General features: G+C 42.9%; 3 protein-coding genes across 6 annotated transcripts; 1 reads left to right on the forward strand and 2 right to left on the reverse strand.

The window, feature by feature from the left end:
- Positions 1-10,925: 10,925 nt before the first annotated feature.
- Positions 10,926-12,392, reverse strand: LOC147461477 (putative inactive cysteine synthase 2). The gene is made up of 7 exons (XM_086501027.1): positions 12,312-12,392; positions 12,087-12,214; positions 11,885-11,985; positions 11,784-11,798; positions 11,569-11,694; positions 11,287-11,444; positions 10,926-11,211 (listed from the first exon to the last, which is right to left on the reverse strand). The coding sequence occupies exons 1-7, from the start codon at positions 12,390-12,392 to the stop codon at positions 11,098-11,100; spliced, it is 723 nt and encodes a 240-aa protein (XP_086357153.1). The 3' UTR covers positions 10,926-11,097.
- An 8,832-nt stretch (positions 12,393-21,224) lies between these two features.
- LOC147461478 (uncharacterized) lies at positions 21,225-23,708 on the reverse strand. The gene has a single exon (XM_086509034.1). It carries the CDS (start codon positions 23,490-23,492, stop codon positions 21,384-21,386), a length of 2,109 nt encoding a protein of 702 aa, XP_086365160.1. The 5' UTR covers positions 23,493-23,708; the 3' UTR covers positions 21,225-21,383.
- Positions 23,709-55,738: 32,030 nt separating this feature from the next.
- Positions 55,739-175,999, forward strand: PSD (ARM repeat superfamily protein). Of its 4 annotated transcripts, none has more exons than XR_015187598.1 (15): positions 55,739-57,957; positions 58,191-58,286; positions 58,368-58,457; positions 77,266-77,373; positions 77,822-77,881; positions 77,978-78,040; positions 78,138-78,233; positions 124,651-124,815; positions 165,526-165,699; positions 165,774-165,839; positions 165,928-166,026; positions 166,160-166,270; positions 174,794-174,918; positions 175,312-175,550; positions 175,632-175,999. XR_015187598.1 is itself a non-coding variant. In XM_086509035.1 (15 exons), exons 1-15 carry the CDS (start codon positions 56,221-56,223, stop codon positions 175,677-175,679), a joined length of 3,066 nt encoding a protein of 1,021 aa, XP_086365161.1. In that variant the 5' UTR covers positions 55,740-56,220; the 3' UTR covers positions 175,680-175,999. The 4 variants fall into 4 exon arrangements, 1 of the variants encoding a protein (XP_086365161.1); XR_015187597.1 differs by having other exon boundaries at positions 55,740-57,957; positions 166,124-166,270; XM_086509035.1 differs by lacking the exon at positions 174,794-174,918 and having other exon boundaries at positions 55,740-57,957; positions 166,124-166,270; positions 175,312-175,389; positions 175,512-175,550.
- The last annotated feature ends 112,359 nt before the right edge of the window (positions 176,000-288,358 follow it).

Below are 288,358 nucleotides of genomic sequence, written 5' to 3' on the forward strand. Positions count from 1 at the left end.
GCAACACGCTCCTGTACACACTAGGAAACAAAAGGAATACCTCCAGGAGGCACATTAGTGGGAAAAGAGAACTGTGCTAATCACTCAACTCTAAAACAGAAACACTCCTATCGTACTAATCTTACCTACCCTCCATCACTCAAGTGATGAGGATCAAAGGTGTTTTATGGCATAGGTTTCTGTTTCACTGTACCAGATGTGACATGTGTAGGTCTGAGTCAATGTTTTGACTTTTAATGTGTATACTCGTTTGCTAATTGCTCTTGCTCTTTATTTATTTTTTATTTTTTTTGTGAGTATAAAGCTTTATATGTACATTCCCTAAGATTGGTGATTGAGAGGTCAGGGAAAAAGGTTGAGAGGGAAACAAATGAATGATGACTGTCAGCCAACACTCCCCCCTTCCTTGGGTAGATCATACCGTTTGAAATGAGCTTGTCACCCTTTGAAACCAATTGTTCCAGTTGGTAATAGGTGGAGATTTTTGCCAGTAGTTTTCTATTACCTTAGGCGCCTCGTCTAGTTGCAAGGGTGGTAAGGTACTCTCCCAAGATCGAACTTGAAGTAGTTCATCAGGTGATTCTTGAACACTGGGAGGTGTGGATTCCTTTGTAGCTTTATGGAGGTCCACTATTGTAGATGGAGGCTGTGTAGAAGCTTTTACCTCTATGGATGTATTACATGAGGAGCTAGAAGCTTCATGGAACTCCCCCCTTCCTGAGCTAGGTGGAATAAATTGGTTTTGCCTTGGAGCCCAAACTAGCTCTGGACTAGGTGTGTAGCATTCTGTGATCTTTCCCTTCCCACGATCATTGATTCGTTTTGGAGCTACGGGATTGGGCTCACGTGGGTCAGGTGATAGGTAACAGCACAATCTACGTTTTGGCACCCAGATTTGATCATTTCCTTGATAGTACCCTTGGGCTTCCAATAGTCGTTTAGGGATCCATCGCAACATTTTCTTACTTTTCTTGGAGCGAGTGGTACGTTTCTTACAAGGCTTCTGTTTTTTAGCACTAGCTATGGTCACTAAAGAAGCTTTAGGGACCCACTTGTATGTTTTCTTCGTTACATTAGGATGAGTCTTGTCAGAAGCGATATGCATTGCTTGTAGCATATTTAAGGGTACAGCCATTTCATCCCCCTCAGGTGTTACCCAGGTCGTCCCCCTATTTCCCCAAGTGTCTATGGTTGCTGCTAGGTGGACCCAATCCACATTGTCTGACTCAGTCATCCCAGGTAGGATATCCATATAAGGAGAGTTCTCCCCAATATCTGTGTCTTCGTTACATGTGTAACAATACTGTAATGGAGCTGAGTGAATTGTTGTGTCTGATCGATTATCAATGATGAATTTATTTCCTAGAGGATGCGTTCGACCACTTAAAAAATCAACTCGAATGACAGAGTCTTGGAACTGTAAGTAGACGTGGTTTTTGGACCAGTCATGCACCATTTTTGCTTCCCTCATGAATGGACGCCCTAAGATCATCTCAAATGACATAGGATGCTTGGAAAAATCCATAACAATGAAAGTCTGCCTTACCTTGTGTCCCAAGACCTTGATTCTGAGATCCTTTAGCATTCCAATAGGCATAACAATAGATCCATCATCCATTTTTACCACTACGCTTGTGGCTTCAAGGTGAGGTCGCCCCATAGACTCCCAATAACTCTTTGTCACCATGCTGACTCCCGCACCACCGTCAAGGACCCCCTTTACAGTTAATCCTTTAGTAGTGATTGGTAGAGTAGCATTAGATTCATCACCTTCAAAGTATTGCCCCAACTTGTTAACGGGTACTTCAATTACAGATTCATGTCCCGCTAGGTCAGATGGTGGTGCTAAATGTTCCTCATCATTCATTACCGAGTCAGGTTTGTTCATATGTGCAAACTGTGGTAATCCGGCCTGTAATTCTCCATTGAGGAAGGCTCGAAGAGCTAAGACTAGCTCGGGGTCTTTGTATAGTTTGGACATGATGGTGGTTCTAACTTCTGAAGACATGAAATCCATCAATTTGGCAACATTTAATGGCATCTTGTGGGACGTAGGACCCTGACAAGAGAATGGTGAAGATGGAATCTCCACTTCCTCAAGGGGGTCGGGCATTCCCTCACCAAACATTCTCTCTAGTAGGAAAGGTGTGTGTCCACTTTCAGATGTCCTACCCTCACTCTCTTCCCGAATGATACTGGGTATAGCTATCGGCCTGTAGTTCTTGTGAGGTTGAACTTGTGTGGGAAACACTGTGTCCGACATCTGGATATGTTTGGGTTCAGGTTCTAATGTTCGTTGAGTTTCTTCCACCAAACCCCTCAGTTGTTGGACTCGTTCAATTTCCACTGTTGGGTTTGGATAGGTTCCAATATTTCTCTTGCAATCCTCATTTTTCATCTCTCGTGGCTTATCTTGGGGGTTCGCAACTGGGTGGTTTAACTTTGAATACTCTTTTGGTGTTCGTCGTAATTCCCTCTCGTGATCCTCCTCACTGGCTTTTTCCTTTGTAGTAATAGTTTTGGTCTCCGTGGTCTCTATCGAATCTGAGTCATCCTCAGGGTCATTCATATACACGGGATCCTCTCCTGTCCCTTTGTTAGTCTTTGAACTAGGTTTTGAGCTAGAAGCATTAAAGGATTTCTTTCTTCGTGTTTTCTTCTTTCTCGCTCGGCCAATGGATGCAGCATCTCTCTCTTCGAGGATGTAATTTTGCTTTTGGAGCATCGACCGTGTGAGTGCATTCACTGGTGCTATGTTTATAGTTGGTGGTGTCCCATCAACAATCTCTATTATGTTCAATGGTGTGATTTTCGGTGCGTTTGGATTGTTAGGACACTGTGCGATCAAATGATCTATGCCACAACGATTACAAGTGAGTATTGGCATTGCCAATGCACTCCCTTGACTTGTTTGCATTAGTGCGGCATTCTTTTGCATTCTAATGGGGCACTCAGCTACTCGATGTGGTCCACCACATTCGTAGCACTGAAGAGGTGGTCTCTTGGTAAAACTATTAATGTTTTGGCCTCTTGCTGCTACCGTAGTAGCTTGATATACCGGTTTGATTTGTCCCCAATGGTCTTCCATATAGTACATGGGACACTCCTAAAGCATGTCGACTCCATAGGTGATACTAGAGTCTATGTCCTCTTCGCAATCTACATAAGTACTAGATGACTCGCAATCTATTTGGTTCATAGGTGTAACTCTTGGATGAGGGGGTTGCGGTCCTAGCACTGGAGGTGGCAACGGTGTGGTTTGGACCACATTTTGGGTTCTAGGGACCATGTGCTGTAATGGCAACTGTTGCTCCATGGGTGGGGTAGGCATCAATGCAGGAACTCGAGGTGAGTCTGCCCAAGTTATAGGCGGTCTATTTTCCATGATGCGTTTAAGCATTAGGCAATCCTTCGTTTGATGGCCATACCTACCACACGCGTTACAAGTCCCGTTAAACTTTACTCTGAAAGTAGGGCATTCACTTGTAGTATGTGGGCCCAAGCAAATTGAGCACCATTGTTGCTCCCTTCTTGGATACATATGAGTGTTTTGTGGAGCACGATTACCCCTAAGGCTTTCTTGGATGGCCTTTGTGAGATCTGCCAAAGTCATCTCAGATATCGTTTGCTCTTTCACGATTGGCTTTATCTTCATTGGCTCATGTCCTGATGCTTGCGAGCTACTTGACTTCGGCTCGGCAGACACTCTTTCTCCTGCAATCATTAAATTATCCTCCAATTGGATTGCATTCATGGTGACTGCTTCCCAAGTAGTGATACCTCTAATGACTAGGCCATTATAAATACTTTCATGTCGTAGTCCCCTAATGAATCTATCGAGCAATTGGTTGTTGTTGAATCGCTCGTTTGGATTGCATCGAGAATTCAAATTCTTTAGGCGACTAATGAAGTCTCTCACGGATTCACCTTCTTCTCGTTGGACTTTCTGGAGCTGAGAGGCTACACACCAAAGTACTCCCTCTCGTATGTATTCTTTTAAGAACAGTCTCCTAAGAGTAGAGTAGATTGTTTTCTCTTCTACTCTTAAGGTTCTATACCAATCTCCAGCCTTTCCGCTTAGGGTCAAACTCAAAGCTTTACACTTATGTAGCTCATTGTGCTCTTCCAAGGAATCGCACACATGTTCAAAGACTTCCATATGCTTTCTAGCATCTCCGTCTCCACTGAATTTCTGTGTGAGCTTAGCTACTTGAACTGCCTTGCTCCTAGGCTCTCTATCAGGTGCACTACGCATGTTTTCCGCAATAGAGCGACCGATAGTTTGAGCAAATGCTGCCAAATCTCCTATTTGAGCAGGTATAATGGGTGTATGTGCTCCTGGAACCACATGTGAGATGGGAGTTGGCCTTGGCCTTGGCATACGCGCGGCTCTTGGGTCCCATATTTCGTATGGTGGTGTACCAGATGGTGGTCCAAAGTTTACAGGCGTGGCCCTAGGCATAGGGGGGTGCCTGATATGGCATGTTATTATTAAATGGCATGGCTCCACTTGTATAAGAGCTTGAATAATTCCATTGTGGATTGTAAGCTCTTGGAATAATCGGAGGTGTAGGAGCTACATGAGGCTGAGGTACGACAGGTGCACATGATTGATACATACATGTAGGTATAGTTGGGGGCACTATGCTACTAGGCATCGGCGCAGTGTTAACAAATGAACTCCATGGTGTATTTCTTGTCATGCTCACCATTGGGATATGCATGGTAGCCGTAGTGTCATTAAGAGAAAGATGAGCTAGATCTGGGAAGGTAAAGCTGCCACTTGTGGGTTCAAATTGTATTGAGGCTCCTGGCGAAACAACATATGGAGGATCAATGGGGCTCACTGAGGGGGTCTCCATTTGTGACAGGGTTGGTTGCTTGGCCTTTCCCGTATCCAAGAATCTCATTAGGCCTGTTGAAGGCATATTGATCCCTGTGTTCTGTCTTTCTAACTCGACAATCCTATGGAGGACATCACAGACTTTCTGTTGTTGCTCATCTATGCTAGTAGCACCCGATGTGGATTGTAGAACGTCTAACCAACCCACATGATAGGTGTGTCCTGTATACCAATCAGTTAAAGCTTCTGCTTGTAGGTCATACTCCCAATTTTTGTTTAGGAATATCCCATCTAGGCCTGGCATGCTGGAGGTTTCCCTTGAAGTGGAAGCATTATTGCTCCCCATAGCTTGCCCCTCCGTGACTGCTACCTTGGGAGCACTCGGTTGCTCGGTTGGCATGATTGTTGTCATAGGAGCCTTTGCTTTCAGGGCTCGACTTTGTTCTATCCCTCGTAGGTTCTCAATTTCCCTCTCCCTTGTTGCTTGCATATAGCGTTCGATCTCTTGTACTTCGGCAAGACTCCTACCATCGGGTAGTAAAACCTCAGAGGGAGATAGTCCTAAAGGATCAGGAGGTGCAGTGGATGGAACATTCACATGCACACTCTCAAGAAGCATAGGGTCCATTTTAGGCATGAATGACGAATTTACTTCCCCACTCCCTTCATTTATTTCATTAACCGCATGTTCGGAGCAAGTAGCTCTACTAAGGGTCTCTTTTAAGCGACTAAACACGCTGGACCCGGGCCGTGGGCCCATGGCATGCATGTCTTGACTTGAACTATCAGGATTTGGTGTAGGATATCCCTCCATGACTTCGTAGTCAGAGGAAGAATCACTAGACGCGATATGAGGATCTTGGGTCGCGCTACCTTGAGTCCCGGCCGAAGGTCCAGAACCTAGGGTGGAGGAATAATGGGTGCCCGCGTAAATGGAGGCACTACCAAAATGCTCGTGCTCTAACACTCGTCCAGAGCGTAGGTTCATATGACTTCCACACTCTAAGCGCGTTGGTGAGTGCCCGTGAAGGCCGCTCACTTAGTTTTTTTTTTTTTTTTTAAGGTGTTTATAACCCAAGTTTTTCATTATTTTTGGTTATTTTTTGTAACCGAGCCACAAAATATGGCGTGTAATAGCTCAAGACGAGCATTTTGGCTAAAGGAACGTGCCGTGCTTTACAGCTCTCTATTCGGCTACGTGAAGCCCTCGAAATCCTAAAAATAGTCTTTATAGTCCTCGAAATCCTAAAAAAAGTTTTTAAATATAAAAAGGTGTATAAACTATATTTTAAAACTGAGGACTAAGGTCTGGGTTTGGGCTTGAGCTTGGGGAATGATCCCCAGCCCGATCCTTCTTTTTAAAATTATTTTTTTTTTTTTAAGTTTTTTTTTTTTTTTTTTTAAAGTCGCCGCGGCCGCGCCGCGCGCGCGCGCACACACACACTTAACCTACACCTAACTTATCTACTTACAGCTAATAGAGATACTGCCACACACACTCTAACACTGTTTACGCAGTACTACAGTAGCTAACAGATCTACAAAACTAACCTTACAGAACTAACATTGAACCTTACAGAACTAACATTCCATAGTTAATACCTTAATTCTAACAGTACGTTGCAAAAAAATTGTAACTCCTTCTTTACAGAAAACAAAAAAGACAGTACAGTGTAACAAAAATCTTCTCCACACCACCACACACCTTCCTTCTTCACAAATCCTTCAATTGAAATTGCATCACAAGAAAGCGTAAAGTGCTTAACCGAGCTTAGTGTAGGGCATTTCCCCGGCAACGGCGCCAAAAATGTGCGCTCCTTGCCGCACTGTCGAAGCAAGGGACTTGTCGATACACCATGTGCGAGCCACAAATGGCTCCAAGCACACAACAAGACTAATCTAGCAAGCTCAAAAGAGGGCAATGGTGTGTCACTCACCGCTCTATGCTCCTGCCGTGGAGGATTCCTCGCCGCCATGAAGAAGAAGCTGCAGTCGTGCCGCGCTCAACCGCTTCGCCGCCGTCGTGCCTTCGTAATGCTCGATCGCACACACACTCTCCCTCTCTCTCTCTCACACACATACACACACACACGAGGAGGTGAAGAAGAAGAAGATGGAGATGGAAATGGAGCAATAGCACTCTTCTATTGCACAAATGAGAGAATGAGTGAATTTTAGGTTTAGTTGGCTTTTATATGAGCTCATCCCATTCACACTTGGGCGCCCATGCTTAGCTAACTAATCCCTTGAATGTCCCAGTTAGAGTGTGCCTCTCATCGGCGATCACTCTTACCCTTTTTCTATTGGTCTGACAAGCGCGGTACCTGACTCTACCAAATACATAATACACGTCCGTCGTAGGTGATGGGGTGTCTGTGAGCCGTGATGGTTAACAATAGGTAGAACTGAAAATTCTAACTGGGAGATAAGAGTTTTTTGGTCAAAGAGCGGACAACTCTAACCATGGTGATCACCAAAATGGAATTGGATCTGGTCTCTTCAGATAGCTGATTCCAGTGTTAGAATTTAGAGCTACTGGTTATGTGTCATTTCAATTAGTGAGACTGGAACAGAGTACTGGATTGAAATATAAGAGAACTAAACTGGAATGTTATACTGAAAAGAGAGACATAACTGAAAGACTGGAAAGAGTATTTGCAAATTTAGATTAATAGCTCAAGGATAACCAATACAGTGTATAATGGGCTTATGCTCAGATGATTACATAAGCAATGATTACAAAGTGAAGCTAGAGGCGTGCACCTGGAGTGGTTAGAAAACTAAATCCATAATGCAAAATTCAAGCAGCTAAGAAGCCTTGAAGCCCAATTACAATGTAATGGGTCCTATTTATAGTCCCGCAAGATTTACTACAATAATTGCCTGTGGTAATTACTGCTACTGTGATTGCTCTCGCTGTTTGGCCTTTCAAGGAGCAGTTCCCGCCTACTGGGACTGTCCTCGCCTTCTACAAGCTCATTAGGGACCATATATTTTTGCATCCATTGTAGGAGAAGTTAGAGGCCACAAAAGCAGATGATTGAGAAGATGCTTTTTGGCTTGGTCAGGAGCTCCATCGGGTTCACAATGTGGATATATCTTTGGTTGACCAAGCTTCAAGAAAAGAAGGGATACTACACCCATATTAATAGACTCAAATACCATTTGAACCTCATTTTAGTTTTATTGACATGATTAGACAACTGCAATTTTAGAATAATTTGTATGTTGCCATAAATATTTTCAAGGAGGTTGTTAATGTGGAAGACCTTCCATTATATTACAATGATTGCCTTGTGTCTGTAATACCACCCTTATGTCATGGCAAGGATTGTTCAATTGGAAGAAAGACATGATTGTCACATGTGGACATAATACCTAGCTTATAGGAGTGATTTTTTTAAAGGGGACAGTAAGATTTAGTAGAGCTATGGTCAATTTGATGCATCAGCATAGATTTTCCCTTTGATTTAAGAGAAAGTTGCATTTTGAGCTGCAATGGCATGGTCTTGTTGATCTTTCTAGACCTCACAAATTGATTGTGCCAAAGTACGAAGCCCTTATATGTATTCATTGTGGAAAAATGCATGAATGAGTTGAAACTTGACCTGTTGTAAGCTATTATTTTTTTCCTAGAGATAAACACAATAGTACAAGTTGTGCAATTCACCTAGGGGAGCATAGACATCCATGTGGGAGATTCATCAGCGATGACTCCTTGCATGTGAAGTGCAGGGTGATAGCTCCATGTTTGCAGGGTATCAAAAATATCCTCCATTTGGTTCACAGCCTGGAGGATCTGTGGAGGGATGGTTGTGGTTCTACAACACCACTAACATGCGAACTTAAAAGACTCATGACATGGTTGTTAGGTTGTTTGTCCAAGCGCCATGGAACCCATTATTTTGATCTCAATGAGAACATATCATTTTCAAAGGGTGTCATTTACTCTACCATGATGATCATAGATGCTGTGCAATATATTTTTTTAAACGGAGAGTAAACAATTAACATGCATGCCGCCTTACAAGTACCTCTATTATGTACTCCTTCATATTCTTGGATAGCACCCTCAAGCTCATGAAATCATACCCCATGTTCTTCTACAGAGATTGACAAGTTTGTTTCAAGTACTAGGAAGTGCAAGGATAAATACACATCCAAAATGTTGACATTGGTAAGGGATTGGCATATAGATAGAGTGAGTAGCTTCTTTTGAACTATGTATATTTATGTGGTGGGCTAGCTATTTATATGGTGGGCTAGCTATTTTGGTGTAGACTATTTGCCATGTGTTGTGTCAATTTGAAAAGAAAAAAATTGTTGTCATTGTATTCTCCTAGGAAAATATGTTCTTGGGTTGTTACTTAACATGGCACATTGTCAATGAATTTGTGTTTATTTTGGCTACTCTCATACTATCAATGTGTAACCAATCTTGCATATGTTGGTAGGGTTTTTAAAAAATCATGTAGTTTTGTTGACTTGCAAAAGTTCAACCACACATACAAACATTTGATGCTTTCCACAAGTTTGGATTGTGTTAGAGAACAATCCATTTCATATGTGTGCCTTAAATCCCATGTGGGAAGCCTATTGAGTAGATGGATGATATCATTTGTTTTGAGACTAAGATATGTATCAGTTTATAGGGGAAATGATGTCCGTCTTTTGACAAATTACATTGAATCGATTGGTTTATTTTAATCTAGTATTCATTATATTTGTTGCTTTTCATGGTTTGTTCTCTTAACATCTATTGCAAATGAAAACACACTAAAATCTACACTTCTGTTCATTTGCAGCTCAACGTGTGTTTTTGCAAAAGCATGTGCTTCTAAAATTGTTATATTACTAGTATACATAAAATAGTGGGTCATTACATTGCGTACGAAATCCGTATGAGGGGGGATGGCTCATTGCGAGAACGTCCGTATCTTGTCCGTATGTAGGGGGTAGGTTAGCATGTAAGATATCGTACATAGGGGGGTTTCTCTAATTTTGATGCACGCAGGTGACATCCCCCCATTACTAATAGTGAATCCCCCGGGATCATACCCTTGCAAGAAACAAAAGATGGTATGCTCATAAACAACCATGGATAACTTCACTTAATAAATCAAAACACATTATAAAAGGTATTAACTTATTTTTTTCTCAATATGTATCTCTTTCTTATTAAAATCTCTCTCTCTCTCTCTCTCTCTCTCTCTCTCTCTCACACACACACACACACACACACACACATATACATTGCAATAGATATGTGAGTTCTCTCACACACATATCATGTACCAAACTCAAACGTTTCTATTCATTTTAACTTTTGCAAACAATGTGTAATAGAGTATTAGAACTATAAAATAAAGGCAAACTTAAAAGTCTCGTGGTTTTTAGGTCAAAATTTGAATCTTTTGCTAAAAGCGTTTCCGGTTCACTTTAAGGAAAGCTTACAATCAAGCTGGGTTATTAAAATTCAAAGGACCAAATCCAAAACTCTTGAAGAGAAAATTGAATAAACGATCTAAATAACTTTTTTTTAACAAAAGAACCAGAGTCTAGAGACCAATAGCAAGAAAAGAGCAACAAAAGCGACTTCATATGAAAAGAACCAGTAACCAATGAATCATAAAACCAATGATTGGGTAGAAGATTGTCCGAAGCTCCTTGAGGCTCATCATTTTCCTCCTCATCATATAAGAGCCATCATCAGAGGAAGCGGACTATCAAACACAAGTAGCACTAATGTCACCAATAGAAACAAGTAACCAAGCCTCTTTCTTTGTGATAGCAACATTTTAGACAGAACTTACAAAGGAAAACATTTACGATGCCAGGCTCGCGGGTATCTATGGCATACACCAAACTACAGATCCCATTCTTCTTTGACAACTCGCATATACAACAAACTACTCGCATATATATTTTCCCCCTAGTTTTTGCTCCGATTCCCACCTCTCGTTCCCAATTTCATGCAACTATGGAACTTAGAGAGAGAGAGAGAGAGAGAGAGAGAGAACAATTAACTCATTAATTATCTGCTACCTATAATGCCAATTTGCATCCCTGATTCAATCTCCAATAGCCATTGTTGCCCCTTGATATGATCTGAAAGCTTGGCTGATGTAAATTCCATGACTATTCCACAAACATTCGGCTGAGTGTAGAACTACCTTCAATGCAGCGGCAACAGCAACGCCAGAGGAAATGCCTGCCAAGTAGGCCTTCCTCTTTGGCAAGTTGACACGCATAAGTCATGGACTCTTTCGTCGAGACTGTGATGATCTCATTGGCCAAGCTAACATCCGCCGTAGTAGGAATAAAGCCAGGACAGATTCCTTGAATCTTGTGTGGACCCTTGCAGCCCCCTAAGCAAAAATTGTAAAGCATAGTCTAAGAATGATAACCACAAACTCTTCGCAATAGGGAGGCCAGATACATACCAGACAGCACGGGCTCTCAACCGGCTCAATTATCGTCACCTTGATCTCAGGGTTATGTTCTTTGAGGAACTGCCCTGCTCCAGAGAAAGTTCCGCCCGTACCTGCTCCCTCTATGAAAATATCCACCTTCCCAGCATTATCCTTCCATATCTCTGGCCCTGCTTAATCAAACTCACAATTTCTAAACATACATATATTTGCCCAATTGTGGATTAACGGCAAGACTATAGAGACAATATTTACGTCCTCAACAAATACATAGGATTTTTTAGGTGTACCAACCTGTTGATTGGAAATGAGCACGAGGATTCATGGTGTTCATTGCTTGATTCAGCATGTAATTGTTAGGTCTTGTCGCAACCAGCTCTTCTGCTTTAGCAAAGAGTCCAGCTATCCCTACAGCAGGATCTGAAAGTAAAGGTTCCTTTAATTCATCTATCCTAAAACGCTCATCAGAGACAAAGGAGACATTCAGCTTAATGGCGATTAGGAGCAACCTATAAGGTAGATCTCTGCTCCCAATGCATGCAGAATCATGCGCCGCTCTAGTGATATGATGCGGAAATAACTGCTACAACTTTGTATCCTTTATGGATACCAAGAAAAGCCAGGGAGATGGTATTATTTCCGCTAGTGGGCTCTATTAGAGTAGTAAGCCCAAGTTTGATCAATCCACGCCTTTCAACATCTTCAATCATACTGTGAGAGTCACAAGGAGGCTCAGAAGCATGGCTGCCAAAGAAAATTGAGCAGGCGCAAATGCCATGTTGTCGGACAAAAGAACGAACAAGCATTCTTACAGAAGTGCGATGTGGTCCTTGACAGGACTGAGGGGTTGGTGCCACTCTAGCTTCCTGAAGATTCGGGCTAGGGCTCCTTCTTTGCTGGCTATATTCTTGAGCTCCACTAGAGGAGTCCATCCTATTAGCTACACAAGCCAGCACCAAGCACAAATTATACGTACAGAAAGGATTCCATCTGTGTGTGTGTGTGTGTGTGTGTGTGTGTGTGTGTGTGTGTGGCACCTCTGTGATGTTGGAGGTGATGTTCTCCTTTTGCATGGAAGGGTCATGGATGCCCTCCACGGGTATGCCCTCACTCTGCATCGTATCCTGCTTCCAAACAGCGAACGCGACCCCGATACAATTCCACTTGGGAAAACAAAAAAAAATGCAAGGAAAGACGAAGCAAAATTGGCACGAAGAGACGCAGCTATGGATCTGAAGGGTGTGCAGAGGGAGAAAGGCATACCATGGTAACAAAGGGCGAGGCACATGAGGGAAGCTTCACGAGGAAGGGATGCTATCAGTGTGAGGAAGATGGTGTCTTGGGTAGTGGTAGAGATATGGAAGAAAACTTTCTTTCTCTCTCAGAACTCGCCAGGGACCGAACATTTGGGACAAGGAAGTTGTAGCAACTGCACAACTCAAGCGAGGGCAAGTGTGTGGTATGAATAGCCCTTAAGTTTAAGGCTCTTTGCTTTAACCTGCCCAGAGTGCCCAGGCACGGGATATTTGCCGCTTAAAGGCATAGGGTAAAGGGGCCAATATAAGGCACCCTCAGTCTCTGGCCCTCTACATTGAAAGAACAGCCTCACTTGGTGAAACCTTTGTGATGTAACCCCAAGGTTGAGGGTTCGAGGCTCACGGGTTGCGTTCTCTTGGGTGTATTCTCTTCCTTTATTGGGGTGGGTGGTTCCCACGGTTGCCTCTTGAGGTTGTAATGTACATCAATGTACAATTGTAAATACATGATATGTGTAAAAAAGGATCTAGATGAGAAGAAAGAGTTTGAAAAGCTACTAAACAATGCACGCACATGCAAAGATTGGGAAACTTATTATAGATTACAATGACTGGTATCGTGGGTGCAAGAGAAGCTCTTGATCATGCCATTGGTGTTGCTATTGAGTTTGCATATGAAGAATATGAAGAGAAAAGTGACTTGGATGATGTGCAAGAAGAAAACAATAAATAAAATGAGGGTGCAGATGTGGAGACAAAGCCTATGCAGATGGTGGTATTGATGATGATGATGTTGAAGAGGCTAATGAGGGTCTGAATGTCCAAGATACTGATGCCTAGTGGCTACATAAAAGAAGATTAGTCAAGTTTTAGGTAGCATCGACCCCAACAAATCTAGAAGCTTGTTGAACAAGTCTTAAAGATGTTAGCTAAGGGAGAGGACAGGGAGGTACCATATCTTCTCATTGGTATAGCTATCTTAGTTTGCTAGTGGAGTAAATTAATTCTTTGAAATACCAATAAAAACACCCTCATGTGAAAGATTCTTTAATTTTCTTGTTAGGGCATGTGTCTTATGGCATAAGCACTTAATATCCCCCCCCCACCTCCCCGCCCCAACCCCCCTCTCTCGTGGGGTAGGTCCCCCCTCCCTTATGTATACGGTACGAGCATGAAATAATGGGGGCCTACCCCTATGGTATACGTTTATGTTTGACCTCTAAAAACACCCTCTTGTACACTCACGTGATACCATACGGAAATACATAGTGAATTCCCCCCAGGGGTATGACCCTCTTATTTTCTCGATATTATGTTGTGGTGCTTTCCTAGATGTTGGTAGGTTTTGCATTAGCTCCCAAAGGTTTTCTTAAGTCTTGAATTCCCATATTTTTGGCCTTTTTGAAGCCGGGTTACCATAATGCAATTAGCTTCTCTATTTTTGTAGAGAATGGCAGCAATATCATATCCCTCTTAGCTATCAAGGTATTTGGAAGCAACTTTGTGGTCGCCTTTCTTCTTTTCATGTGCTCCTTGCCTTGGTCACAATTGCCCTTGGAAGGATTGGAAAGTCAAGGAAAAAAGCCCATAACTCACACTTTTGCAAAGTATGTCTTATCACTCTCTTATTGGATGAGAGCATTGGTTGACTGGCAAGGCCAACAAAGCTTAGTGGGTCAAAAATTCTGTTACTTGATGAAAATGTAAAGCTTATGGTGGATACATCAATGAGGCATTCATGGTTTCACCATAGCCAATAGATAAATAGAAGTAGATTAGAGAGTGAGAACTGAATACACAATGTAGAATAATACTTGTGTGATTGATTTGAATTTAAGAGTGATTATAAGATTTGGATATTGGCCATTTATAGGCTCAATGTGGAAGTGCAATCAATGATTTGATGGATATGCATCACAAGTGGAAATGGCAAGGGTTATGTGAGCTACCACAAGTAGCATGTGGCCATCAAGTGGGTAGCATGTGTATAGGGAATGAGTAGCATGTATGAGGCTTTATAGGTTCCATAGGAAAAATGTGACTATGCACTTAAAATGGTGCATGTTTGGCTTTTAGGGAGTGTTCTCGCTATGAGTGTAAGCTAAGGCTTACCCCAAAAGACGCCCCCGTAAGCTAAAGCTTACACAATAGAGCATGGATTATGATTAGTGAGTCTAACATGGGTTACTTAGGGTAGCTGCATACGGCTCATAAGATGGAATCTGATGCAAAAATAGTGTAGGTATTACCTCCAAACTATAGGGTAGTTTCTAAGAACTTACAATTGTAGGTGATCATTTTCTTTTGGGAACTTTGCTAGGGCCTCATCTCCAATGCGTTGATTTCATTGCTTTGGGAATCTAGAGGATTCGGATTATGGGTGCACATATGAGTGCACATGGTTTGATCCATGTTAGGTGCATATACATTATAGAAGCACATTTTGGGTATGTGTATGATGATTTTAGTGCTTCAATCATGGGGTGGTCTTACCAATAGATATTGGCAGTGTCTATAACCCCTTACAATCTCAAGGTTAGATTTGACATGCATAGCATAAATAGTTTCGTTTTTCTCTAGGAGCTTTGATGACTCAAGTTTTGCATACACTACAATTTGTACCAAAATCTTGAATACGTGAATGCTTGATTTTCTACTCATTCTTGAAACATCTTGAATGCATGTAGGTTGGATGTCTTGAAGTGTTGTGGATGCTCGTACTTGAATGGCTTGAATATTCATGCTTGATTGCCTTGAAAAATTTGTAGCTCAGTTCCTTGAGTGCTTGATGCCTTCTTGCTACTCTATTTGCTATGAAGCCAAGCCTAGTGACTTGTATAGCTTTAATGGGAGGATTCTATGAGGCCAAATTTGTGGTGTGAGAATATGGGGCGTAGCCAAGTTAAGGTGGATGGTGCGGGAACTCAAGCTTCAAAAAAAAGAATTTAGTTAAAATAAATGCAATAAGCCCAAAAGAAAGAAAAAAAAGAGGAGAGCACTGAGTGTCAAGACTCGGTAGGTAGCGAATAGTGAATCCGAGATAAGGACAAAGCATCAAATTGGTGAGAAGCTCAGGTCGCGATGATGGGTCTTGATGATGAGGTAGCGCTTTAACGAGCGACAGTCGTGCGCATTTATTGACTTGCAGGGCAATTGACTGTGAGCGAGAGTGGCTAATGATGACGAGTTGGGCCAAGGCAAGCAAGTGCGGGCTCCAATAGGAAGTGAGGCCAGCTACATGTTGTTTTGGAATCGGCAATTATCTCAGCGCATGGCTAGTGAGCATTCAATACAAAGGTGCAAGCACTGTGCAAAAAAAAAAATCAAGCTTGCATAATAACCAAAACAAAAAATCTTTGTTTTGTCCTAGGTGAGGTTCTCACCTCTTATGCACACACATTGGTACACACAACTAAATGAAGTAGTAGCTTTTGTCCTTGAAGCCACACACTCTACACACTCAATGTGAGCACACACACACTAAATTTAATGCTAAATGAGCAAATGATTAGTAGCAGAGGAAAATTTTCCAAAAGCTTCAATTTTAATCATCCAGTAAAACACGCATATGGCTCCGATTCAAGCGTTCATGGGTGCAATAGAAAGCTCTTGAGAAAGACATTTCATACACGTGTGTGTAGATGGCTAATGTTGCAAGAAAAACGCTATGCAAGCCCACCAAAGTTGAGCAAAATAGTGTCACTTTGAGAGTCATTAGAAACAATTATCCAATGCAATCAAGCAAGAGTTAACACACAATCTAATTCTCAATTTAATTATTCATAAACATTATTTAGGGTAGTGGCCATATAGACTTGCCCAAATCTAATGATAGAATTGATTGCAATTGAATTCCACTAATATAATCCTAAAGAGTTATGAATCAATATAGTGCTTAGAGAGGGAGAGCACTAAATCTAGCATAGGGATCTAAACCAATGCAATTAGGAAATGCTAATTGTGCATTAGCTCTGATACCACATGTAAAGCTTATGGTTGATAAACCAATGAGACATTCATGGTTGCACCATAGCCAATAGATAATTAGGAGTAGATTAGAGAGTGAGAACTCAACACACAATGTAGAATAATACTTGCTTGATTGATTTGAATTGGAAAGTGATTACAAGATTTGGATATTGTCCATTTATAGGCTCAATGTGGAAAGGTACAATCAATGATTTGATGGATATGCACCACAAGTGAAAATGGCAAGGGTTATGTGAGCTACCACAAGTAGCATGTGGCCATCAAGTGGGTAGCATGTGTATAGGGAATGAGTAGCATGTGTGAGGCTTTATAGGTTCCATAGGAAAAATGTTACTATTCACTTAAATGGTGCATGTTTGGCTTTTAGAGAGTGTTCTCACTATGAGTGTAAGCTAAGGCTTACCCCAACAAAAAAGATGTTTTTTTTAGGGCTAGGATACATACCTTCCTTATAAGCCAAATGTGTTTCTTTGGTGGGCTATGGTGGGAGGGGCTCCATTTCAAGTCTGTGTAGTCATCATTTGTCCTGTGGAATGTGTTTCTTTGGCAGGCTAAGGAGCAAGGCTTCCATTGCAAGTCTGTGTAGTCTTGATCTGTCCTCTTGGAATGTGTTTCTTTTGCACCACTTACAAAGAAATAAAAGGCATCGCTTTGTTGTCAGTGACTCTCTTTCCCCTTGTGATTAGGTCTTTGAAAAGCATTCTCAAGCATGGCATTGTTAGCTTACAATCGTTTTTGGATATGCTTTGTTATTGGGAATTTCTAGTATAGTAAGACAACCAAGAATGCAAACTTGTATTCTAGTTGAGAGGCATTTTTCTTTGGAATGAATTTCACTCACAATTACTGTGATCATTTTTGTAGAAAATGCATAATTTTGGAAGGATAACCTCTTAGTGGAAACATTCACTTCTTGATCCTCTAGCATGATTGCTTTTTCATCATTGCTTTGGGGTTTTCATGTTCATGTCTAGAATTGGTCTTCCAGCCTTTGTGTATAGTTGTTTGGTTGGTCCTTTGACGATGTATAGTTCTTTTTTGTAATCAATATGATTACGTTGCAATCCTATCCATACACAAGATTTCGATGAATTCTAACTTGTCAGGGTCCCTTCTAAGGTTTTCTGTTGTCACCTATCCTCCAAGGAAACCATTTATGGCTCCACTTCACGAATCCACAATTTGATACTCAGTACTTTATCATTAAACTATTCTTCTCCCTTCCATAGTTGTCAGTGTCAAAATTTAAAATTGATTTCTTGTGGTAGTCCCCATATACATGGAGTAACAATTTGCACAACGTTGTAAATTGCTAATGTATGAAACAGAGAGCTGTTTTTCAAAAAAAAAAGTTAGACATCAACATGAGAAGTTCTATCTTGGCGAAGTGCTAAAATAGACAAATTTCCATTTGGAAATTTCAAGAATAACACCAAAACACTCAATTAGACTTAATTAACATACTATATTCACAAACTTGCAAGAATTGAGGCATGCACGCACACTCAAAACTTCAAGTTTTCCCCTAATTCTACTCATATTCTACTTCTAAGATAATGACAAGCAGGAATGAGTTTTTGCTTAGTACAATGTTATTGAAATGCTAGCAGCCAATAAGGGATAAAGAAAATGATATGTATGTATGTGTTTTGCAAGACTTGTACACCCTTCTCACTACGCCCAACTCCCACACTCAATGTTAAGCATAAACACAGAACCTACACACTAGGTTGAGCATAAACAAGGAAGCATCATCAACAAACTTGAAGATTAGACATTGAGAATGCGCACACAAAGCATTAAACCACTAATGTTCCATGCATTCAAGATGTATAGAGAATAGAGAGAGTGGAGATAAAGATGAAGAATACTTCTTGCATCACCGTAATTCCTTTACAAAAGTCACTTTTATACTTCCATAGAATCCTCCCATAAGGTTCACACTAGGGCAAACATCTCTCGAAAAAGTGGAACGTGTACAAGGAATTACCATAAATAGAAGCTTCAAGGGAGGATAAGTGGTGTTTCCCTTCCATATTAACCATATCCCTAGGATTTCTATTACAAAATGACAAAAAGCAGGGGAATGAATAATTGTCAATCCACATTTGTCGTCGTAAATATCGATAACTGTCTTTTGGGTTGCAAAAATGGTGAAAATATGAAAATATGTGGTGGTCCAAGTCAGCCTCTTAAGTCCTTTCTACACCTAATGACCGCACAAGCATCCCTACCCTTGGGAAGGTGCTATATTACATAGCCTAAGAAAAACTTGAACCTTACAACACTTCATGCCTACTACCATTGAATGGATTTAGAGGGTTGATTCGGGGATTGATAGAAGAGGGTGTGTTGAGTACTTTAAGAGTGAGCTAGTCTTCTCACCCTCTCCTCGCAGGCCATAGTTAGTTGGGATCACTAACCACCAGATTGACAAGCCTTAAATATTTGGGTGGGATCCAATAGTGTGCCAATCCCCTTTTTCTTTAGCTTCATTGTTGAAGAAGGTGCCTATAGACTAAGAGGTTTGGGACAAGTGCTCAACTCAATGCCTCTTCGTCATAAAAAAATTATTAGGTTCAGCTTGATCATGTATGTTAAGAGGACTTGTCGTTGATGTAGCATTGCAAACTATTGGATCTCACCCAAATCCTGATAGTTGTTCCATCCATTGTCAATGACCCCAACTAGCTACGGCAAGTCTTCACTCCTACATGAGAAGAAGAAGAGAATTTTAACGTCGTAGGAAACTATCCCAAAAGACCTTAAAGATCTATCCGACGAGGAGAGTTGAACTCAAGACCTATTATTCAAGAGGGAAATGGCATAACCAGACTAACTCTCTCAAAGTACGTCAAACACCCTCCTTCTCCCATCCCTGATCACTCCTCTCAATCTGCTTGCACGCACAAACTAGGCAAACATTCACCAAAAAATAAGCATGCATTCAAGACTCGCATAAATAGGAGTAGAGAGAGGAACAATGAACTCCGTTGGCATTACCACAATCCTCCAAGCATGGAAAGCTTGTAGAAGCCAGGTTCTCTTGCAAAGAGGAAATTGACATGGAGCTGCTCCTCTAGTGCTCTCTTCTTCTGAATGACATGAAAGAATCCAAAAACATCACCTAGATAAATGCATGGAATCCTCCTTCATGATCCATAATTTCCAAACATCTTACATGAAAAAATGGCCCTTTACACTAAATTAAGCATCAATGAGGTCCAAAGCGAGAATTTGAGACCATCTCCATCCATTCTCTTTTTTCTAAGCTTTTCAAACATGATTTTTCAAAATGTAGGGGATTACCAAAAGAATATTATCACCTATGACAATTAATTGACATATAATTTTTGCAACTGTTACCGAAACACTTGCCTTTAGACCCCCAACATTGACACAATTGTGATGGCTTTTCATGGCTCTCATAGCCACATGAGCCTTTGTAGCTCCCAAGCATCTTGTGACCACATGCAAATTTTGTGATTAACCTAAGCATGTTGAAGAGAGACACTTCACCGACACAGGTATTTAGAAGCATCAAGTGAAAGCCAATAAAGCACAAAGCCAAAAAAAACCACAATCATAAAAAACAAGCATAAAAAAGAGAAAGGAAGAAGGCAATGCAAGGTAGCACATCTTGCTCACTCTTCATCTGCCATCTAATTTGGAGCAATCTAGTCCGCCTCATGAAATTAGAGGCAATGGCCAAAGAGGATTAAATTGAAGCAGAGGAGCAAAGCTGTAAAGCACACATGCACCAATACAAAGCTAAGTGAACCACCTTTGTTGCGTACTTCTTCAAGCTTTGGAAATACATACCTATTCTTCATAATGTGCTTTATATTTATTGCAAAGTTCATTACAATCCTCATTTATCTCTATGGAATGCAAGAAGTCTTTTGAATTATTCTCTCTTTAGTTTCTCTTGATAATTGTGACTGATTATGGAAGTCTAGAAGTTTCCTTTGTTCCCATGTAGATTAGTCATTGAAGAATGCTTACCAATGCCAGACCTTCTTTCACCCCTTGGCCACAAGCAATGGGTGCTCTTATATGCGTTAATAAAGGTCCGTTCCTATTGGAACACAAAGTATCTTCTGAAAGGAATGTCTCAAAACAATGCAAGACATAAAGAAAAACAAGGCTAAGGGTCAAGTTGGCATTCCAAAACAACTAAATGAAATGGACCCATATAAGGCTCTTAAATGAAAGGACTCTTTCACAAACAAAAATATCAAAGAAAATTATACTTCACATCAAATGTATGTATTAACGCCCTTCTTCACTAAGGCTTGTTTTAAAAAGCCCAAAAACGAGAAGAGCACACGAAACAAGCCAAGCAACAAACATCAATCTCTTAACATACTGTTAATGTATCCAAGGTTACAAACCTCTATTACCATGATTCTTCCAATCAAGAACTTTCAGACAAAAGTGGAGGATCAGCATGGCACTCATACACACCTTGTTCCACTTTACACACTCTAAAGCTACTGTGCGCCCGATATAGGAATCCAATTGAAAGACTATAGTGAAGCATAGAAACCACCCAAACAATATCATCCCCAACCAAAGTTGGGGAAAAGCCAGCCTCACAAACCTCATTAGGCAAAACTTGAAGCTGTGGCTATTTGAAGCTGTAAACAGACATTAACAGACCAACCAATTGTGAAGATGTTTTGGCACAACCCACCTACACCATTTCCACCTTATAACAGCCTTACCATTCAAGTTATATCTATGCACATTTCCATGTATGGTTACAAGATACAACAGTCGTCACTATAAACATGGCAGGTCTTTGCAACTGAAACAGATCTATGCAGTAAAGCCATGACAGAGAAATATGTCAAAAGTTACTCATGGCATGGGAGGGACAAAGCAGGCGAGAGAAGCAGCAACAAGCACAGCACCCGCTAAACTTGGGACAAAATCCGTGTCACTCACATCATCCTTCACAAAGCAGACTGCCTCGGTAAAGTACGACACGGCCAGCCATCCCAGTCCTAGAAAAGGATTCTTTCCACAAAGAATCAAAGTTAGCAGCATCATGAGTACAAAATTGAGTTGGTTCGCCAGCGTTCTGCTCTTGAGCAGACTCCTTACCAAATGACCTCCGTCCGTACGCATCCCTGGGACAAGGGTAAATGCAGTGAAGTTCAAACCTAGCAGACCTGCTAACACAAAGGGGCTTGCTGCTAGCTTTGCTCCCCCATCCTCCCCTTGAATAGTTGCAACAGATGCATTTTGCAAGAGCTCTGTTAAGACAGCTGAGTAGGAGAAGAGATCAGGAGAAACCAGCACATAACCTCGGAAATCTACCACCGTCGCCATATTATAGTGTGAGGGACCCCAAAATGTGAACCCGCATACCAGAAGAAGAAGAGAAACAGCCAATGGCGCACACGAACTCTTTAGCACAGCACTAATAAGCGATGACCGAGAAGAAACCAAGCCATAATCAGATGAGAATTTCCCTGTCGAACCCAAGCTTGGAAAGGGACACAAAGTGGGGAATCGCATATCATTGACAAAATACAACGATGCTACGATTCCTGCCCAGCCTAGAGGGACAACATACTGCTCCCAACAAAACCCAAAATCGAAGCCCGCTCCAGAAAATTGAGATGTCGCAACGCATGACAATATGCATAAAACGGCCGGAAACGGAGCAATTTGTTTGGAATCCACAGTCAAAGCCCAATACCATGGTGCAATCAGAATGAAAAACTCTTCTTCGTTATCAGAAGACCTGTGAAGGAAGACAAGTAAACCTGAATCCTTGAATTCCTTGTTCAAGCAATTTTGCACCTCTTCCAACATGGGCCCAAATTGTGCTCGCCTTTCCGTGGGTTTAAGTTTGCAAGGAAAAATGAGTGCATGATCATACACAAAAGCACTTCCATCTAAAGCAAATGAGGTACCTTTTAAGGCTTTCTCCCATATTGTTATGGGGTCCAATGGCAGGCCATGCAGTTGTGTGAGGGATTGGTTCAAACGCCTGGAATATTCTTCCAGCTTCTTCGCCATACTCGAGGCTTCACCAGCAGCTCCTGAGAGTATAAACACATAGGCAGAATATGCAAGTGCGAGGACAAACTCTGATGCCTTGCCAGATTTGGCCCTCTCTGTCCAAGCTTTCGAGCTCCATATCGTTGAGAAAAATTCAATCGCAAGCGAAATTGCATCCTGGTTGTCGATTACTTTACCAAGTTCTCCTGGATCACCCTTATTCGATTGTAAATACAAATCCTCGGATGTCTTAGGAAAGAAGCTTGTAAACACATCTGATGGGAGGACCAGCCAGAGAAGAGATGGCACAGAGAGACCTTGTAGATAATCAAAATCAGTATTTGCACAAAGCAAGAGAGAGACCCGAAAAAACCATGCATAAAAATCAAGACTGCGGAAGTCCCCAAGATCAAAGCCAGGGGGTGTTTCTTGCCAAAATGCCGCCGTGATGGGGAAAGATGACACCATGGCACACCCGGAAATGCCCTCACCGCCTCCAAATGCAGGAAATGGGCTCATGTCTGACGATGTTGAGGACATCCTAGAAGCAGGGGATCCCTGCTTTTCTGACAATAAGGAATCACTGCTAAATTTACCATCACCCAAATCAGAAGCAGATGACATTTCCTCCATTGAGGGCGACGATGAAGAAGGAGCTTGCTCTGTGCTGGCTCGTTTGCGCAGGTTTCGCTCTATCAAGCTTTCACCTGAAGGAATAGAGCTGGAGGTTGCATCTTGTGACTGCAGAGCTCGAAGAACTGAGGGGGCGACCTCTGCGCGAAGTTTGGCGTCTTCATTTGCTGGCCGCTGAGGAGGATGAGGGTCTGAAGAGCAGATGAATTGTCGTCTACTTCTTGGCAAGAAATCTCTGCACGCGACGGTAGGAGAGGCAAGCCGTGCATTAAGCTGCGGAGGGAGACGCTGAGGCGGGTAGAATCGCAGAGTTGCTGGAGCCATAGCTTGTTCTCGGTGCTCAAAATTCTACCGTCTCGCAAGATTCACTAAGTTGTGAAGAGTAGAAGTCGAACCCTTCCTACCTTGATTGTGTTTGAGAATGCTGGAAGGAGAAGTATGCCACTTGGCAGGGGAAAATTGATAGCAAGGCTGCTTGGTGGAAAAAGGCCAGCAGCAGCGTTCACTACTGCACGGGGTGTCCATTGGCAACCAACAAGGAGGAGGTCTTGCACAACACGACATTTTATCACAATTTCTCCTCAACTTTTGCAAGACAAGACTACCTGCTCATCATTGTCAAGCGTTCATATTGGAGAGTGAAAGGGTTTATCGTATGGATGGTAGCAATGAAGCTAATAGTAGTAAGGGTTAACAAATTCTACAAAGGGCGAGCCTCTACTTTACAAAGCTTGGAGAGAGAGAGAGAGAGAGAGAGAGAGAGAGAGAAGCAACGATGAATTGCACCAAAGGTTGGTCACAAGATCTCAGGCGTCCTGAGACGCTGCACATTTTCTTGCCATGAGTGCCTCCAAGGGAGGATTAGTGTCCTGCAATGAGTAATCTCTATGCTCAACCTTTTCAATTCAAAGAGAAAGAGATTGAGATCTGCATGTGACCAATGCTTTAAAAAAGACTCAGGTATCTACCAAGAGCTTATATATACAAGTTTCAGTATAAAATGTACCAACAGCTTATATATATAGGTCGTTCTTGAAGAACGATCGTTTTTAATCTGTTGATATGGCAGATGATAGCTTCGAACTTATTGTATAAAATTACAAGCACCTTAAGTGAAGCGAATTCCTTGGTTGGGTTTGCATCTACTGTTCCTCCTTTGCCAACAAATTAGACAAAGAGTAGCTTCACTTATAGCTCGAGAGAATGGGATTTTTTCCTTTCATCAAGGGTGACCTTGGTGTGAAAGTGTATTATAGAGAGCCACCCAAGCCCACTAAGTTGGAGAAAAATTCTCAAGAAAAGCTTGTAAAAGCTTCTCCTTCTATAGAAAATCCTTGCAAAAAGGGAGGAAAAGGAAAAGGAAGTAAAGAAGACCAGTCATAGTAATGATAAAAGGCAAAATATTTCCCATTCTTGCACTTGGGCCTACACTGTTTTGAAAAAATGTTCTACTTTGTTCTCAAAGCTTGTGTTGTGCTTGAACCAATTGACAAGGGAAAGAAGAGATTCAAGATAGGGGTTGTTGGAGCTTAATAGTGCTAGCTTGTTGGTGCACTTGTGGATATGTATGTCAAGTGAGGTGCTCTTTGCAAGGCATAAAGTTTCATAAAGGAGCTTCGTCCTCACTTTATTTTCTTTAGGAATTCCGTATAGGATATGCTCAAGACTCACAAGGCCAACAAGCATTTGACTGTTTCAAGCACATGCAGATTCCCTTGATAAAGTGATCTATGTGTACTTCATCAAAGCTTGTGCTATGATTGGAGCAATCAACAAGAGAAATCAATTCCATGATCAGATTTTGAGGCAAGGGTTTGTGAGGTTTAGTTGGTGTTGCTCTTGCTGATATATATTCCAAAGTGTGGGACTCTTTGTCAAATCCAGAGTGCTCTAGAGATGCTCCCTTCTTGCAACGTTGTCTCACAGAATGCTCAAGTTGTAGCATATATGCTCAAAAATGGAAAGGCCAACAATTGTACGGGGCCTGAGACACTAATTAAGTATATGACAAATGGAATCCTTTTGAGAGAAGTGTTTGTGAATATCGGGCTCTCGGTGTATTATGCTAGGTGGCTTGATGAAGCACATGAAAGAACATTACACATTGATGTCCTCTTTGGGCTACTGAATACCCTAGTAAGGCGGTGAAAAGATTTGCATCTTATAGTCACCTCAACTGCAATTGAGGCTGATAAGTTTTCAGTAAGTTTTTTGGGTACTTTTTTGAATAATTTTTTTTCACTATTCTAGGAAGAGTGTTTACTATTGAGATTCTGCTTGCGAAGCAACCACACACTTACTATCTAGATGCTCCACTTATTACTTTTATGTAAATACAACTAATCGAGCCAAAAAGTGATATCCTTCTCTTTATTAGAGGTCATGAAGAAATTGATACAGCGTGGCAAAACTTGTATGAGAAAGAAGGGGTTGGGTTCCAATTGAATGTTCCAAAGCTGATTATAGCTCGAGTCTATAGTGCCCTTCCTAGTGAAATGCAGGCAAAAATTTTTGACCCAACACCATCAAGAACAAGGAAAGTGGTGGTTGCAACCAACATTGTAGAGGCATCTTTAATCATGGAATCTACTATGTAGAATATCCAATTTTTGTTGAGAAAAATGTTTATAATCCACATGCTTGGGTTAGATTCACTTGTCATCAGGCCCATTTCTCAAGCTTTTGCAAAGCAAAGGGCAGGGTGATAAAGCAAAAGGGGAATAGGAAAGTGCTATTGCTGGTACTCAAAGAATGCAAGCAAGTATGAATGTTACCAACAATTGTGTCCACAATTCTTTGGAACGCAATGATGTTTTGTCATTGCTACCGAACCATTCCATGAGCAAAAATTGCTTAAAAGTTGAGAAAAAAAATTAACTATGCATGAAGTTCTTGCTCAGCCCAAGATTAGTTTTATCTCTGAGGAGAAGAGGTATGACAACAAACTAGTGGCCAAGTGGCATAATATTGAGTGGAAGGTTTGTGACTCAATCCATCCAAGTTTGTGCTTTGATCAAGTATATGGCATCAAAGAACATACTAGCGGCATTATGATTGAACAAAAAAAGGAAGGTTTAGGAGACAATCCATTCAGGGTTGTGCTTTGATGCATACAACCAATACCAAAGGTACACTTATAGGATTGAAGAACTTTTGCAATATCCAACAAAGGGACACATGGAGAGTACACATATCACAAGCCTACATAAAATCAATGGTTCTTCCTTGTGCAACTTCAATATTTTTATAATAAGAAAGTCCCTTCAACACTTAGGAGAAGCTTAAGTCCCCCTTCAACAGTGTAGGGGATAAAAGTGGTGGGGGAAGGACGCATCTCCTATTGTATTATTATAAATGTGGAGAAAAAAGCAACTCCACACCATGTGTGCAAATATTGATACCGTAAGGACAACCTATGTATAGATATCCGTAAGGACAACCTATGTATAGATACCGTAAGGACAACCTATGTATAGATATCCACTTAACATGGGGAAAATGCAAAAGCCACATGTGGCTACAACCTATGTTAGATCAACAACCACCACTACTAGGAAAAAATGAAATACCATATAAGTATATGCATATTGAAGGACAAGTGGAAGAACATGCCATAGTATTGGTTACACCATATAATGAAGCTAGTTCAGCTAATGTGGTAGTAGAGGACAACCTATGTATAGATATCCACTTAACATGGGGAAAATGCAAAAGCCACATGTGGCTATGGAGAGACCACAACCTATGTTAGATCAACAACCACCACTACTAGGAAACAATGCAATACCATATAAGTATATGCATATTGAAGGACAAGTGGAAGAACATGCCATAGTATTGGTTACACCATATAATGAAGCTAGTTCAGCTAATGTGGTAGTAGAGGAAGATTGGTATAATCAACCACATCTACCATGGCTAAACCAGTTTATCAGGCACCTCCAAAAGCATCACCTATGTACTTCATTGTCAATCAAGGAGCTAGGCCACCCATGATAAAACCAATACCTAAACCGAGAATGGGAAATTGTCATAATGGTGAATCAAATGATCATTGGAAAAATGATTGTCCAGAACTTGATAAAAATTCCAAGCCACTTGAGGCTATTGCATTCATTGCGGCAAGAAAGGGGGCCACTACCTCGAGAATCGACAAAGGAAAAACTGCAATAAACATAGTAAATGCCTTGCCATTTAGCTCCTCTCTCTCTCATAGTGAACCAACAGTTCCATTCAAGGTAGTTACGAGGGTACATGCCAAAAAGCACAAACAAAACATTGTGAGTGAGTCAAAAAGCAGAAGAAAATCCTCTCAAGATTCCAAGAGAAGGAGACGTCAACATTATGAGCTTAGGAAACAAAGACAACGAAGGGAGATTGAGAAAAATTCTCAAAGGGAATTCTAGGAAAGAAGAAAGGCAAGTTTGATAGAGTTCAAAGAACCAAAACCAAAATCATGCGGTTTAGTACTTGCTAATAAAATCTATGAGCCGATCAACACAACCTTGGAAGCCTTCCAAGTAGGATTGAAGCGGAGCCGAACCATGGAGACCAAACATAAGAATTATCCAACCCCTGGTATGGAAGCAGCAAAACTAGAAGCCTATCAAAATCAAGTGAGAATAATGCTTGAAGTACAAAAACCAAAAGTTGAAATAATTGAAAATCTCACAAAAGATGAAACACAATTGGGATTAATAAAGATGAAAGACACTAAAGAATTGAGAGAGTCTTCAATTTGCAAAGGAAGAACCTGAAATCATAGTACCCAACAGTGAAGATGGGCTAGAGGGAATCCCCTTAGTCGACGAATATTGGCATGCACACCTATGGGAAAAAATGAGAGACTCCTCAAAGAGTAGGTTAAATGCCTCTATGCCCCGCATAGGGAGGAGCATTGTATTCATATATAACTTTCTCACGAAGGGAGTGGGTAACACGTAGCCTATTGCCATGGAGAAGATAAACATCCTGCAAGGTGAATGGTTCTTCTTTCTTCCTCAATGCAAGATCTAACATTATGTCTCTAAAGTCGGGGTCAGTAGCATATTCATCTATCATAGAAGATAGAAAATTGTGAGTTTCTATAGACATCGCATTAACTCTTGGTAATTGTGAAAGTGTATCGGCCACTTGATTATAATTACTAGCATGTGAGGAATATGAAAATAAAAATGCGAAAGAAAATTTGCCCACCTCATTTGTTTGTTGGAAGCTTGGTTTGCGTCATGAAGTACTTGAGACTTTGGTGGTCCATTCACAAAATAAATGGAGTCCCCAATAGATAGTGCTTCCATGTGTCTAGGGCATGTAGAACAGCCAAAAGTTCTTTTTCATATATGCCCAAGACCCGTTCATTTGTATTGAGCCTTCGGCTCTCATATGCTATGGCATACCCTTCTTGAAGCAAGACTGCTTCAAGGCAATCACCACAAGCATCACATTGGACCTCAAATAGCTTTGAGAGATCTGGAAGCATAAGGACTGGTTGGGAGGTAAGCTTCTCTTTGAGCTTGTCGAAACCATTTTTCTGTTTAGCAGTCCACGAGTACTTAGCGTTCTTCTTTGCTAAGTCATGTAATTGTCCTATTATTTGAGAGAATTTGGCTATGAAGCGTCTATAGTATGCACTTTGGCATTGTAGACTGGGGTGTTGGGCCGTTCCGGACGCGATGGCGCTGTCCATTTTGCCAAATTCCTCACTCTTTTTCTGCTGTTTTTCTATATAATCTTCTCCGGTGAGTGAAGCCTCTGCTTAACTTTGTGGTTGTATCTGGTGTATTTCCTCAATATTGTGTAAACTATTTGCCCCATTGGTGTTGGGTTGAGCTTCATTGAGTCTAAACAACATCAATTTGCCTCCTTTGAGCTGAATTGAGAGTGTGTGTGTGTGTGTGAGTGTGTATGTGTGAGTGTTGAGTGGGCAAGTGGGAAATCTCTCTCTTCTCACTCCGTCTGTGTGTTTCCTCTCTCGGCCAGGCTGGTTATGTAAGCCGAGTGGTGCCCCATAATGTGTGTGTGTATCATCCCAAGAGTGTGTGTCGGGTCATTATAGAGGCGTTGTGTGTGTTTCCATCCCGCTCACATTCTTTTGGTGCCCCCATTGAGGATCTTCTTCGAGTACCTTCTGCTTCGAGCTTCGAGCTTCGAGATTCAGGGCTACAGGTTACAGGTTACAGGGACAGGTACAGGTACAGGTGATTCACACAGGTACAGGTAGCTGGAGTACAGTGATATACTAGTAGTGATGTCACTTGCAATTGTTGTGGGTATGCATCACTTGGCGCCTATTTGAGCGCATTGTCTGTTGGATTGTACGTTACTTGTGGAAACTGCCATTGTACGCATTTGTGGAGCCATACTTGGTTGTATTTGGCAGTCCCAACCATTTCTGAGACTTGGTCTGGAATATAGTCATTTCTGAGACTTGACTATACGCGATTTGCATTAGCCTTCGTGTGAGGGTCGATAGCATGCGGTTTTATTGAGCTGGGGGATTCTCAAATGTGGAGATCCTTTCGGTGATACAGGTAGCTGGAGCACCCTTTTTGTGACCTCGCCATAGGCTATGTACTAGTGAGTCCTACTTGATGCTCGGGTTCTATTGTTGACAGTTTATGCATACATATACAGTCTATATTTTGGGTTCCTACTGCTCTATTTCTGGGGAAACTCTGCCAAAATTTGTCCAAGTTATGATGGCTGGTTTTTTGGTCTTTTGAGCCATTTATGTTGTTATGCTGCTGAAATTTTGGCAAAATTAGAGGTTAAGTCAGGTGTGCCTTCTTGGGAGCTTCATGGTTGGCTTTAATGGATGATCAAAATGGCCCTCAATTCACTCCATTTCATTTAACTCAAAGAATCCAGATAAATGTTCATGTGTCCAGGAAGATTTTTTTCCAGCAGCGCATAGTCTTTATGTTCGGGCCAAGAAGATTACGAGAGATCTTGGAATGTCCTTTGCCTGTTGTAATTCCGATGATCAACTATGAAAACTCATTTGATGTGCATGTGTTTGTCCTTATCTAAAGTTGAGCTCCATTGAAGTTTCTGGGGATTGGGTAGTCAAAAGTTTTGGGTTCTTGCACGTGTGTTCAAAGGGTTCTCAAAGCATTGTAACTTGGGTAGCCATGGCTTTCTCTTATCCGGAGTTTCATGGAAGAAGTGATGAAGATGTGGAAGATTTTTTGGAAAAGATGGAGGTTGCCTGCATTAGCAACCAGATTCATGACCCTGCGCAGATGTTACGTCTTCTCCAAATTTGTTTGAAGAGTGATGCACGAGTCTGGTCCAAAACATTTGAAGAGGAGTTGCGTGCAGCGAATCCACCTGCAAGATTGAGTTGGGACAATCTAAGTCATGGGTTGGAAGTGGAGTTTGTGAAGATAGAAGATCCTGACAAAGTGTGGCGAGAAGTACAAGGTTTGGTGCAAAAGGAAGGTGAGCCAGTAGATGCGTACATACGTAAGTTCTCATTGGCATGGGAGCGGATGTGCAAGGCCTTAGCACCACAGGTACCCCTGCCTGACATGATGAAGAAGGACAGGTTCTTGGCTGGTCTTTGGGATAATATACGTTGGAGAGTGGAGCTAAAGAAGCCTAGGACATATGAAGATGCACTAGAGGTAGCAAGGAACAAAGAGTGGAAGTTGAGGAAAATGAGCCAGTTAGGGGTGGAGTCTTTGCCCATGAGGTCTGAATTTCAGCCTATAGAGTCTTTACAAGGTCGCATGTTAGGGGTTCATCATGAACCAGTGGTTCCTGTTACTACTCAGGTTATGCCAGCAGTGGTCACTACATCGGTGCAAGATGATGGGCTAAGGCAAGACATGAGGCAAGTGGTAGATTTGATGAAGAATCTCAGCCTAAACATGCTAGGTCAAGTGGGAAATAATCGAGGTCGAGGGAGGTATGCAAATCAGCCAGGAGGTGAAGAAAGACCTAGTAATGGTGTTGGACAAAGCAATGGTAGGTTTTGGAGGCAGACACCCACATGTTACAATTGTGGAGAGTTGGGTCACATCAGCCCGCAATGTGATAAGCCACCAAGGATGGGGGGAGACATGTATCCATTGCCAAGACAAGTGCTAACTAGGTCAAATGATTATGGCATCGAAATTAAGGGAGATGAAGAAACCAGTGGATTAACCCAGGAGGAAAAGGGAAAGACAAAAGTGCTAAGTGTAGTCACCTTGGAAAAGGCATCAAAGCTAGAGGATACATTAGTGATGCCTATTGGGAAGAGGACCACTGAGGATGAGGAAGGAAGAAATGCCCCAGGTCCTAGTAAGAAGAAGGGAAAGAGTCATGAAGGCGAGGATGTCAAAGCCAAGAGAAAAAGGAGAGCTCGTCGAAAGTTTCATGTTTCAGATTTTCCACTAGGGGATGGGCAATTAAGCTATGACTTGAAGGAGGATCTGACGAGCAGGAAGGCAGATGTTACTTTTGGGCAGCTTATAGAGATGGTGCCTAAAGCTAAAGCGACAGTGGAAGAGGATGGTTAACCCAATGGAGAAAGAGCCAGAGAGAGGTTCAGTAAAGGTGTTGGCAATGGATGAGCTACCAGACATTTGTCCAATAGTAGATGTGTGGCATAAAAGGAAAAATTTGGGACAAGGTTATGTGGATGGCGGAGCCCAAATATGCGTCATAACACACTCATGCGTTGAGAAGATGGGTCTCACAGTGGCTGGGGTGTCAGGTTTTCGGATTAGATTGGCAAACCATCAAAAAGTAAAATGCTTGGGTCTTGTAAAGAGCTTAGAAGTGGAGGCATATGATGCAAAGGCAGTGGTTGATTTTCATGTGATGCCAGCAGGGTTGGGAGCATATCCTATTATGCTGGGCAGACCATGGTTGCGTGCAGTGGGAGGTGTTCAAGATTGGCGACATGGTACGATTAGCCTCTATGGAAAGACAGGTACCAAGAAGCTTTATAATATGGACACAAGGAAACGATTAGAGGAGCTTTATGAAGATGAGGATGAGTCTAGTGATGAAGACTCTTCCACGGTGACAGATGAGGACAGTGATAGCACTACCAGCAGTGATGAGGATGCTGATGTTGCATTTCTTTTGATAGACAAAGAAATCCAGGAGTTTGGTTTAGTTGCATTTGCGAATGAGGTTGAAGATGAAAGTGAAGGGCCTTATGAAGTGATTGAAGGGCTGATGCAAACCAAGGTTGAGTTGTCAAAGAAACAGGAATTGATGACACAAATGATCAGTGGAGACCTCTCAGCTATGGAGAAGGATATATATTTGCACATGCTGGCTAGTTTTCCTGATTTGTTCATTACTTCATATGAAGAGATCAGAGGGTTCAAGGGCGAAGATATGCATATAGAGCTAAAAGAAGGTGCTAAGCCAGTGCGGCAAAGGCTAAGAAGGATGGGTCAAGAGCAAATGGAAGCCTTGCGAGAAGAGGTGGACAAGTTGTTGAAGGCAGGGTTCATAGTCCCTGTGGAGACCACAGAATGGGTGAGTCCAATTGTAGTCAGTCCAAAGAAGGATGGGAAGTGGAGAATTTGTGTAGATTTTAAACCCTTAAACGCGGCCACTAAGAAGAACCCATATCCTCTTCCATTCATCGATCAGATCTTGGATTCAGTGGCAGGTTATGAGAGGTACAGTGTGTGTGATGGTTTTTCAGGCTATTTTCAATTGAAGATTGCTCTTAAAGACCGCACAAAGACCACTTTTATTACGCCATGGGGCTGCTATTGCTACACAGTATTGCCATTTGGGTTGTCAAATGGACCTTCCTTCTATCAAGAGAGAGCAAATTGGGTGTTGGAACCATTCATTGGTAGTTGTGTTAAAGCTTTTATGGATGACTTCTGTGTTTATAGTAGTAGGGCTGAACACCATGAGAAGCTGCAGATGGTATTGGCTCGATATGATGAATGTGGAGGACAACTAAATCCTAAGAAATGTCATCTAGCACAGCCAAGGGTGAAGTTATTGGGCCATATGGTGTCAGAAAATGGCATTGAGGCTGATCCAAAAAAGGTTAAGTCTATTATTCTTCTTCCATCACCTACGAGTACGAAGCAATTGGCAACTTTTATACACAAAGTGAAGTACATGGCACGGTTTATTCCATTGTCTTCGCAGCTTCTTTATCCATTACAGCAAGTGGCAAAGCATGATCCATTGCAATGTGATGACAAGTGTGAAGAAGTGTTTCAAGAGGTGAAAGAGGTGTTAGGGGGGTTGTCAGCCATGCAAGCTCCTGATTGGGAGAAAGTGTTTTATGTAAATCCATCAGTAGGGGATGATGCCATTGGAGCCATGCTATTGCAAAAGGGGAAGGGCAGCCATTATATGAGGCCAGTGTATTGTGCAAGCCGAGTGAAGCTGGTAGCAGAGAGAAAGTTCTCGGAAGTAGAGCTAGTGATGGCCAGTGTAATATTTGCTTGGCGACGATTTCATCATTACTTGCTACCACGACCTTTTGTTTTCTTGATGAGTTATGCCTTTTTGCCTCAATTAATTAATGGCACTAACATGTCAAATGTGGTGAAGAAATGGGTAATTGAGCTGCAAGAGTTTGAGTTCTCTTTTCTAGTGGAAGATAGTACAAGGGCTACCCTAGCTGATTTGTTGACCTACAAGGAGAATCCCCTTATTGTTAAGGAAGAGATGGTGAGAAAGGTAGTTGAAGAAGTGCCACAGATCAGCAATGCACATGTGTTGTTCTTTGATGGTTCATACAGAAAGAGCCATGATGCAGCTTCAGGGGGTATAGCACTTTATGATCCAGAGGGGAAGCTAATATGCAAGAGAGGGTTCAAATTGGATGCTCATAGTAACAATGAGACTGAATATGCTACTCTGGAAGCCGGATTACACATTTGTTTGAAGCATGGGGTTCGAAGGTTGAGCATAAAAGGTGATGCCTTGTTAGTGGTGAAGCAAGTGCTGGGTGTGTGGAAGAGCAAGAACACCTCATTGAAGGAAATGTGCTTCAGAATTAAAGGCCTGTTAAAAAAGTTCGAAGCATGGATCATCAGACACATTGAACGTGCTCTAAATGGAGAGGCACATGAAGCAGCTCAAGGCATGATTGGGGAGCTATTTGTGTTGAGGACCACTTTACCTCTTTATCATGGCCGGGAAAGTTTGGCTCAAGAAGAGGAGTTTTTGCTAACAGGAATCATTCCAAAGGAGATTCAGAAGTCTAAGAAGTATGGCTTTGTGCGTAGAGCATACAGGTACAAATTGATTGGTGATGTCTTATACATGAAAGGGGCTGATCTCGTGTTGAGACGTGTACCTTGGCGAGAGGAGCTTTACAGAGTGTTGGAAGAGAATCATGAAGGCGCATGTGGTGGTCATTTTGCTCTAAAGATCACCTTGCATAAGATTTTGCAAGAGGGGTATGTATGGCCTAGTTTGCACAAGGATGTTCACCATTGGTGTAGGTCTTGCAATAGGTGTCAAGCATTTGGGAAGAGAGTGTTGAAGCCAGAGCTACGAAAAACCATTATGGCGTTTGATGTGTTTGAAAAGTGGGGGATTGATGCAATAGGCTCGTTACCTATCACAAGCAAGGGTAAAAGCTATATCTTGACGGCAATGGACTATCTCTCTAGATGGGCAGAGGCTATAGCAGTAAAACAGATCACTGCAAAGGATGTGGCAAAATTTGTGTATGATGAAATATGTTGCAAGTTTGGGGTGCCATTAGAGCTACTTTCAGATAAGGGGCCAGGATTTAGAGCTAAACTGCTAGACTTCTTATGCACAAAGATGAAGATTAGGCACCAGCATACCACTCCTTATTACACGCAGTGTAATGGCTTAAATGAAAGATTCAATGGTGAGTTGGTACAAATTCTTTCTAAAGTGACAGAGCACCAAGGAAAGAATTGGGATTTGGAATTGCCTAGTGCATTATGGGCTTACCGTACTTCGGTGAAGACAGGTACAGGGTTTACTCCATTTCATTTGGTGTATGGAAAGGAAGCACTATTGCCTGTGGAGGTAGAGTTGCCTGCGGTCAAGATGTTAGAGAAGTTGCTCGGGCCGCCTAGTGATGCATTCAAAGAGAGACTCTTGCAGTTACAAGAGGTTCAGTTGGATAGGATGAGCGCATTGGAGCATTATGGGCAGATGCAGGATAAGGCTTTGGCAAAGATAAATGAAAAGGTCAAAAGTAAGGGTATCAAGAAACATGACTTGGTTTTGCGCTATAACAGTAAGCTGGACAACACCTTCCAAAAGAAGTTTCAAATTAAGTGGGAAGGCCCTTTCAAGGTAGTGGAGTGTTTTCCAAATGGCACATATCAGCTGGCTAACCTGGATGGTGTTCTACATAAGTCAAGGGTAAATGGATTGCGTCTTAAATTGTATCATGCTAGATTGATGATGGTGGACCAAGATGAGCTGTCTGTGGATCAAGCAGTGTTGGTGAGGGATGAGGAGACCTGTGATGCGGCGAGTCTCATATCTCTCTTTGCTGCTGCTGATCATGAATGATCTAGCAGGCTAGGGGATGGGCAAATTATGTCAGGAGATTTTTGGAGCAAGGGATTGTGCATATGTACATACACATGCATGGTGCATCAAATAAAGAATTGCCCATTTTCCAGAGCCAGGTGGTTATGTGGGGCCCACATGTGTACAGGTAGGACAGGGTGTACATAGTGCATCGATTTTCACTATTACCAGTACCACTGTGTTTTTTCTATAATAAAGAGGAGTTGTTAGCACGTAAAAATTCTCGAGGAAGCTATCCGCGGGCCCCGACGACATGAGGTAAGCAGGTGCGTCAGATGGCATCGAGTGGCGTCAGGAGGCCGAACGGGGTCAATATTTGCACGTGGATGAATACGGACACAACGTGGGTGTTTTCTTGTGATACTTATGCAGAAAGGTCATCATGAGGATCATTTTTTGGGGCCACTTCACGTGGTTACGGGATGCATTATTTGGAAAAACTGAGTGCCAGGTGTGCGGATGATGCAAAAAGGTGACAACTATGCACTGCGAGGTCAGTTTTTGGCCTGTTCGGGGTCCGTTTGAGGTCATCTAAAAGGCCACGGGTGCCCAACTAATAAAGCTAAATGTGGGAACTGAAAAAACAGAGAGAATACCAGAAAAAATGTGGAGAAGAGAGGAGGAACAGCCGCAACTGTGTTTTTGCCCATTTTGGAGTCTGTTTTGGCCGTAAACTGCTCATCCGAGGTCGGATTTGAGCACTTTGACATTGTAGACTGGGGTTTTGGGCCGTTCCGGACGTGATGGAGCTGTCCATTTTTCCAAATTCCTCACTCTTTTTTTGTTGTTTTTCTGTGTAATCTTCTCCGGTGAGTGAAGCTTCTGCTTAACTTTGTGGTTGTATCTGATGTATTTCCTCAATACTGTGTAAACTATTTGCCCCATTGGTGTTGGTCTGAGCTTCATTGAGTCTAAACAACAGCAATTTGCCTCCTTTGAGCTGAATTGAGAGTGTGTGTGTGAGTGTGTATGTGTGAGTGTTGAGTGGGCAAGTGGGAAATCTCTCTCTTCTCACTCCGTCTGTGTGTTTCCTCTCTCGGCCAGGCTGGTTATGTAAGCCGAGTGGTGCCCCATAATGTGTGTGTGTGTGTATCATCCCAAGAGTGTGTGTCGGGTCATTATAGAGGCGTTGTGTGTGTTTCCATCCCGCTCACAACGTACTCGGCCATCTCTTCAGGTAATCCCACACAGAATTGTTGCTTTTTCTTGACGAAGTCTATCTTTTGAAAGATAGTAGCCTTGAGATGTAAATCCCAAAACTTGTCTACATATTCGTGGATAGACTCGTTGGAGAGCAACTTCAAACTCTTCCATTTGGTAAGCACTTTGTCCTTTGCATCGCTTGCAAGAAATTGCTTCATGATGGAAACTTGTGGAGTTTTCCATGTCTTTAGGGCTTCGCTGTTGCCACGAAGGCTAGCCCACCATTGACGAGCAGATTTCTGGAAGTGCATAGCTACATGGTGTAGCTTGGAGGACTTTGTGAAGCGCTCGTCTCCAAAGGCCGCATAAATTTTTTGGATGAAGGCCAATACTTTGTTGATAGCACCAGAGGTGCCATCATAGGTAAGAAAAGAGATACTCTTTCCTCCCTCTTTGAACTTCTTGATCTTTTGAGACATTCTCCATGTAGTGTAAGTTTTGCGATGTCCTCTCCTCTTGTATTCTCTAGGAGAATAGTTGTTGCTTTTGTTGGAAGAGGAGGAAGGTGAAGAAGAGGTAGAAGAGGGTGACCTCTTTCTTGTTGTTTTCTTCCTTTGTTTCCTCTATTCCCTTTCAGAGTAATGAGGAGAAGGACTATGGGTTGATCATTGTTAATTGAGTCAACTTCAGTTAACAAGAACTGCTAAAGACCGAAGAAATATAGATGCACATCGATGATGAATACAAAGAAGCAGTGAAGATTGGAGTTACACATTTTCCACACTTTCCCAAAATGGTCATGTTTTGTAAATTCCCGATTTATTTCAAGCCATTGTAATATTTTAATGTATTACGGGCTCAATGGGAGTTCTAAGTTGTGAAGAACATGTCAGCTTGTGTGCCTAGGTAGCAGACTCAGTAAGTGGTAGAGCCCTAAAGGCCATGGGCGCCCGGACATTGCATATTTTTACCCTAGTATATAAGGCAGTGTGTAAAAGAAATTAGGGTTCTCAAGCTCATTTGTTGAGAGCACTCTTTGGTGAGAGCTCTTGAGGTATGTGGCTATGGAGTCCTTGAGCCTATCCTTGCTCATGTGACTTGATTAACACTAATCAATGTTTAATTCTCTTTCACTATGCCTCTCACATGCTTCTTATGATTGCCTATGATGCTTTGATTAGCTAGATTGTAACTAATTAGTGGTTAATCCCTCTCTAATCTTGTGTGACTGCCCTCTCTTGCTTGTGTGTGCTTGTAGGTTTGATTGGAGTGTGGTGCTCAATAGATCTATGTGTGTGCTTGCGATTAGTGTGTTGCATGATATGATTAGTGTTGTGTGCGTCTTGCAATCGTTAATGTGTGTGATTGGGTTGATTGGAGGTGAAGAGAAGTGGATGTGGAGATTGCCCATCATTGTGGCTTAGCTCCTCCATAGACGGAGAAGCTCACTTAATAGAGTCAACCATTCATGTTGCCATGATTAGCTCATTAATCGTGTGAGTGTTTCCATGCCCTAGCCGAGTAGATCATCCCTCCGGATTGATAATTTTGTTGGTCATTGGAGCTATGCAACGATGGGACCCCCAACATTTGGAATGTTAATTGAGTCAACGTCAATTAAGAGGAGATGCTAAAGACCAAAGACGTACGGATGCACATCGAGGATGAATTCAAAGAAGCAGTGAAGATTGGAGTTACACATTTTTCACATTTTCCCAAAATGGTAATGTATTGTAAATTCCCGATTTATTTCAAGACATTGTAATATTTTAATGTGTTACGGGCTCAATGGGAGTTCCAAGCTGTAAAGAACAGGTCAGCTAGTGTGCCTAGGTAGCAGATTCAGTAAGTGGTGGAGCCCTAAAGGCCTTGGGCGCCTGGACATTGCATATTTTTACCCTAGGTATATAAGGCACTGTGTAAATGAAATTAGGGTTCTCAAGCTCATTTGTTGAGAGCACTCTTTGGTGAGAGCTCTTGAGGTGTGTGGCTATGGAATCCTTGAGCTTCTCCTTGCTCATGTGAGTTGGTTAACACTAATCAATACTCAATTCTCTTTCAATATGTCTCTCTCATGCTTCTTATGATTGCCTATGATGCTTTGATTATCTAGATCGTAACTAATTAGTGGTTAATCCCTCTCTAATCATGTGTGATTACCCTCTCTTGCTTGTGTGTGCATGTAGGTTTGATTGGAGTGTGATGCTCGATAGATTTATGTGTGTGTGCTTGCGACTAGTGTGTTGCATGATAGGATTAGTGTTGTGTGCGTCTTGCAATCGTTAGTATGTGTGATTGGCTTGATTGGAGGTGAAGAGAAGTGAATCTGGAGATTGCTCATCATTGTGGCTTAGCTCCTCCATAGGCTGAGAAGCTCACCTCATAGAGTCAACCATTCGTGTTGCCATGATTAGCTCACTAATCGTGTGAGTGTTTCCATGTCCTAGCCGGGTAGCTCATCCCTCCGGATTGATAATTTTGTTGGTCATTGGAGCTATACAAGGATGGGACCCCCAACATTTGGCGCCGTTGTCGGGGATGATGACATATGCTAGTGTAATTGTGGCATAATCGGATGTGTTTCCTCACTAGTTTCACTTGTGCGTTTATGGTTTTGTGGATTATGGATGTGTGTCCATGAAGCAATGTGTTCATTATTCTCTAATTTGTCACCGTATCTTGCCAATTGTGTGTTTACACTCTTTAATTTCACACTAATCCCTTGATAATTTCACTAATTTTTGCTAACTTACACACTAATTTGCTACTGAGGATTAGAGCTTCTTTCAACCGTTCAAATGATCTTCATTGGAAAGGTAATCAAGGTGGTATTCTTAACCTCCCTAGAATCTAAACATGTGTAAAATTGTGTAGAGATTCCACAATGATGCAATGTAATGCCAATGCAATGTTGATGCTATGAAAATTTTTGAATTATTCGTTTTCACGCCGTCGTAATGCTGAAATTTTTCAGATTTGGTGGTGTATGAAATTGACAAGTTCAATTGCTAATTGGTGATTGTACATTGCTAATTGTGTACCTAACTGATCTAATTGCATGCTTGAATGGTCAATTGCAAGTGTGTGTGTATTCTAATTGAGTGTGTGTATGCCTAATTTTAGGTGTGTGTACGCTATTTTGCCCTTGATTGTGCACCTAAAAATCAAATTTTTCAATTGTGATGATTGATTTGTGTTGTGTTCATGCCCAACTAGAGATTTGTGAAATCACATTGCAATTTCGACAAGATTTACCCTTTTGTGTGTGCACCTAAAGATTGGTAAAAACTGCCAATTATTAGTGTGTGTGCGCGCCTAAAAAGTGCAAAATGCATGATTAATTCAAATTTTGATTGCATATTTGATGTGTGTAATGATTAATTGCTGCGTTTTTGAGCTCAAAACAAGGATTTACACACTCCAAATGTATCAAATTTTGACCTAATTTTGTCGATTTAATTGCCTAGTTTGGATTTTATTGATCAAATTATTTGGCAATTGAATTGATGTGATTATTGTGATTTTATTTGGCTGCACTAATCCCCTATGTGTGGAGAATTTTCATAAATTTTTTGGTATTTTTTGGATAATGTTTGCAGTTTTTTGGTAATTTTTTGCTAATTTTTGCATAATTTTGTAAAAAATTGATATCTTGCGATCTTTACGAGCTGTTTGGTGTGTGTATTACGGCTTTGATTTCGAGCGCATTTGGGCTTTTGTTCGTCAATTTTTGAGCATTTTGTTATTTCCGAGGGCCGGGTTGATAAGTTTGTTGAATTTGGCATTTTCAATAAAAACTGCTATTTTTGGTGTGCTTATGCGTGTCAAAAGTGTTCGATTCTGATTGCCAATGAATTTTAGAGATTTCTATAAAAAAAATGGATTTTTTTGGCAATTTTTTGGGATTTTCAGGTGATTTTTAGCTTCTCGGCTAATTTTCGGACTAAACTTGGCTTTTTCGGTTCCCACCCGTGCCTTTCGGCGCATGAACTTTCCTCGTCGGATAGATCTTTACGGTCTCTTCGGATAGAGCAAGCCAAATAGCTTCTTTGCATACCTCACTCAATGCAACATACTCTGCCTCTGTGGTAGAAATGGATGTACAGTCTTGATGAATGGATCTCCAAGAAATAGCAGAACCAGCAAATGTGTAAATCCAACTTGTTGTTGATTTACGACTATCAACACAGCCTGCATAATCACTGTTTACAAATCCCTGAATGGATGACTCTCCACAACCATAGCATAACTTTATACCTATAGTGCCACTCAAGTATTTGAGAATCGACTTGATAGCATCCCAATGCATTTTACTAGGGTTAGACATAAATCTGTTGACAACTCCCACTGCATGTGCAATGTCAGGTCTTGTAGCCACCATATCATACATGAGACTACCACAAGCTGAAGCATAAGGAACCTTAGCCATCACAACTTTTTACTCAACAAATTTGGGAAAGTTGTTCTTGCTAAGTTTCAAATATACAGGCAATGGAGTACTCAAATCCTTCCCCTTCTGCATGTTGAAATGATCAAGAACCCTGTGCATATACTCTTTTTGAGAAAGGTACAACAATCTCTTCTTACGGTCACAAGTAATGTGCATACCCAAAATGTGATTGGCTTGCCCAAATCTTTCATGTCAATTTGACTTTCCAGCTTGGTTTTCAAGTCAGCAATGTCCTTCTTGAAATGACCAGCAATAAGCATGTCATCTACATAAAGGATAAGCATAATAAGCTATCCATTAGGTTGTCTTTTCACGTAAAGACATGGATCCTCATTACTGCGCTTATAGTTTAGGGAACGCATAAATGCATCAAACTTTTAATACCATTGTCTAGATGATTGCTTCAATCCATAGAAACTTTTTAGAAGCTTACAAACCAAATGTTCCTTGCCCTTTAGCACAAACCCTTTAGGTTGTTGCATATAAATCTCTTCCTTGAGATCACCATGTAAAAAAGTTGTTTGATCAAGATCCATATCTTCAGTGGAAACCAAAGCAAGCAACATTCTCAGTGTAGTCATCTTGACCACCATTGCAGAAAAGATTTCCTAGAAATTGACACCATATTCTTGCTTGAAACCTTTGGCCACTAAATGAGCTTTGTCATTGTCAATATTCTTCTTGTAAACCCATTTACAAGGCAATGCTTTCCTACCTTTTGGCAACGGAACAAGTTCCCATGTTTTGTTCTTAGTAATACTGGACATCTCCCTCTTCATAGCATACTCCCACTGAACCTTATCATTGGCTAGCATAGCCTCTTTATAACAAGAAGGCTCACCACTATCTGTCAGCAAAACAAAATCCACGCCTGGAACAAAACATTCTGGCGGATGTGAGACTCTTTGAGATCTCCGAGCTGATCAGAACTCGTACTAGCCTATGTAATAAGTAGCTTGGAAGCTGTCTAGACAAGAGGTGATACATCGAAAAACGTCACTTTTTGGAATTCAACCTATTTCACTGGATGTCTATGCATCTTATTTTCATTAAAGACAACATCACTGCTATGGATCACTGATTGACTTTCCGGATCCCATAAACGATAGCCAAATTGACCATCTACACCATAGCCAACGAAGATGCATTTTCTGGACTTAGGATCTACCTTAGCACGCAACTCCTTGGGTACATGTGCATAAGCTTCACAACCAAATGTGCGGAGTTTTTCTTAAGACAATTTATTTCTTGACCATAACTCGAAAAGTACGTGAAACTGTAATCAAGCATGTGGTGATTATTGATTAAATACACGGCTATGTATAATGCTTCAACCCAAAATGTTTACAGTAAATTAGCATGCAATAGCATAGACATAATCCGCTCTTGGATGGTCATATTCATTCATTCCGCAACATCATTTTGTGCAGGGATATAAGGAGCTCTAAATTCATGCTTAATTCCCCTACTTGAACAAAAGTCTGTAAACTCTTTGGAGACATATTCTCCACCATTGTCGAGCTCAAAGCTTTCAACTTATGTTCAGACTGAGTTTCAACACTAGATAAGAACTTCTTGAAGCAAGAAAAGGTCTCATCTTTAGACTTCATGGCGTAGACCCAAACATGCCGTGTTCAATCATTAATGAATGTAGCACAATAGTACACACCACCATGGGATTTAGAAGGCATAGGCCCACATAAATCACTGTGCACAAGCTCTAAAAGTTTTCTTTCTTTGTCAAAAGAATGTGTACAATGTGTCCATGTTTGCTTTCCATATTGACAATGCTCACAAAAGGGAAAGTAAAAAATGACAAAGACGGTAAGTAGCCCAAAAGAGAGAGAGTGTCTCCATTCCCTTCTTTGACATATGTCCTAACCGGCTATGCCACGAAGCAATGGTTGGCAGATTGGTTACAAAAAGAACACTGTTTTTATCAGATACATAAAGAGGATAAAGTGAACCAACTTTAGAACCATGGGCTATAATAAGATGAACCTTTGCAACATGCCAAGATTGTTGATGAGAAGTGACTTTGTAATCCAAGTCATCAAGACATCCAATCGAAATCAGATTGCGTGTCAAGGCTGGAACATGACGCACATTATGGATGATAAACTTCACCCCATTTGCTAACCATGGAAATATCACCTACACCAACAATGTCACAAGAGTAGCTGTCACCAAGTGTAGCAGAGCTAATGGTTTCCTCGTATGTAGTAAACCAATGCCTATGAGGTGTGACATGCAACAAATCGCCCAAATCAAGAATCCAGTATGGGATACTTCACCACTAACAAGGAGTTCAGCTGGAAATAGAACTCTACAAATATAGAGTTTTCTGTGCATCATAAAAGATATCATTATTTTCAGTCAACATATTAATGTCTTGCACATCACTGTCATCCTGAACTATGTTCAACTCTTCAATCTTAACCACACTCTTTGGTTTCTCCTCTTTATCATCATGATCTTTGCCTTTACCTTTGCCCTTCTCTTTGTCACGCTTCCAAGCATAACAATCCTTTTTTATGTGACCAAACTTATCACAATAATGGCATTGAACATTGCAGCGACCACAAGACTTTGATCTACCCTTTGATGCATCTCTATTGCCCTCTTTCTTGGACTCACATTGCAAAGAACGGCCCTTACGTTGCTTATCATCCCTTTGCACATAATGAGCTTTGCCATAATGCGAGCGAGTCATGGTCTTTTGACGCATCTCCTCTGACAAAAGTGCACTAGTAACATCATCATATTTTAGCGTACCATTAGAAGCCTGAGTTACTAACAGCTGTGCAAAAGATATCTCAAGAGGGTGGCAACGAACAAAGCAAAGAGATTGCTTTCATCTCATCATCAACGGTCGTGCGGTGCTGTGCACAAATCTGGGCAAAAAGAGAATCAAAATCAGTGATATGGCTGGCAACACTAGTTGATTCCTTCATACAAAGGTTAAAAAGTTTTTGCATCATGAAAACCTTATTGCTAGCCATATCGTTTTTATAAGTGTCACATAATTTCTGCCATAAAGCATGAGCAGTCTTGCATTCTAACACTGAAAAGTAGACAATCATGCTCCACAAAACAATCATATGTATCCAAGAAGGGAGCAACACTGGTGCTTAGTATGCTATGGTCCCTATAGTACCAGTGAATGCCCTACTTTTAGAGTAAAATTTAATGGGAATTGCAATGCTTGTGGGAGGTATGGTCATCAAGCTTTACTAATAATCTAGTTTTTTCTCCCCTGGTACTTCCCCATATTAAATGATTGTTGCTAGCTTTTTCTCCCTTGGTACTTCCCCATATTAAATGATCAGTTTAACATGAGAAAATCATTTAGGAGAATTAGATATTAGTTATTATGACAAGAGTAGGCTTACCTCATTGCCAATAGGTCAAAAGGGTTCAAGTCAGTGGTGGCAAAGAAGGTAAAACCAATGGCCTTATTTCTACTACTAGATTGTAGGGAGTACATGGAACAAGCTTCTTTGCAACCAAATCTCAGGGATTCAAGAAAGATTGGGCACAATTTTACAAAGAAATCTTTAAAAGAAATGAAGGTTGGTTGCGAGGATTTTCAGTCCAAAGAAGAAATGAAGTGCTTCACCAATATGCTTTCAAGGCATGATAAGGCTTTTGGTTTTGAGCCACATGAAATAGGTTGTGTCAATCCTAGTGCTGTCACTCCTATGGTTTTTGCTCTATGATTGTGAGAGAGCTCCTTATTGATTTGTATATAAACAATAAGGATACAATGAGTGGGCATCTACATATCTACATATCTTTGTACCAACCCAATGGTGCGACACTTTTCATTTTTTGTCTAGCCACTAGAGCTATTATTTTCTTGGTTTTCCATCACACATTGTGGAGGACTGCCAATGGTACCTGTTAGATGGTTTCACTTACCTATCTCCCAGCCATACATGCCCTTAGGTGTCAAGTTTTAGGTGTTCATTGATGTGTTTTAACAACAACACTTGAGAGTGAGTTTTGCAATCCATTCAAAATAAGCTCTACCATTGGTCTTCTATGAATGTTCACTTGCAAGTAGAGCCATGGTTGTGAATCATATACTTCTTGTGATCGCTTGGTATCCTATTTCTTGTTGGATGGTGAATCGAGGGGTTTTATCTTAGCTTCACTGCTTGGTGCACATCTTACTCTAGAAGTGTTATGAACTTCTTTGCCCTCCGTGATTCTAATGGACGCTTGAGAACCTTTCATGTTGTAAGTAGTTTAACATCGACATGTGTTTTAGGGGATAGATGGACTTGTATGTGATTACTTGATTGTGTTTAAATAATTAAATAATAAGTGGTTTAACTAAGGTGCGAGTTCATGATTGTAGATTGGATCTCATGAAGCAAGCTTTGTGGTGCAGTTCGACTCCCAATAATTAGTCACTACGGCAATGTCCCAATTATTTTCTTGTATATATAAGGTAGACTAGGAAATAAGTTCATAATGGGAGTCATCCCTTAGCATTTTGTGGATAAGTCTCCACATGCAATGAACTATAGTTTTTGGCACATTTGATTTTTTGCTCAATCATCAAAACCCAAGTACAAAGAGTGTGCCTTGCACTTTGGGGGATGTATGCAGGCCAATAGATTGCAATATTCATTTTCTTCTATTGTATGCTATCTTTGTGCGCTTGGGTATGGAGTTCAATGGATATGCCTCTTTCTTGCAAATCTCTTTCCTTGTACTAAAGTAGTGTGAGAGAGAGAGTGTGAGAGGTGCACATGATTGGCAAGAGGGTTGTCTACAACAACTATATGGAAGATTGATAGAGAGAGTTGTGTGTGTGTGCATGCACACGTGCAATTGGAAGGGTAGCGAAGGTTCTCTCATATGATTAGCCAAAAGGCATATTTGAGAAGGCTTCAAGCACTCATCCTTGAGATGCATGATGTACTACCATTATGCAAAGGGAGGATGGAGGATTAGGCATTATTGATCTTTTGATGTAGAGAAGCCTTTGCTTTCCAATCTCATTGTTCAAGGTCTCTTTCCTTGGGCTTGAGCCTTATTCTTGTGCCATACGTCGTTGTGTAGCTAAGAGGTTGTTCTTTTGACATTAAGGTCCCATGGAGAAAGATGTTTGGTCTATTTGATGCTCCATTATCTACACCTCATTCATCCACAACCATTCATTCTCATGTACATATTTTGTTGGATGTGCAAAAGGGTTTGATTTGTTGACGAGGATTGAAATACCTCGGTGATGGAATATCTCTTCACTAATGAAATGCTCCCTCAACTACTCAATAAATGATCTTCTCAATATGAAATTTGTGTACATTTTACTAGTTGGATAATGGTGATACCATTTTCCAACTCGTTTGCAAAGTTTGTGGAAAATACTTAACATCACTAAGTATTTGTATTGGGTGCCTTTCATCCCACTTCTCAAAGGCATGGTTAGGAACATCAGTATCAGCCTTTGTAACCCCTCTAAAAATAGGTAAGTCATTTTACATTGACTTGTCTTTCCTTTTGTGTGTTCTTCTTATGAGCGGCTCATCATTTGTGCTCCTTTAGTCAACTCATCCATAGTTGTAGCTTCAGCTTCTTCTCATCTTTGTGTCTTCTTTGACACTCTCTTTCTAGTTTAGATCCTTCTTCCTTGTGTGCATGAGTGGAAAAGTGTTATCCAGAATGATAAGGCCAATGTGTCCCCTCTTTTGAATCACCAATCATTGCTACCCTGCTAGCATTCTTGGCATTCCTAAATTCTCAGAAATCCCATAATTCCTTGTAGACCTAGTTGAATGATGATTGCTATGGTTATTTGGTGCCTCTCACTCTAATGCTACAACCTTTTGTTTATTAGAAATATTACCAAATCCATGTTGCACTCCTTACAATATTACATATATTCATCTTTTTGTACAATTGATAATCTATTAGAACTGTGTCTTGCCTGCTCATGAGATTTTTTCTTTAGCTCACCACTACGATCTCAAAAAATGGTAAGGCAAGAATGACGGATGAAGTGTCAGACTCAGATAACAATAGTACTTGGATAGACTCAAATTGAATAAAGATTTAGAAGAACTCAAGTAATTGGATATAAGAGAATATTGATTATAGCCCAAGAATGATGAGTAAGTTCAATAGAGTATAGAATGTGACTAGTGAAGAGTACAACTAAAAACTCATAGCAACAATTAAAATTAATTAGCTCAACTACACAATGGCATTCTCAAGTTGACTCAATTTTCCCAAGTCCTCCTTAAAAGATGTTCTCACTTCTCCAACTTAGCCATTCTTATGCCTACCCACTATTGTGTATAAAAACAACATGAACTAATTTAACTCACACTTTGTCATAATGCATAGCGAATGGAAACTTGAACATGCATGTTCTATGTACTTGTGTGAAAATTGTAATGTTGGTGTTTAGTATCATATCCTAAAACGTGTCAAATATCTCTCCCCCCCCCCCCCCCCCCCCCCCCCCCACCAACCCCCCCAAACTCCTTTCCGCAAAAGATAGAAAACTTGCATGGATCAATGCCCACCATTTCAATGCATCATAACACTGAGTGAGTTGTTGAAGATCATACCACATCTATGGAAATTTCTCCAAGGCACTTTAGAGAAAGTAGGAATAACAGGATTAACAAAAGAAAAAGCCTAAGAATTGTTCTTAGAAGAATCTCAAAGTAAACTTGTCAAACTCATTCCTATAAACAAAGTGGGAGATCACTACAAGGGAAATAAAGGAAACACAACTCTTGCAATGGAATATATAATGATGTAAAAACCATGGCTACACTAAACAGTGGGACATGCATTGCCATAACAATGAAAGCATTCTGGGAAGCTTGAAAAAGATCAACAAATAGGCATACAAGAATTAAATTTCAATTGGCAAGTGGGCACATCGAATGAACCATGGGATTGTTAGAAAATATGATAGTCAGCTCGTGAGGAATTGACTACCAACATATATTTGTCATTGTAGATTTTGAGAAAATTTTGAACTATGAAATTATTTTGAGACGACCTTTCATGAGGCAGATACAATTGATTCAAAACAGGGAAAACGATTATCTATACTTGAAACAAGTCGGATCGGTTACACATGAAAACTTCAAAGATCACTCTTACAAGGATGTCCTAAAAACACCTATCCAAGAGTTTGATTCAAAAAAATCTACTATATACCAAAACCCTTTTCTAAATATTTGTTCAAGCCATTTGAGTGGACTCAAATTTTGGATACCATGGATGTTTGTGTCAATGAGTCCACGCCTACCCTATTATGTGATGAGGAAGGCTACACCATTGTTCCAATCCAAATGGTAATCATTGTACAATTGGATGACCAACAAAATTTCTCTCATCACACGACTATGATACTACACATGAGCTAGAGGAGGAGACTCTTACCACAAAGGAATCTGACTTAGAAAAAGAGCACATTAGAGCAAAACTATTATCGAGGGGAGGAGGAGAGAAGTTCTTTGATTTTCCAATCAGCATCAAAGATGACAACAAAGATATTGAAAAAAACGAGAGAATAAACAAAAGGGAAACCAAGACATGCCAAAAATTAAGGGCCAGGCACAATTTATGATGATGGTTGACACCGAAGATTGAAATGTACCACTAGAGATTCAAGGGTATCATAAATCCTTGGATTTTCAAGTCATGAATATGGACCGGGCAGATGTCCTCATTGTACAGTATGAAGCTCTCTTCTCAACATGAAATAGAAGAACTCTTTTTGTGTTACTTGTTGTGTCATTTTTTGTCAAATGTTGATAATAGTTAAGTAAATGATGATTCCTCATTGCCGCATTCTTCTCTCTCTTTTCTTCCATCTCCTACTACTCCTCTATCACCAAACAAACAAATGTTGCTCTACTTAATCAAAATAACTCTTTATGGAATACAAAGATGTGTGTTCAAAAGACTTACCACCAGGGTTACCGTCGACACGTTCCATGCAACAAGGCATAGATGTGGTTGCAGGTAGTAAGCACGTTAGTAAACCACCCTATAGAATAATTCATTCAAATTTCTCTCTCTCTCTCTCTCTCTCCTCAAACTCTTCACTAGATATGAGCCTACACTATAGCTTCCTCAAACGTCTTGGGATCTTGGGTTTTAACGTGCTTCTTAAGCTCTGAGGTTAACCCACGGATGAACCCACTCACCTGCTGGAAGGCATTTGATATATCCAACTTGAGGATCACATCACGATAGTGTGAAATGTACTCAAGCAATGTCTTACGTTGATGCATAGAGCACTTGTTCCATGCAGTCCAATTTCTGTCCGATTCATTGGTGGGCAAAATTTCTTTTCTAAACACATCCTCAAAGGCCACCCATGTATGTGGTATGATGCCCTTCTCCTTAAGCGACATTCACCATTTATATAGGCTTTACCCTCTAGTGTTAAACTTGTTTGCAGTGCCTTCACTGCATCTAGAGTTCGTCTAAGATTGTGAATACCATCCCATTTACTCAGAAATATACTAACACTTTGTTGCACTTCTTTTCCTCCCCTCAAAAGGTCAATGGCTTAATAATTTTCAACAAATTATCCACTTCTTTCTGAGAGAGGGAGCCTTGTTCTTGCAGAATAGGGGTGTTTATTCCATATGTAGGAGCTGAAGAAACCCAAGTCTACTCATTAACAGGGCCCTTGGCCGACTATTGCATGAATTGCACAAGCAGATTATACATTTTTCTCACATTACCAGTCAACTCTGAAAAATTTTACTTTAAAATAGACATGCCTATTTCTAATGCTCTAAACTCTTGTATACCAAGAAATTTTATGCTATCTTCGTGGCCACTTGCCGTGCGGGAACCCTCCATGAGAGTAGTCGTCTACAGGGCAACACGAGATGGAACGGGTGATGGTTTTCAAAATCAAAACTATGATGCATGTCTATGTTTGAATCCATGGTGTAACTATGTTGTGCGAGCAATAGAAAAAGAAATACATTGTACTAAGAACCTCCTGGCGAACTGCACAAGTAAAAAGCACAAGAGAAACCGATACACTAGATGGCAATTGACCATCAAAACGATTTGTGGAATCCGCCTTCAATTTCAATTACAATTTTTGAAAACCACCTCCCCACCAGATAATTAGGAGAGTCTGTCCAACTGTGAAAAATAAATTCAATCTTAAGAAGGTCCTTTACTCGAAAGGTTTTCAAGGGTCAAAAATCCGTGGAAAACGGTCCAAAATATTTCCTGAAATTGAATCACGTCCCAGAAAGTTTGTTCAAAAGTTGACGATTACACAATGAATTTACTGACTTGCCAAAGACGGGACTCTGGAGATGCAGATCAGAAATCTTTAGGATTCACGGGGTATGCATGCACCCCCAAACAATTAAAATGGCCAATTTATTAATCATGCTTGATCTTGGGCGCCCACCAACTAGAAAAAAGGAGCTCCACCCTCCAGCTATGTGGTGACAAGCAAGATGCGCCAAAGAGAGGAGAGAGAGAGATCGCAATGCCTTATGTTTGGGGGCATGTTGCAATGTCAAAAATTGCTTAGCAAACTAGCGAAAATCCGTAGAGAGAGAGCATGATTGATTCTGTGGTGTAGGTCACTTGCTTCCCCTTTCATGGCCAAGGGGCCTTGCCCATGCTATAGTCATTGATATCCCCCCCTTCTCTAGACGGATTCTACACGGTATGCCCATGCAAATACCATGCCCCCTTCTCCAAAAATAGCTATGGTACCACTTAACTCTCTTCTCCTCTAAAGCTTGTCTGAGAAATCCAAAACGATGAATGTTTAATGTGTTTACAAAAAATGCTAAGTCTTTAGAGCGGCCTTCAGAATAAGGTAGCTAAGTGCACGCTGGGGAGAGGGCAGTGAAGCCTGGCCCTCCACCCAACCATATGCCATTATATAGGCAACCCCCAAGCTAGCTTCACATTGGACCATGGCTTTACACTATGCAAACTCCATCCTTGGGTAATTACCTATATGTCATGAATTTCATTGGGTGTGTTCGATTAAAGCTAAGTCCAAAGTGTTCATGTGTTTCAAGTAAAGTCTTGTTATAGCTAAAAATGTCTCTAAATGTACTATGGGCAACCTCCGTCTAGATCAAGGGCAGGGGAGTATGTGTCTCATGAATTTAATGCATTTCTTGTTAGTCGTTGATAAAACACCAATGTACAGTGCCATATGCACCTCAACAAATTGGTGTTTCTAAAAGAAAAAACAAGTGGCTTATAGAGATGGCACGATGTATGGTCAAGAGTCAAGCTTTACCACATTCGTTTTGGCTTGAGGCTGTCATGTGTGCTACTTATACACTTAAGTAGGTTTCCTACCACAGCCTTGCAGTCTATGACTCCTTATGAAGCATGGCATGATAAGAAGCCATCTATTGATCATGTGCACGTTTTTGGTTCTTTAGCTTATGCTTTGGTGCCACAAAAACAACACGAAAAATTGGATGAGAAGGCTATCAAATGTAGTTTTGTTGGTTATGATCCTAAAAGCAAAGGTTGCAGGTTATGCCATCTGCAAATAAAACGTATCTTGGCTTTGTGATATGTTGTAGTTGTGGAAGATTTTGTTCAACCTTTGTTATCATGTACCAAAGATAGTAATGTAAGCTCACATGACATTATGACACTTTGTTGCCTCTTTTTAATGATGCAAACTTGAATGTAAGTTCCAATGAGGCAAATGTATAGCATGTGGGGGTTTTCAAAAATGTTACAAATGACCATATTACAGATGCAGATGTACATGATGTGGAAAGGCCTGAGAATGAAGAGGCTATGGTATGCCAAAATGGCTAGTGTGTACTTTGTGTGACGATAAATTGCATGCACGTATGCCTAGTCGTACTCATTCAGGTTCTCGCAATGCATCATATGCTTCAAATTGTTATGCATTGGCTATTTCTAGTTTATGTGATGAAGAGGAACCTCTTTAAGCATAGAATGCAAAAAATTGAATGACTGCATTGCAATCAGAGTATGACGCACTTATAGAAAATGAAACATGGACTTTACGTGATTTGCCTCCTAGCAAAAAGGCCATTGATACGAAGTGGATTTACAAGTTGAAACATGAGCCGTATGGCAAGATTGATCTCTATAAGGCTAGACTTATGACAAAAGGTTGTGCACGACAGAAAGGAATTAACTATGAAGAGACTTTTCCTCCCACTTGTTGTATGACTATTGTTTGTTTTCTATGTGCATTGGCAACTTACTTTGAACGGAATGTACATCAATCAGACATTCTTACTGCTTTCTTGAATGATGATATATTTGAGGAAGTATATGCAACACAACATCACAATTTTGACAAGAAAGGACAAGAACAAAAAGTGTGAAAATGTAAGAAAGCTTTATATGGGTTGAAGCAGACTCCTTGTGCTTGGTATGAGAAAGCTGACAGTCATTTGGTTAAACAAGGCTTTCGTGATAGTCCAATTGAAAGCACTTTGTATGTCAAATATGAGGGTGATATATATCTCATTGTCGTTTTGTATGTAGATGATTTGCTGATTACTAGTCCGAATGAGACAGACATTGATGAATTCAAGGTTGAAGTAAATGCTACTTTCAAGATTAAAGACTTGGGGGTTTTGCATCATTCAAGATTAAAGACTTGGAAGCAAAGAAGATTGCCCTTACAACAAAACCCAAGCTTTAGCCACCCATGGTCATGTGTATTGAGGTGCCCTATTGTGATAATCATATTTTTACAAACAAGAAACATGCAAATTATGCTGCCAACATGCTCATTCACAATGGTTTTTCCTCCATCAAAGACACTTTGGCAACATCCTTGCTTTCCTCTTACCCTGAAAATGACCTCCTTGATAAATGAATCCTCAAACTTTCACTCCCATTGAGACCTTAGAATTCAAGAGAGAGAATAGGCAAACCTAAAATATGAACCATAAATCCTTCTTTGATGAATCCTCGTTATGATCTACAAAGATAAAAAACAAATAAAAGTGCCATGACTACAACAAAGGAAAAAGGAATAACTTATACAAATGGTGACACAATTTCTTATTTGGAAGTTAATAGAGAGGAAGAGGCGAGAGGAACAGAGAGAAAAAGAATCTACTTGCTATATAACAACATTACATACATGAAAAAAGGGGACCTTCGTCACATGCATGAGTAACATCTTCACTCTCATCAAGTTTCTCATTCTCTTTATCCACTTTTGCAAGTATGCCTGCAAAAAGTAAAGTGTTTATTCGTTTAGTGCAAAGACTGTGTGTGTGTGTGTGTGCGAGAGAGAGAGAGAGAGAGAGAGAGAGAGAGAGAGAGAGAGAGAGAGAGAGAGAGAGAGAGAGAGAGAGAGAGAGAGAGAGAGCACATGTGATCTTAAATTCATTGTAGATTCCATGAATTCCAATACCTTTGGAGGAGAAAGGCAAATGAAACTAATTGACATTAACAACTCTAATCATCTATGCTTTTTGCAAAGATTCATTCCAACAAAACTTTCCTTGCCCACTATAAAGAGCTTTTTGCTTTTACCACTTATACCTGCGATAGAACAATTGAGAAAATAGAAAACATGTGAGGCATACATAAGATTGGACACATGAAAGACATCAAGGAATTCAACATATAAGGTACCCAAGAAATACATGCAAACATAAAGCACAAAATATACAGAACGCTTGGTTCCTGAAGCCACAATAGTTTGACAACACCAACATGCACCTAGTACGCTTGGTTCCTGAAGCCACAACAGTTTGACAACACCAACATGCACCTTCGAGATGGTGGCAACTACCACTGAAAAAGTTGTCTAGCCTACAAAGTCATTAACTGAGATACCCTTAGGCCACTACTCAATACACTGTATTAATAGTGCTAGCCACTTTGGAGGACAATGACGTTTGGCTCACTACTTGGCATTTTAGAGACTACGTACCTGTCCCCATCCATATTGGCTACAAAGCCACATGCAAAGGTGGGTCCTGTACAACAATACGTTGGGGGAGAGAGAGAGAGAGAGAGAGAGAGAGAGAGAGAGAGAGAGAGAGAGAGAGAGAGAGAGAGAGAGATGATCCCAAAGCACACCCACTTTCCTTCTTGGTGTTGTGTAGTATACCCATTTTGCGGCACTTCAACCCATCGCTCATACACCATTCCCCACTCACGACCTGGCTTCTATTGATTCTGCTCCAATTCACGTGGTATGCCAATAGAGAATAGAGCCATCGTGTATGTCTCCAAAGAGGAGAGATGGGATTTGGGGGGGGGGGGGGGGGGGGGGGGGGGTAGCATAAAAGTGAGGGCACACGGAAGTTGAAGAACCTTAGCGCTCATGTATAAGAGAAAGAGATAGTTGCTCCAAGCTTCATTCGTTTTGGGGTTGTGGGGAAATCCTCTTTAGAAAAGCCACGTGGCTAGCCAACATGGGCATCAAATGGAGCTGCCATCGGTTTGGCTCCACATTGGATACATGCCTTACCACGTGGCATGGCTTGCACAAAGTCCACACCACAGATCACACTGCAGTACATGTGTGGATAGGGTCAGTTGCCTGCAGAGGGTGGCAACCTACGTTGATTAGCGCCACAACGACAACATTCAAGGGATAATTGCCACAGGGATGCTAGGTTGGGGAATGGAAAGGAAGGGGAAAGAAAAAGCAAGGCTTAGATCCCGTGGGCTATAAGCATTTGTAGCCACGTGGATCATAGTTGCGGTCTTTTTAATATATAGTAGCTATGTGGATCCACCTTGCTTTTGTATCATATCACAAAACCTTGGTTTTGAAGTTGAAAGCTTTCTTCTTTATTGGATGTTTCAATATTGAAAGGATGTAAGTGATTTCTTTGGATGAAAACTACATGGCATCTTAAGGGTGGTGTCATAATCGACGACCGTTACCAACTAGAATTCAGGCAATGATGAAACATTTGATTATTTATTATTGCTTCGTTAAGGTGTCTAGTTGCTTAGCTTCATGACCTCTTGTTCAACTATTTTTTGTGTTTATAAACAATTGCAAAAAGTAAAAGGAACAGAAAGAGATTATTGTGTTAAAATATAAAAAAAGGGTATTACATGATAGTTTGTCAAATAAATCAATTTTTTTCGAAGACAAGGGAGAAGAGGACAAGATGCCCTGAGAGATGTACTTGTAAAGCTCAATATCATAGATTCATGCTTTGTCATGGGCATGACATGTTGTTTGCTGCAAACTTTCTTTCATATTTTGAATTCTTGCAAGAAATTTTCTTGATGAAAACAAGGTATGTGGGTGTTGCGACAATGTATGCTAGTGCCACGATGATGGAAGTGCTCAATTATTTTGTGCCTACAAGAACAGGGTCTAGATAGCAAGATTGGAAAGTGTGCAAATTTAGAAGGTGATGAATAGATTCTTTGGACTTTCAGCTTTAGCACTTTTCATTTTCAAGGAGACAAAAGGAAAACATAATTTGCAAAAATAGGTTATGAGCTCATTCAAAATTTGAAGGGTGTCTCTCACCGCAAGTTTGCGATGCACAAGGCAGTATATACGAGGTAAGAGTCGGCGGTATCGCTCGTCGTTCTCGCAGAAGGGGAGCTGAATCGGGAAAGCAAGGTCTTAGTGACGATTGCGCCTCTTCAATCACAGCGGCGACGACTCTAGGTTCCGCTTTTCTGCACAATGATCGTCTTTATGGTGCATCACCCTCTTGTTTTGTTTGCCGTGCGAGGCTGAAACTAGGGTTCTCCTTGCTTTTCCTTGCCCCAAGGTCTTTGTTATCACCCATGAAGCAGCTCCACTCCTTGAAAACGCCCCTGTCTTCGCTTCACATACCTCCCATTCTGCCCAACATGGGCACCCTTATGCAATGGGACAACGACTGATCATGCTGAAAATTATGAAAATGTAGCAGGTTTTTCTGGCACTTCTGAACCGTTCTGTGCTCCCTTCTTGGCTCTGGATCACCTGTTACAATGGATGACTTTGAAAAGGCCATCATTATCAGCTTTGATCAGAGTGGAGGGGTTGATGCCCAGCTACGTGCTCAAGCGATGGCCTTTTGCCAGAGTGTAAAGCAGTCTCCTAACATTCTTCAACTTTGCCTTGATAAATTACGGGTCACCCAGTTTGCTGAAGTTCAATTCTGGTGTCTACAAACTATAGAGGAGCTTGTTAAGGTGAGGTACCGACTATTGGATGTGCAGGAGAGGAGGTTTCTTCAGAGCACACTGATGGGCTTGCTTTGCACGTATGGGCTTGAAGAGGATGCCACTCAGAATGCCATCCATAAATTGTCTCGCCCTATCTTTGTAAAAAACAAGCTATCTCAGATAATTGTCATTCTTATTTGCATTGATTATCCATCAGGGTGGCCCTCTGTTTTCTTGGATCTGATAGGATTCCTCCCAAAGGGACATGGTGTGGTTGACATGTTTTGCCGTGTAATGAACACGTTAGATGAGGAGGTTATAAGCTTGGATTACTCTAGAAAGCCAGAAGAAGTTCTTGTTGCAACTCGCATCAAGGATGCAATGAGACAACAATGTGTAACTCAAATAGTAGGATCCTGTTACAACCTTGCGTTGGCTTACAAGGGAGTCAGACCGCAGCTGGCAGGAATGGTGTTGGATATGCTGCAGAGATGTGTTGCTTGGATTGACATTCAGCTTGTTGCCAATGACACATTTATCCCTTTGCTGTTTGATCTTTTATTGTCTTCACAAGAAAGTACTGAAGTGAGAGGGGCTGCTGCGGATTGTTTGTTGGCCATTGTCTCCAAAAAAATGGATGCGTCTTTGAAACTCAACCTTTTGCGTCAGCTTCAAATTGGGCGCATCTGTGGATCTTTTGCAGAGAAACAGGAGACCGACTTGATGTTGAAGTTGAGCAATTTATTTACTGGGTTTGCTACAGAGGTTTTGTGCTGTCATAAAAAGCTCCTTGGAGCCGAGTCCACCGATCAAGTTGCTGCCTCAATTGAAGACCTATTGGATGCTGTAGTGCCCTCAATTTTTTATTTCTTGCATTCTGATGATGAAGACATCTCTTCCACAACTTTGCAATTTTTGTCAAACTACGTCTCTGGCATGAAAAGCAAATTGTCTGAAGAAAAGCAGTCTTCTCATTTGACACAGATGCTTGATGCAATACTGAACAAAATGCGATACGATCCAGCTGACAAAGATTCATTAAATGTGCCGGATAAGGCAGGAAAGGAGGAAGAAGAAAGGATGAGCGACTATCGCAAAGATTTGCTTGGTTTGTTTAGGAGCATACACAGGATTGCTCCTACTATAACCAAAGGTTTTATTAAGTCAACACTTAGCAGAGTTTTTGGAGATCCAGATGTGTCATTTGAAGATGCAGAGGCAACCATCATGCTTTTATATGTTCTTGGAGAGGGACTGAGTGAAGAAAGCTTCAAATCGGGAAGTGATGTTGCTGAATTGGTGACCCTGTTCTTTTCGGGACAGATCTCCTGCCATTCGCATCGTTTGGTGGCACTCCTTTATCTAGAATGTGTCACCAGGTATGCTCGCTTTGTGCAGCATCATCTAGAATACATTCCACTTGTTCTTGGAATTTTCTTGGACAAGCGAGGCATTCATCATTCCAACCCAGATGTTAGTGGCAGAGCTAGCTACCTATTCATGCGGTTTGTGAAGATGCTACGTCTCCAGCTTTTACCTTATGTCGAAATTGTTCTCCAGGTATCACATTGGTGTAAAATAATAAATTAGTAATTGTTCAATGTCCTGGGTTTGTGCCTTCTTAATTTAGCAAGGTTGAAGGTTTATGTGGCTTGGTGCAAAGTCTAGGCTCTATCATTCAATCCAAAAATTGGGTGCTATAAATCTCATGTTTGCGTTTGTGTGTGCAAGTATACACACAAGTTGTATTGCTCATTCATCATTTGGGTTACAATCTCCACCATTTTGTGTAGAGTTTACAAGATATTCTGGCTGGATTCACCTCAAGCAAAGTACAGCTCAGGAAGTCTCAAACTATGAGCTTTGAAGATGGAAGCCATGCGTTTGAGGTGAGGATTCAAATTCTGAAGAAGTACCTCTGTCCCTTGGGCATATTTTCTTTCAAACCTTCAAGGTTTTGTACTATGTAGGCCATTGGTTTGCTTCTAGGAGTGGAGGAGTTATCTGAAGAAAAACAAATGAAATATCTATCTGCTCTCCTAGTGCCTCTTTGCAATCAGGTAAAAACTGAGCTTTATTAACTGGAACAGTTTATGTTTGTGAGCTTTTTGTTCTGGGAATTGTTGTTTATGTGAAGCAACAATATCAGATCAGTAAACAAAGCGAGATGTTCTAGTTATTTTTGAGCAGGAATTTAGTGATAGTAAAGTCAAGGATTTTTATAAAGAGGTGAATTTCATCAAGTTAGTTTGTTTTTTAATTTTTGGCCATTCCTTTTGCTGTATCATGTTTAAAGTAGTGGTTGTTTTGGTATTTTTGATATACTGGTTTTGAAATCAATCTTATGCATCATTTGAATTTTCTGCCTTGTTGTGTATTCATGTTTCTTTGATTGTGTTTTATGTGCAAGTGTTTTTACCCTTTCTATAGTTCAGAAGTTGAGACGACCTTTCTATTATATTATCCAAAGAACGTCAAGTATCTGAAAGTAGACGCACGGGATTTCTTGTATCTGAGAGTAGACGCACGGGGTATAGGGGAATGTAAATTGGAAAACGAACAGGGCAGCAAACAGTGATGACAACCCTATCCGTGAATGGACAGTCACCTGGCCTTGAATGTCTCGCCGTAGATCTCACTCCTAATCTGTCCAAATCTGCATTAGAACATCTTGTGCCGGGAAGGGATCTTCTACTCTACGGCCTTAATCTCAAGACACAAAACTGCCCGAGGAGAGTGAGGGAGAGTGGGGAGATACTGGAGCCACCATCGGAAATGAGGTGAAACTCTTAACACCCTTGCTTTTGGACGTGGAACCAATCCAAGGGAGCTGGAGCGAAGGGCGAGTGTCCCTTGAGAAAGAGGTTTGGTGAACCAATGCCTTCTCTCAAACAAAGTGATTCTAACATGCATATGTAAGCATCTGTGTTGCATTGTGATGTGTCAACCACTAAAATTTCCTAATTGGGTGAGATTGCCTAGATATATAACTATAGTGCCCTCTAAAGATCAACGCGGTCTGGGTGTGTTGACTAACTTGCTACGCTAGAATATCAAGAGAGCAAACTGAATGACTTTCGGGATTGACCCTCAGAGTGACCTTCGGTTATTTTTGATTTAACTTGATTTGTTTTGTAGATATAATTGTGGACGATTACTCTACTTTCAAGAATGGGGAATGTCACAAAATGCTGAGGTGTCAAGCCACTGAAGACCCAGAGGGTTAGGACGTCTTGGGTTACATGCGACCGCAACAAGCAAAAAAAATTCTGGGGTTCTTGTGGTTCTTTCCTTGAGTGATACAGAACACTACCAAAGCTCTAATATGAATGTAAGGTGCGGCGGAAGTGAATGTTGAACTTTGCTCAAGATGAGTGCTCCGAAACTGTGCTCAAGGTTCCTTTTACTTACGGAAGGGAGAGCTTTCCGTTCCTTTAGTGAGAGAGTGCAATGATCACAAACAAAGTGGTAAACACTGTGAATGAAGGTGCATGAGACTGAGAGATAGCGAGAGAAGAGAATATGACACCGGAAAGTTGTCAAACCCTCCTCCAAGGGCCCCACTCTCGATGACGAGAGTGGTCTACTATTGATTGCACAATCTGGTACAAGATGCTGATGCAAGGTCTAAATGATGCTATGGCTGGAAACTGTATGTTGCGATGACGATGGCGACGACGACGACGACGCTATCTGCTACTGTGACTTTGTGTGCAACACACGCTGTCTTTCTTGCTTGGAATTGTTGGATCTGCTGCTCTTCTATCTGCTGAATTTGCTGCCTAAAAATGCTGGACTCCTACTGTTCAAAAACGCTGATGTTGTCCTTCCAAAAATGGTGGCCTAGTGTTTGCCAAAACGCTGGTCCATGCTGATCTATGGCTGTTTTCAAACGTTGATCATAGGCTGCAAAAATGCTATGCTGCTGGTGCTGAAATGCTGATGAAAAACGCTATGCTGCTGTCCCAAAACGCCAGCAAGCATTAGGAGAAAACGCTGTATTGCTGGCTGTTTTGCTGCTGCAGAATCGCCAATGCAAGGTTGAGAAAGTGCTAAGTTGGTTGTGGAAACGCCAGGCTATGGGGGGGTTTGTTCTTGCTGAGAAAGTTCTGTAGAGGCTTGCTGCACTGGGTGCCTGTTGCTCTCCTTCTTCTTCTGCCATAAAGTGCTAGCTCTGGTTTGCTTATATATTTTATTAGCAAAATTGCCTTACCTAGTTTCCAACAAAAGTCACTTAATAAATAAGTGAAAAATGTCAAAAATAGGGAAAATAGGTTTTAATGCACTGGAAAATTTCCTTTATGGATTTTGATGGATTCTGATGGAAATGCTGATGATCATGCTGTGCGCAACCGGAGGATATGCATCTAATACAAGTGTCTGGTCATGCACGGTCTGCGAACAGACTCACAAAAGTTCTAGATCACTTCCTATTCTAGACTGACTTGACTGAACTGAACCCTGATCATGCTGTATCCTGGCCACGGCAAAGATAGCTGAGCGCAGGTTGCTCGCGTAGAGATCGCGACTGTTTTTTTAGTTTTTTTAATTTTTATTTTTAATTAATAAAAATTTTGGTGCTTTTTTGCCAGAAAAGAGAGAAAAATCGATGGCTGGTTTTTACTGCTTTATTTAATCATAGGCTGCCCACTTATTAAGTGGGCGGCTGGTCACCTTTAAAAATGGTTTGAATCTGCCCAAAAACTCAATAAAACCTTATAAAACAATGCTTTCACAGCACTTCCTAGGCGTCCCTGGATCAATCACATGCACAGTTGCAATGCAGACATAGACTTCCTCGCGGGAAAGCATCTGCTTTCCCGAAAAGCAATCCCGCTTTCTCAAAAAGCATCTATTTCTCTTCAAAGTTTCCTCTGAACCCATCTTCATTCAAGTGCTTGCTTTTCCTTGTGCACGATTCTAACACAGTTCGGAATTTCCTCCCGACTATGGATATTCCCTTTTCCGATGGACCTGTCACCCACCTTGTGATGCATCAGGAAAAGGGAATATCCAGGAACCATCAAGAAACCCATCGTGTGTGAGTTGGAGAAGATGCTCGCTATAGAAAGCCATCTTCGTGCCCAATTCCTGTGTCGGCTCTATCCATGTCCTCCTGGTGTTCAACTCGGTCAGGTCCTGGCGAACGAGTCTAATACTCTCCACCCGTGTAAGAGACAACGATGGTGCATCAAGGGAGTACTAGAAGGGGGGCAAGCTGTCCATGCTGAAGCCATGTATTGGGAACCATGATGACATCTGTGCATACCAGCATGATATGTCCCCCTGTAAAGCTAATTGTTTGGAGGGCTCGAGGACCAATCTGGCATATTTGTCTCTGGTAGAATCCCTTAAATTGTGCGTAAAGGAGACCGATCTGGTAAGCGCTTGTAAAGCTAATTGTCTGGAGGACTCAAGATCCGGCATACTTGTCTCTATAGGAGACTGATCTGGTAAGCGTCTCTATTTCCATAGGGTGGTTACTAACTCCGTTCTAATGATCTAGTGTGGTACAGAGGCCTTGACTCTAATCAACCGATAGATCATAGATCCCAAGGGCCTCTCTATACCTCTTGTAAGGTGCAGCAGAAGTGAAAGTTGAACTTTGCTCAAGATAGTGCTCCGAACTGTGCTCAAGGGTTCCTTTTACTTACGGAAGGGAGAGCCTTCCGTTTCTTTAGTGAGAGAGTGCAATGGACACAAACAAAGTGGGTAAACATTGTGAATGAAGGTCCTGAGACTGAGAGATAGAGAGAGAAGAGAATACGACACCAGAAAGTTGTCAAACCCTCCTCCGAAGGCCCCACTCTCTATGGCGAGAGCGGTCTACTTATGATTGCACAAATCTCTACAATGCTTTGGACTTGCCGACGATGTGGACGACGACGAGAGGGGCTGAAATCAACTCTTAGGGCTGAAATCTGCAAATCTTTATTTGTTGATTCTGACTTTATGTCGGTGACGATGGCGATGACGACGATGCAACGACAATGCGTTGAAAAACGCAGATGCTGAAATCTGTGTTTGCCGGGCTGAAATTGCAAACTTCGCGGAATCTGACCGTGTGGCGAGGATCTGCTGCACGAAGGTGAGATCTGCGAGGTTTGGGGGTCGTTCTGCTGTGCCTAAGTGCTGAAAACTGAAAACGCTGATGCTTCTTACTGTTTCGTCGCGAAGGATGTGCAAAACGCTAGGATGGTATTTTGATCCAAAAACGCTAGGGCTGAAAATGTCAAGTGACACATCCAACCCTATGTGTCCTGGACAAGCTACAGCATGACAAGGGTTCAGTTCAATCAAGTCAGTCTAGAATAGGAAGTGATCTGGCACTTTGTGAGTCTGTTCGCAGACCGTGCATGTCTAGACACTTAGATTAGATGCATCTCCTCCGGTTGCACACAACATGATCTTCAACATTCCCATCAGAATCCATCAGGGGAATTTTCCAGTGCATTAAACCTATTTTCCCTATTTTTGACAATTTTCACTTATTTATTAAGTGACTTTTGTTGGGAACTAGGTAGGGCAATTTTGCTAAGATAATATATAAGCAAACCAAAGCTAGCACTTTCTGGCAAAAGAGGCTGCATGAGCATTGCTCAACAGGCACCTTCTCAAGCAAGACCAACCAGAAAGCCAGCGTTTTCTACCCCCTAAGATCATCGTGTTTGGAGCCTAAAGCCAGCGTTTTCTACCCCCTAAGATCATCGTGTTTGGAGCCTAAAGCCAGCGTTTTCAGCCTGCTGTACCTGGCGTTTTCAGCCCTAAGACGTCATTGGTTTTCAGCTTATGAACCAACGTTTGTAGTAGCAAGACCAACGATTTAAATGACCAGCAGCATAGCGTTTTTCAGCAGCCACAATTCAGCATTTTGCTATCAGCCATCAGCGTTTTCACAAGTACAATCTCAGTCCAGCGATTACACGCAGCAGAATCAACGAAGTCAGCCAATGATTAGCAAATCAGTGATTACAGCAGTAGAATTCAGCAGAATTCAGCAGATAGGACTCGTCAGCAGCAGCAGATAGCCCTTTCAGCCGTCGTCGTCGCCAACCTCGTCGTCGCCGTCGTCTTCAAGTTAGATCCACCTTGCATCATAGTCTCACGACTAGCATCAGCCATTGTACCAGATTGTGCATCAATAGTAGACCACTCTCGCCATCGAGAGTGGGGCCCTTGGAGGAGGGTTTTACGTCTCCGGTGTCGTATTCTCCTCTCTCTCTATCTCTCAGTCTCAACACCTTCACGCACTGTGTCTATTCACTTTGTTTGGGATCACTTGCACTCTCTCATTAAAGCACGGAAGGCTCTCCCTTTCCTAAGAACAAGGAACATTGAGCACAGTTCGGAGCACTCATCTTGAGCAAAGTTCAAACATTCACTTTTGCTGCACCTTATATTGGTATCAGAGCTTTGGCAGTGTTCTGTATCACTCAAGGAAAGAACCACAAGAACCACTTTTTTTTTTTTTTGCTTGTTGCGGTCGCACGTAACCCAAGTCCTCTTGGGTGTTTGGATTCCTAATCGTGTTTTTGAAGAGTGATAGGAAACCCAAGAAATAAAGGCTTGTCTAGCCTCCCCTTGTGCCTCTTTTCACTCATTGAGAGCGGACCGTGCACTTAGCGGCCGGCCAATCGACGTGAGGTGGGAAAAAGCAACCTTGGTGTGAGCGCAAGGCCGCCAAGGGGTGCGCCCGCGGAAAAGAGCAGAACTCGGGTGAAGAGAAGATTCTTCTCTAACACAGATTGCAAGCGAAAGAAGAACCTCCAAAACCTCAAGAACCTCAAGACCCTTAAGAACCTCAACAACTCAAGACCCTCAAGAACCTCAAGAACTCAAGACCCCCAAGAACCCAAGAACCCAAGACCCACAAGAACCCAAGTTCCTCGAGAACTTAAGAACCAAGATCACAGTGTATGGTCATCACCCGAAGCAGAATGGGTACTTCGCATGAAGGTGGTGAGCATGGGAGTGGCGAAGAAGAGTTTTCCGCACCAAGAGGTTTTCCCAACCCTCCCCCTTCCCCATCTACGCCACGGATTGCACCAAATCCTATGGAGGCTTTGGTCAAGACAATGTTGGACATGATCGCACAACAAGAAGCTAATTGCTTGGTGGCTGAAGAATCAGGCAGAGCGTGCGGCACAGAGTGAAAAACGCATGTAAGAGTTTGTATGACATTGTGAGGATTCTAGGTGCTAATCCTTAATTAAGTACTTAAACTCATGATTAAGACTTAAGAAACTTGAACTGTACTCGAGACAAGGCTTAGAAGACTCTGTGTTTGATTGATTGAAAGTGTGATACAAGGGCTCCTTATATAGGAGACGAATAGACACAAATGAAAAGACACGTCTCTTGGTGAAGAGACATGACTTTAAACATAAAAACATATCCTTTTGGCGAAGACGTCCATCATCGTCTTGCACCAAGTCTCCATAGGATCTGGTGCAATCGAAGGGAGAGGGTCGGAAAAACCTCCTTGTTGGGGAAATTCTTCTTCGCTACTCTCATGCCCATCACTCTCATGCGAAGTATCCATTCCGCTTCGGGTGATGACCATACACTGAAGTCGTGGGTTCTTAAGTTCGCAAGGAACTTGGGGTTCTTGGTTCTTGAGGTTCTGGAGGGTCTTGAGTCTTGAGGTTCTTGAGTTCTTCTTAAGCTTGCAATCTGTGTTAGAGAAGGATCTTCTCTTCACCCGAGTTCTGCCCTTTTCCGCGGGCGCACCCCTTGGCGGCCTTGCGCTCACACCAAGGTTGCTTTTTACCACCTCACGTCGATTGGCCGGCCGCTAAGTGCACGGTGCGCTCTCAATGAGTGAAAAGATGCACAAGGGGAGGCTGGACAAGCCCTTCTTTCTTGGGTTTCCTGTCACTCCTCCAAAACACGATTAAGAATCGACACGCCCAAGAGGACTTGGGTTACGTGCGACCACAACAAGCAAAAAAAAATATGTGGTTCTTGTGGTTCTTTCCTTGAGTGATACAGAACATTGCCAAAGCTTTGATACCAATGTAAGGTGCAGCGGAAGTGAAAGTTGAACTTTGCTCAAGATGAGCTGTCCGAACTGTGCTCAAGGGTTCTTTTTACTTATGGAAGGGAGAGCCTTCCGTTCCTTTAGTGAGAGAGTGCAATGGACACAAACAAAGTGGGTGAACACTGTGAATGAAGGTGCTGAGACGAAGAGATAGAGAGAGAAGAGAATACGACACCAGAAAGTTGTCAAACCCTCCTCCGAAGGCCCCACTCTCTATGGCGAGAGCGGTCTACTTATGATTGCACAAATCTCTACAATGCTTTGGACTTGCCGACGATGTCGACGACGATGAGGATGACGACGAGACGGGCTGAAATCTGAAAACCCTAAGGGCTGAAATCTGCAAATCTTTATCTGGTGAATTTTGACTTTATGTTGGTGACGATGGCGATGACGACAATACAACGACGACGCACTGAAAAAGGCAGATGCTGAAATCTGCGTTTGCCGGGCTGAAACTGCAAACTTCACGGAATCTGATTGTGCGGCGAGGATCTGCTGTGGGAAGGTGAGATCTGCGAGGTTTGGGGGTCGTTTTGCTGTGCCTAAGTGCTGAAAACTGAAAACGCTGATGCTTCTAACTGTTTCGTCGCGAAGGATTTGCAAAACGCTAGGATGGTACGTTGATCCAAAAATGCTAGGCTGAAGATGGGTCCTGCTGCAAAAACACCGTGAATCTGCTGGTGCAATCTACTAACGCTAGTGTTGATCTGTCCTCTGCTGCTGTCGGTTGATCTGCAATGCAAAAACGCGAGGCTGCTGGTCTTGTCCAAAAACGCTAGCTTTGCTGATGGCTGAAAATGCTAGGTCTTGGGGGTCCTGCTGAGAAGGTGCCTGTTGAACCGGAGTTTCTACTGCCTCTTCTGCTAGAAAGTGCTAGCGCTAGGTTTCTATATATACAAGCTTATGAAATTTGCCCTACCTAGTTCCCAACAAAAGTCACTTAAAAATAATAAGTGAAAAATGTCAAAAATAGGGAAAATAGGTTCTGTGCACTTTAAAAATGCTACTGATGGGTTCTGACTGAAATCTGATGATCATGCTGTGTGCAACCAGAGGATATGCATCTAATCTAAGTGTCTGGACATGCACGGTCTACGAACAGACTCACAAAAGTGCAAGATCACTTCCTATTCTAGACTGACTTGATTGAACTGAACCTTGGTCATGCTGTAGCTTGTCCACAGACACATAGGGTTGGGTGTGTCCCGTGACACCTCTCCACCCATCCCAACCCACAGAGGGTCACCAAACGTGAACCCCATAGAGCATAGCTGAAGCTACCAAGGTATCAAAGAGCCAAAGCTTTGTTCAGGGTTTGTTGTCACAAGACGGACACCACATGCCAGTAGAAAAGAAAAGACTGAATAGACTTTTAACACTTCAATAACAACTTAATTGAAAGAGAGAGATCACACGTGACATGGAGTGGCGGAATTCCACCCCAGAGAGTATTGGCCCCAAACCTTGGCGCCCCTTTCGGTATTTCTTTATATTGCATCAACACAGTACAAACCGGTACTCTAGACTCTGCACCTTCTCTAGGAAGCCTGCCGGAGAATGAGCCCTAACCTTATATTTAAAGACCCTTGGCTTGAAAAACAGTTACAGTGAAAAGCCTTCAAGACTCAAAAGCTTCTGGTCCCAAAAGCTACGAGCGTAATTTACGAAAATCCGTACAGCCTGCCATGTCATCAGCCAGCGCAAAACGCGGAAATCCGTACAGTCTGCCACGTCATCATGCCATCGCAATTTTTGGAAATCTGCCACGTCATCTGTAGTTACGCAATTTTCGAAAATCTGTTGTTGCTTGTGCTTCTCCTAGGGTTTCGGCCCCTTGGCCGGTAGCTCCGTTTCTCAGAAGATCGACATGTCAGCAGTTTGTTACATTCGTGGAACCGAACTTGCGAACACATCCTCTCCAATCTTGGCAAGGTTGCTGCAACAAACTTGGACACCCCAAGTTAAGATTCTACCGCTACATAGCAGAGATTCACTTCAACAGATCACAAGAGAGACGACACGGCCCGGCGTAGTTCTGTGCCAAGAGGTATTGGCCCCAAAGACTGGTGTCCCTTACGGTATTTATTTTTATAGTAATCTTTGAGCAAAGTACAATTGAGCCCAGGGGTGCTCGCTCTCAGACTCTGCATCCAAATGCTTTGAGAAGTGAGCCCCTAAGGCCACTTATAAAGAATTTACAAGGGATGCTAAAAGCAGAGCCCTAAAAGCAAGTAATTCAAAAGCAAACCGTCTCCAAAAGCTGGCAATAAAAACTATCAGCGTAATTTGTCACAAGACGGGCACCATGTGCCAATAGAAAAGAACAGACTGAACAGACTTTTAGCACTTCAATAACAACTGAAATTGAAAGAGAGAGACGACACGCGACACGGAGTGGCGAAATTCCACCCAAGAGAGTATTGGCCCCAAACCTTGGCGCCCCTTTCGGTATTTCTTTATATTGCATCAACACAGTACAAGCGGATACTCCAGACTGTGCACCTTCTTCAAAAAGCATGCCAGAGAATGAGCCCTAACCTCATATTTAAAGGGCCTTGGCGTGAAAAGCAGTTTTTCATGAAAAGCCTTTTAACTCAAAAGCATATGGTGCAAAAGCAAAACCAAAAAGCTGTCAGCGTAATTTACAAAAATCCGTACAGCCTGCCATATCATCAGCCAGCGTAAAACGCGGAATTCCGTATAGCTTGCCGCGTCATCATGCGAGCGTAATTTTCGAAATCTGTCGCAAGTCTCTTTTGCATGTGTGTGAGAGTCCTGCTTTATTTTAATTCCGTGATGTCTCTTGGGGCCCCATCGGACGGGGTCACCATAAGTTGGTAGGACTTCTTCTGATACTTGTTTTTCTTAGGGTTTAGGCCCCTCGAGCGGCATCTGTAAGTTGGCTCCATTCTTTAGGCTTTGACACATCAGCAGTTTGTGCCATAATCTGCGAAAAATCCGTTCGTTGTCAGTGCAAAAAGCGGGTTTCTGTACAACTGCCACGTCAGCTTGTCAGCACAAAAAGCGGGCGTCTGTACAGCCTGTCCGTACGCTACCACGTTAGTTGTCAGCGTATATTGCGGGATTCCATACAGCCAGGCCAGCCTGTCAGCGCATTCGGATGGCTGCCATGTCACCAGTTTGTGACATACCCCCCTCTTGAAAGAATTGTAATCGCCCTCAATTACGCTTGCAAAACAGGCAGAGGCCATAAACTGTCTTAGTAGACAATGACTATCAATACTGACGCACTAGACACGACACATCTAGCACTTGTACAAAACGACAGTCACATAATAGGACATCACTCGACATCACAGGACATCACATGACAAATCATCGACAAATACATTCCAAATCTCAGACCATGACCATCGGCAACGTATTTAGTAATTGCATCTAGATCCATTCCGGACCTCATGGATGCCCGATTAACTAATCCTTATTGCAATCATGTCTATAGAGATTTATGAGACCGAAATACTGCAGTCATTTCGTCGTACAGTTCTTGCACTCAAACACGTCAGGTACAAATCAATCATATTCATTTTCGGGAATTCCTGTCATAAAGTCATACAACAAAATGTTGGTCAGTCCATTAGTATCCCTGAAACCCAAAGGGAACATCATTGACTCTATTCAAAATCGAGGTAATATGTTGACAAATGAGCGAAGTGACTCCCCTCTTGTGCAAACCCGCTGCACTAGATTCACCCTCGCTAAATTCGGGGTTCTATTGGAGTAGCCTATGCTAAACCGAATGCTTCAAGTTAAAGTTCCAAAATCTGAGGAGTATCTGCTAGGTCCTCTTCCTCCATCCACTTCGCATCCAATGTAGGATAGTTCTTAAATTTAACCAAGAACCTCCTAATCGCTTTACCTTTTATCTTTCTTTCCTTGCGTGCTAAAATCTGTTCTGGAACGAGTATCTCCTCGCTTTACTCCACTTTGGGTTGCTCATCAGGCTCCCCATTAACTGGCACATCGCCTTTAGAAGGCTTCAATAGACTAACATGAAATGCATCGTGAATCTTCCAAGTATTGGGCAGCTTGAGTCTAAAGGAGACGTCATTTATCTTTTCTTTTATCTGGAAAGGGCCATGATACCTCATGCTAAGCTTTGGAAAAAGCCGCTCCTTTCATTTTCGTTTTCTTAGGCGTGCCTTCTCAAAACGTAAGAGCACCCAATCGTTTTCCTTCAATTTCAAATCTTATCGATGTCAATGTGCTGCCTTCTTATGTCGTTCTTGAGATTTCGCCAAAGCCTCCCGGACTTTGGCAAAAGCAGTGTCTGTCACAAGACAGGCACCACGTGCCAATAGAAAAGAACAAATTGAACAAACTTTTAACACTTCAATAACAACTGAACTGAAAGAGAGAGACGACACGCAACACGGAGTGGTGGAATTCCACCCCTGAGAGTATTGGCCCCAAACCTTGGTGCCCCTTTCGGTATTTCTTTATATTGCATCAACATAGTACAAGCCAGAACTCCACGCTTTGCACCTTCTCCAGGAAGCATGCTAGAGAATGAGCCCTAACCTCATATTTAAAGACCCTTGGCCTGAAAAGCAGTTACAGTGAAAAGCCTTCAAAACTCAAAAGCTTCTGGTCCCAAAAGCAATGCCAAAAGCTGCCAGCATAATTTACGGAAATCCGTACAGCTTGCCACGTCAGCAACCAATGCAAAACGCGGAAATCCATACAGCCTGCCACGTCATTAGCCAACGTAATTTCCGGAACTTTCGTACAGCTCCCACGTCATCGTGTTTGCATGAGTGTGTGTTAATCCTGCTTTATTTTAGTCCCTTTATGTCACTTGGGGCCCCATCGGACGAGGTCCCCATAAGTTGGTAGGACTTCTTCTTCTGTTACTTGTTTTTCTTAGGGTTTAGGCCCCTCTGCTGGCATCTCAAGTTGGCTCCTGTCTCTAGGGCTTTGACACGTCAACAGTTTGTGACAGTGTCCAAGTCCCTCGTGTACTAGTCGGCTTCAAAAATCTTATCTTTAGTGCTAAGGAAGGGTGGAACCTTCGGAGCATCTTCAATGATCTCAAATGGCGCCTTCCCCTTGAAAGAGTGAATTGTGTTATTGTAGGCAAATTCCACCAAGGGAGTTTTTTTCCCCATTGAGTCTTCTGATCAGAGATGTAAGACTTCAATAAATCTAGAACAACTGAATTTGTGGTCTCAGATTGTCCATCTGTCTGCGGATGGAATGTTGACGAGAACTGCAACCGTGTGCCAATGTTCTCCCAAATAGCCCTCCAAAACAAACTCATGAATTGGAGATCTCTCCCGGAGACTATTGTCTCAGGCATGCCATGTAGTCAAAAAATTTGTGCAATGAACAGTCTCGCTAAATGATCCGGCTTGACTGTTTTCTTCACTAAAATGAAGTGAGCTTGCTTGCTAAATGTGTCGATGACAGTTGAAATGTCATCATGCCCACTCTGTGTCGTTGGGAGATCAAAAATGAAATCCATTGCAATACGTACCTAGGGGCTGGTGGGAAATCGGTAAAGGCTGTAGTAATCCCTGTGCCTTATGCTTGCCAAACTTGACCTTCTGGCATACTAAACAATTGCGAACAAAGTCGTCCACATTTTTCTTGAGTCTCGGCCAAAAGAAATAACGCTCCACACCTTTCAAGGTGGTGTCGATGCCGCGGTGACCCGTAAAAGGTGGACAATGGCACTCAATCAAAATCTTTTCCTTCAACGGTTGTGTGACGCATAACATCGTTTTCTTCATCAAGTAGCTATCCCGTATGGAATATCCCGCTCGCTATACTACCTCCCCATTTTGTGTTCGAGTAAATACATTGGAAAAATCTGGATCTGTGGCGTACTGATCAACCATGTCCTCGAAGCTTCTATGATGAATTGCGGAAATAGCCAAGACTAGGGGCTTTCGAGACATAGCATGTGCCACCAAGTTTTTCTGTCCCTGAACATGGACAATCTGGAAGTGAAACTGTGACAAGATGTTAGCCCAATGCATCTGCTTTTTTGACAGCTACTTCTGTGACAAGAAGTAGCGTAAACTCTTATGATCAGTGAAGACCGTGAAATCGGCTCTGAGTAGATAATGTCGCCATTGAGTAAGAGCATGAATCACTGCCAATAGCTCTTTCTCATAAATGTGTGCTGTCAATTTTGGCCTTGAAAACAATCGGCTTTCATAGACAATCACATGGTCTTCTTGCATTAAGACGGCTCTTAGACTACGACCACAAGCATCACAATATACTTCAAATGACTTTTGTAAGTCCGGCAAAGTCAACACTGGTCCAGTAGTCAGTTTTTTTTAACATGTGTGAAAGGCAGACACGTGTGTCGGTCCCCATGAGAAAGGGACTCCTTTCTGAGTCAAAATGTGCAAAGGGGAAGCTACCTCTGCAAACGCAGGGAGTAAGAACACAAGCCCAAGAAGCTTCTAACTTCATGAACATTCTTCAAAGGTGGCCAGTCACATATGGTCTCAATCTTGGCCGGGTCTATCTGTACTCCTGTTGCTGAGACAATGTGTCCCAAAAAGTGTATCCCCGGCAAGAAAAATTCACTCTTTTTGGCATTGATAACTACTTTGTGATCCCGCAATGCCTAAAAGACCTGTAGCAGATGGTGTTGATGTTCTGCTTCATCCTTGGAGAAGACTATAATGTCATCAAAGAAAGTGCCGACAAAAGATCGATACTCTTGGAAAATCCTATCCATCATTCGGTTGAAGTCGCTAGAGCATTGGTAAGGCCAAAAGGCATTACCAAAATTCATACAAACCGAAACTTGTCCGAAAGACTATCTTGTAGACATCTCTCGGAGCAATTTTGATATGATGATATCCGTTGAAACAAGAGGATCCCTGAAGTCGGTCAAGAATATCATTGATCCTTGGAATCGGAAATCTGTTTTGATAGTAATTTTATTGAGAGCTCTGTAATGAATGCACATTCTCCAAGATCCGTCTTTCTTTAAAACCAACAACACCGGAGAGCAGTAGGGTGAAGTACTTGGCTGGATAAGACCCTTTTAAAGAAGGTCTTTCGCTTGGTTCATGATCTCTTCATTCTGGGCTCGGCTTACACGGTAAGGTGTCCGATTCGGTGGTGTGCTTCCAGGAATCAGATCAATGGTGTGATCCTTAGGACGAGATGGGGGTAACTCGTCTGGCTGGCCCTCAGAGAAACAATCAACATGTGTGTGGAGAAAATCTTGGCGTTCTTAGTCAAGCTTAGACATGTTCGTTCGGTGTTCATCATTTAACTCTTTCAAATAGATCGAGTAAACAGAGAGACTGGATTTCATTAATTTGGAAATGGCCGAAGCTGATACAATGGGGACGAACTTGCCCTTCAGTTTTACATCGAGTACAGTTTTTCGGCCCTTTCCATTAGTCAAATCGCTTTCTTTGCCGGATAGTCGATCACGGCGTTGTTCTAAAGGTACCAAGGGACTCCTAGGAGGACGTCACAGCCTTTTAAAGGCATGATGTTGAAGTCCTTGTGCCCTAAATACCCCCGACAATGCAACCGAAGTTTGCCAATGACAGGTGTAATGGCTATGTCCCGTCCGGGTGCCGCTAGAACTACCTCTGCTGGTGGTCCCATCTTGTTGGGTGTAATCTCGAGCCGTGCCGCCAATTCAGGTGAAATGAAGTTGGCCTTGGCTCCTCCATCGAAGAAAATCAGGGCTTCTTGATCTTTCACTTTGCCCCAAGCTCGACAAAGTTGTGTATTTTCATCTACCTGACTTGGGTCAATACCCATGCAATCCTGTACCAGTCTTGCTTTCATCTTGCCTTTTCTGCCACGTTCCTCTGCGGCTCTAGAACTCTCTGGCCTGTCTTAAGTCTGTCCTTGTTGTGCCTTTTTGGGGCACTTTGTGGAGACGTGCCCTTGTTTCTCGCAACCAAAACACTTCCCCTCTTTGATATAGTTTGCCCTTTCTCGAAGAGTCAGTCGGGGCCATGTATCCTTTTTGTCTTGGGAACTCTTTTTATTTCTACTTTCATTGTTGGAGGTCTTTCTGGTTCTCTGAGTCGAGATCTCATCAATGGGATAAGTCGAATTTCCATCAAGAAACCCCGTTTCGCGTGACCTATTAATTCTTGAATAGAATTTGACTTTTGTTCAAGGCAGTATTCTCGGATCTTTGTAGAGAGTCCGCAACAACACCGCTCAATCTGTTCCTTAAAGGTGACCTTCTTAAATGAAGAAGTTGGTAGAAAAGAGTCCAAAACCTCTCGCAATAAGCGTCCAAAGAATCTCCCTTGGTCATCTGAAGATGGTTCCAAGCGGTTCTTATATCCCGTTTGTACTCTCGGGTCAGCCAAGAAGAAATGAAGAGCCTTTTAAATTTCAACCACTTGATTGGAGCTTCTTTCCTCCGAAGAAGGGTGGACCAGCAAGTTCGAGCATAAAAGATGCAGCCCTCCTAAGCTTGGAGTGCTTTGAGTAGTGCCCTCCAGAGAAGGCTACGCCAAATTGTTGAATGAAGGCCAAAGCCCTTGGAGCATCTCTGAATCCAGAAAAGGATTCAAATTTTATCGATTGTCCACCTTCTTTAAATTCTTTTGCTTTCTTGCTTGTCTTTGAGGAAGTCATATTGAATGGCTATGGAGTCTGTAGAAGTGCTTCTTCTTTGCATAAAACATATGGTCATCGAAGTCCGAACTGTGAGAGGATGACTCCTCTGTAGAGCTATCACAAACTGGGCGGAATTTGAGTTTCTTTGCCTTTTTCTTGCCCTTTCCGGAGCTTTGCTTTTTGCTTTGCTTTTTGCCCTTTCTGTCCTCCTCGCTCGAGTCAGAAGAGGTCGAAGAACTGTCAAGAAGAAGAGGAAGACGAAGAACTGGGTAATCTCTCAAAGCGTACACGCTTCTTCTGCTTTCTTGCCGATGCAAAAGAAGATTGACGGCCCAAATAACTAGGGTAGTCAGTCCCCTTCTTGCGCTTTTTCAATTGCTTTTTAAATTTTGGGTCGATTCCTTGTGTCCAAAAGCTGACTGATCTGAGTCTGAACCACCTCTTGAAGTTCTTGTTTTGTAAACATCCTCGAAGAAGGAGGTTTCTGGGGGTTTATAACTTTATGCACGGTTGCCAAGGCAAGAGCCTTTTGAATAGGAACCGGATTAACTAACTGCTAATCCCCCCCAGGTGCGCATAGTTCCATCGCGAAAGATTGCGAGTTTGGAGAGTTTTCTCGCGTGAAAACTCGTCCAATTCATAGGGGAAATTGTCCCATTGCGTGCGGGAGCCCTTGGGGACACACGTAGGCATGTTCGCTCCGGGAAAAACGATCCAAAACAGAGAAATACAGCCTGCTGTTTTTTTTGCAGGTTTAGGGTTTCACACCTAAACTACAAGGGAACACCGGGGGAGCTCCGTGAAAGCCTTGGGATGCGTGTACAGGCTTTTGAACACTCGGCAGTGAAAAACAAAGAATTACAGCACGTTGAGTTTCTGTGAGAGCTCACCAGAAAGCTTCCAGATAGTGAGGGAATTCGTCTTGGACAGGTATTTTTGACCTATAGGGGTTTTTGCGTCGATATGTTGCCAAAATCAGGTCGAAAACCTGCGTTTTCAGCCCTTGCCAGGTTTGGACAGCTTTGTGAAAGCTTGTACTAAGTGTTCGGATCATCTACTTTAAACTGAATAAATAAATACCGAAAGGGGCACCAGTCTTTGGGGCCTACAGGGTGTCGGTCTCGTGTGCGTAGTGACATTCTAGTCACTGGACGCATCTGTGTTCTCTTTCCTTCTTAGTGCTTTGTGTAAAGTTAACAGGTGATTAAAATAGTACCGCCTTCTACGTTGTACAGGTCGGTTATAGTACGTGCTTGTGCCTACACGGCGAGGAGATCCATCGCGATATATTCGAGATCTATTGGCTGCCCGTCACAGAGAGGTGTCTTGATCACAGTTGTAGACAGTTCCTCATCCGATTCACCTTCTTTCCGTTGCACCTTTGACATGGTATCAGAGCCACGGCGTGCTCTTGAATCGGATCAGTGATTTGTGCGAGATTGAGTTGCTGTTTTTTGCGACAAAAAGAAGCGTTTTGCTATTTTTATTGCGTTTTTCACTCTTTTGGGGCTGATTTCGGCTGTAGTTGACAGATTTGCAGATTTCCTATCTTCCACTTGATCCCAGCCGCTTCAGATGCCCAAAATTCTCCAACACCATGGATAAGAGTGATGATTTTGACACATTTTCAGCCCATGGTGATGACGGACACCAAGATGATGGGATCGGCGGCGGTGACCACACCATCAATGACGAATGGGGAGATTGGTCCCAATTCTATGCTGGAGTGGGTGATCAACCAATCAAGATACCTACACTTCCTACCTTTCCCTCCGATCGGCGATTGAGTGGAGACAATTATGCCATTTGGAAAGCAACTATGATGGCGGTCTTTGACTCTTACGAGATTGGAGGATTTGTCTCAAGCAACTTTCAAAAGACAAAGGACTCTAAGGGAGCAAAGTTATGGGAACAAGTAAATGCCCGGATCCGGTCTTTTATTATCCTTAACAGTACACTTGCGGTCTTTTATTATCCTCAACAATACACCCGCAGTGATTGGCCACATTAGGCTAATGCAAGATGCGAAGTTGATGTGTGATCGGCTTTCTTCTCTATATGATCGAGTCTTCTTCTGTTACTTGTTTTTCTTAGGGTTTAGGGCCCTCGGCCGACATCTGCAAGTTGGCTCCCTTCTCTAAGGCTTTGACATGTCAGCAGTTTGTGACATGTAGTGTGTTGGCGAGTACCTCCACTGAAAGCGATGATTCCTCGGTAGACTCCGCTCTGGGCTCTCATGTGTCTCCGTCAGGAGAATGAGGTCCCGTCCTGTCATCACCTCCTCAAGCCTGTCTAGATGTGTCCTTAGATCCCCATTGCAATTCCTAACCACAATGTAGATCTCCTCATGTGTCTCATAAGCCATGAGTCCCTATGCGATGGTCTTGCCATCAATGATGACCCTACCATCTCGGTATACCGTCTTCTTCCCTTCTTTACGAGATTTTTTGACTCTAGGCATGCATGCACGCTTGTGGCCTCGTTGCATCTTTGTGAGGTTGTCGTCAAGGTAGATACGAGGGCCGTCAACCCTCTCAAGATGGCCCTCTTTCGGATGGATAAGGTTTGAGATTCCTCGGAGGCGAATTGGAGGACGAGGGCTCTTTTCTGTAAGTCTTTGCCGGTTCTCCAAGCTTTGGAGAAGGGTAGCTCCTCTTCTTCCTTGTACTTGAGTTTCATGCATAGGGATTTCCCATCGCTCTCGGGTGTGGATCAGTGTTATACAATCTTCAATGTGTGTGGGGGGCAGAGGATGGGGGGACAGCAACGACAGCAACGTAGGGCAGCGTGGGGGTCAACTCTGAGCAACCAGCAGGCATGCTGGATGCGCAGAGTTGACCCCAGCAGGCGCGCTGGACAGAGGACGTGCGCGCTGGACAGAGGGCAGCAGGTAGGGCTGCGTGGTGGCGGACAGGGACAGCCGCTGGCGGCAGCAGAGCAGCCTACACGACGAGAGAGGCTTCTGCCTCATTGCACTGTCTCTTATATAGTGAATGATCGCAATGTAATGATTTCACATGCAAAAGGTTGAGAAGAAGAAAAACAAATTGGTTGGCATCTCCATTTTGTTAAATGTGTGTTGTTTCCAGAAACAGTTGTTTCTTTATCAACTCTCTTTTGGTAGTCTGCTATGGAAGTGTATTGAGCTCAATGGATAGTAAAGTTGCTTATTCTGTTTGTGCAAGAGCTTTTGATAGGAGGACCATGTGATCTTGAAGGTGATTGATTGAATGTTGCAGGTTGATTCTTTGCTTACATGTCGGCCTTTGGATGACGATCCTGCGTTACCTTCTACTACTGTTGTGGCTCTTCAGCAAGTGATTGTTGCTATCAATTCTTTGAGCAAGGTTAGTGCACTTATTTGGGTACTCTCTCTCTCTCTCTCTCTCTCTCTCTCTCTCTCTCTCTCTCTCTCTCTCTCTCTCTCTCTCTCTCTCTCTCTCTGTATACATATTTATATATCATATGTGTTGTGACTTAGAATGCCATACTGTATTCCTATGGCTCAGAACAATTGGTCTTCTTTGCAAAACCCCCACTCCCCCCCCCCCCCCCCCCCCACCCCCCCAAAAAAAAAAAAACAATACCCAGCCATACACATGCGCGTGCGCACACACACACTCTCTCTCTCTCTCTCTCTCTTTCATGTACCAATTGTTCCTCATTTCGTTTTCCCATTCTATTTATGTTAGTAACATGTGTTATTGACAATTCTATGTGCAGTTGTTTACCCATGACTATGTGTTGATTGCTTTCTTTCTTTCTTTCTTTCTTTTCTTTTGACCTTTTTGGCAGGGTTTTGGAGAGCAGCTGGCCACTTGCACACGTCCTGCTGTTGGCATGTTGTTCAAGCAGGTTATTAGTTGTTACAACTGCATTCCATAGGTTTAGGGCAATCTGTACGCAAGTCAATTAGTTAACTTAGCTTTTGCTATTCTGTTGCTACTGTAGGCACTGGATGTGCTACTTCGTGTCCTTCAAGTGTTCCCAAAGAATAAAATTTTGAGAGGGAAGGTAATTATGTTTCGTTTCTGTTGTGGCAAAAGGGCCATTACTCTGTTTGTGCTGTCAGATTGGCAAAGCAATACTGAATTAGTTTGCATTAAAACAGGTCATTTCTTTTCTCCATCGAATGATCGAAACACTGGGAAGCTCCATGTTCCCATTTCTACCTACGGCATTTCAGCAGCTTTTGGTTGAAAGTGAGGTGCATGCTTCTCTTTAAATCTGCAGTGTTATGTCCAAATCTTATCGATGTTTGTTCTTCTAAGGCGAGTCTAGCATTTGAAGCAAGGTTTCACAACTTTTCTTAGTCTCATGATGACCAAACAACAAACTATTTAATTTGCAACTGTATAGCCGCATGCTTTTGTGTGCATCTCTCTCTCTCTCTCTCTCTCTCTCTCAAAGAAAGAGGCTGATTTCTATTACTTGAAAAATCCCTTAGACCTCCCAAATGGTGCCAATTCTGAGGGCAAGCATCACAGATTACAAATCAGGAAGGCGACAATCTGAAAACTGTAAAAATGGATACAGCTAGCCACATGGCAAATTGAAGAAAACTGTAAGCCAGGATACAAAACCTGTTCTCAAGAAAGTAAAAAATGTGCTGGCAAGCTAAGTGGAGAGAGGACGATAGCAGCCTCTGAAAGATAGACACTTCCACCCCAAGCATATTTACCAGCTGTACAGCCAAAACCTAATCTACCAAAAGCCACCAGTGGGAAAAAAGATAAGGAACATATGCAATGGCAAGAGCTTGAACGTCGCGCGTTGCCCGCCAACTGGTATAATCAGATAGCAAGAGGCAATGGATAAATAGAAGGGAGAGAGTGAAGATGAGGGAGAAGAGGCAACTGACATCAGCAAGATGTCAAAGGTGCAGTGGAAAAGGGAGAATTGAGTGATCATCAAGTTTGCTACCGCGACGTCTCTTGGGACTCGGCAGCAACTGGATCTCGGATCTACCTTGACAGATCTCGTCGAGTACGTCCTCCGTGTGTTGACCGCCCACCGTACGGGCTTTGGAAGCAACACTTGCAAGGGAACCTGCAGAAATGGGGGGAGAGAAGAGGAAAACACAAGCACTAGGCAAAGAGACTCGAGAGAGAGATCGTTGGCAAAATGGGGGGAGAGAGAGAGAGAGAGAGAGAGAGAGAGAGAGAGAGAGAGAGAGAGAGAGAGAGAGAGAGAGAGAGAGAGAGAGAGAGAGAGAGAGAGAGAGAGAGAAATGTTATATTAACGTCTTCAAAAGGCCAAAGTGACCTATGAGACCAGAAAGTTACAATGTGGTGGATCTGATACAAAGTCAGAGTCAAAGTAGCAAGATGACAACAATGACAAAAATGAAATGACAAATGTCACAATAAAATACTATGGAATCCTAAACTACTAGGTGTGAACTAAGCAGCTAGCTGGGATAGCTAGATCACAAGAGATCCAACATCGGTAGTTGCTGGCGGATCTCATCAATCTCCTCCATGATCAGTAGTTTGACCGGGCGTCGTGCATGTCGAGCCAAAGTGATCCGAATCCTCTGATGCAGCCTCCGCCGATGCTGTGTAGTCTTCCGCAGTCGTGGGCGTCTAGATCTTCCCAGCTCAGTCGCTTGGTCGATCAGTGTGCCTCTGGTGTGAGACGACGAGCTCTGCTTTGGTAGTAATTCCTCCGGGTGTCGAGTGGCAACTCTAAAGAAATTTGTGATCTGTCTCTGGGACTGGCTAGCCTCTCCTCTCATCAGGCTCTCTCTGTGTCTGCGTAGCTCGAGCAAAAACAAACCCAAGCATCTCCGATCCTCGTACTGCATGACTCTGGAGAATGGTCCAAAGCCCTCTCTGAACAAGCAATGGAAGCGGCCTCGCATCTCGTAGTAGACGGGGCAGTGGCATGTGTAGTGCAACTCTGTCTCAGGCTTGATGTCACAGGGGGCATGTCCTGGCCTTTGCTGGTACTCCGCTGTATCTCCCAGTCTCGATCCGCAGCTGGTGTGAAGATGTACGTATCTGGCCGATAGCACATCGTATCCCATGAGACAGGTGGGTGTCCATATATCTGGGCCTCGTCACAAAACCATCAACCGTAAGCTGGAGGAGATGCTCTCTATAGAAAGCCATCTTCGTGCCCAGCTCCTGTGCTGGCTGTATCCATGTCCTCCTGGTGTCTAGCTGAGTCAAGTCCTGGCGGATGAGCTTGGTGATCTCGGGCTGTGTAAGAGTCAGAGAGGGTGCATCCAGTGAGTACTGGAAGGGAGGCAATCTGTCTATGTTGAACCCATGCGCCTGAAACCATGATGTCATCTCCCCATACCAGCATGCTGTATCTCCCTGCATGGCTAACTGTCGAGAGGACTCAAGTGCAAGGCGGGCATATCTGTCTCTGGGAAGTTCCCCCATGCGGTGTATGAAGGAGACCGATCTGGTGAGCGCCTCAACCACTAGTGGGGGGGTAGCTAGCTCTGCTCGAACAATAGCACGTGGTACTGAGGCCTTGGCTCTAATGAGCCGCGAGATCATAGAGACCAGAGGCTTCTCCATGTCCCCCCATCCATCACTGCGGCCTGTCCTCCCGTGATGATCTAATGAAGGTCCCCAAATCTCAGCTCCATAAAGCAATGCAGAAGCCACCAGAGTGTCAAAGAGCCAGAGGTTCGTCCGAGGCTCCTAAAACTGAACCTGTGAACACATCCTTTCCAATCTACCCAATGCTGCATGGGCTCTGGTCAGTCTAGTCTCTGCTTCCCTCCTCAATGAAAATGCTGGCCCACTAAAAACCACTCCGAGGTAAGTGTACGCCTCTGTATATTCCACAATCTCCTGGCCGTATGTGAACGCTGGCGTTGACCTCCTGATCCACTGTGGGGTGGTATTAAATACCATGACCTTGGTTTTACCAAGGTTGACGGACAAACCACTTTCCTGAGCAAACCTATTCAAAGCATCCAAGTGACGTTGCATCCCCTCCGGAGAGTCGGAGATCAACACAATATCATCAGCATATAACAATAATGGAATCCATGTCCCTGCCAGCTGTGCACCTCTATCACTATCTCTCTCAATGTAGTCAGAAACCTCATCCACATACATACCAAATAGAGTAGGAGAGAGCGGGCAGCCCTGCTTCACCCCAATAGTGGAGTGAATCGGTGTGGATAGACCCTCTGAGGTGCATACCTGCCCCACTACTGACCTGTATAATGCCATGACCCCCCAAATGAGATCTGTGGGTACTCCATGAAACCGGCCTGTTCAATCCAAAAAGGGCGGTAGACTTTACTTTAAACCTTGATTTAGCTTTCACCCATTATTAGTGGTCTATTTTACCTGTACTTTCAAGACACAACAAAGGGGAGAGGGATACAGGTTGCTAGATTGCACCTGTATGAGCAGACCGACACCAGATTTGGCCCCTAACTTAGGCGCCCCTTTCGGTATTTCTTTATTGTTCAAAAGAGGGAATAAACGCTGTGGATCCCTACACGCTGCCCCGCACAAACTCGGCTGAATTTCCACTGTTCTAGCCCGATTTCGGCAGCATAACTGTACTAGAACCCTTCACAATCAGTATTCCCATGCATTGACTGACTTTCCCGACGCATACGGGCACTTTGCAAAACCTGGCGAGAATCTGCAGCACGCTGAATTCTCTGTTTTCAGCCCCGAAAATGCGCCAGATCACCTGTACAGCGGTCCCCTCGCGTCCCCGAACCTCCTGGGGGTATTAGGGTCCGTTTAGGGCCAAAACCCTAAACCTGCAAAAATACACAGCAGGCTGTAATTTACTGTTTCGGGCTCCGTTTCGCATGCCGGTCGCATCCGTAGCAAGTCCTCGAGATCCCGCACCTGTAGGGCTACTTGCCCTTTGAATCGGACGAGATTTTTGGCGTGAAACCTCTCCGAATTCACCTGTACCTGCGGGGGGGTTAGCCGCTAGCTAATTCGGTACCTGTGCAAGAGGCTCTTGCCTCGGCAATCGTGCATGAACCCACACAACTGTACATTGGTCAAATGAAGAGCCCACTAGTGGGGCATAACATACTGCCAAAGGGGGGAGAGAGGGCAGTGCGTAGCGTGCAGGGCATCACTCTTGGCACCGCACTGTACATAGGAGGGAAAGCAAGCACTCCATAGCTCTTAACCTCCATGCCTCGGCAATCGTGCATGAACCCACACAACTGTACATTGGTCAAATGAAGATCCCACTAGTGGGGCATAACATACTGCCAAAGGGGGGAGAGAGGGCAGTGCGTAGCGTGCAGGGCATCACTCCTGGCACCGCACTGTACATAGGAGGGAAAGCAAGCACTCCATAGCTCTTAACCTGTGACAAATTCTGAAAATCAGCCTCCTCTCTCATTTTAGACGCCCCCTCTTTGGCCAGGAGTAGCAGAATGCTCACAGAGTGCCACATGGCACATTTTCCGACTTTGGGCATTCCCGGCTAAAAATATCTCAACTGGTGCATCAGTTGACTTTGCAACAAAGCAAGAAAATGTTCCCCTTGTCATTCCGGAGGTAATGACACCAACACATTTTCAGGTCCCAAAATAGCAGTTCCCTAAATTTTAGGAGATGCTGCCATTGTATCTTTCTAGGTCATCCGACCCTCTTTGTACACTGCGGCCACATCCAGAACTGAAATGTAGCCTCTGTAGCAAAGGATTCCACTTTGGCTAGTCAATGACCCCACTTTGGCTAACCATAGTCCTTGTCCAACCTTAGTGCTCTCTTGCCCTCAAGCCTCGACTCCCTCTGAACAGTTCGACACTAGCTATGCAATGCAGGGCAGTTAGATTTCCCGAGGGGTGTTTCCAAAAAGTGAAAGTAAATAGATAATAAGAAAGAAATCAACAAAAAGGATAGATAGTAGTCACACGCTGGTGACATACCCCCCTCTTGAAATCTCAAACGTCCTCGTTTTCATCTATGTCGTACATGCTCACGGTCAACACTGATGTATTCAACACCTGTCGACACATGTACGACACATACATGCTCATTGTCAACCCTGGTGTATTCAACACCTCGTCGACTCATGTATTGCCTGCGTGTGAACCCTGTCAAAATGACATAGTGGTAGCTTCGCACTGTGCCATTGCTTTGAGTCACTAACTTTCCAATGACAAAATGGTAGCTGCACATTTTGCCATTGTCTTATAGTACACGTTGGATCCCGTACCACTTTCCAGCATACCCAAACCAACAGTTTAAGAATGCCGTTACACATGTACTCCTTAATAGAAACAATTACTGTATCCTTGACAAACTGACAAGAAATACTCACTTCTATAGCACTAACCAAACTTTTGGACATTCCATAAGAGCAACTGCCAAACTGACAATCTCTACAGCTCTAACATTCATGTAACAAGTATTTGATTTGAGCTCACTTTAGATACCATGTACATCATTTGTTTCAGAAGCCATTGTCACACTGACAATCCATGTAGCTCTGAAACTCAAAGGGTCAAGGTAGGTTGCAAATCGAAGGCTTCAAGGTAAAGTGATAACACATTTGGTGACTCTGCAAGTTCACCTTCTTCCATCCACTTAGCATCCATTGGTGGATAGTTTCTGAACTTTACCAAGTAACGCCTAGCAACCTTGCCTTTCACTTTTCTTTCTTTGTGTGCCAAAATCTGTTCAGGGACCATAATCTCGTCAAGTTCCTCGACTTCCGGCTGATCTTCAGCTGGCATATCTTCTGGCACATCACCCACATAAGGTCTGAGAAGACTCACATGAAACGCATTGTGAATCTTCCGACTGTCAGGCAATTTCAGTCTATATGCAACATCACTGATTATGTCGCACACTTGAAAAGGCCCATAGTAACGCATGCTGAGCTTTGGAAACAATCTTTCCTTGCCCTTCATCTTCTTTAACCTTGCCTTTTCAAAGCGTAAAAGCACCCAATCACCAAGTGAATATACCACTTACGACGGTGACGATCAGTTGCTTTCTTTTGCTTTGCCTGAGTCTTTTCTAAGGCCACTTTGACCTTCTTGTACATTTCATCCATGTCTTGAACATACTTATCTGCTTCAAATATCTTGTCCTTTGTATGCAGTATGGGAGGAACTTTCTTGCCACCTTCAACTATCTCAAAAGGTGCCTTGCCAGTTGTTGAATGCACTATATTATTGTATGCATACTCCACCAATGGCAAATACTGCTCCCACTTTCCTTTATGCTCTGACACATAGCACTTCAGTAGATCTAGGACAGTAGAATTGGCCTCTTCTGACTGCCCATCTGTTTGAGGATTAAATGACGAAGAGAATTTGAGCGTGGTGCCCTTATTCTCAAACAAGCCTCTCCAGAATAAACTTGTCATGCGTGGATCATGGTCGCTAACAATCGACTGTGGCATGCCATGATACTTGAAAATATTGCTCATAAACAAGCGTGCCATCTGATCTGGCTTTATCTTCTTCCTGACAGGAATAAAATGAGCTTGCTTGCTGAATCTGCAAATAATAGTCCAAATACCATCGTTTCCTGTCTGCGTTCTCGGAAGATCAAAGATAAAATTCATAGCAATACTTTCCCATGGTTTATCTGGAATAGGTAGTGGTTGCAATAACCCTAGTGCCTTTTGCCTGTCAAACTTGACCTTCTGGCAAATTAGGCATTCTCGCACAAAGGCATCCACATCTCTTCTCAATGTAGGCCAGTAGAAGAATGTCTCAACCGCTTTAACTGTAGCATCAATACCACGATGCCTTGCATACGGTGGGACATGACTCTCTTCCATAACTTTGTGTCGCAATGGCTTTGTGACACACAATCTTCCATGCATCATCATGAACCCATCTTTGAGAAGATAGTGTTCATGACGTGGTCCATCCATTAGCTGCTCGAAGACCCTTGCAAAATCTTCATCATTTGCACACTGTTCTCTCATATCATCAAGTTCATGATGATAAGGAATTGACACAGCTGAAATTTGTGGCTTCCTTGACAAGGCATCAGCCACAACGTTCTTCTTGCCTTCCACATTCTCAATCTGAAAATGGAACATTGACAAGATATTTGCCCATCGCATATGCTTCTCAGATAACTTTGTTTGTGTCAAGAAGTATCGCAAGGTCTGATGATCCGTTTGGACAACAAAGTCTTCACCTAGCAGATAGTGCTTCCAACTTAAGAGCGCATGAATCACAGCCAATAACTCTTTCTCATAGACCTGCATGGTCATCTCTGGCCCTTGCAAAATTCTGCTCTCATAGGCTACTACCCTGCCATCTTGCATTAGCACTGCACCAATGCTACTACCGCAGGCATCACACTGGACCACAAATGACTTCCTAAGATTTGACAACACAATGACTGGATCTGAAGTCATCTTTTGCTTTAAGAGATTAAAAGCTGAAATCTCTTTCTGTGTCCATCTAAAGGTGACTGCCTTCTTTTGAAGAGCATGTAAAGGTGAAGCAATCTCAACGAAATTTCGGATAAACCTTTTGTAATAGGAGCATAATCCCAAGAAACTTCGGACATCGTGCACCGTCTTCAAATTTGGCCATGACTTGATCGCTTCAACTTTAGCAGGATCCATTCTGACACCATCCTTTGAGACAATGTGTCCGAGAAAATGAATCTCTTCCAGAAAAAATTCACTTTTCTTTGCATTGATGAGCAACCTATGACTGCGTGACTCTTTGAACACAATGGCCAAGTGATGCCTATGCTCCTCTTCATTCTTTGAGTAGACTATCATGTCATCAAAGAAGGTACCAACAAACTGCTGGTGTGGACGGAAAATTCTGTCCATCATCCTATTGAACGTAGCAGGAGCATTTGTGAGACCAAAGGGCATCACTAAAAATTCGTAAAGGCCAAACGTCGTTCTAAAAGCAGTCTTGTGCACATCCTCTGATCTAATGCGGATCTGATGGTACCCACTCTTTAGATCTATCCTGCTAAACATAGCTGCTCCTTCTAGTTTGTCCATAATATCATCAATTCTAGGTATAGGGAACCTATTCTTGATGGTATTCTTGTTCAGTGCACTGTAGTCTATGCACATACGCCATGAGCCATCCTTTTTCTGCACCAACAACACTGGAGAACAGAATGGAGATGAACTGGGCTGAATCAGCCCTTTTTCTAACAGCTCCTGTACTTGGCCCATTATCTCTTTCTGCTGAGCCGCACTAACCCTGTACAGAGGCTTATTTGGTGGGCTACTGCCTGGCACCAAATCTATCGCATGGTCCTCCGGTCTCTCTGGCGGTAATTGAGACGGTAATGAATCGGAAAAGTAGTCACTATACTGTTGTAAAAACATTGACCTTTCTTTATCTAGCACAGATAAATTTGATTCATCACAATCTGACACTTCACGTGCAAAAACCAAGTACGCAGAAAGATGCTTTTTCATTACAGAAGTAATAGCAGAAGCTGATACAGTGGGAATAGACTCCCCTTTAAGCTTTACATCCAGAATGTGTGTCTTTCCCCTGCTCTGTACAGTGATCTTTTTGTTGTAGGCATTGTCACCAGCGTGTGACTACTATCTATCCTTTTTGTTGATTTCTTTCTTATTATCTATTTACTTTCACTTTTTTGAAACACCCCTCGGGAAATCTAACTGCCCTGCATTGCATAGCTAGTGTGGAACTGTCCACAGGGAGTCCAGGCTTGAGGGCAAGAGAGCACTAAGGTTGGACAAGGACTATGGTTAGCCAAGTGGGGTCATTGACTAGCCAAAGTGGAATACTTTGCTACAGAGGCTACATTTCAGTTCTGGATGTGGCCGCACTGTACAAAGAGGGTCGGATGACCTAGAAAGATACAATGGCGGCATCTCCTAAAATTTAGGGAACTGCTATTTTGGGACCTGAAAATGTGTTGACGTCATTACCTCCGGAATGACAAGGGGAACATTTTCTTACTCTGCCGTGAAGTCAACTGGGCAACCGGTTGGGATATTTTTAGACGGCAACCCCGAAACAGAAAAATGCTTATAAATGTACCAAGTGGCACCTTCTGGTGCACTTGCCTCATGCAACAAGAGTTGGCGCTGAATTTAGGAGGGGGAGAGCCTCATTTTCAGTTTTGTCACAGGTTAAGATCTATGGAGGAATAGATCCTTTTCATTTTCATTAGGAGGGGGAGAGCCTCATTTTCAGTTTTGTCACTGCTCTTCTGACTTGCGAGGAAAACGTCTTTTCCATTTCTTTGCTGGTCCCTTTTCTGATTCAGCCGAAGCTTTGCCTTTCCCTGCGTTGGTGGCTCCTGAGTCACTTTCGGAGCCTCTTTGGGAACATACTTCTTCGCTGAATTTTTCTTGGCTGATCCTTCCTTGACGCCAGTATTGAATTCACAATCTTCTCCCTTGAGCAAACCATTGCGAGTGTTTGCTACCTAGATGAGCTGCGTCAAAGTAGTGACTTTGGTCTTCGTGCAGTATTTTCTCAATCCTTTGGGTAGGCCACAACAGTATTTTTCAATCTGTTCTGTCAATGGCACAAACCTATAGGAAGTTACTGGAAGTAGAGCTTTCCAAAACTTCCGATTGTAATCATCCAGATTCTTGCAAGTAGCAGCATTAAGCTGGTGCCATTCTGTCATGACATCTGCTTCAAAGTCATCAGATAACCATGCTGCTGCAAAAATCTGCTTGAAGTAAATCCATGTGGACAGAGCTTGCCCTTGAAGCAATAAAGTTGTCCACCATTGTCCCGCATTCCCTGTCAAGAAAGTGGCTACCTTGCGGACCTTTGAAGCCTCTGTAAAGTTTCCCCCTGCATAGGCCTTGTCAAACTGCTTGAGGAATGAGAGAGCCTTCTTCCTGTCATCAAATCCTGTAGAGGTCGTGAATGACACACCTTTGCCACCTTCTTTGTACGGAGTTGGCCTCTCCAGCGGCGTCAAATTGTCATATGGAAGTGACTGAAACATGGGAACACTGTTAGGGTTCATTTGTGTTCCCTGACCGCAATTAAGTTGACCTGGAAACGCCATATTTGGCTGCTGATTTGTAATTCCAGCCATAACAAAATTTGCTTGTGGCATCCCAAATTGGCCCTGAATGCTTTGAGAACCTGGTAGCATGCCCGTGACACCATACATGGGGTTAGGCATCATCGTTTGAGCACCCCCGAACACTGTTCCTTGCGTGTAAAACTGATTTCCAGGTGCATGACCAGCCATCCTCTGGAATACCGATCCACCTCCAAAATAGCCACGGTGTACTGAAGGTGGTGGGAAGACTTGTTGCATAGCCTGTAGGTTGCTTCCCTGCCCATTAGAACCAGCTATAGGCTGCTGAAAGGTGGCGTGCTGAACTGGTATAGCCTGAAAACTGGCATCTCAACCACCTGTTCTTGCACCTTAGGCACAAGGTGTGGAGACTGCATGTTCTCCGTCAAGTGTACAGGTGTTTCCATTGACTGTGCGGTATGAACCACCTGTGCTCGAGCCTTAACAGGCTTTTGAATATGATCCAGTGACCCAACTTGCTGAGACGGAACAAGAGGTTGCAGAAAGGCTAAAAACCTCGGGTTCTGCATTACTTGTGTGAACATAGCCACAGCAGTAGCCAACTGGGTTTTGAATATATCGTCATCTGTTTGTGGTGGTCTTGACGACTCACCCACTTCATGTGTCTGTTGACCCTGTGAAGAGGAAACCTCTTCAGTCACATCATCTGGTCTGTCAGCCATAATTGCAATTCCGTGTGTCTGGTCTATGATCCATTGTGTCTTCAAGCTCAAAACTGACCAAGGCTCACTTCTATGGGAAAAAGTGATTTAATCCCGTCGATGGAACCATGAAACCGGCTTGTTCAATCCTAAAAGGGCGGTAGACTTTACTTCAAACCTTGATTTAGCTTTCACCCATTATTAGTCGTCTATTGTAGCTGTACTTTCAAGACACAACAAAGGGGAGAGGGATATAGGCTGCTAGATTGCACCTGTATGAGTAGACGGACACCAGATTGGCCCCTAACTTAGGCGCCCCTGTCGGTATTTCTTTATTTTTTAACAGAGGGAATAAACGCTGAGGTTCCCTACAAGCTGCCCCACACAAACTCGGCTGAATTTCCACTGTTCCAGCCCGATTTCGGCAGCATAACTGTACTAGAACCCTTCACGGTCAGTATTCCCACGCATTGGCCGACTTTCCCGACGCATACAGGCACTTTGCAAAACCTGGCGAGAATCTGCAGCACGCTGAATTCTCTGTTTTCAGCCCTGAAAATGCGCCAGATCACCTGTACAGTGGTCCCCTTCCGTCCCCGAACCTCCTGGGGGTATTAGGGTCCGTTTAGGGCCAAAACCCTAAACCTGCAAAAATACACAGCAGGCTGTAATTCACTGTTTCGGGCTCCGTTTCGCGTGCCGGTCGCATCCTTAGCAAGTCCTCGAGCTCCTGCACCTGTAGGGCTACTTGCCCTTTGAATCGGACGAGATTTCTGGCGTGAAACCTCTCCGAATTCACCTGTACTTGCGGGGGAATTAGCCGCTAGCTAATCCAGTACCTGTGCAAGAGGCTCTTGCCTCGGCAATCGCGCATGAACCCACACAACTGTACATTGGTCAAATGAAGAGCCCACTAGAGGGGTATAACATACTGCCAAAGGGGAGAGAGAGGGCAGTGCGTAGCGTGCAGGGCATCACTCCTGGCACCGCACTGTGCATAAGAGGGAAAGCAAGCACTCCATAGCTCTTAACCTGTGACAAAACTGAAAATGAGGCTCTCCCCCTCCTAAATTCAGCGCCACTTCTTGTTGCATGAGGCAAGTGCACCAGAAGGTGCCACTTGGCACATTTGCAAGCATTTTCCCGTTTTGGGGTTGCCGCCTAAAAATCTCCCAACCGGCTGTCCAGTTGACTTCACGGCAGAGTAAGAAAATGTTCCCCTTGTCATTCCGGAGGTAATGACGTCAACACATTTTCAGGTCCCAAAATAGCAGTTCCCTAAATTTTAGGAGATGCCGCCATTGTATCTTTCTAGGTCATCCGACCCTCTTTGTACACTGCGGCCACATCCAGAACTGAAATGTAGCCTCTGTAGCAAAGGATTCCACTTTGGCTAGTCAATGACCCCACTTGGCTAACCATAGTCCTTGTCCAACCTTAGTGCTCTCTTGCCCTCAGGCCTGGACTCCCTCTGGACAGTTCCACACTAGCTATGCAATGCAGGGCAGTTAGATTTCCCGAGGGGTGTTTCCAAAAAGTGAAAGTAAATAGATAATAAGAAAGAAATCAACAAAAAGGATAGATAGTAGTCACACGCTGGTGACACTTGCCACGTTCAACGGAATGATGGACCGGATTTTCCGCTCGCATCAACAGTTTGTTGGGACGTTCTTCGATGACATGATAGTGTATTCGAAGAATGAAGAGGAGCATAGGCGTCACTTGACCATTGTGTTCGAAGAGCTGCGCAGTCACAGGTTACTTGTCAATCCTAAGAAAAGTGAATTCTTCCTCGAAGAGATCCACTTTCTTGGGCACATAGTCTCAAAGGATGGTGTTAGAATTGATCCCGCAAAGGTCAAAGCTATCAAGACATGGCCAGACTTGAAGACTATGCATGATGTTAGAAGCTTCTTGGGATTGTGTTCCTACTATAGAAGGTTTATGAGAAATTTTGCAGAGATAGCATCGCCTCTTCATGCTTTGCAAAAGAAAGCGGGCACTTTTAGATGGACCCTAAAACAGATTTTAGCTTTTAGTCTCCTAAAGGAAAAGTTGACTTCAGAACCAGTTATTGTTTTGCCAGATCGCAGGAAGTCATTTGTGGTCCAGTGTGACGCGTGTGGTAGTAGCATTGGAGCAGTGCTAATGCAAGATGGACGGGTAGTAGCTTATGAAATCCGAATTTTGCAAGGGCCAGGGAGGACTATGCAAGTGTATGAGAAAGAGCTCTTGGCCGTGATTCATCCGCTTGCTAGCTGGAAGCATTACCTCTTAGGTGCTGATTTTGTTGTCCAAACAGATCATCAGACCTTGCGATACTTCTTGACACAGTCAAAGTTATCCAAAAAGCATATGCGATGGGCAAACATTCTTTCAAATGTTCCACTTCCAGATTATGCATGTGGTAGGCAAGAAGAATGTTGTGGCTGATGCGTTATCAAGAAAGCCACAAATTTCAGCTATGTCAATTCCTTATCATCATGAGTTAGATGACATGAAGGAACAATATACAACTGATGAAGATTTTGGAAGGATCTTGGAACAGTTACAAGAGGGGCAACATCACGAGCACTTCTACCTCCTCAAAGATGGTTTTATGATGATGCATGGCAGACTTTGTGTCACTAGGCCACTGCAACATAAGGTCATGGAAGAGAGTCATGTCCCACCGTATGCAGGGCATCGTGGCATTGACGCAACAGTTAAAGCGGTAGAGACATTCTTCTATTGGCCTACCTTGAGGAGAGATGTGGATGCCTTTGTGTGAGCATGCATAGTTTGCCCAAAGGTCAAGTTTGATAGGCAAAAGGCACCAGGGTTGTTACAACCACTACCGATTCCGGATAAGCCATGGGAAAGCATTGCTATGGACTTTATTTGGAAGTTAAGGGTTTTTGCAGATTAGGGTTTCTCGCAAAAATTAGGGTTTCTCTGGTAGCCACGTCATCACTTTGTGACAACGGAATGCTCCCCAGACATCGGCCTTCATTGTTCCGAGGTTTTCAAACATACAATGAAACGCTTCCCCAGGCATCGGCCTGCTTCGTTCGGAGGTTCAAACAATAGCAAAACAATATTTCTCACTTCTCTACCCGGGAGTAAAATCACCAATCATTGAAACCAGTATTTAAAAGTTAAAACCAGAGTCAAACAATTCAAATCCGCACCAACACATGTTTAACACAGATAGCATCCATTTCAAATAAATTTCAAACAGGTGTAGCCGACCGCGGCATGATCCATAAGCTCTTGCATGGTAGAGACTTGCTTGGAGAGAGAATATTCTTGCAATGGTGATGGTAGTCCAATAGTGTAGCGTTCGCACTGGTCCTCCAAGGAATGAACTTAAAGGACACCGAAGGTACACGTCGAGAAACCTTTGGTTATAGTCGTCCATGGTTTCGGTGGCAAGAATTTTCAAGTTGCCCCACTCTGCCAAAATTCGGACTTCAAACATCGAAGTCATGTAACTGCGTGCAAAAATTGTCTTGAAAGCTTGCGAGGTCCTTGGAGCATGTGGTTGTGTCGCGATTGAACTCCACCATTGCATAGCATTATCTTTAAGAAATCCCGCTGCTTGAGAAATCTTGGATTCTTCTCTATAGTTCCCCAAAGCATAGATGTTGTCGAATTGCTGTAGGAAGTGCAATGCTTTCTTGCGATCTCTCACCTTGGAAAAAGTGAAAAATTTGATTGTTGTGCCGCCATCTTTGAAATCTTTGGGTTGGTTAGGCGCATATCCCGGGTATGGATAATAAGGGTATCGATATGGGCTCCAACCATTGTAGCCTGGTGGTGGTGGAGGTGGGGGCAATGGCGGTGACGAAGGTGGTTGCACTGGAACATGGTCAGATGACTGCACCATATTCCTGAAGACTCCCCGGATTGGAACAGACGACTGAAAAGGTTGCCGGTTGGAAGTTCTCGTACTTTCTAGTGTCGGAGGAGGAGGTACTACGTGGGCCATCAAAGGGGGTAACATGTAGTTCAAAAATTGTTGAAAACTTTGCAGCTTGGGAAGATTCTGCGGAGGATGCCAAGAAAGAATGTCGTGAAGCTTGTCGAGCAGAAACTGCAAATATTCTGCTGAATCCATGAATTCCATGTCTTGGGTTCTTTATGCTTATGCAGATGAAGTAAGGATGGGAGTGACTAGCAAGTCCGAGGTCTTGACCCGAAGATACTTCAAATAACAATTTCCAATAGTCTCTCGTTTGCTTTGTCTCCTCTTTTGTAGGACTGGTATGCTTTCAAAAAAGCACACGCTTGATGCTTTGATACCACTGTCACAAGACGGGCACCACGTGCCAATAGAAAAGAACAGACTGAACAGACTTTTAGCACTTCAATAACAACTGAGCTGAGAGAGAGAGACGACACACGATACGGAGTTGCGGAATTCCCAAACCTTGGTGCCCCTATCGGTATTTCTTTATATTGCATCAACACAATACAAGCCGGTACTCCAGATTGTAAACCTTATTCAGGAAGCATGTTGGAGAATGAGCCCATGGCCTCATATTTAAAGGCCTTAGGCCCAAAAGCAGTTTATATGAAAAGCCTTCAAACTCAAAAGCTTTTGGTCCAAAAGCAATGCCAAAAAGCTGCTAGCATAAATCATGGAATTTTATACAACTGCCACGTCAGCAATCAACGCAAAACGCGGAAATCCGTACAGTCTGCTACGTCATCATGTCAACGCCATTTTCGGGGTTTTCCGTACAAATACCACGGCATCAGCTGCTACGCAAGTCTTTCTCTGTGTGTGTGTGTGTGTGGGTCTTGCTTTATTTTAATCCTTCATGTCACTTTGGCGCCATCGGACGGGGTCTCATAAGTTGGTAGGACTTTTTCATCTGTTGCTTGTTCTTCTTAGGGTTTAGGCCCCTCGCCTGTGATCTGAAGGTTGACTCTGTTGTTTCCTGACTTGACACGTCAGCAATTTGTGACAAATTCTGTGTTTGAGTAAAAATGTCGCAAAGTCAGGATCTTGGCGTACTGGTCAACTATATCCTTGAAGCTTCTGTGATCAATCGCGGAAATAGCTAGAGCTAAGGGCTTCCCAGATAATGCATGTGCCACTAAATTTTTCTGTCCCTGAACATGGACAATCTGGAAGTGAAACCGTGACAAGATGTTAGCCCATTGATTCTGCTTTTTCGAAAGTTGCTTCTGTGACAAGAAGTAGCGTAGACTTGATGATCTGTAAAAACTTTCAAATCGGCTCCGAGTAAATAGTGTCGCCACTGTGTAAGAGCATGAATCACTGCCAATAGCTCTTTCTCATATATCTGTGCTACCAACTTTGGCCGTGAAAACATCCCGCTTTCATAAGCAATCATATGGCGTTCTTGAATCAAGACCGCTCCTAGACTACGACCACAAGCATCACAATAAACTTCGAATGGCTTTTGCAAGTCTGGTAAGGCCAACATTGGTCCCGTAGTCAACTTTTCCTTGAGAGTGAAAGTTTGCAATCTCTGTCGGTCCCCAAGTAAAGGGAACTTTTTTCTGCGTAGCACATGCAAAGCAGAAACTATCTCTGCAAATTCCGAATGAACCGCCGATAATATGAGCACAAGCCCGGATAAGCTTGGAACCTCATGAATATTCTTCAAAGCAGGCCAATCATGAGATAGTCGCAACTTTGACCAGATCCATGCTTACCCCTTCGGCTGAGATGACGTGTCTCAACAAGTGTATCTCAAGCAAGAAAGATTCGCTCTTTTTGGGGTTGATAATCAGTCTATGCTTTTGCAATGCTTGGAAGACTTGCAATAGGTGGTGTCTGTGTTCTGCTTCACTCTTGGAGAAGACGATGATGCTGTCAAAGAAATTGCCCACAAATGATCGGTACTCTCTAAAAATTTTGTCCATCATACGATTGAATATAGTTGGTGCATTCGTAAGGCCAAATGGCATTACCAAATATTTGTACAAACCAAAAGTCGTCGTGAGTTGTATTGTAGATGAAACCGGCCCGTAGGGCGGTAGACGTTGGCTTCCACCCGAAATTCTTTACTTTAGACACACACAGAATACTGTGCAAAGGTAACCTGTAACGAGGATTAACACCTAAGTGTACACACGGCTCGGGAGCTAGAATGCTCCGAGCAGACGCCGACAACCTATAGGCCCCAAAATGGGCGCCCCTTTCGGTATTTCTTTATTTTTTAACAGAGGGAATAAAACCTGTGTTCTCCTACAGGCTGCCCTGCACAATCTATGCTAAGAAACACTTGTTCTGGCCCAATTTCGGCAGCATAATTGTACTAGGACGCTTCACAGTCAGTATCCCCACGCAATAGGTGACTTTCCCGACGCATATGGACACTTTGCAAAACCTGGCGAGAATCTGCAGCACGCTGAATTCTCTGTTTTCTGCCCCGAAAATGCGCGAGTTCACCTGTACAGCGGTCCCCTTGCATTCCTGAACCTCCTAGGGGTATTAGGGTCTGTTTAGGGCCGAAACCCTAAACCTGCAAAAATACACAGCAGGCTGTAATTCCCTGTTTTGGGCTCCGTTTCGCGTGCCGGTCACATCTGTAGCAAGACCTCGAGCTCCCGCACCTGTAGGGCTACTTGCCCTTTGAATCGGACGAGATTTCTGGCGTGAAACCTCTCCGAATTCACCTGTACCTGCGGGGGATTAGCCGCTAGCTAATCCAGTACCTGTGCAAGAGGCTCTTGCCTCGGCAATCGCGCATGATGCCACATAAGTGTACATTGGTCAAATGAAAAGCCCACTAGTGGGGCATAACATACTGCTCATAGGGGAGAGAGAGGGCAGTGCGTAGTGTGCAGGGCATCACTCCTGGCACCGCACTGTACATAAGAGGGAAAGGAAGCACTCCATAGCTCTTAACCTGTGATAGAATGCAAAAGAGGCTCTCTCCCAGCTTAAAATTCAGCGCCCATTTTTCCCTTGAGAGGCAAGTGCACAGAAATGTGCCACTTGGCGCATTTACAAGCATTTTCCCGTTTCGGATTCGCCGCTTCAAAATATCCTAACCGGTTGCCCAGTTGACTTCGCGGCAGAGTTGTAAAATGTTCCCCTAGTCATACCGGAGGTAATGACGCGAACACATTTCTCGGCCCAAAATAGCAGTTCCCTAAATTTTAGGAGATGCTTCCGTTGGGCTCCCACTGGTCTTCTGACCATCTATCCTCATTGGGACCGCATCCAAAAATGCAATGTGGCCCAACTATCGGATACTTTCAGTTGGTAGTCACAACTTGACTTTAGGCCTTTATTGAGTTCACTTCCTAGTATCCACCAACTTGCTAAGTGAACCTATATGATCTTGCTCTGAGCCTAGACATCCTCTTACCATACGAATTCCAGTGCCGACCACTACCCATCTGCGAGTAAAAGTACCGTTCACATTGGCCATGCAATGTCCGACCGTTTGCTACTTCAAGAAGAGGGTCTCAAAAATAAAACAAAACCCCTTGGAAAGAAACCAACAACTAAAGCTAGCAGTTGCCACCTCCTCGTGACATAGTTAACAGTTGCCACGTCCCTGTGATAGTAGACGTGTCCAGGAGCAATTCGGATCTGATAACAACCACTCTTCAGATCAATTGGGCAAGTAGAACCTTGAAGTCTGTCGAGTATATCATCGATCTAATCAGGTTCATTATTTCTTCATTTTGGGCTCGCCTAACTGTGTAAGGTGGCCGGTTTGGAAAAGTACTACCGGGAATTAATCATGTGATCTTCAGGACGTGAAGGAGGCAACTCGGCTAGTAAGCCCTGAGAGAAACAATCAGCTTGAGCTTGCAGAAAATCTTGTTTTCCTTTTTCGAGGTCTGACATATTCGACCTTCAATCTTCATTTAGTTCTTTCAAGAAAATCAAGTTAAAAATAAAAAATAAAAATGGATTTCATCAAGTGGGGTGGACTTGCCTTTCAGTTTTCCATCAAGTACAATCTCTTTGCCCTTCTCATTCTTTCAGACGGCTTTCCCTGCCCTGAAATCGACCATGGTACTGTTCTTGGGGAACCAAGGGATTCCTCGGAGGATGCCACACCCCTTCCAAAGGCATGATGAAAAAGTCCTCGTGCCCTAAATACCCCTGACAATGCAAACATAGTTTGCCAATGACAGGTGTAATGGCAACATCCCGTCCCGGTTCCGCTAGAACAGCCTCCGCCTGTGGCCCCAATTCCTTGGGCGTAATTCCAAATCGAGCCGCCATTCGGTTGAAGTTGGCCTTGGCTTCTCCATCAAAGAAAATAAGGGTTTCTTGGTCGCACACTTTGCCCCATGCTGTGCAAAGTTCGGTATTTCGTTCATTTGATGAAGGTCGACGGTCCCCACAAAATCGTGTCCCAGTCTTGCTTTCGTCTTTCCTTTTCTTCCGCGCTTGGCTGCTGCTCTAACTCTGTGATTTATCTTCTGGTGGTCCTCTAGTCCATCTTTCTTTTCAAGAGTTCTGTCCAGCTCTTTCTGCGAGTACAAGTTTCGCTTGTCTGCACTTGTCTGTCGTTTCAGCTTTTCTCTTGGCCTGAGGGGAGAATCAACGGTCGCATGCCATCTCGAGTAAATCTCGTCAATCGGGTAATCCTTCAAATGTTTCGCAAATCTCGGGTCTTTGGAGTACTTGATCAATCTTTCACACATATGCCAACGTGCAGTTGACGTTTGTACCCCGTCCTGGCAAACTTTTCATTCTTTTCTTCACTTCCCGCACCTGATTTCAACTTTTCTCTGCCTACCCACTGAGAAGTGTTATCTCTGTCACATTCTCCGCAAGAACCCATGTGTAATTTTGGAGTTCTTTATGGCTTATGCCCTATAAGAAAGAGTGATGAAGACGGGAGCACGCCCAATGCGCAATGTACGAAGGGTGGGAGTGGCTATTAAGTCTGGGGTCGGGGCAGGAATATTTCTTCACAAAAAAGTGCACGTGTTGCAAAAAGATCGGATCCTTTGTAGAAAATCTTTTTTAGCTATGATACCACTATAACAAACTTGGACACCTCAAGTTTGGAGTCTGTTGCGACACAAGAGAGATTTACTTTAAACACTTCACAAAATTAAATCACAGTTCAATTGAGTCCACACGACTCGACATAGTTCTTTGCCCTGAGAGATTGGTCCCAAAGATTGGCGCCCCTTTTGGTATTTCTTTTTGTATTTACAATTGAGCAAGTACAGGTGCCCTGGGCTCTCGTCTGCTCATCGGCTCAATTGAGTCCACACGGCCCGATGTAGTTCTGTGCCCAGAGAGATTGGTCCCAAAGATTGGCGCCCCTTTTGGTACTTCTTTTTGTATTTACAATTGAGCAAGTACAGGTGCCCTGGGCTCTCGTGTGCTCATCGGCTCGTCAGCATTGTAAATGAGCCAGAGAGAGTCCTAGGGTCTTATTCAAAGGCCCTTGGCCTTGGAAAAGCAGTTTACATGAAAAGCTTCAGTTCCAAAAGCGTCTGGTGCCAAAAGCGCCCAAAACAACCTGCGTGATTTTTGGAATTCCTTACAGCACGCCACGATAGCAGCGCAATTCGCAAGTGTCTGTACAACCAGCCACGTCAGTAGCTTCTACACATTATTTTTTTCTTTGTGTCCCTTTGTCCGTGTTGGCAATTGCCCATAAGTTGGAACAACTTATTAGTTGGTCATGCCACGTCATCAATTTGTGACAATGAGTCACAAGGGCCTATAGGTTTTGTCATCTCTTGGTTGAAAGGCTCTAAGCTTGATTGTGTTTATGGCAAGCAAGTAAAATCTTTGTATTACTCCAGTGTCGCCACTGACTCTCTTAAGTATTTAGCTGATGGTGATGCACAATATTTTATCACTTTTATCAATGATTGTACTAGGAAATTATGGGTCCTTTTGTTGAAAAAGAAATTAGAAGTACTTGATGCATTCAAAACATTTCAGGCTTACACTTTCACTCATACAAGAAAGAAAGTGAAATGTTTAAGAACAGATAATGGAGAGGAATATGTATGTAATATCTACGTCGCACTTCACTTGCGCTGTCACCAACGTGTGACTACTATCTATCCTTTTTGTTGATTTCTTTCTTATTATCTATTTACTTTCACTTTGTGGAAACACCCCTCGGGAAATCTAACTGCCCTGCATTGCATAGCTAGTGTGGAACTGTCCAGAGGGAGTCCAGGCCTGAGGGCAAGAGAGCACTAAGGTTGGACAAGGACTATGGTTAGCCAAGTGGGGTCATTGACTAGCCAAAGTGGAATCCTTTGCTACAGAGGCTACATTGCAGTTCTGGATGTGGCCGCAGTGTACAAAGAGGGTCGGATGACCTAGAAAGATACAATGGCAGCATCTCCTAAAATTTAGGGAACTGCTATTTTGGGACCTGAAAATGTGTTGACGTCATTACCTCCGGAATGACAAGGGGAACATTTTCTTACTCTGCCGTGAAGTCAACTGGGCAACCGGTTGGGATATTTTTAGACGGCAACCCCGAAACGGGAAAATGCTTATAAATGTGCCAAGTGGCACCTTCTGGTGCACTTGCCTCATGCAACAAGAGTTGGCGCTGAATTTAGGAGGGGGAGAGCCTCATTTTCAGTTTTGTCACAGGTTAAGAGCTATGGAGTGCTTGCTTTCCCTCTTATGCACAGTGCGGTGCCAGGAGTGATGCCCTGCACGCTACGCACTGCCCTCTCTCTCCCCTTTGGCAGTATGTTATGCCCCACTAGTGGGCTCTTCATTTGACCAATGTACAGTTGTGTGGGTTCATGCGCGATTGCCGAGGCAAGAGCCTCTTGCACAGGTACTGGATTAGCTAGCGGCTAATCCCCCCGCAGGTACAGGTGAATTCGGAGAGGTTTCACGCCAGAAAATTCGTCCGATTCAAAGGGCAAGTAGCCCTACAGGTGCGGGAGCTCGAGGACTTGCTACGGATGCGACCGGCATGCGAAACGGAGCCCGAAACAGTAAATTACAGCCTGCTGTGTATTTTTGCAGGTTTAGGGTTTTGGCCCTAAACGGACCCTAATACCCCCAGGAGGTTCGGGGACGCAAGGGGACCGCTGTACAGGTGATCTGCCGCATTTTCGGGGCTGAAAACAGAGAATTCAGTGTGCTGGAGATTCTCGCCAGGTTTTGCAAAGTGCCCGTATGCGTCGGGAAAGTTGGCCAATGCGTGGGAATATTGACTGTGAAGGGTTCTAGTACAGTTATGTTGCCGAAATCAAGCCAGAACAGTCAAAATCAGCCAAGTTTGTGCGGGGCAGCGTGTAGGGATCCACAGCGTTTATTCCCTCTTTTGAACAATAAAGAAATACCGAAAGGGGCGCCTAAGTTAGGGGCCAATCTGGTGTCGGTCTACTCATACAGGTGCAATCTAGCAGCTTGTATCCCTCTCCCCTTTCTTGTGTCTTGAAAGTACAGGTAAAATAGACGACTAATAATGGGTGAAAGCTAAATCAAGGTTTGAAGTAAAGTCTGCTGCCCTTTTTGAAAAGAACATGCCGGTTTCATGGTTCCATCGACGGGATTAAATCACTTTTTCCCATAGAAGTGAGCCTTGGTCAGTTTTGGGCTTGAAGACACAGGGGATCATAGACCAGACACAGGGAATTGCAATTATGGCTGACAGACCAGATGATGTGACTGAAGAGGTTTCCTCTTCACAGGGTCATTAGACACATGAAGTGGGTGAGTCCTCAAGACCACCACAGACGGATGATGATATATTCAGGACCCAGTGGCTACTGCTGTGGCTATGTTCACACAAGTAATGCAGAACCCGAGGTTTTTAGCCTTTCTGCAACCTCCTGTTCCGTCTCAGCAAGTTGGGTCACTGGATCATATTCAAAAGCCTGTTAAGGCTCGAGCACAGGTGATTCATACCGCACAGTCAATGGAAACACCTGTACACTTGACGGAGAACATGCAGTCTCCACAACCTGTGCCTAAGGTGCAAGAACAGGTGGCTGAGATGCCAATCTTTCAGGCTGTACCAGTTCAGCCCGCCACCTTTCAGCAGCCTATAGCTGGTTCTAATGGACAGGGAAGCAACCTACAGGCTATGCAACAAGTCTTCCCACCACCTTCAGTACACCGTGGCTATTTTGGAGGTGGATCGGTATTCCAGAGCATGGTTGGTCATGCACCTGGAAATCAGTTTTACACGCCAGGAACAGTGTTCGGGGGTGCTCAAACGATGATGGCTAACCCCATGTATGGTGTCACGGGCATGCTACCAGGGTTTCATAGCACTAAGGGCCAATTTGGGATGCCACAAGCAAATTTTGGTATGGCTGGAATTACAAATCAGCAGCCAAATATGGCATTTCCAGGTCAAGTTAATAGCGGCCAAAGAACACAGATGAACCCTAATAGTGTTCCCATGTTTCAGTCACTTCCATATGACAATTTAACGCCGCTGGGGAGGCCAACTCCGCACAAAGAAGGTGGCAAAGGTGTGACATTCACGACCTTTACAGGGTTTGATGACAGGAAGAAGGCTCTTTCATTCCTCCTGCAGTTTGACAAGGCCTATGCAGAGGGAAACTTTATAGAGGCTTCAAAGGTCCGCAAGGCAGCCACTTTCTTGACAGGGAATGCAGGACGATGGTGGACAACTTTATTGCTTCAAGGGCAAGCTCCGTCCACATGGATTTATTTCAAGCAGATTTTTGCAGCAGCATGGTTATCTGATGACTTTGAAGCAGATGTCATGACAGAATGGCACCAGCTTAATGCTGCCACTTGTAGAAATCTGGATGATTACAATCGGAAGTTTTGGAAAGCTCTACTTCCAGTAACTTCCTATAGGTTTGTGCCATTGACAGAACAGATTGAAAAATACTGTTGTGGCCTACCTAAAGGATTGAGAAACTACTGTACGAAGACTAAAGTCACTACTTTGACGCAACTCATCGAGGTAGCAAACACTGGCAATGGTTTGCTCAAGGGAGAAGATTGTGAATTTTACACTGGCGTCAAGGCAGGATCAAGCAAGAAAAATTCAGCCAAGAAGCACGTTCCCAATGAGGCTCTTAAAGGGACTCAGGAGTCAGCCAACGCAGGGAACGATAAAGCTACAGCTGAATAAGAAAAGGGACCAGCAAAGAAATGGAAAAGACGTTTTCCTCGCAAGTCAGAATAGCAAAAGAAGGTCTTGAGGACAGAGAACAAATGCTTTATATGTGAGCAGCCTGGCCACATTGCTTACAATTGTCCTACAAAGAAAAGGCCAGCTGATTCTGATGACAAGGAAGACAAGAAAGGAAAGAAGCCCATGGTTGGTCTAGTGCCAGATATGGTGGGCGACAAGCCAAATTCAGATGCAAGTGAGCTTTGCAGAGCATGGGGAAAGGTCAGGGATCAAACAGTGCTTATCTTCTTTGATCCAGGTGCCAAAGCCAACTTCATTTCCCCAGAATTGGCTTCAAAGTTGGGAATCAGACCTGAAGAGATGGGGTATATAGCAGAGGCAGGTTTGGCATGTCCTGGCCATACAGAGGCTGTGACACCCTTCATTGGAAAGTTGCGTCTACACATCCAGTCCTATGTAGATGCTGAAGAATTTTACATCATGCCATTGGACGGATGTGATGTGTTGTTAGGTATTCCTTGTTTATTTCGTTTACAAGGAATAATGGATGCCTACAACAAAAAGATCACTGTACAGACAAAAAGGATGGCTCATGGCGTATGTGCATCCACTACCGTGCACTGAACAAGAATACCATCAAGAATAGGTTCCCTATACCTAGAATTGATGATATTATGGACAAATTAGAAAGAGCAGCTATGTTTAGCAGGATAGATCTAAAGAGTGGGTACCATCAGATCCGCATTAGATCAGAGGATGTGCACAAGACTGCTTTTAGAACGACGTTTGGCCTTTACGAATTTTTAGTGATGCCCTTTGGTCTCACAAATGCTCCTGCTACGTTCAATAGGATGATGGACATAATTTTTTGTCCACACCAGCAGTTTGTTGCTACGTTCTTTGATGACATGATAGTCTACTCAAAGAATGAAGAGGAGCATAGGCATCACTGGGCCATTGTGTTCAAAGAGTTACGCAGTCATAGGTTGCTCATGAATGCAAAGAAAAGTGAATTTTTTCTGGAAGAGATCTACTTTCTGGGACACATTGTCTCAAAGGATGGTGTCAGAATGGATCCTGTAAAAGTTGAAGCGATCAAGTCATGGCCAGATTTGAAGACGGTGCATGATGTCCGAAGCTTCTTGGGACTATGCTCCTATTACAGAAGGTTTATCCGAAATTTCGCTGAGATTGCTTCACCTTTACATGCTCTTCAAAAGAAGGTAGTCACCTTTAGATGGACACAGAAAGAGATTTTAGCTTTTAATCTCTTAGAGGAAAAGATGACTTCAGATCCAGTCATTGTGTTGCTAGATCTTAGGAAGTCATTTGTGGTCCAGTGTGACGCCTGCGGTAGTAGCATTGGTGCAGTGCTAATGCAAGATGGCAGGGTAGTAGCCTATGAGAGCAGAATTTTGCAAGGGCCAGAGATGACCATGCAGGTCTATGAGAAAGAGTTACTGGCTATGATTCATGCGCTCTTAAGTTGGAAACACTACCTGCTAGGTGCAGATTTCGTTGTCCAAACGGACCATCAGACCTTGCGATACTTCTTGACACAGACAAAGTTATCTGAGAAGCATATGCGATGGGCAAATCTCTTGTCCATGTTCCACTTTCAGATTGTGCATGTGGAAGACAAGAAGAACGTTGTGGCTGATGCCTTGTCTAGGAAGCCACAAATTTCAGCTCTGTGAATTCCTTATCATCATGAACTTGATGATATGAGAGAACAGTATGAAAATGATGAAGATTTTGCAAGGGTCTTCGAGCAGCTAATGCAAGGACAACGTCATGAACACTATCTTCTCAAAGATGGGTTCATGATGATAAATGGCAGATTGTGTGTCACAAAGCCATTGCGACGCAAAGTGATGGAAGAGAGTCATGTCCCACCGTATGCAAGGCATCGTGGTATCGATGCTACAGTTAAAGCGGTTGAGACATTCTTCTACTGACCTAGATTGAGAAGAGATGTGGATGCCTTTGTGCGAGAATGCCTAATATGCCAAAAGGTCAAGTTTGACAGGCAAAAGGGGCTAGGGTTATTGCAACCACTACCTATTCCAGATAAACCATGGGAAAGTATTGCTATGGATTTTATCTTTGATCTTTCGAGAACGTAGACAGGAAACGATGGTATTTGGACCATCATTTGCAGATTCAGCAAACAGGCTCATTTTATTCCTGTCAGGAAGAAGATAAAGCCAGATCAGATGGCACGCTTGTTTATGAGCAATATTTTCAAGTATCATGGCATGCCACAGTCGATTTTTAGCGACCGTGATCCACGCATGACAAGTTTGTTCTGGAGAGGCTTATTTGAGAATATGGGCACCACACTCAAATTCCCTTCGTCATTTCATCCTCAAACAGATGGGCAGTTAGAAGAGGCAAATTCTACTGTCCTAGATCTGTTGAAGTGTTATGTGTCAGAGCATAAAGGAAAGTGGGAACAATATTTGCCATTGGTGGAGTATGCATACAATAATACAGTGCATTCATCAATTGGCAAGGCACCTTTTGAGATAGTTGAAGGTGGCAAGAAAGTTCCTCCCATACTGCATACAAAGGACAAGATATTTGAAGCAGATAAGTATGTTCAAGACATGGATGAAATGTACAAGAAGGTCAAAGTGGCCTTAGAGAAGACTCAGGCAAAGCAAAAGAAAGCAGCTGATCGTCACCGTTGTGAAGTGGTATATTCACTTGGTGATTGGGTGCTTTTACGCTTTGAAAAGGCAAGGTTAAAGAAGATGAAGGGCAAGGAAAGACTGTTTCCACAGCTCAACATGCGTTACTATGGGCCTTTTCATGTATGCGACATAATCAGTGATGTTGCATATAGGCTGAAATTGCCTGACAGTTGGAAGATTCACAATGCGTTTTATGTGAGTCTTCTCAGACCCTATGTGGGTGATGTGCCAGAAGATATGCCAGCTCAAGATCAGCCGGAAGTCGAGGAACTTGACGACATCTTGGTCCCTGAACAGATTTTGGCACACAAAGAAAGGAAAGTGAAAGGCAAGGTTGTTAGGCGTTACTTGGTAAAGTTCAGAAACTATCCACCAATGGATGCTAAGTGGATGGAAGAAGGTGAACTTGCAGAGTCACCAACTGTGTTATCACTTTACCTGGAAGCCTTCGATTTGCAACCTACCTTGACCCCTTGAGTTTCAAAGCTACATGGATTGTCAGTGTGACAATGGCTTCTGAAACAAATGATGTACATGGTATTTAAAGTGAGCTCAAATGAAATACCTGTTACATGTATGTTAGAGCTGTAGAGATTGTCAGTTTGGCAATTGCTCTTATGGAATGTCCAAAAGTTTGGTTAGTGCTATAGAAGTGAGTATTTCTTGTCAGTTTGTCAAGGATACAGTAATTGCTTCTATTGAAGAGTACATGTGTAACAGCATTCTTAAACTGTCGGTTTGGGTATGCTCGAAAGTGGTACAGATCCAACGTGTACTATAAGACAGTGGCAAAATGTGCAGCTACCATTTTGTCATTGGAAAGTTAGTGACTCAAAGCAATGGCAGAGTGCGCAGCTACCACTATGTCATTTTGACAGGGTTCACACGCAGGCAATACATGAGTCGACGAGGTGTTGAATACACCAGGGTTGACAATGAGCATGTATGTGTCGTACATGTGTCGACAGGTGTTGAATACATCAGTGTTGACCGTGAGCATGTACGACATAGATGAAAACGAGGACGTTTGAGATTTCAAGAGGGGGGTATGTCACCAGCGTGTGACTACTATCTATCCTTTTTGTTGATTTCTTTCTTATTATCTATTTACTTTCACTTTTTGGAAACACCCCTTGGGAAATCTAACTGCCCTGCATTGCATAGCTAGTGTCGAACTGTTCAGAGGGAGTCGAGGCTTGAGGGCAAGAGAGCACTAAGGTTGGACAAGGACTATGGTTAGCCAAATGGGGTCATTGACTAGCCAAAGTGGAATCCTTTGCTACAGAGGCTACATTTCAGTTCTGGATGTGGCCGTAGTGTACAAAGAGGGTCGGATGACCTAGAAAGATACAATGGCAGCATCTCCTAAAATTTAGGGAACTGCTATTTTGGGACCTGAAAATGTGTTGACGTCATTAGCTGCGGAATGACAAGGGGAACATTTTCTGACTCTGCCGTGAAGTCAACTGGGCAACCGGTTGGGATATTTTTAGACGGCAACCCCGAAACAGGAAAATGCTTATAAATGTGCCAAGTGGCACCTTCTGGTGCACTTGCCTCATGCAACAAGAGTTGGCGCTGAATTTAGGAGGGGGAGAGCCTCATTTTCAGTTTTGTCACAGGTTAAGAGCTATGGAGTTCTTGCTTTCCCTCTTATGCACAGTGCGGTGCCAGGAGTGATGCCCTGCACGCTACACACTGCCCTCTCTCTCCCCTTTAGCAGTATGTTATGCCCCACTAGTGGGCTCTTCATTTGATCAATGTACAGTTGTGTGGGTTCATGCGCGATTGCCGAGGCAAGAGCCTCTTGCACAGGTACTGGATTAGCTAGCGGCTAATCCCCCCTCAGGTACATGTGAATTTGGAGAGGTTTCACTCCAGAAATGTCGTCCGATTCAAAGGGCAAGTAGCCCTACAGGTGCGGGAGTTCGAGGACTTGCTACGGATGCGATCGGCACGCGAAACGGAGCCCGAAACAGTAAATTACAGCCTGCTGTGTATTTTTGCAGGTTTAGGGTTTTGGCCCTAAACGGACCCTAATACCCCCAGGAGGTTCGGGGACGCGAGGGGACCGCTGTACAAGTGATCTGGCGCATTTTCGGGGCTGAAAACAGAGAATTCAGCGTGCTGCAGATTCTCGCCAGGTTTTACAAAGTGCCCGTATGCGTCGGGAAAGTCAGTCAATGCGTGGGAATACTGACTGTGAAGGGTTCTAGTACAGTTATGCTGCTGAAATCGGGCTGGAACAGTGGAAATTCAGCCGAGTTTGTGCGGGGCAGCGTGTAGGGATCCACAGCGTTTATTCCCTCTTATGAACAATAAAGAAATACCGAAAGGGGCGCCTAAGTTAGGGGCCAATCTGGTGTCGGTCTACTCATACAGGTACAATCTAGCAGCCTGTATCCCTCTTCCCTTTGTTGTGTCTTGAAGTACAGGTAAAATAGACGACTAATAATGGGTGAAAGCTAAATCAAGGCTTGAAGTAAAGTCTACCGCCCTTTTTGGAAAGAATAGGCCGGTTTCATGCGCCATGTGGACACGCTTTTGCCATAGTCTAGCATCTGTCTTAGTGTAGGACCTAGCTTTGCACCCTGTGAGCCTCTAGCAGGACGCGTATGCCCATGCCGGTCATTTTAGCATGAGCAGTTTCCAGAGCATAGAACCCTTTTTGCCAAAGTACACATTTTTCACTTATTTATTAATGAGTGACTCTTGTTGGAAAAGTAGGTAGGGAAAATTGCTAAAGAAACTATAAATGAAAACCATTGGACACTCAGTAGGAGCAGAAGAAGCATGACAGAGAAGGGTAGGCACCCGCAGGAGAGTAGGCAGGCATCCACAGGTCCCAGCGTTTTCTCAAGATCAGCCAAGCGCTTTCAGCCTCAAGCAACCAGTGTTTTCAGCCACTATCACCGGCGTTGTCAGTTCCCAGCCTTATCCTCGTGACAACCTGCATCCTCTGGTCGCAGATCCTCGCCAGATCCCCCATCTAGTACCAGATCAACCTGGCGTTTTCAGATTCAGCAGACGTCAGCCAGTGTTTTGCAATTTTAGCCCAGATCAGCCAGCGTTTTTGCATTTCAGCCCTATCCCAACGAAGTGGTTGCAGATCCAAGCCGCATTATCACCACATTAGCAGATCCCCAATAGAGCATCTAGCGTTTTCAGTTTTCAACCTCGACGCCCTCGTCATCGTCATCGTCATCGCAGTTCCCTATCTTGACGACGACACCTTCGTCATCGTCATTGCAGATCCCTGTCCTGACGACAACACCTTTGTTATTGTCATTGCAGTCCCAGACTTGACGACGACACCATCGTCGTCATCGTCACAGTCACTATCGTTGTCATCGTCGACATAGACTAGCAGTTCCATCGTTGACATCACCGCCTTTGACACAGAACCGTCGTCGACTTCAATGTCTTTGACACTGATACGTTGTCGAGTTCATCGTCTTCGACACAGTACCTTGTCGTCGACTTCATCGTCGCTGACAAAGACCCTTATTACCTTGTCGTTGACTTCATCGTCTTCGACATAGACCTCGTCGTAGACCTCCCCATCTTCGACATAGAACCCACAGTATCCGTCGTCTACATCATCGTCATCGACACAGACCCGTCAGTACCTTGTCGTCCACATCACCGCCGTCGGCATAGAACCTCTCAGTTTCTCAGTACCCATCAATACCCAATAGTTCCTTGCACCAGTAGCATCAGTTCAGTACCCAACATCAGTAGCATTAGTACCCATTAGCATCAGCATCATTGTAGTAGCATTTGTGCAAGAATAAAGAAAGTACTTGCTCTGGCAACAGAGCAAGGGGGCCCTTGAGGGTTGGGACCCGACATCCATATGTCGTCTCTTTTCTCTCTCTTGTGTCTCTCTCTTTCCTTCAGTTCTGTTCAGTTCTTTTAAGTGAAGTAAAGAGTCCCTTGTGTTTGTGTGCGGAGTACTAGATCCGAGCAAATCCTTATTCTCTTCCGTTGCACTTGACATTGGTATCAAAGCTCTCTGCGTGCTTCAGCTTCCTAAACTCTAAGGGAAAAACCTAAAAAGAACCAAGAATCCAGGAACCATCAAGAACCCAAGTTGAACCAAAGAACCCAAAGAACCTCTCCCTGTCTTTTTTCCTGAAGAATCTTTGAGTCCTGACCATGGACTCTTACTAGATCCCATCTTGATTGCCACGTCTTTGAAGGAAGATCGACATCGGATACACAAGAACCCAAATCTTGTGTACTAGGATCTACTTGCCATATGGAAGGAGTTGGAGACAGGATCCCTTCCTCTTTTGCATTCGCATTCGCAAGTAGTGTGCATTCACTTCCGTCAACAAGAAACCCTTGGATTTTTCTTCGAGTACCCTTACCTTTCAGCTTCACCCTCAATGTTTTCACGACAGGACTATTCGGGTGGCAGTGCTTGCTTGCAGGCAGAGTCAGCATGAAGGCTGGTATTCTGCCACAGTAGTAAGGCTACCTAGTAACTCGTATTTTCGGTGTTTATATCACAGTAGTACCTACATCCGTAGTATCTACCTGTTTGGAGGAAGCTTCATTGGTTATGCATACACATGCATCAAAAGCATTTATCAATTAGCATCAGAAGTACACTATAGAAGTTCGGCAGCTGTGCCTCACTATTAATAGGGGCGGGGGGGGGGATGTTACGTGTGCTCTTCACTTGCGCCACGTGGACACGCTTCTTCCATAGTCTAGCGTCAGTTTTAGCGTAGGACCTAGCCTGGCACTTTGTGAGCCTCTAGCAGAACGTGCATGCCGGGCATACCCTCTCTTGCATAGTACAATCATTTCAGCATGAGCATTTTCTAGAGCATAGAACCCTTTCTGCCAAAGTACACACTTTTCACTTATTTATTAATAAGTGACTTTTGTTGGAAAAGTAGGTATAAAAGAAAACCATTCGACACTCAGTAGAAGCAGAAGGAGGAGGACACAGTGGGGCAGGCACCAGCAGTAGAGCAGGCAGGCAGGCACCCATAGGTCCCAGCGTTTTCTCAAGATCAGCCCAGCGTTCTCAGCATCAAGCAATCAGCGTATTCAGCCACGATCACCAGCGTTTTCAGTTCCCAGCCTTAGCCGCACGAGAACCCGCATCCTCTGGTTGCAGATCCTCTCTAGATTCCCCATGTTGTACCTGTTGAGCCTAGCATTTTCAGATTCAGCAGACTTCAGCCAGCGTTTTGCAATTTCAGCCCAGATCAGCCAGCGTTTTTGCATTTAGGCCCTAGCCCGGCGAAGCGGTTGCAGATCCAGGCTGCACTACTGCCACAGTAGCAGATCCCCAACAAAGCATCTAGCGTTTTCAGTTTTCAGCCTTGACGCCGCCGTCGTCAACACCATTGTCGTCGTCCACATCGTCATCGTCATCGTCACCGCAGATCCCTATCTCGACGACGACACCTTCGTCATTATCATCGCAGATCTCTATCTTGACGACGACACCTTTGTCATCGTCATTGTAGTCCCGGACTTGACGACGACACCATTGTCATCATTGTCACAGTCACCTTCGCCATCATCGTCGACATCATCGTCGTCGACATAAACCAGCACTTCCCGTCGTCGACTTCACTGTCTACGACACAGAACCGTCGTTGACTTCACCGTCTTTGACACAGAACTGTCGTCGACTTCATCGTCTTTGACACAGTACTATCGTCGACTTCATCGTCGTCTACAAAGACCCTTAGTACCTCGTCGTCGACTTCATCGTCTTCAACATAGATATCGTCATCAACCTCCCCGTCTTCGACATAGAACCCGCAGCACACGTCGTCGACACAGACCGGTCAGTACCTCGTCGTCGACATCACCGTCGTCGGCATAGAACCGTCTTAGTACCCAATAGTTCCCATCACCAGTAGCATCAGTACAAAACCGAGCATCAGTAGCATCAGTACCCATTAGCATCAACATCATTGTAGTAGCATTTGTGCAAGATTAAAGAAAGTACTTGCTTTGCCCAACTGAGCAAGGGGGACCCTCGAGAGTTGTGACCCGACATCCCTGTGTCGTCTTTCCTCTCTCTTGTGTCTCTCTCTTTCCTTCAGTTCAGTCCAGTTCTTTCAAGTTTAGTAAAAAGTCCCTTGTGTTTGTGTGTGGAGTACTAGATCTGAGCAAGTCCTTATTCTCCTTTGCTGCACTTGAAAATAAAATATTTTGTTGAAAGAAAGGGATTAAGAGGGAACTCACAGCTCCTTATAATCCTCCTTCAAATGGGGTGGCTGTCACAAAGTAACAACGTGGCTTGACCTAAAGGACGGACTTTAGACAGAGAGGGGTCAAATCTTTAGGGAAAGATGCAGAAGAAGTTTTACCAACTTTCAAGTCTTGTCAAGTTTTTAGAAGTTCAGTTCCTACCAACTTATGGGACCGTGTCCGATGGGACCTAAGGGACACAAGGGGATTAAAATTAAAGCATGCCCCAAAAATGCGTAAAAAGGTGGAGGACGTGGCAGCTGTATCGATACTCGCGAAGCGCAGTGCTGACGTGGCAGGCCGTACGGATTCCCGCAAATTGTGCTGACAGTTCTAGTGTTAGCTCTTGGGGCAAGATGATTTTAGACTTGAAGGTTTTCATGTACACTCCTTTTCGAAGGCCATTCATTGCCAAGGCCTTAGTCTCAGGTAGATGAGCTTGGGAGCGTTGCTAAGAAGAGGATCCTCCGACATTGTGCCTTGTGAAGCATTAATAATAAAGAAATACCGAAAGTGGGGCGAGTCATTGGGGCCAGTGTCTGTGGGCACTGAACTTCACCGTCCCGTGTCCTCTCTCTCTCTCTCTCTCTCTCTCTCTCTCTCTCTCTCTCAGTTTTGTTCAGTTCTTTGAGGTTTCTGAGGTGTGTTGTGGTAGATCTAGTCGACGAATCCTAGTAGGAGGAAATTGTGGCACCCGACCACTCTCCTTTGGGAGGGAATAATGAAGATTTGAATGGACATTGTCTACCTTTGGAAGATTCGGAAGAGTACGGCCCGTCTCCACCTATTGAGTATGGAAGAATGGAGATGTAGCGTCAACAATAGGTTGATGCTTGTGTCCAGCAAATGCTTCAGTACTCCAAGGCTCCCCAATATGCAAAATTTTTGGTCAAGCATCCTCCTGTTAGATGCACTCCAGATGGCGCACCGCCATCTGCTTACCTGTGAAGTCAGCTTTGAAGAAGACGATTACACCAGGAACATCTGCTTAGAAGGTGTACTCAGAGGATGAATTTGAAGAAGCAGTAGAATGACGAGTCAGCACACTCATGAAGACCAAGAAGCAGCCACGGGAACAAAGTGGAGCAGCCAACTATCCAGGCTACTTGGGTCAAAGATCTACTTTTGAGAACACAAGGAAGGCAAAGAAACGTGTAAGATTTGAGGGTGTTTTCAATTCATCCTCATCCTCTTCTGACAACTTAGACAGTTCTTCTTTCTGTGCATCCAGTGACGAGGATAGAAAGAGCAAGAAGAGGAGAAGGACTCAGAGACATAGCAAAGGCGAAAAGAAGGCGAAGAAGAGCCGATCTCACGAGAGATCTTGGAAGTATTTTGATGGTTCGAACGAGGATTCTTTCTTCTCAAATACTTTGGATTCTGATGAGCCGATGTTTTCAACCAAGAGGAAGTACATTTATGGAGCAAACGAGTACGATGTTCTCGAGGATAAGGGCAAGAAGCCCAAGCATTTCAAGGAGGGTGGTCGATACTTTTTCTGGCTTTAAGGATACCCACAAGGCCCTTGCTTTTATTCAACAATTTGACATAGCCTACTCCGGAGGACGCTACTCAGAGCATTCCAATATGCGGAGGGCGGCATCTTACCTCAAGAGGAACGCAGAAACCTAATGGTCTACCCTGCTCCTACGGAGGGAGGCACCAATGAAGTGGCTACAGTTCAAGCGAGCTTTTACTTCTTCATGGCTCACCTAGGAATATGAACGCGATGTGATCACTGTCACAAACTACTGACGTGTCAAAGCCCTGAAGAATGGAGCCAACTTACAGATGCTGGCCGAGGGGCCTAAACCCTAAGCAAAACAATTAGCAGAAGAAGAAGTCCTACCAACTTATGGGGACCCCATTTGATGGGGCCCCAGTGACATAAAGGGATTACAATAAAGCATCACACACACACACACACACACTCACACACACACACACACACACATACACAAAACTGATGACGTGGCAGCTGTACGGACGCTCCGCATTTTGCGCTGATTGATGACGTGGCAGTTGTACGGATTTCTGTGATTTACGTTGGCAGCTTTTTGGCATTGCTTTTGGACCAAAAACTTTTGAGTTTGAAGGCTTTTCATGTAAACTGCTTTTGGGGCCTAGGGCCTTTAAATAAGAGGCCATGGGCTCATTCTTGGGCATGCTTCTCGGAGAAGGTGCATAGTCTAGAGTACCAGCTTTTACTATGATGATGCAATATAAAGAAATATCGAAAGGGGCGCGAATTTGCGGCCAATAGTCTTTGGGGTGGAATTCCGCCACTCCGTGTCGCGTGTCGTCTCTCTCTTTTAGTTCAGTTGTTATTGAAGTGCTAAAAGTTTGTTTAGTCTATTCTTTTCTATTGGCACGTGGTGCCCGTCTTGTGACAATCACAACATGGAATCATCTGAGGGTGACCAAGAAAGACAGAATGGATATTTGCTGTCAGAGATTTTGGGACACTTATCTATCGGTCTCTTTTTTCTAGAAAATCACGGTCAAGCAGTAGATTGAGCGATTTTGCTGTGGTCTACCTAAAGAGATACAAGATTATTGCGTGCTGCAGAAGTCCGAGTCCATGCAATGACTGATGGGACACACAAAGCAACAATGCACGGGGGCACTCTTACGTAGCCTACATATAGATTGATCATAGTTTGGACTGAACAAGAAATGAACAATAGGAACAAGAGAAAGAGAAAACAATAGAAAAAGAAACCTTCAAGCCTGCTTGATTGTTAGGAGAGCAACACGCCGCGAATACTTCAAAGAGGATAAATGTTATAGGTTTGGGATCAAGGGCATGTATTTACCAGGTGTTGCAACAAAGCACCTAAAGAGCATCATAGGACAAGCCAAAGAGTTCCAAAGCAGCCGAGGAGCGAGCAAAGAAAGGAAAGACAAGAGCAGGACTGGTAGCAGATTTTGTGGGGAGCGACATGAACAAATGCATGAAAGTACGGAACTCTGAATAGCGTGCGGCAAATTACGAGAGCAAGAAGCCCTCATCTTCTTCAACGGAGGAGCGAAGGCCAACTTCATCTCAACTGAATTGGCGACTCGACTTGGAATTATCCCAGATGAAATGGGAGGGACCATCGATTGAGGCAGTTCTAGCGGCATCAGTGCAACCGGCCTGTTCAATCCAAAAAGGGCGGTAGACTTTACTTTAAACCTTGATTTAGCTTTCACCCATTATTAGTCGTCTATTTTACCTGTACTTTCAAGACACAACAAAGGGGAGAGGGATACAGGCTGCTAGATTGCACCTGTATGAGTGGACAGACACCAGATTGGCCCCTAACTTAGGCGCCCCTTTCGGTATTTCTTTATTGTTCAAAAGAGGGAATAAACGCTGTGGTTCCCTACAAGCTGCCCCGCACAAACTCGGCTGAATTTCCACTGTTCCAGCCTGATTTCGGCAGCATAACTGTACTAGAACCCTTCACGGTCAGTATTCCCACGCATTGACCGACTTTCCCGACGCATACGGGCACTTTGCAAAACCTGGCGAGAATCTGCAGCACGCTGAATTCTCTGTTTTCAGCCCTGAAAATGCGCCAGATCGCCTGTACAGCGGTCCCCTTGCGTCCCCGAACCTCCTGGGGGTATTAGGGTCCGTTTAGGGCCAAAACCCTAAACCTGCAAAAATACACAGCAGGCTGTAATTCACTGTTTCGGGCTCCGTTTCGCGTGCCGGTCGCATCCCTAGCAAGTCCTCGAGCTCCCGCACCTGTAGGGCTACTTGCCCTTTGAATCGGACGAGATTTCTGGCGTGAAACCTCTCCGAATTCACCTGTACCTGCGGGGGGATTAGCCGCTAGCTAATCCAGTACCTGTGCAAGAGGCTCTTGCCTCGGCAATCGCGCATGAACCCACACAACTGTACATTGGTCAAATGAAGAGCCCACTAGAGGGGCATAACATACTGCCAAAGGGGAGAGAGAGGGCAGTGCGTAGCGTGCAGGGCATCACTCCTGGCACCGCACTGTGCATAAGAGGGAAAGCAAGCACTCCATAGCTCTTAACCTGTGACAGAGACTTGCAAAATGAGCCTCCCAACTATAAATCACGTTTTTGCCTTCTCTATAAGTAGTAAACTGGCCTCAAAGTGCCAAGTGTCACTCATTTGTGCATTTTCCCGCTTTAGACCCTCGGGTCTAAAAATATCTCACCTGCAGCCTCTGTTGACTTGGCCACAGAGTAACAAAATGATCCCCATGTCAAACTGCACGTAATGACGCGAAGACATTTTCAGGTCCCAAAATAGCAGTTCCCTAAATTTTAGGAGATGCTGCCATTATATCTTTCTAGGTCATCCGACCCTCTTTGTACACTGTGGCCACATCCAAAACTGAAATGTAGCCTTTGTAGCAAAGGATTCCACTTTGGCTAGTCAATGACCCCACTTGGCTAACCATAGTCCTTGTCCAACCTTAGTGCTCTCTTGCCCTCAGGCCTGGACTCCCTCTGGACAGTTCCACACTAGCTATGCAATGCAGGGCAGTTAGATTTCCCGAGGGGTGTTTCCAAAAAGTGAAAGTAAATAGATAATAAGAAAGAAATCAACAAAAAGGATAGATAGTAGTCACACGCTTGTGACATACCCCCCTCCTGAAATCTCAAACGTCCTCGTTTGCATCTATGTCGTACATGCTTACTGTCAACACCTGTCGACACATATACGACACATACATGCTCATTGTCAACCCTGGTGTATTCAACACCTCGTCGACTCATGTATTGCCTGCGTGTGAACCCTGTCCCAATGAGATAGTGGTAGCTTCGCACTCTGCCATTGCTTTGAGTCACTAACTTTCCAATGACAAAATGGTAGCTGCACATTTTGCCACTGTCTTATAGTACACGTTGGATCCCGTAACACTTTCGAGCATACCCAAACCGACAGTTTAAGAATGCAGTTACACATGTACTCCTGAATAGAAGCAATCATTGTATCCTTGACAAACTGACAAGAAATACTCACTTCTATAGCACTAACCAAACTTTTGGACATTCCATAAGAGCAATTGCCAAACTGACAATCTGTACAGCTCTAACATTCATGTAACAGGTATTTGATTTGAGCTCACTTTAAATACCATGTACATCATTTGTTTCAGAAGCCATTGTCACACTGACAATCCATGTAGCTTTGAAACTCAAGGGGTCAAGGTAGGTTGCAAATCGAAGGCTTCCAGGTAAAGTGATAACACAGTTGGTGACTCTGCAAGTTCACCTTCTTCCATCCACTTAGCATCTATTGGTGGATAGTTTCTGAACTTTACCAAGTAACGCCTGGCAACCTTGCCTTTCACTTTCCTTTCTTTGTGTGCCAAAATCTGTTCAGGGACCAAGATCTCGTCAAGTTCCTCGACTTCCGGCTGATCTTCAGCTGGCATATCTTTTGGCACATCACCCACATAGGGTCTGAGAAGACTCACATGAAACGCATTGTGAATCTTCCAACTGTCAGGCAATTTCAGCCTATATGCAACATCACTGATTATGTCGCACACTTGAAAAGGCCCATAGTAACGCATGCTGAGCTTTGGAAACACTCTTTCCTTGCCCTTCATCTTCTTTAACCTTGCCTTTTCAAAGCGTAAAAGCACCCAATCACCAAGTGAATATACCACTTCACGACGGTGACGATCAGCTGCTTTCTTTTGCTTTGCCTGAGTCCTTTCTAAGGCCACTTTGACCTTCTTGTACATTTCATCCATGTCCTGAACATACTTATCTGCTTCAAATATCTTGTCCTTTGTATGCAGTATGGGAGGAACTTTCTTGCCACCTTCAACTATTTCAAAAGGTGCCTTGCCAGTTGATGAATGCACTGTATTATTGTATGCATACTCCACCAATGGCAAATACTGCTCCCACTTTCCTTTATGCTCTGACACATAGCACTTCAGCAGATCTAGGACAGTAGAATTTGCCTCTTCTGACTGCCCATCTGTTTGAGGATGAAATGACGAAGAGAATTTGAGCGTGGTACCCATATTCTCAAACAAGCCTTTCCAGAACAAACTAGTCATGCGTGGATCACGGTCGCTAATAATCGACTGTGGCATGCCATGATACTTGAAAATATTGCTCATAAACAAGCGTGCCATCTGATCTGGCTTTATCTTCTTCCTGACAGGAATAAAATGAGCCTGTTTGCTGAATCTGCAAATAATGGTCCAAATACCATCGTTTCCTGTCTGCGTTCTCGGAAGATCAAAGATAAAATCCATAGCAATACTTTCCCATGGTTTATCTGGAATAGGTAGGGGTTGCAATAACCCTGGTGCCTTTTGCCTGTCAAACTTGACCTTTTGGCATATTAGGCATTCTCGCACAAAGGCATCCACATCCCTTCTCAATGTAGGCCAATAGAAGAATGTCTCTACCGCTTTAACTGTAGCATCGATACCACGATGCCCTGCATACGGTGGGACATGACTCTCTTCCATAACTTTGCGTCGCAATGGCTTTGTGACACACAATCTGCCATGCATCATCATGAACCCATCTTTAAGAAGATAGTGTTCATGATGTTGTCCATCCATTAGTTGCTCGAAGACCCTTGCAAAATCTTCATCATTTGCATACTGTTCTCTCATATCATCAAGTTCATGATGATAAGGAATCGACACAGCTGAAATTTGTGGCTTTCTTGACAAGGCATCAGCCACAACGTTCTTCTTGCCTTCCACATGCACAATCTGAAAATGGAACATGGACAAGATATTTGCCCATCGCATATGCTTCTCAGATAACTTTGTCTGTGTCAAGAAGTATCGCAAGGTCTGATGGTCCGTTTGGACAACAAAGTCTGCACCTAGCAGGTAGTGTTTCCAACTTAAGAGCGCATGAATCACAGCCAGTAACTCTTTCTCATAGACCTGCATGGTCATCTCTGGCCCTTGCAAAATTCTGCTCTCATAGGCTACTACCCTGCCATCTTGCATTAGCACTGCACCAATGCTACTACCGCAGGCATCACACTGGACCACAAATGACTTCCTAAGATCTGGCAACACAATGACTGGATCTGAAGTCATCTTTTCCTTTAAGAGATTAAAAGCTGAAATCTCTTTCTGTGTCCATCTGAAGGTGACTGCCTTCTTTTGAAGAGCATGTAAAGGTGAAGCAATCTCAGCGAAATTTCGGATAAACCTTCTGTAATAGGAGCATAGTCCCAAAAAGCTTCGGACATCATGCACCGTCTTCAAATTTGGCCATGACTTGATCGCTTCAACTTTTGCAGGATCCATTCTGACACCGTCCTTTGAGACAATGTGTCCCAGAAAGTGAATCTCTTCCAGAAAAAACTCACTTTTCTTTGCATTGATGAGCAACCTATGACTGCGTAGCTCTTTGAACACAATGGCCAAGTGATGCCTATGCTCCTCTTCATTCTTTGAATAGACTATCATGTCATCAAAGAACGTACCAACAAACTGCTGGTGTGGACGGAAAATTCTGTCCATCATCCTATTAAACGTAGCAGGAGCATTTGTGAGACCAAAGGGCATCACTAAAAATTCGTAAAGGCCAAACGTTGTTCTAAAAGCAGTCTTGTGCACATCCTCTGATCTAATGCGGATCTGATGATACCCACTCTTTAGATCTATCCTGCTAAACATAGCTGCTCCTTCTAATTTGTCCATAATATCATCAATTCTAGGTATAGGAAACCTATTCTTGATGGTATTCTTGTTCAGTGCACGGTAGTCGATGCACATACGCCATGAGCCATCTTTTTTCTGCACCAACAATACTGGAGAACAGAATGGAGATGAACTGGGCTGAATCAGCCCTTTTTCTAACAGCTCCTGTACTTGGCCCATTATCTCTTTCTGCTGAGCCGCACTAACCCTGTACGGAGGCTTATTTGGTGGGCTACAGCCTGGCACCAAATCTATCGCATGGTCCTCGGGTCTCTCTGGCGGTAATTGAGACGGTAATGAATCGGAAAAACAGTCACTATACTGTTGTAAAAACATTGACCTTTCTTTATCTAGCACAGATAAATTTGATTCATCAAAATCTGACACTTCACGTGCAAAAACCAAGTACGCAGAAAGATGCTTTTTCATTACAGAAGTAATAGCAGAAGCTGATACAGTAGGAATAGACTCCCCTTTAAGCTTTACATCCAGAATGTGAGTCTTTCCCCTGCTCTGTACAGTGATCTTTTTGTTGTAGGCATCCAGGATTCCCTGTACACGAAACAACCAAGGAATACCTAACAACACATCACATCCGTCCAGTGGCATGATGTAAAATTCTTCAGCATCTACATAGGACTGGATATGTAGACGCAACTTTCCAATGATGGGTGTCACAGCCTCTGTATGGCCAGGACATGCCAAACCTGCCTCTGCTGTATACCCCATCTCTTCAGGTCTGATTCCCAACTTTGAAGCCAATTCTGGGGAAATAAAGTTGGCTTTGGCACCTGGATCAAAGAAGATAAGCACTGTTTGATCCCTAACCTTTCCCCATGCTCTGCAAAGCTCACTTGCATCTGAATTTGGCTTGTCGCCCACCATATCTGGCACTAGACCAGCCATGGGCTTCTTTCCCTTCCTGTCCTCCTTGTCTTCAGAATCAGCTGGCCTTTTCTTTGTAGGACAGTTGTAAGCAATGTGGCCAGGCTGCTCACATATAAAGCATTTGTTCTCTGTCCTCAGGACCTTCTTTTGCTCTTCTGACTTGCGAGGAAAACGTCTTTTCCATTTCTTTGCTGGTCCTTTTTCTGATTCAGCCGTAGCTTTGTCTTTCCCTGCGTTGGCTGACTCCTGAGTCCCTTTAGGAGCCTCATTGGGAACGTGCTTCTTGGCTGAATTTTTCTTGCCTGATCCTGCCTTGACGCCAGTGTTAAATTCACAATCTTCTCCCTTGAGCAAACCATTGCCAGTGTTTGCTACCTCGATGAGCTGCGTCAAAGTAGTGACTTTGGTCTTTGTGCAGTATTTTCTCAATCCTTTGGGTAGGCCACAACAGTATTTTTCTATCTGTTCTGTCAATGGCACAAACCTATAGGAAGTTACTGGAAGTAGAGCTTTCCAAAACTTCCGATTGTAATCATCCAGATTTCTGCAAGTGGCAGCATTTAGCTGGTGCCATTCTGTCATGACATCTGCTTCGAAATCATCAGATAACCATGCTGCTGCAAAAATCTGCTTGAAGTAAATCCATGTGGACGGAGCTTGCCCTTGAAGCAATAAAGTTGTCCACCATTGTCCCGCATTCCCTGTCAAGAAAGTGGCTGCCTTGCGGACCTTTGAAGCCTCTGTAAAGTTTCCCCCTGCATAGGCCTTGTCAAACTGCTGGAGGAATGAAAGAGCCTTCTTCCTGTCATCAAACCCTGTAAAGGTCGTGAATGACACTCCTTTGCCACCTTCTTTGTACGGAGTTGGCCTCTCCAGCGGCGTTAAATTGTCATATGGAAGTGACTGAAACATGGGAACACTATTAAGGTTCATCTGTGTTCCTTGGCCGCTATTAACTTGACCTGGAAATGCCATATTTGGCTGCTGATTTGTAATTCCAGCCATACCAAAATTTGCTTGTGGCATCCCAAATTGTCCCTGAGTGCTTTGAAACCCTGGTTGCATACCCATGACACTGTACATGGGGTTAGGCATCATCGTTTGAGCACCCGCAAACACTGTTCCTGGCGTATAAAACTGATTTCCAGGTGCATGACCAGCCATGCTCTGAAATACCGATCCACCTCCAAAATAGCCAGGGTGTACTGAAGGTGGTGGGAAGACCTGTTGCATAGCCTGTAGGTTGCTTCCCTGCCCATTAGAACCAGCTATAGGCTGCTGAAAGGTGGCGGGCTGAACTGGTACAGCTTGAAAAACTGGCATCTCAGCCACCTGTTCTTGCACCTTAGGCATACGTTGTGGAGACTGCATGTTCTCCGTCAAGTGTACAGGTGTTTCCATTGACTGTGCGGTATGAATCACCTGTGCTCGAGCCTTAACAGGCTTTTGAATATGATCCAGTGACCCAACTTGCTGAGACGGAACAGGAGGTTGCAAAAAGGCTAAAAACCTTGGGTTCTGCATTACTTGTGTGAACATAGCCACAGCAGTAACCAACTGGGTCTTGAATATATCATCATCAGTCTGTGGTGGTCTTGAGGACTCACCCACTTCATGTGTCTGTTGACCCTGTGAAGAGGAAACCTCTTCAGTCACATCATCTGGTCTGTCAGCCATAATTACAATTCCCTGTGTCTGGTCTATGATCCCCTGTGTCTTCAAGCCCAAAACTGACCAAGGCTCACTTCTATGGAAAAAAGTGATTTAATCCCGTCGATGGAACCATGAATCCGGCCTGTTCAATCCAAAAAGGGCGGTAGACTTTACTTTAAACCTTGATTTAGCTTTCACCCATTATTAGTCGTCTATTTTACCTGTACTTTCAAGACACAACAAAGGGGAGAGGGATACAGGCTGCTAGATTGCACCTGTATGAGTGGACAGACACCAGATTGGCCCCTAACTTAGGCGCCCCTTTCGGTATTTCTTTATTGTTCAAAAGAGGGAATAAACGCTGTGGTTCCCTACAAGCTGCCCCGCACAAACTCGGCTGAATTTCCACTGTTCCAGCCTGATTTCGGCAGCATAACTGTACTAGAACCCTTCACGGTCAGTATTCCCACGCATTGACCGACTTTCCCGACGCATACGGGCACTTTGCAAAACCTGGCGAGAATCTGCAGCACGCTGAATTCTCTGTTTTCAGCCCTGAAAATGCGCCAGATCGCCTGTACAGCGGTCCCCTTGCGTCCCCGAACCTCCTGGGGGTATTAGGGTCCGTTTAGGGCCAAAACCCTAAACCTGCAAAAATACACAGCAGGCTGTAATTCACTGTTTCGGGCTCCGTTTCGCGTGCCGGTCGCATCCCTAGCAAGTCCTCGAGCTCCCGCACCTGTAGGGCTACTTGCCCTTTGAATCGGACGAGATTTCTGGCGTGAAACCTCTCCGAATTCACCTGTACCTGCGGGGGGATTAGCCGCTAGCTAATCCAGTACCTGTGCAAGAGGCTCTTGCCTCGGCAATCGCGCATGAACCCACACAACTGTACATTGGTCAAATGAAGAGCCCACTAGAGGGGCATAACATACTGCCAAAGGGGAGAGAGAGGGCAGTGCGTAGCGTGCAGGGCATCACTCCTGGCACCGCACTGTGCATAAGAGGGAAAGCAAGCACTCCATAGCTCTTAACCTGTGACAGAGACTTGCAAAATGAGCCTCCCAACTATAAATCACGTTTTTGCCTTCTCTATAAGTAGTAAACTGGCCTCAAAGTGCCAAGTGTCACTCATTTGTGCATTTTCCCGCTTTAGACCCTCGGGTCTAAAAATATCTCACCTGCAGCCTCTGTTGACTTGGCCACAGAGTAACAAAATGATCCCCATGTCAAACTGCACGTAATGACGCGAAGACATTTTCAGGTCCCAAAATAGCAGTTCCCTAAATTTTAGGAGATGCTGCCATTATATCTTTCTAGGTCATCCGACCCTCTTTGTACACTGTGGCCACATCCAAAACTGAAATGTAGCCTTTGTAGCAAAGGATTCCACTTTGGCTAGTCAATGACCCCACTTGGCTAACCATAGTCCTTGTCCAACCTTAGTGCTCTCTTGCCCTCAGGCCTGGACTCCCTCTGGACAGTTCCACACTAGCTATGCAATGCAGGGCAGTTAGATTTCCCGAGGGGTGTTTCCAAAAAGTGAAAGTAAATAGATAATAAGAAAGAAATCAACAAAAAGGATAGATAGTAGTCACACGCTGGTGACAATCAGGACGGGATGTTGCCATTACATGTGTCATAGGCAAACTTCGGCTGCATTGTCAGGGGTATTTAAGGCACGAGGACGTTTACATCATGCCCTTGGAGGGGTGTAAACTGCTCCCGGGAATCCCTTGGTTCCACAAGAACTATGTGGTGGTTGACTACAGGGCGAGAAAATAAACTTTGAAGAATGAAAAGGGTAGAGATATAGTTCTTGATATAAAATTAAAGGGCGAGTCTGTCCCACTTGTATGGGCTTCGACCATTTCTAAATTAATGAAATCCAGTCTGTTTGTTTACTCGATCTTCTTACATGAGATAGATGACAAGAAAGTGCCTAATTTTTCCGACCTTGAGAAGGAATGACAAGATCTTTTGCAAGCTTAAACTCAAGGTATGAAACCCTTGGGCTTTTCTCCTATGGAGGCTCATGCCTTCCTCTGCTCCTCCTCGTAGACGAAGTGCTCTTGCAAACAAACACTCAGAGTTCATAACATGACAATTGTTACCTTTGCAGTCTCGACACTCCGAACTCAACGCGGTTCTCGAAAACAACTCCTTAGAGGATGTCTCTACGCGGAGAACCTTCTCTTCCAATCCTACACAGAGGTGTGTTCTCGGGTTCCTTCTCGTAAATCAGCCTTGTCTATGACGTCTATGGGCTGAAAACAGAGAAAAACAGCAACCTGTCGCGATGGAAACAATCTCCGTAGGCACTTCTTCTTGGTGACATCCGGTACACTTGGGGCAGCCATGGGAATCACCGGTGGCATCATCTTTGCGGCTGAAATCTTCAGCAGTAGGGGCTGAACTGCAGCGTTGGCTTTTCTGGTGCCTGAGAGTGAGAGAGAGTCCGCTTTTATAGCTCATGGCAGCTGGCACGAATAGTGAAGGCCTTTCCGGCAAGAATAGGGCAGGGAGGGGGTGCCTAGAGTAGAGATGACTTTTTCTTGCTTAAAAGAGGGAGTGTGGGGGCGTTAGGGTTTTCCTGCCTTTTTTATCAGGGGCGCCCAATCACTTTCAAAAATGGTATGAACCTGCAATAAAACTCAATAAAACCTTGTAAGTTGAAAACAATGCTTACACAATCACAACCCAAGCGTCCCTGGATGCAGTCTCATGCACAGATGCAATGCGGACATAGACCTCTTTATGGAAAAGCATCTGATTTCCCAAAAAGCAACTCGCTTTCTCAAAAAGCACTGTATTTCCTCAAAGTTTTGTATGAAGCCATCTTCATTCAAGTGCTTGCTCATTTCCGTTGCACAGTTCTAACTCCGTTTGGAATACCTCTTGACTATGAAATATCCCCTTTCTGATGCTCCCATTACCCATCCTGTGACGCATCAGGAATACCCTTCACCTAGTCCATTCTCGCTGAACTTACGGTACAGTCTCCTTCACGATGCGTTCTTGGTGGCCTTACAGATATTCCCCTTCACAATGCTCTTATCATTATTCAAAATGATGCATTAGAAATATTTGTACTCGGATGTCTCAAGCGAGAACACCCTCATTCATAAATCCAATAATTTATTTAGAATTATTTTTTCTTGATGTCTCAAGCGACTATATTCTATGTTTCTATGATGCTAGACTGCTTAGCATGTATAATCGTTTTGTTTTTCCACATGAAGTTAGGGTCATGTATGTTTCAACAGGGCCCCACACCCTATGGGGGCAATATGGTCATACGAGGCAGCTCAGACAACAACTATTTTAAGCACGAAGTATACCACATAGTATGTGCTGCTTAACCAACTTGAGACATCTGCAAAAGCAAGTTGATTTGAATTGCACTGAACATAATCTTTCAAGTTGTAACCTGGCCACTTACATGGTGAAGGGAAAATTCAAGGAATGATGGTAGAGAAAGATTTTACCTTTGGGTATGTGCACTCAAGGCATTCATTAATGGAAGTCGTTTTCCATTCAAAATTTTAAAAAACGTGGAGAAAAGTGGATCTTTAGTTGTGTGTACATGTACTTCTTACTTTGACAGGCATTTGGCTCAAAATTTTCTGGTGTAATGAACGTCTGACATTTTACATATCAGCAACCACTTCATTTAAAAAAATAGTTGATGTCTTGATTGGTTTTTCGTGTAAACTGCACACGCTGCACAAAAATTATTTATGGACTTTCAAGATTGATGCATGCTTTTAAGAAGATTTTTCTGGTTTTGAAATTACAGCCAAAGGAAATGTTGGAGTTTCTTGTGCTAATTAACCAGCTTATCAGCACTTTCAAGTCTGGCATTAAAGACCTTATACAAGAATTGTTCCCTTACATTCTTGGACATGTTTTCACAACTCTGCCTAACGAGACATATCCTGAAGGTCCCGAGTCTCACACAGAGGTAATTCTATCATTTCAAAATGTAATGTATTTCAGCGAATGTATCTGTCTTTTGACGAGTAGAGTACTTTTATATTTGATTGGAAGTAAAATCATCAATTTTGCAGTGCATCTAACTAAAGCATCCTTAACATTGCATGTCTGTTTGCGGTGTTTTGTTAAGAAGTTAAGAATGGTGATTTACTTCAGGACGCTGTTCAAGATGCCATGGATATGCCTATCTCGCAGTAATTGGCAGACTGTCTAACCACACACACACACACACACACACACACACACACACACACACACACACACACACACACACACACACACACACACACACACACACACACACACACACACACACACACACACACACACACACACACACACACACACACACACACACACACACACACACACACACACACACACACACACACACACACACACACACACACACACACACACACACACACACACACACACACACACACACACACACACACACACACACACACACACACACACACACACACACACACACACACACACACACACACACACACACACACACACACACACACACACACACACACACACACACACACACACACACACACACACACACACACACACACACACACACACACACACACACACACACACACACACACACACACACACACACACACACACACACACACACACACACACACACACACACACACACACACACACACACACACACACACACACACACACACACACACACACACACACACACACACACACACACACACACACACACACACACACACACACACACACACACACACACACACACACACACACACACACACACACACACACACACACACACACACACACACACACACACACACACACACACACACACACACACACACACACACACACACACACACACACACACACACACACACACACACACACACACACACACACACACACACACACACACACACACACACACACACACACACACACACACACACACACACACACACACACACACACACACACACACACACACACACACACACACACACACACACACACACACACACACACACACACACACACACACACACACACACACACACACACACACACACACACACACACACACACACACACACACACACACACACACACACACACACCACACACACACACACACACACACACACACACACACACACACACACACACACACACACACACACACACACACACACACACACACACACACACACACACACACACACACACACACACACACACACACACACACACACACACACACACACACACACACACACACACACACACACACACACACACACACACACACACACACACACACACACACACACACACCACACACACACACACACACACACACACACACACACACACACACACACACACACACACACACACACACACACACACACACACACACACACACACACACACACACACACACACACACACACACACACACACACACACACACACACACACACACACACACACACACACACACACACACACACACACACACACACACACACACACACACACACACACACACACACACACACACACACACACACACACACACACACACACACACACACACACACACACACACACACACACACACACACACACACACACACACACACACACACACACACACACACACACACACACACACACACACACACACACACACACACACACACACACACACACACACACACACACACACACACACACACACACACACACACACACACACACACACACACACACACACACACACACACACACACACACACACACACACACACACACACACACACACACACACACACACACACACACACACACACACACACACACACACACACACACACACACACACACACACACACACACACACACACACACACACACACACACACACACACACACACACACACACACACACACACACACACACACACACACACACACACACACACACACACACACACACACACACACACACACACACACACACACACACACACACACACACACACACACACACACACACACACACACACACACACACACACACACACACACACACACACACACACACACACACACACACACACACACACACACACACACACACACACACACACACACACACACACACACACACACACACACACACACACACACACACACACACACACACACACACACACACACACACACACACACACACACACACACACACACACACACACACACACACACACACACACACACACACACACACACACACACACACACACACACACACACACACGAGCAGCATGTCCCTGTTGCATCTTCTGACGGTTTCAATCCATGGTTGTACTCCATAGAGGAGTGTTATTTGTTGTGACTTTGTGACTTTTTTTACTGCACCTTCCTGTCAAGGAACCTTCTAGCGATTTAATCCTGTGTGGGCTGCAACAAGAAGGTTTGGGGCCTGTGCTGGTATATATTTGATCCAAGTTTTGCTTGTGGTCACCTGTTGGATGAAGGTGTTTGTTATAGTTTTGGGTCGTCCCCACCCGTTTTCCATTCTCTCCCTAAAAATAGCGTTAGATGTATTAATCTGCTACAGGTTTGGGAGCTTCACATCATGTGCGCTGCACACCAAGATCATCTATACATCAGCTAGATGGGGGACGGGGGCGGCCAAGAGGGCCGTCCCACGGACGAAGGAAAAAAAATCAAATATTGATCTCTCCTTTAACGCGGAGGAGATCGTGCGGGCCAAATACAATCTTATTAACGCGACAACTCGGGCAGCTACGTGCATTAACGTCAAAAATCTATGAATGAGAAAAAAACAATGTACTTGGATTGTCGACGATGTTTACCGAAGTAGTTGCCAGTGTGGAGGTAGACAACTTCCTCTTTTGCTTCGGACACGCATGGTCGCCACGGAAGCGGCCGGTCTGATGGTAGTTGAAACAACGGTTCTTCTTCTGATCCTCCATACGAGCTGCCTTTGATTTGCCGTCATGCTTGGATTTCGATGACTGACCTGCGCCTGCCGAAGCGTTTCAACGCTTATACTTTGAGGTGGAGGGACCACGGTGAGGAGTTTCCTTTTCCGTCGGGCCACCTCTAGAGGGCGCCAAGGTATTATCTTAGTTCTTGGCGAACTTGTAGATATCCTCTAGCCAAGTAATAGGATTCCTCAATACCTCATTCAGGTAAGCCGGCGGCAATCCAAACAGATAAAGCATCTGCAATATGACCTGCGGGTCCTCCAAGGCTTTCGTCTTGTGGACGAAGTCCTTGAATTCCTGTGAGGAAGCGTCCAAGGTTTCCTTGCCCATTTCCAACATGAACAGCTTCTTAAAGCACTCGATCTTATCTACTTGCATAAAACAAGCGGGAAAGACCGTCTGGAAGTTTGCCCAAGTTGTTGGCTTAGGTCGTTACTGAGACCACCACGCATAAGGCTTGCCTTGAAGCATGATCTGTATCTGACTAATGCGCTGGGGATTGGTGAAACCATAGCAATCAAAGTAGGCCATCCATATTGCCAGCCATGAGTCAATGGCGGTCTCTTCACGTTTCTTCTTTTCTCCTTGAAGGGATCGGGATGGAACTGAAGAGGCAAAGTGCTCATGGCTGTGGGCAAAAACGGGACCTGCGTGGCACTCAACTCTACAAATTGCCTTTGCATCTCAGCTTACTGTTGCTGCAGTATAGCGACGAGAGATGTGTCGGAGGCAGATGGTGGGAGAAGAACCCTCGAGACGAAGCTCGTGCGTCTGTGTGGAATCAGGAGGAGAAAGGAGCACCTCCTTCATGGGTTGATGCGTGCTAGCGGCGCCATTCTCGTGCGAAGAAGAGTCGTGTGATGCCATGGCGCAGAGTAGAGCGGGTGTGTAATAACGGCGTGCTTACGTCGAAGGCACGTAGAGAAGAGAGAGAGAGAGAGAGAGAGAGAGAGAGAGAGAGAGAGAGAGAGAGAGAGAGAGAGAGAGAGAGAGAGAGAGAGAGAGAGAGAGAGAGAGATGAAATGAAATGATATATTAACGTCTACAAAATGATATATTTACGTCTACAAAAGGCCAAAATGACCTATGAGACCAATTGATTACAATGATGAGTCTAGTACCAAGTCTGGATACAAACAAAGAAAACTTCAAACAAAGAACTGAGATAGGAGTGCTACCGACTCCTATGGGTGTCTGGTAGGCTGAGCAATGGTATCATGCCACAAAGGTACAAAGTGGGGATAAGTGTCACCATGATATGATATAGCAGTAGCATGAGGCCTATCCTGATCGACACTCTTGGTGTCGTGCTAGAATCCTGTGGATCCTCTGCCGCAATCTCCGCTGGTGCTACGTGGCTCCCCTCCTCGTCTCGATCTCCCCAACTCTATAGCTCGGTCAATGAGAGTACCGTTGGTGTGTGTATGGGTGGGAACCGAGCTCTGTGATGGTGGTGTCCCCTCTGCCTATGTGGTACTCAAACTGAAGAAATCTGAGATGCGTCTCTGGGGCTGTCTCTGTCTTTGCCCTCTCAATAGAGCGTCTCTATATCTCTGTATCTCAAGTAGAAATAATCCGAGACATCTTTGATCCTGATATCTCATGACTCTATCTAACGAGTCAAAACCGTCTCTGAATAAACAATGAAAGTGTCCCTGTATCTCATAGTAGACTGTGCAGTGACATATGTAGTGAAACTATGTCCTTGGCTCTGCATGGCATAACTGACATATCCTACTGTCTGCTGGTATGCCTCTGAATCTACCTGTCTCAATCCCAAGCTGGTGTGAAGATGTACGAATCTGGCCTATGGCACATCGTAACCCATGAGATAGATGTGTGTCCATGTAGCTGGGCCGTGTGACAAATCCGTCTGTCGTGAGTTGGAGAAGATGCTCTCTATAGAAAGCCCTCTTCGTACCCAACTCCCGTGATGGCTCTATCCATGTCCTCTTGCTATCAAGCTGGATAAGATCCTGCCGAATGAGTCTAGTAGTCTCCATCCGTGTGAGAGCCAAAGATGGTGCATCAAGAGAATACTGGAAAGGGGGCAGCCTGTTCATGCTGAAACCATGCCTCTGAAACCATGAGCTCATCTGTGCATACCAACATGATGTATCTCCTTGTAATGCCAGCTGTCTAGATGACTCAAGAGCAAGCCTAGCATACATGTCCCTGGTGGTGTCCCATAAGCTGTGTACAAATGATACTGATTTGGTGAGTGCCTCAACCTCCATGGGTGGGGCAGCCAGCTCCGCACGTATGATGTCATGTGGAACTGAGGCCTTGGCTCTAATCAGCCTAGAAATCATAGATATCAAGGGTCTCTCCATCCAGCACTATCAACAGACGGTCCCCAAACCTGAACCCTGTAGTGCATAACTGAAGCGACCAAAGTGTCGAAAAGCCAGAGCTTTGTTCGAGGTTCTTGGAACTGAACCTGCGAACAAATCCTATCTAAACCGCCTAGGGCTGCATAGGCACGAGTCAATCTAGTGTTTGCTGCCACTTTCAGTGTGAACCTCGGTCCCCCAAGATATGTATATGCATCTGTGTACTCCATACTGTCCTGCCCATATGTGAATGTAGGTGCTGATCTCCTAACCCACTGTGGCGTGGTATTAAATACCATGACCTTGGTTTTACCAAGGTTGACAGACAATCCACTTCCACTGCAAAACTATGCAATGCGTCCAAATGTCTCTGCATACCCTCTGGTGAGTCTGATATCAACACGATATCGTCAGTATACAATAAAAGAGGGATCCATGTCCCCGCAAGCTGAGCACCTCTATCTCCTACTTTGTCAATATAATCAAAGACCTCATCAACATACATACCAAAATAAAGTAGAGGACAATGGGCATCCCTGTTTCACTCCGATAGTGGAGTGAACTATGTCAGATATCCCCTCTGATGTGCGTACATGACCCATCACTGAACTGTACAATGCCATCCATAATCCCCCATATCAGCTTTGTGGGTACTCCCAATTCCATAAGTTGGCGCATCAATCTGGCCCTCAGTACTGTGTCAAAAGCTTTGCGGAAGTCCACAAAGCTGCAATATATCTGTCTACCATGTGCTCGACCCTCCTGAATGATAGCTCTGAGTGTAAAGACATGATCTAGTGTGGAGAAACTGTCACCAGGAGGTGTATTTTTCCTGTTGCCTTCCGTAAATAAGTATTAGATATATCTATTTTATTTTTACTTGTTTTCCTCGGAACCCTTGAAAAGGTGCAAGTGGACATTGCATGGCCAGTGTGAAACGGCTGCAGCCAAATGGGTTTCTCACATTGGGGATCTAGGTCGGTCAGACAGGGACTGCCCGGGCCAGTTAGCACTGAATTCTGATGAGTATGGAAGCTCGTGTGCGCCAAACTGGAATTTGGGCCACTCGTCAAGTCACTGCAACTTTATAAGTTGAAAGGGGCTAGTAAATTAACCCACATTGTGGATGTTGGTCAAATGGTAGTCTTCAATGATGGTCAGGAGACCGATAGGGACGCCATGGAAGCATCTCCTAAAATTTACGGAACTGCTATTTTTGACCGGAAAATATGTTCGTGTCATTAGCTCTGGAATGACAAGGGGAACATTCTATTGCTCTACTGCCAAGTCAACTGACGCACCAGTTGAGATATTTTTAGCAGGGAAAGCCCAAACTCGGAAACTGGGCGACGTGTCAGCCTGTGAGCGATTCTGCCACTTTGGGAGGCAAAAACGAGCTGCATATCAACAAAGGGGGCGCCATTTTCAGCCTCAGGTGGATTATAGCAGGTACAAAAGCTATGGAATGCTTACCTTGCCCTCTATGCACAGTATGGTGACGGGAGTGATGCCCCGCACGCTACATACTGCTCTCTTTCTCCCCTACGTACAGTATGTTATGCCCCACTAGTGGGCTTCTCATTTGACCTATGTACAGTTCTGGGGGTTTATGCGTGTTTGCCAAGGCAAGAGCCTTCTGAACAGGAACCGGATTAGCTAATTGCTAATCCCCCACAGGTACGCACAGTTCCATCACGAAAGATTGCGAGTTTGGAGAGTTTTCTTGCGTGAAAACTCGTCCAATTCACAGGGGAACTGTCCCATTGCGTGCGGGAGCCCTTGGGACACGCGTAGGCGTGTTCGCTCCGCTAAAAACGATCCGAAACAGGGAATTACAGCCTGCTGTGTTTTTCTGCAGGTTTAGGGTTTCGCACCTAAACTGCAAGGGAACTTCGGGGGAGCCTCGTGAGAGCCTTGGGATGCGTGTACAGGCTTTTGGGCTCCCGGCAGTGAAAAACAGAGAATTACAGCCCGCTGAATTTCTGTGACAGCTCACCAGAAAGCTTCTAGATATCGAGGGAATCCGTCCTAGACATGCGTTTTTGACCTACAGGGGTTTTTGCGCCGTTATGCTGTCGAAATCCGGTCAAAAACCTGCGTTTTCAGCCCTCGCCAGGGTTGGACAGCTTTGTGAAAGCTTGTGCTAAGTGGTCGGATTGTCTACCTTAATTTGAATAAAGAAATACCGAAAGGGGCGCCAGTCTTTGGGGCCTACAGGGTGTCGGTCTCGTGTGCGCAGTGACATTCTAGTCGCTGGACGCAACTGTGTTCTCTTCCCTTCTCAGTGCTCTGTGTAAAGTTAACAGGTAATTGAAATAGTACCGCCCTCTACGTTGTATAGGCGGGTTATATGGTTCCATCGACGGGATAGTCACTTTTTCTTCAAAAAGTGCAGCGTGGATTGTTGTGGGTGAAAGCAACACAGAGCTTGTCGATATGGCAGAGAAGAGAGACCAAGTACCTGAAGAGGGATCTTCCTCACATGGCACAGAGAAAATTCCTTCAACTCTTCAAGAAGAGGACAGGTTGTTTAGAACTCAACTGCGTTGTTGCATGGACATGTTTCAGCAGTTGGCTAACAACCCAAGGATGTAGGAATTCTTACAGGCTCCGACACAGGGTTTTCAGCCTCCTACACAGGGCATGACTGAGCCGTTGCAGGAAAAGGAGATTTCCAATGCGCAGAGGACTCATGATGCTCGAGGGAAAGCCCATGTGGTTGAGCAACTAGCGGTGTCCAATGATCCAAAGCAACTTGCTTTAGCTGGACAGGAACCGTTTGTGAATGGTCAAGGGAGCAATGAACAGGCTATGCGTGAGACCCTACCATTACCTAATACTTATCCTGGTTATTTTGGAGGTGGTTCATTGTTTCAAGCTATGGCTGGACCTTCCACTGGTTATATGCCAGGGAATGTGTTCGGGACAATGCAAACAGGCATGGGTAACCCTATTTACGCGAACATGGGTGTCCAACGAGGTTTTCAGGGTGCCTATGGCCAGTTTCGAGTGCCTGGACCACAATTTGGTATGGTTGGTTTTTCGCAGCCATACGTACAAAATGCAGATATGACAGGGAAAACAGTTGATGCGAGTGCTGGAATGAACACTCATGGAGCACCACTGTTACAGGCACCTGTTTATGATAATGTCGCTCCTTTGAGTCAGCCTAAGGATTACAAGGAAGGTGTGCAGGGAGTGAAGTTTGAAACTTTCAGAGGAACTGAGGACCAATTAAAGGCTTTGACCTTCATACAGCAGTTCGATGCAGCTTATGCTGTAGGAAACTTCACGGAATCTTCAAAGATACGCAAGGCTGCCACTTTCTTGAAAGGGAATGCGCTTCAATGGTGGACCGCATTGTTGAACCAGGGTCAAGCCCCAACAACGTGGGTCCAATTCAAACAACTTTTTGCGCCTGCATGGTTGACAAACACTTTTGAAGTGGATGTGATGACGGAATGGCACGAGTTGAATGCTAAACAATGTGCGGATCTGGAAGAGTACAATAAACGGTTTTGGGCCGCACTGTTGCCAGTCACCTCTTACAGGTTTGTGCCTTTGTCAGAACAAATTGAGAAGTACTGTTGCGGATTGCCCAAGAAAATTAGGGACTACTGCACAAAGACTACTGTCATGAATATGTTTCAAAGGATAGGGATCACTTGACTGCAGTTTTCAATGAGTTACGTAAGAACAGGCTACTCATTAATGCGAAGAAGAGTGAATTCTTTTTGCAAGAGATTCACTTCCTTGGGCACATTGTTTCAAAGGATGGGGTACGCATGGATCCCGCTAAAGTGGAAGCAATTAGGTCATGGCCAGACTTGAAGTCCGTACATGACATTCGAAGCTTTCTAGGCTTATGTTCCTATTACAGGAGGTTCATCCGAAATTTTGCTGAGATTGCTTCTCCACTCCATGCACTGCAAGGAAAAGGAGTTACTTTCAAGTGGACAACCAAGGAAATTTTAGCGTTCAAACACTTGAAAGAGAAGCTGACTTCAGATCCGGTAATTATTTTGCCAGATCTTTCTAAACCTTTTGTGGTTCAATGTGATGCGTGTGGCCATAGTCTTGGTGCAGTTCTAATGCAGAATGGCCGAGTAGTCTCATATGAGAGCAGAATTCTTTTGAAGACTGAAAGGAACTTGCAAGTCTATGAGAAAGAATTGCTGGCAATAATTCATGCTCTCACTAGTTGGAAACACTATTTGCTAGGGGCTGATTTTGTTGTCCAAACGGATCATCAAATCTTGCTTCATCTGGACCAAGAAAGCTCGCTTCTTCCGTCGCACTAGTCGTCGTGTAGCAATACGAGACTGTCTATAGGTGATCATCCCCAATGCAAGCTCTCGCTGTATTTGAGCTCTCCTCTGTCGACACTCCTCATCATAACAGTTGTTCTAAGGCATGTGCCCAGAACGACGTCTCTGACCAGGCTGAGTGTGTGGCCTCTATTGCTGCCCCATGTAATGTCACTGTCGGCATAGATGTGATCTCCTCCACTGTGTATACAAGCTCTGATGTGCATAAAAGCCTATGTATCTCCTCTGCATAAAATGAGTCAGTCTCTGGTGTAAGAGTATAGCGTGGATGTCTACCACCCCGTGAGGCCTGAGATGTATTGTACTCAAAGGAGACTAATAATGTCAAAAGTGCATGAACTACTGCTATTCCAACAGGCCTGGGCCCCACTGTGAAATCCTGAATGTAAGAGATAAGGCTCGGATGTGTCAAAACATAGTCTACAGTACTGGATCCATGTCTGTGTGGAAAACAAGTAAAACCTGTAGACGATGGGAAAGTCGGTAAGCCATGCAGTATGGCTAAACTGTGAGTAGTCGTCATCTCCCTCAGATATCTTCCATACTTTGTATGCTCTCTGTCGTGTGAGCATCTCTCAAGCCCCATCTCCTCTGGCTCTAGCTCTCTGAGCATCTTCTCTGAGGTGTCATAGAAGACCGTCTGTGAGCTACCTTTACGGGCATTGAAATCCCCCAAAAGTATGTCTCCATTCCTAGAGAACTCCCAGATATCATCATCAAGTACAGAGTAAGGAGACTGTCCTCTGGGTGAAGCATATACTGAAGTGCTGGGAGGAAAATAGCATATGGCGATGTACAAGAAATGTCCAGTCTCTGCCCTCAGCTTCACCCACAAGTATCTGGCCTGATCATCTCTCCGAACTATGTGCAGTAGTGGTTGGAGCTCCTCTCTGAAAAGAACTGCTACACCTCCTTATCCTCTAGACCCATGCGCAGATCTGGTGCATGTCCGGCAAGCTGTCTCCCATCTGTATCGTGATATATGTGGCATCAACTGTCTTGGAGCCTGATGAGTCTCTAAGTAGAAAACAATGTCTGTCTCTGAAGCTGTCCTCAAAGGCCCCCACATCAAGTCTATACGAACCATTACAGTTCCAAACCGCCATCCTGAGAGTGGTCCCATAGGTCTCGCACCGTCATGTAGAGCGGTGCTCTGTAATCACTACTCGTCCATTTCTGTAGAAGGCCTTCTCCCTTGTTGCTATAATCTCCGGCATGACCTCTCTCATATGTGCAAGCTGTGAGAGTGTAAGATCATCTCCTAAAAAGATACCTGTTTTCTTGAGGGTTGGCCTCTTCTTTAAAAAGTCTTTTGTTGCTAAATTGGGTTTATCTTACAGAAAAATAATTCTGAATGAATTATTGGATTTATAAGTGAGAGGATTTTCTCACTTGGAACACCAGAAAAAATAATTCTAAATGAATTATTGGAATTTTAAGTGAGAGGGTTTTTCTCACTGGAGACATCCGAATACAGAGTATTCGTAGTGCGTCATTTAAAGTAATGACGGGAACACTGAGAACGGGAATATCTATAAGGCCACCAGGAACGGGTACTTCTGATGCGTCACATCGGATGGGTGACAGGGAGCATCGGAAAGAAGTATCCAACCATCCGGGAACGGACATCTCTGATGCGTCATAGGATGGGTGACATAGAGCATCGTGAGGGGGATTGTACCGTAAGTTCGGTAGGAAAGGACTAGGTGATGGTTATTCCTGATGCGTCACAAGGTGGGTGACGGGTGCATCGGAAAGGGGATATCCATAGTCGAGAGGAAATCCGAACTGGAAAGAGGAATACGCGTAAAGACGCAAGCACAAGAATAAAGATGGGTTCTGAGAAGCTTTTCTTAAAAAGCGGAAATTTGAACGAGTTTTCCGGGAAGAGCAAACGCTTTCCCGCGAGGAATCTATGTTTGCATTGCATTCGTGCATGTGGTTGCATCCAGGGACGCCTGGGAAGTTCTGTGAAAGCATTGATTTTAACTTATAAGGTTTTATTGAGTTTTTGGGCAGGTTCAGACCAATTTTAAAAAATATGCCGGCCGTTTACTTAATAAGTGGATAGCCACTTAGAAAAATAAAGCAACAAAACCAGCCAGCGGATTCTCTCTCCTTATTTCGGGTAGAACACACAAAAAAAAAAGAAAAAAAAAGAGAAGAAAAAAAAAAAGGCCGCGATCTCTCCGCGAGCAGCTATTCGTGCCGTGGTGAAGGAGCTATAAAAGCACCACATGCCCTCATTGAAAGGGGGTTGCCAGCGCCAGCAAGAGAAGATTCTGCCGCCAGAAGACGCGAGAGATCGCGAGACTACGAAGCACGGAAGTCGCTTTTCTCGCGCAAGAGCGACAGGCACCTATTGTGGATTCGCCATACGAATTGTTGTCGTGTGTTTGCGTGTGTGTTTGCAGGTACTTCATTGCGAAGGAGAAGCGAGAAGGCTTCGGCCTACGCTTGGGAATTCCGGAAACGGAATTCGGAAATTGTCTGCGGAGTCTCAACTCCGAGTACAGACGGAAAAAGGATTGAGAGCTTGTCTCTCGGATTTCCCTTACGAGAAGGAACGACCATCGAGTCAGAGATTTAGAACGGAGGGGTGTTCTCCGGTTCTTGTGCTTGTAAAAAGATTCTCCCTAATAAAGAATTCTCTTTAAGGGGGGGGGACCAACCCATCTTCTGGTCCCTAGTACTGTGTCGATCTTCTCACTCTCTCTCTCTCTCTCTCTCTATCTATTTCTCTCTATATCCTTTGGCTTCAATAATAAGAGATAAATTCTATTTATCTGAGTGTATTTTATATTGTTATGCGCTCCCGTTTGTGACATCTTTCTTTTCTTCCATGGAGGGAAAGCGCAAAATGAGAGCCCGTTCTTTTGAACTCTCCCCATTACCTTCACTCTTCTTGCCCACTCTCCAAGCTTGTGTGTGCGAGGGCTTCTCCACCCCCATCATTGACATGAGGCTCTTTACCTCTTGGTCCACCTTATCTGAGTCTTTTAGGCCGGTCACTCTCACGTGTAGAGCACGTACCCTTCTTCGTTGTTCCTCTTCTAGTGTCTTGTTGATGATGTCGGGTGAAGTTGCAATGTCCTTGCCCTTTCCCTTCTTGACAACTTCAATCCACTTTTCAGCCTCTTCCGTCTTCTTTTGCGTTTTGGAGAGAACCTCCACCCATGAGGTCTTCTTTTCTCCTTCCTCCTTTATTTCTTTGACTTGTGCTCGTAAACTATTCAGCTCATCTATCATTGATGGCTAAATTTCTCCATCTTCAAGGCGTCCTCCCTCTTTGGTTTCGTCGAGTTCCTTCCGAAGGGTTGAGATGCTACCTTTTAGAGCTTGAATTTCATCTCGGAACTCCTTGCACTCTAGTTCCCTCGTCTGTTCCTCCCTCTTTTTCCATTCAAGAATTAAGTTCTTCTCTTTCTTCCACTCATCCATGTGAGCTTTTCATTCTTTCAACTCCCTTTCAATGGCTGTCACCTCTTGCTTGTGACCATGTACTGCGCCGCCATCTTTCTTGCCTTATTTGTTTCACTTTCCAAGAGAGAGGAGAGACCAACCTACAGGCACCGCATTATGCATACATGTGTTTCCACACTAAGCCTTCATGGCATACATTTGCTTTCTGCACGTGTCAATTTTGCAATTTCTGTGAGTTCTGCAGTTTTCCAATTCCTTGTAAATTCCCTTTGAAGTGCTTGCTGAAGCTTTGGAGATCCTCTTTGATTGCTCGTGGAAGCCTTTTGAAGAAAATTCGATGCTCTCTACTCATGCGAGAAACCCCTTTTATGATGGGGCGAACTGTTTGTTGACTCTGTGGGAATGAGCCTTTGTTTGTGGCGGTTTAGAACCTTGACTAATTGGCCCGTGAGAATGAATTGAAGCAATCCACCTGTTTCTTGTCTGTTTCGCTAATCGCTGGAAACGCTAAGCAGCTGGTGCTGAGGTTGAGGCCTACACGCTCGTGTTGAAGTTGAGAGTCTACGCGTGCGAGAGAGAGCAATAGAGAGAGCAGGCCTACGCGCAGAGTCTTGCTGGGGCAGAGAGTCTACGCGCACGTCGGAGAGAGAGAGAGAGAGAGAGAGAGAGAGAGAGAGAGAGAGAGAGAGAGAGAGAGAGAGAGAGAGACCTGCACCTGCCCTGCCTGCGCGCGAAACAGCCTCTGCCCTCTGCTGCGTGATTCTGCCCTGCTGCCACGCGCGACCCTGCAGCTGCCTGCGTGCCAGCGCGAACCTAAATGTCGCCTGCAGCCTGCGCGTACCTGCTGTTGCCTGCGCGAAACCCTAACAGCCCGAAACCCTAACTGTCCGAAACCCTAACTGTGCGAAACCCCAACTATGCTCTGCGCGCATCTATCTACTGCCTGCACGAGAGAGAGAGAGAGAGAGAGAGAGAGAGAGAGAGAGAGAGAGAGAGAGAGAGAGAGAGAGAGAGAGAGAGAGAGAGAGAGAGAGAGAGAGAGAGAGAGAGAGAGAGAGAGAGAGAGAGAGAGAGTCCAAGCTTCACTTCGGGTCTTGCTTTTACCGTTTGCCAGTCTCGCCCATTCTTCATGGCGGCTTTGCCGCGTCTCGAGTGCTACACACGGCGCTCCATCACCACTTGCCTGTCGCGTGGACTGCACTGGCGACCTGTTGACACGCATTGACTCCAAAGTACAACACTTGGCTCAGCATGCCTTGGTTGGCCGGATCATTGGACAGTCTCCACCTCGATCTTCTATACATGATTGGTGTCAGACTGCATTGGGTAATACTCAGGGACGGATCTCGGAGCTTACATTCCTTGGCAGGGGCATCTTCATGGTACGTCTTTCAGATCCCGCCACTGCCTCAACTCTCATGGCTCACTCTCCGATACTCTCTGATCTCGCAGGATGATATACTTGACGAGGTGGTATCCCGAGTTTTCCAGTGAGGAGTTTGACAGTCGACACCTTATTCCCAGATTCCCTCTGACGCTCTCCTTCTCGGATATGCCTCTCCATTTTATTGATGAGCATCTCCTTCAGATGATTGCTGCTCATTTTGGCACGGTAGTTCCAGGATCCTGCATCTTCTCATCTGGCCCACCTCGCATACAGGTCTTGGTGTTTGGGGATACTTCATCACCAGATACAGTTACTGTGGCTGTGCGCGATCGAGACTACTCTCTCCGAATGGTAGCCATTGGCCGCCCAGGACAGTGCTTACGCTGTCACGAGATGGGACACTTGGCGCGAGATTGTCCCACTGTCACAAACGGGAGCGCATAACAATATAAAATACATTTGGATAAATAGGATTTATCACTTATTACTGAAGCCAGAGGATATAGAGAGAAATAAATAGAGAGAGAGAGAGAGAGAGTGAGAAGATCGACATAGTACTGGGGAACAGAAGATGGGCTGGTCCCCCCCCGTAATAGTATCTTTATTACCGAGGAGAAGTCTATAAAAGCACTTGAACCGAACGTATTACCACGTTCGTTCTAGAATAAGACTTGATGGTTCCCGGAAGCCTCAGCTTCCGATTCCTAGGGCAAAACCCTATTCCAAGGAACTTCCGTTCCTTATTCCAATTCCTCGAGAATCAATGTTCTCGCCTGTGGATCTCACCTTCTAGACTCAGGGCATGGCATCCCTGCAACTCTTTTCCAACTCTCAACTCTTTTCCAACTCTCTTTCCAGAGTCCTCTTCCCGCAGAACAACTTTGCTTTCCCGGACACAAAGTCCTTACTTGGGAATGCCAACTTCCGGATCGCAACTTGAGAGACTACCTCTCTCCGATCCGTGGATCTACTTCCCAAACTCGGGTACGAAACCCTTGGGCTGATCTGGCTCTAGTTCCTTAGAGCGCTTTTCTCCTGCAGAGGCTCATGCCTTCCTCTGCTCCTACTCCCTCACGAAGAGGAAGTACACCTGCAATCAAATACTCAAAGATCATAACATGAAAATCGTTATCTTCAAAGTCTCGACGCTCGAAACGCAACTCGATTCTCGAAAAGCAATTCCCTGGAAGAGATCTCTCCATAGAAAATCCTCTCTTCCAATCCTACACACAAAAGAGGTGTGTTCTTGGGTTCCTTCTCGTAAATCAGCCCCGTCTACGACGTTTATGGGCTGAAAACAGAGAAAAACAGCAACTTGTTGCGATGGAAACACGCTTCGTAGGCACTTCTTCGCGAGGGAACTCGCGCACTAGGTCTTGGCGACATCTGGTACACTTGGGGCAGCCATGGGCATCACCGGCAACGTCTTCTTTACGGTTGAAATCTGTAGCAGCATCTCCTCCTTGCAAAGATTGGTCCTCCCCTCTGAGTGAGGGCATGTGATGCTTTTATAGCTCCTAGCCACCGGCACGAATAGCTGCTCGCGTAGAGATCGCGGCCCGTTTTTTTTTTTTTTTTTCTTTCTCCAATTTTTAAAATTTTTTTTTCCTATTTTTTTCGCTGTTCTGCCATAAAAAGAGAGAGAGAAAACGCTGGCTGATCTGTTGCCTTATTTATCAGATAGCTGCCCACTTATTAAGTGGGCGGTCGATCACCTTTAAAAATGGTCTGAATCTGTGCAAAAACTCAATAAAACCTTATAAGTTAAAAACAATGCTTTCACATCACTTCCCAGGCGTCCCTGGATGCAATCACATGCACAGTTGCAATGCAGACATAAACTTCCTCGCGAGAAAGCATCTGCTTTCCCGAAAGGCAATCCCGCTTTTTCAAAAAGCATCTGATTTTGCTCAAAGTTTCCTCTGAACCCATCTTCATTCAAGTGCTTGCTTTTTCCTTGTGCACAATTCTAACACAGTTCGGAATTTCCTCGCGACTATGGATATTCCCTTTCCGATGCACCCGTCACCCACCTTGTGACGCATCAGGAATACCCATCACCTAGTCCTTTCCTACCGAACTTACGGTACAATCTCCTTCACGATGCTCTATGTCACCCATCCTATGACGCATCAGAGATGTCCGTTCCCGGATGGTCGGATACTTCTTTCCGATGCTCCTTGTCACCCATCCGATGTGACGCATCAGAAGTACCCGTTCGTGGTGGCCTTATAGATATTCCCGTTCTCAGTGTTCCCGTCATTACTTTAAATGACGCACTACGAATACTCTGTACTCGGATGTCTCCAGTGAGAAAAGCCCTCTCACTTAAAATTCCAATAATTCATTTAGAATTATTTTTCCTTGGTGTTCCAAGCGAGAAAACCCTCTCACTTATAAATCCAATAATTCATTTAGAATTATTTTTCTGTAAGATAAAGCCAATTTAGCAACATCCCTCTCACTTATAAACAGTTGTCCTCAACTGTAGAGGTCCAACTGAACTGCCGGGGAGAAACCGGAAAGATCTCAAATCTTTCTCAATGGTGAGTTGAGCCTAGTCCTTTCTCAAAAGAGAACTAAAAAATTAAAATTAACAAAAATTCAAAAATTCAATAATTCAATACTTAGCTTACCGCTTCATGTCCTTCCTCTAGTACCTCGAGGATATCCTTCACCATCATCAAACTTACGAGCCATGGAAGAACTCGTCATTCGCGTCTTTCCAACAGATTGAACGTTTCCTCATTCGAGAGCTTGTCAACTCAATTCCATCTTCTCAATCCGAGAAGAATAATCCTCCTAGAAATCAATCTAGGTATCTGTCCTTGCGCATAATCCTGCGCTGTTAGTTTAGAGGGTATTAAACCTCTTGTGTCCTCCCACATAGGGAATGCTCAAGTCATAGAGCATTAAGCTCGATGTCTTTCTTGCACAAACAAAGTTTGCGATCACCTTAAAGAAGGTTCTTGTTTCAGATTCTTTGTGCACGGCGGCACTTCCTTCCAATCTTTTCCTCCTGCAAGTTATTACCACCAGCAGTGTTTTCCCGACGCCCATTAGAGTCTCTTTCTTACAGAATCATAAAGACCTATTACCCTACTCCCTTCGGTCTATAAGATATTAGCGTTACTGATCCGCCATCGCTTGCGGCCGTTCTTACCAGATATTATTCATACTTCTCAAACAGTCTTTGTCATGGATCGATGCATCCTAGAAAATATCTTCACTTTTTATGAGGCAGTAGAGTGGGCCAGATCATCTTCTGAACCTCTCGCTTTTTTCATCCTTGACTTCGAGAAAGCATACGATCGTGTTGAGTGGGACTTTCTCGAAGGATCTTTAGCCAGGATGGGTTTCCCTTCGAGATGGATCTCAAGCATTTCCGCTCTCTTCAGAACTGCCAGCAATGCTATTACTACTGGTGGCCGTGTAAGTCGCAGTTTCTCTCTCGATCGGTCCGTTAGGGATGTCCTTTAGCAACATATCTCTATCTGTTTGTCGGAGAGACTTTGTCCGACTTTCTTCGTGCTCAGAGTCATGCATTTCGTGGCTAACCATGCCAGTACCTTCAGCTCCGGACCTTATCGATCAGGAGTTTGCTGATGACACTATGCTGATGTTGTGCTATTTGCTAGCAACTCTTGATGCTATGCGGGATGCCTTGGAAGTTTTTTGCATTGCCAGTGGTGCACGCATTAATTGGCATAAATCCTATGGGTTACTTGTTGGCAGTGATATCTGGGCTTTCAGGTTGGATTTGACCTACTTGGGGGGTAACTGATGGTTTCACATGGCTGCAGCCGGGTCAGACGTGCAGATATTTGGGCTTTCAGGTTGGATTTGACGTTTCCTGACAGCAGCAGTTTGCACCCGTACTACATTCTATTCGCAGGAAGCTATGTCATTGGTCTTCACGTCATCTGTCGTTGGCTGGCCGTGCATTGGTCGCCAACCAGGTCATTCTGGCTACAGTATGGTATACGGCCTCTTGTTGGATGTTACATTCCGGTGTGATAGCTCAGCTCCGTCGATAGTGCGGAACTTTTTATGGAGTGGCACAGATGGGACTACTGATACTCGTGCTCGAGTTTGCTGGTCCACGATTATTCGTCCTAGGTCTGAGGGAGGCCTTGGCATTATTGATCCAGAGTTACAGAGCTGCGCCCTTCTTACCAAGCTTATTGTTCGGGGTCTTTTTCCCGGTCAAGAACCTTGGAAGATGCTTCTTCAGGCCGCTCTTTGCATAGTGACTCCACGACTCGGCACTAGAGACGGTCATACTTGGCATACACGGTATCATTTTCTCTTTACGGATGCCCCCTTGTCCACCACCACCCTCTCACCCTTCATCCGATCGCTCCTTCAGATTTGGGTTTCCATGGGACGGGCTATCATACGCTCACCTCCCTCATGTCGTGAGGAGATTGAGCGCGAGCCTCTCATTTGGAATGCTGCAGTTCTTGATTCTTCAGTTAATCCACCCCGTCAGCTTGGAGAGAGGACTCACATTGATTGGGCAGCTTGGGACACTGGGCCTGCTGCCTCTATGCGGTTGTTTCATGAGACACGTATGCTGGATGCAGATTTTGTGGCAGAACATTATGACATTGGTCGCGGGGTGACAGACCGACTGCTTGAGATTGATTCTGTCGTTCCTTCACAGTGGGATGCAGTCATGCGAGGCACGGTTCAGATGCCTCCCCATTGTGGCTGGGAAGGCCTCTTTGCTCAGAGCACTCTCTTATTAGTTCCTTTAGACACCATGCTGTTCACAGTTGATACTGATTACTCTCACGGGATTCATGCTAGATTGACATATGATGCCACCTCTCCACAACTTGTCTCCCCCGGCGCTCGATGGGAGGCCATACAAGTAGTTGGCTCACGCGGGAAGGGTCGTTGTGTTGACCCCCGTTTCGCTTCTGCTGATGCTGCACTTTGGAGGCTTCGGGTGTGGGAGGGTCGTGCCCTATCTCAGCTTTATTGGGACCCAGGAGAGTGGCATTGGCCTCACTCTGACCCCACCGGTGCACTTGTATTATTCTTTGAGTATACTGTCAGAATTGGAAGGTTAGCATTGATGAGACAGCAACCAGAGCAGCCCACTCGTATGCGTTTCTGGTTACATTCAGGCCTCTCCCATGCCTATCTGCAGTAGTTTTGGTCCGCCATCTGGGATTTACATGCGGCTCGTCGTATTTCTTTTTTCATGTGGATGATTGCACATGCGCGACTTCCAGTTGGGACTTGGCTAGCTACCATGGGTCATGATCCGTTATGTACTCGCTGTCCTTTGCGATTACTTGAGTCACCTGCACACTGTCTTTGGTCATGCTCAACTTCCCATGTAGTGTGGCTTGCAATTTGCTTTCTACTCAGCAGAGCAGGTATTCAACACGGATTTCTCACTTGGGAATCTGTCTCATGGTTGATGCCGATGCCCGGCCCGCATCTTTTCTACGAGGGCTGAGACTCACATCCAGCCTTCATGCTTACCTCGACTGGTAATCGGTGAGGGACTTTGGCTATGATACCACAGATTGCTTGGCAGGGGGATTCTCAGACACGTGATGAAGTTTTTTCAGTCATCACTAGTATTACACTATGGAATGTTTGGAGAGCTCGTTGTCTTCACATTCTAAGTGCGGCTCCACAGCTCCTTCAGGATACCCTCACTGCCATTTGGTTGGACATCATTCACACCCTGATTTTGGCAGTGGGATTCTTTCCCAGGTACATCTCGAGCAGCCGAGGCTCGCCGATTTGCCTTCCTTCGGGGTTGGGCTCGATCCCCACTCTTCTTCACACTGACAGGTGGCCAGATTACGTGGCATTATGCCCCTCCTCGGTGGTTTCTCCTGCACTCATCACACCGACCACAATGAGATTGCTAACCCTAATTCCGTGAAACCCTAATCCCCTAAAACCCTAATTCCCCGAAACCTTAACAACCCGCAAACCCTACCTGTTTCAAACCTCCACTGCGTGCATCTTTCTACTGCCTGCAAGGGAAGGAGAGAGAGAGAAAGAGAGAGAGAGAGAAAGAGTTCAAGCTTCACTTTGGGTCTTGCTTATCCAGTTTGCCAGTCTCGCCCATTCTTCATGGCGGCTTTGCCGGTCTTGAGTGCTACACACGGCGCTCCATCACGACTTGCCTTTTGCGTGGATTGTACTAGTGACCTGTTGACACACATTGACTTCAAAATTCAACACCTGGCACAACATGCCTTGGTTGGCCGGATGATTGGACAGTCTCCACCTCGCTCTTCTATACGTGATTGGTGTCAGACTGCATTGGGCACTACTCAGGGACGGGTCTCGGAGCTTACATTCTTTGGCAGAGGCATATTCATGGTACGTCTGTCAGATCCCTTCACTGCCTCAGCTCTCCTGGCTCGCTCTCCGATACTCTTTGATCGCAGAATGATATACTTGACGAGGTGGTATCCCAAGTTTACTACTGAGGAGTTTGACTGTCGACATCTTATTCCCAGATTCCCTCTGACGCTCTCCTTCCCGGATATGCCTCTCCATTTTATTGATGAGCACCTCCTTCAGATGATTGCTGCTAATTTTGGCACAGTAGTTCCAGGATCTTGCATCTTCTCATCTGGTCCACCTCGCATTCAGGTCCTGGTGTTTGGGGATACTTCATTACCAGATACAGTTACTGTGGCTGTGCGTGATCGAGACTACTCTTGCCGAATGGTAGTCACTGGCCGCCCAGGACAGTGCTTACGTTGTCACGAGATGGGACACTTGGCTCGCGATTGCCGCACTCAGCCACGACATCGGCAACAACAACAGCCGGCTCGTGGCACCCATGCTCAACCACGTGGTCAGCGTCCCCAGCCGGTTCCTACTACTACTACTAGAGCACCTCAGCAGCCTACGGGTGCTCCCAGAGCTTCCACCCTCCATGTTCCCCCCTCTGCTTCAGTTCCTACTGAGCCTGCATGGCAGACAGTGGGTCGTAACCATTCCTTCCGTCCTCGTCAGCAACCCACACTGCATGCAGCCCCCAGTGTTAACTCTCATGCTCCCTCTCAAGTTTCCGCCACTCCCTTACCCCTTGCATCTCCTCGCCATTCTTCTTCTTCGGCACAGGATCACTTACCTCTTCTACCAACTCCTCCTTCACCTGCAGTTCCCCCGCCCGCTCCTTCCCCTCTCCGCGAGGTCCCTGTTCCCATGCAGATGGATCATTCACCGCTACTACCTCTCCCTTCTCCTCCTCTTCCTCTCGCCCTTACTCTCCCCCCTCCACCTTCTGGTCCTCCCCCTCCCTCAGCAGCTCATACTTACGTCCCACGCAGTTTTCTCAGCTCTTGCCCTCTTTCCTGGGGCACTCATCGGGCTGAGATGTGCGGTGACTCAGAAGGGCCATTGCGGGTGCAGCTCTACCTTATGCATCACAAGACAGGTTGTGTTCCCTCTCTAATAGGCAATCGCTCTCAGCCTACCCATTTCTTTTTCCTTCCATTCCACGCTGCTTAGGAATGGTCCGACGATCAGGTTTTACATTTTGTGCACGCATAGACTATGGCTCAGCTTCATTTATGGTTGTCTACTTCCGCTCCGGATGTATTGTCTCCACACTTCCCTTCATGTATTGGTGCTATGGAATGGAGTGATGTTTATGCTTGCTATTCATTGCCTATGATCATTCATGTATCCTCAGATGTGGTGCTTCCTATGTCTATGCGCATTTGGGGTGTCAAAGCTGTAGCATCGGTAATGCAATGTAAACAAGCTGAGGTCCGTAGTTGGTGCAATGAGACACCATATTTTAGAGAGGGCTTGCGGGTTGCTTTCCTCCCGCCCGAAGCTCACCCCTTGGGTGGCCCAACTGCCTCCAAGAAGATGCGCAGTTAGTCAGATGCTTTACCAATTCTTTCATGCAGACTATGGATTTACATGTAGTTTCTTGGAATGCTAATGGTTTTTAGACTTCTCGGGTAAGAGGTTCACGTAAGCTTTTACCTCGCAGAGATTTACACGCTCATGCAGTAGGCACTGTGGATATATTACTAGTACAGGAGCATAAGATTGCCACTCCCTTTGGTAATCTCATGCCCTCAGGCGCTCACACTTTTTGGGAGCCTGCTCTGGGCATTCATGGACAGAGTTGCGGTGTATGCATTTCAGTGGGGCCACGTTACTTGGCATCAGTTCAGCAGCATGGCACCCTTGTCGCTAGCAGAGCAGTCTATTCTTCTATCCGGATTCGGGACTCTATCATTGGTTTTATGTCAGTCTATGCACCCACTACTCCTCGGGAGAGAGCTACTTTTTGGTCCTCCTTGGTTGCTGCTCTACCTGCCTGTAGACTCTTGGGTTGTTGGAGGCGACTTCAACAACGTCGAGAGTGACTCTGACTGGCGATCGATCACTCCTCCAGTTCTATCGTCCATTTCTCCCGATCAGCAGCCAGCTTGGGATCGATTTCTTCTAGCTATTCAAGGTGTTGACGCCTGACACATACCTTCTTTTGGTCACCACCGTGCTACACTTCATTACTCGTGGGGGTTTCAGAGACAGCAGGGAAGATTATTAGAGCGACTTGATCGTTTTTACATTGGCCCTTGGGCAGCAGCTCTAGGTGGATTTACTACTATTTGGCGAGGGACCAGCCTCTCAGATCATTTACCCATCTCATTGTTTATCTCTTTCACTAGATCCTCTGCACAGAGACGAGGATGCCGCATCCCTGACAGTGTTCTCACCACTGAAGTTTTGCAGCAGCAGATTCGTGACTTGTGGTCCACGAGTGCTTCTTATTGTGGTCCCTTTGGAGAGTTCCTTACCCATTGCATTACTCAGTCTAGTATTTACTGCCGTGATCAAACTGCTACTATTCATCGTCAGTTGAGAGTACGCGAGTATGACCTCCACATTCCTCTTGGTTCCACACAGCGCTTGCTTGAGGAGTGGCCTCAGGATGCTTATCTCGCTGCTAGACAGACAGAGCTCACAGACGAAATTCGTCGCGTACAGGAGGCTAGGTCTGAGTTCACTCAGCATGCTTCAGTATCTCATTGGATAGCTAAAGCTGATCGAATGAATAAGGACTTCTTCGCTGCGCATAAAGAGCGCCCTCTTGGCACCACCCTTCGGACTTTGTGCGATGCTCAGGGAACGCTTCATATGCATCCTGATGTTATTCTTGATATGTCTGCAGATTATTTTGAGGCATTGTTCACTGCTGATGTATGCACTACTGAGGTCTTACGTGCCCGTGAGCAGATCTGGCATCACACCCGACGTCGTTGTACATACACTATGGCAGAGATCTTGTTGGCTGCATTCACACTTGCAGAGCTTTATGCTGCTATCGAGAGTCTAGATCCATCTTCCTGTCCAAGCGAGGATGGCCTCACTAGAGCTTTCTTTTTGACCTATTGGGATGTATTGCATATACCACTGCTTCGTGGTTGTCAGGATATCTTTGCATCGGGATATATGCATCCGGATCTTTGTTCAGGTCTCATATCTCTTATTCCGAAAGGGGGTGACACCACTCAGCTCCGCCAGTGGAGACCTATTACCCTACTCCCTTTGGTCTATAAGATATTAGCATTACTGATCAGCCATCGCTTGCGACCGTTCTTACCAGATATTATTCATACTTCTCAGACAGGCTTTGTCATGGATCGATGCATACTAGATAATATTTTCACTTTTTATGAGGCAGTAGAGTGGGCCAGATCATCTTCTGAACCTCTCGCTTTTTTCATCCTTGACTTCGAGAAAGCATACGATCGTGTTGAGTGGGAGTTTCTCGAAGGATCCTTAGCCAGGATGGGTTTCCCTTCGAGATGGATCTCAGGCATTTCGGCCCTCTTCAGGACTGCCAGCAGTGCTATTACTATTGGTGGTCGTGTCAGTCGCAGTTTTGAGCTCTCTCCATCTGTCTGTCAGGGATGTCCTTTAGCAGCATATCTCTATCTGTTTGTAGGAGAGACTATGTCCGACTTTCTTCGTGCTCAGAGTCATGCATTTCGTGGCTGACCATGCCAGTACCTTCAGCTCCGGACCTTATGGATCAGGAGTTTGCTGATGACACTATGTTGATGTTGCGCTATTTGCTAGCAGTAATCCTATGGGTTACTGGTTGGCAGTGATGACATACCTACTTGGGGGGTAACTGATGGTTTCACATGGCTGCAGCCGGATCAGACGTGCAGATATCTGGGCTTTCAGGTTGGATTTGACGTTTCCTCACAGTAGCAGTTTGCACCCGTACTACAGTCTATTCGCAGGAAGCTATCTCATTGGTCTTCACGTCATCTGTCGTTGGCTGGCCGTGCATTGGTCGCCAACCAGGTCATTCTGGCTACAATATGGTATACGGCCTCCTTTCTGATGCTACATTCTGGTGTGATAGCTCAGCTCCGTCGACAGTGCGGAACTTTTTATGGAGTGGCACAAATGGGACTACTGATACTCGTGCTCGAGTTTGCTGGTCCACGATTATTCGTCCTAGGTCTGAGGGAGGCCTTGGCATTATTGATCCAGAGTTACAGAGCTGCGCCCTTCTTACCAAGCTTATTGTTCGGGGTCTTTTTCCCGGCCAAGAACCTTGGAAGATGCTTCTTCAGGCCGCTCTTTCCACAGCGACTCCACGCCTCGGCACTAGAGATGGCCATACTTGGCAAACAGGATATCGTTTTCTCTTTACGGATGCCCCCTTGTGCACCAGCACTCTCTCACCCTTCATCCGATCGCTCCTTCAGATTTGGGTATCCATGCGACGAGCTATGATACGCTCACCTCCCTCATGCCGTGAAGAGATTGAGCGCCAGCCTCTCATTTGGAATGATGCAGTTCTTGATTCTTCGGTTAATCCACGCCGTCAGCTTGGAGAGAGGACTCACATTGATTGGGCTGCTTGGGACACTGGCCCTGGTGCCTCTATGCGGTTGTTTCATGAGACACGTGTGCTGGATGCAGATTTTGTGGCAGAACATTATGACATTGGTCGCGGGGTAACAGACAGACTGCTTGAGATTGACTCCGCCGTTCCTTCACACTGGGACGCAGTCATGCGAGGCACGGTTCAGATGCCTCCACAATGTGGCTGGGAAGGCCTCTTTGCTCAGAGCACTCTCTTATTAGTTCGTTTTGACACCATGCTGTTCAGAGTTGAGACTTACTACTCTCCGGGGATGCATGCTAGATTGACATATGCTACCACCTCTCCGCACCTTGTCTACCGCGGCGCTCGATGGAAGGCCATACGAGTAGTTGGCTCCCGTGGGAAGCGACGTTGTGTTGACCCCCGTTTCGCTTCCGCTGATGTTGCACTTTGGAGGCTTTGGGTGTGGGAGGGTCGTGCTCTATCTGAGCTTTATTGGACCCAGGAGAGTGGCATTTGCCTCACGCTAACCCCACCGGTGCACATGTATCATTCTCTGAGTACACTGTCAGAATTGGAAGATTCGCATTGATGAGACATCACCCAGAGCAGCCTACTCGTATGCCTTTCTGGTTACATTCAGGTCTCTCCCATGCCTATCTACAGCAGTTTTGGTCAGCCATCTGGGATTTACATGTGGCTCGTCGTATTTCTTTTTTCATGTGGATGATTGCACATGCAGGACTTCCAGTTGGGACTTGGCTAGCTTCTATGGGTCATGATCCGTTATGTGCTCGCTGTCCTTTGCGACTACCTGAGTCACCTGCACACTGTCTTTGGTCATGCTCGTCTTCTCATGTAGTGTGGCTAGCAGTTTGCTCTTTACTTAGCAGAGCTGGTGTTCAACATGGATTTCTCACTTGGGGATCTGTCTCCTGGTTGATGCCGATGCCCGGACCGCATCTTTTCTACGAGGGCTCAGACACAGATCCAGCTCTTATGCTTACCTCGACTGGTTATCGGCGAGGGACTGTGGCTATGTTACCACAGATTGCTTGGCAGGGGGATCCTCAGAAACGTGATGAAATCTTCTCAGTCATCACTAGCATTGCACTATGGCATGTTTGGAGAGCTCGTTGTCTTCACATTCTCAGTGCGGCTCCACAGCTCCTTCCGGATATCCTCACTGCCATTTGGCTGGACATCATTCACACCCTCATTTGGCAGTGGGATTCTTTCCCAGGTACATCTCGAGCAGCCGAGGCTCGTCGATTTGACTTCCTTCGGCGTTGGGCTCGATCTCTACTCTTCTTCACACTTACAGGTGGACAGATTACATGGCATTATGCACCTCCTCAGTGGTTTCTCCTCCACTCTATCATATAGACCACCATGAGATTGTTCTAGGCGAGTTGTCACTATAGTGGCTCTCACCCTTACATTCAGCTTGTACACCCCACGTGATAGGCTATTATGGCATTTGTTGGGGATTATATTGTACTCAGTAATATACAGCCGTGATTTTTCCAAAGAGAGAGAGAGAGAGAGAGAGAGAGAGAGAGAGAGAGAGAGAGAGAGAGATGGGTGCATCAATGGGTGCTGGTGAGTGAACGCGGTAAAAAGCTGAGAGGGGGTGGGTTTATATAGCCTTTGGGGTGGTTGTGGGCGATTTGAGACCCATTAAATAAGGGGTGACATGCCTTTTTTTAAAAAAAGGCGATCGTCACTTAAAAAAAAGTGGTCAAATAATTTGGAAGGGTTAAAAAAAACTTTTGCTAAGGCTGTAGAGTGCCGCGCTAGAGAAAATACGTCGCCCCTACGCTAACTGACCCGCAGGCGACCCGTATGCGCTGCCTCACCGCCCTCAGCTCTTGCGCTCCAACACTGCCCTGCAGTTGAGTTTTGCGCCTCGTCTCACTGCCCTCGCCTGCTGCGCGATGCCGCCCTGTTGCTAGCTCTAGCGACGCTTGCAGACCGCCGCCCTGCCGCTTTGTTTTCAGATCACGCCGTCCTTGTAGTCCTTTGGTGCCAACCGTACGGCGTGGTTTGAGGGAGACAATGCATTCTCATGTTGCCGTCAATGCTAATTTTACACACACATGCCTCACAAAGTGAGCTTGTGTAGCTTGGCTGCCTCGGAAGACTATGTCACCAACCCAAGAAAATTTGTATAACAGAGCAGAGAAAATAAAACATTCCCTCTTCAATATAGAACACTCCATGTCAAACGAATGATCAAGTATGCTAAGGACCGAAGTACGCGAAGGATCTAAAGAACCACCTGCTTGACGAGGTCCATTCATGGTGGCGTGATGCCGCCCTTTCACCTCTCAAGTCGGCCATGAAGAAGAAAGCACATCCGACTGCAAAAATGGAGAAGCTCTATGCTAGGTGCAACAAAAGTGTTGAGGATTTAGCTTGGATCTAGTACTCCGCACACAAACACAAGGGTTGCTTTCACTTGAAAGATCTGAATCAAACTGAAAACAAGAGAGAGAGGGAAGAGACGACAAAGGGATGTTAGGTCCCCACCCTCAAGGGCCCCCTTGCGCTGTTGCGAGAGCAAGTACTTTGTTTATTCTTGCAGAATGCTGATACAATGACTAAATGTTGAGATGCTGATGCTACTGATGCTGGGTACTGGGTACTAAGATACTGAAGGGGTACTGAGGTAGTGAGGTTCTATGTCGATGATGATGATGTCGACGACGAGGCGCTGATGGTCTATGTTGAAGACGATGATGTTAACGAATGGGTACTGTTGGTTTATGTCGAAGACGGGGAGGTCTGTGACGGGTATTACTGGTCTATGTCGAAGACGGGGAGGTCTGTGACTGGTATTACTGGTCTATGTCGAAGACGATGACGATGTCGACAACGACGACGATGCTGACGATGGCGACGACCAGCACGGACACGACGATGTCACCGTGACGACGATGACGACGCGAGGCTAGGGCTGAAGTTTGAAAACGCTAGGGGTGAAAACTGAGATCGTTGGGAATCTGTTGCGATCGGGTACTATGACGACGACGACGACTGTTGTGTTAAGGGCTGAGAACTGGAAACGCCGGCTGATCTGTAAGGCTAAGAACTGGCACTGATGTAAGGATTGTGTCATGGTGATGAAGATGATGACGATGACAATGGGTCGTCGTCAAGTCCCCCATCGTCGTCAAGTCCGGGACATGCAATGACGATGAAAATGTCGACGACAACGATGGTGTTGACGATGACTGCGTCAAGGCTGAAAAATGCTAAGGCTGAAAACTAAAAGTTGTCGCAATGGATGGCTTTCCGGCGAGGATCTGTTGCCGGGAATGGAGTCGGGGATGCGACGAGGCTAAAGGGATGGTATTGTTGCAAAAACGCTGATGGCTGAAATCTGCTCCAAAAATGTTGATGCTGCTGCGTGGGTATTGTTGAGTGAGAGACCACCTGCCGAGTGCAACAATTGATGTGCCCAATGGGTTTCTTTTATAGTTTCTTAGCAATTTTCCCTACGTGCTTTTCCAACAAAAGCCACATATTAATAAATAAGTGCAAAATGTGTACTTTGGAAAAAAGGGTTCTATGCTTTGGAAAATGCTCATGTTGAAATGACTGTACTGTGCAAGAGAGGGTATGCAACTATGATCGATCTGGGCATGCACGTCTTGCTAGAGGCTCACAAAGATGCCAGGCTCAGTCCTAAGCTAAGACTCATGCTAGAATATGGTAGAAGCATGTCCACGTGGCGCAAGTGAAGTGCGCACGTGACACTCTACTTGCAAGAAGAGTTTGTTTGACGACACCCTTGGGCACAAGGTCGGCAAACTGATGAAGAATACCAAGAGTTATCGGAAGAAGAGCCATTCAACAAATTAAGAATCTACTTCCGAGGAAGCATGCAAATCGAGAAGCATGTTTGCTTTGAGGATGATCCCAATTTATCATCTTCTTCATTTGTATGTTCAAAGAGTTCCTCTTCCTCTGACTCCAGGGAGCAGGACACAGAGCACTGGGAGGGGAGGAAGACCCAGAAGAACAAGAAAAGCAGATCTCATAAAAAGTATAGAAAGCACTGCAAGCATTTTGACAGTTTCGACGAGGATTCCTCATCTTGTGACAGTTCTGACTTTGATGGGCCAATGTATGGAAATAAGAGAAGACCTTTACATCGTCTGAATCAGTATGACCACCTCGAGAAAAAAGGGCAAGAAGACCAAGGATTTCAAAGAGGGTTGCAAGCACTCAAGTTTGACATGTTTTCAGGCTACAAAGACACCCATCGAGTCCTTGCGTTCATACAACAGTTTGACAGTGGCTTTTTGGGGCACTGTTTCTCAAACTACTCCAAAGTATGAAGTACGGTGTCTTATCTGAAAGGTAATTTCCAGACATTGTGGTCTACCCTACTGTTGCGCAAGGAATCACCTACAAAATGGTTGAAATTCAAACTTGTCTTCACTTCAACATGGCTTACAAAAGAGTATGAAGAGGGTCATCATGGCTTGGTATCATCTGAGGATGAGAAAAGAAGATACCTTGGGCACGTATTGCCAGAGGTTTTGGGATACTTTTTCACGAGTCTCTTCTGTTAAGAAAATTTCCTTCAAGCAACAGGTTGAGCGGTTTTGTTGTGGTCTACCCTAGGAGATTTGGTGATATTGCCCAAAGCAAAAGTCCGCGACTCCATTGAAAGACTTATGGGGCATGCCAAGGGGGGCTTTGGAATGCATGCCGGCAACGTATGCTTCAGACAAGCCGATTGTTTCTCTAAGGGTTTGCATGGAGGGCTACCCTTGAGAAACCAGAAGTTCACAGGATTGATCTGATACTTTGGAACGGGCCACCCTATAGAGTAAGTAGAGCCCAAAATGAGGAAATTATGAACCAAGTGATAGAACTTCTTGAAAAGGGTCTAATCTAGCCAATTACATCACCTTATTGCTCGCCAGTGCTTCTAGTCTTAAAGAAAGATGGATCATGGAGAATGTGCATTGACTACAAAGCTCTCAATAAAATCACCGTCAAGAATAGGTCTCCAATACTGAGGATCAATGATATACTTGACAGGCTACAGGGCTCCATGTCAGGCTACAGGGTTCCCCGTGTTTTAGCGGAATCAACCTGCAAAGTGGCTATCATTAGATCAGGATTGCTCTTGGAGATGTATACAAGACCGCTTTAGAAATCCTACGGATTGTAGAAATATTTGGTGATGCCTTTTGGTCTCACAAAATGCTCCTGCAACGTTCAACAAGTGATCGACCTTTTTTGAGAGTCTAGGTCATTTGTGGGCACTTTTTTTGACGACATCATTGTATTCTCCAAGATTGAAGCAGATCATAGACACCATCTCTTACAAGGTTTTTAGGCACTTGGACAACACAAATTGGTAGTCAACGGAAAAAGAGGAAGCTTTTCCTACCAAAGATGCACTTTTTGGGACACATCGTTCAGTAGAGGGTGTACAAATGGAGATTGCTTCTCCATTTATAACTTGACTCACAAGGAGGTCCATTTACTTGGGGACCCTCAAAAATTGGAACATTCAACACACTCTAAAGAAAGTTTTGATTCTACCAGATTTGCAGAATCTTTCGAGGTTTACATTGATGCTTGTGGTAGTAGTCTGGGAACGGTCTTAATCCAGGAGAGTCGTGAGATAGCCTATGAGGGTAGAATGTTCTCCAGACGAGAGAGATTTGTGTCACAAACTATTGGCATGTCAAGCCATTGAAGGCTTGACTGGTTGGGGTTTCTCAGACCCAACCCTAGTCGTCATGTGATCTCGGCCGAGGGGCCTAAACCCTAAGAGAAGAAGCAGCAAAAGAAGTTTTACCAAGTTACGAAGCCTTTTGCCGAGTGGGCCTAACTATTAGAAAAGTCTGTCTAACTTATGAGACTCTGTTCGATGGGGCCTATGATAAAATAAAGCAGGACCCACACTCCCACACACAAGTTCCCTTGCGTAAAACACATGATGTAACTGTTGTATGGATGATTTCCGCGAATTGTGCTGACTTCCACATGGCACCGCACGGATCCCCGTAAATCGCGCTGACTGTTGGTTACATTGCTGATTGTACGGACAGTCCCTCTGTGCCAACTTTTGAGAGTTCAATGGGCTCATCCTCTCCACGTGGAAGTGCAGAGGGAGTACCGGTGTTGTACAGAGTTGAAGCGATAAAAAAAATACTGAAAGGGATGCTAGGGTTTGGTGTTAGTGATCTCTTGGGGTGGAACTTCGCCACTCCGCGTCTCGTGTGTCGTGCATCTCTCTCTGGTGCCCGTCCATTACAGTGGTATCAGAGCTCGAATTGTGTGCTTTTCTGAAAGCATATTGGTCCTACTGAGAACAGACAACGCACAATGGCGTTGATGGATTTGGCAGAGTACCTGGAATTTTTTCTCGACGAGCTTCGCGACATACTTTTGCGGCAACCTCAGCTGAATCTCCTGATGTCGCCAAGTTTCCAATAGTTTCCGAATGACATGTTACCCCCTCTGATGCACGAGGTGGTACCCTCTCCTCCGACACTAGAAAGTGCAAGAGCCTCTAATCTGCAATCTTCTCAACTGTCTATTCCGATCAAGGCAGTGTTCAGGAATGTGGTGCCTCTGCCATCGGCGTTGCCACCACCTCCCCCACCCACCATCACCGCCACCAGGATACAATGGTTGGAGCTCGGGCCCCGTATGGATATGCTTATTATCCGTATTTGGGGTACACACCTATCAAGCCAAAGGATTTCAAAGATGTCGGCACTATAGTAAAATTTTTCACCTTTTCTGGGGTGAAAGATCGAAAGAAATCTTTACAGTGCCTTGAACAATTCGACACCGTCTATGCTTTGGGGTACTTTACGGAAGAATCCAAAATTTCTCGAGTTGCGGAATTTCTTAAAGGAATGCTATGCAGTGGTGTGGAGTTCAATCGGGACACAACCGCATTCCCCAAGGACATGGCAAGCTTTCAAGACAATTTTTGCGCGCAATTATATAACTTCCCTCTTTTAAGTCCATATGTTGTCGAAATGGGGCAACTTAAAAATTCTTGCCACAGAGACTATCGAAGACTGTAACCAAAGGTTTCTTGATGTCTATCTTCCAATGTCTTTCTTCAAGTTGATTTCCTTGGAGGACCAGTGCGAGCCATCACCATTGCAGGAATATTGTTTGTCCAAGCAAGTATCAATCATGCAAGAGCGTATGGACCATGCAGTAGTCGGCTACGAACTTATGAAAGGAAAGCTTGAGTTCATCACAGAAGCAACTTTGGCAAACAATCAGAACTCCTTGCAACTACAAACAAATTTGCGAGAATCATGTGAAAGTCAACCTCAAATGCCTCGTGTGACACGACGTCAACGAGAAATCCTGCTACAAGAAGGCCGATGCTTTGTCTATTTTCAAGCTGGGCATACCTTCAATACATGTCCTCAATGAGCCTTGACGTCTTCACAGCCACCTCCAACTCCAACAGCAGAAAGATCCCTAGGGCCACCTCCGGCTAAGAGAGTTAGACGTGTTATAATCTATTGGACTAGTACTTGATATCTATGGCATCAACCTCAAAAGTACAAACGAATTGTGCCGAGCATATGGCAAAGTCAACGGCTCGAAAGCCCTTATTTTCTTTGATCTCGGAGCTATCGAAAATTTCATCCATCCAGAATTTGTGAAGCAGATGGACTTTGATCATGATGCGAAATTGAAGCTGGGCTAGCTACCGGACAAACTGACAAAGTGGTCCCGCTTATTGGGGCTCTTCCAATGCCAAGGATACCATGGAAAAGCGGATTTCCACATCATGAAGCTAGGTAATTGCGACGTTCTCTTGGGAATGCCTTGTCACGACAAGAATGACGCGACACTCCATATCTGGAACCGTACCATTACCCTCATGCAGAAGTATAAGCCAATCATCCTCCAAGTTCGGATGTCCGAACAAAAACTTAAGTGAATTTTCTAGATGTTTTGTATTTAGATACTTTTGAATTCTGTTTGAGAAAGTATTGTTTGCAATTTATTTGAAATGGATTATGTGCTTTAAACCTGTTGTGGTGCCGATTGGAATTGTTGGACTCTGGTTTTAATATTGGTTTCAACGATTGGTGATTTACTCCAGGATGGGTGTCTGGGGAGCGTTTTGTTGTATGCTTGAAAACCTCTGAACGACGGAGACGAGATGACCGGGGAGCGTTTCGTTGTACGCTAGAAAACCTCTAAACGACGTATACAGGATGTCTGGGGAGCGTTTAGTTGTATCCTTGAATCCTCCGGGCAACGTAGGCTGTGGTTTGGGGAGTGTTTGGTTTTATCATTCCTTTGAGATTACGACACGGACCTTTTTAGGTTATTTGCCGGGGGAGTGACCAGGTAGTCGTTAAGTGGCTTCACATCGCAAACCGTCTGTCTCAGGAGAGTACTTAGCAGCGTTGTTCGTTGTGTCTTGTAACATGTATATGCGAGCATTTGTGTTGTGTTGTGATGTGCCAACCACAAAATATCCCTAATTGGGTGAGATGGCCTGGGTATGTAATTAGACGTAAGTGATGTACGAACGATTTTCGTGAATCGCGGTGATTGCCATGTGGCATTGTATGGATCCCCGTAAATCTTGCTAACTTCTTGTGACGTGGCAGATTGTACGGGCAATCCTTTTGCGCCAGTTTTTGAGTTCAGATGCTTTGAGTTGTATGCTTTTCATATACTGCTTTTAGAGGGTCAAGGGCCTTTAAATATGTGCCATGAGCTCAGTCTCTGGCACGTTTCAGTGTGGAAGTGCAAAGGACAGAGTACCGGTGTTGTACTTAGTTGAAGCAATATAAAGAAATACTGAAAGGGGTGCAGGGTTTGGGGCCAGTGATCTCATGGTTGGAACTCCGCCACTCTGCGTCTCGTGTCATGCATCTCTTTCAGTTTTGTTGTTATTTAAAGTGCTTAAAGGTGTTCAATCTGCTCTTTTCCGTTGGCACTGGTGCCCTCCCGTTACAAATTGCATAGATCTACAGGGAGGAGCTGTTAGCTCTGACTAAGTGTAGACATTTCTTACTCGGAGCAGATTTCACAGTGTTTACAGATCATCAAGGGTTGAAATACTTCTTGTCCCAAAGGTAGCTTTCGGATAAGCAAATGAAATGATGAGACAATTGCAAGTTATACTATCAGGGAAGGTTCTCTATGAAAAAGACTATCATGTGTGTCACTAAGGATTTACGATTAAAGGTGTTAATTGAGTGTGATAGTTCACCTTTTGTTGGCATAAAGGCATCGTGAGTACCTTGAAATGGGTAGAAAAGTATTTCTACTCTGTTCCAAAAGGATGTGGATGAGTTTGTACACACACATTGGTGTGTCAGAAGGTCAAGCTTGACAAACATAAAGCACCAGGACTCTTACAGCCTTTACCCATTGCAAACGGACCTTGGGAGAGTATAGCCATGGACCTTATCTTTGATCTTCCTAAGACTCAGAGTGGGCAGGATGGAATTTGGACAATCATTGACGGATTTAGTAAGTAGGCTCACGTCATTCTAGTAAAGGAGATAGTGAAAACCGATCACTTGGCCAAATTGCTTCTCTCAGATTTTACAATTACATGGCATGCTTGAATCTATAGTGTCAGATAGAGACCCCAGATTTACGAGCTTGTTTTGGAGAGCAATATGGGAGAATATAGGCACACGCCTTGACTTCTCATCCTCAGTTCATACATGGACAGATTGGCAATCGGAGATAGCCAACTCAATGGTTTTAGACTTGTTGAAGTCCTATATCTTTAATGATAAAACTCGGTGGAGTTAGCTTACAATAGCGTGAACGTCTACAGGGAAGGTGCCATCGTCAAGGGTGTCAGAAACGTTCCACCAATTCTGAGCACCAAGGACAAGTTTTTTGAAGCATATCAATATACACAGGATGCTAGACACTGGTTTTGCCAAGGTAAGGGATGCTTTGCAGAAGTCTCAAGCATGGCATAAGAAGGTAGTGGACAAGCATCGACGTGACTTGCATTTGAAGGAAAATGATTGCGTGCTGCTTCGGTTGGAGAAAGCACGCCTACGAAAGCGGAAGGGTAAGGAGAGGCATTTTCCAAAGCTTGTATGCGATATTGTGGGCCTGTCCATGTATAGGAATAGATAAATGATGTTTCCTTCCGACTGAAGCTATGAGATTTTTGAAAGATTCACAATGCATTCCATTTGAGTCTCTTGAGACCTTTCAAAGGGGAAGTGCCAGTGGATAGGGAGCGAGAAGGACGGCGTAGCAGATTTCCCTTGGATGTTAGAGCTTTACCTTGAGGCTTTTGGTTTAGCTCTGACGACTACGAAAGTTACCAAATGAATTAGCAGGTTGAATTTGGTGCGGTGTGGATTGCACAAGAGGGGAACCACTCCACTTCTTTGTCACAGGTTACCTCGATGAGAATAAAGTCACTGATTTTTTTTTGAGATTTCAGAGATATTAACAGGCTAACAATGTTTTGTTGAATGACTTTATGAAAAGATGCACGTTTGAAATGGAAATTTCTAAAATAATTTGTTACGTGTGCTCTCTCATGGATGTGTTTCTTTAGTACGTGTCAGAAAGATAAAATGATTGCAACATTTTGTCTAGTCACATGATGGGTGATGTGAACGTGATAGTAACGAGATTTAGTAGATCAAGACATCCATCAAAAGATCAACACGGTCTGGATGTGATTGCTAAATAAGTTACAATGATCATGATTCTCGTCTGAGATCTCAACGGGGATAAGATATGAATGTGGTGTGAATGTTCAGTGATTGTCGTCCTTGTGCCAATGCTGGATCTATATAGTCTAGTAAGTCATTACTGTGAGTGTCTACTGAGCTAGTTTTTGTTTTATGCTTGTTTTGCAGTCTGAATCGAGGGAGATTACATTTCTTTCAAGAGGGAGGGTATGTCACAAATTTATGAGGTGGCATAGCCTAACTTGTAGATTCTGATGAAGAGGCCCAAAAAGGGTTAGGGTTAAAAACCTAACCTACTAACTTATAGATAATGGCAGAGGGGCCTAATATAACCGGCCTGTACAATGTAGAGGGCGGTAGTATTTCAATTACCTATTAACTTTATACAGAGCTCTGTGAAGAAAAGAGAACAGAGTTGTGTCCAACGACTAGAATGTCACTGCGCACACGAGACCGACACCTTGTAGGCACCAAAATTGGTGCCCCTTTCGGTATTTCTTTAATCAATCAACAGTTGACGATCCATACACTTAGGCCAAATTCTCACAAAGCTGTCCAAACCTGGCGAGGGCTGAAAACGCAGGTTTCTGACCTGATTTCGGCAGCACAGCAGCGCAAAAGCCCTTGCAGGTCAAAAACACCTGTCTAGTACGGATTCCCTTGCAATTTAGGAGCTTTCTGGTGAGATGTCACAGAAATTCAGCGTGCTGTAATTCTCTGTTTTTCTGCTGTCGGGTGCCCAAAACCTTGTACACGCATCCCAAGCTCTCACAGAGCTCCCCTGGTGTTCCCTTGCAGTTTAGTTGTGAAACCCTAAACCTGCAGAAAAACACAGCAGGCTGTAATTCTCTGTTTCGGATCGTTTTTAGCAGAGCGAACACGCCTGCGCACGTCTCAAGGGCTCCTCCACGCAATGAGACAGTTCCCCTATGAATTGGACGAGTTTTCACGCGAGAAAATTCTCCAAACTCTCAATCTTTTGCGATGGAACTGTGCGTACCTGTGTGGAGGATTAGCAGTTAGCTAATCCGGTTCCTGTTCAGAAAGCTCTTGCCTTGGCAAACGCGCATAAACCCGAGAATTGTACATATTCATCTGAGTAGCCCAACTAGTGGGGCATTACCATATGTGCCAAAGGGGAGAGATGCACGAGAACAAATCATCGCGCTACATGAGACAGAGGAGAAGGCAAGCTTTCCATCAAAGCTGTAGACCTGCACCCACTACACACACACACACACACACACACACACATAGTGTAATTGCACTTGTGTAGGTCAAATGTATCGTTCGACGATTAAACAATCCCACCAACCTAGCTACCACACATATATCAGGCATAGAAGTCTTCTAGTGTACTCTCAAGTACAAACCTCTCTAGCTAAATTCTGTATAGATGGAGTAGATACAATTGTTTAACTACTCTCTTGAGCATCATGAACCATGCTCTTACCTTGCTCCAAAAAGGCTACATCAAGTCATTGTGGGTTCCATCTGAAAGGCTCCAAGATACAGCTGCAATAGCTGAGGTGAATCAACCAATTCAGGCTCTACCATCCATTTGGCATCCAAAGATGGATAGTTCTCGAACTTCACCAAGTAGCGTCTTGCAATCTTTCCTCTAACCTTCCTTTCCTTATGTGCCACTATCTATCTAGCAACAAGGATCTCATCCAATTCTTCCACTTCGGGTTGTTCCTCATCAAGCATATTCTGTGGCACATCACCAACAAAGGGTCTGACATGAAAAGCATTATGTATTTTCCAGCCTTCTGGTAGCTTCAACTTGTAAGCTACATCGTTGATCTTTTCTAAAATCTGAAAAGGACCATAATATCGCATACTGAGCTTAGGAAACAAATGTTTCTTGCCTTTCTTTTTCCTTAACCTTGCCTTTTCAAAGCGCAAAAGCACCCAATCATCAAGTGAAAATACAAGTTCACGACGGTGACGATCAGCAACTTTCTTTTGCTTAGCCCTAGTCTTCTCAAAAGCAATCTTTATCTTCCTGTATGTTTCATCCATATATTACACATACTTGTCTGCCTCAAATATCTTGTCCTTAGTCTGCAAAATGGGCGGTTTTTCTTCCCTCCTTCCACTATCTCAAATGGTGCCTTACCTGTTGACGTATGCACAGTGTTATTGTAAGCATATTCAACCAATGGGAGATGGTGTTCCCAAGTTGCCTTGTGCTCTGACTCATAAGATTTGAGCAGACCTAGGACATTAAAATTTGCCTCTTCTGATTGTCCATCACTTTGCGAATGAAACGAAGATGAGAACTTTAGCGTAGTGCCCATATTCTCAAACAATGCCTTCCAGAAAAGACTCGTCATACGTGGATCCTTGTCACTGACAATTGACTGAGGCATTCCGTGATACTTTAAGATATTACTCATGAATATCTTAACCATGTGTTCAGGCTTTATCTTCTTCCTAACATGAATGAAATGGGCCTGCTTACTGAACCTACAAATGATAGTCCAAATACAATCATTGCTTGTTTGTGTCCTTGGAAGATTAAAGATAAAGTCCATCACTATGCTTTCCCATGGCCTATCAGGGATCGGCAATGGCTGCAACAATCCCGGTTGCTTTTGCAAGTCAAATTTGACTTTTTGGCAAACTAAGCATGATCTTATAAATGTGTCAGAATCTTGACGAAAAGCTGGCCAGTAGAAGAAAGCCTCAACCCCTTTCACTGTTGCATCAATTCCACGATGCTCAGCATAAGGTGGAGCATGACTTTCCATCAAAACCTTTGGTTGTAACTGTTTATCAACGCATAACTTCCATGCATCATGAGAAAGTCATTCTTAAGCATATGGTGCTCATGATGTTGCCCATCAACAAGCTGATCATAGATCCTTACAAAATGTGAATCTTCAGCATATTGTGTCTTCATTTCGTCTAGTTCACAATGGTATGGAATTGACACTGCTGAAATTTGGGGCTTTCGTGACAACGCGTCAACCACCACGTTCTTTTTCCCTTGCACATGCACAATCTGGAAATGGAACATTGACAAGATGTTTACATGTGTTTCTCAGACAACTTCGTTTGTGTGAGAAAATATCGCAAGGTTTGATGATTTGTTTGGACAACAAAATCAGCCCCTTGCAGATAGTGTTTCCAACTAGTGAGAGCATGAATTACTGCCAGCAATTAGCTAGTTGGCTCGGATCAAAGAGCGTGCTCGCACACAACAACACCCCCCCCCCCCCCCCCCCCCCCCCCCCCCCTCTTTCGCCATCGCTGCCTTACCCCGTGCCCTTGTGTTGCACCCTCGGCCTCTCCTCCTCGCGCAGCCCACCCTGCCCGCCTCCAGCGCGCTCAGCCTCGTCCGCTGCCACTCTCGCTAACCAGCCTGCATCAGGCCCCGCCGCTGCCCCTCACGCTACCCCGCCGCTGCCCTCTTTGCAGCCAGCTGCCCGCTGGCCATCCCCGCCCGTCGCCCTCCCCGTTGTCCGCCCCACGCTTGCACTCTACCTCTAGCCCTCTCCCTCTCCCTTCTTGCTTGACGGGCTTCGCCAGCACCATCGACGTGCTCGGTCCAGCAGGAGTCTCCTTTTCGTGGATGCTCCTTCGCTTCTTCTCCACAACAGCAGATACAGATGGAGGCTCATGCTCCACCGCAGAGGGACTCCAATGAAGCCCCCTCGCCGGACCCCGCTGAGCCCACCATTCGACTTGCTCTCTCACCAATAGAGCAAGCGAGCCTAGCTGCAGAGGTAGAATGCGTGCAGGCGACTTCCGTCATCTGCAAGATTCTCAACACAAGACCTAGCAAAGGAGAGCTGTGTGATCTTCTCGAGGCCCGCCTTTTCGCAGAGTGGGCAAGATCTTGGACGTTCAGTTCCTCGGATGAGGCTACTATTAGATCGAGTTTGAGACCTCCGAGATGGCGTCCAAGGTCATATCCATGAGTCCCTTGACCATCCGAGTAGTTCGAGCCCACTTTCGTCAGTGGAGACACGGTTTTGACCCAGCTTCAGATGTTCTAATAGAGGAGGCAGACCTGCCCATCTCCGTCTGCTTTCTTGGTTTGAGGATACCAAGTGAACAATGATAATCTCGGTGGAGATTCACTCGCTCTCTAGAAGTGCTGATTCTCTATCTAACGTGTTCCTCTCTATAAACCGGTTGCGATCTCTAAGCAGCTCTCTCTCTAGACGGACGCCTAACGTTTGGACTCTGAACAAGAGGGGTCAAGGCTTCGGGGAAGAGAACACACACCAGGGTAGAGTTGGCATTGAGTTGGTTGGGAATATCCATGCTGTATCTAAGTGCAAAGATGACAGGTCACCGCCACCACGCTTCATGCTGGAGCAACTCAAGTGTATAGAGACTTGTATAGATCAGTTCCATCCTGAAAGCCCAATTAATAAATAAATTTCAAATACCCATTGGGGGTCCTGACAGTGGCGTTCTTGGTCACTCACTCGCTTGTTCTGTATAGCCTTTTCAAGTTGTGTGAGTTTGTATATAAAAGGCACCTGGGCATGCACACACACATATATCGGTGGATCCGCTGGTATGTGTGCATTTATGTGCTTCGTCGTGCATGGATTTTTGCAGGAAATGCAGAATTTACAAGAGCTCGAGCGAGTTTATTTCACATTTTTGCAAGGAATAACCAGTAATGAGCTCTCTTCTATATTGCTATCATCCAAAAACAGTCATCTCTTGAATGACGTTATTCAATCAGTCTTGGTTGCTTCTTGCCAGCATAAAGATGTACTTGTTAGAAAGGTAAACATCCTGCTTACAATGGGATTTGAAAATCGGGATTCAAGCTAACTAATGTATCTGTTTCTGTATACTAGGTTTGTGTGCAGATTTTCACACGTCTTGTAAAAGACTGGTGTGGTACTCGAGTTGAGGAGGAAAAGGTCATCTAAGTTGATTGAAGTGCTTCTCTCAGGATAAATTTTCCTGCTGAGTAAATCATAGAGACTTACATTCTTATGTTTGCTCCAGGTCCCAGGATTTCGGGGCTTCATTGTTGAAACATTTGCTGCAAAGTGCTGTGTGTACAGTGTTCTGGAGCCATCTTTCAATTTGCGTGATGCAAATACAGTAAATGCCCAATAACCTTTATATGTATTCTTGGGATTTACATCATCAAGGTGTTTCAAATTGTGTCTAGTATTCTAAGGGCCATTTAATTTTGCAGTTTAATTTATTTGGTGAAATCGTTGCTGCTCAAAAGGTGATATATGATTATTGCGGCAATGAGTTTTTGATTCATCAAGCAACTCAAGTGCTACCTGCTGTTCATTGCCCCCCTAATATGGCAGAACAGTACTGCTTTCATATTCAGGTTAATTATTCTTTGATTACAATGCAGTTTTTATCCAACTACGCTGTTTCTGAATGAGTAGATGGCCAATGAATGAACCAACTTTTTCACTTGTTTTGCTAAGCTAAAACTGTGTTCCAGCATGTAAAAAGAAAATGCATGGATTCTCTTGGTATTTTTGAGGTCTTTTGGTGTTGCTCCTATGATTTTAAAATATATCTTTAAACACCCTCCCCCAAAAAACCCCCCCCCCCCCCCCCCCCCCCCCCCCCCCCCCCAACCCTTCTGTAAATCCAAACCGGCTAATGGGACCACCAAGGAACAGTAAAAACAGAAAATGGAACCAATTATGCTGTCTAGATTTCCTCGTAGCTTTTTGACACAAAGCTTGTGTGACTTATCGCATGTGAATGGAATCCAACACTTCATCTGTACATACGAAGAGAGAGGGAGAGAGAGAATATGACACAGATTGGCCCCAACCAAATCACGGAATTCCGTACAGTGCTACGTCAGCAGTCAATGGGAATTCCAGGCTGGTCTGTATACTTCATTTTTAAAGGCTTAGGTCTTTTGAGCTGGTAGGGTTAGGATTTTAAAGTCCTAACCCTATTTATCTTTTCTGCCTGTCGATCATCGTCAGGAAGTTTGTAAAAACTTTTTCTGCTTCTCTTGTTAGGGTTTAGGCCCTTCGGTTGGGTTCTGTCAGTTAGGCCATGCCACGTCATCACTTTGTGACATTGACCTATTTCCCATTGTAAACAAGAAGTAGAACTTAGTACATAAATGTAAGATATCATGTGAGAACTAAGTACTTAGATGTAGCATATTGGAAAGCACTTGTCGAGCCATATGCATCTCGTGCATAGAGCGCAACATACATAAATGAGAGTGACAATAGGTGAGTGGCACCATTGGCTTTGTCGAGAGTAGGTTGTGGATCTTAGTGTGTATGAGAGAGTAGGCAAACCAATTTCTCTCACATGCACCTGATGAACAATCCTAAAGCACACAAACAGGAAGAAGCATAAGAGAAGAGGGCATAATAGAAGAGGCATAAGAGAAGAGGGTTTACTTGAGCAAGCACCCTTAACGCCATTTTTTGGAGCACGGGAAAGTGATAGCCAAAGCTCTCCCACCCAAAGAGGGGCTTTACAAGAGAAGACCTTTTCCAAGCTACATTAGAAGCAATAGGCGTGCCTCTTTGATCTCCATAATTAATTACCTCTTCGATAAATTTCTCAAGGCCTTCACCTCTGCAAGTATTGTAGTAGGGGGATAGTAAGGCATGGGTTTGCACCGTTGGCTTCCTCTGTTAGGTGGACAAGTAGGAGGAGGATGTTATTTTCTTGAGGCAATACAAGCATTGTGTTAGTCTCCAAGTCTAGGTTCTATTGTGACACGAGAGATTCACTTAAAACGCTTCACAATTCAAGAGTCGACACGGCTTGCCGTAGTTCCGTGCGAGATTAGCCCCAAAGAATGGCGCCCCTTTCAGTATTTCTTTTTGTATTAATCTTTGAGCAAAGTACAATTCCCACGGGTCCTCAGCTCTCAGACTCTGTGTCCAGATGCTTTGAGAAGTGAGGCCCTTGGGCTCCTTATTAATTTACAAAGGGATGCTAAAAGCGGAGCCCCAAAAGCCATAAACTCAAAATCAAAGTATTTCAAAATCAGTTGGCCAAATATCTGTGACGAGTAAAAAGCAATCAGTGCAACTTGTGAAATTCTGTACAGTTCTGCCTCGTCAGTAGTTAGCGCAAAAAGCGGGATTCCGTATAGCCACGTCAGCAGCGTGTCAGCACGTAATTCAGACGCTCGTACTGTCTGCCACATCACCAGTCTGTATCGTCTTTGCCACGTCATCATCTGGCACGCGGGTGGTCATGCCACGTTATCAATTTGTGACATACCCCCCTTTGAAAGAATTGTAATCGCCGTCAATTAGGCTTGCCAAACAGATAAAGGCCATAAACCATATTAGCAGACACTGACTGTAAGTACCGACGCACTAGACACGACACATCTAGCACTTTTACAAAGACGACAGTCATATCACTACACATGACATCACATGACAAATCAATCACAACAAAATTCATTCCAAATCTCAGACCATGACTACCAACAACGTATTTAGTAATCGCATCTAGATCCATCCCTGACCTCACTGATGTCGGATTAACTAATCCTTATTGTGATCATGTCTATAGAGATTTATAAGACCAAAATGTTGCAGTCATTTCGTCTTTTAGTTCCTGCACTCAAACAAAGAGAGTACAAATCATTCATGTTCAATTTCGGGAAGTCCATTTCATAAAGTCATACAAAGGAATACTGTCAGCACAATAGTATCCGTGATACCCAAAGTCAATTTTTCCTTAAGCGTCTGAAAAGCCGTCACCCATGTCGGTCCCCACGAGAAAGGGATTCCTTTTTTTGTCAGTAAGTGCAAAGGCGAAGCTATCTATGCAAACTTCCGAGTGAACTGCCGGTAGTAAGAACACAAGCCCAAAAAGCTTCTAACTTCCTCAATATTCTTCAAGTCAGGCCAATTACGGATAGTCTCAATTTTGGCCGGGTCCATCTGTACTCCTGCTGCTGAGACGATGTGTCCCAAGAAATGTATCTTGAGCAAGAAAAAGTCGCTCTTTTTGGCATTAATAACCAGTCTATGATCACGCAATGCCTGAAAGACCTGTAGCATATGGTGTCGGTGCTCTGCTTCATTCTTGGAGAAAACTATAATATCATCAAAGAAAGTGCCCAGAAAAGAATGATGCTCTCGGAAAATCCTATCCCTCTTTCGGTTAAAAGTCGCTCAAGCATTGGTAACTCCAAAAGGCATCACCAAAAATTCGTATAAACCAAAGCTTGTCCGAAAGGTTGTCTTGTAGACACCTCTTTGAGCGATTCTGATATGATGATATCCACTTATCAAATCAATCCTTCTAAAACAAGAGGATCCTCAAGAATATCATCGATCCTTGGAATCGGGAATCCGTTCTTGATCTTGATTTATTGAGACCTCTATAGTCAATGCACATTCTCCAAGATCCGTCTTTCTTTAGTACTAGCAAAAGCGGAGAACAATAAGGTGAAGTACTAGGCTGGATGAGACCCTTTTCAAGGTGGTCTTTCACGTGGTTCATGATTTCTTCATTCTGGGCCCGACTAACACGATAAGGTGGCTGGTTCGGTGGTGTGATTCCATGTATCAGATCAATAGTGTGGTCCTCAAGATGAGATGGAGCTAACTCACTTGGCAAGCCTACGCGTGTGTAGAAATTCTTGTCGTTCTTTGTGCAATTCAAACATGTTCGTTCGTTGTTCATCATTCATTTCTTTCAAATAGATCGAGTAAACAAAAAGATTGGATTTCATAATTTTGAAATGGCCGAAGCTGATACGATAGGGACGGACTTGCCCTTCAATTTTACATCAAGTACAATTTTCTTGCCCTTCTCATTGGTCAAGGTCACTTTCTTGGCCTTATAGTCGACCACGGCGTTTTTTTTATGGTACCAAGGGATTCCTTGGAGGACGTCACACCCTTCCAAAGGCATTATGTAAAAGTCCTCGTGCCCTAAATACCCCCGACACTGGAAACGAAGTTTGCCAATGACAGGTGTAATGGCTACATCCCGTCTCGGCGCCGCTAGGACTGCCTTCGTCGGTGGCCCCATCCTGTCGAGCGTAATCTCGAGTCGAACGCCAATTCAGGTGAAGTGAAGTTGACCTTGGCTTCTCTATCAAAGAAGATGAGGGCTTCCCAATCTTTTACTTTGCCCCATGCGCGGCAAAGTTCCGTACTTTCACCCATCTGGCTTGGGTCGGTTCACATGCAATTCAGTACCAGTCCTGCTTTTATCTTGCCTTTTCTGCCACGTTCTTCCGCTACTCTAGAACTCTCAGGCCTTTCTTCAATCTGTCCTCGTTGTACCTTTTTGGGGCACCTTGCAGAGATGTGCCCTTGTTCCTCGCAACCAAAGTACTTTCCCTCTTTGAGGTAGTCGTTTCTCTGTTCTGCAGTCAAACGGGGTCGTGCATCCTTCTTTTTTTGGGAGTTCTTGTTCTTTCTATTGTCGTTTGTCGAGGTTTGTCTGGTCCTCTGAGTCAAAACTTCATCAGTGGTGTAGGTCAAGTTACCAGAATGTATCGAGAATCCCCGCTTAGCATGTCCCATCAGTTGTTGTATGGACTCGAATGGATTTCTGTAGGGAGTCCGTGCAAAACAGCTCAATCTGTTTTTTGAAACTGACCTCCTTAAACGAAGAGGTCGGCAGAAAAGAATCCCAAAACCTTTCGCAATATGCATCTAAAGTGTCACCCTTGGTCATCTGAAGATGGATCCAAGCGGTTCTCACATCTCGTTCGTACTCTTGGGTCTACTAAGAAGAAATAAAGAGCTGTTTGAACTTCAACCACTTGGCCGGGGCTTCTTTCCTCAGAAGAAGAGTGGACCACCATGTTCGTGCATTTCCCTATAAAAACGATACCACCCTCCTGATCTTGGAGTGCTCTGAGTAATGTCCTTTGGAGAAGGCTATATCAAACTTTTGAATGAAAGCGAAAGCCTTCGGAGCATCTCGGAATCGAGAAAAGGATTCAAATTTCACGGATTGTCCACCCTCTTTGAATTTCTATCTTTTTGTTCTCGTCTTTGAGGAAATCGTACTGGTTGGCTCTGTAAAGTGTCTTCTTTGCATAAAACATGTAATCATCGGAGTCCGAACTGTGAGACGATGACTCCTTTTGAATTATCAGAAATTGGTTGGAGTTTGATCTTCTTTGCCTTTTTCTTGTTCTTTCCAAAACTTTGTTTCTTGCTTCGCTTCTTGCCCTTTTGGTCCTCCTTGCTCGAGTCGGAAAAGGAAGAGCTAGAAGAATTGTCGGGGAAGAAGAGGAAGAAGAACCGGGTAGTCCTTCGAAACGCATATACTTCTTCTGTTTCCGTGCAGATGCAAAAGAAGATTGACAGCCCAAGTAACCGGGGTAGTCAGTCCCCTTGTTGCGCTTCTTCAATTGCTTGTTTGATTGCTTCTTTGATGGCTTCTTAGAACAAGAGAGCTTCACTTAAAACACTTCACAATTCAAGAGTCGACACCGCCCAATGTAGTTCCGTGCCAAGAGAAATTGGCCCCAAATACAGGCGCCCCTTTCGGCCCTTGAGACTCAGACTCTGCGTCCCGATGCTCTGAGAACGGGGCCCTTGGGCTCCTTATAAACTTACAAAGGGATGCTAAAAGCAGAGTCCTTAAAGCCATAAACTCAAAAGCAAAGTCTTCCAAAATCAGTTGGTCAAAAATTTGCAAGTAAAAAGCAATCAACGCAACTCGCAAAATTTCGTACAGTTCTGTCACGTTAGCAATCAATGCAAAAAGCGAGATTCTGTACAGCCACGTCAGCAGCCTGTCAGCGTGTTATGGGGACATTTGTATGGCCTGCCCCGGCAACTGCCACGTCGCCAGTTCGTACCGTCTGTGCCACGTCATTATCTGGCATGCGGTTGGTCATGCCACGTCATCAGTTATTTGTAATAGGACTAATCTTTGAAGTTCTTAAAGTCGAAAAGAATGTAGTAGGGCACATCTTTCATTTAGCACAATTTGAAAGATTGTTTGTTGACCGCTGCTGGGTCAACAACACAACATAACTCAAGTTTCGTACCAAAGTCTTATCTTTTGCGAGTTATGAAATGCTGCGGATTATGGCTATAAACGTCATTTGTAATGAGTAGTTATTCTAGTTTCAGAAGCCGGGGTGCAATGGCACTTCCAGATTGTAAATACAAAGCCATTTGACCCTTTCAACCCCATTTTTGGTAAACCTAAGGTAGCCTTAGTATATAAGGTACCTAGGTCATTTTGTAAAAAAGGACTTTTAATCATAATCAAAACTTTAGCGCTGTCGTCTACTGTGTGTGAGAGAGAAAGAGAGTGAGCGTGAGCTTTATCCTCTCGCTACGCCCGGCTCGCTCAACACATTGGAGATCCGATTGCACCATTGCTGTAGGCTCAAGGAGAGCTACGCGACAATGCCAAGCATTCCACGCGAGACGAAGCGCACACGCCGACACATCTATGCAAACTCACACCTAGACACAGGTAGTGACCGGACATCAGCCTCATCTCCCAGCCAGAGAGCCAATATGGGCTCACCCCCGGGCCTGCAACCAAACGGGTAACTCTCTGCCACAAGGGCCGGTGTCCCATACCATCGAACCCACACCAGTACGGATGTGCGAGCAGCGTTGCCAAGGGCCAAGTGTGGTGATCACACAAGATGTCTCACAAATGAGGCTCAAGTCCTATTTATAGGACTTCATAAATGTATATATGTACATATATACACTTACACATATATATATGTACATATATATACATATATATACAGATGTACATATATATACATATAGATACAGATATATGTATGTACATATATGTACATATATACAGATATATGTATGTTCTCTCTCTCTCTCTCTCTCTCAAAAAGAACTCTCTGAAGGAGTCCACGCCGGCGTGGACTCCTTCAGAGAGTTTTTTGAGAGAGAGAGAGAGAGAGAGAGAGAGAGAGAGAGAGAGAGAGAGAGAGAGAGAGAGAGATATGTAGCCACTCGTTCGTCAAGCTTAATCGTCATGCAGTTGCAGCCATGGCCGGCGACAAAACTCATCGCCCTTGTGTATTGCAAAACAATGTCGTACTTCGATTGATGCTCTCGACTGCTTGGCTAAATGCTGCAAGGATACTTCCAAATAATTAGGCTCCCCCAAGAAGGAGCTTGCCTTCCTGCCAGCATTTGTCAATTTCAGCTTAAGTGCATTACATCGGTGTCGTCTTTGTTCTTGCTCACTAGGAATGTGTGGACATGCGGTCTTCGCATTGATAAATTCTTTTGAGAGATGCAACAATAATAATAGAGCTTGTAATATTGCATATTAACACTCTTTCTATACGGTTTTTTCAAAAATCGCCTACTATCAGTTATGTAATCCGTTTCCTTTTCAAGCTCTATGCTTATATGAGAGAGAGAGAGAGAGAGAGGACTTCATCTTCATTCTTTCCAAATCCCTCCTTCCATGTGCCTTCACAATCATGTAGGCCCTATCTTTACCCTTCATGTCATCATTATCAACATGATCTTTATCACCTCCCCGGGTCGTGCCCACGAAGCCCTCGTTGATAAGGGTCTCGTCTCCGGAACTCGCCTTGAAAACTCAAAAAATTCTCAAAAAGAGTCCACTCTGACACGGACTCCTTTGTCTGGTCGTTGATGAAAATGACTACGATTGACCTTCTTGCCTTAGCTAGTGTAACTCCAACAGGCTTCTAGCCTTTTCTTGCCCAACCTTGTCGCTATATGACACGTGAAGGCATTAATGGTGGAGGTTTAATTTGTCGTTGATCAAACTTGGTCTTGCAAAAAATACTAGCGCTGCCCCTATGTCACGGATGCCCTTCGACCCCTAGATGTCCTACCTCGAGGCACTCTATCTTAACCACCTAGGCTAGCACGTGTCCCTGAGCATGATGCGAGGTCATATGTATAAAAGTCTTGCCCCCCTATTGTGGCGATCCAACATCCCGGATCTTGCTTGTCTTGCAGATTGAGGCGCATTCATTGACCCCTTTACTCCGCCCCCATATCACCTATAGACGTGGCTTGCCCAACCAAATCCAATGAATGGAGACACTCATATTTGCCTTTCCTAGCCAACAACGTTGTGTCAAAGCTGTACGTTGTAGCAGTCAACAACCCAGTCACCCCTTGGAGGGGGGTACCCTGTGGGGTGCTCAGACAAGCGTGCAGTAGGATTTCACTTTGTTCAAATTTTACAAAATAGAGTAAAACCTAATAGGGGTGGGACAACTCTACAAGGTAGTGGAGAGGCTCCAGCATGAGGACAACAGACATGTTAAAGGAAGCTGAGGAGTGGATCCTAGTTGTTGCATATAAGGGGATCCAATCTTGTAAGAGTAGCACGTGAAGGGAGGGGAAGATGTTGGAGCCTTGTGTCCATGGCAGATTATGCTACAGTCGAGAAGGTAGACATGTTGACGATGGTGAATGTGTCAATCGAATTACCGTAGATGCTACTGCATCCAGCTCATTGAACCTTTTGATCGCACGCATTGTATGTGCGCTTGTGTCGCTACTATTGGAGGGCCTCTTCGTTCACTTTTGTAGTAGATCAAACCTTCTTGCAACATTCACAACAAATGTGGCACTCTTCCATTTCTTCAAGCTGGGCCATTGATAACTAAGTGAATTGGTAGATGGACTGATGCGGCACTCACCTTCACACACACACACACACACACTTGCCGAAGCATCTACCATGGCTTGATTATCTATGACCAGGAGCCGTGCTTTGGAGGAGGTGTTTAGGGACAATAATAGATAGATAATATGTAGTTTGATGCTAAATGTTTTCTATTATGATTTAAGTTCATTTGTATGTTGTTGGGTTTTACTTGTTTTAATGATTGCTCGGAAAGGTTTGCTCGGAATTTGAAATTCCCCTCTACTCCTAGTTGCAGATACGCGAAGTGCCATGCCAAGCAGAACCCCTACGCTTGGATGGTCACATCCCTTCGCCCAAAAGACGTGCCTTTTCGTCAAAAGCCACTCCTTTGACGACTGGTCACACCCCTTCACTCTACGGGTGCGACTCTTCACCCAATGGTTGCAGCTCTTCGCCGAAAGGATGTGTCTTTACGTCTAAAGTCATGTCTCTTCACCAAGAGACATGTCTTTTCATTTATGTCTCTTCGTCTCCTATATAAGGAGCCTATTGTACTCAATTTTCAACAAGTCAATCAATCAATCAAACACAGAGTCTTCTAAGTCTTGTTCTAAGTTCAGTTTCAGTTTCTTAAGTTTTAATCATGAGTTTAAGTACTTAATTAAGGATTAGTGACTAGAATCCTTACACCATGCATATTGATACTACTATGTACATGCCAGAAGTTAATGAACGTTAATAAAGCTCTCTCTCTCTCTCTCTCTCTCTCTCTCTCTCTCTCTCTCTCTCATGAGTATTGTTTGTATTTTGCAGCGCTCAGATATGAAGGATTTCAAGTCGTTTTACAAGTCTTTTGTGGAGAAGTTGAAGCCTCAACAAAATGGAAGTGTGGTTTCTAGATAGCATTTGCTGTGCAGGTGATTCTTGTTTCACCTGCACTTATCTCTCAGCTAAGCTTCGGAAAGGCGGAATATACATGCATACGAGGTGGTTCTGTTGTCATTTGACCCTAGCCAAGGCGGGGCTTCTTGCCGAAAGGTGTAAATTTGCAGGTATTTTACCATGCCAATGTTTAGTGGTAGAAATACATTCAGTTTAGGTATGAGCTCACACTAGTTGATCGATTTTTGCAGATAGTTAAGAAGAGGTCATGGAAGCCTTTAATAGCAATCGCTGTGTAAAATGCCCACTGTAAGGATGTGTGTTCTCGAGGGCAAGGTATAGGCCAGATTTGGCATTGAGTTTTTCAACCAGTTTTGTTTTTTTTTTCCCTTTCAAATTGAGAACTGCGAACCATCTGAGATGGGTTGTCATCGTGTTATGTGGAAACAATTTTGGCATTAGTTTCCATGATAAGGCTGAGCAGAGTGGGATGGATGGTTTTCTTTCACTCGCACAAAAGTGAGTACTTTCAAAACCTGAAATTTGAGGTGGATTATTCACGTTGCTTGTAAAGGCTTCTTGTTTCATATTGTAATGAGATAAATTTTGTTTCACTTCACTATGTGATCAAGCAAGGCACTTAAGTATGGCTTCATTGCCAGTATGCTTTTGGTTAAATATATTTATCATGTAGGTGTTAGTTAGTCATGTTACTCAGATCACATCAATTCATTGTCTTTGTTGCCTCTTGTAATTTGGTTCATGGAAATGTTCCTGCTACAGTTCTCTGCCTTTTGATCAAAGCATGGTATCGGTGAGACAGTCTGTTGTTTTCGTGGCTTGAGCCACTTAGTGCCTCATTTTGCTACACTACCACACACGCGCGCGCGCGCACACACACACACTGAAGGTTGCATTGAAGAGGTCTTTGTTTCACATCATTAAGCTCTTCTTGCTTGTCACAGAAAAGGTAGTAAAGAAATTTTCAATTCTTCAGTGAAATCAGTTCCAAGTTCTTTTTTTTTTTTTGCGTGGGAAGAAATGACCTAAAGGCAAATTTTTAAGGCAAAAATGAACACTCTTGGCGATGCCTGTATTGCAATCATCAAATTTATAAGCATTGCACAGAGAGAGAGAGAGAGAGAGAGAGAGAGAGAGAGAGAGAGAGAGGGGAAAAAGAGGTGGCACAACATACCTTCTTCCACATTCTTTGCCTGCAACTTGAGAAGAAACAGCTCATTTCTTATTTAAGTCAAATAGGTCACTATGTTTATGAATCTTGAGAGAGAGAGAGAGAGAGAGAGAGAGAGAAAACGTGCAAGAAAAGCAAAAGCAAACGCAAATCCAGATTTCTTAATAAAACTTTATTCTAACAGGTATGTGGTAAATCCCTGATTGAATGCTCCTAAACTCTTAATGTAAATGCAGAAAAAGATTGATCTTTTAAGGGTTTGTATGTCAGAGCTCTTCCAAAGCCCCATAATCTTGCCAAGGAGAAGAGCTTGCTCAAGTAGTATTTCATAGTCATGCATGCGTGATCAGTGTAACAAGCCTATGACAGATTTTGGCTATTCTTTCAAGACCAACCATACAAGCTTGCTTATTTCAACACAAAACAGTCAATTGACCCATAATTGCACACATCATTGCAAGGTGTATCCCATAAGCCCATTGAGTAAAACTCCAATCCAGAGCTCCTTTATCTAACAAGCTACTCGTAAAATTGCAATTTATCTTAAACTTCACTCGATTAAAACTTGTACCTTGTAGGCAGGTTGGAAGGGCATGCACCACATGCATGTCTCTACATTTCTGCGTGTAAGGAGCTCCCAGCCATCACAATAAAAGTTATGTCCAGCTTCAATAGTTAGAGTAAAGTACGTAGGTGTTGTCTAGAGATGGTAGCAATGTCAAGAAGACATAACACAAGACCAATAGCTGGATAATGATCTTGCTCGTTCAAGTTGTTCGTTGTGGTGAAGAATGCAACAAGGAGCTTACAACACCAGGAAGAGGAGGTGCAGACGAGCAAAGGAGACAAGAAAATAGTTCCATAGGGCGGATAGGGATGCCAGAATTGCATCATCATATCCAAGAGTTGCACAGTAAGCAGTCCATGGTATCCTTGGGTAAGCATGCTCAACAATGTCTACCTATAGTAGCTCTGCATTGCCTTCTTCCCCATGCATGGTAAGCTCTCGCACTTCGAGTGTGTAGTACACATGCTCATAGTGTTCCCTTTTAAGATTCTTTATAGCTACTAGTGGTCTAGATGTCATGTGCACATGGCTCTGTGTGCCATGTGCACATGCTTCATCGACTTCCAGAGCTAGTTTTCCCCTCCGTCATGGATAGGAGTATCTAGAATCATAGGAGACTTAGTATTGGCAATTTTGTGAGCGTGTTCCCAAGACTTGTATGTTTGGACCAATCCATTAGATTAGGTTTTCCATGAACCGTCTTGCATAAATGGTTTGTACACATGTTTTGACAAATATTATTACACTAGAATGGACATTTGGCATGACATGCATATAGTTTTAGGTTAGAGGAGTCCAACGAGCCATTCCCTACGTCAATCAGATTTTAGGGTAGACGGATATGCAATAGTGTCACCCAAAAAGTGACCCCCTCGGTCCAATTTATTAATAAATAACTTTTATGATTTATTCAATTGGATGTGGTGGACATTTTGCCCTACGTAGCCCTTAGTAAATTTATAATTCCTAGCCTATAAAGAAAGCAACGAACCTAGTGTCTTGAGGGACTGGTAGATAGTGCTAGCAAAGGGACCAGGGACCAGCCATCATTTTTGCTTAGATTAGCTTGGCGTTTTCTGAAACAATTGCCTCTATCCCTAGCGTGTTGACATTGCATCAACCTCGTGCTAGCACCAACAATAGATGCCTCAACGTTTTTAAATTTCAGCCCTTTTCCTCGTCGAATCTGCTCTCGTGAGTTCCTTGTTGTGGTACAGTACTTTGGTAGCTCATCGAGCCTCACCTTGAGAACACCTGATGTCCATCATCGGCATCGTCGAGATCTGCGTTTTCAACCCTGTGTTACGTGATAGATCTGCTGTATACTAGGTGTTGCATGCGGGGTTCACCACCGAGGGGGTAGATAGTCTCGCGAAGATTAGTCTGCAACTTCCTTGAACGAAGAGCGAAAATCTTTGCATGGTAAAAACTCGTAGCGGTATGGAAACCTCCACCAATCAAGAAGGCGATCAAGTTTCACCCGCGGATCGTCCTGTTAGCCCTGTCCCTATCCCTCCCTCTTTGGCACCAAATCCTATGGCTTCTATTATGTGGATGATGACGGAGATGATCATGCGGCAAGATAAAGCACGCCGCGTTGAGCAAGCAAAAGTGGTGGCAAGAGAGGAATGTTCATTGGCGGTCGATGCTAAGGCTCATAGACGGGAGCAGAACGCAGAAGCTGAGGCTTGTATATATGAGCGTGAGGCTGAAGCCGAGGCATGTAGGCAAGAAAGGGAAACAATGCATGATCTCATCAACACTTTGGCAGTGCAATCCGATAACTGTTCTTTGCAGCTCGATTATGAAAAGCTTGCCAAGACCATTGCAGATGCGACCAATGCTATATGAATGACCAATGAACCATTTCTTGAGAAGATCACATTCAGTAAGTATGATGGTAAGATGGATGCTTTTGTCATTTCTTCTTGGTTGCATCAATTCACATCCTATTTTGGGATTGTGAAAAGTCTGATAATAACAAAGTTCTCGTGGCTTCCATGCATCTCACATGGAAGCCAAGAGAACTTTGTCATCACATGGAAGGATGAGTGGATCGAGAAGAAGGAAGAAGCCCACAAGGTGTTCTATTTCGAGTCTCTCCTCGTTTCCCTCTCAAGCTTAGTTGGGAGGAGTTTGAGGAGGATCTAAAGACTTGCTTCTTGCCTCCACAATACCTGAAGCAAGGAGGAATTTTGAGCTATGTCTCAACAAGGTAAACTTGATGTCATATGCTAACCATGTGTCTGAGTTAGGTGGTGAGGAAATCGGATGAGGAACGGTTGAATTCTTTTTTCTTTGGAGTGGACCACTCGATCAAGTTTGATGTGGAAGCCAATGATCCGAAGAAAATTCAAGAGCGATACACTTGGCTCAACTCCAAGAGATGAAGCACAATAAGGGTAAGCTCAAGACGACGTCATGTAATGGTAGTTCTTTCTCTCACGACTCCTCTAAGGACAGGGACACAAATTTTAGTGGGAATGGTAACAGTAAAAAGAACTCTTCATGTTCTTCTTCTCAATCTAATTCTCCATCTACATATCAATCTAAGGGCGATAAGTATAAGGATAAGGATAAACGAAAATGTGATAAGCCTTAACTCACACCTAATGAAAAGATTGCTCTAGGATTTTTGGGTGTTCAATTAAGTGAAGAAGAACACACATTGCATGCAAAGGAGCATAGGTGTTTCCATTGTCACGTTGCAGGTCACATGAAAAGGGAGTGTCCTAAGAAAGAATCTAAAAAGGAAACCTTTATTGCGTCAACTTTTGACTTTACCCCTCGCGTGAATGCTATGAGTGTGGTAGAGCAAGAAGTTAAACAAGAGGGGACTTTTAAAGAGGATGAACGCTTAAAATGTTATGGACAAGTAAATGGTTAAAGAGTCATTGTGTTGTTTGATTCTGGAATTTCTCATAATGTAATAATTGAATCTCTTGTTAAACGTATACGTCTTCAGACTTCTCCTACCCCCATCTTCCCGGTGCAAGGGTTCTCTGAAGGCATGGATGCTTTGATCTTTCAAGAATGTGATGATGTCAAATCACTAATTCACGAAACCCAATTCACTCGTCGTTTTGTAGTCTCTAACTTGCAGGATGTGATATCATTTTGGGCATTAAGTGGTTTCACGGGTTCAAGCCCATTATTGATTGGGAGAAGCTCACGTTTCTCAACCAAGATAATGTGTCACAACCCATCCTCATTGAAGGCTAGAGCGGTATTCCCTTTCTCTCTCTCATCTTTCACGTCCAAGAAAATAGGGAGCTACGTCGAGGAGCCCATGTGGCGGCCATCTATGTCAACCCCGCATCAAAGAACTTGGGTAATCCTGACATGTATAATAATGGGTTTGTTAATGCTGTACTTTTCGGAATCATCATTCTCCTACTCACCATCCCCATTGACCTATGGACATTGTCTCCGACCAATTGCATGACATGAAAAACGTAGGTAAATTTGTTTCTCATACATCGGATAAAGAGAAACCAAATTCAGGTGACCTTTGTTTAGAAGGCTTCCTCCTTCCAAGGTACAGTTTTTTGGGTTACTAATTCTCTTTGTTAGTAATTGTTAACCCGTATTATTTATTTGTTAGAGTTAGGTACCGGGCTTGTCGGTCCAATGGGAAAAGGTTAAGAGTGATCGTCGATGAGAGGCACACTCTAACTGGAACATTCAAGGGTTAGTTGGCTAAGCATAGGCACCCAAGTGTGAATGGGAGAGCTCATATAAAAGTCACCTAAACTAAAAATCATTCATTCTTTCATTTGTGCAATTGAAGAGTGCTCTTGCTCCATATCCATCTCCTTCTTCTTCATCTCCTTGTGTGTGTGTATGCATGAGAGAGAGAGAGAGAGAGAGAGAGAGAGAGAGAGAGAGAGAGAGAGAGTGATTGTGTGTGATCGAGCATTGCGATGATGGCACGGTGGTGGCGAAGCGGTTGAGCGCGGCACGAAGCTCCTTCTTTTTCGCGGCGAGGAATCGTTCACGAAGGCGAGCGTAGGGCGGTGAGTAACACACCCTTGCTCTCTTGAGCTGGCTAGATTAGTCTCGTTGTGTGCTTGCAGCCATTTGTGGCTTGCACACAGTGTATCGGCAAGTCCCTTGTATTGACACGTGCCACATATGCGCAAGTTTTTGGCGCCATTGCCGGAGAATGCGATGCATTAAGCTCGAGTAGCACTCTATGCTACTTTGTGGTGCATTTTGAAATGTAGAAAAGGTAGAGAAGGAAGGTGTGTGTGTTAAGAAGGAGTTTGTTTTGCTGTTGTGATTGTTTTGTCAATAAGGTATTGAAAGGAACTATGTTTTTTTCTGGTTATAAGGTGTTTTCTCTGTGATGAGGTGTTAGGATTAAGGTAGAAGATCCATAATGTTAGTTTTGTGTAAAGTACAGTAAGTAGTTCTGTTAGCTAATGAGTTGCTATAGTAGTGTGTTAGAGTGTAACAGTAGCTCTATTAGTTGTAAGTAGGTAGGTTAGAGGTGTGTGGGCTCACGTGCACATCGCGGCCGTGGCGATCTTATCCAAAAAAATTAAAAAATTAAAAAATAAAATAAAAATTTTTAAAGGTAGGACCGGGATCGGGAATATCCCCCAAACCCAAGCCCAAGCCCATGCTCCGGCTCAGGTCTCAGTCTCCCTTTAAAATTATGTATTTTAGCTTCACACGTAGATAAAAATCGATCTTTTTGAGGACCAACGGAGCTTTGCGTAACCGAACGCTATGCTGTAAAGCACACCACGATCCCCTGAGCGATATGCTCATTTCGAGCTATCACACGTTCTAATCCAAAACCAATCATTAAAAAACATAAAAAAACGAATGCCTAAAAAAGTAAGCGGTTAATCTTCGAGGTTATTCGCCGACGCTTGTAGGGTACCAAAGGCACATGCATCTGCACTCTGGTCGTGTACTAGAGGTCGAGTAACTAGAGAGCATTTCGACTTACGGGAGTTCTCAATATCCACCTATCTTAGGTTCCGGGGCCTCGGTAGGAATCCAAGGTAGTACAAACCAAGACCCAAACATAGCGGCTAGTGACTCTTCCTCTGACTACGACGTCATGGAGTGTTTCCCAATGCTTGATCCTGATATCTCAAGCCAAGTCATGCATGCCATGGGTCCACGGTCCGGATTGAGCGTGCTTAGCCGCTTGAATGAAACCTTTAGTAGAGCCACTCGCTCCGAACATGGAGCTAACGATGTAAATGAGGGGGGTGGAGAAGTAAATTCACCATTCATGACCAACGTAAACCCTATGCTCTTAAAGAGTGTGCATGTGAATACTCCATTCACTGCACTCCCTGACTCTTCAGAGCTATTTCCCTTCGAAGTTATATTACCTTATGGTAGAAGCCTTCCGAAGTGCAAGAGGTTGAGCGATATATCATTGGCTAGGGAAAAGGAAATTGAGAGCTTACGCAAGGCGGAGCAACGAAGAGAGTTAAAAGCAAAAGATTCTATGCCAATATCTTTTCTAGGAGAGCAATCGAGTGCTCCTGACTTAGCAACCACTAAGGGTCAATCCATAGAGAGCCACATTGCATCTAGTTCAAAGGACAACCCTAGCACCTCAAGCCTAGATGGAGCATTCCTAAATGAGAACTAAGAGTACGAACTACAAACAAAAACTCTAATCGACCTATACACATGTCACACCTATCACGTGGGTTGGTTAGATGTCCTACAATCTACAATGGGTGCTATTAGTGTGGAGGATCAACAACAAAGAGTTTGTGAGGTCATCCATAAGCTTATTGAGCTAGAGAGACAGAACAAGGGGATCCACATGCCTTCAACGGGTCTCGTGAGATTCTTGGATACAGGGAAGGCTAAACAACCAACCTTATTGCAAATGGAGACTCGCTTGATAAGTCCGATGGATCCCCCATATGTTGTTTCGCCAGAGATCTCAGTGCAATCTGAGCCCACCAGTGATAGCTTTACTTTTCCAAGTCTAGCTCATCTTTCCCTTGATGACGCCACGGCTACCATGCCTATCCCAATGATGGACATGCCAAGAAACACGCCATGGATCTCATTTGTTAGTAAAGCACCACTACATGGTAGCTCAATGCCTGCAACAATACCTACAAGTGTGTACCAATTGTATATACCTATAGGTCCTCGTACTCATGTAGTCCCTACCCCTCTCATTGTTTCAGCTACCTATGCTCCACAACCACAACACCCAAGCTTTTATTTCCATGGGACCATACCGGCTAGCATTAGCATGTCACATCCAACGTCTGCTATGCCTAGGGCCACACATATGAACTTTGGACCGCCACATGGCACAACATCGTACCAAACGTGGAACCCAAGGGCTTCCTATACGCCAAGCCCAATGCCAATACCTACTCCACATGTAGTCTCTGGAGCACCTCCACCCACGGTTCCTGATCACTTAGGTGACTTGGAAACATTTGCTCAAGCTATCGGTCGATCTATTGCTAAGAATATGCGTAATAGGCCTGATGGAGAACCTAGAAGTAAGGCAGTACAAATAGCCAAGCTCACACAAAAATTTAGTGGAGACGGGGATGTGAGAAAGCATATCGAAGTGTTTGAACAAATATGTGATTCTCTAGGAGAAAACAATTACCTGCATAAAAGTAATGCTTTAAGCCTAACCTTAAGTGGAAAGGCTGGGGATTGGTATAGAATCCTAAGGGTGGAAGAAAAAACAAAATACCCTAATCTTAGGAGACTGTTCTTAAAATAATACATACAAGAGGGAGTGCTTTGGGGTGTAGCCTCTCAGCTCCAAAAAGCCCAACGAGAGGAAGGAGAGTCGGTGAGAGAATTTATTAGTCGCTTGAAGCATTTGAATTCTCGTTGTAATCCACATGAGCGCTTCAATAATAACCAATCGCCTCATAGATTCATTAGGGGATTACGACATGAGGATATCTACAATGGACTAGTCATTAGAGGTATCACCACTTGGGAAGCAGCCACCACCAATGCGATCCAATTGGAGGATAATTTAATGATTCAAGGAGAAAGAGTGTCTGTTGAGCCTAAATCTATTAGCTCGCAAGCATGGGGGCATCAGCCAATGACCCTAAAGCCTATTGCTAAGGAGCCAAAGATATCTGAGATGACTTTAGCAGATCTCACCAAGGCCAATCAAGAGAGTCTTAGAGGCAATCATGCTCCGCAAAACAATCATATGTATCCAAGAAGGGAGCACCAATGATGCTCAGTATGCTATGGACCGCATAGTACCAGTGAATGCCCTACTTTTAGAGTAAAATTCAATGGGAACTACAATGCCTGTGGGGAATATGGTCATCAAGCTAAGGATTGCATAGTATATTTAAGTGCGTGATGGCCAATAAACCAACCTTAGCATAGACAAACACACCCCGAGTGCTTGCATTGATGCCGGCCCCACCTCTTGAACAAACGTCACGACACATGGTCCCTAGGGCCCAAAATGTTGTTCAAACAACACCCTTACCACCTCTAGTGCTAGGACCGCAACCACCACATTTAAGAATCACTTCTATGAATCAAGTGGGTTGTGAGTGATCCATTGCTTGTTTGGAAGGCTATGAGGAAGATATAGACCCAAATATTGCCTATGGGATGGATGCGCTTGAAGAAAGTCCACAATACTACATGGAGGACTATTGAGGACAAGTCAAACCTGTCTATCAAGTAGATGCTCTTGCTGTAAGAGCCCAAAATATCAATTACACAACTAAGAGACCACCTCTTCAATGCTATGAATGTGGAGGTCCACATCGTGTGAGCGAGTGTGCTATTAGGCTACAAAAGAACGCCACTCTAATGCAAACCAATCAAGCGAGCACGTCTACAATGCCAATACTCATGTGTAATCGATGTGGCATTGATCATTTGATTGCCCAATGTCCAAATAATCCAAATGCACTGAAGATCACGCCATTAAACTTGATTGAGGTTAGCGAGGAGCCATCACAAAGTACACTTGTGGTACCAGTAAACGTACTCACACGATGGATGCTCCAAAAATAAAATTATATTCTTGAGGAAAGAGACAGGGCATTAATTGTCCAATCTCAGAAAAAGAAGGAAGAGATCGCAAAAAAAAACGAAGTCAGACCCCAGTTCAAAGACCAACATAGGGACTGGTCACGACCCCGCATATACGAACAACAGTGAAGAGGATTTTGATTCATGTGAATCCATGGAGACCAAAACGACCACTAAGATAGAAACCAACAAGGAAGATCTTCATGAGCCACAATGGCCAGGATCCAAGAAGAAGATAGGAACTTATCCAAACCCTACAGAGGAGATTGAGCGAGTCAAGAAATTAAGGAGTTTGGTAGAAGATACCCAAAGGGATCTAGAACCAGCACCTAGGCAGATCCAGATTACAGACACCGTGTTCCCTAAGCAACAACAACCTCACCAAGTTCATAGACCCTTAGCCATACCTAGTGTCATCCAAGAAGAAAGTGACTTAAAGTCATGGGAAAGTGGGCGTACTCACTTCTTGATGGAAAGAATGTTTACAGAGGGACTACCTGATCCTGCCGAGGAAATAGAGATCCCATCTTCCCCACATTAAGGGACTGAAGCCCAAAAGGTGCCGTTAAACCAAATTGATGTCTTCAGAAGTTAGAACCACCATCATGTCCAAACTATATAAAGACCGTGAGCTAGTCTCTTCTCTTCGAGCCTTTCTCAATGGAGAACTAAAGTTTGGGCTACCACAATTTGCACAGATGGATGGAGCCGGGGAGATGCCTATAGAGGAGGAACACTTAGATCCACAACCCAACCTAGATGAGAACCTTGTTATAGAAATACCTGTTAACAAGTTGGGACAATACTTTGAGGGAGATGAATCCAATGCGACCATACCAATCACTACTAAGGGATTATCTGTGAAGGGAATCCTTGGTGGTGGCACTGGGGTTAGCATTGTGACTAAAAATTGCTGGAAAACTATGGGAAGACCTCAGCTTGGGACCACAACCATAGTAGTGAAGATGGCCAATAGGTCTATTGTTAAACCTATTGGGATGCTAGAAGATCTCAAGATCAAGGTCTTTGGACATAAAAAAAGAATTACCTTCATTGTTATGGATTTATCCAAGCACACTATGGCATCGGAGATGATCTTAGGACGTCCTTTCATGAGGGAAGCAAAAATGGTGCAGGACTGGTCTAAAAACCATGTCTACTTGCAGTTCCAAGATTCTGTTATTCGAGTAGATCTTGTAACAGGTCGAGCACATCCTCTAGGAAACATGTTTATAATTGATCATAGATCATACACCACAGTTCACTCGGCCCCATTGCAGTATTGTTACACATGTAAAGAGGACACTAATGTTGGGGAAGATTCTCCTTATATGGACGTACTACCTGGGATGGCTGAGTCGGATAATGTGTTGGGTCCACCTAGCAGCAACCATAGAAACTTGGGGAAACAGGGGGACGACTTGGGTAACACCTGAGGGGGATGAAATGCCACCACTCGTACCCTTAAATATGCTAGAAGCAATGCATCCATGTTTGTCTGCTTTAATTGTAATTGGTAGCATGATATTCAACGCATTTTCTTAGTATCAAACATTAAATTCAATGTAATTTTTTGTCATAAGCACTTGTCTAGGTTTGAAAATCAAGTAGTCCGACTAAGTTAGTTTGACCAAGTTAGATGTTAGAGATCTTCTCTTAATACCATGGGGAATGCCTTTCTAATAATCAATGGTTATTTAGGTTCTTTATCCGATTTAGGCAGCATTGTGTGAAATGTACTAGGGCTTTCTAGTGGGCTTAGTCCCTATTGACCTTTAGCTTAAGTATTATAAAGGGAGTTACTAATGTGATGAGCCTGAGGAGGGTAACAGAGTTATATGACCCCCCAAAGTTACAAAATTAAAATGATGGAAACGAGCAAACAAACAAAAAAATCAAAGTGCCACAATGTAAAATCTTAAGCTGGAAAGAGAAATCTCAGCTTGATTTGGTACTTCACTCACATGTATCGCCTATGGTACTAGAGCCCTAGAGGTTCCTAGTGTGGGTGCTTTTCCTTGAAAAGCAAAAAACCCAAGGCATACAAAATAAGCACACACATCAAAATTGAAGCACTGTGAAAAGACTTTAGGGGGTCAAAGAAAAGGTAATCAGTCAGGCGATGATTTCATGAGAAATTCCTTTTATCGTAGCTTAACTACAAGGTCTTCTAGGTGTAGCCTCTAGTCAGCCCTCAGACATGAAATACTTGGCTCTTGCGATTAAACAACTTAATTGACCAGAGAAATTTCAGAAGCTTGCCCTTGGTATTAATAATCGATCTTTAGTGCCTTTCGACCGTTAAATTAGTGACCCCAGACTTGTTTAATTTTTTATCTTTACAAATATTTATGCGTTTGATTATATTGCAATTTAATGTTTATTGTTGATAAATGGTTTAAAATTCTGTTACCAATCAAATTGTTTGCCTACAAACTGTATATTCTTTTTGATTGATTATAAGGATGCACTTACTGTGCCACTTTTGTTTGATTTTGCAGTGACTGAAGAAGGTTAAGGACATTCATCTCAAATGCTCTTCCACCTCGACGAACAAGCTTAAACTCAATAGCTTCCGAGGATGGAATCTACATTGGGAAGGGGGTCATGTTAACCCTCACGCACATTCCTATCACCTACGATAGACGTTGTATTATTTATTTGGTAGAGTCAGGTACCGGGCTTGTCGGTCCGATGGGAAAAGGGTAAGAGTGATTGCCAATGAGAGGCACACTCTGACTGGAACAATCAAGGGTTGGTTGGCTAAGCATGGGCACCCAAGTGTGAATGGGCGAGCTCATATAAAAGTCACCTAAACCTAAAAATCATTCATTCTTTCATTTGTGCAATTGAAGAGTGCTCTTGCTCCATATCCATCTTCTTCTTCTTCATCTCCTTGTGTGTGTGTATGCTTGAGAGAGAGAGAGAGAGAGAGAGAGTGATCAAGCATTGCGACGACGGAACGGCGGCGGCAAAGCGGTTGAGCGCGGAACGGTGGTAGCTCCCTCTTCTTCGCGGCGAGGAATCCCCACGAAGGTGAGCGTAAGGCGGTGAGTGACACACCCTTGCTCTCTTGAGCTTGCTAGATTGGTCTGGTTGTGTGCTTGCAGCCATTTGTGGCTCGCACACACTGTATCGGCAAGTCCTTGCATTGACACGTGCGATCGACGTGCACAGTAATAAACCAAACTCATTCTAGTTTTTTGTGGATTCAGGGCACTCCAGACAAGGATGGTCAAATTCTGGAAGTTGAGGCCTCACATGGCCCTGGCCCGTTCCTTTGGAGCATCTACAAGAGAGGCACATCGACTTTCCACAGTGGACATGATGAATAGCCGCCACAAGGGTGGACTTCCAAGGAGAAATCTAGAAGATACAAGGATTTGGCATATTTCAAAATTCGGGCCAACTTACGAATGTGAACAAACAAGGTAAGTATGCATTTCACATTCAGGGTAAGATGGGCACATATAGGCAAAATGGGAAAATCAAGCCTCATTTGCAGTCAAACACTTTGAGAGAGAGAGAGAGAGAGAGAGAGAGAGAGAGAGAGAGAGAGAGAGAGAGAGAAAGAGAGAGAGAGAGAGAGAGCTTGTGACCTAGAGCACTGCGTCAGGGGTTTGCTTGCTACAACCACACTCGACACCTACACCTCACCAGATTTCATAGGTAAGCTCCTCTTCAGTGCAAGAACATTTGTGGATTGCCAAACAAACAAAACATTAACACAAAAAATTGTATCAATCAAATCAACGAGGGGATTAGGGCAAACTATCAAGGGACATTTGGATGGGCAAATCAAGCCCAAATTCATATATTTTTGCATCAAAATGTTCCCCTCAATGAGCAAAATCTGGACATGTCATCACAATTACCAAAAGGGATGAAACATGGACCGCAATCCATGTCCTCCCATCTCAAATTTCCAAAAAAGTTATGCAAAATGCTACTCTTAAAAACAACTTTCTAGTGTTGTAATCACAGTTGTCATATGTTGTTGGACATGGATCGCAATCCATGTCTCCCAACATGCCAGAACAAAGAATATATCATGCAGATAGTTTCACAGTGCCTTAGGAGTGTGCAATGCAAAGGTTGGGCAAAATGGACCAAGGATCAACCAAATTTAAAGGAAAATCAAAAATTCAGTACCCAAATGGTCATTTTGACCCATAATGATAAAAAATGATAGAAAAATAAAAAAAGTGGATAACTAGCACAGGGAACATGCCCAAAACCAGCCCACAAAGTTTTGTCCAAAATGGTCACGAAATATGGATCACGATCCATGTACCCCTTGAGCAGATTTTCCAGAAGTTGATTGTAAACTATTGGTAAAGGTTAATGGTGGTGATATATGTCAAATTTAAGTGTTTGGTCTTAAAAGTGAGTCACATGTCAAGTTCAATAGTTTTAGAGTCCAAAGTATTGGCTTTGAAAGAGATAGTGAACTTAAAGCATCTCATTGAATGCAGAACATGCTTGAAAGATGGGCGACATTTTCCAGAGGGCCTGGGAGGTCCAAAAAAACTCCAATTGTGATGAAAACCAATAGAACGCTAGGATTGGAACCTTTCTCCAACTCTCAATCATCACGGGAGCAAATTCTCAAACATAATAATCACCATGATGGATCAAAGATGACATCCAAAACCAAATATGTCAAACTCGGAAGCAATTGGGCTATAAACTGGGAAATTGAGAAAACTTGGGAAAATATTATTCAAATTTGAAAAGATTTGACCAGTGTATTAGGATAGTCTATAGGAACATGTGCACCAAGTTTCATCTCAAAAGGCTGCCAAACATGGATTGTGATCCATGTACCTTTTTCAAATTTCCTAGCAAGAACCATACCATCACGCCCTAATTGTCAAGAAAAACCTAACCCTAAAGTTTCTAACCATTTGAATTTCAAAACCTTAGCCAAATTGCCAAAGTTTTTTAAGTTTGCGAAAATTCCCAAGAAATGGCATCAATCTATAACCAATGATTTACATTCAAAAAGTTTTGAAACATACCATCCCCATAACATGCTTAATTAGATGGTATCCTCAAAACTCCAAAATGCGTCCATGATCCATGTACCTTAGAGCCAAATCTGACCTATAACCATATGACCTAGTGCTTATAGTTGTCTTAGATGGAAGTTTGGTCAAATTTGGACTTGTTTTGATCAAGTTATGCCCATTTTTCATTTTACGGTCAAGTTTGCATTTTTTTCAACTTCTTTGAGGACCTTTTGACCAATTTCAAAAGCTAATCAATTGATTTTTTGGTACCAAAATGCCTGGCAGAAACCTTGAAAGGAGTGGGAGGCTGCACCGTCTGAAGTCATTGACATTTCATCGAACGAGAAAGGCCACATTTTTACAGAAGAGTGGAAACAATACCAACCAACGTGTTCATTGTCAAGTTCCAAGCTGCCAATGGAACCAGAATAAAGACCACAATTTTCCCCAAAGAACTATGGACACTACACCAACAAAGGGAGGTGATTGAAGGGTCAAGATGCTTGTAGCTAGACCACTTTTTCCGACTTCCTCCTTGGGGAACCTCCTTCCAAAGGGCACACAAAATGATAAGTTCAATCCAATATAGCGAAGAAGCCACCTTGACGGATATAGATGGATCTAAAGTGAAGGTCAAATAACTGATGGATTGATCAATCAAGCTCTACACATACCACCAGGCAACCACAACCTCTTTAACAAAACCAAAGCAAGCGACAATGACAAGGCGTTCATAAAGCAACAAGGGCACAAGTTTACATATAAGGATCTGATTTATTCGGAGATGGAGCTACCCTTGCGGCTCATTTATCAATACCCGAAGGTTTAGAAGCCTCCAAGGAAGCCTAACCTACACATCGTAGTGGTCATGTCTATGGGGCTAGCCAAGCAAAGAGTGATTAGATGCAACCTCAGCAACTAAATCCTGGAAAATCTAGTAGAAACTAACTTGAAAGGAAGCAACTGCAACAAAACATACATGAATGCTAGACCAGTATTGACGCGGATCTCATACCAGGCTTTGGGAATAATAGACCAGCTACCACTTGCAGAATCTGGCTTGACCTGCTACACAAAGTCAAGCACTTTGTTAGAGCGGTAGGGGTATCTTCCTTGACTCCCACCAAAAGAAGAACAAGAGGCCAAAGATTTAAAGCAAAGGTGATAGATAGTTAAGCCACGGAGTCCGATATTCAATTCAGCGATGAAATCAAGCCAAGAAATAGAGACACACCGTCTGAATCCCAATCAACCACTGAGGAGGAAGAAGAAGAAAACCTAATTATTCCCTTGCTAAGGAACATAAGTAAGCCAACGAAGGAGGTTCCCATAACTCAAATGCTTGAGCTTAGTTAGGCTGTTTATAAAGAGTTACGAAGCACTCTTGAGCATCAAGAGCAGCAAGAAATTGACAAGATGGACCAATCCCAACAAGAAGAAAAAGACCAAGACAAAGTCCCAAATCAACAAGAGAAGGAATATTTGGGAACTGGGACCTCTTAATATTGAACAAATCAAGAAAGAGGCCCAGTATCATCGCACTCTTGTGCTAATTGCGGATGCTGACGGCCTCATCAAGGAATTGATATGGAGCATCATCACAAAGCTATGAAGTTGCAGTTTCATTTTAGAGAGCAGTATCCAACCTTGGAGAGCTGGATGCCCAAGATGCCAGAGAAGAGGATGAAGTAGCGAAAGCCAAAAATAGAAGGCTACAACAACAAAATGAGAGCTTACAAGAAAGTCAAAGCAAGCTACAAGAGGAAACTCTCGCCAAGCTCTTGGCAATGCAATACACCACGAATCTAGCTTCTATATCCCAAGCACCAACTACACTGCTTGAGGAGTTGAACATGGCCAAAGCAGAGCTGGCACAAGCAAGATTTGACAGACAGGTAATGACCATTGGCCATATGACTATCCAAGCTCAAAAGGACCAAGATATCTAGAACTTAAAGGAGTAGCTAGCTAAAGCTCAAGCAGACCTAGTTGCTCAAGTAGAAACACATGCACATAAGTTTGCATGCATTTAGCAAAAACAAATTCAAACCTGTGTATCCATTATCGTACTGCCGATGCTTATGGCTAATGTTATGTTCATAGATCACAAGGAAAGAGCGAAATACTTTCCACGTGAAAATGCTAACATATTTGGACCATAATAGAGTGGACAAATCCATTAGATCTAGGTACCAAATGAACTAGTTCATTAATAGAACATATCTTTGCTATGTGTATAAACAACCATCCGCTACAGTTGTTTAACAATAATCGCAACCTTAACAAGTCTTACTAAGTATCCAACAATTTTTGGCCACTGAAATTTTTCCTGATACAATGTGCTCAAAATGGTCCAATAAACGGATTTAACTAGCACCTGGGGATTTTGTCGCGATACACAATTGAAATAATGGGCACCACTATCAGTCCTAGAGACTCATATTCTCCACATGTGGAATATGTCTCAGATAAGGATGTTTGAAGGAAGATCATCCTTCAAGTACGAGTTGTATTTGTGTGTGGAGGTAACTATAAGCACTCTACGACATAAGTGAGAGGGACCCTTGTTATCCTTGCCCCACATTAGCCACACTGAACTCCTTGAGTTCTTAGACCATGTTGTATCCCATGTGACAACATGTACCAAACCAAAAACTACCATGTAGGTCCATAACTGCATAATGCAAAAATGTATGTTGGACACTACAACACAAAATACTTTGCTCCTACATGACCTTGTTATGTTTCTCAAAGAGCAAAAAGGATAAAAGCATTCAAGCTGACACATGCTACTTCAAGCAAGACATATTCAAAATGGAATAAAATTGAATCAGATGCATACCTTGAGGTTGAACATATAATGTTCACTTACCTGTAGCCAGATACACATGACACAATCTCCTACCTAAAAGGGCCTAGTAACACTGATTGAAAGATTAGTGAAAATCAAGCAGTATTGTACTTGGGTGCTGCCTTTGTAATCCAAATCCCTTGGTTAAAATATAGACTGTTAAACCCTTGGTTTAGACTCTATTCACTACCCCTTGGTAGATTGCAAACTTCTTTCCTTGAAAGTACAACTGTGATGAGATCATCTCATGACCCTCAACACTTATGGAGTGATTATATAGGATCTAGGTCATACACCTAAAATTACCTCTCCTAGAGACGAAATCAGTGCTTCAAGTAAGCATATATCATCTCAAAGTTGGAATCTTATTCACAATCCGATCTTGAAGAAATTATATCTCTCCATGAAAAGAAGGAAAATTTTTCCAACACCTCAAACAATGTAGTCATACTAAAGTTTATTGGGTGTTCAAACAAGAGATCACCTACAAATGAGGCTCTCTGAGTCTATTCATGTCATCCCATGAATTATCTGCTTGATAGCAAGGCCAGCCCGGATTGCTATCCACAGAAAGCATCATCTATATTGCTAGCACTTTGTGCACAAAAATTACCCGTCATTATCGTCATATACAATGGTCACAAGCATATATACCAGCCTTGACTCTTTCTGAACAGAGTAGTTGATGTTATAGCGTAAGCATAAACCATGCTTTAGTGGAATACATAAAAAATATTGGCATATCATGCATAGTCTTAAGAACAATAGTGTGATAATCCCTTGGCTTCAATGACAATCTTCACAATGTGAGTAGATGCCATATGTGCCTTGCACAATGTGTAGTGGCATGGATACATCACAGTTGGTTATTCCAAACCATACTTGTGAGCTTATATCCTCTTATTGCCAAACTTGAGTTCCATTATCCTTGATCCTAAATCAATGGATAGTATTGTGGCACGGAATAGAAGCCTTGATTTGTAGTAGTAAGTGTGTCAAAGCACTTTGCTTTGCACACTAAAGAATTTTATTCAAATGAAAATTAAAAAGTAGAAATACAAGTACAAATTAAAATGGTCTAACCTTGTTGCCCATCTAGGAGAAATTGCCTGCACTTGACTCTGTGGCTTGTAGCCAAGTATGCTTAGAAAATTAGAGCTGTTAGATGTGCCTTGCATGCCATCGTGGCTTGGTTCATAGCGACCTCCAAGAAAATATTAGATTGACGTGTTGCCAAGTTTTTGCAAGTTTGTATGCTACTAGCATATTCCAAACTTTGGAAGATTCTAAGCAATATGCCCTAAAGTGAAGCCTTTGCTTCGCATAAGTTCATCGAGGAGATGAGATAGAGCGGAGTCAGAATTCTCTTAGCTAACAGGTGCTCTTGCTGACACAAAGATGTCAAAGTAAAAGAAAATCAACCTTGTCGAGCTTGCATAGAGAATCTGCCTTGCCAAATCGTATATTTTATAAAAAATCCTTAGATTGTGCAACCTAAAAATAGCTCAGGAAGCTTAGTTGTCAAATTTTTATCAATGTACTTTGTGTACTTACTTTTCCTGCACTCTGACAAGCTGTAATCGCTTTGGAGCGATCATGCATCTAATGCATACATATAGGAAGGGAGCCATGCTCTTAAAAGCCTTGCTTTGCCCCCTCACTTGACAGCACAAAGAGGATACATTAAGGAGATATTGTCCGATGTAACGCACAAACCAGTTTCTTGAGTATTTGTATATGGAGCCTTGCTCCCATCATGCATCGTATGGCAGTGTCAGATTAAATAAAGTTAAATGAAAATTAACCCCATCAATTATCGACCTTGTCAAGTAATATACCATACTAGGAGCATGACAATACCTATAGTAATTGCAGAAGCAAAGCATACCTAAGTTGCCAGCTAACTTTCAAACCCATCAGATTTGGTTCGGTGACATGAGAAACGTTATAGAAGCCCCAAATTTTGAGGTAGGTAGAGTAATATCTATGCCTACTAGTTGAACAACAAAGAGTCATGATACCAAACCTCTAGCACCTCTCATCAAGGGTAAGAAAAGGCCTTCCCTTTGCATCATCACAGCCTTGTCATGCTTTACTTTGGATAGTTGTGAAAAAATTATAAAAATGCAGAAGAAAAATTGCTAACTCAAACCTACTTACCGATCCGCCTTGAAAAGTACAAGATCTGCCCTCCTTGAGAGCTATGATGATGTAAACTCGAGCTCTACAAACCCTTGTTTCTCTCCTTATACTTTGGAACAGATTTGGCTTATGTAGGCACACAAGTGATACCACTTTCTCTAAAATTATGACAGCAATAAAAAAAAGAGAAATCTGAATGAATTATACCTACTGGGATTTGGCTTGAATCCATTGTTGGGTTGAATCCAATAGATCAATAGACCTTTTCATGTCGATGGTTGTCGAGACCCCTAGCATGCCTTGCATGAATCTTGCAGGAGCTCGGTACTTGCCCCCAACCTTGTTGATTACTATAAACAAATGCATAAAGATGCCTTACACGTGTAGAAGTTTCTTTAACTCTGGAAAATCCGCTCCAAACATTTTGAGTGCCTGCGGTATTTGATTTTTTGTATTGCTAGGTAACCATGATTATCTTCATCAGCTCAACATAGGTCCCGATAGAGAGGTTGCACTTGGCTACACTTGTACCATCTAATTCTGATGCGGAATTGTATCCACCACTATAGTGAAATTAGAAGATGTGGCCCCAATATTGTATGAAAATCTTGTCGGACGAGCCTTGCTCTGAGATCGACTTGATAATTAATGGAGTACCATTAGACTTGTTGATTTCAAACCCACTTGAAGTCCATGACCATAATTTCCAATCTCTTGCCAAGGGCCTTGCTTGACCCATAACCCATCTCGATGCTTTTCCCCGATCTCCACTAGCCACCATCATTTGTATCAACTATTGCATGGGGCTGTGGAGGCCCTTACTATTCGCAAAATGTGGCTCTTAAAGCCCTCCATGTAAACTATCACTTGTCAAAGACACCTAAGGTCACTTAAGTGACCCTGTGTGTGAACACATCACAGCCATGGCAGACTGCATGCACCACACAAAAGAAGAGAGAAAGGGCCCGCTGCTCATAGAGAAGCTATCAATACAAGGTGGTCTTGTGACAAACTTTCAGCTCCCCTCCCCAACGCTTCTGAAAGCCCAAAACTGATGAATTTTGTGCAGGTCTCCATCGTCTTCTATTGCATGCAAGGGGGATTTCCCCCGCAGCCTTTCTCCTCATCGTACCCTGTTCTATGTTAATCCCACCATGGGACTCCTCATGAGAGATGTTAGGAAATAGAACGTAGCTAAATAGATATTTGAGTAGCTTACTTAATGGAGAGAGATTTTCACACATGAGAGATTATAGAGTAAAGAGAGAGAGAGAGAGAGAGCACACACAATACGTGGTTCCCAATGTGGGCTACATCCACTTGGGCTATATCCACGGGAAAGCAGCCACTCAATGGCTTTAGTACTTAGAACAAGAAGTAGGTTACAAAGGGATTATACCCTTAGTAGAGCTCCCGCATTGCTTCACTCTCACCACCTCACACCCACCTTGTTGCATCAACTTCACACTTCAAAATATGTGTAGAAATGGCCTGCTTTTATAGGCCAAAAGGGTTGCCCTCTATCATGAGAGACAGCCATGTGTAGCTGCCCTTGTTTAGATAAGTCCAAATTAGACTTTCCAATCCACCCATGTGTGGCCGCCCTTGAGAAGACAAGTTCGTCATTGAATTCCGCCACCGGCCATTGGCAATTGACTTTTGACCACTGCCCAGTCAGCCAAACGACCGGCCATTTTCCGACCACTTTCCGGTCGCCATCCGGCCATAATATTTTGGCGAAAAGGAATACTCCGACGTGACAGGCCGTGATTGATTTCAGGCGAGTGATTTTTCTTCATGCACGATGACTTCTCCTCATAAGGGGGCCTTACAAATGTGCGTTTTTTAATACAAAAAATTACAAGAGGTACATTTGGCTCCATACTTAACGAGAGAACGAGAGAGAGAGAGAGAGAGAGAGAGAGAGAGAGAGAGAGAGAGAGAGAGAGAGAGAGAGAGAGAGAGAGAGAGAGAGAGAGAGAGAGAATGCATTTTCAAGCAATGCTTTTTCCCCTCCTCCATAGCTTTCCCCTCCCCTAAGCTCTGATACCAATATAAGACTAAGGGAACTGCCATCAAAATTCTCCACCCTACCACCCGTTATATAGGCCCTTGGCTGTCAAATTTAGAATCCCCTGTCTACATCTAGCAGTCAGTCCTTGGTCTAGGTCCATGACCCCCTTGGGTTATACATCAAGGGTTCAGTTAGCAAGTGCTTACGCATTGAGAACAATGATGCATCCATAGTTAGATACATTGATTTCTATTATGCAGATTGTGTAGACACTAGGAGATCCGCATATTGCTAATTTTCTTGTTTGCTAGAGTGATAGTCTCTTAGAGATCATGTATCCAAAATTGCACTTCGTCTTCCACCACTGAGACTGAGTATGGTGCAGTTTCCAGTGCCAGCAAGGAAGCTGTGTGGTTATCTCATCAAGTGGGGGACCTTGGTATACACCAGACTCCACTGTTACATTGTGACAGCCAAAGTGTGATTACATTAGCAAAGAACCCCATGTTTCATTCCAAATCAAAACACATCAAGGTTAGGTATCATGTGATCCATGATGATTTGGCTAGAAAATGCATTGAGTTAGCCAAAGTTCAGAAGGGTTAGAATCCAACAGATGCTCTGAAAAATAGTCTATCTTCAAAGTGGTTTTCACATTGCATAGAGATGATGAGCATAGGGTGAAGCTATGGTCATGCTTCACAATTGTATAGTTATACATACTAACCCTTATACTTATAGCCACTTGGGCCATGTTGGCCTTCAAGTAAGAGATTGTTAGGGTTCAAACCAACTTGTCGATCGTCCATCACTAACCACTAAACCTTATTCATTGGATATAATGATGAATAAGGAGTGGTGAGTATTATGCTCACCAAGAGCTCCACCATATTGTGCCTCTGCTGCACTGCACCACACCACGCACTTGCACGCACGCGCTCTCCCGCAGTGCCTCACAAAAACTGTGATAGAAGCCATTGAAATATTCAAGAGGATCCCTAATTTGGGTTGCATCATGTTTATGAAGATTGCAAAAATGATTATAACATGTTTGCATACTTTCCACCAAGCTAAAAAAATGGATGCTCCATGGATATCTTTCCTCAAAAGCAATCAAGTGCTCTACTACAATCTCTCAAACCAGCCTCACGACGAAGTCATTTATGGCTTATATGCCAGGATGATGTTTCTACCATCCTACTACATGAAAATCTTTGAAGAAGCCTTCTATACGGTCTTCTTCACTTTCAAATCCAAAATCTTTGGCCCTATGATTGGTAATAAGACACTTATATATCCTTGGACAATTTTGTGTCCTCTTAACTTAGCAACTTCCTAGAATTATTGATGGAGATTGAAAAAAGATTCTAAAGTGATCCATATCCATAGATTATGACCTAAATAATTTGAGTTATTGATTCCACCTTCAAAGTTGGGTTTGAATAATATTTTAAAACCTAAATTAAGCCAAAAAACATGTACTATGTTTGACCAAATTTCATGAAATCGGCATTAAAATAGAGCCTAGTGACCTTTAAAGTGCTACATAGCTAGCATAGGTAGTTGTAAATATGTTTCTATGCTTCTAGAAAATGGAAGGCGTATGTATTGTAAGTTACGATCCATCTATGGAAAATTCTTATGCTCATTTGCTAGTAAAAATTACAGTTTGATGAATATTTTGGGAGTGTCTTGCAGTTTTGAGTGCGTTTATGGAGTTCTCACTAATAGGTAACTGTTCTTCCTTGAGTTTTGGGGTGGCTAATATCCTAAATTGCAAACAACACAAAGCGAAGGGTGATTTTCTATTTTACAAAGTTGAACTCATTTTGCATTAATCCTATGTTTTCTTCAAATTGATAAATTCCACTTAACAAACATGATACATTTCAAGATTACATCCAATTTTGTGTCAACTTGATACGTTTACATGCCATACAAAAGGCCACATTATGAAAGCTTGTTTTTCCATCCATGTAGTTTTTGTACTTAAAATAGGTGTGTTCCAAATTATCTTAGGGAGACATGTTTTGATGATTTGATGCTTTCTATGCTTGAACATGAAAGTAAAGAACCAAAGTGTGTACATTGGGAGCATTTATAAAGGTTGATGATAGGACAAAAGAATGAAAAACATGCACTTTTTTTTCCTATGTTCAAAAGAAAATTTTTGGGCCTACAGCAACCATAGACTTTGGTCAAGAACTCATTGATGCTTACAAGAAAAATAGGCTCATTGTATGGAGATTTTTTACTTGCATAAAATTCAGCTCACCTAGAAAATATGTTGTTTTCTATCAAATTGAGTATTCCTCTGGCTTTGAGGGCTCCTCATGAACATACAGTCAGGATTTGTGAGTGTTTCTCATTTTTAAATTACGGTGTTATCTTTGAGTTGAAGTAAGGACATCCACAAACACATACATACAATTGGAGTATTTGAAAAAAAAAATCAAAACCCTCAAAGGATACTTTTATGTCTTGGTCGGCTACCAAACTACTGTTAATGAATGCAAACCCCATAAAGTCCAAATCTTGTACCTTGTTCTGTTCATACACAAATGTTTAGTCGGTAATTTGGGCTATGTGCTTCCAAATTGTGAGTAGTCATCACCCAATTGTGAGTAGTCATCACCCAATTGTGATCTCCAATCCCATTCTACCCCAAGTCTGAGTCAGATTGCCATTTCTAAACCTTGGCTAAGGTATGAAAACCAATTCACCCAATTGTGATCTCCAATCCCATTCTACCCCAAGTCTGAGTCAGATTGCCATTTCTAAACCTTGGCTAAGGTATGTAAAAACCTTTTTTTGGACAATGAAATGTACGTCGTGTTCTCTGAGCTCTGTGTACTCTCCCTCTCTCTTCCAATGCTCATATCTCCCTCGTGGATTGTCCCTTCAAAGTGTCATTTTCTTCTACGTGTTCACAATTGAAAGATTTACATAATAATGTAAGTCTCTTGCTCATAACTTAATATTTACGTATAAAAGCATTTTACTATAGGATACCGAAATCGACTAGGTCAAATCTGCCTTGTTGATAATAATAGTTTTTTTTTCAAGTGGCCAAAAAGTGGATTCAAGACCTTAGGCATGTCTATTTAGACTCTATCTACTTGTCTTATAAGTATGGTACAATTTGGATCTCGGTACCTTAGTGAGCTATCATGATTTACCTGTTGATATGATGACTAGCTTTTGTTGTCTGACATACAATTGAGTGTTTCATTCGAGTAGTTTGGGATTGAGTGTGTTTTCCAAGAGATTGATAGCCTCTTGTAGCCTCCATGTTCTACTCATGTCAGCTACATCCCATGAATTGATAATCATGTACATGGTCTTTGCTATATCTACAATAAGATAGAGTGAGGCTTGGCATCCCGCCTAAACAAGGACTACCAAGTATAATCTTTCCCACTCCCCTAACTAAATGAGAGGCATTGTTGGCACAATTCATAGTATTTCCATTGGGAGTAGCATCAAGAGAAGTGAACAAGTCATCATGAGATGTAATGTGCTTTGTAGCACACTGTCAAAACACCATACTTGTGAATCCGCAACCTCAATCATACATGCATCATGGACAGAAGAGTCACACCAAGACTGTGCACTAAGAGTCAATTTAGCATCAACAACAAAACTTGTTGATGCTACAGGCTGCATTTGAGGAAGATTCACTTTCTTTCTTATGTGCCTCTTTAGCCTTTGCAATGAGTTGGTCACTTGCTAACTATTCCAAAGTTAAGAGTCAGATGCAAGATTTCAAATCAGATCTGATGAACATAATTTGATTTCAAAAGACCAAATATTGAGAATTTAGACAAACAACTAAACTAGAATGAAAGACTTCAGATGACATAGGCTAAGACAATCGGAAATGTAGATATAAATTCAAAAATTGGTCAAAAGTACAAAGTTTAGAAATACAATTGGTACAACATTCACGGCTCAAAATTTCTACAAGATGCCTAGAGGCTAGATAAATGGATCCTATTTATAGGTGTTTGCACTAGGATCTAACTAGCTACATAGTGACACAACCTCAAGTAACTGTCAAAAACTCCACCAAGTAACTTGTCCTGTGTTAGCGAGTTTCCACAATCAAACATCTACAGTATAGCTGTTTGGCACTAATATAATGTCAATACACAGGGAAGCGACTCGGATGGGTGGTGTCAACCTCAAGAAGTAAACCTAGGAATTGAATCTATCTAAGCACTAGCAAATTTATCACTCTCTACTCAAGCAATCTACCTATGTCCTGTCTCACCGCTCTTGGTTGTCATGCCATTTTGGCACTCAAACAAACTCTAAATGCAACGAAACTTTAGGAGGAGATCTACGATGTCTAGAGGCGCTATCTTACCAAGTATGGTCACAATCCAACAAGGTATCAAAATCACAATCCATCATTATCAAGGTCATGAAAACTACAACAAAACTATCCAAAAAGGTTACCTAAGGTCTAGGAACACTCTCTTATGGTCAAAACGTCTAAAACAATCATTTATGCACTCAAAACAACAGATTTAGCTCTCAAGCAGGCTGACAAGAACCATAGAAAAATTGAGAATGATTATACTTAACTTAAAGAGCACAAGACAAGGAATACAATGCAATTGTTAGAAACAAATTTGGATTACAAAGCTTGAGAAAAATCGATTACAAGTAGGTTGAGAGGAGCCACTCTCAGTCGTACATTTTAGACTCTCCAAAACTTTAGATAAGGATACAAAGGGTGTGTTCAAACTCAAAAATTTAAGTTTTATAGGTAGGATTCATTTGTCCAGTGGCCCGCTTATAAGGCTCAAATCTCATAATCAGGCATTACAACTCAAATTTACAAAAGTTGGGCTCAGTAATCACCCGGCTCAATAATCAGAGTTTCTCATATTTACAAAGATTTTTGTGGAAAAATAATGGGAGTAAAAATTAATGGCTTTATGAAGAGTGGCCAGCTAGGGTGGTGCTCATTTAGTTCATATGTCAACATTCGCCCCTTCCTAGTCTTTACACGTCCTCGTGCAAGCTTCGTCTTTAGCTTGATCAACGCTTTCTGTTTAGTAGTCAAAGGTTCGCTTATGGAGGGTCTTGGTAATGCTTCTGAATTTCTCTTCCTTGGACACTATATCTACTTGGATTGCTAAATCCTTGAAGGGATTATTCATGATTGCACCCTGATAGGCAATGTGGTAAGCAGAAAGATCCTTTGTCATGGGGTTAAAGATGGTGGACTCCATCTCAAAGAACCCTGTCATGAATGCCTGCTCAAAAATTTGCATAAAATGTGAGGGCAAGAAAATCACTCGGGCGTACATCCCCATGATGATAGTTCTGCTCGAGACTTTCGTCTCCAGGTTTCAATCTATGTCCCTTATTCCTTCAAGGAGCACTTGCCATGGGTGTTCCAATGCTTCAATGCTTTCAAATGCAATGATGCAGGTAATGATCATCTTTGCTACCTTCACCAGCATTTGACATGTGAGGTTTGGGACATCCCTCATCTGTGTGTGTGTGTGTACCATGTATGATTCCATCAACATGTTGTTGTTTTTTATGGTCTTTTGATAGAAGTGGGTAGTTCAATATTGAGGGTCTTCGACTCTGCCAAACTTCATAACTCTCCCAAGATTGCCATTTTAAAAATTGGGCAGTGGACAATGTCAATCCTGAGGTGTTAAGGTGTACGTCGATAAATTGTTTTGTCTTGTGGTCGCTTCTCAAACCGCTTCTTGTGCCATAGGGGTTGGTTTTTCCAAAATGGAGAGAACTTGATCTATTGACATTGGTACATCTTTATATTCCCCCTTCTTTTTGGGTGCTAGTGCCGATAGGAGCTTTCTTTTCCATAAAAGTGCTTCCTGCTTCATTAGTGGCAAAGGGATCATGTCGCAGCCAAAGTTTTGGACCACCTCATCAGGCTTGATCATCAGCAAGGCAGCAGACTCCAAGACCTTCAATTTATATTGCATATACTCTTTGTGTGATGGGTCTGGAATTTTTGCTATCCACCTCTTGATCTCATCTCTAGCATCCGTCAGCTCCTCTCTATCCTCAAAATCATGTAGCCCACCCTCACTAGATGTACTTGGTAGATCTATTAGGGGTAGGTCTACTCATGTGGTTTTTTCTTCTGGAGCAGGTTGGCCTGGTAGCACTGCCTTTGCTTGTTGGGCCACTGATTGCCATTTCTTTCCTCACTATCTTTATGAGATTAAGTGTAGATCTATCAATCATCAATAGAGGCTCGGTTTGGTTGCATGGAAATCAACTAACTACAGTTAATCAAGACGGTTGTTCCTAAAAACGTATTGATTAATCAACAATAATGCAAGGAATTGTGATCCCTGTTGTGAGTACGTTAGCACAAAGAAACACAATTAGAAAGACTATCTCTCTACTTGGAGTTTGCTTACCATGAGACAAAACAGGTTGCTACTAAGTTTAGCCTCTTCCTATTTAAATTAGAGGTTCTCAACCTTGAACATCGGTTATGGTGGGGTTGTTTACTGATGAAGAATGATATTAAGTTAAGGACTTATACTTTGCTGATGTGTTATGTCAACCAATTACTTTCATGAGTTCTAAATTGAGTTTCTATGCTATGTTGGCGGATATGGGCCGGTTACACAAGAGGGTTCCAAAGACAACAATGTGGAAAATCAAGATTCTCTTCTTGATTTCATTGAACCTCCTATTGAAGCATGCTTCGGTCAAAAGGATAACTGGATCCATGAAGGATGCCACTGCCAAAAACATTAGTGTCCTTTATGACGCTATCACCAGTTTTATTTTCCAGGACAAAAACGATTTCCCAGGGGGGACCCAAGCCAAGCGTCGACTGCTAGGTGTGGACATGGATTCTAAACCTGACGGCCAAGGGCCTATATAATGGGTGGTAGGATGGAGAATCCTGATGGTAGTTCCCTCAGTCTTATAGTTCACTACTTCTCGGTGCTTTCTACCCAAATTTTTCATATACTTGTTGACCACTCCCACTACAAATGCAATGTCTAGTTGCATGCTAACCATGGCAAACATGAGACTTCCAATTGCTAAAGAATATGACACCTTTTCCATCTCTACCTTTTCAACATCCAATTTGGGGAAATCATTCTTACTAAGTTTTACATATGAAGCCATTAGGGTATGCAATGCTTTCCCCCCTTGCATGGTAAAATGTTGCAAGACCTTGTGAATATACTCTTCTTGTGATAGTTCAAGTATTCCATGTTTATGATCTCTCTTGATATCATACCAGAGGTGATGTGCATCACCCAAATTTTTCATGAAAAATTGCTTGCTTAAGGAACCCTTGAGAAGTGCAATCTCATCCACGTACAAGATTAGAATGATGAGGGAACCATCGTTCAACCTCTTTGTGTACAGGCAGTGATCCTCTTGGATGTGTACATAACAAATGAGATTGAATGTACTTATCAAACTTGATGTACCATTGCCTTGAGCCTTGCTTTAGTCCATACAAAGATTTTTTGAGTCTACACACCAATTCTACCCTTGTTGGCTTCTCAAGATTTATGTCAAAACCTTTTGGTTGCATCATATAGACATATTCTTTGAGATCCCCATTAAGCCTAACGCCCTCTTCACATCCATCTGGACCAGTTATATGTCCTCTATGGGTACTAAACCAAGCACAAGATGCAGTGTAGTCATCTTGACCACTGGAGAAAAGATCTCAAATCTATGTGTCTCTTCTGCTTGAATCTTTTAGCAACCAATCTAGCCTTGTACTTAGGCTCAGGATCTTCTGTCGTGTATTTCTTCTTGTACACCCATTTGCAAGGTAATGCTTGTTTACCCTCTAATAACTCTGTCAATTCCCAAGTCTCATTGGCTAAGATCAAGTTATACTTATATTTGCATATCCTGCTCCCACTTCACGCTATCATCCATCTGAATAGGTTCTTTATAATAAGTAGGCTCACCGCTGCAGTCAATGACTAACAAATAGTCCAATCCTGGTTGGAAACGGTCATGTGCACAAGATACATTAGTAGATCAAGGTGTAGGAAAATAGTCACCATAACCCGCTCATTCAAATCTTCCCATTGATTCATTAGTGTATGCATTCTCTCTTCTTTCATGAATGGCGCTATCAAACCTTTATTGACCAACACATCGCACATATGCTGCTTCCCTATTGCAAAGTTTGTGCCATCAAACTTCTTAATGTAGTACTTATCCTTGTCCGAAGCACTACTAGTAGCCATATTTCAAGAGAATGTGACAAAAGACTTGTGGAAATTTTTTTGGAAGAATTTTGATAGAGTTTGCCTTGTAACAGGAGCAAAATCTCAAGGTCTCCTCTATTTGGAGATCAAAATCTCAAGAGAAATTTAACCAAAAATAATTGACAAAAGTAATCACTGGGCATAAATTGGCATATACAACTCAAATGAATTGTTGGATGACTGCCAACTTAGTGTCTTGTATGTGTATGCTCATACACACACATTTGTATGCTTGTGTGTCGCTTCTCCTACTCTATAGTGCTATGCAAAAGAACTCCAAGTTGCCAGCATTAACTAAAGAAAATCACCAGTGCTATGTCTCTGGAAGAGTTTAACGCCTATAATTCATCTTTAGCACTACTTATGTTGTAAAAGAGATCCAACGCTATTTGTATTCTCACTTAGCGCTATCTTCAAGATTCAAACGCTATTGTGTTGCAATGTTTTAGAGCTTCAAGTAGTGCTATTGAAAAACTCCAAATGATTTCTTGCTTTGGAGACTGTCGAGCTCCCAAATCTTCAACTCTACTGTAATGTCAAAGCCTTAGCTTGCCTTGGAACTTGTACATGCATCGTCGAGGGTGGATCAAAAACGGACATGCTTTGATACCACTTGTCAGGCTCTCTGGGAGCACGTGCGTGTGAGTGTGCGGTGCAGTGCAGCAGAGACACAATATGGTAAATCTCTTAGTGAGCATAATACTCACCACTCCTTATTCATCATTATATCCAAAGAATAAGGGTTAGTGGTTAGTGATGGATGGCCGTCCAATTGGCTTGAACCCTAATAGTCTTGATGACATACTCTTTAGTGGGCTTCCTTGATGGTGCCAGGATATTTTGGAGTAATTTAGCCTTGTAGGGTGGCTCTTGAGGACCAATTGGTGGCTACCCTAGCTTTTGACCCTTGGCATGATTGGATAGAGTGTAGGATCCTTTCTAATTTCTGGTGGGGCTTGTGGGTAGAGAATTAGATACCTTGGATTTCACACCAATTTAATTTTCCACCACACAAGATATAGCTTGGTACCTTCAACAACAGCTTGATCTTGCAATATTCTCTCCTTGATTTTCAATACTTCATACTTTATTGAAGAATATGGCAGGGATTGTTGATGCCAAGTATCAATAATTTTCTTTGATGTGAGTTGAGCAACATTTGTCAAGTACATGATGCAATCTTTCCACATCATGGATTCTTTCCATATCATCTGTATCTCCTGTAGAATGTTTACCTTCAAAGCTTTTTTTTCTTCAAGTGTGAGGCTGTCGACTGGCCTGTTGTGCTTTCTTCAAACTCAATGGGAGCAATCTTTGGGAGGGAGGTGGTTTGTTGATGCAATGTACGAATTTTAATCCTTTGTTTTCCTTTCATCCCTATTCAGAGATATCTTCTTTTGAGGTTCTCTGCTTACCTTTGATCAAGTCTTGAGCTTTCTATGTATTCTTTTAGAACTATGCTATTTGATTTTGTTAGTCTTCCTCTTTGTGCATGAAGCCCAAGGATATATTTCTTCTTTGCATTTGTTCAAGATTTAGCTCCATCTCCAAGTCTTTATTTCTCTTCTCTCAAGCTTGATAAGCCAATTGAGATCCTTGGAGCACGAGGACAATTGGGTTGGTCCTTACCTTATGTAGAAGCTTGTTTTGATCTTTAAGCTTTGACTTGGCTTGTACTATATGGATATTGGCCAAATCTAGCTACACTTGTGCTCAACACAAAAGGTTTTTATCTCTTTGATCATCTTTTCTTATTCTTTACTTGTAGTGGAGATTTTTTCCATAATCATGGACATATTTTTCATCTCCTTCAGTTGCTTGTAGTTTGCCTCTTGCAAGCTATTTATCTCTTGCTGGGATTGGTTGTATAACCCATTATACTCTATCAATTCTAGACGGGTGGTTGTAGCATTAGCCAATTCTAGACAGATAGTCAAATAGTGGTGTGTACTCTCAAGTTCATGAATTCGTAGTTCACAAGAGTACACTTCATTCCTCATTTTTTCTATGATGTGATGATAAAAATTAGTGTAATCTTCTATATTCATCATGGAAGCTATCTGTGAGATATTGGCCTCCCCTTGTTGTCTGTCCATGTCCTCCTCCTTTTGTTCATCTTGCTCATCTGCAGTACCTTCAGGAGTTTTGTCTTTTACCTTGTCCTCTATGCCTTGATCCTCCTTGCTTTGATCTTCTTTGATTGTGTCTTCTTGAGGCTCCCTATCTGTAGCCATTTGCTCCAGAAATGTTTCTTTGAGGCGACTTCCCTTGTGAGGATCTTTGAGGACAGGTGATAGTGCTTTATGTGAAGTTAAAAAATCCTCAACAACGGGTGTGGCTCCTTAGGCTTGTTCTTTCTCAGCATCATCTTCCTAGGCTGTTTCCCTCTTTTCTAGTCCATACAAACACTCCAAGTTCAGTATAGGATCTTCTCTTTGTGAAACATCTGGTTCTTCGTTGTGAGATTCTTAGGATTTGGTTGCCAAAATTCTTTGAAGTCTCCTTTGAGGCCTCTTTCTCTTTTGAATGCTTCCGTTTCTCTCTCGAGTCAGACAGTTCTCTGAGATGGCTCCTTGACTTGGACTATTGGTGGCACTTTGACGTTCTTGCTACTATGCTCACGCAATTTCTACTTTCCCTTAGCAACCCTTTTTCTTTCTTCCTCGGTGTCTAAGGTTCCTTGGGTGCCTTCATCTGGTTCAACTGGAGCTTGATCCATGATGCCTTTCCCCAAACCCTGTGCAAATGGTCATATGCGTTGATGGGAGTGTTCTATAAGTCTATGCTATGGTCCCATTCAAGTTCAATTCAATTTGGTGCTCCAGACCGATCCTTATGGTCATTATTGAGTCCTTCTATCCAAAAGAGACCCTCTTGACCTAAGGTCTTTCTGAACTACCGATTTGATGAACCCGCGATAAAACAAGTTTATTAGTAGGTTAGAAACTCATCCCTCATGTCTCGTGTGAGACTGTGCACTATAGACCAAATTGGAAGCTCGTCAACACTTATAGAAAAGGGTCTCCAAGTATTCTCTCCAAAGGTGGTAAGTGAAAATGAGACTATTCTTTGCCTATCTAGTATATACAGACTTGGATCCCATAACTCTTATCTCATACCTCTTGGTTAGTCCCGTTTAGTTGCAAATCATATGTCCAATTTCTGAATCACCTAAGGGTTTTGTTCAATGGGCATCACTATCCTCCTCTTCTGGCCCCCTCTCCTCTGTACGACAACCCTTCTCGGCAAACCCTGAGGCCCGCCTTTGTTGCAGACCATTCGGAGATGTTCTTCCCCTCTTCAACGCTGATTGCTATCTTTCCTGTAGGTGTGCACCATCCCTTGTCGCTTGCTCTACCTTTTTTCTGGCTGCACGATGTGCTTTTCTCCCCACCTCTGCACCACGATGTCTCTGCTCCAAAATCGCTCTCTCGTAATTTGACTTCTCCACGGCGTCTTCTGCGCTGCTCCATCCCTTCCAGCTGCTCGTCAGCCACGTCTTGCAACTGCTCGCCGGCTTTTACACTAGTGCTGCCCTCCTCCTCACCATGCTCTTCATCCGCGGCGCCCTGTCTTCGCCATCGCTTTTTTTGCAGCAGCTCGTCAATTTATCTGCTTTTCCTTTCACTCTCAAAATAGCTTGGTTTTGTTTTATTTTTATCTCTTTGAAAGCCTTCATTCATGTGCCCTAACGGAGAACACACCCAATATGGCATACATTTTGACCAAGGCAATGTCGAGCACAACTATCAAGGTGCAAGCATAGATAATTGTACTAGAGAAAACCCTCCCCCGTCGAAGTTGTATTAAGCACTCAATGGGCTCCAAGAAAAAACATCATGAACAATAATCTCCTCAAAAACACTTTATGGTTCTCTCAGAAGACCACCACATTTGACTTACATATCAATGAAAGCATTGCCAGTCACAACACGCTCTCCAAACTCTCTCTCACTGGAAAAAAACACCCATCCCCCGGTTTTCTCTCGGCATGCTTATCTATCAAAAATATAATTAAAACTAAATCTGATTCTCAAAGTGCACTACATTTGGCATAAATATTGACCCAGGTACTACCAAGCATAAAATTGGCATACATATCTACCAAAGCATCCCTCTCAAGTGCACTACAATAGACATGCATATCAACCATGGCTTTGTCGAGCACAATTTCCCGCAAGCAATGTACTCCAAGTGACACCATCCCGGGCAATAAATTCCTTAAACATTGAAGCTCACCGCCTTTGGCATACTTATCTCCAATCAAAGTATTACAAAACTCCACATTAAAAACTGACATGCTTTTGCTAAAAACCTAAAAGATCCTATTATTTTTGTGCTTTTCTCCTAGTGGACGTGGAGCGTCACGACATCCACCCCCTCTCAACCTGCACAACCTCCGGTCTGTGCCAACCTACTTGAACTTTCCGTTGGCATTCATTGCAAACACCTCCTTATTGTCACACTGCTTCTACACCCACCAGGATCAAATGGAAAACTCAAAAATACTTCCCTTCAATGAATTGTAACCATCCAAAAACCCATAAATATGTTGCATCTTTGTAAAGTCTATAAATCAACTGCCATAACTTGTAATCATCATGACTACCACCTGGATCATATGGCTTATGGATCAATTGCCACAGATAATGTACATAACAATGTCCTCCTGGATCAAATGGCATCAAATACTGTAAAAAAATGCTGAGCATATCTCTTAACATCCCCTATAATCATTTGCATCTAGATTCCCATCCGAATTGAACATTGAATGGAACCATCACTGTTTGGTAGCAGGGAATCATAAAACTGAAGCAAATAGGTAGACATCTCTATCCGTGACATAAATGGTACTAAATTAACATCACCCCCTCTGGCATGGGAGGTATCAGTATGCAGCAAGAGACCGTCTCTGCTCATACATCCAAATCACTCTGTAGTACCTAAAAATATGTAGGCATGTCATCTCTGGTAAGCTTGAAAACCTCTAACGCTTCATCCAATATATGCATAAGTTCTCCATCATCTGCTTCTTCTTGGTGCTTTAAGCTGACTTTGAAAGAAAAACCTCTAATGCCTTCCTCGTATGGAGCACAAACCCCACTTAAAGCATCATCCAAAAGAGCAATAAGCTCTAGATCTTCCTCAATTGGCAAAGAACCCTGTAAAGTCCCTGTATCTGATCCACAAAATTTTGTGAATTCCCTGTACACTGAGCAGAAGAAGTATCATCACATGTAGCATGCATAGGGATCATCAGTGTGGTACATCACTCCCCATCTATTTTACATCAACACAAGATCTAGCATGCATCTCAAAGATAACATATCTCCCTAGTACAAGCATCATCATCATAGATTGGGTTACGTAAAATCCAAAATCCCAAGCTTTGCATAAAACATCTTTGCAATCTCTTGGTCATTTGCAACGTGCAATAACTTGTCATTTTCAAGCAGACACTTGTCTACAATAGCTTCTATTTTAGCTCGAATTTTTTTGCAAACATTTGCATGAGTAGGCATAGTGGATAGCTAGCTTAAGTTTTCTCTAGTTGTGAGTGTATTGCTGTTGAATCTTTTGAACTTGCTCTACAAATTTTGAAATTAAAAATCTATCAAACTTTACTCAAGGTAGCCTGCTGGGTCGCAGCTATAGAAAATCTTCAATCATCAAAAACTGTGCGCGTAGCATTCTCCAAAGCTAACTGTTACCATATACATGTGGTAGTGATGTGTGTGAACACACTAGGACCGCCGGGGCATTTTTTCCCTCTTTAGGAGGTTTTTTCCCTCGTGCATTGTATATACGCCCATCACTCTAGGGCTATCTATCTTTCCATTGCCCACTAAGTAACACACTCTCTATTGTGTGCCTTGAGCTTCCTTCGTCTTCTCCAAGCTGTGCGTGTTTCTCTGCAACTCTAATTCCAACAATTGATATCAGTGCAGGTCACGTCCTCCCGGGCTTAGTCGCTAGCTGCTCCAGCACACGCCTGCTCACTTTCTCCGATTTCAGTGAGTTTTGGCGAGCGTTCGAAGGTCGACAAAAATTTTGGGCTCATTTCAGCCTCCGTTTCCACTATAGGCAGTACTGCACAGGCTATTTTGTCATTTTGTGCAGAATTTATGTCAGTGCCGTTTTCTGCATAATAGGTGCCTTATAGTCTTCTACGGTTTGTGCTATATAGCACAGGTTGTTCCCGCTCCATTTCTCCTATTTTCGGGTAGTTTTCACATCAGGTGCAGCATTTACCATGGCTGACAACAACAACACAGATGTGTTCAAGATGTTTGCTGCTGAGGACAGGTTGGATGGGACAACTACCCTATGTGGGCTTATATGATGCAACATGTTCTTGTGTCAAAGGGTGTCTGGAACATTGTGCAGGGCATTGATGTACGTCCTGGTTCTGAGGATGTAGGCGATGTTGAGGATGTTGCAGGTCTTGCTGCAAGGATTGCAGCTGTTAGAGTTGTTTTGCCTACGACAGAACAAGCTTGTTGGGATGTTAAGGATGCGCAGGCTCATGCATTGATTGCGTTGTCTATGAAGCGCACCATTGTTCCTCACATCCGTTCAACAAAATCTGCAAAACAGGCTTGGGATATTCTAGCAGGTCATTATGCAAGCCGCAATGAGGCTAAAATTGCTTTGCTGCGTAAAGAGATGGAGTCGAAGATTATGCATGAGGAAGATGATATGGACACTTTCCTTGCTAGTGTCAAGGATATCAATGAGCAGCTTATTTCTGCAGGTGAAGTCATTTCACACAGATCCCTTGTGCAGATTGTTCTTGATGCCTTACCAGATTCCTACCAGACTTTTGCTAGTACTTGGAGAGAGATGACCCAAGGAAATCCTGAAGTTGTCAAGTTTGATGCATTATGCACATTGCTGTTGCAAGAGTCACTTTCTAGAAAAAACAGGACTAGGCAGCATGCAGTTGAACAGGCTTTTATTGCTTCTCAAAGAAAGGGTGGTAACAATAATGCAACCACTTCTTATGGTTCTGCTGCGAGTGGCAAAAATTCTATTCCTAATGCTTCTGCTGGCAGCACTTCGTCTGGCAATTCTGGTGATAAGGGCAAAAAGAAGATGCGTTGCCATTATTGTAAAGCCAATGATCACTTGATCAAGTCGTGTCCTAATTTGAAGGCCAAAGAGGCTAAGAAGAAAGAGGGTGGTTCCACTGCAAATGCTGGTTCCACTACAAATGCAGCCATTGTTGAGTCTTCTGTGAAAGGAGACTGTGTTGCTGATGCTGATGCAGAATGAGCTTTTAGCGCAGAGTGCACTTACAATCCTCCTGTCCATGATGCATGCTTGTCAGTTGCTCTGTCCCTCATGGGAATTCGGTCACTTGTGCCAACAACGCCTCTTATCCAGTTCAAGGAGTTGGAAAGATTGTGCTCACTGCTACTAATGGCAGTTCCTTCACACTTGTTGATGCACTTTATGTACCTGGGATCAAGAAGAATCTCTTGTCTGTATCCGCACTTGCTAGACTTGGACTTGTAGTCAAATTTGTGGATGACAGATGTACAGTTCATGATCTCAGTTTTGGTGATGAAATTGTTGCATCTGGGCTTTTGTGCCGTGGGCTATATAAGCTCACTTTGTATGAAAAGTGTGGAAAAAATTTTGCAAATGCTGTTGCAGATTCAAGGGCTATTTGAGATGCAAAACTTTGGCATGCATGTTTTGGTCATCTGAATTTTTCCAGTTTGCTGCGTTTGCAAAAATCTGATATGGTTGCTTCTTTGCCGCCTCTTGAAGCACCTGTCAAACATGTTTGTGAAGGCTGTATTTTGGGTAAGATGCAGCGTTCTAAGTTTCCAAAGGATGGTTCAGTTCGGGCCACATGTAGGTTGCATCTTGTGCATAGTGATGTTTGTGGGCCCATGCAAACTCCGTCCTTGGACAATTACCTGTACTTCGTGACTTTCATTGATGATTACTCTAGGCATGCATGGGTATTTCCGCTTAAAGAAAAGTCCGAAGTTTTTATGTGCTTCAAAAAATTTCTGGCTATGGTTGAAAATGTCTCGAAATGTACTATGGGCACCCTCCGTTCCGATCGAGGGGGGGAGTATATGTCTCATGAATTTAATGCATTTCTGGCTAGTCGTGGGATAAAACACCAATGTACAGTGCCTTATTCACCTCAACAAAATGGTGTTGCTGAGAGGAAAAACAGGTCACTAACGGAAATGGCACGATGTATGGTCAAAAGTCAAGCTTTACCGCATTCTTTTTGGCTTGAGGCCATCATGTGTTCCACTTATGTACTTAACAGGTGTCCTACGAAAGCTTTGCAGTCTATTACTCCATATGAAGCATGGCATGATAGAAAGCCTTCTATTGAGCACATGCGTGTTTTTGGCTGTTTGGCATATGCTTTTGTGCCACAAGTGAAGCGCAGAAAATTGGATGATAAGGCTGTCAAATGTATTTTTGTTGGTTATAATGATGAAAGCAAAGGTTATAGGTTGTATCATCTGCAAACAAAACGTATTCTAGTTTCTCGGGATGTAGTGTTTGTGGAAGATTCTGTTCAGCCCTTGCTGTCATGTACTAGAGACAGTAATGTAAGCTCACAGGACATTTATGACACTTTGTTGCCTCTTTTCAGTGGTGGAAATACGAATGTAAGTTCCAATGAGGCAAATGTACAGCCTATGGGGGTTTTTGAAAATGCTTTAGATCAGCCTATTACTGATGCAGATGTACATGATGTACTTGATGAGGAAAGGGCTGAAAATGAGCAGGCTAGAGGTATGCCAAAATGGCTGGTGCACACTTTGCGTGACAGTAAATTGGATGCACCTTTGTCTAGTCGTACTCGTTCAGGCTCTCGCCATGCATCTTATGCATCAGATTGTTATGCTTTGGCTGTGTCTAGCTTACATGATGTTGAGGAGCCTCTGACTTTTGATGAAGCACAAAATTCAGAAAATTGGATGGCTGCCATGCAATCAGAATATGATGCACTTATTGAAAATGACACATGGAATTTATGTGATTTGCCTCCTGGCAAAAAGGCCATTGGTATGAAGTGGGTTTACAAGTTGAAACGTAAGATGGATGGTGAGATCGATCGCCATAAGGCTCGACTTGTTGCAAAAGGTTATGCACAGCAAAAAGGCATAGACTATGAAGAGACTTTTGCTCCCACTTTTCGTATGACTACTGTGCGTTTTCTATGTGCATTGGCAGCTCATTTTGGTTGGGATGTACATCAATCAGACATTGTTACTTCTTTCTTGAATGGTGACATATTTGAGGAAGTTTATGTAACGCAGCCTCGCGGTTTTGTCATGAAAGGACAAGAGGACAAAGTGTGCAGATGTAAGAAGGCTTTGTATGGGTTGAAGCAATCTCCTCGTGCTTGGTATGAGAAAGCTGACACTCATTTGGTTAAATGAGGTTTTCGTAACAGTCCAACAGAAAGCACATTGTATGTAAAGCGTGAGGGTGATGTACTTCTCATTCTGGTTCTTTATGTTGATGACTTGCTGATCACTGGACCAAATGAGAGACATATTGCTGAATTTAAGGCTGATTTGAATGCTACTTTCAAGATGAAAGATTTGGGGCTGTTGCATCATTACTTGGGTATACAGTTTAAGTAGTGTGATGGTGGTATTGCCTTGTGTCAGAAAAGCTACATAGAGACATTGCTATGTAAGTTTGGACTTGAGGATTGCAAACCTATTGCCACTCCCATGGAAACAAGTTTGAAGTTGAGTCTACATGATGCTGGTGATCCTGCTGATGTCACTCTTTACCAAACTGCTGTAGGCTGCCTCATTTATGTATGCAACACGAGGCCGGATATTCAGTTTGCAGTCTCACAGGTAAGCAGATTTATGCATAGCCCAGGGTCTAAGCATTGGCAGGCTGTCAAGAGGATTTTACGCTACCTTAGTGGCACTTTACATCTTGGCTTGTTTTATCCCAAGGGGGGATCATTGCTGCCAGACTTACATGCTTTTTCGGACTCAGATTAGGCTGGTTGTTTTGACACGCGAGTGTCCACAAGTGGTTTTTGTTTCATGCTTGGCAGTTTATGTATATCATGGTTGAGCAAGAAGCAACCTACTGTGGCCACTTCGAGTTGTGAGACTGAGTACAGGGCAGTCTTCATAGCTACGGTTGAGTGTGTATGGCTCATACGCCTTATGGCTGATTTGGGTGTTGGACGGGACACTACCAACACTATCTACACTGATAGTCAGAGCGCATTGACAGTTGCGAGGAACCCAGTTTTTCATGCTCGCACAAAGCAAATTGAGGTGCATTACCACTCTGTCAGGGAGAGGCTCTCAGCAGGAAAGATCAGCTTGGCTTATGTGCCAACACAGGACAACCTTGCAGATCTGTTCACCAAGGCATTGTCTCGTGAGAAGTTTGAAGCTTTCCGCAAAGCTTTGGGCTTACTCCCCTTTGTGGACTGATCCTGTCCTTAGGGCATGGCACTTCCCTCTACTCATGTGCCAGGCTCTCGTTCACCGCATCACTCCAGGGGGGATTTGTTACCATATACATGTGGTAGTGATGTGTGTGAACACACTAGGACCGCCGGGGCATTTTTTCCCTCTTTAGGAGGTTTTTCCCCCCGTGCATTGTATATACACCCATCACTCTAGGGCTATCTATCTTTCCATTGCACACTAAGTAACACACTCTCTATTGTGTGCCTTGAGCTTCCTTCGTCTTCTCCAAGCTGTGTGTGTTTCTCTGCAACCCTAATTCCAACACTAACTTTTGGGTCATCTTGTGCTTCTAGCTTCCTAGCTCATCAAATTTCTTCTTTGCCATTACAGACTCCGATACTATAAAAATAGCTGTTGCATTATTATGCTCTTCAAAACCACTTATTTTATCGTTTGCAGATTGTTTTACTTGAGAATTATTGCTTTTCAAATTTGTGAGGTATTGAGTAACCTCTTGTTGTTGCATGAAGGCAATAAACTATTGCATCATATGTTGCATCATCTCTACTTGCGGTACAACCATCTTCTCAGGCATACTTTTTCCACCCTGACTTGCGTCACATCGGGTTCACCAAAGATGTCGAGAGATTTTGTGTTTGCGAGGTGAGCCAAGTCAGCACTGGGTTGCTAGCCGTAGAAAAAGTGTTAGAGAAAGACGCAGAACACCAAGCAATATTAGATGCTTTAAAATCTTACAAATGACATCCATAATCAATATGGACATCAATTACAAAATTGGGTTGTTAATAGCAGTGCCATTATTTCTTAACACTAGGTTGGTAATGGGACACTTTTATGTCCTGTTAAGTGACCATTTTCCTTGAATTATGTCAAGAGTTTCAAAATGGATTTTGAGGTGCTATCTATCTAGAAAGTTGTCTCATGAGCTGAAAAAAACTCGACATTTTTTTGGAACATCAATTCCATCTTTAACATTGTCCTTGCACAACATTTCACAACCTAAATTGTGTGAAAAAACGGGTCCTGTTTTTGGCTTTTTTCAACTTTTTGCAACTATACCACTCTAGAATTCATGTTTGTGAGGTCTATAATTCTAGAGAACTATCTTTAGTAGTCCTCAACATGTCCTGATGCTTCTAGGGAGAAATAAATATTAAAGTTGTAAGTTATGACCAAATTACAAAAATTGTCAAATCCTGTTTTTTAGCCAATTTTAGCTCTTCTATGATTTTTTTGGTGGATTTCATGATATCCAAATGTATTTTTTATTTTCTATGTCGCATATTGTAACATAAAGCTAACATTCCTTGAGTTTTGGGGCACCTAATACCCTATTTTGCATAGTACTCAACGATGGTTGGGTTTTTCAATTATAGAAGAAAACAAAACATTCTAGTATATCAAGTATAGCTTTTTCAATATTGTTAGTTTCTTGTGACAACTACATGCATTTGTAGGTAGTAACCATATATAGTCATAAGGATAAAATTTGGCTAGATATTGAATAGTTTCTATGGGATTCTACAACTCATAATGTTGAACCCAGTTTTTTTAGGTTTGCTGTATTTAACACTTCATCTTTGTCCCCAAGATTCCCCTTGGTAAGAGATGTATTATTCTTTTGACATGCTCCATGGCTCCTTATGAACATAAAGGACAATAGGGAACTAAGAAAACATGCATATATTATTTGTATTGAGCATGTCTATAGAAACTTTGATGATAGGTTTGCAGAATGGTAAAAATTCAACTTTTTTGTACCTATTTATTTTGGCAAAACAAAAAATAGTGAGTGAGAAGCAATCATATTTTCTGATCACCAACCCATTGAAGTTAACTAGGGAATTTATCTCAAGTCCTACAAAAATCCATAATCTTATTTTTATGCAACAAAACGTAAGAAATGACTGTTTTTATGAAAATTCATTGGTCCATCAACTTTGGAGGCTTGGTGTGACCAAAAGATGAGAAATTTTACAAGTTTTTTATTTTTTCCATGGTTAGTAGGCCTTGAACTATAACCTCATGAAAGGATTTTACAAAATGAGTGGATCTACTATGGTTTTGGCGGTTTTTTTCAAAACCCTAAAAGGACACTTTTATGTCCTCTTAGGTTACCAACCTAGTGTTAAGCTGATCTTTGTATGCATTTTTTAAACCCCTTTTGACCTCTTTAAAACTCCTAACGTTTAACCTCGTGGACTCCCTTTTTATGCTACAAAAAATTGGGAAAGCGTGAGCAAAAGGTACGGGTTGAGGGAAGAAGAAAAAACTTTAAGAGTTTTTTTGGAATCCTCCTCTTGTTAATCATAGTTATGGCATCATGAGTCCTCCTTCCCAGTTTCCTTTTAAAGTTGGTTGTAAGTCCAAAGCCGATGCGGGGACTGCCCTTCAAATTTGTTTTTTGTTTACTCGATTGAAAATTTTTGAAGGCTTGATAAAAAAACACTACTCGACGACTTTTTCTTTTATTGCTTGTTGCTCATCACCAAAAACCGCCAGCCCCTTTCAAATTTTCATTTCATGCTTATGGAAGTGGAACAAAACCCAATTCCAGAAGCTAGAGAGAGAGAGAGAGAGAGAGAGAGAGAGAGAGAGACCTTTCTTTGCGGCTCTGTACTGCCCCTTTGCGACTCTTCTCTTTCACAATTGCTAGCATGCCTCGTCTCCTCTACTCCCCAACTTCGCCAACGTGTTGCTCCTTGCTTTTTGCTAGATTTTCTAGCGCTCGCCTGCTTCTGCAGGCCATGCTTAATACCTCCTATAGCTCTTTGCTCGTCCTCTTTAATAAGTAGCACTATCCTCCTCTTCTGGCCCTCTCTCCTCTGCACAACGGCCCCTCTCAAAAAACTCTGAGGCTCGGCCTTTCGGAAGACCCCTCTTCAACTATGATCACTATCTTTCCTGCAGGTGTGCGCCATCCTTGCCGCTTGCTCTGCGTTTGTTCTGGTTGTGCGCTATGCTTTTCTTCCCACCTTTACAGCATGATGGCTCTGCTCCAAAATTGCTTGTCACCCTCTCACATTTTGTCTGCTCCACGATGTCTTCTGAGCGTTGCTCCTCACCTTCCAACTGCTCGTCGGCCACCTCCTACAACTGCTTGCCCGCCTCCTCTTGTTGCCGCTTGCTGGATGTAGAAGGAGAAGGCAGTCGCAGCATGCGATAATTTCTCCTTAGAAGGTCGACCAGCGGGAACAACTACACTGGTAGTAATTATAGCAGTTACTACAATAATTCTGTAAACCTATAAATAGGAGCCACTACATTGTATCGGGGCTTCTTTTGGGCTTTTTGTACTTTTGGCTTACGAGCTTTCGCTTCTAGGCTTTTAGCCTGATAAGCTTTTGGCTTTCAACTCTGTAATCACTTACTCCTGTAATCAATCCTCAGACTTCATCTGAGCTTAAGCCTATTGTACATTGAACTGATTATCTTTGTACTACTAATCTAAATCTATAATACCATTCCCTATAACATTTGATGGCCTAGTAACTTGTGTGTAGCGGAAAATAGCATGAACATAGTGATCATTTCATTAGAATAGATTCCTAATGAGATTAACAAGAGTGCTTGGATAGAGAAAGCAACAAAAAGCATAATATCTAGTTAGGTAGCATGAACAATACTTCAAAAGAGAGAGAAATTAAGCAATTAACAAAAATTGAGGACTAGATTTGCATGGAGACGGTCCCCCCTCCAAAAGGCTTTGTATTATGGTTTCTCCCATCAAGAGAGACATTTTACAATACAATTACTAGTGTTCCTTCAATACTAGCTAGTGCAATGAAGATGGAAACTTCATGCATTACGCAAAACACTTATCAAATACAACATCAATTCCCTCACGGTCTCAGACCCAAGACCTCACACATCTTCGAAGATGGTGAGAGCTAGTGGGGTATGAGAGTAGATTGAGAGGAAGAAGGAGTATTCTTACGAGAAAGATGTACATCTCCTCACATAATCACTCATATTAGCATAGCTTAGCGTAGTAATTAGCATGGTAGCGGAGATGAGCATGCATTGAAGCTTGGCTCTTGGTTGGATATGCGTCATAAAGCCAAGAGTTGTTGGTGTAGGCCTCCCTTCTCACAAGCTTGGAGTAGGTGGTAAGCTTGAGAAGGAGAGAGAGTCTTCTTTGCTTCACACATGAGATTGTGTGAGTGTGTGTGTGATAATGCCTTGCAAAAATCAGCCCCCTCTCTCTCTTGGTCGACCTCCCTTGCTAATTACTCATGCTACAGCCCTATTGGACCTCCCCAGGCCTAGCCAATGGGAATTAAGCAATATAAGTGATAGCCTTCTGACATGTGTCCCCCTTTACCCTTTTGTGAGAACTTTAGGTAATTAATAAATGCAACTAAACTCTCATTGGACCCCTTTGCCTCCTAGCCAATAGGAATCAGGCAAACCATTGGGCTGCTGAATGCTCATTGGTCCCCTTGGGAGACTGTCCAATAGTCTTCTAGAGAGCTTAATTCTTATTGGTTCTTTTATTAAGTGTTTTTAAATTAATTAAAGTAGATTTACTCTAGCCTAATTCTCATTGGTCCACCTCCAAGGCCATCCAATAGGAATTGGGTACACCTTGTGGGCATCTAGGCTAGGGAGCTGATATGTGTCCATCATTGCCTTTGTGTAAAGGGAGCTTGTGTGTGTGTGTGTGTGTGTGTGTGTGTGTGTGTGTGTGTGTGGGTGTGAGTTTCTCTCTCATCCCCTACTTGCAAGGCTCGCCCCCTCCTATGTAGGGATTGCTAAAGACTTTTGGGACACACACAAAGCATCCAATTCCCCCAATGTTTGACCTTTGGACACAACCTTTGAATTTTGGAACCTTAGCATTTTGGAAGTCTTAATGGGCTGAACCTTAGGGTCTTTTAAGCCCATTGTTGCACATGGCTCTTTTATAGATGGCCCCCCCTTTGGATCCCTATTTTCCCTCCTTTGGATCCCTATTGTGGCCGGTCTGCTAGCTTAACCAATATTCTAGCTTTTTCTCCCCTGGCACTTCCCAGTCTTCCAGTTTGTGTCTCCTATTTCAGTACATTATTCCAGTTCAGTTCTCTGTTTCAGTCTAGTACTTAATTACAATACTCACTAACTGAACTGCCTAGATAATCAGTAGCTCTGAACTCTAACACTGGAATAGCTGTCTGAAGAGACCAGCTCTCATTCCATTTTGGCAATCACGGTGGCTAGAGTTGATTGCTCTTAGACCAGCAAACTCTGTCTTCCAGTTAGAATTCTTAGCTACAAATATGCTGCCCAGAGTCAGTCGTGGTAGAAAATCATCAACTCGGTTGTGCACTGATTTCACACGAGTTGACCCTACTCTAGAAGTGTCAGAAAGAGAGTATGATACTAAGAGAGACCCCGAGAGTGCTCAAGGGGAGCAGAGTAATGCTAAACAGGTCGGAGACTCTCAATATTCCAGTCACTCAAAGTGGAGAAGGGATGAGCGCGAGGAACGCAAAACCAACACTCAAGGTTCTCGTCCACACACAAGACAACTGAGGCCAAGGGTAGCAAAGGTAGTCGTCACAGTACAAGTAGGAAGGCCAAGGTAGAGACTGTGATTGAAAGTGAAACAGAAGGTCATTGGGATACCGACACTAATCATTACAAGAAGTCATCTAGACGCAGTCAGGCTACCAAGATCAGAAGAACCAGAGATGACACAGACAGGCATGATTACACTTCTTCTTTAAATATCTCTTTTCCAATTTTTCAAGGTGCAAAAAAAGACGATCCTGATGTCCACATTCAAGCCTTTGAGCAATATGCTGAATTAAAGAATAGTGATGAAGATGCCTAGGGAGAGTATTTTCCTCAAACATTGAAGGTCTGCGGCAAGAAAATGATAATACCATTATCCAGCTTGCCAGCTCAGGTCTTACAATAAATTGATCAAGGCTTTCAGACTTGAGTACTCAGACAACAGAGGCGATGAAGACATTCTCTGTGAGCTGGACAAGATCATGCAAGGAAAATTGTCTGTAAGAAGCTATGTGGAAAAGACCAAAGAGTTGATCAGGCAGTTGGCAGGAACCACCTTCAGAAAAAAGACCGCGTGTAGCATGGTTTCTGAATGGATTTTGCAGCAAGAAGCTGAGAGAGCAAGAGGTACCTGCACCTACGAAGAATTTTAATGACTTGGTACTACAGAGAGCTCTGAAGCTCGAGTAGTAAGCCAAGCAGGAGTGCAGCCATAAAAAGAGGAGGTCTAGCAGTAGGAGCTCTTCTACGAAGAATTCCAATTCTAGTGAGACTTCGAGCAGTTCTGATAGTAGTTCATACGAAAAGAGCAAGGACAAGGCTAAGAAAGGGTCTTGGTCCCAAAAAATTGATGAGATGGCCAAGCAGATTGCTGAAATCAGCCAGACCAGACAACCAGTCGGGAAGATGGAAACCTGGTGCTCCAAATGCAAATCCAGGGATCATGTTTCGAACGAACTCCCACAGTGCACGTACTGCAAAGCGTTTGGCCATCTGTGGAATAATAGTGGCATTCAAATCCGTCATTTCAAGAAAGGTAAGAATCTATCTCTAATTGCATTTACAAATGCCAAATTAGCTAAGGTAGAGACGACTAGTAGACCTAAAGAAAAAAATTCACGTACCAGTGGGACTGGTACTGGGCGCGACAGATACCAAGGGGGTTCTGGCCGAGGACGAGGTCGTGGAAGTTTGCAAAATTGAAGTCTTAACTACTATAATTATGAGAAATATGGGCACTTTGCAGCTCAGTGTCCAGAGGCACCCAGTACTGAGTCTACTACAACAAAAGCGTCGGAACCAGTTCCAGTACGGGCAGTCACTTGCAGTAAAGGAGTGATTATTAAAGAACTTCCAGACACTTGCAGTCACTTGCAGTAAAGGAGTGATTATTAAAGAACTTCCAGACGAGCCTATCAAACTAGTCATTTTTAAAACCAGTAAATGGACTCAGCAGAGAGAAGTCTGGAAGGCTAAGGGCAAGGAGAAGGTAGTCGATGAATCGCAAGAGCAACGATAACTGGCAGCTAGGATCACAAAGGATCTAGCTAAGAATCTACCTAGAACAGCCAGAGAGTTTTGATGTTCATGTTATTTAAAAGATACCAACCCGTTCTTCTGAGAAAAGGCAGCCAAATCAGTTAGGATCTGGAAACTCTGAGACCATGCTTGCTACAACGCAAGGTCTGGTGGATGATCTAGGGCAGGTCAAATCCGATTTGACTGCAATAGAAAAGACTGCACTGGGGAAAGCACAGTGTCTTTCTCAGTGTCAGTCAAGGATCAATACAGACAACGGAACAGAGGATTGGCAATGTGAAGATAGTCTTGATTCCTTAAGTTCTAATGATACTTCTGACCAGGAGAGAGAAGAGATCCATGTTAAAATATGTGAACAAATTCAAAAATTGACGGTCGAATTAGAGGATATCACGAAGACTTTTCCTAAAGCAGCAAAGTTTATCAAACAGCGGAGAAAAGATGAAGCTGATGCCAGAGCAGTTGATTTGTTGATTGTCAGAGATGAAGAGGTGCCAGTAATCCAGGTGGATTACAAGGTCAGGAAACGATGGGAGCTGCTATTCGGTGTTATACTGGATGGAGGGGTGGGTGTGAATATTTTGGGGGCACATCTTCAGCAAAGGCTTGGTATTACTGATTTAAAACCAGCACCCTTTAAGGTTAGAATGGCTGATCATAGAGTTGTTTAGGCAACTGGTATGATCGAGAATATGCAGATTAGGGTGGGTAAAGAGAAATTCAAAACCAACTTTCTCGTAGTGGATGTCCAAGGAGCATATGGTATGCTATTGGGACGCCCATGGCTTTGGATGGTGCAGGCTGTTCATGATTATGTGAATCAGACCTTAACTATTCAGGAAACCAGTAGGAGAATCCAACTCTAGACAAATAACACCACAAGCTGAAAGAAAGCACTTTGACCTGAGGAACTTTGCCAAAAATATGGGGTTAAGAATATTAAACGGATGCTTGCAACCATGAACATTTTTTTGTTAGCTGAAATCGACTTGAATGCAGTATTATTTGATAAGGCTCAAGCTGAGGAACAGAAAAAGCAGTTTCCAGGACAGTTCACTGAACTGAATCCTGGAGAGAGACCAGTTTAGTTGACTGGATGGCAAGAGGAACCATCTGAGGGATATTCAGATTCCAGTACATCATTACACACTGAAGACGTCACTGGAGTTTAGAATGAGAATCCAAAACTAACAGATCCGTCTAGGGATTATGCTGTGGAGTCAGCCAAAAGAAAGGGAGGTGGCCCAAATTGGCTGCTCCCAGACGACCAACAGATTGAAGAGTGGAATTTGGTTTCTGAAGAAAGTCCTCGATTAATCAAGGTGAATAAGCATCTGAACCAAAAAATGAAGGAAAAAGCTAGACTTATGTTCTAGAAATACAAAGATGTGTTTGCATGGGAACATACTGATTTGAAAGGTGTAGATTCAAAGGTTTGCCAGCACAAAATACCTCTGAAGCCAGATGCCAAACCAATACGTCTGCAAAGGTACATAATGAATCCAAACTATGCTAAGAAGGTCAAAGAAGAAATTGAGAACCTTCTGAAAGCCGGATTCATCACAGAAGTCGCCAGCAGTGATTGGCTATTCACTATAGTGGTTGTACCGAAGAAGAATGGGAAACTCAAAGTCTGTGTGAACTACCAAAAATTGAATGCTCAAACTATCAAAGATCCCTTTCCATTACCCTTCACTGATATGCTTCTTGATGAGATTGCAGGCCATGGTATGTATAGTTTTATGGATGGCTATAGTGGTTACAACCAGTTAAAGATTGCTCTTGAAGATAGAAGAAAAACCACTTTTATTATTGAATGGGGTGCATTCATGTATTTTGTCATGCCATTTGGTCTCTACAATTCTCTAGAAACATTCCAACTTTTCATGATGGAGATATTCAGTGAATTCTTGCACATATTTCTAGCTATATTTATGGATGACTTCACTGTATTCTCAATCGAGGAGAAGCATCTACTTTTTTTGGAAATGGTTTTTCAGCGATGTAAGGAGAAGAGGATCTGCTTGAATCCATTCAAGTCCGTCTTTCTAGTCTGGAAGGGACAATTAATGAGGCATATAGTGTCCAAAAATGGCATAGAGATGGCCAATGATAAAGTTCAGTGTGTCCAGCAGGCCAAGGCACCCCGCATAGCATCTGAATTGAGTTTATTCTTGGGGTATATAATTTTTTATGGAAGATTTATTCATATGTTTGCTACAAAGGAATTACCTCTATATGAGCTTACCAAGAAAACTAGTAAGTTCATTTGGACTTTTGAATGTGAAGAAAGCTTTCAATGTCTGAAAAATGCCATTATCAGTAAGCCAGTACTCCGACAACCAGACTGGAATGTTATATTCCACGTGCATGTCGATGATTCTAGGCTGGCAATGGGGGCAATTTGGCTCAACCAGATGGAAGTATAATTATCCAATTTAATTTTCCAATCAAAGATTCAGTCTAGCTGAACAGGGATATACTACCACAGAGAGAGAAGCACTGGGTATGGTTTTCAACGCCACCAAGTTTCGGCATTACTTACTAGGAAAATTATTTCATTTTTGTCTGGATCATCAGGCACTACTATTTTTTATCAACAAAGTTATTATCCAAGGAAGATTAATCAGATGGATGATGTTCCTGATGGAGTTCGAATTCCGCATATTCCACAAGCATGGTAAATCTCATTGTGGTGCTGATTTTCTCTCCAAAAGTACTGAAGTCTACTCTAAGATATCCTTGAGGCATGATCCAGTAGATGCAGAGCTGTTTTAGGTGACAACTAAGAAAAAATCAGACCCTGAATGGTATGGTGTATATCAGTTCCTTTCAAGAGGAGGATTTCCAGATGATTGGACTCAAAATCAGAAGAAAGCTCTAATCCTTAAGAGTCTAAAGTTCACTATAATAGGAGGATTGCTCTATAGATTGGGCATAGATGGTGTTCTTTGAAGGTGTGTGCCAATGGAACGAAGGATGCAAGTCATCTCTGAAGCACACAATGGGGATTCTGGAGGACACTTCTCCATTGATATCACCTATAAGAAGATTCTACAAGCCGGATTATGGTGGAAAACCCTTATAGAGGATGTCCAAAGTTTTTGCAAGACTTGTGATATATGTCAGAGAATGGACAGACCAACAATAGGTGATATGACTCCACTCACTCCAGTATAGCCACTGGGAGTATTCATGAAATGGGTTTTGGACTTCATGGGACCATTCAAGAAGGTCACTCCAAGGAAGAACCAGTACATCTTGATGGCTACCTGTTATGTCACTAAATGGGTAGAGGCCAAGACAATACTTCCAAGTCTACTACTGTTTTTCTATTCAAAAACATTATCTGCCACTATGGATGCCCATTGAAATTGTGTCTGATCAAGGGACACATTTCATTATGATACAATGGAAATTTTGATGGAGATGCTCTCAGTTAAGCATAGAAAATTGACTCCGTATTATCCCGGGTGCAATGGTCAAGCAGAGAGCAATAATAAAACCATCAAGAATATTTTGACCAAGATTGTTCAAAAGGAGCCACACCAATGGGATATCAAGCTCCAAACTGCTCTATGGGCCTACAGAACAACTTATAAAGTCACGATTGGAATGACACCTTTCAGAATGGTGTATGGTATTCAAGCTGTAGTGCCTATTGAATTTGTAAGTCCCAGTCTCAGAATGGTAGTTGAATATGGATTAGATTTTAATCATAATCTAAACAAAGAGTGGAGGAATTATTGCAGCTGGATGAGTTACGAAAAAGAGCCATGCTGGAATAGGAGATTGTTCAGCAACACAGAAATCATTGGGATGATAGAAGGATAAAGGCTAGGGAGTTTTAGAAGGGTGACTTAGTTTTTCTATATCAGTCCAAAATGGGCCCTAAGAAATCGAATTTGAAGATAGCTTGGGCTGGTCCATTTGAAGTTGATTGGGTATTTTCAAATGGCAGAGTGAGGCTGAAAGACTTATCTGGATTACTATTGCGAGGTGTTTATAATTGGTCCACGATCAAGTTATGTTATTCTAATGACAAGGAGACTTCCAAAGGTGATGATACTGGTATTTCAGGTACTGATGACTAGGGATTGACGGATTTGGTTGTTCAAATCTTTTCCATGTCAACCCAGTATGAGAACCAGTCGTGTCTCAGTATGAAAAACCAGTGCTAGTAACAGAGCCAGTGGAGTTTCAAAATTAGTACCAGTTTCTATGGGGAAAAGGGCCAACTAGAATGAATGTGGTAATCATTAAGGCGATTATTGAACAACATGACCAATGCATGTGTGCCACGTCACCATCGATGCACATAACTCTAGGAACGATAAGTAGTGGATCTTTTATGGCACGTACAGGTATAACAGTGAGGCTGCAACTATGGGGTATGCATGTGGTAGTACAGGCTACAAAGGTAGATTTTGATACAGGAATTATTAGAGAGGTTATTAATTCTTTTGATGCTGATGAAGGCAGTGCCACTTTTAACGAAATCAAAATAAGAGTGACACCTGAAGAAATTTCTTATGCCTTCAAATTGCCCAATGAGAAAGCCCAACACAGCATTTGCAGACTAGATTGGTTTGGCTCCAAAGGAAGATGAAGGAGCTAGAAAGAAAAGGAATGCTGGTGGGAAAGGGCTTCCAGTAGCTACACTGGATGTTCCCTCAGCCTACAGGTTTATTGCTGAAGGAACTTGAGAGTCAGGTCCAACCCTTGCCCACTGAAAAATCTTATGAAGAACAAACTTCAGCAATGCCCAAAGAGCAAAGTCAAACAGTAGTCAGCACTGGAAAAAGCAAACAAGAAGCAGCAACTAAACGGATAACAAGCATTGAACAGGTGGCAACTGATGCTGGCAAAGGAAAGGGCAAAGCACTTGCCAATCCGGTCACCAAATCAAAGGCAGATTGGTACTTCAAAAACCAGATTTGGCAGCATTGCCATATATGGCTCTAGTCATGGTTTATAAGTCAACTGAATCTGATTCAGCTATAGTAGTTGATGGCGGCTCGACAATCATCCAGGAATCATGGAACACTATTGTCCATTCCTTAGGACAGATGATGGATGTATCAGCCTCCGGTGAAGAAGTGGCTAGGTTGAAAGAAGAACTAGGAAGCAGCCAACATCAGGTTCACAAACTTTAGCAAAAAATGGCTGATCAGACTCTTAGGCATGCTATTGCTGAGAATCAGTCAACTCGAACAATTAAGGAGCTACAGACAAAGATGCTAAAACTAAAAACCAAAAATCGATGCCTAAATGAAGAGAAGGAGGCTGTTTTGAGAGATGCTGAAAAATTTCAGACTCTATTACGAATGAAGCATGCAAATTTCAAAGAACTGCTAGTCACCCACACTGTCTTAAAGGATCCATTGCAGAGAGATACATATACAGTAACCTTGATGATATCCTAAATCCACGAGGAAAAGTAACCCTGAATATGGATAATTTGAAGGCACTGGCACTTATGGAGACTATTCAGAGTGATCTGCAAGATAAGATCATTGAATATAATACAGCCTTGGTAAATCAAGCCATTATGGATCATATCAGTAAGCAAGCTGAAGAGGAGTCTGAGCAGGAAGAAGAGCATGAGGAGGAAGGGGATGACAAGCCGGATGACAAGACTGATGATGATGATGATGATTCTCCCCCTTCCCCACCCTAAGGCTCTGGAGCTAGAGGATTAGCTGCAACTGGGGGCAGTGGACCCAAAAAAGGCAATCCGAGTACCGATCAGGATTAGCAAGACCAGCGGTCACATGATCAGCAGCAGTAAGGCAGTGACCAACACACTAAAGGAAACACTGGAGAACCTCCAGTACAACAGTCACAACAAATTCTCGACAGCAAAGAAAAAGCCAAAGATGTGATTGAATCGTTTGAAGTTGATGCACAACACTCTTTGCGGCTCATCACACTGAATAAGAGATTAAGGCATCAACAAGCTCATATTACTAAACAATATTTTGAGGATGACACTCTGATCTCTGATTTGGAACGCTTTCAAAGGTTGTATGTAGGAGCTAGGGAGATGCTTCAGCACTAGAAGTCGACTACTTTTCATGATCAAGAGCTGTGCCAACTACTTGTTCATCCCAGCAGTATTCAACTAACTGGAAAGGGTGCCTGAGTGGACATTGACTTCTGATGATATGATAGTCAATTCACATTGGCAGAGATAGTCTACTACAGATCTCCACTCCATAGCTATTGAATTAGATTTGCTGCTAGGAAATAGACCTACATATAGATGTATGAAGGAGGTCAAGATTCAATTAAAAGAACTCTTGCTTCAGATGCAGATTGCCAGAGGTGTCTTGGATCAGAGAGTGCAGGCCATCATTGAAGATCAGCCTTCCAGTAGTAAAGGACCCCGAACCCAAATGTCAATAGGAGAACATGCAACTGCTCTCCAAAAAATCTTTCAACTGGTCCGGATTACTAGGAAGATGATGTAGCAGGAGAACCAAAATATTCTCAATTTTTTGGAGTTTGTACCTGATTCTCCAGTGCTTTTGTATGCTTTACCTGCCAAGGAGGCGGAACTTCCAAGATTCTTCCTAGCTTTGTATCCTCAACATTCGAAACCAGTAGATCGGCTCACTTATCTCAGCATCATTGATGGACTCTTGCTTGATAGATTCATTAAGGGATTACAACATGAGGATATCTACAATGGCCTAGTCATTAAAGGTATCACCACTTGGGAAGCAGTCACCACCAATGCGATCCAATTGGAGGAAAATTTAATGATTCAAGCAAAAAGAGTGTCTGTTGAGCCTAAATCTATTAGCTCGCAAGCATCGAAGCATCATCCAATGACCCTAAAGCCTATTGCTAAGGAGCCAAAGATATCTAAGATGACTTTAACAGATCTCACCAAGGCTATTCAAGAGAGTCTTAGAGACAATTGTGCTCCACAAAACAATCATATGTATCCAAGAAGGGAGCAACAATGGTGCTCAATATACTATGGACCGCGTAGGACCAGTGAATGCCCTACTTTTAGAGTAAAATTCAATGGGAACTGCAATGTCTGTGGGAGGTATGGTCGTCAAGCTAAGGATTGCATAGTATTTAAGTGCGTGATGGCCAATAGACCAACCTCAGCATGGACAGACACACCTTGAGTGCCTGCATTGATGCCGGCACCACCTCTTGAACAAACGTCACAACACATGGTCCCTAGGGCCCAAAATGTTGTTCAAACAACACCCTTACCACCTTTAGTGCTAGGACCGCAACCACCACATCCAAGAATGACTTCTGTGAATCAAGTAGGTTGTGATTCATCCATTGCTTGTTTGGAAGTATGTGAGGAAGATATATACCCTAATATTGCCTATGGGATGGATGCGCTTGAAGAAAATCCACCATACTACATGGAGGACTATTGGGGTTAAGTCAAACCTGATAGCAGTTACACTACTAAGAGACCACCTCTTCAATGCTATGAGTGTGGAGGTCCACATCATGTGGCCGAGTGTCCTATTAGGCTACAAAAGAACACCACACTAGTGCAAACCAATCAAGCGAGCACATCTACAATGCCGATACTCATGTGTAATCGATGTGGCATAGATCAATGGATTGCCCAATGTCCAAATAATCCAAATGCACCGAAGATCACGTCATTAAACTTGATTGAGGTTACCGAGGAGCCATCACAAAGTACACCTGTGGTACCAGTAAAAGTACTCACACGATCGATGCTCCAAAAACAAAATTATATTCTTGAGGAAGGAGACATGGCATCAATTGCCCAATCTCAAAAAAAGAAGAAAACAAGAAGGAAGAGATCGCAAAAAGCAGCGAAGTCAGACCCCCAGTTCAAAGACCAACATAGAGACTGGTGACGACCCCGTATATATGAATGATGCTGAAGAGGATTTTGATTCAGGTGAAACCATGGAGACCAAAACGACCACTAAGATAGAAACCAACAAGGAAGATCTTTATGAGCCACAATGGCCAGGATCCAAGAAGAAGATAGGAACTTATCCAAACCCTACAGAGGAGATCGAGTGAGTCAAGCAATTAAGGAGTTGGTAGAAGATACCCAAAGGGATCTAGAACCAACACCTAGACAGATCCAGATTATAGACACCGCGTTCCCTATGCAACAACAACCTCACTAAGTCCATAGACCCTTAGCCATACCTAATGTCATTCAAGAATAAAGTGACTTAAAGTCATGGGAAAGTGGGCGTACTCACTTCTTGATGGAAAGAATGTTTACAGAGGGACTACTTGATCCTATCAAAGAAATGGAGATCTCATCTTCCTCACTTCAAGGGGCTGAAGCCCAAAAGGTGCCGTTAAACATTTCCAAATTGATGGATTTCATGTCTTCAGAAGTTAGAACCACCATCATGTCCAAACTATATAAAGACCCTGAGCTAGCGTCACCTCTTCGAGCCTTCCTCAATGGAGAACTAAAGTTTGGGCTACCACAATTTTCACAGATCGATGGAGCTGGGGAGATGCCAATAGAGGAGGAACACTTAGATTCACAACCCAACCTAGATGAGAACCTTGTTATAGAAATACCTGCTAACAAGTTGGGACAATACTTTGAGGGTGATGAATCCAATGCGACCAAACCAATCACTACTAAGGGATTAAATGTGAAGGGAATCCTTGATGGTGGCGCTGGGGTTAGCATTGTGACTAAAAATTGCTAGGAATCTATGGGAAGACCTCACCTTGTGACCACAACCATAGTAGTAAATATGGCCAATGGGTCTATTGTTAAACCTATTGGGATGCTAGAAGATCTCAAGATCAATGTCTTTGGACATAAAATAAGAATTACCTTCATTGTTATGGATTTCTCCAAACACACTATGGCATCGGAGATGATCTTAGGACGTCCTTTCATGAGGGAAGAAAAAATGGTGCATGACTGGTCTAAAAACCATGTCTACGTGCAGTTTCCAATATTATGTCATTAGAGTGGATCTTGTAACTGGTTGAGCACATCCCTTAGGAAAAAGGTTTATAATCATAGATCTGACACCACAGTTCACTCGGCCCCATTGCAGTATTGTTACATGTGTAAAGCGGACACTGATATTGGGGAAGATTCTCCTTCTATTGATGTACTAACTGGGATGACTGAGTCGGACAATGTGGATTGGGTCCACCTAGTAGCAACCATAGACACTTGGGGAAATAGGGGGACGACCTGGGTAACACTTGAGGGGGATGAAATGACACCACTCGTACCCTTAAATATGCTAGAATCAATGCATATAGCTTTTGATGACCTACAAGATAAAGGTTTGACTGGCATTGGAATGAGTAGCACCTCACAAGACTATAGCCCACACAATTTGGGGTCAGAATCATCAATTGAAATTGACTCTGAGGACAAAGAATCTAATTAAAACTTAGTGCAAATGTGGGGACAAACCATTCGAGGCCCAGTGGTACCCTAGATGACAATCTACCCAAGGGATCAGAAGACACAAGTAGCGATTCATGTAGTAACTCTTCACTAGAGATCGACCATAATTGAAAATTAGACCAGAGGGAGTAAGAGATATAAGAGGCGACTGTATTGGGAAAATGTGCATGCTAGAATAAATGAAATGAAACCTACCATAGAATGGATTAATTATATAGGGTCATGTGATGCTCATAGGAAGTTGGTAGATAACTGGGGTGAATACTTTCAAAGCGTTATGTGGTGTAGTCCACAACCCATTGACATCACACAACTAGAGGCTACACAGAGAAGCCAAAGTTGAGCCGTATCGTAAGGAGACGAAAAAATCGAGAGTTAGCTCAACAACAAAAGGAATTGGAAGTGAGATCACAGTCCACAGAACATTAGGACCCCACAAACTTACACCCTGCACCTGAACATTTCAAATCCTATACCACAGAGGAACGTAAGGTTGTGTATACAAAGGCTCAAAGAAAACCTATCGATGGAGCAATGGAGTATATGACGATCTAGCGATAGTTAAGGAAATAGAGTTACTAGACCCAGGAGAAGAGTCCAAACCTGTTTTCATTGCCCAAGATCTGACACAGACTGAGGAGTGTATACTTAAAGAGATTCTCAAGGAATTTAGGGATATTGTTGCTTGGACATATCATGATATGAAAGGTGTTCCACCTTCCGTGGTGCAACACACAATCCCCATGAATAGCATGGTTAAACCAGTTCAGAAACGACCCTACCCAATGAATCCTAAATATGCAAAAATCGTTCAAGAAAAGATTGAAAATCTTGTGAAATGCGGATTTCTATACCCTATTGAGCACTCAGAATGGGTGTCTCCAATAGAGATTGCGCCAAAAAAGAATGGGAAACTCAGAGTGTGCGTGGATCTCCAGAAGGTCAATGCCACCACTAGGAGGGACCATTACCCCTTGCCATATTCAGAACATGTGCTTGAAAGAGTTGCAAGGAAGGAAGCTTATAGCTTTTTAGATGGGTACTCTGGCTACAATCAAATCACAATTGCGTTGGAGGACCAAGCTAAAACAACCTTTATAACCAAATTTGGAGTGTTCGCATTTCATGTTATGGCTTTTGGCTTAACCAATGCCCCTGCTACCTTTCAAAGATTAATAAACACTGCTTTTAGAGAATATTTGAGGGAGTTTTGTGAAGCTTTCTTATATGACCTTTGTGTTTATTCCTCTTGGAAAGAACATCTATCATGCTTACGAAAAGTGTTTGAGAAGTGCAGATTGTATCGCATCTCCTTAAACCCTTTCAAATGCCAATTTTGGGTTAAACATGGAGTCATTTTAGGGCATATAGTGTCCAAAAATGGGATTTCCACAAATGAGAGCAAAATTAAAGCCATTGCTGAATTGCCACCTCCTACAAACTGTAAAGGAGTTCAAAGGCTCATTGGTTATTATCAACGGTTTATTTTAAACTTTACCGAGATAGCTCGTCCTTTGTACAAGCTTCTTATTGAGTTCCAATGGATTGCAGAGTGTGAACATGCTTATGAGTCATTGAAAAAGACCTTGACTAGCGCTCCTATTCTACGGGTGCCCGATTGGAATGTAACTTTCCATGTGCATATTGATGCATCAAAATTTGCTATTGGGTGTGTTCTAGCTCAACCAGGAGAACATAAGCTGGACTACCCCATTAGCTTTGCAAGTCTTCAATTGAATGATGTCAAGAGAAACTACACCACTAAAGAGCGAGAAGGTTTAGGTATGATTTATGCAGTGAAGAAATTTTGTTGCTACCTTCTGGCCAACAAGTTTGTTTTCTATGTTGATCATCAAGCCTTGTTGTATCTATTAAATAAAACTTGTTCCACGGGAAGAATTACACGATGGTTGTTAATTCTCCTTGAGTTTGATTTTACCGTTGTGGTGAGACCTGGTAAAAAACATGACATGTCATGGCGGATCATTTGTCTCGCATACCCAATGGTGAAGCCGCTACTGGAGTCGATGATGAGTTGCCCGATACTTCTCTATTCCTAGTCGAAACCATACTTGAATGGAGTGAGAAGATTGTGAACTTTCTAGTTAATGGTTTTCCACCCAAAGAGCTTCGTAAGGACATAGCTCAAAAATTGTTAAAAGAATGTGAACCTTACTCTCTCATTGCAGGAACTCTCTACAGGCTAGGAAAGGATGATATTCTTAGACGTTGTGCCTGTGAGGATGAGTATTTATACATACTGCAAGAAGCCCACATGGGTATAGCCGGAGGACATTTATAAGGGGAACTAACAGCTAGAAAGGTGTTGCAATCAGGCTATTGGTGGCCTACCTTATTCAAGGATGCATCACTTTTTGCAAAAGGATGTGATGAATGCCAACGTTACAAGATCACACAACAAAAGGATAGGATGCCCTTACATCCTGTTAAAGTGACTCAACCATTTAAAAAATGGGGTTTGGTAAGGCTGATGCGAGGTCAACTGCCAAGTTTCTCTTTGAGAATATTATTACAAGATTTGGTTGTCCCTTTGAGATTGTGAGTGACAATGGTACTCATTTTATAAATGAAGTTATAAAAGAACTCACTACCAACTTCATGATAGCTCACCATAAGTCCACACCTTATTATCCACAAGTAAATGGCCAAGCCAAGAGTACCAACAAAACTCTCATCTCCATTTTGACAAAGACAATTGATACTCATCGCACAGATTGGGATTTGAAGTTGACTTCAGGTTTATGGGCTTATCGTACTGCGTACAAAGTTGACATTAACTGCACACCATTTAAGATGGTGTATGGCCAAGAAGCGGTTATGCCATGTGAGTTTGTCATTCCTAGTCTTTAAGTAGCTTCTCAAGAAGGTTGGGATGGTAACCCCTTAGTTGAGCGATTATATATCCTTGAAAGGCTAGATGAAGAGAGGCAATTAGCTGTGCAAAATGCACTTGTGGAGAAAGATAGGAGGAAGAAATGGTTTGACCGTCATCTAAAGAACAAAGATATCAATGTTGGTGATAAATTCCTTATGTATGGAGTGCGTAACAAAAAGAAAAAGTTGAAAGATGCGGGAAAAGGACCATATAGAGTATGTGAGATCACCCCACAAGGAACCATTTGTGTGGAGACTCTTGATGGAGTTGAAAAATTTGGATTCCTCAATGGGAGCAAATTTAAAAGATACTATGATCCTTTAAGCCAAGAGGAGCTACGTGCCATCCATACAAAAAAGGCAGCCAAGGCACAAACAGTATTGAAAAAGATACAAGCTCAAGCTGAGGCTAAGGAGTGACAACAACGCATAAGACAAAAACAAGAGGCTAACCTTGGAGTTACACATGCATTCTACGCTGAAACCGATGAGGATTGGTTGGAATCTGACACACCTCTATGATACCCTATTGACCTAAATAGCATCTATGGAAAAATGCTATATAACGCCTTATTGGACACGGGTGCTAAATATAATCTGCTATCATATGGGGTGTGGTGTTAGTTAGGGAAGCTACCTCTATCTGAGAGTATTATCCAAGTCAAGGGTGTCAACAAGAAAAAAACTACGGTTTTTGGAATCTGGCACACTTATGTAAGTTATGACAATGGGGTTGTAGCTCAAGACTTTTTGGTCATGCCTGTTGGAACTATGGAGGGTAATATAAACCTAGGATGCACGTGGATGATAGCCACCAAATGCACTATTGATTGGGGGACAGGGGGTGTCACAACACAGAAACCAACTCTTAGCCCTGTCACTCAAGCCATAGTCCCTAAGATATTGCCTCTTAAGGAAATAAAACCCAAAACATTGCATGTCCAAGAGGTTGAACCATATGTCCCCATAGCCCAACTCTCTAGAGCTTCAACTGATGTAGTTGAAGTAAAGCTTGAGACACACAAGACCCATCCCAATATAACAAAGGAAACATACAAGTGGGTCCCTAAAGCTTCTTTAGCGACCATAGCCAGTGCTAAAAGATAGGAGCTTGGTAAGAGACGCCCCATTCTCCCCAAGAAATGTAAAGAAACATTGCGTTGGATTCCTTGAAAAATATTGGAAGCCCAAGGCTACTATAAAGGAAATGATCAAATCTGGGTGCCAAAACGTAAATTGTGCTCTTATTTTTCACTGGGCCCATGTGAGCTCAATCCTGTGGCTCCAAAAAAAATTGAAGATCGCAGAAAGGAAAAAATCACGGAATGCTACACACCTGCTCCAAGCTAGTTTAGGTACCGAAGAAAGAACGATTTGTTTCATCTAGCTCAAGAACAGGGAAATCAATTGAAGCTTCTTGCTCTTTGTGTAGTTCCTACACAGAAATAGAAGCTTCAACACAACCTCCACCTACCATTGTACATATCCATACAAACAAGAAAGAGTTTGCACCTCCCGTTGTAAGTTCACCACCTAAAACAATGTTGCAAATAAAATCATCGGAGAGTACCTTACCACCCTTGCAACTAGATGAAATGCATAGGGCGGTCAAAAACTATTGGTTAAAGCCTTCACCCATAACAAATTGGAACAATTAGTTTCAAAAGGTGACAAAATTATTCCAAAAGGTATGATCTACCCAAGGAAGGGGGGAGTGTTTGCTAACATCCATCATTCACTTGCTTCCCTCTCAACCTTCCTCCCTGACCTCTCAATCTCCAATCTTAGGGAATGTATATATAAAGCCTTATACTCACAAAAACAAGATAAAAAAGTAAAAGAGCAAGAGCCATAACACAAAATCATAAAAACACATTATGCACAAGAACACGACCCTTGTAATATTTGCACTCTAACCATCATCTATTTGCGTGTACAGATATGGCTAGTATGCTAGAGTCATCCACTCCTGCCTTGGGTGAGACGTACCCTCGTTACTTTTCACAAATGTTTTACATGGTCTTTCCGGTGCTTGCCTGTGAGATGGGATTTGGTAGGTACGCTAGCATGTGAGAGGAATTTCGAGGAGTTAGAATGGATGATACGTCTCTTGACCACGACTAATCCATACTTAGTAGAGAGTGTATCTTACATTGCACAAGCCTATCCTTTTGACCAAGATGACTATAGGCGTCTAGTGACTTTCTTAGTAAACATTGGTGCCTCTGATGATGAAGAAGATTTACATGATTATATGGATGGCACATATGGTCTCACGGATGATGACTTTGTTTTTCTCGACGACAAGGACAGGGGTTTAGCCTTAGGGTTTCCCCCTAATCTCTACAATATACTATTCCCTTGACTCTCTAGGGGGAGTGCAAATAATTAGGCTAGGGTTCCTTATGTTTTTTAATTGTGTTCAATAAGTGTTGGTATTTTTCCCACTGATGTGCCTCGTAGAGGTATTCTTTGTGTTTCCTAGTGTGTACAAGAACGTGTTGCTATTGTTAGGATTTGGACCTTCATGGAATCTTTCTCTAGTTCACACTTCAAATCAAGCACGACCATCAACACAAATAGGTGTTTCTTGTCCATTAGCATTGCCCTTTATCTTTTTGCATCCATGTTTGTCTGCTTTAATTGTGATTGGTAGCATAATATCCAACACATTTTCTTAGTATAAAACATTAAATTTAATGTAATTTTAGGTCATAATCACTTGTCTAGGTTTAAAAATCAAGCAGTCCGACTAAGCTAGTTTGACCAAGCTAGGCATTAGAGATCTTCTCTTAATACCATGGGGAATGCCTTCCTAATAATCAATGGTTACTTAGGTTCTTAATCCGATTTAAGCAGCATTGTGTGAAATGTACTAGGGCTTTCCAGTGGGCTTAGTCCCTATTGAACTTTAGCTTAAGTATTATAAAGGGAGTTTACTAATGTGATGAACCTAGGAAGGGTAACAGTGTTATATGACCCCCCAAAGTTACAAAATTAAAATGTTGAAAACGTACAAACAAAAAAGAAAAAAAAATTAAAGTTCCACAATGTAAAATCTAAAGCTGGAAGAGAAATCTCAGCTTGATTTGGTACTTCACTCACATGTATCGCCCATGGTACTAGAGCCCTAGAGTTTCCCAGTGTGGGCGCTTTTCCTTGAAAAGCAAAAAACACAAGGCATACAAAATAAGCACACATATCAAAATTAAAAAAATGTGAAAAGACTTTGGAGGGTCAAAGAAAAGGAAATAAGTCAGGCGATGATTTCATGAGCAATTCCTTTTATCATAGCTTAACTACAAGGTCTTCTAGCTATAGCCTCTAGTCAGCCCTCAGACATGAAATACTTGGCTCTTGCAATTAAACAACTTAATTGACCAGAGAAAATTGAGAAGCTTGCCCATGGTATTAATAGTTGATCTTTAGTTCCTTTCGATCGTTAAATTAGCGACCCCAGACTTGGCTAGAAAAATTGTGTGATTAAGACATACATGGGTTTGGATATTATAGTGTATATGTAGTTGAACGTTTGATAATACCATAATTCCCATGAAAGCTTGAACTTCCCTTTGACATTGGTAAGTCTAGGAACTTTTGCAATGATTTCCACTTTCTTGATATTCATAGCAATCCCGTTTTTGGAGACTATGTGTCCAAGCATTTTACCTTGCCTAACCATGAATACACATTTTTCAACATGTAAAAAAATCCTATATAGGCGGCATTTCTCAAAGAGGTTTTTGAGATACGAAGTGGGCTCCACTTGTTTTTGGATGAGTGTACGCATAGGTCATCCATGTAAAGTTTTTGAGATACGAAGTGGGCTCCACTTGTTTTTGGATGAGTGTACGCATAGGTCATCCATGTAAAGTTTTAAGAAGTTTTGTAGATACTGCTTGATTCTATGACTCATCAGCCTTTGGAATATTGTTGGAGCATTTCTCAACCCAAAAGGCATGAGTCTATATACAAATATACCCCACTCAGTGGAAAATTTCATTTGCATGTTCCTTTCTAGCCACTCTTTCTAAGATGTGATCGGTGATAAGAAGAGGATAATTGTCTCTATGGTTTCTTCAAACACCTTTTTGAGGTTGACACATACTCTAAGCTTCCGATTTCTCCTTGGTACCAACACAATTGGGGATACCCACTATGTGGGCTCAATCTCATAGATCAATTTTTCTTCCTTGAGATTTTCAATATCCTCTTTGAGCTTTTCAACTCATTATATGTGTAGGTTCTTTATCTGCTTGGCTTGGCATCATTTCACACGGGTATTGTATGTTGAAAAATGTTAGGATCCACCCCTTTTGATATCTCTGTATGACCATGCAAAGACATCCCTATATTTCCTCAAAGTCCTGATGAGAGTTTCTTCTTCACCTTGAGACAAGTATGTAGTAATATATGTAGATTTTGGTTTCTCCCCAGGTTGTGCTAAGTCAATCTTGTTGGACCTATCTAGTCCTTCCTAATATTTTCTCAGTTCCTTGGGCTCATGAATTGTTCCATGGTAATTCTTCTATCATGTAGTGTATACTTCTTATTGTGTGATGGAACACTCATAGCCTCACTAACTTGTCTCCTTTTTACTCCTTTTTCGTGGTCCATTCCTCTTTCAAGGTCCATTTCAATTCTTGATATTTAACTCTCTACTATTTTTGTCATGGTAGATTCTTTTTTATCTAGTTTGCTTATGTTTTGAGTTTTTTATTTTGTTTCAATTCGTTGTCTCAAGTTTCTTTCTTTCTCTAAGATGGGGTATCTACCTGTCATCTTGTCCTTAATACAATCATCAGCATTAACCATCATCAAAAATTCTGTTTTTCCATCGATCTCCAACATAAATTTGTTTCTTAGCATCTTAGTCTCTCATTTATTTTTGTACCTCTCTTGTTGTGTACGACATTGATTGGAAAAATCAAAGTATTTTGCCTCTTCTTCTCACACCAATAGCTTCTCTCTTATGTGCACTTTCTCTTAGTCAAATTCTTAGGTTGTAAGAGTTTCCTCTTCTAATTCATCCGTAGCATCATAGAGATGGTCATAGAAAACTTGTTGATTGTCAAGTTGCACAATGGCTACCATTTGGATAGGAATAATTTTATAACCCTCTTCATCACAAATAACATGGGTGTGGAATCATTGACACAAACATCCATAGTTGCCAATATTTGAGCCCAATCAAATGGTTCTAAAAGATGTTTAGGAAAAGGGTCCTGGCATGTAGTCTGCATCATTCACATCTTGATCCCAAATACAATCTTCTAGCTATAAACTATTGAAGCCCCACACATCCAAATAAGAGTATCTTTGCTGAACCATGATAGTAGTTTAGTTTTGATTGAGGTTTAAGAGTCAAATTCTTGAATGGGCATCTTCAAGATTGCTACAAATGGAGGCTTGGAGATCCCTGCAAAATACCAAAAATAGCACAACACAGCTCATTAACGACAAACCTGCTAATCGTAATTGCACATAAATCAAGCTATACGCGAGAGAGAGAGAGAGAGAGAGAGAGAGAGAGAGAGAGAGAGAGAGAGAGAGAGAGAGAGAGAGAGAGAGAGAGTAGGAAAACACATGTAGGTGCACCTCCTAGAGCGGAGTGCTACACCGGCATCACGAGAGACAAGGGAAGAGGGGAGAGAAGAAAGACACAAGCACTGGGTGCAATCTCCCCCCTGTGCAAGAGTGAGCATTTCCCTCTTGCACGTATTTACTTATAGATTTCTTAATGATCAAAATGAGTACAAACTGGTTGGCCGATCATAAATGGCCAAAGCTCATAAAGAGCACTTGAATAATAAAGTATACATAAAATGCCATATCCTTTCACATAGTCCATTAGCTGCTAATTCTTTTTCCACCTGTCAGCTGCAATAAATAGTAAAATATCAATTCCATTACATACCTCTCCGTTGGAAAGAAATTGTCCTTAGTTGCTAAGATACAAATCTGTGACCATATTTGTCAAAAACAATGATCAGAAAAAGCACGTTGTAAAATGAAAATTTTATGAAACGAAACACCATTGCTTATGCCTGCCATCATCCACATTGTAATGCCAAGGACAAACCCAAGGGAGGTCAAGAACTGGGCCAAGGGCCGGCTGCCAATGGAGATGGGATCCTAGGGGCAAGGCCTATAAAGGGAGGTTGGGCGGATGATCAAGGATGGCAGTTCCTGGGTTTCTTACATTGGTATCAAAGCTCAGGGGAGAGGAGAGCCATGGAGGAGGGGGGAAGGAGATCGATTGCATGAGGCATGCATGCTCTCTCTCTCTCTCTCTCTCTTATATATATATATATATATATATATATATATATATATATATATATATATATATATATATATATATATATATATATATATATATATATATATATATATATATATATCAATCGGGTGATGGGACAGTGCCCCTTTAGAGCCAATGCTGGATAAGAAGACCATGTGAAGGTGGGCTTAGACGAGGAGTGGAGCAAGTCGAACTGCATGAAATTGCTCATGGGTGGGCTCGCTGAGTTTGTGAGGGCAAGGTGAGTTGGGTTTTTCACTGTAGCGTGGGGAGAAGCTGCATGTAGTGGATGTCCTCATCAAAGTGCTCTTTGAATGCACCCTGTCTTCGTCGACGCCATGGATTTCCAGCTTGTTCAAATTCGGCCACCCTTTGGGGCTTGGATAAATTGGCCATCCCCTTTCAAGGGGGATTTTCCCACCTATTGCAACACGCCAAGCCACCCACATGGCGCCACAAACGCAACCATGCACCCGTGAGGGGATTGTGCGATCATGTGAGGGTGGACGACCCTCAAGGTTGCATAAGCTAACCATGAGCAATAGATTTGGGAAGATCAATAAAGGATGTCAAAGCTTTTGAGTTTTGATGGCATAAGCTTCAAATTTTTGCAAGGCATATCATGATTGACTAGGCTCTCGACATCTCCGCATGTAAGAAGAATTGACGTAGCAAGCAAAGGGCAAGGCCTACCAAGAATACCATGCAAGAAAAACTTGTAGTTTCAAGGATTTCCAAAGGAATTCAGTACAGGTTAAAGGTCGTTTGGAATATTGGAGAGGCTTCATGGTGCATCCGATAGCATTTCAAGAGATCGAGCACCGTTCAGAAGCCCTGCAAAGTGTTGTCAGTAAGGGCATCGCATGTAAGGCCTTTTGTCAAATATTCCAATAGGGACGGATTATAAGGTTTGAGCTTCACCTTCTTGTAGTTTTTATAGGTTTATGTATATGATTGTATTGCAGGAGCATGTAATTATTTTAATCTTGGCCATGGTGCCTTGAGGGACTACCTAGGGTCAAGTATGATCATGGTCAGTTCATTCCGTCTGATTTAGATGGTCGGTACCACAATTTGGACTAAGGAGCAAGGATCCAACAAAGATAACCCATACAAGGGATTTTATGGTGCTCCAACAAGTCAAGGTTTCCTAGCAGTACAAGTAACACGGGCCATGTTGAAACGGTCGATTCTAAAAGGGGTACATCAATCATGTTGTACCCAGGGAGCACAGCTCCGTACAATAAGAGTACCAGGGACATGAATCCCTATCTATATATGTATTGGGTGCATGATCACGCCCAAGCATCTATAACTTGCAGAGGGCAGGCAAAGTCCATAGCTATGAGCTAACTCTCACATCAACAACCATACTATAGGATGTTATGACTTTCACTGCCAAGGGCAATCAATAAGTATGCTAACTTGTTTCTTTGATCAAGAAATATTTGGAAATAGTTGATACTTGATAGCTAAGTTGTAGATGATATCTCTATCAGTATTGGGCAATCTCATGATTCTCAATAAGCTGCACAGCTCAGCAAGGCCGATTATCTATGAAATTTTGACAAAATCGATTCTTTTCTGCTTTGACATATGTATGTCAGCAAGAGTAATCGTAGCTATGAGTAATAGTAGCATCCAAAGTGGGTCTACTGAGATATATCGTGAACAGACAAGACTTCAAGTTTAGAATATGCTATGAACATATGAACTTGGGGGGTACTTGAAAAGTGCCTATAGGTTATTTAACTATCTGCTAAGACGATGTATATGGTACATATGACAACTCTCTCTTGCACAATATATATGGCTAAGAGCCAGATTCAAGCGAGTTTTATTTTGAAAACTCAAGAAAGCTGGCCAATGCAGAACCCAGGTTAGACAATTTCAAGCTTTCTTATTTTTTGAACCTTTTAACCTTTAAGTTGGCAAGGACTGCCTATCATGCAAAGCAAAGTGCTTTGATGCTTTCACGTGAAGCAAGGCTTCTAGCTTGTGCTAAGATATTGCCCATTGACTGGGCATCAAGGGCATTAGCACACATGTTCAAGAATTTGGCAAAGTAAGGATATAAGCTCACAATTCATGTATGACAACGACAAATTGTGATGTCTCCATGATTGTTTCTGCAAGGCACTTATGGTATTGGCTCTATTTATAGGGCCTTCATTGTCACCAAGGGCAACACCTCTGCATGCATGGCATGCCAGTGAGGTAGATAAAATTTTACCTCAATACTATTTACGCTTCTGCTATAACGCGACCTACCCTGTCAAGGACACGGTAAGTTATTGATGTCTACAAACACTTTTTATTTATGTTTATTCACAGTCAAAGTGCCATACTTAAGTCACTCTGTTACAGTTACGATCACATACAAGGTAAGTGAGTCAAGATGTGACTTATGGTACCTCTCTCTACGAGAGAGTGGTATACGTACACTGTTGTACGCTTATGGGATAAGCTATGACATAGACATGGTCCACATGGAGCATATGCAAGGGGCATCCAACACATTAGAATAAGGGGTTTTCCTCAACTCATCACTCACTCTCTCTCTCTCTCTCTCTCTCTCTCTCTCTCTCTCTCTCTCTCTCTCTCTTTTCAAATTCTCTGCAGGAAAGGTGAAACTAGGCATGATTTTATTGAAATCTTTATATGTCAATATGCCAACAGGAAGGGCTAAGAGCCATCTATTTCCATGTATTTTGGAATGGCTAAGAGCCATTTTTTTGTAATTCATCAGTGATCAAACAATCCTATTTAGTTGAGTACCCATCGATTCTAATGGACAAGCAAGAGTCTTGCCATTAGCAATTTTTTGGGCATTATTTTAACACTACACACTTTAAGTGTGAAAATCAAGTTGAGTTTTTGAATGTCTTAAACTCATAAGGTCTTACCTCTACCAAGGTGTATAGATGAATCCGACGTTTCAAACAGCACGGTTGTTCACAAAAATCCAGATTATAGAGTTTTGGGTCCAAAAAAGATGTGGTTGTGAATACAATTCCAACTTCAGTGGATCTTCTATTTTGTCTATAGCAATAAGAGTGTCTATATGAGTACAGTTTTGGGGAAACACCCAGCTCGTGATTACTAAATCACTTATTAAGTGTTGATGGTCAATTCTTGGAACCATCACACTTGGGCTTTCAAGGAAAGAAGTCCACCAATTGCCAAGGGGTAGTAAATAATTTTAAGTTTCCAAAGTCATAAGGGCAAACCCAAGGGGGGTCACGAACAAAGGCCAAGGGCCGGCTGCTAGTTGAGCAGTTTTTCTGCACAGTTTAACTAAGGGGTTTGACAATGTCGGTTTTAACCAAGGGGTTTGGATTGCAAAGGCAACACCCAAGGTTACATGTGCAATACTACTTGCATTTCACTAATCTTCAATTAGTGTTCCTAGGCCTTTGCAAGCGGGAAATTTAGGCAGGTCCCTTTGACTACAAGTAAGTGAACAATATGTTCAAACTTCGGGTACGCATTTGATTTGGTTTGTTTCCATAGTTTTGAGTATGCTTTTAAGTCGGATGAAGAAGCTTGAATGCTTTCATCCATTTTTGCTCTTCAGAGACATGATGAGCATTCTTTGTGACACCATTAAGTGCTTCAAAAAGGTTTACATGCAATTACCCTAGAGACATTTCTTTTCCTCCTCTATTTAATATTTAATAAAGATCCAATAACTAATGGGGGGTTTGAACATTCAACCCACCAGCTATCGGTCCTACATCCGTTGCCATTTGAACCTGGCAAGAGGAGATTATTGTGTTGTATTAAGGGCCAACTGAAGCAAATGTTAGTGCATGGATCCCTCTCATATCTCAACTTATTTTGACTAGGTGATTATAGGCCTCTTTCCAATGCTCTTTAAAACTCTTCACATTGTAGTAATACTTGAATTGTAGATAGCTAGTGGTACTATACAACAACAGTTTCACTGCCAAGCATTACCATTTGTTAAGATTTCACATACCAAAATCAACAGCCCCATTATCACCTTGCCAATGGTTCCACTACAGGGCATCAATCCCTAAGTGCCAGGTATGTATCCAACTCACTACCTCACTCCAACCAAATCAAATGTGTTTCGGCCCATGAACTTTAAATTAGGCCTTGATGCTTGTAGTTGTTTGCGCATTCATCTTTTAAGCATATGCATTGGCATGCCAGTTGATAAGCCTCCATTAGTCTAAGTCCATAGCTAATGCTAGCCACCATACATCTTAACAATGCTAACACTGTCAGCTGGTCGGTAGCTGGCCGATGGTAGCCTCAAGATTCATGAGATATGACAACGTTGGTGCAACTCATGCCCTGATGCACCCCACCAGTACTAGGTGTCCCATAGCTTTGCTCAAATTCATGAAGGCACTAATTTCCTTGAGCAACGATGAGCACTGAGCCTTAAGGTTTATCAAGAACCTGCACACTATTGCTCCTTGGTTTGTGCTTCCTACACAGCTGTATGGGATGCCCAAACTCCAACAATTATGGAAACACTCTCTACATTTTGTTTCTAGTGTATTGTAAACAAATATATTTGGATCAACCATTTGTCTTTCTGTGTTGCATTACCAAGGCTCCTCATCCTCGTGTAAATACCTCCATTTTGAAATGAAACCATGAAAGGTATCATGACGAGCCTTTGACACTGTGGTATAAACACTTGTGTTTCCAAATGCAACTTGGAAAGTTGAGGTTACAAGAGATCCTCATTGGACTATGAATACTTGCATTTCCAAATGCAAGCAAGAAAGGTGCCATGACAAGCCCTCATCCACGTGATCTAAATACTTTGGTTTCCAAAGGCAATAAGGAAGAATACTATATTAGGGCTCTTCACCCCGGTAAAAATAAATTGCATTTTTAAAATACAATTTAACATGGCAAGGCAAAGGGAGTAAATATGCGGGTTGCTTCTCTCTCTCTCTCTCTCTCTCTCTCTCTCTCTCTCTCTCTCTCTCTCTCTCTCTCTCTCTCTCTCTCTCTCTCTCTCCCCCCCCCCCCCCCCCCCTCCCAACCTCAACCTCAAACCCTTAATACCTGAGTCTTCCTCTGGGCGAGAGGCAGCCCTGTGGGGAGGCGTTAGGCCTATCACCATAGCCTCGATCTTGAGCCAAATCCAAGCCCTTGAATATCATGGCAAGAACATCACCGCACAACAAGCTTTTGAACCTCTCAATCAAGTCTCTCGCAAGCCTTTAATCTCCTACAGCCTAACTCACGCATCTCACACTACCTAGCCTTGAACTCACGGCCCTGCAAAGCTGTGAAAAAATTGTGCGAGCCTCACGAGGCACCCTCATGAACCTTAATCGCCAAATTAAGACTCTATTAAGGCCTAGTTTATAGTGGGGTCTCATTGGATTATAGTGGGGTCTCATCATGAATACTCCAAAGGGTACTGTGAGGAGTCAACCAAGTTTTGCAGCCATTGTAGCAGCACCTGGTAAAAGCGATTGGATCAGAGAGCTTTAAAGAGTTTTTGATCAGCTTATGGAAGAGAATCACAACCTCAAAGCACGCCTTAACAAGGTTGAGGTACGTTTTGGCTCTATGGTCAATCTTGCCATAGACAAAGCCAAAGAAGTTGAAGCCGAAGTCACCCAAGCTCACTCTGCAGTCATTAAAAAAGTGCAGACCTCTATGACAACGAAACTTGAGAATAGAGACTTCAGGAAGAGAACTTTTTCAAGGTCCAGATTTGTGGGCTTCTCTCACCATGGTGCACCATCAATGATACCCTCGAAGAAGCAATTATCAAGCTCAACAATATTCTTCAAGAAATCAACATCAAGCCAGAAGCCATTTCCCTCACCATGGTGCACCATCGATGATACCCTCAAAGAAGCAATCATCAAGCTCAACAATATTCTTCAAAAAATCAACATCAAGCGAGAATCCATTTCTTGGATCAATGACACCCATAAGCAAGTTCCACTTGAGCATTGCCTTCTCACTTTCAAGGAAAAAGAAGAGCGGGTGAGGTTGTTGCGCCAATCCCACCTCCTCAAGGGAACAAAGGTTTGGATTGCTGAAGATGAAGAAACAAGAACTCAAGAAGGTCTACAAAGCACAAGAACAAGGTAAATGGGTAGTATATAGAGGAGGCAATGCCATCATCCAGGAGTTTCAAACTCCCAAAGGGGCTATCCCCTTACTCGACCCCACCTAGGTTTTGCTTCTATTTTCCACTCTCTTGACGGACCCTGAATCCTTAACTGATATGTATCTAATGCCTTCGTGTCATAAAATATAATATCTAACCGACCCAAATTATTTTCTCATATTAAACTGATCATTTATTGTGGGAGAATAAATGGGAACAAGGGTTAGAGTATAGACATGGGCTTATGGATCTATCTCAATACAGTACCAAAGGTAATGGGTCCAAATGGGAGATGGTCTATCAAAGATAAATGCCAATTAATGGGGCTTAAAAGACCTTAGGGTTAGCTTCATTAAAAATACCTCCAAAGGTTTGTGTAAAAGTCGTTAGACCTTAGGTTAAAGCTAGGCCTATGCTTGAGGTGCTTGATAATTAAAAGTGCATGAGATGCTTGATAGCTAAGGTGCAACTTAAGCTAGGCATGTGCTTGAAGGTCCAAGTCAATCCCTACATGGAGGGGGCGAGCCCTTGAAGCTAGGGGGATGGTAGAGAGAGAGGCCATACTCTTACTAACCCTATGCTTGATGACTAGATGCTTAAGCAAGTAGGGGGCCAAGTTTCTTCTGCTTGAAATTCAACATGAAAGCCTACAAAGGAGAGGGGGAGCCACGCAAGTAGGGGGGGTGGTTGGTGTTAGGTTTAATGGCCATGTGTCCAACCACCCATCACTAATTGCTACTAACCGTAAGTGCACAACTATACACTTGTGTGAGCCACTAACACAAAAGTAGAGTGTGTATTGTGCCTAAGGGCATAAGATAGAGAAAGAAGAAAGGGGGTACATAGTGTGTGTTGGCTCTCCCCCTCCAACCTTTGTGTGTGGCTATGGTGATGTGTGTGAGTGTGTGTGCGTATTCATTTTCCTCTTCCGCTATGCTCCTGGCTCCTCTCCTTCATCTGGTATCAGAGTTGTTTCATTCCTGAAATTGCTTCCACGTGTGTGTGCACTTTCAAGAGTGCAAATAGAGTTCTGACTTTAGCACCAACAAATTCAGCATTCTGTAAGCATTTCTTGCAAATGTCCTGCATTTTTACCCCCCTTTCAAAGCCATTCGTGCCATCAGAAACCTCATTCGAGCTACAATTTAGGAGCTACATTTTTCAGCTCTCTTTTGGTAGTTTGTGTTATAGAGCTTCCCTAGCCATTACAAGTACCATTTTTGCAGTCTTTTCCATCTACGAGAGCCCACGGCTCATTTGGAAGTGTGTAGCCTCTTTCAGAGTGGCCTCATACACACACATAGAGTGGGAGTTTGATGGCATTGTATTCTTTGACTACAGGTACATAGAGCGGCTTGGACTCTTTGACCTCAATTTTGGATTTGGCTACGGCATTGTCATCGACTCGCAGGCTACAGGTTTTAGTGCTTACGATATTCTAGTTCCAGTGGGAGCAGCTTTTTATACGTACATGCATATGTTGGCACTTTTGACAATGTTTGAGCTTTTTTGAGAGCAGTTTGACTCCCCATGTCATAATAATCAATATCTAATTCTCCTAAACGATTTTCTCATATTAAACTGATCATTTAATGTGGGGAAGTGCCAGGGGAGAAAAAGCTAGAATATTGGTTAAACTAGCAGACCGGCCACTGTAGGGATCCAAAGGATGGAAAATAGGGATCCAAAAGGGGGGCCATATGCAAAAGAGACATGTGCAACAATGGGCTAAAAGGACCCTAAGGTTCAGCCCATTAAGACTTCCAAAATGCTAAGGTTCCAAAATTCAAAGGTTGTGTCCAAAGGTCAACCTTAAGGGAATTGGATGCTTTGTGTGTGACCAAAAAAGTCTTTGTACATCCCTACTTGGGAGGGGGCGAGCCTTTCTTCTAGGGGACGAGAGAGAAAGCCACACATACACACACACACAAGCTCCCTTTACACAAAGGGAATGAGGGACACATGTCAGCTCCCTAGGCCACATGCCCACAAGGTGTACACAATTCCTATTGGATGGCCTTGGAGGTGGACCAATGATTATTAGGCTAGAGTAAATCTAGTTTAATTAATTTAAAACACTTAATAAAAGAACCAATGAAAATTAAGTCCTATAGAAGACTATTGGACAGTCTCCCAAGGGGTCCAATGAGCATTCAACAGCCCAATGGCTTGCCTGATTCCTATTGGCCAGGAGGAAAAGGGGTCCAATGAGAGTTTAGTTGAATTATTGAATTACCTAAAGATCTCACAAAAGGGGAAAGGGGGACACATGTCAGAAGGCTATCACTTATGCTGCTTAATTGTCATTGGCTAGCTCTAGGGAGGTCCAATGGGAGGAGAGCAAGAGCAAATAGCAAGGGGGCTCGCCCAAGAGAGAGAGGGGGCTGATTTTTGCAAGGCATTATCACACACACACTCACACAATCTCATGTGTGAAGAAAGATAAGACTATCTCCTCCCAAGCTTTAATGGAGAGCTTATCACCTACTCCAAGCTTGTGAGATAGAAGCCTACATCGACATACTCTTGGCATGTGGATGCAAATCCAACCAAGAGCCAAGCTTCAATGCATGCTCATCTCCTCTACCATGCTAATTACTAAGCTAAGCTATGCTAATATGAGTGATTATGTGAGGAGATGTACATCTTTCTCGTAAGATACTCCTTCTTTCTCTCAATCTACTCTCATACCCTGCTAGCTCTCACCATCTTCGAAGGTGTGTGAGGTCTTGGGTCTGAGACCGAGAACAATTAATGTTGTGTTTGCTAAGTGTTTTGCTTAGTGCATGAAGCTTTCATCTTCATTGCACTAGCTAGTCTTGAAGGAACACAAAGAATTGTATTGTACAATGTCTCTCTTGATGGGAGAACCCATAATACAAAGCCTTTTGGAGGGGGGACTGGCTCCATGCAAATACGGTCCTCAACTGTTGTCAATAGCATAATTTCTCTCTCTTTTGAAAGTATTGTTGATGCTATCTAACTAGGTGTTATGCTTTTTGTTGCTCTCTCCACCCAAGCACTCTTGTAATTCTCATTAGGAATCTATTCTAATGAAATGCCCACTATGTTTATGCTAATTTCCGCTACACAAGTTTTTAGGCCATTAAATGTTACATTGGTATCAGAGCACAAGGTTTCTCTTTTCTTGCTCAAGAAGGGAGGTCCTCAAGCTAGCTATAAAAGGTTGGTATTATTAATTGCCTGTGAGTAAGTAGAATATAGATTTTTCAGCCTTGCAGTGTGCCTGCCTTCGTGCATTTAACGGGGCATCACCGTCGAGAGGTATGGTCTTAATAGTGGAGTCCTACGGGGCTTGCCTACGGCTTAACCACTATTGAGCTATTAGAAGCTTGACAGGAGCCGGTGCTGTTTTGGTGTTGAACGACCCTCTCTTCTATTCCTTGCAATTAATGGTATTCAAGCCGCGGGTACAGTAGCTTGAGTGATTTTTCTAAAGGGGTAAAGAGGAGTGGAAACTAGGGCTTGAAGTGCCAAAGTACACCTAAAAATTTTACACTTAAAAGTTGTAAGAATGTCTGACAATAGTAAAGAGAGTGAAATTAATGTTGATAACTTTGATTTTGCTAATGAGCAAGCTACTAATGATGCTCCGATGCTTGTTAACTATCTTGTTTCTAGGCTTCAACAAGCCATGGGCAATCCATCTCTCCAAAGTGAAGTGCAACGGCAGCTCCGTGCTCACGGGATTCTCCAAGCTCATCACCATGACGAGAGAACACCTAGGAAGCCTCCTTGTGAGACTCCCAAAAGAGGCCTCTCTCCGATTCGGGAAGAAGAAGAGAATCCATATGAAGGGCTCAAGAATTTACTTCTTGATGATGCATCTCCTTCCCAAAGGAGAACTCAAGAGCCTCCATCGAAGGAACGAGAAAGAAGTGAGTCTCCCGCCACCTCGGCGGAGATGGCTCCATGAAGACGGCGGGCTAAATGCTCTCCATCACCACCAAAGCAGAGAAGACCATCATACTCTTCTCCACGCCATAATTCAAAGAGGGATGATAAAAAGCAAGAGAAGAAAAAGGCGAGAAAGAGGACACCCTCTTCTCCATCTTCTTCATCCTCTTCCTCTTATGAAAGTGATGGTGAAGACAACGAAGATCAAGACAAGAAAAAGGCGAGAAAGAGGTCACCCTCTTCTCCACCTTCTTCAAATTCTTCACCTTCTGAAGAAAGTGACGGTGCAACCTTTGAACCATAAAAAAGAAGAGGCCATAGGAAATCCTATGCCGCATGGAAGAGTCCAAGTTGAAGAAATTCAAAGAGGGAGGGAAGAGTATCTCTTTCCTTACCTATGATGGTACCTTTGGTGCTACGGACAAAGTCTTGGCCTTTATCCAGCAATTTGATGCGGCATTTGGAGATGAGGGCTTCACGGAGTCCTCTAAGCTACACCATGTAGCTATGCACTTTCAAAAGTCCTCCAGACAATGGTGGTCTAGCCTACGAGCCAACGGTGAAGCTCCACGAACATGGAAAGCTTTAAGAGCTTCCATTATGAAGCAGTTTTTGGCCACTGATGCCAAAGACAAAGTACTCACCGAATGGCGAAGCTTAAAGCTCTCTCCTTATGAATCCATCCACAAATATGTAGAAAAGTTTTGGGACTTACAAATCAAAGCCACTGTCTTCAAAAAGTTGGATTTTGGAGAGCAAAAAGCAACAATTTTGTGCGGGCTTAACCGAAGAAATGGCGGAGTATGTCAACTCCCAAAGGCCACGTACCATATCGGCGGTAATACACCATACTATGGTGGCCTCTCGAATTAATTTCCAAACGGGGGCTAAAAGAAATAATAAGCCCACGGAAAACAAGGGTTCCAACGAGCCTAAGGGGAAGGACAATGTCCAAAAGTCTCCTAAGGGCAACTCCAACAAAGCTAAAGAGAAGGGAGTTTACAAAGGTAAAAACAAACTCTCTCCTGAAGAGCTTGAGCGTTATCGTAAGGATAACCGGTGTTTCAAGTGCGGCGAACAAGGGCATGCGTACCACGCTTGTCCCCAAAAGAACAACCGCCAAGATCCTCCTAGAGCTTCCTTGGTTCAAATCCAAGAGGAGAAGACTCACCAAACTCATCACAAAGGATCTCCTCTATGCCATGCTTAGGGAAAGGTAAGAGAACATGATGCTTTTATTCTCTTTGACCCTGGTACTACTCACAATTTTATATCTATAGAGTTGGCCACCAAGCTAGGCATACAATCCTACGAGATGGGAGATGTCCTACCCGCAGACAGTGCTTTCAAGGAGCAAGAAGCTTCAGTCACTCCCTTAATCGGGAAATTGAGGCTTCATGTTCAAAGCTATGTGGGCAAAGAGGACTTATTTATCTCTCCTCTCAAGCATGAGGATGTAATCCTAGGGGCACCATGTTTTGATCGCTTGGCTGCCAATGTTAAATTTCCTGAAAGGAGAATATCCTTTAAGTTCAGGGAAAAAGACATGTATATAGATGCTAAGGAAATGGGTAACACTATCCCCATTGTACATACACCAGCTTTCAACAAGTCAATAAAGAGCTCTATTTCCGTGTACATGATTTTTGTAAGAGAGTCTCAAAATGAACCTAATGCTTTAGTAAAAGAAAATAAAAGCAACCAAAAGGAATTAGAGTTATCCAATTTTCTCAAGGGGTTTCAAGATGTTTTTATTGACGACATCCCTTGTGAGCTACCTCCTAAACGAGGTAATGATGACCATGCAATTGAACTTCTTCCAGGAAGTTCACCGCCTAACAAACCTCCTTATAGAGTTTCTCAAGCTCAACAAGAGGAGATTATGCGGCAAGTGCATGAGTTAGTTGAGAAGGGCATGGTAAGGCCTAGCTCATCTCCATTTTTCTCACATGTGCTATTAGTGCAAAAGAAAGACGGCACATATCGTATGTGTGTCGACTATAGAGCACTAAATAGGATCACTATCAAGAATAGGTTTCCCGTTCCACGGGTAGAAGACCTATTTGATAAGCTACAAGGATCGACCTACTTCAGTAGGATTGACCTAAAAAGTGGCTATCATCAAATAAGGATAGTTGATCAAGACATTTTAAAGACCGCATTTCGCACCACATTTGGTCTTTATGAATACATTGTCATGCCTTTTGGCTTGACCAATGCACCAGCCACATTCAACCGCTTGATGGAGAAGCTGTTCAGGCCTCATCGAACCTTCACTGGAGTGTTCTTTGATGATATTATCATCTACTCTAATTCATTAGACGAACACAAGCAACACCTCCAGGTAATATTTCAAGTTTTGAGAGAGAATAAACTTTATGTTAATTGAAAGAAAAGTGAATTTTTCTTGCAAGAGATTCAGTATCTAGGTCACATTATCTCTCAAGATGGCATCCAAATGGATCCATCAAAGTTAGAGGTAATAAAAGGATGGCCTAAACCAAGGAATCTTCATGAACTAAGAAGCTTTATAGGTATGTGTGCATACTATAGACGCTTCATGGAAAAGTTCTCACAAATTGCGGGACCATTACATGACCTAACAAAGAAAAGCGTTAGGTATACATGGTCTGCTAAGGAGAACAATGCTTTCGAAAAGCTTATCTCTCAACCTGTGCTTACACTACCGGATCTCTCAAAACCATTTGAGGTCGAATGTGATGCTTGTGGTGATTGCCTTGGAGTTGTTTTGCTCCAAGAAGGGCACGCCATAGGCTATGAGAGTCGAAGGCTCGACCCTGTTGAGCAAGCTCTAGGCATATATGAAAAGGAACTCCTTGCAGTTCTACATGCCTTAGACTCATGGAAGCACTATTTATTGGGGACTCCTTTCATTCTGCAAACGGATCACCAAAGTCTTAAGTACTTCATGACGCAGACCAAGCTCTCCGACAAACAAATGAGGTGGGCAAATTTTCTTTCGCAATTTCATTTTCATATTGCTCACATTTCTGGCAAGCATAATCAAGTAGCTCATGCACTCTCAAGACGGCCGACAGTGAATGCGGTTTCCATAGCAACTCACAATGATCTATCTTCAATGATAAATGAGTATGCTATTGATCCCGATTTTAGAGATTTGATTTCAGCCCTTGCATTAGGGAAGACAGAAGAACCATTTACTTTACAAGATGGTTATCTTCTCTATGGCAATAGACTATGCATTACTAACTCACTACGTGAGAAAGTAATGTATGAATCTCATTCTCCACCTTATGCGGGGCATAGAGGGATTCAATCTACCTTAAAGGGAATTGAAACATATTTCTATTGGCCTACCATGAAAGTGAACATACAAGAGTATGTTTCTAAATGTGTGGTATGCCAAAAGACAAAATTTGATAGAGGGAAGAAACTTGGATTGCTTCAACCCTTCCCAATCCCTAATTCACCATGGGAGAGCATATCCATGGATTTTATCTTTGGATTGCCTAAGTCTATCCATGGGAATACAGGAATATGGACGATAGTAGACAGCTTCAATAGACAAGCGCATTTTATACCTGTCAAAAAGACTATCAAAGCCCATCAAATGGCAACCCTCTTCATTTCACAAATTTTCAAGTACCATGGCTTGTCAATGTCCATAGTGTAGGATAGAGATCCTAGAATGACCAGTAATTTCTGGAAGGGTCTCTTTGAGAATTTAGGGACAAGGCTAAACTTCTCTTCGGCATATCATCCACAAATGGATGGCCAAAGTGAAATAGCTAACCTAACCATTCTTGATCTACTAAAAGCCTATGTAACGGAAGTAGATCAAAGATCCCAATGGGAGAAGTACTTAAAGCCCTAAGTGGAGTATGCTTACAATAACACTGTACATACTTCCATGAGAAAAGCAACTTTCGAGGTAATTGAGGGAAGATCAAAAAGTCCTTTGCTACTTAAAGTACATGGGAAGATCTTCGCTGCAGATGAGTATAGCCGAGACCTACAAGAATCTTTTCAAAAGATTAAGGATGATATCTCTATCTCACATCAAAGGCAAAAGGCTACTGCTGATAAGCACAGAAGAGCCCAAGCCTTTAAAGAAAATGATTGGGTCTTATTAAAGTTTCCCAAGGCTTGATTAAGGCACACGACGGGCAAGAATCCTACGGGCCACCAAAAGTACTATGCTAAACTAGCAAAAAGGTACTATGGTCCCTTCCAGATTCTTAGGCCAATCAATGAGATGGACTATCAACTCAAGTTGCCCAATCATTGGCTCATACACAATGCTTTCCATGTGAGCCTATTAAAGCCTTACAAAGGAGAGACACCTCAAGAACCAACTATTGAAGACCCACCGGAGATCGAGGACCAAGAGGAAGTGCTGCAGCCCGAGTCCATTCTCTGACATGAAGACAAGGTATTAAGAGGCGGTAAGACTATCCGACGATATCTTATTACGTTTAAGAATTATCCTTTTGAAGATGCTAGATGGATGCAAGGCATACAATTAAAGGATAACCTAAACCTTGTCAATGCTTACAATGTTTCCCAAGAGTAAGCAAATGTACAAAATGTTAAAAATGAACAAAGTTTTTTTTGTCTTATAAGACTCTCTTTTTCTTTATTATGCACAAAAATGAAGTAGTATGCATGATTAGATCAAGTTTGCAGAGACGACGTCTCCCAAACACCAAGTAGAGCTTGTCACTCTACTATGGAAGATTGATAGGACTAATGTGCAGACATGCTTGTGGCAGCCTCAGGCTCTCAAGCGCCAAATGGACTAGTCATCCATTGTGGAATGATGTCGTAGGGTAACATAGGGATCCTCTACCCGCTAAGAAAAGGACTCATGAATATGCTTTATCTTCTCTACACCATAGTCGAGGACGACTATGATTTCAAGAGAGAGGTAATGCATAATAATAAATATCTAATTCTCCTAAATGATTTTCTCATATTAAACTGATCATTTAATGTGGGGAAGTGCCATGGGAGAAAAAGCTAGAATATTGGTTAAGCTAGCAGACCGGCCACTGTAGGGATCCAAAGGATGGAAAATAGGGATCCAAAAGAGGGGCCATCTGCAAAAGAGCCATGTGCAACAATGGGCTAAAAAGACCCTAAGGTTCAGCCCATTACGACTTCCAAAATGCTAAGGTTCCAAAATTCAAAGGTTGTGTCCAAAGGTCAACCTTAAGGGAATTGGATGCTTTGTGTGTGACCAAAAAAGCCTTTGTACATCCGTACTTGGGAGGGGGCGAGCCTTTCTTCTAGGGGATGAGAGAGAAAGCCACACACACACACACACAAGCTCCCTTTACACAAAGGGAATGAGGGACACATGTCAGCTCCCTAGGCCAGATGCCCACAAGGTGTACCCAATTCCTATTGGATGGCCTTGGAGGTGGACCAATGAGAATTAGGCTAGAGTCAATCTAGTTTAATTAATTTAAAACACTTAATAAAAGAACCAATGAAAATTAAGTCCTATAGAAGACTATTGGACAGTCTCCCAAGGGGTCCAATGAGCATTCAGCAGCCCAATGGCTTGCCTGATTCCTATTGGCCAGGAGGCAAAGGGGTCCAATGAGAGTTTAGTTGAATTATTAAATTACCTAAAGCTCTCACAAAAGGGGAAAGGGGGACACATGTCAGAAGGCTATCACTTATGCTGCTTAATTGTCATTGGCTAGCTCTAGGGAGGTCCAATGGGAGGACCACAAGAGAAAATAGCAAGGGGGCTCGCCCAAGAGAGAGAGAGGGGGCTGATTTTTGCAAGGCATTATCACACACACACACACTCACACAATCTCATGTGTGAAGAAAGATAAGACTATCTCTTCCCAAGCTTTAATGGAGAGCTCATCACCTACTCCAAGCTTGTGAGATAGAAGCCTACATCGACATACTCTTGGCATGTGGATGCAAATCCAACCAAGAGCCAAGCTTCAATGCATGCTCATCTCCTCTACCATGCTAATTACTAAGCTATGCTATGCTAATATGAGTGATTATGTGAGGAGATGTACATCTTTCTTGTAAGATACTCCTTCTTTCTCTCAATCTACTCTCATACCCTGCTAGCTCTCACCATCTTCGAAGGTGTGTGAGGTCTTGGGTCTGAAACCGGGGACAATTAATGTTGTGTTTGCTAAGTGTTTTGCTTAGTGCATGAAGCTTTCATCTTCATTGCACTAGCTAGTCTTGAAGAAAAACAAAGAATTGTATCGTACAATGTCTCTCTTGATGGGAGAATCCATAATACAAAGCCTTTTGGAGGGGGGACCGGCTCCATGCAAGTACGGTCCTCAACTGTTGTCAATAGCTTAATTTCTCTCTCTTTTGAAAGTATTGTTGATGCTATCTAACTAGGTGTTATGCTTTTTGTTGCTCTCTCCACCCAAGCACTCTTGTAATTCTCATTAGGAATCTATTCTAATGAAATGCCCACTATGTTCATGCTAATTTCTGCTACACACAAGTTTTTAGGACATTAAATGTTACACCCCATAGGGATATTTCTTTGCATGCACATGCTTTTGGTGCCTATTTGAGCATTGTGACAGTCTTGTATATCTTTGTGGATACTATCATTGTACGCTTTTGTGGAGCCATCTTTTGGCTAGTACGGTAGTCCCGACCATTTCTAAGACTTGGTCCGAATGATAGCCATTTTTGAGACTTGGCTATACATTTTGCTTCATAACCTACATTGTTGAGGGTCGATAGCATGAGGTTTTCATTGAGCTGGGGTATTCTCAAATGTGGAGATACCTTCGATGATACAGGTAGATGGAGCATCCCTTACGAGGCCTCGCCATAGGATATGTATAGAGTGGTATAGGTGCTTTTGATGCCGAGTTGGAGGTCTATGGTCAGTTTGACAGTTTATGCACCTCAGTTGGTCTCTATACAGTGTGCTCTTGAGAGGCATTGCCCTCTTTTATGCTTTGTGAGTGACATATTTGGTCATTTTGTCTCGTATCTTGGTTGACATAGCCCCAAATACAAAAAGAGGCTCTGCCAAAATTTTCCTAGAATCTTCTGATAGTTTTGCCACCATGTCTACTAGAAAAGACCGTGACATTTATGACATAAAGAAGTTTGATGGCACTAATTTTTAGCTTTGGAAGAACCAAATGCATGATGTGCTTGTCAAAAAGAAGCAAAAGTTTCCTATTGCCTATGCGTCTAGAACTGAAGATATGCAAATGACTCAATTTTAGTGGGAGAAGCTTGATGATCTATGAAGTCTACGATTAGATTGCACCTTGGTGAGTACTCTCTTGAATGGCCTCGTTGAGGTCTGCTAAAATCATCTAAGATATCTTTGGCTCCTTAGCAATAGGCTGTAGGGTCATTGATTGATGCCCCGATGCTTGCGAGCTAGTAGATTTAGGCTCAATAGACACTCTTTCTCCTTGAATCATTAAATTATCTTCCAATTGGATCGCATTGGTGGTGATTGCTTCCCAAGTGGTGACACCTCTAATGACTAGGCCATTGTAGATATCCTCATGTCATAATCCCCTAATGAATCTATCAAGCAATTGATTATTATTGAAGCGCTCATTTGGATTACAACGAGAATTCAAATGCTTCAAGCGAGTAATAAAGTCTCTCACCGACTCTCCTTCCTCTTGTTGGGCTTTCTGGAGCTGAGAGGCTACACCCCAAAGCACTCCCTCTCGTATGTATTCTTTCAAGAACAGTCTCCTAAGAGTAGGGTAAATCGTTTTTTCTTCCAATCCCCAGCCTTAAAGCATTACTCTTACGCAGGTCATTGTGTTCTCCTAGAGAATCACATATTTGTTCAAACACTTCGATATGTTTTCTCACATCCCCATTTCCACTAAATTTTTGTGTGAGCTTGGCTATTTGTACTACCTTACTTCTAGGCTCTCTATCAGGCGTGTTACGCATATTCTCAGCAATAGATCGATCGATGGTTTGAGCAAATGCTACCAAATCACCTGAATAAGCAGGTATAGTGGCCGCAGGTGTAGGCGATCCTGGAACTACGTGTGGATGGGAGTTGGCCTTGGCCTTGGCATACCGCTGCCCTCGGGTCCCATACCTCATATGGCGGTGTACCAAATGGTGGTCCAAAGTTCATAGGTGTGGTCCTAGACATAGCCGGTGCTGGATATGACATGTTATTGCTAAATGGTATGGCCCCACTTGAATAAGAGCTCAGATAATGCCATTGTGGAGTGTAAGCCCTTGGCATAATTGGGGGTGTGGGAACTACATGGGCATGAGGTGCGATAGGTACATAGGCTTGATGCACACTTGTAGGTATTGTTGGGGACACTGTGCTACTAGGTAGCGGTGCAATGCTAACAAACGAGGTCCAAGGTATACTTTTTCTACTCATGACCATAGTAGGTATTGTAGCCATAGTGTCTCCGAGAGACAGATGAGCCAGATTTGGAAAAGTAAAACTACTTCTTGTGGGTTCAAACTGTACCGAAACTCTAGGCGACACAATATATGAAGGGTCCATTGGACTCTTTGAAGGAGTTTCCATCTGCGATAGTGTCAGTTGTTTGGCCTTGCCCGTATCAAATAATCTCATAAGTCCCATTGAAGGAATGTTAATCCCTCGGTTTTGCCTCCCTGATTGGATGATGCTATGGATGACATTGCAGACCATTTGTTTGCCGCTCCTCTAGACTTGTGGTGCTAGAAGTAGATTGTACAAATTCTTACCATCCTATATGGTATGTGTCACCCGTGTACAGGTTTGTAGGTCATATTCCCAATTTTTGTTGAGAAATAACCCTTCTAGACCCGGTGTACTAGAGCTTTCCCTTGAGGTGGAAGCATTGTTGTTTCCCACAGTTTGACCCACATTGCCTACTAACTTAGGAGCACTTGATTGCTCGATTGCTATGCCTGTTGTCCCAGGGGTCTTTCCCTTCATGGCTCAGTGTTGTTCTAGGAAACTCTCCATTTCCCTCTCCCTAGCCGCTTGCATATAGCAGTCAACTTCTTGCACCTCCGCAAGACTCCTACCATCAGGTAGTAGAACTTCGGGGGGTGATTGCTTTGCAGGGTCTTCCATGAAAGCAGGGGGAGGATATCAATGTGGACACTCTTGGGGAGTATAGGGTCCCCCTGAGATACCAAAGGCGAACCTACCTCTCCATCACCTTCGTTAACTTCACTAGCCGCTGGTTCGGAGCGAGTAGCTCTACTAAAGGTTTCTATAAAGCGACTAAACACACTAGATCCAGGCTGTGGGGCCCAGACAGGCACGTTTTTGTTTACTTGCTCGGGGTGTGGTGTAGGATGCCCTTCCATAATATCATAGTCAAATGAAGAGTCACTAGCCGATGTGTTTGGGTCTTGGGTTGTACTACCTTGGGTCCCCGCCGAGGCCCGGAACCTAAGGTAGGTGGGTATTGAGAACCTGCATAAGTTGAAGTGCTCGTTAGTTGATTGGCCTCTAGCACACGACCAGAGTGCAGATGCATGTGCCTTTGGCACACTACAAGCGTTGGTAAATACCCTCAAAGATTAACGCTTGATTTTTTGGGTGTTTTGCACCCCGTTTTCACTCGTTTTTTGATGTGTTTTTTTAATGTCTTTTTACGATCTATTTTTGGATTAGAGCGTGTGATAGCTCGAAACGAGCGTATCGCTTAGGGGGTTGTGGTGTTCTTTATAGCACAACATTTGGTCTTGGGCTTGGGGAATGTTCCCAATCTCGGTCCTTCCTTTTAAATAAATAATATATATATATATATATATATAGGATAAGGTTGCCGCAGTTGCACCGCGCGCGTGCACACACACACCTAACCTACCTACTTGCAACTAACAAATCTACTATTATACACTGTTTAACACAATACTACAACAACTAATTAACTAACATATCTACTTACTACACCTTACAGATCTAACATTATAGATCTAATACCTTAAATCTAACACCTTATCAACAGAAAAGAGTACATTACAACAAAAAAATCTAACACCTTATCAATAGAAAACAGTACACTTCAGCAAAAACAAAGTTCAAAAATCCTTCTCAACAGCCACACACCTTCTTTCTCTACCTTTTCTACACCTCATATTGCACCATAAAGCAACATAGAGTGCTATTCGAGCTTAGTGCAGGGCATCTCCCCAGCAACGGCGCCAAAAATGTGTGCACACCTTTGATTTCTCCAATGAACATTTGGGCCTTAGCAAAAGGTTACAAAAAGATAAGCAGCTCCAAATCCAAACCTACCTTCAAGATGATGATGTGTATACGGATCTAGAGAGATATCAAAGGCTATATGTTGGAGCCAAAAGGATGATAAATCAATGGAAAGTTATAAATTACCCTGAAGAACAAAAATGCCAATTACCCCCTCATCCAGATTTACTCTAGGTAATTGATTGCATACCTAAGTATATACTCACACAAGATATCATTACAATGAACCTTCAGACATACAAGCTTATAATAACAATGGATGTACAAAGTCTAGGAATTCAACTAGAAGTGTTGCTGCCAACCTATAGATGCATGCAAGGCATTAGGAATGAGGTCAAACAGGTCCTATTGAAGTTACATTTTGCTAGAAGAATCCTAGAACACAGCGTAGCTGCTTTACTAGAAAACCTAGCGTGCCCGTTACCTTACAAGGTAAAGATGCTCATTAAAAGGAGGGAGAAATTGAAGCAAGAGGACGTTTATTCAATTATTCAGAAGGAGAATGCAACCTCCAACACTCCTTAACAACAAGTAATGGCCCGAGAAGAGCAAAGCTCCATACAAGTGGAAAGCTAAGTGAAAGAGATGAACCTAGACTAGAGTCTGATTTTTTTTACATGAATAAATTCAAGAAATTCAAACCATATAGAATTATTCAGAATGAAAATGCAACCTCCAACACTCCTTAACAACAAGTAATGGCTTGAGAAGAGCAAAGCTCCATACATGTGGAAAGCTAAGTGAAAGAGATGCACCCAAACCATAGTCTGCAATTTTTTACATGAAGAAATTCAAGAAAATGGAGGAGGATGTAGAAGGTGGGAACCTGCTCTAGGAATGCCTTGCACGAGGGTTTACCTGGATGTTGGCAGATGCACCAGACGGGCACCCTCCTAGCCCACTAATGCTCATAAAGCCATTAATTTTGTACTCCCATTATTTTTCCGTGAAAAGCTTTGTAAATATGAGAAACTCTAATTATTGAGCCGGGTGATTATTGAGCCCAACTTTTGTAAATATGAGTTGTAATGCCTAATTAAGAGATTTGAGCCTTACAAGCCGGCCCCACTGGCCAAATGAGGTACTAGTAGCTTGATCCTTAGGTGGTGAGTGACCTAGTCGTAGCTGTATGTTTCTTGCATTTAGATTTTGATATCTGTTTTGTTTACACTTTCGCAGAGTCATGCAACTCGACATGGGGTTTGGTGCTTGGTAGAGGCTAGAAGTTGGGCACTTGCTAGATCTACTCTTGACATGCATAGGGAGTTGTGAGTGAGATATGAAAAGCCTTTCATTTTGCATTTTTCTCGATGCTTTGAAAGTAATCATCATCCATTACTTTCAATTTTACAATGTTTGTTTGTTTTTGTTCCTAGATTCATTTCAGCACATAGGAGTAGGCTAAGTAACAAATTTTTACCATCAAATTGGGCTGAATAGTCAAAGCAAAAAACTATGGAAAACCATATTTTGGCAAGTGAGACCATAATTTTGAAAATTGGGAAATTTGATAGTCAAAGCTTAAAAGTTGATTAAAACCCAAAAATCTGTGGAAAAAAGGAATAACCAAACCCAAGAGAAATAATCTATAAAATTTCATTCAGTTTGGTGGAGGAACATGGACCATGATCCATGTACCTTTGTGATTGTTTGAGCAGAACTAATACCATTGGTTCCAAGGGGGTTCCTAGTCATTGAATACACAATTTTTGAAAAAACTTGACACTGAAAACACACTCAAAATCAAGAAATTGGGCAAAAGGCACAGAAACCTTGAGATTTGACCAAAATTTGGGACTTTCTAACTATTAGAGATCCAAATCCAAAAAGGGGTGAGAATTGGCCTTACAGGGCTTAAGCATTATGTTGACCAATTTTCATGCTAAAATGGTGTCAAACATGGAGCTCGATGCATGTACCTTTTGACCATCTGAGGCTGAGACTTGAGCAATGGATATCTGAAAACATTTGGAACAACTTTTGCAAAAGGTACCAAACCAAAAATAGCAAAAAAGTAGACCAAAATCATAAAGAAACCAATTATTAGTCAAAAACCACAGGGCAGATACAAAAGTTTGCTTTTGATTGATAAAAAGTTTTCCAAATCCAAAAGCAAGTGGTGGAGTAGAGTCCTTACACTGTAAGTAATCATCAAGTGAAATTTGGGGTCCAGATCTGATGGAACATGGATCACGATCCAGTACCTTTTTGATTTTTTGGACAATGACCATAGAAACTTGTAGCATAAACCAATACATACAAATAATCCAAAATCAAGGTAGCCAAATAACTTCAAGAAGTGGGTCAAAAGGAGGCAAGAGTACTTCAAATCCAAAACACCACCAAAAAGACCTAGAATTTTACCTTTGGGTGACCTAAAATGATCCAAATCACATAAAAACCATATAGCAAGGATCAATAGACTACGAGGAAGCTGTGTGCCAAGTTTCAGTGAAATCTGACACAAAGATACAAGGATCACAATCCACGCTCCTTAAACTTATACCATAGCTAGTACTAGTCCCTAGGAGCATAGTGGTCTTCTCAAAATTCACTTTGGAGTTGTATTGTGAATTTTACAAGCAAAAGTAGAATTTTTGCCAAAAGTGCGATAAAATTTTGCTTGTTTCAAATTTTGACTAACAGAGCATCTACTCATAGATACCAAGTGTTTTGTGTACAAATTGCAAGAGCTAGAGTGTGCGGCTCAAAGTGATTTCAATCAGAGAGTACAAATGCATCATAAGAGGTAAAAGGTTAGGGTTTTGCAAAGTGAATTCTTGATGTATTTGCAATCAGGCAAATTATACCAAAGTAGAAACCCTAATGCTAGATACCAAGTTGTATTTCAATCAAAGAGAGTGTCTGTCTAGGGTACCACAACGGTCATCACCTATCACATCTCAAAAAGAGACGGAACCCAGACTAAAATGTCAATCCTAGAAGCAAGTGACTCAACTAGGGCATGGAGGCATGCCAAGAGGTTGTCAATCTCTTGTTTGAACACAATACACTCTGTGAAAACGATCTATGAGGTGAGATTTAGAGTTCAACCACGCAGGTACTTTAGACTCTACAACAGTCACCAAATCAAAATATTTTACGGAAGTCCTCCGTAGGTCTTTGTAGCTATTGTCTCTTAAATTTATGCGGCTGGTGGTTTCCATGTGGTACAAGTAGATATAGTCATAGCTCCAGTATTGAGCCATTTTCAACTGGCACATGAATGGTCTTCCCAAAATAACATCAAGTTATTCTCAGTACCAAAATCTACTACTGCAAATGTATGTTCATAATTAGTTCCACAAGAAGTCATCACCACTTGCTCCAATATACTAAAAGGCTTTGCAATGTAGCCATCACAACTAGCTCTAATTTCACTCGTGTTTTTCTAAGGGTAGGTGTTTTCCATTTCTCCCAAATTATTTTAGTGGCAAATGGCAACTCTTGCACCACTATCCAAAATAGTAATGGTTTCTATCACAATGCTCTATGGGAAATGTGGTGTTCCCCTCTTCACCTTCACAATAATCACCAACTTTGTTTATAGGAACTAGCTTCCCCTCCTTTTTGGGTTTGTTCAAATCCTCCACTTCTTGACCTATTATCTCAATAGGATTTTTTATTCCCATTTTCTCAAGACATCTATCGGCATCTCTCCACATCTGAGGTCTAACTTTTAACAAATCAATTATTATCATTGTGCATGTCACTGGTGTTGACATAAATTCTTGTAATCCTTGAGACTCTGTGACTAGTTTATGAGTTCTTCTGTGAGATGAAAAAACCATAACATCAGATCTTTCCTCATAAGGTCCTCAGTAGGAAGGCATCTTCTTAAAGTTTTCTTCTCTACTATCCTATGATCTCTCTGTTCCTTGGTCACCATAAATGGATTGCATCTCAAAATCTATCATGGCTTTGTCGAGGTCAACTTTTGTAATACGTGATGATTCCCCCTCACCATGATTGCCATTTCTAGCCTTCTTAAGGACATCCCAAAGTTCTTCGGGCCAATCACCTTTGACTTCCAACACGATAGGAGGTATATGGTAAACAAATTCATCTGTTGTGTTTGCTACCACTTGTTTGACTTCTCTTTATCCACAAGTAATCGCGTTCCCAATCCCTTGAGGATGTTGAGGGTCTATATTTTGTTTTCTTTCCCATCTCTCTCATTTGAGTTCATTTTGTGAACCTTGTCACTAGCTAAAACCTTCGCTTCCTTCATCGATTCTTGTTCAACCATGTCATTTACTCTCCCTTTTGCTCTATCATTTGTGTAATGCCTATGGCTCCACAATGGAGCAATAAGCACTATAGGAATGAATACCCTCACACTTTCTTACATTATATGAGCAACAATGTATAAGAAGACAGAATAGACAGTACACAGCAATAGAACACCATCTTCTTCATTGATACACAATAGAACACATGATTACATGAGAATGATATATTGATTGATTAAGATATCCCTACAATGACTGGTATGCCCTCCCAAATACACATGCTACTCCAGTGCAGATTGGGAATGGTGGAAAACCCGTCCTGTCCCATGGTATCCCGTGAAGAACTATCCGTAACCGCATGAAGTCTTAGTCCGGAGAGTCCGCACATCCGCAGGATCCGTAGTGTGGGGCTTATGCTATAACACTTGGCACGCACGATGGACTACGAAAACCCATAGCTTTAGCCTCTTCATGTCAAAGGCTCCAGCCGCTCCTCCTCCTCACACTCTGGTGACGATGAAATGCCAATGTAGCCAAACCCCCAAAAATCTTGCCGATGGGCCGTGTAAACCTCCACCATCAACTGCAAGTCTATCTCAGGCTGCTCTGGGCAAGTTTCTTGTGGAATGAACTGTGACAGGGAGACAGACTAAGGAGCCTAGGGTAAAGGAGCTATAGGGGTATGAATGGGATAATAACGAGCCAGGTATTAATTTAGAGCGGGCCAAAATGGCGGAGATGGCAGGAGAGTTAGTGAAAAAGAATGAGCAAGTGTCTCTGCCCAAAAACAGACCATGTGCCGCTCCTTACAAGACGATGAATTACTAGCTACAAACAAGAGGCACAGGCTTTGGATTCAACATATTCTTTGATAGCTTTTACCCAATCGGAAATATCAAAACCTTCTTGCACAATGCCCTTAGCTCTATCATTGGTAGGTGGCTCAGGCTGGCGCACCAGGAGCTATTGTGCTTGTTGCTGAGTTACCGTGGCAATGGTTAACATTGATCTCCAATTTTGCGTTTGGCCCTCCCAAAAATTGTGCAAGTCTTGATGCATCTCCATTGCCAGTCCATCAAGATCATTCATATTGATCAACACATCTCCTGGATGTGACACTAAATTATTTGCCAGGCCATTCTACGTGCGCAAGAAAAGAAGCTCATCTTGAATAGAGGAGACAAGGGAAAATTTAGCCTCTCTGAGAGCTTGCATCTCACCAGCATGCTAATGGGCTCTATTGTGTAGTGCTGTGTTTTGGCTCTCCAACTCCACATTGCGGGCTTGCAAGGCTACCACCTGCAATTTGAGTTCGGTGACCCTTGCCTCAGTCTCGCCGGTGCTAGCCAAACTGCCCACAAGGATTCCGCCATGCACTGCAAAAATGTTTCGCATGCCTGGAGCTGATAAGAAGGATTTGTGGTTTGGTCTTCCCAAGGCAAAGGGACCGGCGTCGTCCCCGGACAACTTCAGGATTTTCTAGTTGTGAGGAAATGTCCACACCCATAGAGCTAGTCCCCTCAGGGTTTGAAGTTGCTGCACACTCTTGCATTCTTTGTCGCCATCAAGTCCACCGAAGTCCGAATTACCATAGACTAGAAACCCCAAGCACACTAATGATAAGCACCCACTAATTACCACATGTCAATAATTGCACTTCATCAATAGCTACACACACGAGGTGAATGGTGCTAGAGCTTCATAAAACCTATTTACACACAAGAAAACAATAGGGCTTACACACTAATTACAAGATTAAGACCCAACTTAATCAACCTAATTAATGATGCTAAATATCACAAATCGAATGCTTGTGGAAGAATAGGAGTGGCTAATAGCAAGAAGTACATACCTCTCTCAAATTTAGAATAATGAGAGTGTAATACTACTCCATGACATACTGAAATGTAGAGAAGATAAGACTAATGAGAAAATAGAAATTAAATTAATCAAGAAGACCTTACTCTAATTACATTGGTTAGCACTAGCCTCTCAAGAATATACATTAAGCTCAAGGCTAGGCCATAGAGTGAACACTCAAGAGAGAGGGAGCTCTCAAAAGTGGATCCTCAAGAGTGGATACTCAAGAATGAAGCCTCCTTGCATAAAGGCTTCCTTTTAAAGGCCTTCACCATAATGCCTTCTACTATGGGTTTAAGCTTGAGCTCGCAAACTACCATATACAACTTTGGAACTCCAAGTGAGCCCAAGACTTATACAAGGTGAGTTGGAAATATTATGCACAAACATAGATATCTCTTGCTTGATGCATAGTCAGTGTAGCCTATGCTAGCCGCTGCTAAAGTGGCCAATACTTTTTGCAGATGCCAAAGAATATGTTCGGAGATGTGATGCTTGTCAACAAGAAAAAATGCCAACACGTGTAGATAGCATGTTCTTAAGACCAATGATGGGGGCTAGAGCTTTTGCAAAATGGGTTATAGATTTTGTTGGGCCAATACAACCACCTGCTTATAGAACCCAAGCTCAATATGTCATTGTAGCTATGGACTATTTAACCAAGTGGTCCGAGGCTAAGACAACTCAAAAGAATGATGCCAGAACCACCGCCGCATTCTTATATGAGTATGTGTTCACAAGATATGGACTACCAATAAAAATTGTCAGTGATAGGGAAGCTCATTTCCTTAATGAGGTAATTGAGTATATGCTTAATGAATTTATGGTCATCCATAACAAATCAGCTCCCTATCACCCCCAAGCAAACAAACAAGCTGAGCATACGAATAAAATTCTTAGCTCGGTATTGACTAAAGTAGTTAGTTCAAGAAGGACAGACTAGGAAATGAATCTCCATGCAGCTCTATGGGCTTATCAAGTTCATTCAAAACGGCTTTAAATGCTACACCTTTTAACCTTGTTTATGGTCTTGATTCCATACTGCCAATAGAGTTTCTATTGCCGACACTAAGGGTAGCTAAAGATCTTGAGTGGACTAGGCATGAATTGTTAGAGAGACTTGAAGACTTAGAAAAGCTAGAAGAGAAAAGGCTAACTTCTGTAGCTCACATCTATGCACAAAAGCAAAAACAAAAATAGTTTTTTGATTCCCATCTAATTAACAAAATGTTCAAAAAAGGGGACTTAGTTTTAGTATATTCCCTTAAGCAACACATTCTCAAGTTTAAAAAAAAGGGAAACGGACCGTTTATCATTGAAGATGTATCTCCAAGTGGAGCAGTTAAGTTGTCCATCTTAGATGGTGAACTAGTGGCTAATTGGATCAGTGGATGTCGTTTAAAGAAGCACAATTTGCCAATAACCAATGAATTGCTAGAAAAAATGCATGCAATTAAGCAAAGGAAGATAAAACGACAGCAGGTTATCGATGAAGCCCAAGAAGAAGCTCGGCTTTGAGTACTCAAAAGAAAAGATGCTCTCAGGAATCAACAAATACCTATTCCCATCAACACCCTAGAAATAGATGATTGACAATGGGAATCACCGAAAGATGCAGTGTCAACAGATGATGAATGGTTAGATGGAATGGATGTTCGCATCAAAGTACAACTCAACAATCATAGCACAAATGCATTGGTCGATACAGGAGCTCGAGTAAATGCAATTAGTTATTCCACATACAAGAAAGAAACAAGTTAGTCTTTGACAGCAGGAATAGCAACTATCAAAGGATGCAACAAGAACCCAACACCAACTTTGGGAGTAGTCAACTTAAATGTGATCATGTCCTCATCAGTTTGTATGTTTACCTGATGAACACATGAATGAGATAATGATTCTTGGAATCTCATGGATGCGGACGTACAAGGCAGTACCAGATTGGGATACAAATCAGCTAAAGCTATCACTTAAAGACGGACAACTCATTGTTCCAATTGCACCAAGCAAAGAGGAATGTAAAGTAGCTTACCAACAAATCAGATGACGAAGCAATAAATCTTCTCCATCCTATCGACAAGTAAATGCTCCAAGTAGCATGCAAGGAGTCAGGAAAATTTGGGTACCAAAAGCATAGCTTAAGAACAACCCGATTCAAATCTGGGTGCCCAAAACATCATTGACAATACTAAAGATGGTTCCAAAGATCACAACACAAAAACGATCATCTCCGAGCAAGGAACCTAACATGAAATGGATTTGGAAGAAAAAGGAGAACTTATCTTCTCCACAAACTGGAAAACCGATCAAGCAATGGAGAGTTGAGTCTCAGAAAACTCAACCACACCATTCTGCACAAAGCAAACCAAGATATCAATGGCGGCTAAAAGCTCGATAGCAGTCATTATTGATACCACCAGCTCAAGAAATCAGCATGCTAAAGCATCCTGATGGTACAATCAAGCAAAGAGCACACAAGCTACAAGATTTTCTCTTTGGAAGACAACATCAGAAAGCCTCGACATCAGAAACCCTTGAGTTAATTACTCAAGACCCAACTCTTGCACAGCATAATGGTTTGAATTGCATTGAGCTTCAAATCATGGTAGAGCCAACCAAGGCTATGCATAGACACGATTGTTCATCCCATACACATAGTCGTCCCGGAGTACGCCATCTAGGAGGGCTGGAAGGGCACTAAGTAATTAAGGGCAATGTTTGAAGAGGGACGAAAAAGTTTGATGTTAACGTGTGATTTTTTGCAAAATTTCCTATTAATGCCCTTATAAATCATTAATAGGAAAATTTAACTAATAATATCTCCCCGATGAGTGTAAATAGTGTATATACTATCGAAAAATAGTCTTTTTTATTATTTTTCATCATTTTTCTTGATATTGACACTTAAAACTAGAGAAATCCAACAAAAAAATAGTCAAGATGTGTTTTCTAATGATTTTCTTAATTATTGAATTTTTACTTTGCTTTTTTAGCGCATTTTGTAATTTTCTTTGATTTTTCCAATAAATAGGTCAAAAATTAATAATAAATAGCAAAGGAGCTTAGATTAAAAAATTGAAGATATGCTGATTAGAAAGACAAGACAGACAGGCACAAAAGATTTCAATCAAATCGGCAGATGGAAGCGGGAAGCCTAAATTAGGCGACCAAACCTACTTTTGCAGAATTGTTGCAGAATGAGCTGTAGGAATCCGATGGGGAAAATTTTTGAGTCTAACATAGATTTCATGGCCTAGTAGGACTAATAGAGGAATTTGGGAAAAAATGGTTCGTGAAGTCCGAGTATCGATACCCAATGTAGGCTAAAATCACCTCATTTCCACTTGTTGCCTTTGGAGAGAGAGCTCTTCGACCTTCTTCGCGCGTATTTTCTGGAGTCCATAGTTGCCTATTTTCAGCACCGTCTCACACGAGACATAAGGTATAAGTTCTATACTTATCAATGATCCATTTTCTACGGCCGGTAGCTAGTCTAAACCCCTGAAAAAAACCCTAGAATCCAAGCAGTGCACGAAGACCTACGACCAAAAATCAACCATAGCGGCCTGTCAGCTCAACCAAATCAGATGAGACTTGAATTGTAGCATGCCCCAACATAATAGAACACTTCTATATCAACAGTTGACCATTTGGCAAGGGTCGAGGGGGTCTCAAGTAGAAAAGCTAGGTTTTTGTGTAGTTACCAGAATTGGATTCTGACTCCATAGATAGCTTAGATACGAGGTCTATATACAATGTATATGATTGGTTTCATAAAATCAATCAAGCCAAGCCCTTGAAAAGCAAAAAATAGCTCAAAGGCTACAAAGTGTCAAATTTGACATATGAGGTCAAACTGACTCCAGATTGGCCAAAATTGGATGAGATGCTTCAGGACTATGTAGCGGACAAGTCCATAGCCTCAAAAGTGACTAACCAACTCTACAGGCCATGTAGTCACAAAAAACAATGATTTTAGAGTCGACAAAGCACGAAGTGATGCCAGCAAGACCAAAATCTACCAAATTCAATCTAGGACTTGTTTTACGTGTATAGAATATATTTAGGTCAAAATTCTCAACTTTGGAAAGAAAAAGATGTCTGTTGTAAATAATCATGATTATTTACTTTTGCAATATTTTTGCTTGAAATCGGTCACCTATCACTTGTACACACCTATTACATGCCAAATTTCAAGTATGAGCCAAAATGATCAATTATAACTTTGAAAATTACCAAAAAAACGCAAAGAAGTCCTTGCAAACCAATTTCTGAGTTATGAGTCACATTTTTTTATCCAAATCACCTCATATGACATGCACAGGGTCTACACCATGCCTAGAACCAAGTTGCACCAAAAAGTGTTCATTTTGATGAAAAAGTTAATAATCATGACTATTTACTTTTTGGCCAAGATGGAAGAAAATTGCAACTTTGCCATCATTGGACCAAAGTACATGATGTCCTAAGCCCCCTAACCAAGTCTAAACAAATTTGGAGCTCAAAATCTCAAAATTCCTTTAATCTACTGTTTTAGAGACCTAAAGCCCAAATCTGGCACCATTTTCACCCTATGCACCCAAATGAGCCCACACTTCACTCAAAGTATCTAATTGATATATACTTCAAGCCTATGGTGCCAAATTTGCAAAAAGTTGACAAAATTACTCAGCTGTAAATAATCACGATTATTTACTTTTGTTGCAATTTTTTTTGGACTTCCTGATTTTGATCTTTACATGTTTTTATGCATCTATGCATGTTCAAAAATTGTTTTGAAGAAAATTGGACTTAATTTGTCAGCAATTCAGACTGAAGGACATTTCAGGGCAGAATCTGTCAAATTTTCTAATTTTGACACTCTATTCACTTAGCAGGAGCCATGCAAGCTACAAAGAAGGCCAAGAAGGGGGTCTCTCAAAAGGAGAAGCTGCAAGAGCTACCACCATACCTATTGGACCCCAGTTCAGTAAAGACGGCCAAAGCGATCTATCTGTCTAAAGAACAGCTTGAGGAGAATAACACAATGATTTTCACAGGTAGATTCAAAAGTGAAGAAGGACATCAGGTAGAACTACAACTTCTACCAAAAGAGATCTATGATGTAGCAGCAAAGCCTGAGACAAAAGAAGCTAACAGAAGGCTTGGGCTCAGAGAGTTCTACGAAAAAGAGCCATGTGGAGTAGATTTTTACAAAGCTTATGAGCTCCTATCCACCATCAAGGAAGATGGGACAGCCCAGATCTCTGACCAGCAAGGGAATAAGGTCGAAGTGGTAATTACAAAAGAGATAGTGTCCGAAGCCCTCAAATTGCCGACAAAAGGGATGACCATGAGAGCTAGGGATAGAAAGACGACAGGTACCTTCACCAAGGAAACCGCTGCTGCAACATTTGCGAAGCAAGTGGAAGAACCAACAAGATTATATCATCAACACTTCCACTTTCTTACAAAGAGACCGCCAAGATACACAACACACAATCATGCATTTGCGACTACTTTTACACAAGTGTTAAAGTCGACAACTAGGCAACCCATCGACCACGCACAATATGTTTTGTCCACACTGAAGGGTACAAAAAAAAGAGGGTAAGATAACATATTTGGGAGCACCTGAGGTACTCACAAGAATTGCCTATCATGCTATTGGCATGGCAGACAATTTTCCACCTACCCCAGATCAAAACACATGGATCGTGTCTACACAACCATCCCCTCGAGCCACAAGGTCCACCAAAAGAAATTTCAAATCTGATGAAGATTCTACCGAGAGCTCTCCAAAAAGACATAGCAGCAAAAGCTCAGACAATGAGGAAAGAAGAGCTCGCATTGAAGAAATGAAATGAAAATCAGTGGCAGCACATCAAGAGGAGCCTCAACAGAAGCAGGCAAGGTTTGAGAGAGAGAGAAGCACTCTTATGAACGAAGCCGCCAAGCTCAGGGCAAGGACCCTGCAAAGTGGGTACCTATAGAAGTAAAAGGACCAAGAAGAAAGCACCCTGCACAGAAAGAACCAAAAGATCCAAAAGATCTATTGGAAAGAATGTATCAGGAGGCAGAGGCATTGAAGCTGAAAGAAGCTCAAGAAGTAGAAAGAAGAGCTAAAGATGCGGCGGAGCAACAAAAACGAGCAGAAGAAGCAACCGCACAAGGACAGACCCAGTATGAACAAAGTGATATGTCTCCCCAACCATCTTCACGTGCTACAGAATAGCACGACCACCCCATGCCAAGCCCACCACCATCACCAACAGATAGAACCACACAGGGTGAGCCCACTAAAGAAAAAGAGCCTGAACAAAAAGAAGCAATAGAGTGTGCACAATAGGCCGCAACTACTCTGGAGCAAGCCAAAGCAAAAGAACCTGAGCCGGAAAGGGTAGCAAGTCCTACACCAAAGGAGTCAAAAAAATTTGAGCAAACAAAGGAACAAGAAACAAGGGAAACCCCGTCTACCACCACCCAGCAAGAAACGGCTGAGGCATCCATGAAGCCTCAAGCAGAAGAGGCCCAAGCACAGCCTCAAGGGGAGGAACAAACAGTCGCCACAACCCCACCAAGAGAATCGCAAGAGAGCCAAAATTTCTAGGCAACTCACAAGAAATGAAGACTGGCAGACAAATGATGAGGTAATTCTACAAGTCAATGAATATGCAAAGCAAATGCAGGATATGACAAAAAAACTACGATCAGCAGCACTTAACCGCATCAGAAAGGTAAAAGAATTGGAGATGGTGATCGACACTCTCCAAGGAGAGTTAGAGGACAGATTAAATGTCATCACTGATCTACAAGAACAAGTCCAAGAATTGAAAGTTGAAGCTGAACAACACCAGATATAGCAAGAGACAAGTAGCAAAAGGAAATGGAAGAGTTAGGTGAACTTCTCATGAAGTTAACAGAGGCCTGCAAAACTAAAGACGAATAGCTGACAGAGGTGACTAACAAACTCTTAACTACAACTCTGTCAGTGCAGAAGATTCAAGTACAGCTAGATGTAGCAAATGCCTCATTGCAATATTCAAAGCAGAGGATCAACGATCAGGCAACCTTTTTGCGACAGATAAGAGAAAATCCTGTAGTTGCCTCGATCAAAGGTACAGACGAAGTGTACAAATCACTGGAGAAAAAGAATAAAGATCTCAAGCTAGAGCTAAAGTTTGAGCAATCACAACGAGAAGAAGAGCTGCTCAAGGAAATAGCCGAGCTGAAAAGAGTCGACCAGCTACTACTGCAAGATGGATAACAGGAGACACAAGAAGAAGCAGGTACGTCAAAGCAGCCACATATTGATATTCTCTCAGTCTCTTTTGTTGATATGGAAACACAGCCAACAAAAGGGCTAGGTGGTGAAGAAGATTTCCAAGTACCATTAACAGAAGCTAATGAAGTGCCAATGGTCCAACTTTCAAAAGCTGAGAAATATGCACTTAAAGAAAAGGTTACCTAGGAGACAGATGAGCAATGAAAAGCAGCAATGGATTGGGAGTTAAGAGTTCTTCACTCTGTCAATGTTACTCGACTCACTCCCAATCAAATCAATGCACCTGGCATCAACAATCACTGCCATTTCCCTTGATAAAGGTAGAGCTTCTCCAAGTCAAGGAAAGACTTTATAAAGACATGCAAATAGAACGTGCAAATGAAGTCCACCCCAAGTGGAGAAAGAGCTGGCTAAACAAGAATCCTAGATACCTAATTCTGTTCACAAGAGGACCTGGGGCACTTCAAAAGGATCCAAATTTTTGTCATGTACCAAGAGTAAGGACATGGCAAGCACATGAGACAATAACAAAGAAGTGGCCTACATGGCTAAATTATCCAAGATTGCCAGCTCCAAAAAAGGGAATGCCACAGAGGACTACCTGGTGAAAACCCTAACGAGCGCCATGTCATTCTTCAAAAGCCTCCCTGATCTCTCATGTGCTATGCTTTACAAAAATTGCCGAATGTTTCTCACATGCATTGAAGTTTTTCATGATCCAGAGCAAGCAGAAACCCCGTTGATGTCTTTCCTCGAGGGCAATAAGGGTTTATGCTACGATCTCAGTGGCCAACCTTCCGAAGAAGTCCTCTATGGATTCTACACGCGCTACATATTCTTACCTTCTCATAATATGTTGGCGTTTGAGGAACCATTCTACACAGGGTTTTTCACTTGGCGAACGAATATTTTTGGGCCAATGATCAACAACTTGACTTCAGTCGGCTACTCTGCAGTCGAGCTTAAAAACAAAGTCACTATGCATTTTTTGCAGGTACTAGACAAAGAGAGAAATATAAGATATGAAAAGGCTCTATATGCACTTAAAGACCGCCTCACGAACTATCAACCCAAAGACTATTTCAGCCCATAAAGCTGTGTCAAGGGATGACACACGCGAGGAGGGGGGGAATGTCAGTAGCAAGCTAACTCGGATATCATTTTTTGGAGCTCTCATTGTAAAAACACTAATTATTTTGATAAATCGAGAATATTGTAACTTCTATTTTACGGATAAACTTGGTAATTGATGAGCCGGGGCTGCAAGCTTCCAGATTGTATCAACCTTTCTTTACCCATCTTTAGTTAGAGCTCCCAGATTATTAGTTTTGACCACCAAAAACCTTGGCTAAGGTATAAAAGCCAATTTTTGTAAGTTATTTTCAAGTTTTTGGATAATGAAATACAGAGCGTGAGCTAATAGCGCTCACTTCTCTCCTTCTCGTGCTTCCTACTCCCTCTCCGGTTGTCACACTACAATCGCGTTTGTTGCGTTGCAACCGCGGGTAAGAGCTCTACGCATTGACGTAAGCATTTCACGGTATTTCGTAGCTTTTGGCATCGCCGACCCGCGGCCTAATTTCATCATAAGTAGGAATTTACACTTCAAAATAAAAAACTAAGCATAGGCACGGTATTGGGGCATCATTGCTAAGCATTTAAATGCATTCTCGGTCGAAAACGACTAGGTCAAAAATCCACTGCTGTTAATAATCGCGATTTTTGCACTTGACCTAAAGTGGGATTTGAGACCAGAGGCAGTCTTATAAACTTGTCCTAGAAGTTTTGTTACATTTGGATGTCATTTGATGTTGTAACGGATGTAATTTGTTGGCCGATGAGCGATTGGCTTTTGGTGATTTTAGTCACTTGAGTGTAGCTTGAGTTAGATGCAAGATGTTTGTTGTTTTCCGAGAGATTGACAACCTCTTGTAGCCTCTATGCACTAGTCGAGTCAGCTTCATCCCATGGATTGACAATTTAATCGTGGTTCTCGCTAAATCTTCAATAAGATATGAGTGAGGTTAGACAACCGTCCCACAGTTTTCCTCTTCAGCTTACTCAAGAAGTATGTACCTGACACACGACACATTCTTGATGATTCTCATATACCTCTACCGATGGAACTTTTGAAGTATATCCTGATGCGATACGTCAAAGTAGAAGTAAGCAAAGTAGAACTAAGCCTCTATGCAATCGGACCATTATTGAACACCTTATTAAATGGTCGACATATCCTAAGGAAGTTGGCACTTGGGAACGTGATGATGTAATGAGACTAAATTACCCAGCTTTCATGTCGAGGTGAGGACACCTCGAATTTTTCAAGTGTGGGAGGATGTAAAATCCCCAAATTTTGGGTCTCTTTTAAAAATAAGAAAAATAGATTCCAATGTCCATTATGTCAAATTTTGATTTGAGATGCTTGATTGACAGTATTATAAGGTTCTAAAGTAAAAAGAAAAGTCGTTTCCATGTTCCGATAGGTTAGACGGACGTTTGGTTTAGTTTTGAGAAAATCCCTATTTTTATCTTTTTCATGTTTTTTCTACTTTTAGGTGTTTTTTGCAAAAAGCAGGGCCGGATCCTTATCATACGAGTTCCGGGGAAGCTACGGTTCAATTTTGTAAAAATCTGCTTTTTGAGCAATTTTCACACTAGTTTTAGCTTTTCATGATTTTTGGTGCTTTTTAGTGAAAAGCGAGTCCGCTTTCTTATTCCAGTGGACAATGGGAACCCGTGGTTGAATTTTAGAAAATTTTTCTTTTTACGCTATTTTTAGCTTTTCGGTGTTTTTGAAAAGCAATGTCCTTTTTAGGAGGACCTAAACATAGAAATTTTATTTTTAGTCTCCGCGTTAGATTTAAAAATGACCACCTGGAGAAAAAACGAGATTTTTACGAGAATTATTTTTATAAAAAGCAGTACCGTAAAATATGTTGGGGCGGTTTTGAGAAAGTCATAATTATGTCAGGACATCACGGTGCGGCATAGTCTAGTCACGGTTTCATTAGTTGTCTGAATTTTGTTCAATTAGTTAGTTTCACATTAAAAATTGAATGGTAAGTGGGAGAGTTGACTGTCAAAAGCTATGGCATGCAGTTTTAAGCAAAGTACCCAAAAGCTTGCAGCTATTCCAGATAGAAGAGGTAGCGCTAGTAGCTGGCTTGGGCATCACTCTGGCTTGTTGCAGTGCCTGTAAATTAGCAGGGAGTGCTCAGTTTTCAGTGCCGTCAATTGCGTCTACTATCGCAAAGGAATACATACCTATTATACGGATTGGTGCAAGATCTTCATCACCATCTCCATAAGCTCTTGTCTCTCATTTACAAGAAGAAGAAGAAGAAGAATACTCTCTCTCTACTTGCTTACTATCTCCTCTCTTGTTTCAAGGTGTACACGCTCTTTGAAGGCTCTTGTGGTGAAAACCTTTATGTATCTCTCATCACCCCTCTCTTGCGACAAAGAAAGAAGCCTTTCGAAAGTCCCTAATCAATAGCACGGTGAGAATCTCTAAACTCCATAGCCATCATCATCTCTCAGGCTCTCTCTATGTCGTTTTTCTGAGTAGATACCCTCGCGGTGGTCATTTTTTCATATATGAGTGTACGTATGGATTTTCTGAGTGCGTATGAAGTTGCTGCATGATTATTTCATCATGTTTAACACGTTGATTTATGCACACAATGTGTTTATGATCACGTGCGTGCATAAAAAGCGCTTTTTATTTTAGGTCATAGAAGCGGTAAGAACATTGTTTTAGTCATAACTCACAAACCGTTATGAATTAGTTCAAACCCTTTAAACCAGAGATAAAACACATCATTTAGAACGTTTTCTCTCTCGGGTGTCATGTTAAAATCAGGCACGAGTTAAGAGACATGGTCAAAAAACAGCTTGTTGTCCACTGCATAGTCAAAAGTTTGGACCCCAAGCTTGTTGGATACCTACTCTTTTGCAATTAAATAAAACCAACCATTTGTAGCAATCTTGAGGACCTCTCTTCTTCAGCAAGAAAAGAGAAACCAATAGCTCTAATACCAATGTAATATTTAATACACTAGTAGCTTCTGTGTAGCAGAAATTGATGACATAGTGAGCATTTCATTAAGAACAAGTTCCTAATGAGCATAGAAACATTACTTAATTTGAGAAAGCAACATAGCACTTTACACCTAGCTAGTTTAGCATAGACAATACTCGAAAAGAGAGAGAAATAGAGAAATTGACAATAGTTGAGGACCGGATTTACATGGAGGCGGTCCCCCCTCCAAAAAGATTTGTATTATAACTTCTCCCATCAAAGGAGACTTTTGTACAATACAATCTTTGTGTTCCTTGACAAAACTCATTGGTGCAATGAAGATGGAAGCTTCATGCACCAAATTATGCTTGAGAAACACACCTAGTGTCCCTAGCCTCAGTCCCATGACCTCACACACCTTCAAAAACGGTGAGAGCTAGCAGGGAATGAGGAAAGATTGAGAGGAAGAAGATGTATCTTATGAGAAAGAAGTATTATCCTCACATAATTACTCTAATAGTATAGCTTAACTTAGTAATTAGCATGGTAGAGGAGATGAGCATGCCATTGAAGCTTGGGTCTTGGTTAGATTTGCATTCCATAGCCAAGAGTAGTTGGTATAGGCCTCCACTTCTCAATGATTGGAGAAGGAGATGGATTTCTTGCTCAACACATAAGTTGTGTGTGTGTGTGTGTGTGTGTGTGTAGCAAAGTGAGCTAGACTAAAAATTCCAACTCTCTCTCTTTACTTGGTTGACCCCTCTTGCCTTTTGCTTTTGCTCGCTTCCCATTGGCTCCTGCAAAGCTTAGCCAATCACAAATTAGAAGCATAATTGATAGCCTTGTGACATGTGTTCCCCTTTCCCCTTTTGTGAGAGGTTTAGGTAATTAAATAATTTATTTAAACTCTCATTGGACCTTTTAGTCTTCTGGACAATAGGATCCAAGCAAGCCATTGGTGGGTTGCTAGATGCTCATTGGAACCCTTGGTATACTGTCCAATAGTCTTTAATTTCTATTGATTCTAATTATCAAACATTTTTAAATTGATTAGACTAATATTACTCTAGCCTAATTCTCATTGGTCCACGTCTATGGCCATCCAATAGGATTTGAGGAGAGATTGGGGAAAACTAGGAGCCTGCCATGTGTCCATTATTCCCTTTGGGGAGATCTTAGGAGTGTGTGTGTGTGGGTGTGTGTGTTTCTCTCTCATCCCCTACCATTAGGGCTCGCCCCCTCCTTCCTTGGGATGTATGGAATTTTTAGTCTTCTCATAACCATGCAATATTTTCCACCTTTAGCCATTGGACTTATTAGTTAATTTTTGGAACCTTAGTCTATGGAAGTCTTAATGGAGCTAAACCATAGGTCTTTTAAGCCCCACTAAAGCACATTGCTCTTTTGCAGACTGTCTCGCTTTGGATCCCTATTTTCCCTCCTTTGGATCCCTCTTCAGACCGGTCTGGCAACCTTACCAATATTCTAGCTTTTACTCCGCTGGTACTTCCCCATATTAAATGATTTGTTTAACATGAGAAAATCATTTGGGAGAATTAGATATTAGTTTTTATGACAACCCTAAAGGAAAATTTTGGTGCCAAAAAAAAAGGGGAAGATAAACTTGAAAAAGACCTTCATAAACTGACTGAAGCAAATAAAAGATATTTCAAGCCTCATGAATTAGTTGAGTATCGTTACTCAATTAACTTACATGGAATGTTAAAGGCACAAGAAAGATAAGGTTGTTGTGCCCTTAAATATTATTTCCAAAAAATTTGTAACGTTGTCACAATGCTAAAACAAAAGGACCCAACACCTTCTTTACAACATACCATCAAAGCTTTAATTGAAGAAGAGAAAAAAAAACTTCAACCAATAAAGTTCACAGAGACACGAAAGAATGACACGAATCTTTAAATGCCCAATCTAAATGAAACAGGAAACCATGTATTAATGCAATGATAAAATCTGGATATACCATAACATCAAAAGAAATATAACAAAATAACTAGCAAAACACCGCGGACCCTGTGTAGGGATCGATCGGTCTACCCATCCACTTCCGCTCTACTATAAACAAAGAGAATTTCACTTCGCCAGGAGCGAACTAGAACACCTCCAACCTACTTGAGCCAGACATAGACTGAGGCCGCTACACCTCCCTCCATGAACCCGAGCTATGAAAGGATCGAAAATACCAGTAGGAGGTGGTAGGGTATCAACACCAACCATATTAGTTTAGGTGCCATGCCTCTTCAATGCCCAGCATTGGGTGTTTAGGCAAAGCCAAGGCAAAATCCCCGACATGTTAGCCGTGTAGGTCGTTCCATCCCCGGTGCATTAACCGTGTAGATGAGCCTAACAAAAAGAAGAAGACCTAGGCAACACCCCCGATCCAACAAAGCCCCATATCAACGACCCTTTTATATAAGGATAAGTGATGTAGGTGATCCTAGTCTTGTAACGATGCTCCCATAAGAAACATAACACGTGAGTCTAGTCACAATAGCATCTTCCATATGCACGAACAATTTTTTCCAAGCAGCTAGACTGTATAGGGTCCCTACCCTTACACGTCTATCATAAACCACCAAAATCACTTGATGATCCAATTCCAAAACATAACCCATAATCAAATCACATCACACGGGTGAGCACTCCACACAACATAGGGTTAGGCATAACCAATCCTGCATAACCACCTTAGAACATAACATGGCTGTAAGAATTTCAACAGCATTTCGGCAGCATAACCATATCCTGAAAAAAAAACCAAGAGCCACACCGATTTTCACCACATCAAAATCACAACCATAATCCATGAGGGAATCTCAACCCTTAACCACAAATCATATTCACACTGAACCAACTCCCACACTTGGAGTTTGGCATATCCACTACATTCAATCGGAGTCTACACACATGGTCCTTAAGACATGACCTTTTTATGCATAAATAAGTCTGACAAGAAACTAAACATGATATAAAAGTCCAATTTTTCACAACATCTAATCATGCAAAGTTGATGCATCATATCTGCACTTCAGTCCTCTAGCACATAGAGCTAGTTTTGACCTAGAAAAGTGGAAAGCAATCATACCCATGCATACGAGTCATCCACATTCATTTGTAAGGTTCCATACACCATGTGATATTATTTCATCATCATAATCATGATGCAAAACACCTTCGACCCTTAGGTCGACCATAAACCATAACTTCAAACATATGCAAAAAACAACTTTTTGCCATTTTTGGGAGCATACATAACATGCAAATGAAAGTGTTTGAGCTCAAACCAATGCATCAAGCTCAACTCCATAATATAGACTAACACTCCATCACATCGCTTTACCCATATGATACTCATACAGCAAACGTTAACACAAAAAGAAAACCACTTTATTCATATCTGCCTTTGCAATTTGGGTTGACTAACCATATATCCTCACATAAGTTTAAAGACATTTAATACTTGAAATCACCTCACCAAAATAAACCATAAATCATATATAAACATCTCGATTAACCCATGACGTCATATGGTACTCCTCCTATGTAGCAGCCCTAAACGCCTAGGTAAACCCATGACGTCATATGGTACTCCCCCTAGGTAGCACCCCTAAACGTCTAGGTAAACCCGATTATGGAATGATTAATAAATTGCATACCCAAGGTGATAACATAGAACTAAATACATTTATCATCAATTTTAATCAAGCTTTTTAATTTTCTAAGTGGGTTTGCCCATCAGTGAATCTATATAATTTCATCCTTAAAGCATGCATTCTGTATGTAGTTAACTGGAATACCGTCGAGAGCTATGGTCTTAATAATGGAGTCCTACTGGGCTTGCCTATGGCTTAACCATTATTGAGCTATTAGAAGCTTGACAGGAATGGGTGCTATCTTGGCTCTGTTAAACCCTCTCTTCTATTCCTTGCAGTTAATAATATTCAAGCCATGGTATAGATTCTTCAGTGCTTATCTTTGAAGGTAAAGAGGAGTAGCAACTAGGGCTTGAAGTGCCAAAGTACAAGTAAAAATTTACACCTAGAATTTTCTAGTATGGCTGACAAGGGAAAAGATATTGAAATGAATGTTGATAGCGTTAATTTTGCTAATGAAAGACAAACTAGTGATGCCCCTATGCTTGTAAACTATCTTGTTTCTAGGCTTCAACAAGCCTTGGACAATCCATCCCTCCAAGGTGAAGTTCTACAACAATTGCATACCTATGGGATTCTCCAAACTCCCCATCAAGAAGAGAGAGTACTTAGGAAAGCTCTTGGTGAGACTTCCAAAAGAGGACTCTCTTTGATAAAGGAAGAAGAGGAGGATCCGTACAAAGGGCTCAAAAAGTTACTAGCTGACGAGGCATCTCCCTCCCAAAGGAGAACCCAAGTTTCAACGGTAGAGCCCCCACCAAAAGAATGAGAAAGAAGTGAGTCTCTTGCCACCTTGGTGGGGATTACTCCACAAATATGGCGGGAAAAACGCTCTCCAACACCCCCTAAATGGAGAAGACCATTGAATACTCCTCTTCACCATAATTCAAAGAGGGAAAAGAGAAAACAAGAGAAGAAAAAGGCAAGAAAGAGGTCACCCTCTTCTCCATCTTCTTCATCCTCTTCCTCTTCTAAAGAGAGTGATGGTGCAAACAAGTAGGAACAAGGGAAGAAAAAGGCGAGAAAGAGATCACCCTCTTCTCCATCCTCCTCATACTCTTCCTCTTCTGAAGAAAGCGATGGTGTAGCTCTTGAACCACCCAAAACAAGAGGCCATAGGAAATTTTATGCCACCTGGAAAAGGTCATCTAAGCTCAAAAGGTTCAAAGAGGGAGGAAAGAACATCTCTTTCCTTACCTACAATGGCACCTTTGGTCCTACGAACAGAGTCTTGTCCTTTATCCAACAATTCAATGCGGGGATTCCTCTAAGCTACGTCATGTAGCTATGCATTTTTGAAAGTCCTCAAGGCAATGGTGGTCTAGCCTACGAGCAAACAATGAAGCTCCACAAACATGGAAAGATTTAAGAGCTTCCATCATGAAGCAGTTTTTGGCTACCAATACAAAAGACAAAGTACTCACCAAATGGTGAAGCTTCAAGCTCTCTCCCTAAAAATCTATTCACGACTATGTAGACAAGTTTTGGGATTTACATCTCAAAGCCACTTTCTACAAAAAGATGGATTTTGGAGAGCAAAAACAACAATTGTGTGCGGTTTTATCTGAGGATATGGCGGAGTATGTTAACTCCCAAAGGCCACGCACCATATCTGTGGTCATACACCATACCATGGTGGCTTCAAGAATCATCTTCCAAAAAGGGGCTAAGAGAAACCTTAAGCCCATGGAAAACAAGGACCATTATGAGCCTAAGGGAAAGGACACCGTCCAAAATTTCCCCAAAGGCAATGCCAACAACAACAAAGCTAAGGAGAAGGGAGTTTATAAAGGAAAAAATAAACTCTCTCCTGAAGATCTAGAGTGTTATCAAAAATATAACCATTGTTTCAAGTGCGGGGAGCAAGGGCATGCCTATCATGCTTGCCCCCACAAGAATACACGTAATGAGCCTCCTAGAGCTACCTTGGTCAATATTCAAGAAGAGGATGCTCATCACAAAGGATCTCCTCTATGTCATGCTTGGGGAAAGGTAAGAAAACATGATGCTTTCATTCTCTTAGACCCTAGTTCTACTCACAATTTCATATCCCAGAGTTGGACACCAAGCTAGGCCTTCAAGCCTATGAGATGGGACATGTCCTACCTACCGATGGTGCTTTCAAGGGGCAAGAAGCCTCAGTCACTCCCTTAATTAGGAAATTGAGGCTCCATGTCCAAATCTATGTGGACAAGGAGGATTTATTCATCTCTCTCAAGCATGAGGATGGTTAAATTCCCTAAAAGACAAATCTATTTTAGGTTCAGGGAAAAAGATATGTACATAGATGCTAAGGAGTTGGGTAGTACCATACCCATTGTACATAAGCAAGCTTTCAATAAGTCAATAAAGAGCTCTATTTCTGCGTACATGGTTTTTGTTAAAGATTCTCAAAATGAACCTAATGTTTTAGCAAAAGAAGATATAACCAATCAAAAGGAACTAGAGTTATCCAAGTTCCTCAAGGGATTCCAAGATATTTTTATTGAGACGACATCCCTTGTGAGCTACCTCCCAACAAATGAGGGGATGATGACCATGCAATTGAACTTCTTCCAGGAAGCTCACTACTAAACCTTCTTATCGAGTTTCGATAACTCAACAAGAGGAGATTATGTGGCAAGTGCATGAGTTGGTTGAGAACGGCATGGCTAGGCCTAGCTCAACTCCATTTTGTTCACCATTGTTATTAGTGCAAAAGAAAGATGTCACATATCGTATGTGTCTTGACTATAGAGCACTGAATAGGATCACTATCAAGAATAGGTTTCCCGTTCCACGAGTAGAAGACCTATTTGATAAGCTACAGGGGTTGACCTACTTCAATAGGATTGACCTAAGAAGTGTCTACCATCAAATAAGGATAGTTGATCAAGACATTGTAAAGACTACATTTCGCACTACGTTTGGACTCTACGAGTACATTGTCATGCCTTTTGGCTTGACCGATGTGCCAGCCACATTTAACCGCTTGATGGAGAAGCTATTCAGGCCTCACCAAACCTTTACTGGAGTGTTCTTTGATTATAAAATCATCTATTCTATTTCATTAGACGAACACGAGTAACACCTCTAGGTAATATTTCAAGTTTTACGAGAGAATAAACTTTATGTTAATCAAAAGAAAAGTGAATCTTTCTTACAAGAGATTCAGTATTTAGGTCGCAGTATCTCTCATGATGGCATCCAAATGGATCCATCAAAGTTAGAGGTAATAAAAGGATGGCCTAATCCAAAGAATCTGCATGAACTAAGAAGCTTTATATGTATGTGTGCACACTATACATGCTTCATAGAAAAGTTCTCACAAATCGCGGGACCATTACATGACCTAACAAAGAAAAATGCTAGGTATATATATGGTCCACCAAGGAGAAAAATGTTTTTGAAAAGCTTAAAGAGAAGCTTATCTCTCAACCTGTGCTTACACTACCGGATCTCTGAAGGCCATTTAAGGTCCAATGTGATGCTTGTGGTGATTGCCTTGGAGCTGTTTTGCTATAAGAAGGACACGCCATAGCCTACAAAGGTCAAACGCTCCACCCTGTTGAGCAAGGTCTAGGGATATATGAGAAGGAACTCTTAGCAGTTCTACATGCTCTAGACTCATGGAAGCACTATTTATTGGGGACTCCTTTTATTCTGCAAACGGATCACCAAAGCCTTAAGTACTTCATGATGCAGACCAAGCTCTCCAACAAACAAATGAGGTGGGCAAATTTCCTTTCGCAATCTCATTTTCATATTGCTCACAAGTATAATCAAGTGGCCGATGCACTCTTAAGATGACCAAGAGTGAATGCAATATCCATAGCAACTCACAATGATCTATCTTCTATGATAGATGAGTACGCTATCAGTCCCAATTTTAGAGATGTGATTTCAGCCCTTGCACTAGAGAATAAGGAAGAGCCATTTACCCTACAAGATGGTTATCTTCTCTGTGGCAATAGACTATGTGTACATGTTACTAACTCACTACATGAGAAATTAATGTATGAATCTCATGCTCCTCCTTATGCAGGGCATAGAGGGATTCAGTCTACCCTAAAAGGGATAGAAACATACTTCTATTGGCCTGCCACCATGAAATCAAACATACAAGAGTATGTTTCAAAATGTGTGCTATGCCAAAAGATGAAGTTGGATAGAGGGAAGCAATCTAGGTTGCTTCAACCTTTGCCAATTCTTAATTCACCATGGGAGAGCATATCCATGGATTTTATCTTTGGATTGCCCAAGTCTATCCATGGGAATACAGGAATATGGTCAATAGTAGATAGGTTTAGCAAACAAGCACATTTCATACCCGTCAAAAAGCCTATTAAGGCCCATCAAATGGCAACCCTCTTTATATCACAAATCTTCAAGTACCACGGCTTGCCAATGTCCATAGTGTTGGATAGAGATCTTAGAATGACCAGTAATTTTTGGAAGGGTCTCTTTGAGAATTTAGGTACAAGGCTAAATTTCTCTTTGGCTTATCACCCGCAAACGGATGGCCAAAGTGAAATAGCTAACCTAACAATTCTTGATCTACTAAAATCTTATGTCACAAAAGTAGATCAAAGGTCCCAATGGAGGAAGTACTTACCTTTAGTGTAGTATGATTACAATAAAATTGTACATACTTCCACTGGAAAAGCACCTTTTGAGGTGATAGAGGGAACTTCAAAAAGTCCCCTGCTACTCAAGGTACATGGGAAGATCTTTGCTGCAGATGAATATATCCAAGACCTGTAAGAATCCTTCCAGCAGATTAAGGATTCTATATCCATCTCTCAGCAAAGTCAAAAGGCTGTTGCTAATGAGCACAGAAGAGCTCTAGCCTTTAAACAAAATGACTGGATCTTGCTTAAATTTCCCAACGCTCAATTAAGCCACACTACGGGCAAGAATCCTACGGGACATCAAAAGTACTATGCTAAGTTACCAAAAAGGTACTATGGTCCCTTTCATATTCTTAGGCCAATCAATAAGATGATCTATCAACTCAAGTTTCCCAACCATTGGCTCATGCACAATTCTTTCCATGTGAGCCTACTAAAGCCTTACAAAGGAGAGCCACCTCAAGAAGCAACCATTGAAGACCCACCGAAGATCGAGGACCAAGAAGAGGTGTTGCAACCTGAATCCATTCTCCGACATGAAGACAAGGTATTGAGAGGCGGTAAGACTATCCGACGATATCTTATCAAGTTTAAAAATTAACCTTTTGAAGATGCTAGATGGATGCAAGGCATACAAATTAAAGGATAACCTAAACCTTGTCAATGCTTACAATTATTCCCTAGAGTAAGCAAATGTAAATACATACAAATGAACAAAGTTTCTACCTTATAAGACTCTCTTTCTTTGTTATGCACAAATGTTAATTAGTATGCATGCTTAGGATCATATTTGTGGAGACGACATCTCTCAAACACCAAGTAGAGTTTGTCACTCTATTATGGAAGATTGATACGAACTAATGTGCAGACATGCTTGTGGCA

Source organism: Adiantum capillus-veneris, chromosome 3, assembly GCF_014529385.1.
Source record: "Adiantum capillus-veneris isolate H3 chromosome 3, ASM1452938v2, whole genome shotgun sequence".
NCBI classification, from domain to species: Eukaryota; Viridiplantae; Streptophyta; class Polypodiopsida; order Polypodiales; family Pteridaceae; genus Adiantum; species Adiantum capillus-veneris.

What these genes read in the sequence shown, in the direction of transcription:
- LOC147461477 (XM_086501027.1), bottom strand. Translation starts at nt 12,392, where the DNA reads ATGCAGAGTGAGGGCATACCCGTGGAGGGCATCCATGACCCTTCCATG. An exon ending in AAGGACCACATCGCACTTCT is followed by an intron (nt 11,986 to 12,086) that starts GTAAGAATGCTT and finishes TGACTCTCACAG; the next exon opens with TATGATTGAAGATGTTGAAA. An exon ending in TGCTCATTTCCAATCAACAG is followed by an intron (nt 11,445 to 11,568) that starts GTTGGTACACCT and finishes TTGATTAAGCAG; the next exon opens with GGCCAGAGATATGGAAGGAT.
- LOC147461478 (XM_086509034.1), bottom strand. Translation starts at nt 23,492, where the DNA reads ATGGCTCCAGCAACTCTGCGATTCTACCCGCCTCAGCGTCTCCCTCCG.
- PSD (XM_086509035.1), top strand. Translation starts at nt 56,221, where the DNA reads ATGGATGACTTTGAAAAGGCCATCATTATCAGCTTTGATCAGAGTGGA. An exon ending in ATAAAATTTTGAGAGGGAAG is followed by an intron (nt 78,041 to 78,137) that starts GTAATTATGTTT and finishes GCATTAAAACAG; the next exon opens with GTCATTTCTTTTCTCCATCG. An exon ending in AAGATGTACTTGTTAGAAAG is followed by an intron (nt 165,700 to 165,773) that starts GTAAACATCCTG and finishes TCTGTATACTAG; the next exon opens with GTTTGTGTGCAGATTTTCAC.